Source organism: Dipodomys merriami, unplaced genomic scaffold (assembly GCF_024711535.1).
Source record: "Dipodomys merriami isolate MVZ:Mamm:240054 unplaced genomic scaffold, mDipMer1.0.p SCAF_143, whole genome shotgun sequence".
Lineage (NCBI taxonomy): Eukaryota > Metazoa > Chordata > Mammalia > Rodentia > Heteromyidae > Dipodomys > Dipodomys merriami.
The window spans coordinates 1,909,922-2,185,321 of NW_027202749.1; the positions used below are offsets into that span (position 1 = coordinate 1,909,922).

Sequence of the window (275,400 nt, forward strand, 5' to 3'; positions counted from 1 at the left end):
GCCGGTTCCTGCAATATTGATGGCCCGTCAGTGCGGCCCTGATTCCTGTGCTTTCAGTTAAAAGGTTTCTGTTGTTGTAGCTTATGCCGTTGCTCTGTTGCTATGGAAACGTGACATCAAAATGACGTTTCCCGTTTAAAAGCTTTTAACTAAATTCCTGCCTGTCAGATGTAGGCCCCATTTTGAGCGTGGAGCTGCCTCGAGCGAGCGAGCGAGGGAGCAAGCGCACTGCCTCCGCCCATGGTGCGCTGGCCGGGCCTGGGGCCTCACCTGAGCACCGTCCTTCACCCCGCAGGGGCCTCCAGCATGGCGGCCGCCGAGGTGCCCAGCTACCTTGTGTCTCCTCCGACGGAGAAGCACCGGCGGGCCCGCAACTGGACGGACGCCGAGATGCGCGGCCTCATGCTCGTCTGGGAGGAGTTCTTCGAGGAGCTCAAACAGACGAAGCGCAACGCCAAGGTATATGAGAAGATGGCCAGCAAGCTCTTCGAGATGACCGGCGAGCGCCGTCTGGGCGAAGAGATCAAGATCAAAATCACCAACATGACCTTCCAGTACAGGTGGGTGAGGGACGGCGGCAGGAGAAGGCTGCGCTCGCCTGCTCCTGGCCACCTCGGACCCCGGGTCACCAGGGGTCCATGGGTGAGATGGCCTCGTCTGACCGTGTGTGCGGCCTGCCCTTGGAGAGGCCGGGAAATGGAGGCCCAGCAAGAGCAGGAGCCTGGTCAGGAACTCCCGGGTGGGAGTGCTGGGTGGCTGTCGTCTTCCTGGGTCTGGGGCTGATGCTTGGTGTGACCGAGATGGCGTCCTTTCCCATACAACGCTTCAGGGGGTAACATTGCCCAGGCGGGAGCTGCAGGCCGCCAGCCAGGCTGGGCCCCGCCCGCCACGGTCCCTGAGCTCAGCAGCGTCAGGCCCCCCCGTAGAGATAGGCAGAGCGAGCCAGAGGGAGAAGGCTCGGCTCCCAGGCCTGGCTGGCCCGGTCTGGAACTTTGAACAGCATCTGAGCTAGGCCCAGGGTGGGTGAAGGGAACATTGGGGGCTGACCCCATGCCCAGCTCAGGGGTAGAGCCTGGCTCTGGCCCTGGGGACTCCTGGTTTGGGGATCTCTAGATCTTCCCTTAACTTTTCCTGTGGCTCGTGCCAGGACAGCTGTTCCCTGCCCCACAGCAGGGGCCTGTGTGCCCAGGGCCCCTCTGCCACCAGCATCGTGACCCCACACGCAAACCACCATGCACGGCCCGGCCGTGAAGGTGATCCGGAAGGGATCATAGGCAGGTTAGGGGTCGTGGATGGTCAGGGTTATGAACTGGGGGGCATGGGGTGAAGGTTACAGGAGGGTTGAAGGTCATGGTGTAGAAGTGAGGCACGTGGTAGGAGCTGAAGGCAGACGGCACTGGGCCCACGAGAGGCCTGTCCAGGCTGCTCAGAGGCCTTGGGTCCCCAGCTGGCAGGCGCCACCCCGGCCTCACAAGGTGCTGTGTAGACACTTGCCTGAGAGCATGGCCACAGAGGAAGGAGCTCCACGCCCCTCTCAGGGAGACGCCAGCCCAGGGGGGGCCGGACAAGGCAGGAGGGGAGTCCCTGCTCAGGGCCCGGCCTCCTGGGAGCCAGGCAGGTCTCCTGGGGCCTGGAAAGTCCCTCAGGCCCTGAGACCCCATTTCCACGTGTGTTGATTTTAGGAGGGGTCTGAAGCCTGTCTGTATCGTCTGACCCTCACACCCTCCCCTGGTCAGCCTGACAGGAGCTACTGAGCAGAACTGCCATTAATTTGAACCTTCCGCGGGTGGCGTGAGGGCTGGGGCACGGCTGCTGTCCAGCGATGGACAGGCACGTGGGGACGGCCGCCCGGCGCTGCTCTGCCTGGCTCCCTGTCGTCTGGGCCCTGGCCCCAGCACCCAGTGAGGATCGGCCTGCACCGTTTCCCCACCTCCCTTCTAACTCAGTTCCTCAGTGGTGGCCTGGGCGTGCTCCAGTTGGCGCCTGGCTGAGTTATTCATTATTTATCCAGAAAGCCTTCTTCAGCGTCCCAGGGGAGGGATTCTGTCTCCAGCCCTGGAGATGGAGTCTGAGAGCCCAGGAGGCCCCGGGGACGGGGTTCAACAGCCACTGTGGTCTAGGCGTGCACACACTTCTATCAGCCGTGTTTACCAAGGGGAAAACTGAGGTCCAGATAGGGAGAGCGTCTTGCCACACAGACCTTAAGAGCGTCTTAAGATGACGCTGTGATTGGGTGAACAGTTTCTATCCCAGCCTCTCCACTGCATATTTTTCTTCCAGAACTCTTTGTATAGGAAGGTTATCATACTAACCATGGGACATAGTTTTTTGGAACACCACTTGGGCCTCTGTGCTGAAGATGACGGGGTGGCCAGCAGAGGTGGAGGAGGCAGATGGGGGAGGAGGAGGAGGGGTAGCTGTGGGGGAGCGGGGGTGGGGGGCTGATGGAATGCCAGGTGTGAGGTTCACCTTCCCCACGCCCTTCCCAGGGTGGTCGGACACACCTCCACTGTCAGGAGTACAGCTGCTGCCCCGTGGGCCTCGTCCACGTGGTGGGAGGAGCCCCAGGCCTTGCCGGCTCCCCACAGCCAGCCCCTCCACCTGTGGCCTGGTGGAGTCAGCGGCCCTGCTCCTCCGCTGTGCCTGTTTGCTGGCAGCTGTCCATGCAGGATCTAGCCGTGGAGACAGGTGACTGTGAGGCCAGGGCCGGGCCTGGGCCCGGCCTGCCCTCAGCTCTCTCCTAGGAGAGAGCACTGGCAGGCACTGGGAGACCCCGTCTGTTAGGCAGAGGTCCCCACCCACCCTGGCTTGTGGCCTGTACCCTGGCTGGCCACAGCCAGCCACCCTGAGGCCTCCCTTCCTGTGCAGAGAGGGTGGGGCGCAGGCCTGGGCCTTGGCCCAACCCCGGGCACAAATGCACTGTGCTGACTGTTGGCAGGGGGCCGGAGTAGAGCGAAGCATGGGGCGTGTGCCCGGATGTCCAGTGTGCGGTCGGGATCTGGGTCCTGCCCAGGCCGATGGGGTCCCAGCGGCAGGTCAGGACCCAGGCTGGCTCCCGTAGGCTCAGCCAGCAGCAACACTGAAACTAGCGTGCTCTTGGCTAGGCGCTGAGCATGGATGAATTCCATCTTGTGAGGGGCTTACTCTTTCATCCCCATTTTAATGATGTGAAAGTGGAGGCTCAGAGAGGTTAATGAACCTGCCCAAGGTCATACAACAAAGTAGCGTGGACCAGATTCAGCCTCAGTGCTGTGGACACTGTGGCCTGTGCTCCTGTGATTCTGTTTTGTTACAATGCCTTCTGACCCTGTGTATAATACACCATCTAGTCACGGCATTTCATTACTGCTGGTACACATGTGAAAAGCAGTGTGCACGCACTGCAGCATCTAGAACCCGAAAGCAGCGGGTCCCTGCCCCCGAAGACACCCTTATGTTGGCTGTGTTGCCTTGCTAACAGGAGGCTGCTCAGGTCCCAGTGCCCCCCACCCCCATCCTGCTGTCCCGGGCCCCCGAGCTGGCTGTGGAGGCTCCTGCCGTGCTGGCACACACCTCACCCTGGGGTCCTGGAGCCTGGCGACCCCTCTGCCCAGGGGCCAGGCGGGACGGGCTGCACTAGCTGTTTCTCACCCTTGGCTCTTGTGTCTCTCGTTTCAGGAAATTAAAATGCATGACAGATAGCGAGTCCGTCCCACCGGACTGGCCCTATTACCTAGCCATTGATAGGATTCTGGCCAAGGTCCCCGAGTCCTGTGAGGGCAAACTTCCGGATGGCCAGCAGCCGGGGCCCTCCACGTCCCAGACCGAGGCGTCTCTGTCGCCGTCTGCTAAGTCTACCCCTCTGTACTTACCGTATACCCAGTGCTCCTACGAAGGCCGCTTTGAGGACGATGGCTCCGACAGCTCCTCCAGCTTACTGTCCCTTAAGTTCAGGTAGTGTGTCTTTCTTCTTCTCGCCACCCGGGTGCCCCGCCCGCCCGCCCGCCCGGGCTTTAGTGCCCCCAGGCCCAAGGGGCTCCTTAGCTGCATGGAAAGTTCCTTGACCTCTCTGCCTCAGTCTCCCTTCTGTTAGGTGGGGATGAACCAGTATTTCCCCAGAGGGTGGCTGGCAACTTCCAGCCCGCCCGCCCCCCTGGGGCCTGCCGGGGGGGGGGGCCTTCCCCTCCCTCCACAGCATGGAGGAGGGGCTGGGCTGCACCTCCAGAGCGGTGGCGCCCCCACCCCATCTTCCCACGCTTGGGCAGCGGAGAGCCAGAGCGCGTGCACGAGAGGCACCCTGGGGTGCAGGGCTGGCCAGCCAGCTTAGCAGGCGCTTCTGAGGCAGGGACACACACAGTGGGCCTTCACGCTAAAATAGGAGTTGACGAGCTTTGAGGAGACTGGGAAGAGTATGGCTTTGAGTCACGATCTTCAGTTCTGGGGAGCCGAGGTGGGGGAGGCGTCCGTGTCGGGGGACCCTCGGCCGACATGCCACCGCCCGTTGCCTCCCACTGGAGACTTCTCACGGAAGGGCCCAGACGCAAACGGGGTGGGATTTATGGCCAATTGTTCTCTGGATGGCTGAGTTGGGTTCCCAGGCTCAGCTGCCCGAGGCACAGGCAGAGCTGGGGAGGGCGCCACTGTCCCTAGGCGGGCTGCCCACTCGGCTCAGGCGGGCGGGCGTGGGGTAGGCTCTCAGCAAGGGTCACTGGACGCCTGCCACCCCAGCTACGGGCTCCACGGGCAGCCGGGCCCGTGCTCTTCCACCTCCCACTTCTGCCGGAGCTCCGGGCCCTGGGAGGAGCCTGTGGGCTGTGTCACCCACCCCCCCACCTCCAGGTCCCATCTCCAGCTGCAGGGAGACCAAGGGCTCGGATCCCAGGCCCTTCCTCCCAGTGCCTGTTTCCTCATCTGCCCAAGGCTAGCTGGGCCTCGCTGGGCCGGGCCTCCCCGGGGAGCACCAAGCGCCACACACACAGCTGCCCCCGTGTCCCGGGCTGGCCTGTCCACCCCGAGTCTGCTGAGGCCAGGCCCCCCCAAGCCCAGGGGCTGGGGCATCTTGGGCCACTGTGCCTCTTCGTGCCCCCAGAGCGCAGGATGCGGACTGTCCCTGGGTCAGCAGTGCCCAGGCCCCGCTGCCTGCTTCCTGTCAGGGCAGGGCCGTGGCTCCAGGGCCTCATCGGGTCAGCAGAGCGAAAGGGCAGGGGCGGGGGGAGGGAAGGGGCGTCGTGAGGCCCCGGGTGCCCCAGGCTGTGAGCCGCGCTCCACAGCCGCTGCTGTCCTGGCCCCACAGGTCAGAGGAGCGGCCAGTGAAGAAGCGCAAGGTGCAGAGCTGCCACCTGCAGAGGAAGAAGCTGCGGCTGCTGGAGGCCATGCTGGAGGAGCAGCGCCGGCTGAGCCGCGCCATGGAGGAGACGTGCCGCGAGGTGCGCCGCGTGCTGGACCAGCAGAACATCCTGCAGGTGCAGAGTCTGCAGCTGCAGGAGCGCATGATGAGCCTGCTCGAGAAGATCATCGCCAAGTCCAACGTCTAGGCCTGGCGGCAGCGGCGGCGGCGGGCACCTGCGGCCCGTCATCTGGCTCACTGGGCACAGCGCCCGCTCTCCCAGGCAGGGCCCCGAGAGACGGCCAGCCGAAGCAGGCCTCACGGGCTGCTCCTCCTACAAATGCCCCTCCCAGGGGCTCTGTGAGGACCCATCAGGCCCTGGGAGCCAGGGTCCCATCTCCAGCATGAACGCCCTTCCTCAGGCCCAGGCCAAGGCCTCCAGGATCGCTCCTTGTCAGAATGTTCTGCAGTCTGCTCATCATCAGAGTAACGGGCAGGGGGACTGGGAGCTTTTGATGGTGAACGTGTCCTTCCGGCACAGCCTGAAGGCCTAGTGGCGGCATCTGTGCCGAGGGGCAGCGTCAGCCTGTGAGTGGACATAGGTTGGCGTCCAGGAACACACACTGCCAAAGGGGGCACCCGTGTCCCCCCACCCAGGGCCCACTGCATCAGCCCTAACATCGCCTCTGTCTTGGCACACCCCCACAGGCCCCTGCTGCCTTCTGGGGGCCCTTGGCACTGCAGCCGGACCTGCCCCCCCCCGAGGGGTAGCGCCAGTGCCAGTGGCATGCCACCTGCTGCCCACACACCTGAATCCTCCGGCCCCAGAGACAGACACGGTTCCTGGCCTGAGACTCCCCTCAGTGGAGCCAGACAGTGCAGAAACCATAGCAGACCATGCTCCGTGCTAGGTGATGTGGGGAATCGGCTGGAGGGAAGATGGAGCCAGATGTGGAGCTGGGAAGAGCAGTGCACTCAGGGAACAGCCAATGCAAACACCCGCAAAGCCGGAGGACACCGGGCAAGGCCCAGGAGCAGCAAGGGGGCTGCCACCCGCGGCCAGCACCCAGGGCCGTGTGCCTGCAGGGAGGAGGAGAGACAGACCCTGTGAAAAAATGATTACTACGTAGCTGTAAAAGGAAGTTTCAGTTGCAGACGTCAGGTGATGAGTAGTACACTGCATCTTGCTCAACCCTATTCCTTCCATCCCCCCCCCCGCTTCCCTTCTCGACCCCTGCTGCCCCCCGAGTGTGTGGTTCCGTTCTCGCCTGGTGTACGTTGGGTGTAGCCTTCCAGGGAGGAGCTTGGCTGGGTTTGCCCCGGCGGCAGTGGCTGTGCGTCCTGCGTCCCCTCGCGTGTCCTCGGCAAGTACTGAGAGCCCCCAGCTGGGTTCATCCTGTCGCTGGCCAGGGCTTGGCTTTTGCCACCGGAGCCGCACGAGAGGCTGGGACTGGGCACATCCCACGAATGGCGTCCAGCTTGACTGGTGCCCTGGACGGTGGGTCCGAGCGGCGGTGTGGTGCCATGTTTCCCCTTCCTGCTGCTGGGGGTGGGGGGTGCCCTGTGCTGGGATGAGAGTGGTGTAAACCCCCGTGGACGGTCACTCGCGCCACTTGCAGGAGAGTGGCAGGGGCTCTGCCAGGTGTGGGACCGTGGTGCCCCATGTGTGGGGCGGGGCGGGGCGGGGCGGGGCGTTGCGTGCAGCCCAGAGGCAGCAACACGCACGGTCCGCTTGATCCTCTAGCCCCTGGTGGTCAGGACTGTCCCGACCCCAAGTGCTGTGGCCAGAGATGGCCCTGCTGGAGGCAGTGGGCCGCTTGGGTCCCGGAGCGCGTGGCCCCGCTGCTGTGGAGGCCGCGGCCCCGCCTCTGGTTTCTAGCTGCCCTGACACGTCTGCGCCCCGAGCCAGCAAGAGCCAGCAAGCCTTGGGCACTGTGGACCGTTGTGGGCTGGTGCAAGTGCTCCAACTCCCTCCTGAACAGTAGTGGGGTGACCCCCGAATGATGGAGGATTCCAACATTTGTAGTGTTGGGGGAGTCTGCTTGTAGCTCAGGTAAACCACATTTAAGAATTCTTTTGAGCCGGGCGCTGGTGGCTCACACCTGTCATCCTAGCTACTCAGGAGGCTGAGATCTGAGGATCACGGTTCAAAGCCAGCCCGGGCAGGAAAGTCCATGAGACTCTTATCTCCAATAAACCACTAGAAAACTGGACGGTGGTACTGTGGATCAAGCGGTAGAGTGCTCGCCTTGAGCTGAAGAGCTGAGGGATAGTGCCCAAGTTCAAGCCCCACAACCGACCAAAAAAAATTCTCTTAATTTGGGGTGCTAGCTGTGGGTGCCCAGTAACCTGCCTGTCCCCGGCTTCTAACTGCCGCGGCTAATTGACCTGGAAGTGTCCACATCTCTGCCGGAGGCCAGCTCCCAGGCTACAGGAGGAATGACAGGGCTGGGCGGGGAGTCCAGAGGCCTGGGGAGGTGACAGGCAGGTTCTCAGTTGTGTGGTGACATCTTTAGACTTTTCTGGGTGCTAGAACCTTCCGCCTGTGTCCTTGGGGCATCAGCTCACACTGGGGGTGTACCCCCCCTTTCTGTGGTAGAATGGAATCTAAGGCCAGGCGGGACTCAGCCATCAAAACACATGCGGTTGGTGATGTCCCCTTGTGCTGATGACTGTGATTTGTCCCTCCATGGCTGGTCCATTTAAGGAGAAAAGTGACTCTGAGTAAATGCTGAGAGACTTGATAAGGCTTCCACAGATGGCATATCAACACTGACAACTAAAATCAGGAGCCAGGCAACTGTGCTCACTTCTACCTTACTATTTCATGTTGTTTTGATATTTACACAAATGCATTGATAAGTTAAAAAAAAATAAAAAAATCAGGATTAAAGATGAAGAGACAAAATTCCCTTGTTTTCAGATTATGTTTTTATAGGCCTGGAAAACCAAGTATACAAAAAAACAAGAGCTCTTTAAGCCAGTTTATTCATACTAAAAATGAAAATGAAGCCAGGTATGATAACTCATGCTTACAATCCCAGCTACTCCAGAGGCAGATGTAAATCGTGGTCTGAAAACAATCTGGGCAAAAAGTTAGTGGGGCCTATGTGAAAAATAACTAAAGCAACAAGAGCCGAGTTTCAGCCTCGCAAATGACACCCAAAAGAGATGAGGCATAAAGAGATGGCCCACACGGAGCTGTGATTGAAAGCAATAGCGTTATCTGCGGATGCGTCTAACCACAGAAGCCAAGGAGCGACCGTGAAAGACGCAAGGCTGGCCAACGATCTCCTGAACCCAGTAACTTTATGTACCTAATTCCAACATTCTTGACAATGTATGTTTTTGTTTTGAAATGGACAAAATCATGTTTAAATTCTTGTGAGGAAAGAATGAAGCTGAAGACCTGGGAAGCCACAGCTCACCTCCCAACTATGAAACACACCGCTGGAGACTGGGTGCAGCACCTGCGCACTGAGACCCCGAGCCTGCGCACTGAGACACCCCCCCACCCCGAGCCTGCGCACTGAGACACCCCCCACCCCGAGCCCGCGCACTGAGACACCCCCCACCCCGAGCCTGCGCACTGAGACACCCCCAAGCCTGCACACTGAGACACCCCCCCACCCCGAGCCTGCGCACTGAGACACCCCCACCCCGAGCCCGCGCACTGAGACACCCCCACCCCGAGCCCGCGCACTGAGACACCCCCCACCCCGAGCCTGCGCACTGAGACACCCCCACCCCGAGCCTGCGCACTGAGACACCCCCAAGCCTGCGCACTGAGACACCACCCCCACCCCGAGCCTGCGCACTGAGACACCCCCACCCCGAGCCTGCGCACTGAGACACCCCCAAGCCTGCGCACTGAGACACCACCCCCACCCCGAGCCTGCGCACTGAGACACCCCCACCCCGAGCCTGCGCACTGAGACACTACCCCCACCCCGAGCCCACGCACTGAGACACCCCCACCCCGACCCTGCGCACTGAGACACCCCCAAGCCTGCGCACTGAGACACCTCCCCCCCAAACCTGCACACTGAGACCCCCGTGGACGGAGACCCCCGTGAGCACACGTGCGGCTGCGCACCGGGACCCCAGCCGGGGCTGGCTGGAGACTAGCCTCGGGGCCTGCTAAGTGCGCCCGGAAAGTCGCAGGTGGGCATCGGATTGGCCAACCGTGGGCCGCCTCCTGCCCGTCAGGCCGCGCACTCACGGGCAAGGCTTGGGCAAACTTCCAGCTCCCAGTGTCAACAACCAGCAGAATACTTACTAGAAATTGAACTCTGGACATTTGGAAAGTATTTATTCCTTTCAAAACAGTAAACCCAGTCTGTGTTAATACTCCTCACGATTGCAGAGCCGTGAGAAGCGTGGCGTTGGCTGGCAGCATTGCAGATCTCGGGCTTCAGAGTCTTCCCCCAGGAGCCCCGGGCCTGTGGTCTGCTCTGCGCCTCTTGTTCTGGCCACAAAGTGTGGGAATGGGGCTGGGAAATGGCTCCCGTGGACGTGTACCTGGAGAAGAAAGGACCACTTCAGTAACTTCCCAGATCATCCTGTTCTGACTCTGCCCTGCCCAAGCACAGGAGTGTCTTTGCACGCTGGTGCTGGTTTTGATGCTGGTTCTGAGGGATGGGGTCCCAGGGCTTGGGCTGTCTGCTGGGAAGTGCTCTGCCACAGAGCTGCTCCTCCAGCCCTGGTCTTGTTTTTAAGCTTAGTTGTGAGCCAGGCACTGGGGGCGTGGCTCATGCCTGTGGTTCTAGCTCCTCAGAAGGCTGAGGTCTAAGGCTCAAAGTTCAAAGCCAGCCTTGGCAGGAGGTCTGTGAGACTTGGATCTCCCATTAACCACCAGAAAAGCTGAAGTGGAGCTGTGGCTCAAGTGGTAGAGCGCCAGCCTCCAGCAATAATGCGCTTGGTCATTCTACTGCCTCTTCCAGGACATTTGCAAGAACAATGCATTTTTTCGTGTGTAGTCAGGCGGACAGACGAGGCCGACTGCCTGGGCTCTGGCCCCCGCCGAGGGCTCATGGGCTATCCTTCCGCCAGCAAGCTGCACAGCAGAATGTTGCTTCAGATCATTGGAGGAGTTGCACGCTGTGTGCCCAGTGACCCTCAGGGTCCACAGCCCTATCTGAGAGGCGTGTGTGGGAACCCGCCTTGCAGCCTGGCCCAGGCCACCGCTGGGAGGCATCCAGGGTGGAGTGGGGCCGGGAGAGCCCCCCTTCCAGGAGCTCGCCCCCCCCCGGCACCCCCCTGCCCTGTGGCCTGGTGCACCTCCTCCCTCAGCCATCCCACACAGCGCATAGCTGGGACGGGCTGGACAGTGCACAGAGTCCGCAGCCGTTTTGTGAGGTAGGAGAGAAATAGCTTTGAGTAAAAGAGCAGAACTGGGCTGGAGTTCACATTTTGAGACGAGATAAGAGATAAGTAAACATAACTGAAATGCAGCAAGATAGGTAGCGCCACTAAGATGCTTCATCCCTAAGTCTACTTCATCATCAGGAGCGGTGCTCAGCCCCCAGCCCCCCCTCCCCGGCTCGGAGGCTGCAGTGGCTGAGGGTGCAGCGGGCCGGGTGTCCCCGAGGCCCGCTTAGCAGCTTAGCGCCGTCCCCCGAATCCCGCCCTACAGCCTCCCTGCTAACGGCTCTCCATTCACAGTCCTGCAGGGCCCAGTTCTCCATTCACAGTCCTGCAGGGCCAGCTGCCAGCAGCCTGTGCCCCCGAGGGGAAGCAAGCCAGCCAGCCACTCCCAGCAGCAGAGGACGGAGCAGGTGCACGGTTCTTGGTCCTGGGCCACACCTGCGCAGGTGCAGCCCTGGGAGGCTGGGCCTGCAGGGGGAGGGGGGACAGGACACCAGAGTTTATTTATCGGACCTCGACAGCTGGTGGTCTGGGTGAACTCCGGACACGCTCCCCGACACAGCCTGCGGACGGCCATCGGTGTCAGTGATCTTCTGTAAAACTAAAGGCTGCTTTTGTTCTGGGCAGGAATATTCTCAGTTAAATCCAGCCACATGTCCGTTCCAGGCTAGGAAGTCAAGCCAGACATCTAAGGCAGTTGCTGCAGAATCTGATGAACACTTAGAACAAAAAAAAACAAAAAAGCAAAGGAACTGGAGGTGTGACTCAAGTGATAGAGCGTCACCCATGAGTGGGGAAAAAAGCCATGTGAGAGACTGAGGCCCTGAGTTCGAGCTCTGGTACCACCCTAGCCCCTAAAGCAGCAAGTATGTGGGATTTTTTTTTGGTCAGTCATGGGGCTTGAACTCTGGGCCTGGGCGCTGTCCCTCAGCTCTTCAGCTCAAGGCTAGTGCTCTACCACTTGAGCCACAGCACCACTTCCAGTTTTCTGGTGGTTTATTGGAGATAAAGAGTCTCATGGACTTTCCTGCCCTGGCTGGCTTTGAACCGTGATCTTCAGATCTCAGCCTCCTGAGTAGCTAGGATTACAGGCATGCCCACTGGTGCCCCACTAGGTGGGATTTTTGTTGTTGTTGCCATTTCTCCATACTCTGTACAGAAAGAGTGAGGTGGAGCTGTCTGCCCAGCAACCTCAAGGGAAAAGTCTGGTTATACCCAGAGCTAGTGGGCGGATGTGGCTTCTCTATAAGAGAGAAAATCCCAAACCAGACCAGTGTTATTCTCCCATTTGCAGCCAAACACAATATTAAACAGAGAAGTTGGTGGCAGGAAGAAAAGGAGATGCTGAAGTGGCAGTCGGGTCCTGGGGTGGGTGGGCTGTGGGCCCGTGGGGCCAGCTGGTGGCTGGAGGCGGTGGCTGTGTACCTGCTGTGTTCTCCAGCCCTGGGCAGCAACCCGCAGGGCAGTAGCGGGAGGGGCGGGCGTGGCAGGAAAAGCACTCCAAGTTCCACCCTGCGATTGGTCCCCTGCTGGCCACTTTCAGCCAAAGGGACGGCAGGCTGAGCTGCTGGCCTACAAGCGGGGTGGTGGTTCAGACCGCGTGGCTGTGGGGGTGTCATCTGCCTGCCCGCCCCTGAGCCCGGTGGCTGGGCTGGGCCCCCCAGCTTCGGGGTCCCCCAAGGTCCAGTCCATGGACACAGGCCAGGGATCCCAGCAAAGCTGGGGACCAATGACCCCCCCCCACGCACCCCAGCCCCGAGGAGGTAGTCATCAGACTCCAGCCTGCTCAAGGGGCTGGGGGGGCGGGGCTGGGAGAACCCCGCCCGTAACATTCGGCGCTTTAGGAGCCCATAGGGTGTGGCGCAAGCCTGGACCTCAGGACAGGAAGGATCCGGGCCACGGGGCAGCCAGGGCCTCTGCCTCAGGGTGGAGCTCCTGCCTCCCGCCGGCCCTCCACTGGCTGCGACCCAGGCTCAGTGGCAGGGGGTCCGGGGTGCACGCACCCTGACAGGGGAAGAGGCCAGGATGTACGGAGACGCCAGGGAGGGCGTCCAAGCGTTCTCACCTGCCGTGGAGACTGGAGGGAGGGGCTGGCAGGGTGGATCCCTGCTCCCCTCCCCCAGTGCCCATCACCAGCCACCCTTCATACCTCCCTCAGAGCCAGCTTCTGTCAGCATCTGGAAGGTGCTCTGTGGTGTCCTACCTGCTTGTGTGTGTGCCTTGATCCTCCCTATTAACGCTGAATCTCCCCTCGGACTTGCCCCAGCCTCTGGGGGGTGAGAGGGCAGGGGAGGGGGGCTGGCGGGGGAGGGGGCTTCTCCCTAGCGGCCACCTGCTCCCAGAGCTACTGGTGCTCGAAATTTAGATTCTGACGCATGCCTGAGCCCCACTCTCATTAAAAAAAAAAAAAAAAAAAAGCCTTTGTCTTTTCAAAGCACTTTCAAGAGACTTTCCAAGTTGGGCTCGGGACTGAGCGCCGCCCCAGGGGCCCAGCTGGCATCGTCGGCAATTATCATTAAATTACAGGGACAATTTTAATTTCACAATAATTAGAAATATCAACTGCAGCCCAAGCCTTCCAAACTAATGGAATTTTAATGGGCAGCTGCTTAGGTTACAGCCAAGAATAGAAACGTTCCACCCAGGTGGCTGGGACCAGGGCCCTGAGGAGGGGGGGGAGAGGAGGAGGGGGAGGAGGGGGGAGGAGATGGAGGGGAGGAGGAGGAGAAGGGGGGAGGAGGGGGGCCTGGGGGAGGCCTGGGAGGCCGCCCAGGCCCAACCCCCTACAGCTACCCTGAGTGGTGGGAAATGGGGCTGCCTGTCAGGTGGAGAGCCACACCCCAGATTCCATACACACTCCCTCCTGAAGATGCACCGCTCCCGGCCTTCCTGGCTGCACGGCCCGGTGCTTGCTCTGAGCCCCTGCGTCACATATTCTCTGTGGCCGCACCCCATGGGCCAGGTTGCAGCCCTGCAGTCTGGCAGCGGCTTTCTCTGAGCAGCCATGTGGTCCCACAGCAGCAGAGCCAGGCCAGGCTTCGCGGAGAGCCAAGGGGCGCAGGAGGCCCCCCAATCCCACTCTGCCCCTCCACGCTAAACTCAGCAAGGACAGAGTCCAGAACCGGGGATTCCATCCAGGCTGGAAGCACAAGCTTAGGCTGCCTTCTGATAAGCAGAAGACTTTGCTTTCCATAAAATCAGGATGATCCAAGTTTTTCTTTCATGGTGAAGGCTTCCTGTGTCCTAAGAAACCTTCACTGAAGTCAGGAGTACATTTCCCATGTCCTGTCCTAGAAGCAGCCCTGCCCTTGGATGCCCCATCCGTCCCGTGTTACCCGGCCGGCAGGAGCCGCTTTTTTCCTTATAGGATTAACCTGTTATTCTGGAACCATTTGTTTACAAGTATTTCCGTCGCTAGTGGTCTTTTCTAGGTCCTTTGTCAGAAATCAATTCACGGAACCGGGGCGGAACTCTATTTCCAGAGTTCCTTCAGTCCATTGTCTGCCGTCTGTGATCTTCATTACCATAGTTGCCAGAAAATCAGATCACATAGTGAAAGTCTTCTGACCTTGTTCCTCTTTTCAAAAACTGTTTCAGCTATTCAATATTTGCATTTCCATAGAAGTTTAGAAAAGCTGATAAACTTCTATCCCCCAAAAAGCCTGCTAACTTTCCACACTGGTGGCTCATGCCTGTATCCTAGCATCTTAGGAGGCTGAGATCTGAGGATCATTGTTTAAAGCCAGCCCAGGCAAAAAAGCCTGAGACTCATTTCCATTTAATCATCCAAAAGCCAGAAGTAGAGCCGTGGCTCAAGTGGTAGGTTGCCAGCCTTGAGCAAAAAATGTAAGAGTTGGAAGGTGTAGAGTTCAAGCCCCAGTACCAGCACACAAACATAAAAAACCTCCTGAAATTTTGATTGGGATATCTTTGAGTCCATAGACCCACTTGGAGAAAGGGACATGTTGAATGATCTTGAGTCTGAGAGTTGGGCATGTGGCTCAAGTAGTAAAGCATCTGCCTAGCAAGCCCAAGGCCCTAAGTTCAAATCTTAGCACTACCAAACAGAATAAAACATAAAAACCATTGAGCCTTATGGTTTATGCCCGTGGAGTGTGGAGTATGGCTTCCTCCCGAGAGCTCTGGGCAGCCGTCACAAAGTTTACTCCTGAGGATGCGATTCCTTGTGGAAGCACACTGAGCTTGTGTCTGTAGCCTGCAGATGTCCCCTCTTATTCCTAATTGCTCTTTTTCTCTTATTGTTGGTCATTCCCAGGGATTTTCTGTGTTCATGGTCACATGCTTTATGAGTAAGCATGGTTTCCTACTTTCGTACGACCTTTTATTTCTGTTTCTTGCCTTGTTCCTGTGGCTGGGTCTTCCACTTCAATGTGGAAAAGAGGTTAAGGCAAGGTCATTGCCTTACTCCTGAGGCAGCTGTGGTGTGCCAAGTTGAGGGACTTGGCCTCTATTTTTACTTCGTTTAGAGTTCTCCTCATAAACCCATGTCAAAGTCTGACAAGAGGCTGCTTCTGGATGTAAGATGGTCACAAGACTCTTATTTTGTTTGTTTGGATTGTAAGACTTGTTTTCAAATGGTAAATAAACTTTATTCCTAAGGCATACCATACTCTATCATGGTAGAATTCAACTTGCTAATATTCTGGAAGGATCTGTTCCTTAGATACAGATTTCTCAGCTGACAGTTTCCCCTCTGTAAAGATGTTCTTTTGTTTTCTGGGCTTCATTGTTTCTGCTAAGAACTCTGCAGTCTTTTCTACTGCTGTGTCAATGCTGGTAATGTATCTGTTTTAAGATTTTAGTTTTTGTTTCAGACAATTCCTTCCTGCATGTGTTTTCTTTGTAACTGTCCTGCTTGTTGTTTACTGAGCTTTTGCAATCCATGTATTGATTTTTCTTTCCTTTTTTTATGCTGGTCTTGGGGCTTGAAGGGCACACGTACTGACCCTGAGCTGTTCTGAGCAAGGCTGATGCTCTACCACTTGAGCCACAGCTCCACTTCCAGCTTTTTTTGGGGGGAGGGTGGGTTAATTAAGAACCTTACTAAGAACCTTACTAATCTTCCTGCCCAGGCTGGCTTTAAACCACGATCCTCAGGTCTCAGCCTCCTACATAGCTAAGGTTCCAAGTGTGAGCCATCAGCTCACCTGGCTGAGATCGTTTTTATTGTGGGTGGATTTTTTTCTCTTTACATGTTGTGTAGTATTTTCTTCCACTGGGTGTAAATGAACAGCAGGGACAACGGCCATGTTCTTTCCTGGGTTCACACTCTTTCTGTGCGGCTAGGGTCTCCTCTCTGTCTTCCCCCTCCCCCCCCCCCGCCACACACACACACACACACACACACACACACACACACACACACACTGCCACACTGCAGGCAGGAGCTCCGGGCCCAGTACCAGCCCAGCCCTCGCCGCTCTGTTCAGATCTTGTCAGTGTTGGGGGTGTCCCTGTGGTGGCAGCTGTGTCTGTGGTGTTCCACCTTGGCCTTGACCCCCAGGCTGACCCCAGGTCCCAGCCTGGGGAGGCCTCTGTCTGCCTCCAGTGCGGCCTTCCCTGCCCTGTCAGTTTGAGGCTGGGTGGCCGGGAGTCTGGCTGCAAGGCCTGTCTGGGCCGCCTGCCCTCCTGCAGGTGGTCCCCGAGTCCCTCTTGGAGATACGTGTTGTGGGTACCTGGGCTGTGCAGGTGCCTGGCGGCCCGCAGGCTTTCTAGAAGGTTTCCAGTGTTTCCAGCCTGTGCCGGTAAGAAGGATTGGTTCGTGGGGTTTTCCTGTTACTCTGCGAGGGAAAGTCCTGTGTCTGCTGCCCCAGGGGACACTCTCCTCTCCTCCACCCGACGCAGGTGCACACGCGGACCTGCCAGGTCCTTCCTCTCCAACACAGGACGCCCCCATGTGGTTTTCTCCCTGGTTCTCAGAGCAGCGGGGGCCTTGGCTGCAGCTTTGCAAGATTTGGGGGGGCAGTCTACTCCCTGTGTGTTAGTGGGGGGTGGGGGAGGGGCTCTACTCCCTGTGTGTTGGGGGGAGGGGCTCTGCTCCCTGTGTGTTGGGGGGAGGGGCTCTGCTCCCTGTGTGTTGGGGGGAGGGGCTCTGCTCCCTGTGTGTTGGGGGGAGGGGCTCTGCTCCCTGTGTGTTGGGGGGAGGGGCTCTGCTCCCTGTGTGTTGGGGGGAGGGGCTCTGCTCCCTGTGTGTTGGGGGGAGGGGCTCTGCTCCCTGTGTGTTGGGGGGAGGGGCTCTACTCCCTGTGTGTTGGGGGGAGGGGCTCTGCTCCCTGTGTGTTAGTGGGGGTGGGGGAGGGGCTCTGCTCCCTGTGTGTTGGGGGGAAGGGCTCTGCTCCCTGTGTGTTGGGGGGAGGGGCTCTGCTCCCTGTGTGTTGGGGGGAGGGGCTCTGCTCCCTGTGTGTTGGGGGGAGGGGCTCTGCTCCCTGTGTGTTGGGGGGAGGGGCTCTGCTCCCTGTGTGTTAGTGGGGGTGGGGGAGGGGCTCTGCTCCCTGTGTGTTGGGGGGAGGGGCTCTGCTCCCTGTGTGTTAGTGGGGGTGGGGGAGGGGCTCTGCTCCCTGTGTGTTGGGGGGAGGGGCTCTGCTCCCTGTGTGTTAGTGGGGGTGGGGGAGGGGCTCTGCTCCCTGTGTGTTGGGGGGAGGGGCTCTGCTCCCTGTGTGTTAGTGGGGGTGGGGGAGGGGCTCTGCTCCCTGTGTGTTGGGGGGAGGGGCTCTGCTCCCTGTGTGTTGGGGGGAGGGGCTCTGCTCCCTGCGTGTCAGGCTGGCGGCTATGTGCGGTTGAGACCCCGCCGGGGACTATGCTCTGCTTGGAGCACCCCCGCAGGGAAGGGCAGACGAGGGGCCCAGGGCCTTTGCAGGTGGAAACATCTTGGCCTGGCAAGTGGAAACTAGATACAAAAGAGTCAACCTTGTTGCAAAAGAGGTTCCAGTAGGAAACAGGCCTCCCGCGCTGCCTCCCCTGTGAGCCTGCAGGTTCTGGTGGCCTTCCCATGACCCGGGAGCGAGGGCTGAAGAAGGTCCTGATCAGGACCAAGTCGCAGGGGCCGCGAATCCAAACGCCTAATTGTAATTGGGGCAAACCACCAGAGCACAGCCGAGAGTGTACAAACCCCTAGCCACCTTGACGGGGGTGGGGGGAGAGAGCCTCAGCTGCCATTTCTCTTCTAAACAGAGCTCCCTGCACGCACCCCTTCTTGTCCACCCAGTTCCTGAGGTGAGAGCTCAGAGGGTGCCTGGTCAGCCGGCAGGTCAGCAGCCGCTCAGCAGCAGGCCAGCCGGTGGTGGCACTGCCTGCCACTGAACCGCAGGCCTTGCGGCCTGTGCCCAGGGTGGAGGCCTAAGGCCTGTGACACCAACAGCGTCTGCCCGCTGTGAGGACGGCGGCCTGTGCCCCGGCTCCTGAGGCTGCGGCGCCCTCGGAGGCTGAGAGCCGCTTTGCTGAAGAAGATTCAGTTACACTTTCAGAGCTCTTGTTTGCAAGACGCTGAACGATGATGGCCTCAACAGCCCATGAAAGAAAAGTTGGAGAAGCCAGAACCCGCCGAGCTCAGAAGCCTCATTTGTAGCCCGGTGCCGTGCGCAGTTTGAATCTGTTTGGAGGAGTCTGGGCTCCGGGTGCCAGGCGGTGGGTGCCAGGCCCCGGGAGAAGGGAGCCAGGCATTGGCCAACCTGCGGTCACCCTCAGAACCCCGCGGAGCGAGGGCAGGGCGCTGCTCAGTGATCGGGCGTGACCGACATTGCATCACGAAACATCCTCTGAGCGGTGGCACCACAGAACATTCTCAGACAAAGGTGCGCCGATGCGCCGAGAGACGGGAAAGGAAAGTAACTAGGCTTCAACCCTGCCACTTGGCCATCAGCACGTTAGCCAAAGCTCCCCAAAAAAGAAAAAACCTATTGCACGTTTTACAAACTTAAAAATATCTTCCGAATTGGAGAGAAAATGGCTTTTCTTTACTGGAAAAAAAAAAACTTCATGTGAGATATGCCACAAAAATATCATTTTAGTAAAAATCCAAGGAAAAGAAACACAGTTGATTATGAAAGAGATTTACATCAAATGACCTCACCTAATTCGAGAGATGACTTTCTGCCATTTTAAATTAACTCAAGACTTGAATAATAGAAAAAGATTATTTATTTTAACAACAATCTCAGCACAAAAATTTCAAAGAAGGACCTGAAGATGCAGTATTATTCTCAACGCTGCCTTAATGATAGTGAAAAGCTTGCTGCCAGCCGTGTTGATTTCCGTGGTAATATTTTCTGTGATAGTCCCAGAACAACGTTGGAATGTGATAAATTCAATCTGTGGCTCTTTCCAACTGTAAATACTTGCTGGAAAGATTTGATTGGCGGTATGAAGGCCTCCACCCAAGCAGGGAAGTTTCTCCACACTGAAAACAGAGTACAAGTTAGGCGGGAATCTGGGCTCTAACCACACGGCTGCTGGTTTGCCGACATGAGTACAGGAAGGGGCATCTGGGGGTCTGCGGTGGGATTGCTACGGTGCCTGGCTGCCATTGCCAGGCGTTTGGCTGGCACTGCTGTGCTCAGAGCTGTGGGTCTCGTGGCGGCCAGGAAGCAAAGAGATAGAGACAGGCCAGCCACAAACCACTGTTCCTGGGACCCCTTTCCTCCAGCCCCAGAGCCGTCTGCAGGAACTCCTTCCTCTCCTGAGGATGGCAGCACTCGCCATCTAGCCGCCACTCTGTCACTCTGGGGTTGCGAGGTCGAGGGTATCCTGGGAGGGGCTGGGGTGAGAGGGACCTGCTCCGAATGCTCAGGCCTGGGAGGCCAGGGCCGTGAGAACGAGTCTGCCTGGCACCGCTGACCTGGGTCAGGGGCACGGGGCGGAGAGGAGAGGGACCCCCGGGCTTGTGGGGGACATCTGGACACAAAGAGATGAAAAGACACTTCCAGCCGCATCGCTCAGGAGAGGCAGCCCTGCATTCTCTCTGAATTATTCAGTGACCCCTGCCCCCCGCCCAGCACCATGGAGGGACCTGGCAGCCAGGTCCCTTCCTCCAGGCCTGGGATGGGTTCCATCTGTGCACGCCCCAGCCTGAGAAGCGGGTCCCGTCCAGGCAGGAGGGCAAAGCCGTGCTTTGTGCCCCAGCCCGAGCTGGCACTGTCGGTGGCTCGTCGGTGTCATGCGTGTGTGCTGAGCCCTGGTCTGGCTGTTGAGTGAGGGACAGGGGAATGAGGACAGTGCGTCCATTAGGAGCTTGGAGCAGAGACTGGCCGCACTGACCTCACGAGGGTCGGTGCCCTCCCCCCCTCCAGCCCCCCCCACCTACAGATCTCCGCCTGGTCCACCTGATGGTCCACGGGGCTGATGAAGCACCTCTGCCACCGGGAAAGGTGGCGTCTGGGAGCCCGCGTGGGACTGCGCTGGCTCTGCTTGGGTGAGGGAGGCCAGGAAAGCCGTGTCTCCTGGTCACTGTTGTTCCTGTTCCTCGGCTCCTGTGCCTGTTTCAGCAGAGGCCTGTTTGGGAGGGAGCACAGAAACTGGTGAGTGGGCTTGGAGAACCCAGAGAGTTGGGTGCTCCCCACGGAGGTGCTCCCCACGGAGGTGCTCCCCACAGAGGTGCTCCCCACGGAGCGGCTCCCCACAGAGCGGCTCCCCACGGAGGTGCTCCCCACGAAGGTGCTCCCCACGGAGATGCTCCCCACGGAGGTGCTCCCCGCGGAGGTGCTCCCCAGGGAGGTGCTCCCCACGGAGCGGCTCCCCACGGAGGTGCTCCACACGGAGCGGCTCCCCACAGAGCGGCTCCCCACGGAGGTGCTCCCCACGGAGATGCTCCCCACGGAGATGCTCCCCACGGAGGTGCTCCCCACGGAGGTGCTCCCCACGGAGGTGCTCCCCATGGAGCGGCTCCCCAGGGAGGTGCTCCCCACGGAGGTGCTCCCTATGGAGGTGCTCCCCACGGAGGTGCTCCCCACGGAGCGGCTCCCCACAGAGCGGCTCCCCACAAAGGTGCTCCCCAGGGAGGTGCTCCCCAGGGAGGTGCTCCCCACGGAGGTGCTCCTCAGGGAGGTGCTCTCCACGGAGATGCTCCCCATGGAGGTGCTCCCCACGGAGGTGCTCCCCATGGAGGTGCTCCCCACGGAGATGCTCCCCAGGGAGGTGCTCCGCATGGAGGTGCTCCCCACAGAGCGGCTCCCCAGGGAGGTGCTCCCCACGGAGGTGCTCCTCAGGGAGGTGCTCCCCACGGAGATGCTCCCCACAGAGGTGCTCCCCACGGAGCGGCTCCCCACGGAGGTGCTCCCCATGGAGGTGCTCCCCACGGAGGTGCTCCCCACGGAGCGGCTCCCCAGGGAGGTGCTCCCCACAGAGCGGCTCCCCAGGGAGGTGCTCCCCACGGAGGTGCTCCCACTGCCTTGCTCTTTCTCCAGTTCCTGCTGGCAAGGCAGCGCCCACCTCAACCCCCTTTAGGTGTGCTTCACTGTGTGTTCAGATGGCGGTGCCCCCCGCCGGGCCTCCCCAGCCCAGCCCGGCCCCATGCGGCCAGGGCAGCGCCAAGCAGCGGCTCCTGCTCCGCCAGCCGAAGCTCTTCCCAAGCAGCCTCTCCCTACACTGGTGGTGGTGCCACATGGTGTCTGTCCCCTGGGTCCAGGAGGCGTGCCAGCCGGTCCACTTTCTGTGACTTGTGTCACAGAGCACCAGAGACTGGTAATTGACAAAGACAAGAAGTTTCTTTGGATCACATCTCTAGAGGCTGGAAGTTGAGGATGGAAGCTGGCGAAGGCCTTGATGGAAGGCGGGTGAGGGAGAGGCTGAGGGCTGGGAGCATGGGCTGGGCCGCTCTCACAGCCCATCCTCCAGGGCTCCGGACCCCCCCGGGCACTGGATGCCCAGCAAAGGCTCAGCAGCCACCTCCCAGCTTCCGTTTCCATAACCATTGTGGGTGCACACGGAGTTAGGTAGGGGTTAATAGCCACAAAGAGGGAAGCACCCAGTCTCCTTCTGAGGAGAGACAGAGGGAGGGCAAGTCACCTGGGGAGAGTGCCCCGGCAGCCGCCTGCCCTTGGCTCCGCTCCTCTCTGGGAGGCCTCCAGGATGGGACACAGCCCCTTCCTCCATGGGCCAGCGCCCATCATCAGCCCTGAGCTCTGCTGGCTCACGCCTGTAATCCCAGCTACTCAGGAGGCTGAGATCTAAGGATTGTGGTTTGAAGCCAGCCCGGGCAGGAGTCTGTGGGACTCTTATCTCCTGTTATCCCCAGAAAACTGGAAGTGGTGCTGTAGTTTAAAGTGGTAGAGCTCTTGCCTTGTGCACAAAGAGGCTCAGGGACAGTGCCCAGGCCCTGAGTTCAAACCCCAGGACTGACCAATAAAAAAAAAAAAAGACTGCACAATAGGAAATGCTGAAGCACATTTTCTCTGAGTTGGGACTTTGGAGACATTGTGTCACAGCTGCATGTTGGTCTTTGACACAAAGAGGCATTTCAGAGTCCAGCCTGTCAGTGTGCTACCCCTGGCCTGCAGGAGCTCCCCCCCCTTCTTCCTGGGGCCCTGAAAAAGTAAAGGAACTGACAGCATCCATCCATTTGGTGGCGTTGTGGTCTGTTTAAGTGGTGTGTATTCTATTTGATGATTAATACAAACCCGATTTATTTATTTTTGGTCGGTCATGGGTCTTGAACTCTGGGCCTGGGTGCTGTTCCTCAGCTCTTCAGATCAAGGCTAGTGCTCTACCACTTGAGCCACAGCACCACTTCTGATTCCCTGGTGGTTTATAAGAGTCTCACAGACTTTCCTGCTGGGGTTGGCTTTGAACCGTGATCCTCAGATCTCAGCCTCCTGAGGAGCCAGGATTACAGGCGTGAGCCACTGGCGCCGGGCACAAACCCTATTGAGTAACAGCGTGTCCTGTCTAGTTCACTTCATGTGTTCTCATTAAAACCAGCTTCATGTGTCATTTAATTGATTTCACGTGTTGGCTAGGCATGAACGCGGTGTCACCATGTGCAGTCCGAGGGGCACAAAGATCGTGGGAAGCTCCCAGCCTAGCAGACTCCCAGGCAGAACACCCCCCAGCTGTGCACACTCCCAGCTACGCACACCCCAGCTGTGCACCCCCCAGCTGTGCACACCCAGCTGTGCACACCCCAGCTGTGCACACCATGCCCAGAGGTGCACACTCCCAGCTGTGCACACTCCCAGGCAGAACACCCCCCAGCTGTGCACACTCCCAGCTACGCACACCCCAGCTGTGCACACTCCCAGCTACGCACACCCCAGCTGTGCACACTCCCAGCTACGCACACCCCAGCTGTGCACACTCCCAGCTACGCACACCCCAGCTGTGCACACTCCCAGCTACGCACACCCCAGCTGTGCACCCCCAGCTGTGCACCCCCAGCTACGCACACCCCAGCTACGCACACTCCAGCTGTGCACACCCCAGCTACGCACACCCCAGCTGTGCACACCCCAGCTACGCACACCCCAGCTGTGCACACCCCAGCTGTGCACACCCCAGCTACGCACACCCCAGCTGTGCACACCCCAGCTACGCACACCCCAGCTACGCACACCCCAGCTGTGCACACCCAGCTGTGCACACCCCAGCTACGCACACCCCAGCTACGCACACCCCAGCTGTGCACACCCAGCTGTGCACACCCCAGCTACGCACACCCCAGCTACGCACCCCCCAGCTGTGCACCCCCAGCTGTGCACACTCCCAGCTGTGCACACCCCAGCTGTGCACACCATGCCCAGAGGTGCACACCCCAGCTGTGCACACCATGCCCAGAGGTGCACACCCCAGCTGTGCACCCCCCAGCTGTGCACACCCCAGCTGTGCACACCATGCCCAGAGGTGCACACCCCAGCTGTGCACACCATGCCCAGAGGTGCACACCCCAGCTGTGCACACTCCCAGCTACGCACACCCCAGCTGTGCACCCCCCAGCTGTGCACACCCCAGCTGTACACACCCAGCTATGCACACTCCCAGCTACGCACACCCCCAGCTGTGCACACCATGCCCAGAGGTGCACACCCCTCTCCAGCTGCGCACACCATGCCCAGAGGTGCACCCCTCTCCAGCTGCGCACACCGTGCCCAGAGGTGCACACCCCTCTGCAGCTGTGCGCACCCTCTCCAGCCGTGCACAGCCCTCTGCAGCTGCGCACACCGTGCCCAGAGGTGCACACCCACAGTTGTGAACCTTCACACTTCTCTCCATGTGTGCACCCCTCTTCGCAGGTGCTCACACTCGCGCGCACCACCCTTGGGCAGGTGCGCCCTGCCCGGCCCCGCCACTCCGGGGAGGACGAGGCTTCCTGGCCTCCTGGCTGGGAAAGAAGCCACCTTGCTCTCCATCCTATGCTCTTCCAAGGACCATGCTCGGCTTTGGCGCTGGGGCTGGAGACCCGGCCCCTGGGAAGTCCCGCATCCCTCCGTCCGGATCCGCAGTGGTCCGTTATCCAGTCCCGGCGATCCTTCCCACCCCGCCGGCCCGCCCTGACCCCGCCCACCCGAGCCCCCCCCGCGGGAGCCCCGCCGCCCGACCACGCCCCGAGGCCCCGCCCCGACAAACCACGCCTCCCGAGACGCGTGCCACGCCCACCGCGAGCCCCGCCCTCGGAGTCCGCGCCCCGCCCCTCGGGAGCCCCGCCCCTCGGGAGCCCCGCCCCTCGGGAGCCCCGCCCCCGAACCGGGCCCGCCCCGCGGGAGCCCCGCCCCGCTGAAGCCCCGCCCCGCGGGAGCCCCGCCCCCAGGAGCCCCCCGGTGGCGGCGGCGACGACGGCGGCGGCGGCGGTGACGGTTGGCGCGGTCGGCGGGCCCCACGGAGCGAGCGGCGCGGCCCGGTAGGTGAGCGGGGCCGGCGCCGCCTTCCTCTTCGTGTTCCCCCGCGCGGCGCCCGCCGCCGGCCGCCCCGCCCGGCCGCCCGCGCTCCGCGGCGCCGCCCGCCCCTCCTTTGTTCGCGCCGGAGCCGGGCGCTCGCGGGCCCTGGCCGGGCGGCGGGCGGGGCGGGGCCGGCGGCGGGCGGCGGGGCGCCCGGGTCGCGCCCAGCTCGCGCCCAGCTCGGGCGGCGCCGCGCCCGCGCCCACCCCAGGCGGGCCGCGGCCTCCCGTCCCGGTCTCCGCCCCGCGGCCCGGGCGGCCGCTTTGTTTGGGCGGCGGCGGCTCCCAGGACCCGGGAAGAACCGCGGGGCCCGAGCGGGGCCGGGGCCGGGCAGCCGGGGCGCAGACCCTGGGCGCAGACGGAAGTGCGGACCGTGGGGCGCAGACAGAAGTACAGACAGAAGAGCGGACCGTGGGATGCAGACAGAAGTACAGACAGAAGTGCGGACTGAAGTACAGACAGAAGTGTAGACCGTGGGATGAAGACAGAAGTGCAGACAGAAGTACAGAAAGAATTATAGACAGAAGTGCAGACAGAAGTACAGACAGAAGTGCAGACAGAAGTGCAGACAGAAGTGCAGACAGAAGTACAGACAGAAGTGCAGACAATTTTTATAGACAGAAGTGCAGACAGAAGTACAGACAGAAGTACAGACAAGTGCAGACAGAAGTGCAGACTGAAGTACAGACAGAAGTACAGACAGAAGTGCAGACTGAAGTACAGACAGAAGTACAGACAGAAGTGCAGACTGAAGTACAGACAGAAGTACAGACCGTGGGTGCAGACAGAAGTGCAGACAGAAGTACAGACCGTGAGTGCAGATAGAAGTACAGACAGAAGTGCAGACAGAAGTACAGACAGAAGTGCGGACTGTGGGTGCAGACAGAAGTACAGACAGAAGTACAGACAGAAGTGCGGACCATGGGACGCAGACAGAAGTACAGACAGAAGTGCGGACCGTGGGGCGCAGACAGAAGTACAGACAGAAGTGCGGACCGTGGGGCGCAGACAGAAGTACAGACAGAAGTGCGGACCGTGGGACGCAGACAGAAGTGCTCAGACTGAGTTGTAGACAGTGGGGTTTGGACTCAGACGGGGTGTAGGTAGGTGTAGGCAGAGGGTGGGGTTGGAGGGTCAGATGGAGGCCCCACACCTGCTGGGCCTGGTCTCCTCCTGGCCACTCACGGGCAGTGACCCCTCCCCTGCCCCTTCCTCTGCTGCCTCCTGTGCAGATTGTGTGACCTGCCCTCCTCCTGCGGCCCCTCCCAAGATGCCCAAGGCTGTGGGAAGCCAGGAGGGCCTGAAGCCCGCAAGTCCCCCCCTCTCCAAGGGAGGAGGGCCTGGCCCCCGGAGTGAGCCTGCCCCACCTTTGCAGGGCGTGGGGCGGGGCTGGGAGAACTTCCCAGATGGGAAGCCTGTGCTTAAAGGTTTTGAAAGGCGACAAAATCGTCTCTGCAACATCTCTGAAGAATCAGTGAAGTGTGCATCATTTTCCTCATCGTATGGGGGAGCGGACGGTGGCTCAGGGTGGCCAGGCCCAGCACTGGGCTTCAGGACCCTGTAGAAACAGGGATGGACTCACTAGCCAAGGACAGCAGAGGAGCATTCAGAGTCCCAGGGATGGGGACCCCGTACCCTTCTGCTTGGGCGAAGGCCCTGGGGCAGACGTGCACACACACCCGCCGGCGCGGGCCTGGGTTGCTCCAGGCATCACAGGCAGCAGACCCAGAACCAGTTCTGTCTCTGGAAGCTGCACGTTCAAGCCGTTCCTACTTTAGGAGAGGAGAGTCGAGGCTGCGCTGGAGGGGCCAGGGGAGGGCTGGAGCTGAGGGCCGGGGACGCCGGACTGCCGTGGGCAGTGTGGGGCCGGGGCTTGGCTGGGGGGAGTGGGCAGGCCAAGCGGGGCGGGCAGGCGGGGCAGGCAGGCGGGGTGGGCGGGGCCCTGGGAAGAGGTGGGGGCTGGGGTGGGGAGTGGGGGGTGGGAAATGTTACAAGCACACGGCAACCGGGAGGCTCCCCTACTCCAACTTGGTGGAATTTCTGGAAACTTTGTGGTTAGCACCTGTTAGCTCCCTTGGAGCGATACGCAGACCGCAGGTTCAGAGGCTGAAAAGGACTGCGCTGACCTCCTCTTCATCGGGAGGCCAGAAGTCTGCAGGGGTCTCATGTCCCGGCATGGCTGTGGGCAGCCCTTCCCAGGGCTGGCCCTCCTTGGTCTTGGGCTCTCCCTCTGCCCCCGCCTGTAATGCCAGGGTTAGGACCAACCAGGAAGATCTTCCTCTCCCCCCCCACCTCGGGACTTACATGTTCTCAAGGCCTTGTCACAGAGGAACTGCCCAGCCTCAGACCCAGGTCCCCACCCTGGGGTCCCCGTGGCCTCATGCTCCCTCCTTAGGAGGATGTGGGTGTCCACGGGCCCGCCCTGGGAAGGGTGTGCGGCTGTGGGTCCAGTTGAGGGCGGGGTCGGGTCCAGAGCTGTCTGGGTGGCGTTTCCATCTCCAGGGCTCTTCAGTCATGGCCAACGGCCACCCCAGTGCTAGCGGCTGAGCAGGGGCTATGCTCAGACCAGCCCTGGCTTTATAGGGAGGCCTGTCTCAGCAATTCCAGTGATGAAGCACAAAGCAAAAACCTGGATGCACACTACACACGTGTGCAGGCAGTGTGCTGTGCGGTGTATGCACGGGCGCTGTGCCCATAGTGTGCTGCGGCGGTGTGCCTGCAGCGGCTTGCACTTGGTGCTGTGCATGCAGTGGTGTGTCCATGGGTGTGCCCACGGCGGTGTGCCCACGGCGGTGTGTCCACGGCGGTGTGCCCACGGCGGTGTGTCCACGGCGGTGTATCCACGGTGGTGTGTCCATGGCAGTGTGTCCATGGCGGTGTATCCACGGTGGTGTGCCCACGGCGGTGTGTCCACGGCGGTGTGTCCACGGCGGTGTATCCACGGTGGTGTGCCCACGGCGGTGTATCCACGGTGGTGTGTCCACGGTGGTGTGCCCACGGTGGTGTGCTCACGGCGGTGTGTCCACGGTGGTGTATCCACGGTGGTGTGCCCACGGCGGTGTGCTCATGCTCATGGCGGTGTGCTCATGCTCATGGTGGTGTGCTCACGGTGCTGTGCACGTGGCGCTGTGCCCGTAGTGGTGTGCCTGCAGTGGCTTGCGCTTGGTGCTATGCATGCGGTGGTGTGCCCAAGGTGCTGTACTCATGGTGGTATGCCCACGGTGCTGTACTCACGGTGGTGTGCATATGGTGGCGAGCTTGTGGCGGTGTGTACGCGGTGGTGTGCACGCAGTGGTACCCAGGGCCCTGGTTAGGAAGTTCCCAGATCCCCCCTGGAGCCTGCCAGTCAGGAGGCTTGTGTCAGAGGCCCTCCTCCTTGGCTTGAACATGTCGTCCCTGTCCCCACGGCCGTGTCCCCGCCTGTAATCTTGGGACCTCCCCAGCGCTCTCCTTGTGCACACAGTCCCACACGCGTGTGCACCTCCCGTGTCCCCAGCTGTGGTCTCCATTGCCGTCCCAGGTAGAAGACTCAGCCACCGGATGGAACTCAGGTGGTGGCACCTGTGGCCCCCCCCGCCCCCTCCCCTGTCCCCTCCCCTGCCCCCTCCCCTGCCCCCTCCCCCGCCCACGCACCCCAGAGGGTGGTCCCAGAGCTTCCGGTGTCACGTGCCCGCCGCGGTGGCTTTAGTGTCATCCTTTCCTTCCAAGGGGGAGGGGCCGCCGTGCCTGCCCGGCCCTCCTGCCCCCTCACTAATGCTGGCACTCCCTAGTTTCCTCTCTCTTCCCTCTGGCCAGGCCGCAGTTCTAGGTTTGCAATTATTCTGCTCCAGGTCTTTGGCATCGCCTAAGTTTTCCAGCATCTCTGACTGATCCAAGATCTTGGTTTTATCCTTATCCCTGAAACTTATTTACAACTTCTTCTGTTCTGTTACCAATGCTTTCAATTGAGTGTTCCATTTGAGTAATCGAGCCCTTCGTTTCTAGGATTTCACTTTGATTTTAGTTGTATTTCTGTACCGGTGTAGACGCTGCAGTGCGTCCGGGGCGGCCTTGAGTCTGGTAGGCTTGGCTTCCCTCGGGAGGCCTTGCGTGGGGACCTGGGCAGGCTGTTGGGGAGCCCCAAGGCTGCTCCTGGACAGGCCGCAGCCTCCCGAGGCGGCCGTGCTGCGGTCCCGCCCCTCACCACACAGAGGCCGCCGTCAAGTCCCAGGTGTGCTGGCTCCCAGGTCCATGGCGCTTTCTGAGCTGAACCTCCAGTCAGTCCTCCACTGTGGTCTCCAGGCTTCTCCAGCTCTGGCTGGTCCCTGTTTCTGCTCTTAAGGCGGAGTGAGACACCCGCGCCAGGACACCTGCCCCTGGACACCCGCCCCTGGACACCCACGCCTGGACACCCGTGCTTGGACATCTGCGCCTGGACACCCACGCCTGGACACCCGTGCCTGGACACCCGCGCCTGGACACCCGCGCCTGGACACCCGTGCCTGGACACCCACGCCTGGACACCCGTGCTTGGACACCCGCGCCTGGACACCCGTGCCTGGACATCTGCGCCTGGACACCTGCGCCTGGACACCCACACCTGGACACCCGCCCCTGGACATCCACGCCTGGACATCTGCGCCTGGACACCTGCCCCTGGACATCCACGCCTGAACACCTGCGCCTGGACACCCGTGCTTGGACATCTGCGCCTGGACACCCGCCCCTGGACACCCGCCCCTGGACACCTGTGCCTGGACACCCGCGCCTGGACACCTGTGCTTGGACACCTGCACCTGGACACCCGCGCCTGGACACCTGCGCCTGGACACCCGCACCTGGACACCCGTGCTTGGACACCTGCACCTGGACACCCACGCCTGGACACCTGTGCTTGGACACCTGCGCCTGGACACCTGCGCCTGGACACCCGTGCTTGGACATCTGTGCCTGGATACCTGTGCCTGGACACCCACGCCTGGACACCCACGCCTGGACACCTGCGCCTGGACACCCGTGCTTGGACATCTGCGCCTGGACACCTGTGCTTGGACACCTGCACCTGGACATCCACGCCTGGACACCCGTAACTGGACACCTGTGCCTGGACACCTGTGCTTGGACACCTGCACCTGGACACCCGTGCCTGGACACCCGCGCCTGGACACCCGCGCCTGGACACCCGTGCTTGGACACCCGCGCCTGGACACCCGCGCCTGGACACCCGTGCTTGGACACCCGCGCCTGGACACCTGCGCCTGGACACCCGCGCCTGGACACCCGCGCCTGGACACCTGCGCCTGGACACCCGCGCCTGGACACCCGCGCCTGGACACCCACGCCTGGACACCCACGCCTGGACACCCGTGCTTGGACACCTGTGCTTGGGCACCTGCGCTTGGACACCGGTAACTGGACAGGGCTCCATGGAGTTTCCATCAGAGAGAGTGGGAGTTCCCCACACCCAGACTGCTGTGTGGAAATCTCTCGTCAGGTCTCAAGTCCTGGGAGCTGTGGCCCTCCTCCCACCCCCACCAGTGTCTGACTCCTGGAAGCCCAGTGCCCACTTGCCCCGGTCCGCCTCCAGCTGTGGTGTCGCACGCCCAGCATGGTTTTCTGAACTCGATGGCTCTCCTGCAGCTCTCCTTGGTGTCACGGCACCAGCTGGACCCCTTGCTGTGACCTGCGCCCTGCGTGCTCCTGGGTGAGGAGCGGCGAGCAGCCCCGGAGCACTGAAAGCCTCGTCGGGGAGTCTGGGAGGCGGGCCGCGGCCCTTCACAGGCACTGCGCTTGCTGGCACCTGTGTTACTACCGCTTTGGCTGGACGTGGCGTGTACTCTGGGCTTGCGTGGACGTAGCAGAGGTGGCCGGGGCGTGGGGACAAGGGCCTCAGGCAGTGGGTCTTGGGAGAGGCTGATGACAGCGATGGCGACGCGGTTGCAGGAGGGTGGAGGGGCGGGCGGGCGAGCGTCCCAGGGCCGGAGCCCCCCTGTCCTGCTGTCCTGTTCTTGGGCTCCGGAGGGCTCCTCGCTGTGCCTCCCTGCTTTGCGGGCTCCTGCGTGGAGAGGAGCTGCATACAGCAGGGGGGGGGTATGGACTGCAGGAGCGCAGGCCCCGCGTTCCGGCCCTGGCTCCAGCCTCCTGTTGCTGGGATCGGAGGTTGGCCCCTCTCGTCCTTTGGTGCCTCTGGTTATCCCAGGTGGACCCTCAGGGCCCCCAGTGGGCCGTGTTGTCTGGAGGAGCACTGAGCACAGAGACAACGCTGCTGTGCTGGTGCTCGGGGACACGTCCCTGTTCTGGGTGCTGCTGCGGCTCGGGAGACCCTGCCTCAGAGAGCCCTTCAGGAAGCACGCTTCCTTTATCACCCAGGCCCCGGGCCTCCAGAGGCGGGAGAAGATGCACACAGGCACATCGAGCGGGGGCAGTTATTGGGGTCTTGGACTTTGTATCTTTTTTTTTTTTTTTGTCAGCTGTGGGCCTTGAACTCTGGGCCTGGGTGCCGTCCCTGAGCTCTTTTGCTCAGGTCTAGCGCTCTACCACTTGAGCCATAGCGCCACTTCTGGTTTTCTGCTGGTTAATTGGAGATCAGAGTCTCATGGACTTTCTGCTGGGCTGGCTTTGAACTGTGATCCTCAGATCTCAGCCTCCTGTGTAGCTAGGATGACAGGCAGAAGCCATTGGCATCTGGTTGATCTTGAATCTATTGACTGAGTGCCCCAGGATGGATGGGTGAGGTCATGTTAATAGGAGGGCTGTGCTGGGGGCTGTCCAGAGGACATCTGTCTAGTGTCTCTAATGGCTGGCCTGGTGAGGGCCGTGGGAACAGGGCCCAGGTCTCTCCAAATGGCTGTGGCCCTCCCCCAGCCTCTGCCCACAGGACCAGGTGCCTTTCTGCATGAATGAACCTAATCGGCATCAGCAAGCACCCTGTTCCCTGGCAGAGCCCTGTGGGTGGTTACCGAGGTAATCTGAGCAGGGCGGACGCACGTGCACGTGTGACAGGCGCCGTCGCCGCCGGGCCGTCCCACCGGGACTGTGTGCCGTGCTCCGTGTTGTCTGGTGCTGGGGTTTTAGCCGCGGCCGCAGGCTCGGTCATGGGGACAGTGGGGCTCTGGACACCAGTGGGAGGCATTGGGGAAGGATGGACGGTCCCTGGATTTGGGGCTGCAGCCAGTGTGTGTGTTTGATGTCGGTAGCCAGGCTTGCCGGTGCCGGGCACCTGTGTTCTCAGGTCTGGGGGTTCTTGTGTCTTCTAAGGAGGCCTTTGCCCTGGACTATTCCGTGGGGGTTTCCTTCTCCCGCCTGTGAGTGTGAAGGTTTGTGTGTCCAGTGGTGAGAGGGCTGCTGCGTTCGGGTCAGTCAGCCGGCCTTGGGCAAGGCTGGCCTTGGCTGTGAGCTGTGTCACCTGGGCGGGGTGCTTGCTGCTGAGAGGTGGGAAGCTGGAGGTCTGTGCTGCTCTGAGCCTGGCTCCACGCGAGGCCTGCCCGTCCCTGCGTGGGTGACTACAAACAAGGTCCCTCCTGCTTAGCTGGGGTTTCTTCTGACTCCCCTCACCTTTTAAAAAAGTCCGAGCAGCGTTGAGGGCCGGGCCGCCAGCCTCCTCCATGCTGGAGTGTGTGTGTGTGTGTGTGTGTGTGTGTGTGTGTGTGTGTGTGTGTGTGCGCGCGTGAGCAGTCCACCAGCGGTGAGGGCCGGGCCGCCAGCCTCCTCCATGCTGGAGTGGAGGTACATAAGGCAGTCACTCTACTTACTATGCAGAAATGAAATTGAGTTTATGAAAAAAATCACTCCTAAATTAACCATTCTACATACCTCAAAAGAAATGTTAAAACAAATTCTAATTGTACTGTATTGCTTATATTATTTGTAAGAAATATAAAGCCCTTAATCACAAACATCTTAAGAACAGAATGAAAAAAAAATCCTTTAAACTGTAGACTTTGGTGGTTCTATTATATAGAAAGATAAAATACTGATGGCCAAGATCATTGACCATAAAGAGCAATACATGTGTGCGTGTGCGTGTGTGTGTGTGTGTGTGTGAGAGTAGCCCACCAGCGGTGAGGGCTGAGCCGCCAGCCCCCTCCATGCTGGAGTGTCTGTGCGTGTGTGTGTGCACGCGCGTGTGACCTATAGCTCACGCTGGACAGCCGCCACACATCCCCCGTGAGGAGCGTTTGTGCGGCCTCTGCCGCTGAGCAGCGCTTTCCTGGTGGATGGCCAGCCCGGGCCTCCCCGGTCCTCCCGGCCCCTGCTCTGTGCTGCGGGCCCGTGCAGCGCACTCCTGCGTTTTGGACTTGGAAGATTCCCTGGGGCGTGGTTTGTCCTGGCTGGGTGACTGTCCGGTGGCGTCTTCTGCATGTCCTGGGCAAGGCCTCAGCGCCCTCTCAGAGCCTCCTCTGCCTGGGAGGAAAGAGAGGGGATAGCGGCCTTGGGGTGGGGAAGGTCCCCCGGGAGCCAGGCAGGAGCTGGGCCCCACTGGGGCTGAACGGAGGAGGAGCCTGGGGATGGACGGGTGGGCAGGCCAGCAGCCAGAGCAGGAAGGGAAGGGGGCGGGTGTGTGGGGCTGCAGTGTACAGATACAGGAGCATCACAGGCCGGGCAGGATGCTCTGGGCCCGGGCTGTGCTCTTGCGTGGGGCGGGAGCTGCCTGTGGTTGGCTTCCCCGGGGGGTCCAGTGTGGGTGTGGGGCGGGCGGACTGCTACCTCGTGGTGCCGGCAGCCAGGCTGGGCGAGGAGGCCCGTGGCAGGAGAAGTGGATGGCTGGTGTGGTCCGTCACACTGGCCGGACGGCCACGACGGCCAGCCAGGGTGCGGTTCCCGGGGGTGCGGGGCGTGCGGGGCAGGGCCCGGAGCTGTGCGGGAGCTCCCGCGGGTTCCCGCCTGCTGGGGTAGGCTCCGCAGGCTGGCCCCCTGCCTTCCTCCGCAGGCCCAGGCCTAACCGGGGTCCTCTCCCCATCTCCTGGTGCCCTGTGAGGGCCTGTGAGGGGCGGCCTGGGCTCTGGGCTGGGATGCGGTGCTCTGGAGGCACAGTTCGGCCGTCCACACCGGGAGGACCCAGCACAAGGTCCTCACGCGGCGTCCAGCCAGCTGCAGTGTGAACAGCCATACAGCAGACGTGGTTAAGGAGGCTGTGTCAGAGGCTGGCCCCCGGCCAAAGCTCAAGACCCTATTTGAAGGATAAGGAAAGCAAACAAGGGCTGGGGATGTAGCTAGAGTGGGAGAGGGACTACCTGGCAACCATGAGGCCCCGAGTTCAAGGCCCAGTACTGCCAAAAAATAACACATCTATACGTGTATATGTATCTATAATACATGTATGTGTTGCGATACATGTGTATGTGTGTTATATAACATATACATATATGTATTTTGTTTTTTTTGCAGTGCTGGTGATTGGACTCAGGGCCTCTGTCCTGCTCAACAGGATCTCTACCCTGAGTTGCACCTTACTAATGAATAATAAGATGAATCCTAATACTGAGATGATGACTTTAGCACCACTTAGCACAATACTTTATCAATAGCACAATAGTAACGTATAATAAGATGAATCCTAATACTGAGATGATGACTTTAGCACCACTTAGCACAATACTTTATCAATAGCACAATAGTAACGTAATAACTTGAGCATCGTGATACTTTACCGCACGCGCGTGTATGGAGACGAGTGCGGCCGGCGCGGGCCGGGGCCGCCCTGAGTCCCACGAGGCCGTCACGGGAAACTCTATCCTGAGACACGAGAATATCTTTGAACAACAATTATTTTAAGGACATTTGCTCTTAAAAATCACGCTTTTCACAGCCCAAGCCCAGACCTCATTGTTTTGAACATCTGAGGCAGCCCTCTCGGTGGTGTGGCGTGTGTGTGCGCGCGTGTGCACGTGTGCGCCGGGGAGGGGGGAGCCCTGGCCTCGGGCTGGGTGGGGCGCCTGGCCGGGGAGGACACCTGCTATCGGGCCCCCAGCCTCGGCTGGCCACGGGACGGTGTGGTTGGAGCGACGCTGCTCTGCTTCGGAGGCTTCCTGGGAAATGCTCTGGAGTCTGGATTTGGCATGGCAGCTCTGGACGCGGCCTCTGCCCGGGCTCGGGGGGCGCAGCCTGTGGCCAGGGCGGCTCCCTGCTGGTTCTGCGGCCCCCACTGTAGCGGGCTTGGGCTTGCTCCGGCCTCTGTGCCCCGTGCTGGAGGGGCTGCCCGCCGCCACGCCCCTGGAGCAAACCGAGTCTACATTTGGTGCTGTTTTATGTCTTCTGTCGGGCAACCACGGTGGTTTTGTTGACTGAGTCATTTCAGCGAATGTGTCTTCCTCACGTAGCACTTCGTGCCGTGGGGCGGGGGGAGAACGTGGCGGGGGGCCCTGCTGGCCGCGGTTGGATGGGACGGTCAGGCGGAGAAGCCCTGCCGTTCCTTTGCACTCTGTGCCACGGGGCTCACCAGACACGTGTGGCCTGGAGGGGAGCGGGGACTGTGTGCGGGGCCTCTCGCTATCGCAATGGAAGAGGCAGAGGGGCTGCTCTGCCAGCCTCCCCCTGCGCAGTCCTGAGTGGGCCCCCGAGCCTGAGGAGCTGTCTGCTGCGCGGGAGGGCTCCTGGCGGCGTCCTGGCCCGATCGCCACTCTGTGGCGGCAGATGGCTGGACTGGGGTCGTTAATAACCAGCCCCTGTTTTCTTCCCTAGGGCCTCGTCTCAAGGAAGCGCAGAGCAGCACGGCATTCCTGGCAGCATGGGTCCCCTGGGATAAGGCGACATGCGCTCTGCCCTGGCGGCTGCCCAGGATGTTCCGGGCGGGGGAGCCGGGGCGGCGGCTGGCGGGCCCCGCGCCCCCGCGCGTGCGGGCCGTGGAGGTGGCCCGCAGCAGGGCCGGCTACGGGTTCAGCCTCTCGGGCCAGGCACCCTGTGCCCTCAGCTGCGTCCTGAGGGGCAGCCCCGCAGACTTTGTGGGCCTCCGCGCGGGAGACCAGATATTGGCCATCAATGACATCAACGTGAAGAAGGCCTCCCACGAAGACGTGGTGAAGCTGATCGGGAAGTGCTCCGGGGTGCTGCGCATGGTGATTGGGGAGGGCGCGGGCCATGGCCGCCACGCCGAGTCCTGCTCCAGCGACGACGAGACCGGGCTCTACCACGGGAAGGGCTGGCTGAGGCCCAAGCTCGACTCCAGGGCCCTGGGCATCAACCGGGCAGAGAGGGTTGTGGAGGAAGTGCAGTCCGGGGGGATTTTCAACATGATGTTTGAAAGCCCCGGCCTCTGTGCCAGCAGCTCCGAGCCGTCCAGGCTGAAGCAGAGGTCACTGTCGGAGTCTGCCGCGGTGGGGCCGGCCCCCGGCCAGGACAGCCCGAGCGCCCCGCGCCCCGGCCTGCCGCCAAAGGACGAAATGGCCCAGACCACGGGCGACGACTCCGCGTCCGCCGGGGGGCTGGAAGGCCACGGTCACGACGCCTGTGGACTGGACGCGAGCATCTTGAATGTGGCCATGGTGGTGGGCTATCTGGGCTCCATTGAGCTTCCTTCCACGAGCTCCAACTTGGAGACCGACAGCCTGCAGGCCATGCGCGGGTGCATGCGGCGGCTGCGGGCGGAGCAGAAGATCCACTCGCTGGTGACCCTGAGGGTCATGCACGACCGGGTGCAGCTGTGCACGGACCGGGCCGGCGTGGTGGCCGAGTACCCCGCGGAGAAGCTGGCCTTCAGCGCCGTGTGCCCGGACGACAGGCGGTTCTTCGGGCTGGTGACCATGCAGACCAACGAGGACAGGGGCCCGGCGCAGGAGGCCGAGGGTGCCCTGCGCACGTCCTGCCACGTGTTCATGGTGGACCCCGACCTCTTCCACCACCGGGTCCACCAGGGCGTCGCCCGCAGGTTTGGATTTGCCTGCACGGCCGACCCCGACACCGGCGGCTGTCTGGAGTTCCCCTCGTCCTCGCTGCCCGTGCTGCAGTTCATCTCTGTCCTCTACCGAGACATGGGCGAGCTGATGGAGGGTGTGCGGGCCCGGGCCTTCCTGGACGGGGACGCCGACGCCCACCAGAACCACAGCACCAGCAGCAACAGCGACAGCGGCATCGGCAACTTCAACCAGGAGGAGAAGAGCAACCGGGTGCTTGTGGTGGACCTGGGGGGGGCCTCCAACAGGCACAGCCAGGGCGGCGGCCCCCCGTGGGAGGGGGCGGGCGGGAGGAGCTCCCAGCCTTGGGGCGCGCCCTGGAACGGGACCTTCTGCCATGACCCCGAGGGGGGCTCCCCGTTTGAGACCGGTGCCCAGGCCGACAGGTTCCGTGACTTGGCCAGGCACTCGGGACCGACCTCCCACGGGGAGGTGCCCCCCGCCGCCCTGCGGAGCTCCGTGCCCCCTTCCAGGAGGGGCGCTTCCAGCCAGAGGTGGCTCCCCGTCCACGTACTCCAGGAGTGGCAGTGCGGCCACGCCAGCGACCAGGAGTCCTACACGGATTCCACGGACGGCTGGTCCAGCGTGAACTGCGGCACACTGCCCCCGCCCATGAGCAAGATCCCCGCCGACCGCTACCGGGTGGAGGGCAGCCTCCCGCAGGCCGCGCCCCGGGCCCAGAAGAGGGACTGGTCCCGGAAGGCCTTTGGGATGCAGCACATTTTCGGGCCTCACCGAAATATTCGGAAGACCAAGGAGGATAAAAAGGTGAGTCCCCCTGAGGCCGAGGGTGTGAGACAGCAGGCCGGGCCGGGCCGGGCCGCAGCAGCTGCCCCAGGCCTCTGCTGGCCGGCCGGGCCTGCCTGGAGCGCGCGGGACGGTGGCTCTCCACAGCCTAACAGGACCTCCTGACCTCCCTCCCCTCCCCGCCTCCCGAGGCCGTACAACAGACCCGACCCCAGAGCCTCCCTCCGGCCCCCAGGGGCCGAGGTAGGATCAGGAAGCCAAGAGCTGGCTCACATGGGGTGGGCCTCAGTAAGCCCGTGCTGCGGGCTCCGGGCTCCGGGGCTGGCCCGGGTGTTGGTTGAGCGAACTCAGTGCTTTGCGTTGTGGCTCAGGCAGCACCAGAGAACCTAGTTCTGCCGAGTTCGGAGCATGAGCGATGGAAACGTGAGGGAATCGGGAGACCCCGCTCCCCTCGCCCCCCCCCCCGCCCCCACGTAGCAGAGGGCAGGGCGGGCTGCCGTCCTTGTGGTTGGAAGGAGGGTGTGCGCCCTTGCGAGGGGCGGAGCTTAGCTCTGTGCCCGCAGAACATTGTGGACAAAGTGATTTTCTGAGTGTGCACACTGCAGTTCTTTTGAAATGATTCGCATACATTAGTTAATAACCATTAGATTTCATTGTGACATTTTACTCGTGGGTACAATGTGTTCCAGTCAAGAGCCCCCTCTACCACTCCCCCCTCCTTCCCCCCCCCCCCACTTCGTAACAACACTTTCGGCAGATTCATTGTTGTGGTTCTGTGTGTCAGTCACTCACCCTGGCCCGCCCCCTCCTCTACACGCCCCCCCCCCCCACGCCCCAGCAGAGCCGGTCTCTCTTACTGCTGACCAACAGCTTCCTCGAGGTTATATATGCTGTGTTCAGATATAGTTAATGTATTTAAATTTTTTTTGGGGGGGTCCGGTTGTGGGGCCTGAACTCTGGGCCTGGGCGCTGTCCCTCAGCTCTTCAGCTCAAGGCTAGCGCTCTACCACTTGAGCCACAGTGCTACTTCCGGCTTTTTTCTTATGTGGTGCTGAGGAATCGAACCCAGGGCCTCATGCATGCAAGGCAAGCGCTCTACCACTGAGCCACCTTCCCAGCCCTGTATTTAAAATTTATTCATCTTCTTTCTTTTCCCATTTCCGCTTTCCCTTTATGCTCTAAGTAGTGCCTTAGTTAGATCATGTTTTATGTTTATCCATAAATACAAGTGTATCCAGGTATGTATATGTATGTCCATGAGCGTATACTTCTTTTAGATCTAGCTTCTAGCTATGAACCACATTAACAGCTGCTTTTTTGTTGTTGTTGTTGTTGGTTGTGGGGCCTGAACTCTGGGCCTGGGCGCTGTCCCTCAGCTCTTCAGCTCAAGGCTAGCGCTCTACCACTTGAGCCACAGCAGCACTTCTGGCTTTTTCTGCTTAAGTGGTGCTGAGGAATTGAACCCAGGGTCTCATGCATGTGAGGCAAGCACTCTACCACTGAGCCACCTTCCCTGCCCCTTAAAGCTTTTTTTTTTTAATCTTATTTCACTCAATATAAAATCCTCCAGTTCCATCCATTTTCAGCTGTGATATGATTTCAGTTTTCCTTAGAGCTGTGTGATAGTCTGTGGTTTATAAAGATCTTCATTGTTTGAGCGTCTGTTGCTGGACATCTTGGCTGATTCTGTTGCTTGGCTGTTGTGAGTAGTGCTTTGGTAAACATGGGTATGTGGGTGTCTTTCTGGTTTTGATTCACTCTCCCTCAGGTCTGTACCCAATAGTGCCATGATGGAGCCAGAGAATCACTCTGCGATCAGTTATTGAGGAATCTCCATGCTGATTTCCGTAGTGGTTGCGCTAGTTCCCACTCCCACCAACAGCATGTGTGGGTGCTGTCATTCTGGCTGGGTGAGATGGGATCCTGGTGTGGTTTGATTCTCACTTCCTTTATCGCTCAGGATAAGTATCTATTAGCTATTTCCTTTTCTCCTTCTCATTTTCCTTCTCCTCCTCCTCCTCCTCCTCCTCCTCCTCCTCCTCCTCCTCCTCCTCCTCCTCCTCCTCCTCCTCCTCCTCCTCTGTTGTCGTCGGGCTTGAACTCTGGGCCTGAGCGCTGTCCCTCAGCTCTTCAGCTCAAGGCAAGCACTCTACCACTTGAGCCACAGCGCCACTTCTGGTTTTCTGCTGGTTATGGGAGATAAGAGTCTCACGGACTTTCCTTGCCCCACCTGGCTTAAAACTGTGATCCTCAGATCTCAGCCTCCTGAGTAGCTAGGATGACAGGTGTGAGCCACCAACGCCCAGCTCAGCTTGATTTTTTAAATCAAATGTCTATGTCTTCATGGGCATTTTTCATGTCTGGCGTTGCCTTCTTTATTTTGTGCAGCGCATTAATGTTTGTATTCTCTCGTTTGTTTGAATCCTGTTTTAATGTGTCCAGGTGTCTAAGCATTCACTAGCCATTCTCGCCAGTGTTCCATTGAGTTCTCTGAGTGTTTTTCCTCTCCATTATCCCTTGAGTCCTTTATTGTGGAGTTGTTGGCTTTTAAAGGGAGTCACATCACCTTGTTTATCTACAAATTTAGTGATTTTATTTTTGCTGATATTTGTGTATTTGGGGTCAAGTTTTGGTGGAGAGTTCAATTTCCTGTGTTATGTTTTTAGTTGGTGATTTCTTATAGAGGACTCAGGACTGGGTCATGGTTGGTTGAGGTATGTTTTCCTGCTGCTGTGTTGGAGAAGTGGGTCTCTGCTGTCCAACAGTCAGTTTTGATGTCCCAGATACAAAGTACAGAGTCTTCTCAGTTCTGCTCCAGACGTTGCAGGTGATAAACATAGCCTCCCATCCGTGACAGTCCGTATGCAGGTGAGACCCTTCTAGTGCTCCAGTGTCTCTAGATCAATGTAGATATAAAAATATCTGCTCAGGAGGCTGAGTCCTGGGCAGGAAAAGCTATGGGGAGACGCGTATCTTCAGTGAACCACTAGAAAACCAGAAGTGGAGCTGTGGCTAAAAATGGTAGAGAGGGCTGGGAAGGTGGCTCAGTGGTAGAGTGCTTGCCTTGCATGCTCGAGGCCCTGGGTTCGATTCCTCAGCACCACGTAAGCAAAAAGAAAAAAATCCGGAAGTGGTGCTGTAGCTTAAGTGGTAGAGCGCTAGCCTTGAGCTGAAGAGTTGAGGGACAGCGCCCAGGCCCAGAGTTCAGCCCCATGACCGGACCAAAAAAAAAAAAAAATGGTAGAGAGCTTGCCTTGAGCAAAAGATCTCAGCAACAGCACCCAGGCCCTGAGTTCTATGTCCTAGGAAGAGCTTGATTAACCAGGGCGACAGTGGAGTAACAATAACAGCACCGGTGTGCAGGCAGACGGGAGGGAAGGAACGGGTGGGAGGGGGGGGGAGGTCAGCACGTGACAACTGGATAAAACAGCGACCAGGAAAAAAACTGACCAAGCAAAGCTCAGAACAGCACGAGATACACGTACATGCACGCATAACACACACACAAAAAAATACCTAGGAAAAATGAATATTTGGGTTGGGCAGTTACTGAGTAAGTCTGTAGATCGTATAGGTAAGGTGGAAGGTTAGATTAGGGGTGGATTAGAGGTAGAAAGAAAAAGAGCAAGACAGCAATCCTACTGTGGATAAAAGGAAAGAATAAATATGGAGGGTTGGGGCTGGGAATCTGGCTTGGTGGTAGAGTGCTTCCCCAGCAGGCATGAAGCCCTGGGTTCCATTCCTCAGTACCACATACACAGAAAAAGCTGGATGTGGCGCTGTGGCTCAAGTGGCAGAGTGCTAGCCTTGAGCAAAAGAAGCTCTGGGACAGTGCCCGGCCCTGAGTTCAATCAATCAATCAATGAGGGTTTATAGAAAGTGGGTCATATACATACCTGTACACACACAGGTGTATGTGTAGGTCTTCAGGAGGCTGTGTCGGCGCAGCAGTCGAGCGAGTTAGCTCTGGGTTGGCTCGCTGCCCCGAGCAGTGAGTGTCCGGCGGTGAGCTTTCCACGTGCAGCATGCCTGGAGTCTCCTTACCCCCTCTCTTCCATTGACTGACACGATTCTCTCCTGGGGGGCGGGGGCTCGGACATCTACCACGCCCCCCCATGGTCCCAACTGTCTTTAATTTCCATCCCATAGAAGCCACTGCGTCTGCCGCAGACCTGTGCCTGGGCTGCACCTGAAGCCTGCCCTGTCCGCAGGCAGGCTGCTTGCCGCCGCTGCGTGCGCCCTGCCTCCCAGAGTGCCTGGGACGGCGTCGTTAGCGGGTGAGGCCGCCAGGCCCGTGCCCGCCTGCAGGCAGTGTGCGATGGAGCTGCGGGCTGCTCTGAAATGTGTTCTGGACAAGCACGGAGGTCTCATGAGGGTCTCACTGATGGGCGTCACCCTCTGCCGGCCGTCAGCTCCCGAGCCCTGGCTGGGTGTGCAGACGGCCGCTCTCTGTGTCCGAGCTGAGAACTGGCGGCCTCTGGTGGCCGACGGAGTGCCTGTGGCGTCCCGCCCCCGCGCTGCGCTGCCCTGGGCGGGAGCCTGCCCCGGGCACGGGTGTCCCTCGGGCCTGTGCTGGGGAGTGCGTTGCAGGAGACATGCGTCGTGTTGCAGAGGTGGCCTGGGCGGGCTCGTCACCGATCCCCGTCCTGCTACCCTTCCCAGCTGTGCTTTTGCCCCTGGTGGCTCTCGGTGCTGTCGTCGGCTCTGTCTTTCTGAAGGTCGTCTCCCAGTGCTTCTCTGACTTTTCCTTCCTAGAGCCCAAGGAGGGAAGTCTGCCTGCTCTGCTTTAATCACCTTGCTGAAAACGTCCCTCCAGTCTTCCACAGGCTGCTGGCCGGTCGGGGCCAGGGCAGAGGGGTGAGGGGGTGAGAGGGAGGCATTGCATGCGGGATTCCCCTCCCCCTCCTTCCGTGTTTCTCGCCGCGTGTGCAGCTAAGAGGGCAGCTCTCTGGGTCATCTCCCCACAGGGACCGCGGGCCATGGTGTAGCGAGCACAGAGTACGCTTGCGTAGTTGTGGTCCTGTGGTTTTTCTAAAACTCCAGTCCGCAGGATGGAGTGGTGTGCGGTGGCCTTCCGAGTGGAGGCGCGGTCTGTGTCCCCTGGGTCCCGCCGTCCTCCCCAGGGCCTGCTTCCTCAGCCGCTGCCTCCCAGGCGGGCCGCGGTAGCGGACTGTGCAGAAAGTGGCCCGGCTGACAGCGGATCGAGTGCGTTCTCTGTTGGCAGGCGGACGTGATGGAAACTGTTTGGGTCCCTGGGGTTGGGGTGCATCTTCACCCGGCAGAGGCGCAGCCTGGCGCTGTGTGTGGGGACGGCGGTCTGGCGCGATCCTCGAGCCTCCGGGGTTGGACGCGTCCACGCCTGTCTCAGGGAGGATGTGGTCTAGGGTTGAGACTGTTTGGTTAGAAATTTAAAATTCTACCAGCATGAACAATGGGACAGAAAAATCTACTGATGGCATCACAATGGCCAACGTGTGCCGCCTACAGCACGCGGGGGCGAGGCAGCGGGGGAGAAACACCGGCAGGTGCGGATCCGTGCCTCTCCCGTCGTCTGGGTGGGGCCGAGCCTTCCAGAGCGCCTCACCACCTCCCGCAAGGCCTGGCGCGGGCCTCCGTCCCCTCCGGGCTCAGGAGCCCGGCTCCGGACCAGGGCCTGGACCGTCTTCAGATGCCACAGAACGCTTAGGGAGTCTGGTAAGAGCACATCCAAGGCCTTGCCTCGGCTCTGCTTGTACGTCACTCCTCAGGTGCACACGATTGAGGTCCTCCTGCCCGGAGGACTGGGCGTGGGGAGGCGGGGGCGGGGTGCTGGAGGCAGCTGCTGGGCACCAGTGGGTGGCTGGCAGAGGACGACTCTGGAGTGTGTTTTCGAGCGTGTGACGTGAGCTTCGTTGGCAGCAGGGCCTGGGATGACGGAGTCTGGCCCTGTTCTCCCTGCGGTGAGAGCACCCGCTCTGCAGACGCTCACACACACGTCTTCTTCTCTGTGTCTAGGGCTCCAAGTTTGGGCGGGGCATCGGACTGGCCCAGACGTCACAGCGCTCCTCCGCCCGGAGGTCATTCGGAAGATCCAAGAGGCTGAGCATCACGCGCTCCCTGGACGATCTCGAGGTGGGTAGACTCGGCTCTTTCTTCCTAGAGGTTTTGGAGCTGGAAACGGCCTTACAGACGTGCCCGACTCCCCTTCGAGTTCCCCTGGACGCCTGCCCCCACATCGTGTTTTGCCCCAGGACGGGGCCTGAACTTGCTTGGCTTGCTTAGTTAATTGGAGAGAGTCCCTCAGACTCCTCAGTCCTCTGGCCTCGGTCTCCCGGGTGGCCAGGATTATAGGTGTGAGGTGCTTGCGCCCCGCTTCTCCTGCCGCGCATGTGCTGCCCCCTCCATGCGCCTCTGTCCCTTGTTGGACTGGCATCGCATCGCGGGTGTCACCTGCACCCTGTGTGCATTGACATTCTGATTAACCACCATCTTTGGGCCCCCTGCATACCCTTCTTGTATACAGGTCTCACCCACGTGCATGGGCCGCTCAGTGCCAGTGTTCTTGGACTGAGAGGGTGCCGGCTGCAGGCCCGGGCCCCTGCCCTGTGGGGGTGGGGACCACTCTGATGCCACCCCGAGTTGTCGGTGCCGACCCCTGGCCTGTTCCTCGGCCTCCGAGCGTGTGCAGGGCCTGCCCGCAGCCTGGGCTCCCAGCGCAGTGCAGCCCGTGTTGTCTTGGAACTGCCTGGCAGTGGGTTGTAAACATGGCCACCTTTTTTTTTTCTTCTGCACTGTAGCCTAGGCTGACCTGGAACAATCCTCCTGAGTTAGCTCCTGAGTGCCGGATCGAAGGTGTGTGCTACCATACCTGTGTAGCGTGGCTACGTTATTGGACGCGGACGGGATCTGGGCCGCTCTGGGCTGAGTGCCATGAGGCCGAGGCCTCTCTGCCGCATGTGTGACTTCTTGTTTTGTCAGAGTTGAGGGTTAGACTTTTCCTAGTTTTCTGCTTGAGGATGCCAGTGTGGCCGCCACTCTTGTTTGCAGGGCTCTTTCTGGGGAAGCCTGTGAGCTTGTCCTGCTGTCCCGTGCTTGGCTACTCTTGGCAGGTGCCAGGAGCCATCCTGCTGCGCCGGCCCTCCTCCCGACCGTCACACCCGGCTCCGCTCCCTGGGGTGTGGCTGGCCTTGGGGATCTGAGTCTGACCCAGAAGGTGCAGTGAGTGTGCTGAGCCCTGCCCCCGATGGCCAGCTGGGGACGGGGGCAGTGGAGAGGCGCTGCGGCTAGCGATGGAGACCTCTGGCCAGCAGGTCGCTCAGACCGAAGACTGCCAGGCCAGGCCAGGCTGGCACACAGCGGCTCACTCTCTGCGTGCCACGTGCCGTGGCGTGCTGCCCCGTGGTGATGCCGGTCCATGTCCCACTCGTTCCTGCACCGGCCTCCCTGGTCCTCCTGGTCCTGTGGCCAGCCTGCACGCCCTGCCCACAGGTCTCTGCAGAGCCTTGCCTTGGGCCAAGAGGACCGGGACACTCCTTGGCTCTGGTCTCTGTCTTCCCGGTATCCGAGCTGACCCCTTGGCTCCCCTTCTCACTCCCCTTCCTCCTCTTGTGGCCGTGAGCTGCCTGCTTGGCCTAGTGGGGCAACCCTGCAGCCAGGGGCATGTGGCCTGCAGCCTGCCCCACCCGGCGCAGGAGGCATTGCTGCCTGGCTTGTCCCAGGACCACAGACGGCTACATCTGCAGGGCTGACGGCCCGGGATCAGCATGCCGCGTGCCTTGGCTGAGCACACGTGTGTCCAGGCTGACATGCGAGGACTGCATCCAGTGTGTGGAGGGCGTGCAGCCCCAGCCTGCGTCCAGTGTGCATTCAGTGTGTGGAGGGCGTGCAGCCGGGGCCTGCGTCCAGTGTGCATTCAGTGTGCAGCCGGGGCCTGCGTCCAGTGTGCATCCAGTGTGTGGAGGGCGTGCAGCCCCAGCCTGCGTCCAGTGTGCATCCAGTGTGTGGAGGGCGTGCAGCTGGGGCTTGCATGCATCCAGTGTGTGTTCAGTGTGCAGCCCAGACTGCCTGTGGCCTGGGGCAGGCCCCGCCCCTGCCTGCTGTGGGTTTTGGTCGGCTCTGGGACCCCCAACTGCAGCAGTCTCTAGCACTATGTTGCCGCCTCCCTTTCCTGCCCAGGCCCCACTCGTTGCCTGCAGCTGGTGGTGGCCGGGGGAGGTGGAAGCCATGTTCCCGGGGCTTCGGGGCCATGGCTGCTTCTGTGTGCCGAGACCTTCCTGGGGCGAGTGTCGGACTTTTACAAACTTCTGGCAGGGCAGCCCTCCAGGGCTCGGGTCTGGTCACCTGACTTCAGACTCCTGTCCCCAGGCTGCTCCGGCTATGGCAGCGTTGGTGAAGCCAGGCCTGCCGCAGAGAGCCCGCCCTCCAGGTGTGAGAGTCGTGGCACATGGCAGTGTGATGGTTGTGTGTGCCACAAGGACCGTGGGCGAGGTGTTCATGCCGAGCTCCAGTCCTAGGACAGGACGTGCCAGAGGGAGGACTGAGCTGGTGCTGACTGTACTGAGTGTGATCTGGGGGACATTGGCTCAGGCGTGGGGATTCGGCGCCTGTGGCTGGGTGTGGTCACAGGCCGCACAGAGCTGGGCATGGCCATGGGTGGGGTCTGCTCCTGGGGAGGGGCCAGGATGGAGCCACTGCACCGGACAGCCCCGTTCCTGAGCGACGTGGGCATTCCCAGAGGATCCCAGGAGAGAACTGGGGCTGGGGACCGGGCTGAAGGGCAGTTGGGACTGGGGACCCACCCTGTGTCCCCTCCTGTCTACCTGCAGGCCATCCAAGGCCATGATCGGAACCACAGTAGCAGCTGCCGGGCGCAGGCCGGGTGCGGGATTGCAAGACTGAAAAGCTGAAGGGGTGTCTGTGGGCCCTGCGTGGAGAAGGCCTGTGTTTTCTGCCGTGAGCCCCACACTCCCCAGTAGCAGAGCTGGCACGGTGCTGCTGTCAGAAAGCAGCACCTACCTTCCCGCCTGCTCCAGACTGTTCAGCAGACACCCCGCCCTATACCTTCCCCAGACACTGACCTGCCCTGGCTTGAAATGCCCAGGCCCATGAGGCCTGTGTGCCCTGAGCTACCCGAGACTCAACGTGTTCAAAGCCCTCCTATGCCTCAGCCTTGCTCCGGGCCACTCTTCTAGCATTTGAAGACTTTATTTATATGCACCAAGGCCCCAGAGCATCCTCCTGGGCACTGGAACATCCCCCTGGGCACTGGGGCATCCTCCTGGGCCCCGGAGCATCCTCCTGGGCCCCGGAGCATCCTGCTGGGTCCCAGAGCATCCTGGCTGGAGGAGTTGGGCTGCTCTACACCCAAGGCCAGGTGCTGTTTGCAGAGACTGGTAGTGACTTGCACTGGGCAGTAGAGGGCGCCTAGGTAGTGCTTGAACCTTGGTCAGAACTTACTGGACACTTGCTCCAGTGTGGAGCAGAAGGGAGCTGGACAGAGGCGGTGGGGGAGGGGGAGAGGACGGCCTCGGTGAATTGCTTTGATGCCTCGTGTCCGTCAGTCACAAGCACTGGCAAACAGGGACAGAACACAAGATAGGAGGCCAGGGTTTCCCTGCCGCTTTGGCTGGTTTGCTTTTCCAGCCCAGCCTCCTGTGGGGAGGGGGGCGCGTCCTGCAGATGTTTCAAATTAGCTCTTACACATTTAAAAATTTGTACTTCACTGTTTCCAAGGGAATTTGGCTTAAAAAGTTTTCCTGTATTGGTCTACTTTTATTTATTTGAGAAATTCTCTCTAAGATCCGATAACTCGGAGGCACATTCACCGTGTGCCCGGGGTAGTATGCGCCGCCCTGCGGTGGAGGGTGGCACTCTGCAGCGGGGAGGGGCTCGTGCTGAGCTGGGGCACCAGGGAAGGAAGGAGGCAGCGAGGGGGCAGGCAGGCGGTAGCGGGTCAGACCGGCTCGTCTCCAGCTGGTGGTCCACTTGGTGAGGCTCTGAGCAGAACTGATGGGCAGACAACGGGAGCGTTGCCTTAGGGAGATCTGGGACCAGAAGAGCCTGAGAGTCACCGCCAGGTGGGCAGGGGCAAGGACGCGTGGGGTCAGCGGGGGCCAGCGGGGTCAGCCGGCGCCTACCGGCGCTTCTTCCTACAGGTGATGAGGTCAGTCACTCACTCCAGTCCCTGTGGCTCTGGCACTGTGAGTTGTGTGAGCTCTCTGTTCAGTGTGGAGCCGTGTGTCTGGAGTGGCTGCAGGTTTGTTTGCGAGGCCATGTGCGTGCCCCCGAGGTCCCCCACCCACCGGCAGCTCCCCCTGAGCTCATCTCAGGCCAAGGCTGCTGGGCCAGGCCTGGGCGCTGCCTCCGCCTTCCAAGACTGACCCGCAGTGCCCCGTCACGCGGGCCCGGCCAACCTCGAGGGAGGAGAGAACCAGCCGGCCCGAGGGTGCGCACAACATGGCAAGCCGCGGGTCTCTCCTCGGGTCCTTCACTGAGCACACTGGGCTGGGACACAACCCAGCATCCACCGAGTGACTAAAACCATGACCCAGGTGACCTGCTTCTGGGTGGCCGCAGTCCCCACTCAGCCCTGCGCCTGGGCCTTGTGTGGTCACTGGAGGGTGCTGCTGGGCCCGGCCCCATGCGGCAGCCTCTGCGCTCAGCTCAGGGCAGGCCCCTGGGGTTTCAGGAGGGAGTCCGGCAGCGGGGTTAATGCAGGGCGGTGGCAGGAGCTGCAGCTGGGTCCATGGTGTGTGCTGAGATGACCGGACGGGGGAAGGGGACCGCGGAAGGGAGGCCCAGGCGCCGCGGCCCATCTTGGGGCCTCCTGGGGAGGGCTCCACCTTGAGACAGAGGCAGGTGTGAGCGGCGTCAGGAAAGGTGGCGGTGACGCTGCTGCCGAGGTGTGCCTGAGGCAGGAGGAGGGACGGCACCGACCCCGGCCAGAGGCGGTGGTAGCGCAGGTTCCGGGCCCAGGGTGGGGCGGCCCTGGCCCCTGTGCTGGGGAGAGGGTGGGGGTGGACGCCCCTTCCCCTTCGCTGCAGAGAAGATGGAACGGCTGTCTGTCTGTCTGTGGAGGAACGCCCGCCCGCTGCGCTCACTGCTCCTTCCCATCACCACCGCCAGGGGGAGGCCGGAGGCCGGAGGCCGCGCCAGACCCAAGGCTGGCCCAGCTGCCCTGGGACTGGGGCCGCCCGCCTGGGAGCAGAGCCGCACCCCTGCCGTGAGGAGCTGCAGCTAGGGGCACGGGGTGGGCCCGAGCCTGGGGACTCCCAGTGGAGGGGGAGGGAGGGAGCGAGAGGTGGAGGCTGGGGTCTGGGGGGGGGGAACTCCCGGTGGAGGGGGAGGGAGGGAGCGAGGTGGAGTCTGGGGTGGGGGGTGGGGGCGCTGGCTCTGGCATCTTCCGGCTTGCTTGCTTGCTTTGGAGCCGACCACGGACCATCGATGAAGTGGAGGTTCTCAGGACCTGGGGCGGGGAGGGTGTGTGTGTGTGCGCACGTGTGTGTTTGCGTGTGCACGTGTGGCAGGCTGCTCATGGAACCGGCGGCAGCTGTAGGTACTCTGCGAGGGGAGCGCAGCGTGCGGCTGAGCAGCAGATCACGGCAGCTGTGGTGCCCCTTCTGAGACTTGTCTCCCCCACGTGCTCCCAGTGCGGGGCAGGGCGGGCGGGGTTTCTGCAGACCACGGCCGCCCCCTCCTGTTGCCATAGGTTACGGAGGAAGCACATGGGCCGTGCTGAAATGCCTGCGCTGTTCTGACAGGCACGGGCGCACCGTGCCCAGCGGCGCCTTCGATCTGGTGCCTGGCACAGTACTGAAGTTCTCCTGTCTTAAGATGAATTTGGAAAAAGCGTTGTCAGATGAATCCGATGTTTCTACAGGCCAGCAGGTAAGTGATTCTCACTGGGATTCTCCCCTCCCCCCAGCGTTGTAGGAGAACTTGGCATCTTGGCCACTGCTTTGTTTGAAGCTGGCTCTCTGAATGGCCGCTGGGGAATTTCCCAAGGATTTTAAGCGGAGAGCGGAAGCTGCTTTTCTTGGTTCTGTCTCAAGGAACTGAGAGCACACAGCGTGGATTAAGAGCCCGGCTGGGGGCTGGGGGACAGGGGCCGGGGCAGGGCCTGCCTTGCTCCCCGGGGGGTCACTTCAAATCCTCCTAGCTTCCAGAGACTGCCAAACGTCCTTTCCCTTATCATAGTAATCCTAAAACCTTAAAGATGTGAGTCAATGTGGTTGAAATAGGAAATTTCAACTAGATAAGCACTGATATTTCTCATGATTTTTTAGACTGCCAGTTTATAGCTTAGGTTTTAGAGTTGGTTCTACTGCGTGAATATACTTAATGACTGGTTGTTATATGAGTTTATGAAGTTGAGCATAGGATAAAATGTGTTTAAAAAGCTTAAGAGTAAATAAAAAGATAAAAATCTTCACTTTTCTTCCATGGCTTTGCTGTGTTGATGCAAAGATAAACATTATGTACAGGAGATGGTTACTAATTGCTAGGTACTGATTTTTAATTGGTTCATGTCTGGAACTTGCTTCATCTTAGGATGTTTTCTTAGCATCTAATTGGAGTCATCTGCTGAGCATTGCAGGAGAAACCACTGGTTGGAACTGAATGGTGTGGGGGCCTGGATGGAAGGGGTTCCAGCGCGTGCGTTAGTCAGAGCCGGCCGGCCTCTGGGACGGCGGTGTCCCCTGGGGTGTTGGAAGGGTGCGTGCCGGGCACCGGGGGATCGAGAACCAGGGGCTGCCATGTCCACGTCAGTCACACGTGCAGACAGACCCGACTTTTCTTTCCCTCTGTAAATCTGACCTGCCTTTTGCAGTGTTCCCAGATGTTTAAACAGGCAGATAGCTGTTCAGTGTGGAGCTGAAGCCTGGCCGGGAAGGTTGTATTTAAAGATGCCCGTAACTTTCTCCCTTCACTGCACCGGCTGCCGTGGAAGGGGGGGAAGGTCCCAGCTCTGGCCCCTGGCCTGGCCACTCGGGATGGCCACCGCACGACCCCTACGCGTGGGAGGGAGAGGGAGAGGATGCGAGGCTGGGCTTGGCGTGCCTGTCCCGGGTGTGCGGCCCCGGGGGGGTCTCGATGCCGTGTGCGCGTGCGCAGGTGCCGGCGCCCCTGCCCCCTCTGCGAGCCCAGCACGCTCTGGGGGGCATGGGCAGTGGGGAGGACTCGAGGCTCTGGCTGGCCGTAGACACTGGCCACAGCTCCCTCAGCCCCCTCGGGCAGGACACACGCGGCCCTGGCTGCTCTCAGGGCTCCGAGAGCCTCTCCGCAGACTCAGCCCTCGCTCCCACAGCGCCAGCCCGCCCCCTGTGTGAGCCTGCCCAGCCGCCGCCCACTCTCCCCTGGCCTCGGCCTCGGGGCGGGGCAGAGCCAGCGGCCTGGGGAGCCGAAGGCCCAGCTGAGGGGTGAGGCATCTTCCACGGCCACTGTGGGGGGGGGTGTCTCTGTTTCTCTTCAGCCCTCAGATGTCTGGGCCGTGCTGGTGCTGCCGCGCCAGGGCAGGCGGGGGTGGCCGGCAGGTGGTGGTTTGGTGATCCTCCAGCTACCCTGTCCTTCTCCTGAAATACACTCTGCCCGTGTGTATGATTGGATTGACTTTGCTTCTGTCAGCTTGGAGCAGTCAGGGAGAGAGCTTTCTAGAGGGCGAGGGGCTCTCTCCCTTCGCATGTTAGGTTCTGTTTCATATTTGAAAATATGGAAGGGCTGTACTAGAAGCCGGCGCTGGTGGCTCACACCTGTCATCCTAGCTACTCAGGAGGCTGAGATCTGAGGATTGTGGCTCAAAGCCAGCCTGGGCAGGAGCGTCCGTGAGTCCCTCATCTCCGTTTACCACTGGAGAAGCGGAATGCTCTTTCTGGGCAGTGCGGGCCTCACGGTCACGGGGGTCGGTGGGCCCGGCCTGCGGAGAGCGCTGCCGGCCACACAGGTGCGTGAGGCGTGCAGAAGGCAGGCGTGGGGCCGTGGGAAGGGTGGGGGGTGAGAGAAGAGGGGTCAGGGGCGGGGCTGTGACGGGACCAGCAGCCGCGGCCCGCTGCCCCGGCTTCCCTCCCTGCCTCCTCCCAGGGCCTGCGTGGGCAGCGTGGGGCTCGCTGGGGCCATCCTGCCACAGACCCCCGCGGCGCGTGCGCGCGACGGGCTACAGGCACGGTGAGCAGGGTGACGGGGCGGCCGTGGGGCGTGAAAAACCGCGTGCCACAGGGGTGGGGGGACGTGTCGGCGGCCCTGCCTGCTTCCCAGGCTCGCCGCCGCCTCGCATTTGGCTGAGTCTCTTCGTTCCTCCTCCCCGTCACCCGTGACCGCCTTTCCTGTCCCTCTGGTGTCAGGCTGCTGCGGGTCCTGCCGCGGCGGAGCTGACCAGGGCCACCGGAGGAGACCTGGCGCCCCCCCCTCCCCCCGCACCGTCCGCCCTCCTGGGCCCGGCCGCTCCCCCCCTTCATTCAGCCGTCCCCCAACTCCCCTGTGTGTTGTTGGCACATGTGTTACCCTAGACTTCCTCAACTTCATTGTCAGCGCTTCCGACCTGACCCCCAAGGTGCCCTTTGACACTGGGGAGGCCTGTGAGGCCCCAGCGCCGCCGCCTCCTGGGCCTTCACCCCTGCTCCCAGCCCCTGGGAGGACGGCGTGGAGCTGCGGCTCGGGCCGGCTGCCGGCAGCTCGCGGGCTCGACCTTGAAAATCTGCCCCAGATGCACAGCACCTTCTCTCCCCACACGCTCCCGCCTCGCCCTGCGTGCTGCTGCGTGTGCGGGCGTCTGTGGGCCCCTCTCCAGACCCCACGGGCAGGCCGCACCCGCGGGGCCTCGTTGTCCAGCACGCGTGTGGGGGGCGCTACTGCATTGCCCCGCACGCTGCCCGCCCGTCTCCGCACAGAGGCCACCCCGCACACACCCCACATCTGCCAGAGCCCTGCGGTGGGCCTGGACAGCGGGGGCTCGTGGGAGAGGACGGAGGCCTGCCTGGCGGGCGGGAGGCTGGCCTCCAGGGGAGGCAGCTGCAGATGCCACAGCCAAGGCTCCGCGGCCGGGAGGAAAGCCGGTGCTGGTCTCCCGCGGGTATCCCCTGGGCTGTGAGTCCTCCCCAGGGGCCAGAGGGTGCAGGGCACAGCCTGGCTGCCGCTGTGCAGGGAGCGTCCGCAGACGCCCTGGCCGTGTGGCCCTGGGCTGCACGTCGTGGCCTCTGCTCCGTGGCTGTTGAGTCTCGGGAGAGGCCTGGGCTTCGGCCAGAGGTGAGGGGGCACCGGCCGGGGCTCAGGCGCGGGGGAAGCTCTCTGTGGCAGGCCCCCCTTCCTCGGCCACGCCTGGTCCCCGGCCCCGGTGCCTTCCCGTGTGCACCTGTAGTGCCACTGCATGGCCACTCTGCCACTTGGCTACAGCGCTCCTTTTCATGATCTGTTTGGTAGTACTGGTGTTTGGCTCGGGGTCTCATACTTGCTAGACTTGAGCTAAGTCCTTCATGCTTTCGTTAGCTTTTTGTTAGGGTTCATGTTTGTGCCTGAGGTAGCCTGGACTCTGTATGATCTTCCTGTATAGCTGACTGGCAGGCATCCACAACCATGCCCAGAATTACTGCGAGATGGGGTCTCACTAACCTTCTGCCTGGACTAGCCTCAGGCCGTAACCCTCTTGATGGCTGCCTCCTAAGCTGCACCCAGCTCCCAAGAGTAGACTGGAAATGTGTGCCTCCTCCACTGTGTCCTGTGTGGACTTCTCCAATTGTCTTTGCTTATTAAATAAAAGAGTGTGTGTGTGTGTGTGTGTGTGTGTGTGTGTGTGTGTGTGTGTGTGTGCTTATGGAGGTGTGTGCTTGTGTATGTGAACAGAAGAGAGCAGTGGAGCATGGGTTGTGGTTGCAAACTCTGTGCTCATGCCAGCGTGCCTGGGCTGGGGCACAGGGTTCGAGTCCCAGCTTGGCTGTGCATCAGCCCCTCCTGCTCTGCCGGCCAGAGGGTGGGCGTGCGGGCCGTGGGTCTGCAAGAGCAGGCTTCGAGCTGGTGCGGGCTTGTCCCCACAGCAGGGCTGGCCAGAGGCAGCGGGGCTTCCCAGGGGAGACGTCGGTGCTGCTGTGGGGCTGTGACAGCGAGGGCGCGGTGGGCCGCACCTCCTGACGGAGGGCGGGGAGGACAGAGGAAGGGCTGGTCCTGCACAGCAGCCGTGGGGCGGGGTGCAACCCCACATCACCTGGTGCACACAGACGTGCACACGCAGAGATGCGCACGTGCACAGATGCACACACGCAGACATGAGCCGCTGTCTTCGGTATTTCATCCCGCAGGCACTGAGACTCCCCAAACTGCACAGGGCGGTTTTAGAATAAATGCATGCGAACTGGACTGCTGAACTCCTAAGGTTTTCATCATTTAGATCAGCTGTCTTCTTATTCGGTGCATCGGCGTCCCGCAAACCTCTGTTCTCGTTCTCGGGACTCTCATGCGGCTACTCAGTAGTTTTTATGTCCAAGGCAGGAAATTTTGCTGGTGTCTAAAAATAGAAAGTTTGTATCACAGCCTCCACCAGTGCATACGGATTATCTGCTCTAGTAATTCCTTTTGCTGAGGTTGGAGAACAGGCTTGGTGAAGATTATATTCATCATGTAACACTGATGAATACAAATTATTAAAATCTTCAAAACGTCGATTCACAATAAAATTCCGACAGAATGCGTGAGGTGCTGGCCAGTGCTGGGGCTTGAACCCGGTGACCAACACGGACCAGGCAGGCGCTGGCAGCACCAGTCTGCCGAGGAGCTCTTGATCGCCACTCAAGGTAGAGGAAGATGTGAGTGTCTGAGGCCGGCCTGGGGAGCGAGCCGCACGCCAGCAGACGTGGAAATATATTTCTTATAATATAACATTTTAAAGGAGAAATATATTTCTGGATGCCGGCGGCTCACAGCTGTAATCTTACCTACTCAGGAGACCGAGATCTGAGCATCAAAGTTCAAAGACAGCCCAGGCAGGAAAGTCTGTGAGACTCTTATCTCCAAGTAATCACCAAAAACCTGGAAGTGGAGCTGTGGCCCAAGTGATAGAGGCTGGCCTTGAACCAAAAAGCTAAGGGACAGCGCCTATTGTTGGAGTTTAAGCCCCAGGACTAGCATCAAAAATTAAAAATAAAAATAAATAAATAATAAAGAAAAAATATATTTACTTTAAATTCTAATCTTGGAATCACGCTGGAGAAATTCATTGAGCTGTTTAATTTCAGAGCCTTTCAAACGATAAGCACAGAATAATGCTAATTTACTGGGGTCTTTTCACATTTTCTTTGTTTTTGTGGTTGTACTTTAAAATTTTTGTTCTTTTTTTTGTAAATAAAATGTATAGATGTGGGAAGAATCTAAGAAGTGCTGGCTAGTGAAAATAAATTACCAAACCCAGCCACACTAGATAACAGAATAGTAAACATCAGAAAGGCTATTTATAGAAAAGATTCATAAACGCCAGGCACCGGTGGCTCACTCCTGGAATCCCAGCTACTCAGGAGGCTGAGATCTGAGCATCAAAGTTCAAGGCCAGCCCAGGCAGGAAAGTCTGTGAGACTCTTATCTACAATAAACCACCAGAAAACGGAAGTGGTGCTGTAGCTCAAGTGGTAGAGTGCTTGCCTCAAGCTGAAGAGCTGAGGGACAGTGCCCAAGCCCAGAGTTCAAGCCTCAAGACTGACCCAAAAAAAGTGCTTATAGTGGTCCAAGTATGCAAGAAATTTGGGGTACTTACCTTCCAAAGTCCTTAGATGAGATACTTACCTCACACCACACAAAGCCACTCACAATGAATTAAAATGAATCCGATTCCTAGAAGACATAGGGTCTTGGTGATGATTTGTTTTTATATGACACCAAAAGTGCAGAAAACCAAAGCAGAGGTGAACCAGGAGGCCGCGTCCGGCCGGAGACTGCTGCCTGCAAAAGACACTGCCAACAAAGCGAGACGCGCCGGACCAGAGAGGGTGTCTGCACACCCTGTCCCCTGAGGGCCGCGGGCGGCACAGCCCGACCACCGGATGGCAGAGGGCCCGAGAGGCTGTTTCTCCAAAAAAGGCTTGCACGTACCCTCCGTGGGCCTGCCACAGATGCCCATGAGCTGTGACCCCTGCACCTGCTGGGGGCCGGGGGCGCGGGAGCGGCGTGCTCACCAGTGGTGAAGTGGCAGTCGGCACAGCCATTGTGAACACCAGGTGAAGATCCTTGGGAAACCAGACCCGGAGTGCCTGTGTCCTCCACAGGGGGAGCCCCCAGGAGGAGCCCCCAGGAGGAGCCCCCCAGGAGGAGGTCAGCATCTCCCGGAGACAGCTGCACTCCATGTTCAGTACAGCTCACCCCTGTAATTCTAGCTACTTGGGCGGCAGAGATCTGGAGGATTGCAGTTCAGGCCATCCCAGGAGATAGTCCACAAGACCACATCCCCGCCAACTTAAAAGCGCAGCGTACGTGCCTGTCACGCCGGGTGTGTCTGAGGTGTAATAGGAGATGGTGTGGTAGGCTGCACTGAGACCCTCTTCAGAAAAGACCTGAAGCATAAGGGCTAGCGGTGTGGCTCAGGCGGTAGAGCACCCACCCAGGGAGTGCGGGACTGGAGTTCAAGACTCAGCATTGAGGGAAAAAAAAAAAAAAAGCAGTGTTCTGAGTGTAATAAGTCAGCCGGACACAGAAGGACAAACACTGCATCTTCTCATCCACTTATATGTGGATGAGTCCTAGAAGCAGAGAGATGGGTGGTCCCCGGGCCGTCAGGTGGGGTGGAGGAGCTGTGGGTCCAAGTTCACACTTGATGAGCAAGTGCTAGTCAGTGCTCTGTACTGAGTACTGAGTACTGTGTGCACACAGGTAACCTCCGTGTGTGGGAGGGACGTGCTATCATCTTGATGGTGGTAATTGTACTGCAGTGTGTAGGGTATCAAAACGCTGTGCTGTACACCTTCAATTTCTGTAATTGGTATCTAGCAAAGGAAAGCCGCAACCACCCCCTCCGTGGCACTGACCGCTGCCGCCGCGGATGCTCCTGTGTGGGCATATTTATGACAGTGCTGTGAAATCACTTTATTTTTTCCAGTTATGTTAATGACGTAAGATTGAAAGTTTCAAACCAGGCCGGTGCTGGTGGCTCATGTCTGTAATCTTAACTGCTCAGGAGGCTGAGAACTGAGGAGCCCGAAAACTGGCACTGGCGCTGTGGCTAAGTGGTAGAGCGCTCGCCTTGAGCTGAAGAGCTGAGGGACAGCGCCCAGGCCCAGAGTTCAGGCCCCACGAGGGACAGAAAAAAAGTTTCAAACCAAGAATGAAATGTATCTCTTTCAAAAGAATTTCAGGGTCTTATCGCTCTGGTCCGTGTCAGATCTGTGAAGCCTCCTCTGTGGTTCTGGTTGGTCCTGGTGAAAGGAAAATCCCAAAAGGGCCTAGAGGTGATGCTGGCAGTACTAAAACACTGGCGCACTGCGCTGTGGGGTGCTGCCCTGGGTGTGCAGTGCTAACGCAGTGGTGCACAGTGCTGCGCACGGCGACCTGCGGTGCGTTCCACCGCACTACAGAAACGCATCAGTGCAGCAATACTGCGTGCGTGGCTGCCCCACGGTCCCGGCGGAACTGTGGGTGAGGGCTGTCCTTGGGACTGTGACGGCTTCCGAGTGTTGGCCTGTGAGCTGAGAGACAGCTGCACACCAGGCCTAGGCGGACGGGCAGCATGAGGGCTGGTCTGGGCCCCGCTGGCCTCCCCCCCGCCTTCTCATTCCGCCTGCCCCCGGGCCCGAGGCCTGCCCCCGTAAACAGGAGGCCCCTGGCTGGCGCCCCTCGGTAGCCGGCCCCGGCACCTGCATGCCCAGGTAAAGTCCCGGCAGCAGGCGCGGCTGCTAGAACGCAGCCCCGCCCCCAGGAACGTGTCCACGCTGCTGGGCGTCCTCGCTCTGGGCCGTGCCAGCCTGCCGTGTGCCCAGCGCAGGGCTCAGGCTCCTGTGACACGCGGCACCGTCCCGCCAGGGTGCGTTCGGGCGTGCGGTCAGCCCCGGGCAGGTCGGTGAGACGCACGGTAATGGGAAGTTTTCCTTGCAAATTAACTTCTTAGAAAAAGTTGTCACTTATTTTTCTGCAGGGATGTGACCCTAGAGGGGTAACATGGGCTGTGTCCAGCTTGGTGGAGGTGGACAGTCCCTGGGGTCAGAGGTCAGTGGTGAGGCGGGAGCTGAGAGGAGAGAGCCTGTGTCAGGTCAGGTGATTGTGCTGCGTGTGTGTGCCTATCTGTGCCCACACTCGGCTGGAATGAACTCAGCGTCCAGTGCTCACCTGGCCTGGTCTCGGCTGACACTCTACCACAGACCCCTCCTCCCGGAGTGAAGCTCCCCGCTTAGCCGCGCTCCTGAATTTGTCTCCTCAGTAAGCGGGCGCCTGGCCGACATGGCCAGCCCTGTACAGACTGCAGCTCTTACTGGGCTGGTCTCCACAGGCCAGCCAGCAGAGAGAGCCCACCCCTCCTCCCCACACCCCTGCAGAGAGAGCCCACTCCTCCCCACACCCCTGCAGAGAGAGCCCACTCCTCCCCACACCCCTGCAGAGAGAGCCCACTCCTCCTCCCCACACCCCTGCAGAGAGAGCCCACTCCTCCCCACACCCCTGCAGAGAGAGCCCACCCCTCCTCCCCACACCCCTGCAGAGAGAGCCCACCCCTCCTCCCCACACCCCTGCAGAGAGAGCCCACCCCTCCTCCCCACACCCCTGCAGAGTGCAGACCACCCCTCCTCCCCACACCCCCGCTGAGCCAGCCCACCAGCTTCTGCCTCCTCTTTCGGGCCCTCAGCGAGGCGGGATGTCTTGTGTGGCCCTGCCTTCCAGACCCTCACCTTTCATCTCTCTGCTCTGACATTTGCAATTTTTAAATATTGCAGCAAATATTGCATGTGGTTTTCTTGCATATCTGCATCTTTCTTCTCCTTTGAACTACACTGCCACCTGTGGCTTTTTGTTGGCTATTGAACCTAAGAATATCTCAGATTTGTCTACCCAAGCTGGCTTGGAGCCACGGTCCTCAGATCTCAGCCTTTGGAGTAGCTAGAGTCACAGACAAGCCACCAGCCCCTGGCTTGGGACCTTGGGCTTTAGGCCCTGCTCCAGGGTGCGTGAGGGTTGGGAGTGTGGCTGTTGGGAAGTCCTTCCTCCTCTGTGCCCTTGGTTGGGGGAAGAGTGGTTGTTTGGTAGACCTCGGGCCCCTGCGGTATGGGTCACATCGGGACGCGGTGTCAGCCCGCAGGGCAGGCCAGGGCTGCCTTCTGCAGGCTGGGGTCCGGTGGGAAGTATTTAGCGCTGCTGTTGGATCACTTGTTTTGAAGCTCAGGGCACAGGCTCAGGCTTCCCAGTGTGATGGAGGCTGGCCTGCCCGTGGCTGGGCGGGTGCCACGGTCCTTGTGTAAGGCTGCCTCCCAGGGTGTCCTCTGTGCCTTTCTCATTCTGTTTTAGAACTCTAACGCCTCCCTTGCCCGAGTGGCCTGGATGTGGGGAAGGCCCAGCGAGACCTCCAGAGGCCTCTGGTTTGGCACCCAGCTTCTGTCCTCTAGCCCCCTGTGCCAAGGCCAGCCCTGGGCGTGCGGGTCCCGGGCTTCCCCAGGGCTGGGGACAGCAGGTGCCCTGGCGTGCCAGCCGACCCGGGTGCACCAACCCCGCAGCACAGCCGCCTGTGGTCTTGGTCTGTGATGTCCTCACCCCGCTGCTGCTCTGCCAGCTCCGGAGCTCGCTGGGTGTGGATACCAGCAGGAGGCCCTCCCTCCCCCACCCCCCAGCACTCCCTGGCAACCTGGGATGCCCGCCACCCGGCCTGGCTGGTCTCCAGATCCTGTCCTTCCCGTCCCAGCCTGGGCTGCCATCCCCTGACCCTCTGAAGGGCAACCCGGTGCCATGTCTGCCGTGGCGCAGCTCTCCACCGGCCGGGGCGGGGAGGGGGGGCTGCCCCTCAGAGTTGTCTGGCCTTCCCCGCAGCAAGCCAGCCTGTCCTGGAGGACTCGGCTCTGTGCAGCCTGCCCTTCCCCGGCCTCCATCCCACTCTTCCCTGCACCCCCTGCACCCCCTGGACGCCTGTCCGGGCCCTGCCCACTGTCCCGCCTCTGACCCTGCCTTTGCCTGGCGGCTCCGCCCCTAGGGGCTGGGCCGCCCAGGGTGGAGTGGAGGTGATGCTGGTGGGCCCTGCAGGCCGGAGTCTGGTGTGGGCTTGCCCTGGTGCACGCCCGCCCCGCCCCGCCCCGCCCCACGCACCGTGCCCAGAGCCCCTCCACACAGACACAGAGCTGAGATGTGGGACGTGCTGGGATTTGCTCCTTGCAAATGAAAATGACGTGGACTTCCTCCCGGCCGGCCCAGGCCCCCTGCTGGGTGGAGCCGCCCGGAGGTGGAGGTGCCTCTTGCCGGGCTGACTCACGGCCGCTCCCTCCTACCTGGGCAGCTCCCAGCCTCCCCTGGACCTGGGCTCTGTTCTTCCGTGGACCATGTGCTGTTTCCTGAGGCCTAATTAACTCATGTCTTTCTCTCTTTTCTTTCAGTCCGCAACTGTGTCTGATGGTGGTAAGTCCTGATTTATGATACTTTATTTTTCAATGACGTTTTCAGATTGAGAAAATGTTTTGTTATTTAGCCCAGTCAGGAAAGTGTTCCTTGCCTGTCCCTAGCCCTCCGTGGGAGGTTCTTGGCCACGGCCGGCCTGGGGCTTTGCGGAGGCCACGGCGCGGGTGACAGAGGGGAAGCACGGACCAGTGCGGGCTGGGCCTGGGCCGTGGCAGGGCTCCTGCGGCGGTGGGTGGCAAGTTCAAACATGCCCCGCCTTCCCCGCACAACCAGCCTCACCCTGCCAGCCAGCTCTCAGAGCCCTCCCTGAGCCCAGCAGTGCTGGAGTTGGGTTGAGACTCCTGGAAAGGTGAGCTGAGGGCCCGGTGAAGAAGAGTCAAACATTTCAAACACTTCCCTTTGTTGTTAAGAAATTCTGCGCACAGAGGTTCTTCTAATAGGATCAGTTCAAAAAGGAAATAGCCAGAAACATTTAGTTTAATTTAGGAGAACTCGGTGTGATCCTTGTCAATTTTCCTCCAGTTATTCTGTAAAAACTGAAACTGTTGGAGAGTTTCATCCAAAGACGACTTGTTTCTCGTGTAACTCTTAGTATTGAGAGAAACTTTTGGAAACTTCCTTTTGTCCCACAACTGCCACCTTGAGTGTTGGCCTTGGGAGAGGCTGCTGTGACCTGGGAGAGCCTGTGACCTGGGGGGACGCCTGGGGGAGGGGTCCGCATGGGACCGAGGAATGTGTTCTCCTGAATAACATCTGAGAACCGGGAACCCAGGAACCGGACCAGCGGCCTGGAGCTCCAGGGTGGGGGTGGAGCTTTTGAATAAAGGGAATTATATTCCCTTCCATATATCACTGACAATAGTGGATGTGTCACTTAATCAGTCTTGAACTGGAAGTGTGAAAACTTCCTTAATGCAGGAAAAGAAAACCAGCTGTGGGGCCCAGCCCAGCCCAGCCCATCTCCGAGGTCAGGCCTGCCCTCTGGCTGCTGGAGGGGACTCCATTCTCACAGGGAATTATAAATGTAGTGCGCAGTTTGATCCTATCTGGTGTTGGGAGGGGGGGGCTGCCGAGGCGCCCGGCTCCTCACCACCTTCCTCTGGTGGGGCGCCCCGGCTCTCTGGACATTGGTTTTCCTTTCATTTTTCTTCTGTGTTCTCTGGCTTTTCTAATTATTATTATTATTTTTATTGTGAAAACACCATACAGAGGGGTTACAATTACATGAGCAAGGTAATGAGTACATTTCTTATCAAGCATTGTAGCCTCCTCCTTTGCTTCCCCTTCCCATCCTTTCCCATCTCCGCTGCCTCCCCCCCCCAAATTGTAAAGTTCATTTTTCGACATAACGACTTGTACATCTCATTGTTGCAATGGGTCCACCTGTATCCCTATTTAAGCAATTTGTTTTTTCCCTTCCACTCCCCCAAATTATACCAACATCAAATACAGTGAAAACAGGGGTTATACCACAGGGGAGGGACATACAAAGCAACAAAGAAATAATCTTATAAATGTGTTAGAAAGAATCACAAGAAAGAAAAAACATTTGAATACTTATCTGGGGGTTCATTTCACCTAACATCAACTTATCCAATGTTTTCTGCTTGTCTCAGACATATACTAGTCATTGCAAATAAGGGAAACCATGGGACCTATGTTTCTTTGGGCCTGGCTTATTTCACTTAATATAATTTTTTCCAAATCTTTCCATTTCCTAACAAATGGGGTGATATCATTCTTTCTGATGGAGGCATAGAATTCCATTGTATATATATACCACATTTTCTTGATTCATTCATCTACTGAGGGGCATCTGGATTGGTTCCATATCTTAGCTATGGTAAATAAGGCTGCAATAAACATAGTTGTGCTGGTAGCTTTAGTATGGTCTTGTTTGTGATCATTTGGGTAAATGCCCAAAAGTAGGATTGCCGGGTCATAGGGGAGCTCTATGTGGAGTCTTTTGAGGAACCTCCATACTGCTTTCCAAAGTGGTTGGACAAGTTTACACTCCCACCAACAATGCAGTAGGGTTCCCTTCTGTCCACATCTCCTCCAGCATCTGTTGTTATTAGAGTTCTTGAGTATAGCCATTCTAACTGGGTGAGGTGGTATCTCAATGTTGTTTTGATTTGCATTTCTTTTATGGCTAGGGAGGTTGAGCATTTCTTCATGTGTCTATTGGCCATCCTTCTTTCCTCTTCAGAGAAATTTCTCTTTAAGTCTTTAGCCCACTTATTTATTGGGCAGTTGTTTCTTTGAGGATTTGTTGTTTGGGGATTTAATTTTTTGAGTTCCAGGTATATTTTAGATATGAGACCCTTGTCCATTGTATGCCTAGTAAAGATCTCCTAATCCGTGGGCTTTCTATTGATTTTGCTAGAACCTACAGACATATAGCCATCCCATTTTTGATAAGGGAGCTAAAAAAAAGTAGAATGGAAGAAAGACAGCCTCTTCAGTAAATGGTGCTGGCAAAATTGGTTAACTACTTGTAGAAAACTAAAGCTAGTTCCTTATATAGCACCCTGCACCAGAATCAACTCCAAATGGATCAAAGACGTCAGAGTCAAAGCAGACACTCTGAAAACATTACAGGATGGAATAGGAGAAACCCTAGGTCTCCTTGGCTCAGGCCAAAATTTTCTTAATAGAGACCCAGAAACACAACAAATCAAAGAAAGGTTGGACAAATGGGATTGCATGAAATTGCAGAGCTTCTGCATGGCAAAGGACATGGCTTTTCTAATTATGAGTGAGAAGAAGGTGTTCCCTGATTGAATATGCATATTGCCTTATTTGCTGTTATGACCGTAGGGTTGCTGAGGCGGGGCTGGTGGACTGGGAGAGGCCCAGGCTCGAGGCCCAGGCTCGTCCGGAGGGAGGCAGCCTCTGCCCTGGGCTCTGCTGCGTGCTGGAGCCACGCCGCCGCTGTGGAGCCCAGCTCCCAGGAGGCCTCCCCCTCCCTCTCCCCTCCCCTCAACCCTCCCTCTCCCTAGCTCCCCGCCCCCTCTGCTGACCCTGGCCATCCCTTCCCAGGGACTAGCAGGAGTGGTGAGGAGGGCTGGGCAGAACTGAGGTGTGTTTCCATAGACATTTTCATGGCGCGGGTCAGTGGTAGATGCTGGTCACGCAGGAGCCTGGGACCTGCAGCTTCTGTGGGACACCGTGGTCTGAGCAGGGGTGAGGGTGGACGAGCCCCAGCCTTGGGAGGCCGAGCGCCCACCTGGGGCTGCGTCTGCATCAGCCTGGTCTCGGGATTGGCGGACCCCCCCACACCCCCCTCCTGCACGCCCCCCTCCCGCACGTCCCCCCCTCACCCCCCTCCCGCACACCCCCCCCACACGCCCCCCTCCCGCACGTCCCCCCCTCACGCCCCCCCGCACGTTCCCCCCTCACGCCCCCCCCGCACGTCCCCCCCATCCCCCCCCCTCCGCGGCCAGTCCAGGCAGTGTGTGCCTTTGCTCACAGTGAGTGCTGGCTGCAGTCTTGGTTAACAGTTGTGTTTTGTACTTGCTCAGAAGGGAAGGGCTGTGAGTACCCACTTTGAGGCTAGAGACCACTGGAGGTCTAGCTCAGAGCAGAAAGAACATTCTAGCATTTGGAGGCTTGTGCAAAAGTCTGTACAGAGTATAATTCCTTCCAGGAATACACCTGGAGGGACATTTCAAGTCGCTAAAATATGCAACAGGCCCCAGGCCAGCACGCTGAGCTCTGGCCCCAACCCCAGCACCTCAAAAAGAGGGAGAAAGGGGCAGGGAGAGGGGTCAGGCAGAGAAGGAAAGAGAAAAGGGAAGGCATAGGTAAGAGCGCTGGGCTTTCCCTGTGGGGACTGGGCCTGGTCTGCGAAGGGAGCTCACGGCAGACGCACCGCAGCCTGAGAGCCATGATGGTGGCCCCTTCCCGAGCTTCTGGAGTGAGGGGCCGCGGCCACGTCTGGGGGTGTGTGGGAAATGGTGCACAGCAAGCAAGGCTGGGCTCGCCAGCAGATGACAGCCACCCGCGGTCCCTGACTGCAGGGTCAGAGAAGACCCCAGGGCCTTGGGAGGCACCTGCGATTGTTCCAGATCAGTGCAGGAGCTGGAGGCCCCCACGTCCTCGGGGTGGGCTCCTCCTCCACCCCCTCCGTCGCTCATTCACGCCTTTGCGGACAGAAGGCCCTCTTCAGGGCTGCAGCTGCGCCCTGCCCAGCAGGGACCCCGACCTGCCCTGTCTGCACAAGGGCCACGGGACTCGGGCCAGCGGTGGCCTGCCTACACTCACCATCCTCATGGCTGTGAGCTGGCTGCCAGCCAGCTCCCCTGCCCCTCCTACCCTGCCCACTCCCGTCCGTCCTGTCCACCGGGTGCCATGCAGGGGCCTGACTGCCGCTGGTTTCCCGTTGTCTCCCTGGATGCCCAGTTTGCTATGGCTGTTGCTGGTCTGGGCCAGGCCTGCGGGAGACCCCTCACCTCCGTCCTGTCCAGAGGACGCCCTCTCCTCCACCCAGCCCGCGCCTCCCCCTGCCTCTCAGCTGCTTGACAGGCACTAAGCGTGTCCTGTTCAACCTTCATTTCTGGAAGGGAGCCTTTCAGTGTCAGAGGTGGCGATTTGGAGGGCTGGCCCCTGAGCACCGTCTCCACACGTGGGAGCCGACCCCGGATGTGCAGGGTCCTGTGAGCGTCCTTGGTGGCGCCTGGGGTGCGGGGCAGCGGCCCTCGCACGGGCGGGTGCAGGGCTGCTGGAATGCCGCTGCCGCCGCCGCCAGCCTCAAAATACAGAGGGCGACGTTAGCTTGCGGCAGGTGACTGCATTAAGTTAGGAGAGACGGAGGGAAACGGAGAAGGCCCAAGCATTGTGCTGTGGCTCTTTATGGAACATTATTTGGTGAACTCACATTTTTTCTCACTTAAAACGCCACCTAATTGCGTACTTCAGAAAGTGTTTGCTGATGAGGAGAGCTGGAGTGATAATGTGTCACACGCCGCGTGACGGCGGCTGTTTGAAGCAATAACTATTTGACTTAATACAGTCCCGTTCTCGGTGGTTTGCTTATGGGGCTAGCCGCTCCCCAGAGCCGCCAGCGCAGGGCCTGGACACGGCATGCTGCTTCCCTCTAGCCCTGCAAGATGCATGCACAGTTTGCATTACTAACTGGGTTGTAAACATTTTGAAGCAGAAGTTCCAAGATAGTGGAGCGGACGAGGTCACCCTGCCGCCTCCTTAGGGCTCGGCCCCTCAGACGCGTTTGTCTCCAAACCCGATGTAGGCACCGGCGCGGGCAGTTCCCTGCATCCTCCGCACTCCCCCTCCCCCCCCCCCCCCCCCGCCCTGTCTGGAAGCGGAGGTGCACCCTGCCCTCTCCCAACGTGACTTGAAAGCAGTTTGATTCTTGGACAGCCAAACACAATAAACTATAGCCCTGTTTTGAAAAGCCTGTGGCAGATGACACCCGAGTCCAGGTCGGTACCGCAGGGGTCAGAGTTGGAGGACGGTGCCTGGGCCGGGCTGCAGGTGCCACTGCTTCGCTCAGCCCGGGGCCCCTGTGCACCTTGTGGTCACACGCTTGTGGCCTGGGCCTGGCCTGGTCCACAGCGCCGCGCTGGAGCGAAGAGCGGGCAGGGTGGTCTCCCGGCCTCCACTCCTTCAGTTCCGGAAGCTCTTTGGCTGGGTCTAGGAATCCAATTTTAACAGTAGGCTGCTTAACAAGAAAAAGCGGCATAAGCGTTTCATCAAATGCCTATGAGGATCTTCACGAGTGCTCCGTGGCTGGTGCTGCTTCCATTCCCGGCAGACAAAGGCCAAGAGCCTGAGAAGGGCCTCTGGGCTGGCGGGCGGTGTGTGTCCTGTGCTCTCGGGGTGGTAGGAGGCGAGGACGGGGCGGGCGAGGGGGCCGGGCGAGGGGAGGGGAGGCTGCCTGGGGCTGTCCATGCTGCTGCTGCAGCCAGAGCAGGGTCTCAGGGTTGCTCTGGAGCTCTGGCGCATGCCGGACCCCTCCTGAGAGTCTGCCGTCACAGCAGAGCTACAGTTTGCCCAGGATTCCGACCAGAGCTGCTGCGACGGGGACATGTCACCCGTGGTGGTGCTGCAGCTGGAGCCTGCGTCTCCCGCGCTCCCCGGGGCCACGGCCCTTGTGTGTGGCGTCCAGGCTCCTGGGGGACCTCGTGCTGGTCAGGAGTGGCCTCCCGCTGGGCTGAGTGCTGCCATTAGCACCTGCTTTGCTCAGAGAAGATGTTTATTGTTGTTGTTTTTTTTTTGGGGGGGGCCTGAACTCTGGGCCTGGGCGCTGTCCCTCATCTCTTCAGCTCAAGGCTAGCGCTCTACTACTTGAGCCACAGCACCACTTCCGGCTTCTTTCTTTTTGCTTATGTGGTGCTGAGGAATGGAACCCAGGGCCTCAGGCATGCAAGGCAAGCGCTCTACCACTGAGCCACCTTCCCAGCCCCCAGAGAAGATGTTTTTGTGCTCAGGATGTGCACAGGGTGTAGGGGCTGGTTGAGGCTGGTGCTCAGCGCTGTGTGTATGATGGAGGGCCACTGTCCGGCAGGCTCCCCTCCGAGGGACGCAGGGACTCAGGGACACTTGCGGGTCAGGGAGGAGTACATTCTTGTGTGACTTGGGGCAGAGGGGACCAGCCCTGAGGTGGTTCTTAGACTCCTCCCCCCCCCCCCCCCGCCCCCGTGTTCCTCCAGCTACCAGCAACACATCTCTATGGCCTGCTGTCAGACTCTGAGAGGTGGAGATCTTTCATATATATTTAGGCACCCAAAATAACCAAATTGGAGAGTCCTGACCTAGTTTACCATTTTCCAGTCTTCAAAAAGGTGTCTTTTGCTAGGTGCCGGTGGGCACACCAATAATCCTGGCTGCTCAGGAGGCTGAGATCTGAGTCACAGTTCAAAGCCAGCCCAGGCAGGGAAACCCATGAGACTTTTTTTTTTTGGTTGGTCCTGGGGCCTGAACTCTGGACCTGGGCACTGTCCCTCAGCTCTTCAGCTCAAGGTGAGCGCTCTACCACTTGAGCCACAGTGCCACTTCTGGTTTTCTGGTCCCTGTGAGACTCTTATCTCTGATTCACTACCAGAAACCCAGAAGTGGAGCCATGGCTCAAGTGGACCGGGGGGGGGGGGGGCAGGGGTGGAGGGAGGGGGCTGTTCAATTGGTGCCTTCCCAGTTGGCAAGGGCCGAGCCTCTGCCCGGTGCCCAGTGCCCTCCGGCCCCATTGCAGTGGGCTGGGCGCCTGGCTCGAGTGGGGAATCCTCAGGTGGTTTCCATTTGTGCTGGTGCTACTTGTTGGAAATACTGTCCCTCCTCACCGACACCACGCCCGCCCGGACGGTGTGCAGCGGTCCTGTGCTCTGGGTCTGTCTCTGCCCCTGTATGTGGCTGCATTCTGCTTTGTTAGTCTTGTCATCCGTCAGTAGATCAGGACTTACGTCACATTACTGCTGTTTGTCGGGCACCTGGACACCTACTGACATGTCTCTCTTTGCTTGTCTTCAAGCACTTGCGTTTTTCTTACACACTGTAGAGCCAGTGTTTAAGTCACTGGCACCAGTGCTTTCTTCTATCCGAGCTGGTGCAATACGGCGCTTTGGAATCTACATAAAGCTTTTCCTAGAAGCATTGCCACAAGTCACAAACAACCACTGACCAGGGCAACTGCGTTTCTAACTGTTGTTGCTGCAGCTGCTCGCTCCCTGAGGCCAGTCCTCTGTGGGACAAGCAGAGGGCGAACTGGTTTGTTCGCCTGTTACAAAACCACGTCTTCAAGATGAATGGCTTCTAAAAATATCTAAACCCCGCATTCATCAGGCGGCTTGGCGCCCCTCACCCTTCGCCCTTCGCCCTTCGCCCTTCGCCCTTCGGGAGGCTCTGGTTGAGAAGAGGAAGAAGAAGGCGGTGGTAATGTGCCAGGTGTTGCAGGGACGCCCATGCGGGCAGGATGCGCGCGCGTGGGCGTGGCAGGGCCTGATCTGGCCCCACCCTGCGTCTGGGGCAGAAGGAGGGACAGGCCGTGCTGAGGAGGAGGGAGGAAGAGGAACGCGGGCAGCTGGAGCACACGGGGGAGGCCTCAGACCGGCCTGGAAGGCTTGCTCTGAGTGTGTGTGCACGCACACCTGTGTGGCTGTGAACTTGGCAGACGTGGGGAGGACCGGACGGGGAGGGGCTGGGCGGTGGCTGCGAGTCTTGCCTGTGCACGAGTAGTTTTTGAAATGATTATCAAAGACTCACGGAGGCTGAAGGGAGCCGTCGGTGGGTGAGGGCTCGCGTCCTCGGGGCCCTGGGAGGCCGCTGAGTCTGACACCAAAGTGCCCAGGGGTGCGGTGGACTGCCACGTGCCGACACACGAGAGGCTTGGGCCTCACCCCCAGGACCCGCAGCGCAGGGGCCCCATGTCAGAGGCCGGAGCGTGCGAGAGCCGCCGCCCCGTGTGCGTCCCACAGCGTGCTCCTGTGACCTCCACGCACACGGGTGGGTGATGCGTGAGGCTCCCCCCCGCCGCGTGTGCGCGCGTGCAGCACCCCCCTCCCCCGCTCCCGAGCGCCCATCCCTCGGCGCCCTCCCACCGGCCTCGGCCTCGCTCAGCGCCGCAGCCAGCCGCGCCTGCCCGCACGCAGCCTGCCTCTGCCCCCACAGGCACGCCGCCGCTCCACTGGCTGTGGGGACGATGGCTGCCTAGAGGGACTGGGGAGAAGAGTCCAAAGCAGGACCTGAGGGACAGGACCCGAGCAGCGGAAGGGGCGAGATCAAAGGAGACAGACACTGTTTACGTTGTCCCAAGTCCAATTTCACAACAAAGCAGCGAGAAAGACAGAAATAAATGAAAGAAAACGTACAGGCGGATATTATGAAACAAGAAAACTGGAGTAGCAATATTCGTATCAGACAGGACAGTTCACGGTGAACAAAGCAGGACAAAGCAGACATTGTGCACCAAAACGACAGCATTGCATGCGTGAGCCGAGGGAGGCAGGCTCCGGCTGCGGACACATCCTCCCGGAAGCACGCCGGCCATGTGCCCCAGCGACAGCTGAGTGACAGACAGACCACCAGAGACAGATCTTCCAGCCCAGTGTAGAGTACATTTTCTCAAAGGCATACAGAGGGGCTGGGAAGGTGGCTCAGTGGTAGAGCGCTTGCCTTGCATGCCTGAGGCCCTGGGTTCAATTCCTCAGCACCACATAAGCAAAAAGAAAAAAAGCCGGAAGTGGCGCTGTGGCTCAAGTGGTAGAGCGCTAGCCTTGAGCTGAAGAGCTGAGGGACAGTGCCCAGGCCCAGAGTTCAGGCCCCACGACCGGACCCCCCCCCCCAAAAAAGGCATACAGAACATTTATCAAATGTAAAAGTACTATAGCATGGATCTCCTGGCAGCAATGTAAATAGATGCCAGAATAAAAAATAGAATTTATACATTAAATTTTTTTTTTATGGATCCATAAAGGTTTATTGTCACACATCATCCTCGGTCACTCACTGCTGAGTTTTCTTTGGATTGCAGACTTGAGCAGTTGTGACAGAGACCACATGGCTGGCAGAGCTGGAAGCATTCACCACCCTAACTTCTGCAGAAAATGCTTACCATCCTTATCTATTATACATTAAATTTTTAATTAAATTAAAAAAAATTTGTCTGTCATGGGGCTTGAACTCTGGGCCTGGGCGCTGTTCCTCAACTCTTCAGCTCAAGGTGAGTGCTCTACTACTTGAGCCACAGCGCCACTTCTGGTTTTCTGGTGGCTTATTGGAGGTAAGAATCTCATGGACTTTCCTGCTGGAGCTGGCTTTGAACCGTGATCCTCAGATCTCAGCCTCTTGAATAGCTAGGATTACAGGCGTGAGCCACCAGCATTTGGCTTTAATTTTATTTTTAACTATAATTTTATTGTTATTATTAAGGTGTTGTACAGAGGGCTTAGTTTTTCAGTAACCAGTGCATTTCTTTTCTTTTCTTTTCTTTTCTTTTTGTCAGTCATGGGGCCTGAACTCTGGGCCTGAGCACTGTCCCTCAGCTCTTCACTCAAGGCTAATGCTCTACCACATGAGCCACAGCACCACTTCCGGCTTTTTCTGCTTATGTGGTGCTGAGGAATAGAACCCAGGGCTTCTTGCATGTAAGGCAAGCATTCTACCACAGAGCCAACTTCCCAGCCCCTAACCAGTACACTTCTTTTGTGGATACTATCACTCCTTCCTTTGCTTTCCCCCAGTTTTCTTGTCTTGTTCCTGCCCACAAGTTACATAGCTCATTTCCTACATAATATCTACCAAACAGCATGATTGAATTGTTCACCCTTCCTTCCTACCCCCGCTTTATCTGTCCCTTCCCCCCCAAAAAAAACCCCAAAGCAAAAATACCACCACCACCTCCACCACCAACAGCAAAAACCACGTTTTCATTTCCCAGAGTTCATTTTGATACATAGCACTTAAATGTTCAGACTTGTCACGCCTTTGTGTTCCTCCCTGAAGGGTTGCCTCCTTTAGCTGGACTGCGTGCAGGAATGCCTAGAGCCTGCATAGCTTATCATGCCCAGTTCTGTTTTAGATCGAGCTTCCACTGATGGGAGAAAACATTCATCTTTTGTCTCTCTGAGCTTGGCTGACCTCACTTAGCACAATTTGTTCTAGATCCATCCATTTCCCTGCAGATGACATCATCTTACTCTTTCTAAAGGATGAGTAACATTTCATTGTGTGTAGGTACCACATTTTATTGATCCACTCATCTGTTGTAGGGCATCTGGATGTGTGAGTGTTTTATTGTATCCTGACTTGTAAGGATCAGGGTAGATGCCCACAGTGGTTTGGCTGGGTCACAGGGAAGGTCTATGTTTCCTTCTCTTTTTTTGTTATCATAAAGGTGGTTTTGGGGGGTTACAGTTACAGGTAAAGTGTACATTTCTTTTTGGGCAATGTTACTCCTTCCCTTACACTTCCCAAGTTTTTCCCTCCCATCCCTACCCACAAGTTGTATAGTTGATTTTCAATGTAGCGTCTAATTTTTTGTGCCTCCCCTTACCCTCCGAAAGATACAACTAAACAAACAAGTAAAAAAAAAAAAAGAAAACAAAAACAGCAACAAAGAGGAAAACCTCTTGTTTCCATCCCGATAAATGTTACTCTGTGTGACATGTTGAGTTTTCTGAGGTCCCTCCAGACTGCTGTCCCGCGTGGTCGTTTTAGTTCACACTCCCTCCAGCAGTGCAGTGGGTTCCTCTTTTCCCACATCCCCACCTGCATTTGTTGTGTGAATTCTGGTCCAGTCTAGCTGGGGTGAGCTGGAGTCTCACAGTTGTTTTGATGTGCATTTCCTTTATGGCCAGAGAGGGATGTTGAGCATTTTCTCACGCATCCATTTGCCATTCTTGCTTCCGAGAAGTCTCTCCTTAGTTCCTCTGCCCAATCAATAGATTGGTTTCTTAGTTTTTGTGTGTGGGGTTTAATTTTGAGCTCCTTGCATATTTTGAATATTAGGCCTTCGTCAGATCTATTGCTGGTAAAGATTTTCCCCTAGGATGTTGGCTGTCTTTTTAAAATTTTTATTGTTATTATAGAGGTGCTAGACAGAGGGGTTCCATTTACATGAGTCAGTAATGAGTGCATTTCCTTCCCTGCTGTATCATCTGTTCCTCACTCTCTCCCAGTCATACCCTGGCTCATGAAGCTTGGGCCGAAGCCTGAGTGTTGTGTGGCTGGGTCCTGGGGTGGGTCTAAGGTTAGTTGTTTGAGGACCCTCCAGATGGCCGTCCGCGTGGTTGTACTAGCATGCATTCCCACTGTGCTCCTGTCCGCTGCTGTGCAAACCCTTTTTTTTATTTTGATGTAATCCCATTTGTCAACTTTCTCCTATTTACTATGCCCCTGGGACTTTTTTCAAAAAGTTCCTACTATGCTTTATGAGTTCTAACATTTCTCCTACAGTGTCTTGGAGTAGTTTCACAGTTCCGCTTTGAGTTCCTCTTGGTAGGTGGTGACAGCAGGCATCCCATGTTAAGTTTTCTTCATGTGACGTCCAGTGTTCCCGTCACAATTATCGACAAGGTTATCTTTTTCCACCATATGTTTTTGGCTCCCTTGTCAAATTTCAGATAACTGTTAAGAGTATGGCTTTATTTCTGGGTCTTCTAGTCTGTTCCACTGCTCTTCAGGCCTGTTCTTGTGCCAGTACCAAGTTGTTTTTGTTATTAGAGCTCTGTAGTAAAGCTAGAGGTCTGGGGTTGTGATTCTACCAGCATTGCTTTTTCAGTCTAAAATTGCTGTGGCTATTTGCGGTCTTTTGTGGTTCCATATGAATTTTTGGCTTGTTTTCTGTATACTGGTGAAGAGTGGCATTGGGATTTTGAGGGGATTATGTTGTTTGTAGATCGCCTTTGGCATATTAATTCCACCAGTCCATGAACATGGGAGGGCTTTCTACATTAAAAAATTTAAACCATGCTTCAGAATAATCTATGCAACAGTAACGTAAAGCACTAACTGTAAATAGGAAAAAAAGTTTGAAATAGTAAGAAAAAAAAGAACAAAATGAATGTAACTTAAGATGAAGGAAATAAGGATAAACCTGGAAATGAACAAAATATATCACAAAACAAATGCATAAGCCGGGTGCCGGTGGCTCACACCTGTAATTCTAGCTACTCAGGAGGCTGAGACCTGAGGATTGTGATTTGAAGCCAGCCCGTGCAGGAAAGTCCGTGAGACTCTTAATTGGAGAATTAGCCACTGGAAAACCAGAAGTGGTGCTGTGGCTTAAAGAGGTAGAGTGCTAGCCTTCAGTGAAAAGCTCAGGGACAGCGGCCAGGCTCTGAATTCAAGCCCCACAACTGACAAAAATAAGAAAAAACCCCCACAAAACACATGTAGCTAATAATAATAATGCAAACAGATGAGTTTTCAACAATTGTGACGCGGGAGAGGGATCGACAGACGCAGCACCAAGAGAAGCAGCTCCCAGCTCTGGCTAGAAAGTAGCGTTGAGAGAATTCTAGCAGCAACTTTCTATGAATACATATGGTTATTAGAGCAAGTTGACTTTTTAAAGGAAAATACAGACTATAAGAAATAGAAACTGATTAGATAAACGAATGGGGGCTGGCGGGATTGGGAAGTTAAGGATGCATTTGTCCCACAAGACCACTATGTTCTAGATGAGTGTCCTAGTCAGCTTAGGTTGAGTAAGGCCCTGTAACAAGCTGTCCCACTCCCGGGGGCTTTCACGGCTCTCATGCCCGCTGCTTTGGGCATCTGTGTTTGTGCTGTGTTTCCCTCAGCCAGCCAGGCAGTGGGCGCAGCCACACTGAGGACACCGTGGGCAGGTCTGACTGCAGGAAGCCCCGACGGTAACGTGGCACGCAGCCTTGCTCCGCACACACCACAGCTTGGCCAGGCAGACCTGTCCTCGGCGTGAACACCAGAGTCAGGACGGAGGGAAACTCCATGACTGACAGCCTCTCACAGGAAAGACCCCTATAAAGATTTGCAAGTAGACGGAACCCGCCCTGTTTTTCATACTGCCTTCCTGGGAATGTGGACGTTTCCCGAGTTGTGTCTGCGCCTCCGCGCGTGGTCAACACCATCGCCGGCGCTGGGGCCACAGGGCTGCATGGCAGGTCCCGAGGCGGCCCGCACTCGGGGTCTGCCGAGCTGTCTCGGGGGGGGGGGGAGGGGAAGGGGAGGGGGGACCTGGAGGAGGAGTGGGTGCCCTCCCGCCAGCGGCTCTGCAGGCCGGGAGGCGCCGGCCCGGGGGCAGGGGACGGGCACCTCGCTCAGCGGAGTTTTGGGAGCTCCAGCGTTTAAAATTGCTTGCTTGATAAAGTTGCAGTCAAGTGCAAGTTCAAGTACTGCGTGTACCAGTGCTGCGCCTCCCTCCCTCCCTCTCTGCTCCTCCCCTTTGGCAGCAGTGGGGTTGAACGGGGCTTCACTCTTGCTGTGCTGTTGCCTTCGCCCCTGAGCCACGCTCTCCGGCTGGACCGCTTTTATGATTAAAATGACGTGACGTCTAGGCGGGCCGCGGGCCGTGAGTCTCTCCTTGTCTCTCACGGCCCTTCCCCCGGCATGAGGGTCACCAGAGCCTGTGTTTGCTGGGCAGGTGCTCTGGTGCTGGACCCTACTCCCAACCATTGTTTTTAGATGATCGTTTGGGGAGAGGGGAATGGAGGGGTCTTGTGTTTTCCCAGGCCCAGCCTCTGACCACAGCCTCCTGCCTGCTGGGACTCACAGATGTGTACCACCGCACCTGGGTTATTGCTCGAGCGAGGATCTTGCTTTCTTTTTTCTTGCTAACTTTTTTGCTCAAGCTATCCTTGAACTTCAGTCCTTCCACTCGTTCCCTCCCGTGTGGCTGGGATTATAGGCATGAGCTACAGTGCTCAGCATGCCTCCTTCCTCTGAATGTGGCCTTTGCTGCAGGAGCCCAGGCTGGCCCCCTGGGGCACGGTCCGCCGAGGAGGGTCCTTGCCTCCTCTTTGGCCTGCCGGACAAGCGCCGCTCACCACCCTGCCTGCTGTCACGTGCGGCCTGTCGCAGCTGTGGGGAGGGGAGTGGCAGTTCTGACCTTCCTCCCCAGCCCGAGAGCGCGTGCGCGCACGCACGTGTGTGTGTGTGCGCGTGTGTGTGTGCGCGTGTGTGTGTGTGCGTGCGTGCATGCGTGCGTGTGCGTGCGTGCGTGCACGTGTCTGAGCGTGTGTGCGTGCGTGCGTGCGTGCGTGTGTGTGTGCGTGCGTGTGTGTGTGCGTGCGTGTGCGTGCGTGCGTGTGTGTGTGCGTGCGTGTGCGTGCGTGTGTGTGTGCGTGCGCATGTCTGTGCGTGCGTGCGTGCGTGTGTGTGTGCGTGCGTGCATGTGTGCGCGCGTGTGTGCGTGCGTGCGTGCGTGCGTGCGTGCGTGTGTGCGTGCGTGCGTGCGTGCGTGTGTGTGTGTGTGTGTGTGTGTGTGTGGAGTCTGTCTTCTTGGTGGGGCAGGCCAGCCTGCAGGACTCAGATTCCTGAGTCTCTGGGAAGCGTAGCTGCTCTGTGAAGGGCGCGACCCCCAGGCGTCCTCGGCTCAGGCCTGGCAGGCGGGGGCCGGGCACTCAGCTCTGCCGGGCTGGCTGCGCGCCGCGCCTCCCGTCAGCACCGGTCGTGACCAGGCCTCCTCTCCCCTCGCCCCCACTTGCCACGCTGACCCCACGCGCGCGCTGGCCGCGCTGCCCGCCCGAGGCCACGCAGGCTCTTCAGCATTTGCCATCTGCTTGGCATTTTCCTCCAGAAGGCTCTGCCGCTCAGATGCTGAGAGGTTCTTTGCGGGGTGGGAGCTCCTTGGGTGGTTGTGAGCCGGGCGCTTAAGCGCCAACCGAGAAGGTTTTCTTGTAGGCGCGCGCGGTGCTGGGGGCGTGCTTGCCACGGGGGCTTTGCTCTTGGGTGGGCTGCGAGGTCTGGCTAGGAGAAGCCTGCCTGCTCGTGGGCACCGGGAGTCAGCTGGGAGCTGGGGGGCACCGCCCGCCCCACCGCCACGGCCGTGCCCTGGGCAGGGGCCCCGTCCAAGACCCGAGCAGCCTGGCTGGGGAGCGGGCCAGGCGATCGGGCTGCTGTGGGGTCGGGGCGTCAGGTCACATCATCGGCAGGGCTCTGTCCTCACAGGCAGAGCAGTGCTCACGTGAGGAGCTGGGTGGCTTCCCCAGGCCTGTACCAGCCACCTCACGGAGGTAGGGACAGGGCCGAGGCTCCCGCCCATGCACCCCTCCTTCCTTGGAGCCCTAGCTCCAAAGCCGCAGCAGGCTCCTGGATGATTTCCTTGAAGGACTCACTGCTTTGACGGGAGGATCGGCCACGGGTGAAGGAAGGTGGCAGTAGGCAGCTGGTGAGGTGGGTGGTGGGGGCAGTAGGCAGCTGGTGAGGTGGGTGGGGCCAGTAGGCAGCTGGTGAGGTGGGTGGTGGGCTGGCAGTGTAGGCGCTGGCTGGGTAGGCAAGTGGCTGCCTCTTGGTGCTGGCGGGTGGGCATGTGTTGTCACGCTAGTAAGTAGACGTGGTTATGGGCCCTTCACAGCTGGCACTGCCATGTGTGTGGAGAGCTTCTGTACCTGGAGAGGCTCTCAAGGTGGCCTGGCTCTGCCCAGGCCATGGGGTGAGGTCCTGGAGGGAGGGCGGGGGTGGGGGCGGTGTCGGCCTGTGTGGTGGCCGTGGCTTCCAGGGCTCCAGGCTTTCCAGCGTGTGGTGTGTTTTGCTTTGGATGTGGCTTGGCGTGGTTCATTTGCCTCTTACCTAGGAGACCACTAGCGATCACTTGTGTTTATGCAATTAAACGTGTTTGGCATCAAAGCACACACGGGCACAAGCGTAGCAATCTCATACTTGGAAGCCGGGAGTTTGTTTCTTGCTCTCCGTGCAGGGCTCAGCCTCGGCCTCCGCCCGCCGGGCAGGCGTGCGAGCGTGCGCGGCCCCGCTGTCTCCTGACTCCTCGTGTAAATAATTCAGCGGCTGTGAATTATGTATGCACGGGGCAGCGGAGTGGAGCCTCCGCCCCGGGAGGCCTGTGGAGCGGGGCTGTCCCTGGAGAAGCTGCGGCGGCTGCCACTCCTGGAGGCCCGGGTGGAGCCGGGCAGCATGGCCCTGCGCGGCCCCGGGGATGGGTGCAGAGGGGTGGCTGACGCTGAACGGTTGGAAGTACTGGGCTAAATGGCCTCACAGCGGCTCGTATCGGCTCTGCCCAGGTAAAGTCCCTCACCGGCCTGCGGGTCTGCCTGCCACGCGGGGCGGGGGAGAGGGGGTCCGTGTGGTCCGGGGCGAGCCTGTGCAGGGACGGCGGCCTGCCACCTGGGCGGCGTGACTAGAGGTGACGCGGGGTTGAGGGCCTGTGCTGTGACGCTAGCCCCAAACTTAGGTGTCACTTAAATTTGTTACATGTTGTCCCTTTGCCAACCAATCAGTAGCGATGTGGTGGCTTTTCTGGCTTATCTGACAGACCACAAAAACCCTCTCACCAGAAGAGCACTTCGGTGACTCAGAAAATGAAAACCCACAACAAACCCTCAGAAAAAGTCTCTGAGGTGACGGGAAGCGGGGAGGGTGCGTCCCCCCTGCCAGCTGCTGGCGGCGGGGGGCGCGTGGACGGCTGTGGCTCCGGCCGGGCCGCGTCGCCTGCCGCCGGGCCGCGAGCTGGACCGCGAGCTGTCGGATCGCAGGGAACGTCAGAGGGCAGTGCTCATGGGGTCCGGGTCAAGCCTTCGGTGAACACAGACGGTTTTCCATGCAGGAGGACAGTTCTAGAACATGCTGTAGACTGCAGCTCCACAAGAATGGAACTTTCTGTGCCTGTTGTGTCGAGCATGGTGCTGAGATTTCCACTCCACAGGGTGTCTCTGCCACAACCCTACGGGCCTTGCTGCCGCCTGTCCCCCACGGCCTTCTGCACACGTGTGTGCACACGCTCCATCCACGCCCCACGGCCTTCTGCACACGTGTGTGCACATGCTCCATCCACACCCCACGGCCTTCTGCACACGTGTGTGCACACGCTCCATCCACACCCCCACGGCCTTCTACACACGTGTGTGCACACGCTCCATCCACGCCCCACGGCCTTCTGCACACGTGTGTGCACACGCTCCATCTACGCCCCCACGGCCTTCTACACACGTGTGTGCACACGCTCCATCCACGCCCCATGGCCTTCTGCACACGTGTGTGCACACGCTCTATCCACGCCCCACGGCCTTCTGCACACGTGTGTGCAATGCTCCATCCACGCCCCACGGCCTTCTGCACACGTGTGTGCACACGCTCCATCCACACCCCCACGGCCTTCTGCACACGTGTGTGCACACACTCCATCCATTTGTGTGCTCACATTTTACCCAAGTAGGATCATACTGTGCTCATGTGATTCTGTGTACCGTCCGTCGAAGGGCTCTATCATCCTCTCTGATTTTCCACTCTGAACCTGTGTGACCTGGAGGCTGTGAGCATGTGGGGTGGCCTGGCGCTGGCCTTGGACGCCCCTCTGCTCCAGGGCCCCCGTGTTGGACTTGTGACCGCAGCCCTGCATGGGGTGGGGGGCGGCTCTCCCGGTCACGTGAGGGAGGGTGTGCCCCCAGGGTCTGAAGGAGGCCCCCGGTCTCACGCATTGCACGCCCCCCCCCTTCGCTGGACGGTGTCTACAGTTTTGGCGAGGACACCCTTGTTTCCTGAGCATTACGTCCCTAGCCTGGACACCTAGAGATGGCCTCCGCTCCCCCTCACGCTCGAGGCTGGGCCTTCCACGCACTGGTGCACACTGAGGAGCTGAGTGCGAGGCCAGCGCACACACACTCGAGGGTCCAGGTTGGTTTTGTGTGAGGAAAATGTTCACTTCTTGCTTAGACTTTCAAAGTGCCTGTATTGGTTTATGAGTCTAGAAAGTTCTGCCTTTGGTATAGGCTAGCTCTTATCATAAAGATAAGTCTATCAACGCTTGGGTCATGTTTAGCTTACATTTCCAGTCAGCACTCCTATGTTCATTCACTCAATCACTGCACAAGCACAGCACCTCGGCAGCTAGCTCTGGAGCGGCCGGACCACCCCGGGTGCCGGCTTGTGGCTGGGATGGGCAGGGCTGTGCTGGTGCAGCCTGCCGGGCGCAGGGTGTGGAGCGGGCCGGAGCAGGCTCGAGAGCTGGGCTGTCTGGGAGCTGGACTTCCTCCCCTCGCCCCCCCCCCCCCCGCAGCAGCAGGGTGCGGGGACTGACAGGCACGTGGGTAGAGGGCTTACAGCCCGCAGGTCAGCTGTGAGTGGATCACCCTGTCCACCGTTCTCTGCCATCTCCCCCCCACTTCCACATAGTGTGCATTGAATGTAGCGACTGCGTTAGTTCTCCCTCCTCCCTCCATTCCTGTGCCCCCAAATCTTTCTACTTCCTGGTATTCATTTTTTGAACAATTCATTAGTTCAAAATCCTTGGGCTCCTCCCCCAAGTCTAACTCTCCTTTAGCCGTTAGTGTGCATGTGCGTATCACCTGCGTATGTTGCCACGTGTGTTTGTATTTTAGATTGAGCTTCCACACGTGAGAGAAAGCATGCACCATGTTTCTCTCTGAGCCTGGCTTACTTGATGTAACTATTTTTTTCGAGGTCTATCCGTTTCCTTCCAGGTGACATAATACTATTTATTCTGAGGATGAGTCAAGTCCCACGGTGTGTGTGGACCGCCTTTTGTTGTGGGGCACTGGGCTGTTGTGAGTAGAGCAGCAGTCAACGTGCGCGTGTGGCTGTGAACCTACACGTGCAGGTGTCTTTACCAGGTGTCTTCAAGGACTACCTCGGGTCTCCCAGTATTTCTCTAATTGCATTTTACACTGAAATCTGGTCACCTGGGTCGGACTTCACGGGCACTGGAGGTCAGGTGAGACCCGTCTCCACCTAGTGACCCGCCTGTCCCGAGACCTCAGCCCCTTCCTGGACTTGGTCTTCTGTCCCGGGGTGCACCTGCTGTGCACAGTGGGCCTGGAGATCTCTCCACCCTTTGGCTCACTGTGGGTCGTGGGTGGGGAGCTGGCCCCAAGGGAAGGTGCAGGGCTGACAAAAGCTCTGTTAATGCACAACGGGATTCGGTGCACGAGGAGGGGGAGACCAAGACGGTGCAAGCTACCGGACATGGGATTCGGTGCACGAGGAGGGGGAGACCAAGACGGTGCAAGCTACCGGACATGGGATTCGGTGCACGAGGAGGGGGAGACCAAGACGGTGTAAGCTACCGGACATGGCGGCCCCAGAGGCGGGAGAGCCAGGGTCTGTGCACACCAGTGTGCCCAAGCCTCTCACACGTGAACAGGAGCTTCCTTTGTGGACAAGCGTTCCATGTCAGGTGTTTCCAGATGGTTCCTTGATGGGGCCGCAGCATTGCTCAGAGCAGCCACACCCTGCTGGCTTCTCAGTGTCTGGCCTTCTCAGCGCTGGCCATGTTGCCCACCCTGACGTGTCTTCCAGAAGAGCCGCTCAGTGTGCATGCCAGCCTGGCGCCAGGCCTCCCCGGTGTCCCCCTGTGCCAGGGCCGGGCCATGCGCTCCTTTATTTCAAAAGTGGAGCCGGGAAGGTGGGTGCAAAGAAAATCTCACCGTGTGCAAATGCTGGTCCTGTGACGTTACTTCTCTGCACGTGCGCATCTGTGGTGTGTAGAAGATGGGGCTGCTTGGAACCTAATGAGGGCCGCATGTGAACAGTCGTGCTAGACAGGAGGGTGAGGCCACCCCCACTCAACCCGAGTTCTGTGACTGAGTCCCCAGGTTTGCCCCGGCCCACAACAGCAACGTGCTGTGCTGGGTCTCAGGTGAGCGGCAGGGTGCTGGGGACCAGGCGTCCTGGGAAGGCCTCCGCGCTCACCCCGGGCCGCCGCTTCCCGGAGCCCCACCCGCGGGAGGTGGCACGGTAGGGGCCTGCTCACCCCCGCCCCGGGCTCATCCGTGGCGGCTGCGTGGCCTGACCCGCACAGGAGCAGGGAGCAGGTCCACTGGGGATCGGAACTGGGGAGGGGGCCACGGGGAACGCGGGAGGTGGGTGCCGGTCAGCTCCGCCACACACAGCGCGAGGCCTCCCCCGTGCCGCCGGCTGGCCGGGCTGGGCTCCCGTGCACCCAGGATGCTCCCATAGGGGGACACGTTCCGGGGAACGTGGTGGTCCCTAGAGTGCCTGCTCAGCCCGTCCCTCCCGGGCTTAGGCCAGAGCTGATGCCCCAGCTTCTGGGCGGGGTCTCTGTTTGGACAGCAGTGTGTTTTTGAACCAGGAACTCTGTGCTGTCAGTGCCACGAAGAGCGGACATGGCAGGAGGGCTTTGCTCTGAGACGCAGCCTGTGTGCACACTGGGCGTCGGGCGCTGTGGGTCTGCGCTGCCCCGGAGCGCCGTCTCTGGCCACGCGTGCCTGCTGGCGCCCGGCAGCGGCAGCCTTCCTTGGACTCCCGCTGCGTCCAGTGCCTCTGCCCTGCACGTGTCACGCGTGTCCGGGCCGTGCGTCGCCACTGCTCTTTCTGCTCTGTGCACCCTCACTTCTGTTAAAGCTTCCTGATTCTCCCATTCCTCCCCGTGGGTGTAGTGTAGAGCGTGTGTGTGTGAGTAAGTGTGAACGGCGCCAGGGCGGGGGTCTGAGTGCTGTGTATGTCGAGAACGTGCTGGGCCAGTTGTGGTGTCGTGTGTGGTGTGATTCAGCAAGCATTGCAGAGAGCGGGCGTGGGCGCGGGCACCGTGGCCCCTGGGAGGAGCGGCAGGGCTGGAGCTGCGCTGTGCTGGTCCCGCAGAGTTGACGGGTGCCGACCTGAAGGACTGCGTGAGCAACCACAGCCTGAGCAGCAACGCCAGCCTGCCCAGCGTGCACAGCTGCCGGCGCCTGTGCGAGAGGAGGGTGGCCAGCTGGGCCGTGTCGTTCGAGCGCCTGCTGCAGGACCCCGTGGGTGTGCGCTACTTCTCCGTGAGTAGCAGGGGTGGGGCGCGGGCTCTACAGAGCTGCTTCAGCGGGGGTAGCGCCCTGCGGGCCCCAGCGGCCCGGCCCAGCGCTGTCCTGGGTCCCCCCGGTTACTGGGCAGCCGGAGTAAGCGGCAGGTCCAGGCCCCCTGGCCCTCCGCCCTGCGGTCTCCCTAGGGTGCGCCCCTCTCTGCCTGAAGTGAGTCAGGGTCTCACTACGAGCTCTGGCCGGCCTGGAACTCACGGTCCTCCACCTCAGCCTCCTGAGTGCTGGGATTACAGGTGTGTACTCCCTGGCCTGGCTGGAGTTTCCTGTAAATGTCTGGGAGTGAGACTTGACGGCCTAGTGCAGCTCTTGAAGACTGCCGGTGCTTGGACTGGGGTCTGAGGGGAGAGTACCCACTCAAGGCCCCTGTGCAAGCCGGGTGCGGCCCAGGGACAACGCACTCCTAAGAACAGGGCAGTGAACACCTGCTGCTGGCCCCTGCGGGGCGCGGCACCGAGCTGTGGGGTGCTGCCGCAGGGTGACCTCTCCCCTCTGCGGTTTCAGGACTTCCTAAGGAAAGAGTTCAGTGAGGAAAACATCCTCTTCTGGCAGGCCTGTGAATATTTCAATCATGTCCCCGCGCACGACAAGAAAGAGGTAAGTCCCGCCTGCCCGCGGCGGCCGGGCCGGCTCCGTGGGAGACACCGCGCATTTGGAAAGGTCATTTCTTTTTCAGAATTAACTTGTCAATGCGGATGGCATTTAGCTCCGTCTAAACATAATGTGTGTGAGGGCTGTGAGCCCCGAGCCCACGTCACAGCCTTGGCCTCAGTAGGCTGGAGGTAGAGCGGATCTGGGCGTGGGGCCAGCGGGAGCCCAGGGCGGCACCGTGCTGGCCGCCGTGCGTCCCATCCCCGGGCCGGTCCCTGTCTCCGGGCGCCTCCCTCTCGGGTGCGGCCTGCGCGCGTGCGGGCATGTGCCGCCCCGGGCCCTCACAGAGCCACTCGGGACCGCGGGGCGGGCGTGAGGGTGGCCCCCGCCCCTGAGACCGGCCGTCCCTCAGCTTTCCTACAGAGCTCGGGAGATCTTCAGCAAGTTCCTGTGCAGCAAGGCCACCACCCCAGTCAACATCGACAGCCAGGCCCAGCTGGCGGACGACGTCCTCAACGCCCCGCACCCCGACATGTTCAAGGAGCAGCAGCTCCAGGTGGGGGTCCCCAGGGGTCCTTGGGCGCAAGGTGCAGTGAGGGCTCTGAGACCAAAACCACCACCACCACCACAAGAATAATTCCAGGCGCCCCTGCACTGACCGTGTGGCCTGGGCTGGCCAGCCTGAGACCCCCCCCCCCGCCTGAGAGTCCCCCCCCCCCCGCCTCCTGCGTGTGATTTTAAATTCTGTGGCCTGGTGGCATTAAACAGCCGCATCTGGACCTTGCACCTCACAGGCCCCGCTGGGGGCTGCCCTGCCATGGGGTGCAGGACTGACCTGACACAAAAGGACAGCAAAGGGGAGGCCTCCCAGTCTGTGAGACCCCAGGCTGCCTCCGGACCTGGGTCTCCCCTCCCTAAGTAAGGGCTCTCTAAGCCTGAGGCCCCAAGTCCGCAGAGCGGCTGGCTTTGCCTGTGCGTGGGGTTGGCCCAGGGCAGGAGTGATGGAGCAGGGGCAGAGGCTGGCTTCCTGAGGGGAAGAGGAGACTGCCTGGCCCGGGCGGGCGTCAGGAGTGCCAGGCTGGCAGCGTCTTCAGAGCGGGCCAGCCGGTGGGGCGGGCCTGGGGCGGGCACCCCGGCTCCTCCTGTCACCGTATTGTGTGGTGCTTGCTCCCCAGATTTTCAATCTGATGAAGTTTGATAGCTACACTCGCTTCCTGAAATCCCAGATGTACCAAGACTGCGTGCTGGCGGAGGTGGAAGGCCGCGCCCTCCCGGACTCCCAGCCGGTGCCCAGCAGCCCGGCCTCCAAGCAGAGCCTCAGCTCCGAGCACTCCAGCGCGTCCACGCCGAAAAAGGTGCCGGCCCGGCTGACAGGAGGCTGCGGTGTCCTCCGCGGAGGCGTCCTGCGGGGCTCTGGCTTTGTGGGCAGGGCCGCGTCGTGGTCAGGGCAGTTTCCTTGACTGACAGAAGGGTCTTGATTGTTCCATGGAGTTCTTCTGTGTACAGCTCTGTATTCAGATCCTTGGCTTCATGAAACGTAAAGCAACACTACAGTGTTGTCCTTTTTGTTCTTTTTGTGTGTGTGCTGGCTCTGGGGCTTGAACTCAGGATCCTGAGTGCTTGGCTTTTTGCTCACAGCTGGTGCTGTACCATTTGAACTCCAAGTCTGGCTTTTCACTGGCTTATTAGAGATGAGGTGGGTTTTTTCCAAGTCATTTCAAGATTCATTTTTTAAAATATCCTTAAGTATTTGCAGAGAAGGGTTTCGGTCGGGCAGGTCAGGGCTGTGAGTCAGCGCGTCGTACCCTGTCACCGTCTGCCATTCCCCCAGCTCCCCGACCCCAGAGGCCCCCGAGCGACCCCAGAGGCCCCGAGTGACCCCAGAGGCCCCCGAGCGCTGGGAACGGCTCTGCCTCAGGGCCCAGCCTCCTCAGTCGCTGGGATTACAGAGGGAAACTACTTGCACTCGCCTGACTTCAGTGATTTAATCGAGGCTCCAATTTTCTGGCAGTTAAGTGGAAAATCAAAGTCAGGAAGATCCCTAAATGAAGATGCGGGGGACGAGGACAGTGAGAGGAAGCGGAAAGGGGCCTTTTTCTCCTGGTCCAGGAATCGGAGCACGGGACGATCCCAGAAGAGGAGGGAGCAGGGGGACCTTGCCCACGGTACGTGTGGGTCCCGGGTCGCGGCCAGGGGTGCAGTGAGGGTGCCGAGGCCGTCTGCAGGAATGAGAAAGGCTGCACTGCGCCTGCGGCGTCTCACACTCACGCTGCGGGTGGCTGACTGCTGTGTCCCTCTCCTGCGGGGACCGTGCCTCAGCTTCGTCTAGGTCTAGGCAAGTCAGCAAACAACTTTTACATTTGTGAAAAATGTCGTGCTGTCGGCATCCGGCTCTTTGCTCCGTTGTCCCCTCTGTGGTTCGCTTCAGTGCTTCCTTCTGGACGCCTGTGCCCTGGCCGTGCCTGTCACAGGAGCCCTGAGCGTCTCTGCATGCGGGGGTCACGGGGGCTGGAGCCTGTCTGTGGAGGGGCCTCACGGTGCACAGGGGCCATCAGCCACCACACAAAGGCCGCGGGCCCCACACACGGTCAGACGAGCCGCTGGCCAGAGCCTCGGCTGCTGTCCACAGGGACGGCCGCGGGGGCCCAAAGAGGACCCTCTGAGCTGGAGAGCAGAGCCTGGTGAAGGGGCGCGTTGGGAGCACAGGGCTGGCCCTGTGTGGGCTGGCTGGGCTGCCTCCCCCGGCCGCAGCCTCCCACCTCCCGAGTGCCGTTCCTCTTCCCTCTGTTCTGGGACTGGAGGTGGTGTGTCTGTGTGTGTCTGTGTGTCTGCGTGTGTATGTGCGTGCCTGTGCGTGTCTGTGTCTGTGTATCTGTGTGCGTTGTGTCTGTCTCTGTGTTACGTGAGGACAGTCCAGGCTGTTGCTCTGGGTTCACACCGGCTGTCTCCTTGTTAAGATGCCCTTCGTGCCAACGGGAGCCTGTGCCGCCGGGAGTCGCAGGGCTCCGTGTCCTCCTCAGGGAGCGTGGACCTGGTGAGTCCTCCCCTCCCCCCTCCTCTGCCCCCTCCGCCGGGGCGCAGGCTGTGCGGACGAGACTGTCCCATGAAAAACCCAGCATTCATTTTAGAAATTGGCACCGGACCCCAGCTCAGGGGTCCAGAGGCAGCTCGGGTCACTGTTTGGCAGATAAGATGCTTGAGGACTGAATCCAGCTTGCATTTGCTTCTTTAATCCTGGTGTTCTAATTTGTTTGAGTTTTTGGCTCCCGCTACGAGCAAGGTCTGGCGCAGCCTGGCTCCTCTGCTGACTGCTGGCCACGGCTTGTTCTGGCCTTTGCAGCTGGGGAGGGGGCTGGGCAGCTGGCCTAGGACCTGAGGGGTCCTCGGTGAGTTTTGGGGGCTTGCTGCTTCCATGCAGAGGAGCTCTTCAGTTGTACCACGTAGGGTTTCGAGCTTGAGGGCTTTGCACAGACCCGTTCTCTTCTGCAGCCCGGCCACCCCAACCTCAGTGGCTTAGCGCCGTGCTGTGCCAGGAGCCAGCTTGCGCTCACCCTGGCTGCGCTCTCGCTGCCCCAAGTCCCTGGGCATGGAAGCTCCTGGGCCATCTTACCTCTGTGTGGCCCCGGGCCGGGGGCTTGTGCAGCAGCAGCCAGTCCAGTCTCGTGTCTCTGGTGTTCTCAGGGGCCACGGCGTGGCCTCTGGTGGGCCAAGCTGGGAGCCAGCACGGCCCCGCGTGCCTCCCCAGGCAGCCCCGAGGCCCCGCTCTTCCTGCAAGGCCCACATGGGCTTGCGGGGAGTCGTGCGGCCATCTTTGCAGCCAGCCCACCACTCTGCCGGCTGGGTTTGGAAATAACGCTCAGACTGTCAGGAAGGGTGATGATGAATGAGAGTGTGGGTCGGGAGGGGGTGACGGGGTGAGAGGGTCTGTGCTGAGCTGCGGCCTGGGTGGGCGCCACGCTCCCTGGTGGGCGGTGTGAAGGGCTTGTCCCCCACCCTGCCTCCTGCGCCTCCCCGGAGACGGCTTGGGTGGAGAGCCGCGTCTGCCCGGGCTGTGTGGGGGCAGGTGGGCCGCGGGCTCTCCCTGGGGAGCCACTCTGCACCCGCGACCCGTCTCCCTGCCCCACAGCCCGAGGCCTGCAGAACCCCGGCGGCCGAGAGGGACAAGGCTGCCCGGCACTGCTGCATCCACCTCCCGGACGGGACCTCCTGCTCGGTGGCCGTCAGGTCCGGATTCTCCATCAAAGACATCCTGGCGGGACTCTGCGAGCGGCAGGGCATCAACGGGGCCGCCGTGGACCTCTTCCTGGCGGGCGGGGACAAGGTACTGGCCCGGCCAGGCGTGAGCTCTCGTGCGGCTGCTGCAGTGCGCTCGGCCCAGCGGCTAGCGCCTCAGGTCTGCCGGCCTCCCCACCCCCGCGGGCGCTGCGGGGCTGCGCTGTGCGGAGCCCTGCATGCCGATGCGGCGGGCTATTTTTGACGCGGCTCTTTTGCTGTGTGCAGCTGTGTGCCCACGGGCCCGCACCCCCACATTAACCCCGGTCTCTCTGTGCTGCAGCCGCTGGTGCTCCACCAGGACAGCAGCATCCTGGCGTCGCGGGACCTGCGGCTAGAGAAGCGCACTTTGTTTAGGTAAGAGCAGAGTGCGGCTTCCGAAGCCCCGGGGGCTGTGTCTGATCCTCGGGGCTCCTCCTGCCGCGGTCACTCCCGGGCACTGCCCGTCTCCCCAGCGGGCACAGCCCTGGGTCGGTGCCCCATCTGGCGCTTGGCAAAGGTGGAGCCTGCCCACCCGCAGGCCTCCCTGGCTCTAGGACCACGGTGGGGCAGGGAGGGGTGCCCTCTGCCTGCGGTGCCGGGAGTGACCGGCGGCATGTCCCTGCAGCCCAGAGTTCACAGGGGCCTCGTGGGCTTGCTCGCACACAGGCCCCCTCCCTCGGAGCCCGGCGGGTCGCAAGGACTGCGGTGCTGTGTCCGGTGCCCTGTCCTGTCCGTAAGGTGACCTGTGGTCTTCACTGCAGGCTGATGCGAGTCTCTGAAAACGTCCCTCGTCCCTTCCCCTCAGGCTGGATCTCGTTCCGATTAACCGGTCCGTGGGCCTGAAGGCCAAGCCCACCAAGCCCGTCACGGAGGTGCTGCGGCCCGTGGTGGCCAAGTACGGCCTGGACCTGGGCAGCCTGCTGGTGAGGCTGGTGAGTGTTCTCCACGCGGGCCTGGCCTGGTTCTTTGGCGCCTCCATCTCTGCACCGACAAGGACCCGGTGAGGGGCTGGCACGGGCACGCCGTGTGCCACAGCCTCCCTGCCGCCGCTCCACTCAACCCTGTGGGAAAAACCCTTGTTCACTTGCACGGCTGTGGAAGACCTGCCATGTGCCCAAGGCGTTACTTCAGGGAACTCACAGAGACGCAGAGGCCCCGAGCCGTCCCAGCCCTCTGCGGGCTGGCGGGCGCTCCCAGAGCCGCGCCTGATGCATCAGGGCGCCGCCTGGCACGCGCGCTGGGCCGAGGAGGGAGACGCAGGCCAGGAGCGGCGGCGGGCAGGCGTCTCTGCCGCCGCTGCTGTGAGCACACTGAGTGTGCACTGAGTGTGCGCTGAGTGTGCGCGGCGGGGGCGTGGCGGTGTGCCGAGGCAGCGGCTCCTTCCTTGGCTGTGACTTCACATATGTTAAGGATGTTACTTTTCTCTCAAATTGGCTTCAAAATCGCTCAAGAGCTTTGATGCAACCAGGAGGAACTTACTCAATTATTCAAGAACACGAGCTCAGGGGGAACCTGAAGCGGTCTGCCCTGCCCCAGATTCTAGAAGTACCGGGCAGAGGCAGACCCGGCCCGGCTCCCAGCATGCCTCCCTCCTGCGTCCTGCCCAGGGCCTAGGTGGTCGCTTAGCCCCAGGGCCTCAGTTTCTCTATCTGCCAAGTGAGGTGTGGAGGGCTGTCTGGTGCTCCAGGGGTCTTTCTCCGTGGCAGGGGCTCCCAGGCAGCCCCCTCCAACCCTGCATTCCTCCACACCAGGAGTCAGTGACCCCTTTAGTCACCTGGCAGGTGTACAGACCGAAGTCCAGCTGGGACGCTGGCCATAGCGTGGCCAGCCGTGGCCCCTTCGAGCCCCGCCTTTCTGGTCAGGTTAGGCACACTCCTAATGACAGGGAGTTTAAAATGCGAGCGAGAAGTTCAGGTACCCCTGTGTGTGTGTGTGCATGTGTACTTGGGGCCTGGATGCTGTCCCTGAGCTTTCTCAAGGCTAGCTCTCTACCATTCAGGACATAGCCCCACTTCCAGATTTTTTGTGGTACGTTGGAGATAAAACCCCACAGGCTTCACTGTGTGGGTTGGCTTTGACCTGCAGTCCTCAGCGCTCAGCATCCTGAGAGCGAGGCTTGCAGGCGCGAGCCACGCGGCGCAAACAACGGTGGTGGTGAGTGAGCAGCAAGAGGGACCAGCAAGACAGAGGGCGCTTGCAGCAAAGGCGGGGCACCGGCCCTGGGCCCTAATTTCCATTGGGGTGCTCCTCACAGGTTTAGGAAGAGAGGAGGCAGGGAGGTTTAGGCCAGCCCTCAGGGGTTGTGAGCGGGAGACGTGTCGTGCTCACAGCATGGCCTCTGTGCCCTCGTCACCTGACTGCGGGAAGGGCTGCCCTGCCCGGCCCTCAGGGCCCCGGCCCGGGGGCACCCCGTATGAGATGCCTTTAAGCCTGGGTCATTCCTGCACCCAGTGGCTGGGCTGTGAGCAAGTGTTCCAGAAAGCTCCAACCTCAGTCAATGATCAGTGTGTCCTCTTTGTCTCTAGAGCGGGGAGAAGGAGCCCCTGGACCTCGGTGCCCCTATCTCCAGTCTGGACGGGCAGCGGGTGGTCCTGGAGGAGAAAGACTCTTGCAGAGGGAAAGGTGAGTTGGCCTGTGTCCCCTGCCCCTGCCTCCAGCCTGCTGCTGCGGTTGATGAGTGGCTGTTGTCTTCCGACTGACCGCCTTAGGCCCTCATGTGGGGGGGGGGAGGGGGCGAGGGGGGAGGGAGGGGGCGAGGGGGGAGGAGGGAGGGGAGGGGGAGGAGGGAGGGGAGGGGGCGCCCTGGCCTTACTCTCAGCTGGGGTGCTGCCCACTGCCATCACCAGGCTGGGCAGGGCCCTGAGGGCCTCCTGGCCGTTCAGCTGGGGCCATTCCGGGACTGTCCCTCTGGTAGGACAGACATGAGGACACTCAGTCTGCAGGACATAAGGGACACGGGGCCCCTTTGTGATTCAGGGACTGTCTAGGTGGAGGAGGAATTTTCTAGAAATTTGCCTTGGGGTGCTCTGCATGGAGGAGCGACCCCGAGGGCTGTGTGTGAGGTGGCGGTGCAGGCCTGTCCCCATGCTGCCGACCAGGTGGGGGTGCGTCCCTCCTGCTCAGTCCTCGACCAGGTGGGGGTGCGTCCCTCCTGCTCAGTCCTCGTCCCAGCTTTGCCTCCTCCCACCGCCTCTGCTGCAGTGAGGGCCTGCCCCCCCTCCCGCCCCCGCCCTGGAGGCCATGGGCTGAGGGCCTGCCCCCCCTCCCACCCCCACCCTGGAGGCCGTGGGCTGAGGGCCTGCCCCCCCTCCCGCCCCCGCCCTGGAGGCCATGGGCTGAGGGCCTGCCCCCCCTCCCGCCCCCACCCTGGAGGCCATGGGCTGAGGGCCTGCCCCCCCTCCCGCCCCCACCCTGGAGGCCATGGGCTGAGGGCCTGCCCCCCCCCCACCCCCACCCTGGAGGCCGTGGGCTGAGGGCCTGCCCCCCCTCCCGCCCCCCCCCACCGCCTCTGCTGCAGTGAGGGCCTGCCCCCCCTCCCACCCCCGCCCTGGAGGCCATGGGCTGAGGGCCTGCCCCCCCTCCCGCCCCCGCCCTGGAGGCCGTGGGCTGAGGGCCTGCCCCCCCTCCCACCCCCACCCTGGAGGCCGTGGGCTGAGGGCCTGCCCCCCCTCCCGCCCCCCCCACCGCCTCTGCTGCAGTGAGGCCTGCCCCCCACCCCCACCCCCCACCCCCTGCCCTGGAGGCAATGGGCTGAGTGCAGGCCAGGGCTCCGCCCACTGGGGGTGTGGCCTCAGCACCCCCCCCCCCCCCCACTTGGGTACTGGTGGATACGAGCCTCCTGTCCTGCTCAGGCCTGCTGGGAAGGGGCAGGCTGGACCCGTTTGTCATGACTGTAAAACTTACTTCCCAAGGAGTGCGCAGGCGGTTGGGTATGGAACGGGGTTCCAGCTCGCTGCTCCAAAAAGCAGGCGGCACACTCACGCAGAACGCTGCGGTGCCCCATCCACCGCCAGCCGGGCAGACCCGAGGGCCGTGGATCTGCGGGGTGGGGGAGGTGGGGAGGAGGATGGGAGGCCTGGGAGGCCCAGGGCCGTGGCCTGCCGGGTGAGCAGGATGGGGAGGCCGCCCCGGGTTCTACGGGGCGGGGGAGGCCCGGGCACCTCTGGCTTCTCTGCTGCTTTGCTGTCCAAGGCAGAAGAGGCGGCTGGCATTGTGTGCCGGCGTGGTGAGCCTCTGCCGCTGTAAAGCTCATCTTGGTGTTGGCATCCACAGACAAACAGAAGGGCGCCCCAGGCAAGCAGAAGGCCGTCCCGAGCTCCAGTCCCAGAAGCCACGCAGCCTCGGTGATTCCCTCACACCCCGGCCTCCCTGCCGCTCCCGCCCTTCCCAGCAGCTCTCAGCTCCTTGCCCCCCTCCCCTCCCCCCGCTGGGCTCCGCCGTGGCCCTGCTTGTGTCTGGGGGAGGCTCTGCTTTCAGGGGTGGGCGCCACGCCCCGTGGGGTCTCCCCTCCGTTCCCCCCGGGGCTGGCTCTCACTCGGCTGGGTCTTGCGCTTTCTTTTCTTCTGCAGTGGTGGTGGGGACACATACCGTGCTTGTTGTAAGCAATTATTGTGATTGATTTTCTGCAATGCACCTAAAAATTCTGTATCAATGCCCCTGTGTCTCAGGTATGACAGATGAATTGTGTATTGTCCTATGTTGAAATGTAAGTAGAACTTTGACTTTCCTTCTAATGCAGGGAGAGGAAAGAACACTAGGCAAGTCTAATTCTATTAAAATAAAAGGAGAAAATGGAAAAAATGCTAGGGATCCCCGGCTTTCAAAGAGAGAAGAATCTATTGCAAAGATTGGGAAAAAAAAATATCAGAAAATTAATTTGGACGAAGCTGAGGGTATGTGTACTCTTTAAACCCTGGTTTTCAGTAAATGCACTACCACTTTCTGTCCATCCAGCAGCCCCTTCGCCCGTCTGGCAGCGGGCGCCCAGAGGCTACACAACCCCAGGCAGCGGCTGTGACTGCTGCAGCCTCTCTCCCCTCCCCCGACGTGAGCTGCCCCCCCCCCCCGCGTGGGGACGTGGCTGGCTGCCAGGAGGGAGCGCGGGGTCTGAGCCGGGAAGGCCTACGGCTTGCTAACCTCCGCCCCCCCCCCCCCCCCCCCCCGCCTTGGGCCCTGGAGCCGCGCGGAGCCCTTGCAGGCCTAGGGACAGGCGCCATTACTGGAGCACGTTCTTCCTTTGGCAGCTTATGACGAGAAGCTTGGAAAGCAAGACCTGCGCCCCAGCCTCACAGCGAGCACACGCCGCCTGCCTCCCTTGGCTTCCCAGCCAGCGGGCCGTGTGCAGCTCTGGGGACACGGGCCGGGGCCGGGGCTCCCTGGGGTCTGTGCACTCGGTGCCACTTCCACGCCGGGGCACGTTCAGGCACCCTGAGCTTTACAGTGAGACACGAGGGGGAGGGGCTCTGGGGGGCCAGGTGGGGTGCCAGGCACAGGGAGTCCTTCCCTGGGAGCCAGCAGTCCAGGCCCAGGGCTACGGAGCTCTGAGGGCCGGAGGAGCTGTGAGGGGCCTCCTCTCGGATGGCTGGGGGGGGGGTGCCCTCTGCCCAGCACGCAGATGAATTTGAGCCCCTCTCCCCCTCCCTGTCATGCCTGCTGCGGCCCTCCCTGTCCTCTGTGCGTAGGCCACTGGCTTCCAACTTTGGGTCTGTAGCTGCAGCAGGGGCCCCTGGCTCTGTCATGCCCTGGTCTGGCCTTCCTTTCTGCCTCGACCTCAGAAGGGAGCCAGGGCTTTGGTGTGGACTCAGAGCTCTAGCAGCACACTGTGGAGCACCCAGCACTCAGCACCCACAGTGCTCAGTTTTGAGCTTTCTGGGCTGGGACTTCGCAGTGTGGTTTGCAGGGTGTCCTACAGCTAGCCGTTTTACACAGCGAAAACAGGTTGTGCGATCAGCCAGGTGTTGGGCTCTGCTCTGACGCTGCGGCTCACCGCTGCTGGCTGGCGGCTGGCTGGCGGCCGGCCGGAGTGCAGGGCAGCAGGCAGCTCGGGGCGGGGCGGGCCCTCCCCCTCCCCCTCCCCCTCCCCTCCCCCTCTCCCTCCCCAGCCAGCCTCCCAGAAGTCTAAAACACTGACGTTCTTTCGGTTTTCCTCCGACAGAGTTTTTTGAGCTCATTTCCAAAGCTCAGAGCAACAGAGCAGATGACCAGCGTGGACTGCTAAGGAAGGAGGACCTGGTGCTGCCTGACTTCCTCCGCCTCCCTGCCGGCTGCACGGAGCTGGCCCCGGCCAAGGGCTTCAGCGAGAGAGCCGCAGCCAGCCACGGCCGGGGGAGAGTGGCCCGGCGCGGGGACAGCTGGGAGCCAGCCCCAGACCCCAGCGACAGCCCGGCCACCAGCCCGGGCTCAGCCCAGAGTCCCAGCTCGTCCCACAGCGCCCCGGAGCCCCCTGGGGCGCCCCTGAGCCCCTCCCCGCGGCAGGACGGCACCGCGCAGGTCTGGAGGAGGCCATCTCCAGACGCGGAGGCTGGGGGCATCCAGACCGTGGAGGACGAGCACGTGGCCGACCTGACCCTGGTGGCGGAAGGGGACATCAGCAGCCCCAACAGCACGCTGTTGCCCCCCAGCCCCCAGGACCTCCCTGGACCCCCGAAGCCAGGTACCTCCAAGTTCTGACCTGCGCCCGGGCTGCTCGGGGGTAAAAGGGACAGCGTGGCCCTGCCCTGCCCTGCCCTCGTGCGGGACGGCCTCCTTTGCCGGTTCTGAGACGCGGGTGTGGGTGGCAGCCAAGGGCCGAGCCGCCAGGCCACCTCGCCGCGGCGCGCAGGCGGAGGGGTGAGCCAGGCTCAGGGACGGCCTGGGCAGGGCCGGTGTGAAACGTGGATTACTTTTTGAAGTCACACAGCTGGCTTTTCAGTGTCTCAGTCTCAAGTCGGAACTGTAACTAGCATCCACCCCGAGCAAGTCAGCGAGCCCCTGTGTTCGCAGAGCCCGGGGCCCCGGCCCGGCCCCGCAGCTGCGTGGGGGGCACTGGCTCCCGGCCGTGCCCCGGGCCGCGTGCTGTGCCCTGGGCCAGTGCTGCTCCTCCCATGGCGTTCGCCAGTCTCGAGTGTTTGTGTCCAGGAGTTTCCGGATGAAAGCATGAAGTTTAGTGTGTGCAGGTGAACAGCATGACTCCTGGCAGGAATGCGTCCTCCCTGGTCCCACTCGGGACTGGCCGGGTTCTCCAGGGCCCGCGTGGCTGTCCGGGTGGACGCGCCCCCCCCCACCCCCCGTGCCTCCGCCGTGCCCCGCCGGGGCAGCCGGGGCAGCCAGGCCCTGCTCCCGGCGCGGCCTCCAGCCTCCGCCAGCTCAGAGCAGCCGTGGCCAGTGCATGTTCTGCGCACCACACACATCTGGGCATTTGGGGGGCATTGCAGTAGGGTGAGCTCCCTAGAACTCTGTCCTCTGAGGTCTCCTGTGAGCTTCCTGGGCCCCTGGCCTGCGTCCTGTGTCCTTCCGCTCCTCTGTGGCTCCTGTTCGCAGTTCCCACCTGTGCTCTGATCTGTGTCCTTCTGAGAGTAATAAACTCTAGATCTCAACCCTCACTAGTTTCAAACTCTTTTCTTTTTCATTTGAAAATGTGTTTCCACAACTTAGAAATGTATAGATATGTTTCTTCCCTAGGAAAGTATCACACATTTCTGGGAAATTAAATGGACTTACCTTAATACACTGGCTTAAAAAACAAAAAAAAGCAGACCGTTTGGTTGGCAAAGCCCTGCGCCCCCTCGCACTGGCTCTGCCCAGCTGTCCCCAGGCAGGCACCGCAGCCGTCTCGGAAGTGGGGATGGAGTGGCCCCGCATGGCCCTCCCACCTGAGGGGCCCCACCCGGGCTCCCATCACAGGGGCATTCTGGGACGGAGGTGGTGCTGGGTGGACGGAGGTTGCCAGAATTGCTCAAGCCAGGAGCTGAGATCTGCTCTGGGGCCGGCGGCTGTGGAGCTCTTTCCCCTGGGTGCGCACTGGACGTATGGTGTGGCTGCGTGTGCTGGCTCTGTGCCCCTCCGTGCGGTGCAGCCAGCTTCTGTGGAGAGCCATGCCATGTCGTTTAGCCACACAGGACCAGGTTTCCAACCATGGAGGTACTGGGCAGGGGCAGCAGCACTCAGCGTGGCACCCGGCCGGGCCGCCTTTGCTGGAGCACCCTGTATGTGCCGGCAGGGGGCAGGGAGCTGGCTCTGCCCTGTGCCTGGAGACCAGGGCCCTGGCAGGACGGGGCTGGAGGCTGTGGTGTTGCCAGACAGCTGTGGGCACTGACGATCCGCTGCGAGTCGCCGGCTGGATGGATCCAGGCCTCTCAGGATTGTCTGTGGGAGAGGGCCCGGGTGGGGGAGGGATACCTGCTGTGCCTGTGTCTGTCCCTGTATGTGTGTGCTGTGTGTCTGCCATGGCGTGTCTGCCATGAGCGTGCCTGTCCATGAGCTTGTCTCCTGTGCCATACCTCTCAGTGAGTATATCTGTCCATGAGCATGTCTGTCATGAGTGTACCAGTCTCTGTCTGCATGTGTGTGTCACTGTGTGACTGCTGTGCATGTCTGTGTGTGCGTGTGTGTGTGTCTGGGTCTGCCATGTGTGTGTCACTGTGTGTGTATCTGTCTGCCGTGGGTGTGTCTGCGTGTGCGTGTGTGTCTGCTGTGCCCATGTCTCCATGTCTGTCTGTCTACCTTGCACATGTCTCCGCGTGTGTGTGTGTGTGTGTGTGTGTGTGTGCGTGTGTGTCTGCCGCGGGTGTCTGTGTGTGTGTACTCAGCTCCTTGGCCAGGGCTTCCTGGTGTGCCTTGCTCCGCCCTGGACCTGCCCCACGCTGCTTACCAGTGCAGGCTCCACCCGGACTTGCTCTCGTGGTGTCTAACAACTGCTGTGGAATGTCTCAGTGACAGGGCCACTAAGGCCCCTGCTCCGGGTGAGACAGTAGGATGCACTCCCACATCCGCGGGAGGGTGTGGGGACCCTGCCTTTGGCACCTTGTTCCCGGGAGGAAGAGGTGGTGATGGGTCAGAGGTCAGGGCTGCTTGGCTCTTGGAGAGTGCCTGGCCAGCAACGGTGCGGGGAGGGTCGCAGGGGCAGCAAGGGGCATCTGAGCCCTTGCAGGGCCTGTCCCATGCGCATCCCGGAGGGTTCCTGTCCCCCGCCTCAGCCACTGGAGGCCAGCCTCAGTTTCCTGGCCAGTGAGGTCCTCTAGCCCCCCGGGGGGCTAGAGGCTATCCTGGGACAGGGCTCCTGAGGAGAGGCGAGGCCCTGTGTCCTGGTAGCTCAGCCACCAGTGTCTCCTGCGGGGGGCGGGGGAGGAAGGGGGGTGTCTGGCCATGGAGTCGCTCTGGGGCCTGTGGTGCTTCTTACGAGGTCCTTCCATGTTCCTCTCTACCAGCTGAGCCTAGGAGTGAGGTTTGGGGGGGCTCTGTGCCCCAGGGGTGGGGTCATTGGGACCTCTTAGCCTCCTGTGGCAGGAGCCCAGGAACCTGGCGCCAGTGACCACTCCCCAACTGGGCACACCCAGCCCTGCGTGGCGTCACACCAAGGCCAGCACAGACCCCGGCCCGGCTTGGCATCCACGCGGCGTCCCCGGGCCTGGGTTCCCATTCGGACGCCCGCCTCGCCAGGCACCCGGACCTCATCTCCCCCCAAAGCTGCCGCGACTCCTGCCCGCCCGGTCACCTGGAGGCCGCCCAGCACACATCCTGGCACCCGGGCGCTCCCTGCGGGTGTGCCGGCGGCCACCAGCTGCCATGGCTCTCAGAGCTGGCTGACCGCCTTGCCCCCACTGGTGACAACCTGCCCTCCAGCTGCGTCCACCGCAGCGTCCACAGGCCCCGCCCCCTCCTGGACGGCTCCCTGGCCTCTGCCCCCCGGGGCGGGGCTGGCCAGCAGCGCTCCGCAGCGCCCCCCATTCCCATCTTTGTCTACCTTGTGGCCCGGGGGCGCCGTCCTCCCTGGCTGTGTTCACCCCCCTTTGAGCCCAGTCAGTATTTATTGAGTGAGGAACTTTAGGCCAGCTCCACCCCTCGCAGAGTGTGGAGGTCTCGGAGTGGGGCCGAGGAGGCCTGTGGTGAAGCCGCATCCCAGGCTGGGGGCCGGGTGAGGGTCCCCTCCGGCAGGAGCCCGGGCCTTGGACAGCACCCGGGAATAGGTTGTGGGCAGAGCCTGGACGGGGTCCAGGGAGAGCCTGGGAGGTGGCTGAGGGGCCGGTGCCCCTTCCTGTGTCCGGTCCCCGCCTGTGTCTGGGGGGTGGCAGGACCCAGCCTAGATCAGACATAGCTTCATGGAGAGCATTTGTGGGTGGTGAAGAGCGGCCAGAGTCAGGGCAGTGGCCCAGGGGTGCCCGCCGGGCAGGGGAGGGCATCCCGGTTGTCAGGCCTCTGAGCAGCAGTGGGTGGGTGAAGAGCCGCAGGCATGAGCTGGCAGGCTGGTCAGCCAAGGGGCAGGCCGGGAGGGAAGGTCGTGGGGGAGCTGGGGCAGAGGGCACAAGGCAGGCCCTGCTAAGGCCTGTCCTGCCTCCTGGCCAGGGCCCATGGGGGGGGCTACGGTGGCCCCTTCCTCAGGGCAGGCCCGGTGGGGACTGTGGGAAGAGCTTGGACCGGCCCCCCCCCAGCCACAGACATGGCAGGGTCCAGCACAGCCCGCGGGCACAGGAGGCAGACACACAGCCCCGCAGGCCCCGGCCCTGTAGCCTGGTGGAAAGTAGGGGCCAGGAGGGGCGAGGCGTGACCCCGGAGCGCTGGCAGGATGTGTGCAGAGTGACCAGAGGACTGAAGACAGGGAGACGCTTCCGGTCTTGTCAGCTCCACGTGCTGGCTCTGGGGTGCTCACGATGCAGAGGCTGGAGAGGCCCCCCCTCTGCCGCCCAGCCCCCGGGGAAGGGGGCTGTGGGGGAGGGGGGAAAGGAAGGGGATCAGGGCCTCCACAGTGCAGCTCAGAGGGAACTGAGGCTGGGGCGTGAGTGGAGCACGCCAGTTCTCACAGCCTGGGAGCAGGATTGCTCCCCGCGGTCCCCACAGCCCCTTCTCAGGGCGGCCCGGCCTATGCCAAGCGGCACTCCGGGCCCACCACTGCCTGCTGGCTGAAACGCACCGGCGTCCATCCCAGAGGGGCCACCACATGCCCCCGAGCCGGCTGGGACGGGGAGGATGGGGGGGACTGGGGGGGGAGGACTGGAGGGGCTTGTGCCGAACCAGCAGCCAGGCGGGCGGACCACAGGCAAGGCCAGGGCCAGGCTGTATGGGGGCAGGTGGGGTGCCGAGGGGCTGGGCCTGGTGGAGACGGCTCTCCACGCCCCACTCTCTGGAGGCCAACTGATCCCAGGCCTAAACTCCCCCATCCACCCGCAGCAGCTGTGCCTGCTGCTCCCCACTCACAGACCCGGCCAGGGCATCCGGGCAGATCAGCACAGGGACCGGCAGCTCCTGGGTGGAGGCTGCCAGGTGGGGCGAGGTTCGGCGCGGGGCCCGGCTGGCACTGGGTGGTGGTCTGCTCTGGGTGGCCGGGGGTGCTGGGCACCCTGGGGACTGCAGACGTGCTGGTGGACTCAGACCTTTCTGAGGAGGGTCCAGCAGCAGCTCCACATCTGGGAAGCCGACGCTCCCCGGCCTTCTTGCCCGGCCTGGGCCCTGGCTGGAGGGCCTCAGTGAGCACTCGTGGCTGTGGGGTGAGTGCTGGAAGGCCAGGGCTGGGCCAGTGGGTAACAGCCTCTCTTCTCCCCTGGCAGGGGGCAGGGCCCGTGGCAGCCAGGGCCTCCCAGTCAACAGGATCATCGACGTGGACCTTGTCACTGGCCCGGGCCCCGGGCTGGGGCTGTGGCCGGGTCCCCGGGGGAGGCCCGGTGGGCCGCAGACGTCAGACGGGCCCGGCCCGAGCCCCGTCCCAGGTGAGCCCTCCGTGCACACCGGCACGCACCGCGCCACCTTTGTCTGAAGCTGCCTGGCCCGGCCTCCATCTCAGACGCACAGTCCAGAGGCCCTGGACATGAGCCGTCCTCACCACACTCGGGGGCCAGGCCGGGCCTCAACCTCCACAAATAAAGTATTTTTGAGGACACATCGCGTGTTGGCCTCATGCTGAGTGCCGGGGGGTGGGCAGGGCTGCCCTTTCAATGAGAACACGCGGAGAGTCCGCCCAGGAGAAGGGACCCAGGAGGCCAGCAGTGGGCCAAGGGGGGGGGGAGGACGCCAGCTCCCAGCCCGAGAGCCTCCAGACCCAGACCCTGACCTCCTCTCCCTGTCCCTTGCAGATTGGGCCTGGTCTTTTTTTTTTGGTCAGTCATGGGGATTGAACTCAGGGCCTGGGCGCTGTCCCTCAACTCTGCAACTGAAGGCGAGCACTCAACCACTTGAGCCACAGTGCTACTTCTGGTTTTCTGGTGGTTTTTATTGGAGATAAGAGTCTCATGGACTTTCCTGCCCCGGCTGGCTTTGAACCGTGATCCTCAGATCTCAGCCTCCTGAGTAGGATGACAGGCACGGGCCACTGGCATCTGGCTTTTTTTTTTTTTTTGACAGTACTAAGGCTTGAACTCAGGGTCTTGGGCCCTTGCTCCATTTCAGCTGGTACGCTTCTACTTGAGTCACACCTCCACTTCTGGCTTTTTGATGGTTAAAGATTAGAGTCTCAGATTTGTCTGCCTGGGCTGACAGCACCATGATGCTCAGACCTCAGCCTCCTGAGCAGCTGGGATGACGGGCCTGAGCCACCACCCCCTGGCTAATCCTGTCTTTTGATGTCTGCCCCACTCTGTCTCAGGCCTAGGCTGGCCGCTAGTGGGGTAGAACTTGGCTGGTCAGTGTTCTGACTCCTGGGCACCAGCCTGGGGTCTTCTGGCCCCAGTCCCTGCACCCTGACCTCGGCCTCTTAGCAGGTGGTCGTGAGGGCATCTCTGGAGGGACAATCCAAGCTGAAGCCTGACTGCATTCAAGGTCCAGAAAGAGGGTCAGGCAGTGCAAGGCCCTGGACAGAGTATTCCAGCTATGGCAAGAGCCCTGCCAGGAGGAGAAAGCTGTGTGCCACAGGGCGGGGTTGAACACAAGAACTGTGCCTCAGCCTTCGGGGAAAGCCTCAGCAGTAAGCAGCCTCTGGGGAGGCGGAGGTCTACCTGGTGACCATCCTGGTTGCGTTGTGTGTCAGAAGTCATCCAGGAGCCCAACACACAGTGTGCTGCTGTGGATGGGTCCAGAGAGCAGTTCCTGGTAGACTGCCTACGAAGGGAGTCAGTGCTACCGTGTCCTCAGTACCGCTTGACCCAGTACCACCTTGCCCTCAGTACCATCTTGACCCAGCACCACCTTGCCCTCAGTACCGCTTTGACCCAGCACCACCTTGCCCTCAGTACCATCTTGACCCAACACCACCTTGCCCTCAGTACCGCTTTGACCCAGCACCACCTTGCCCTCAGTACCATCTTGACCCAGCACCACCTTGCCCTCAGTACCGCTTTGACCCAGCACCACCTTGCCCTCAGTACTGCTTTGACCCAGCACCATCTTGCCCTCAGTACCATCTTGACCCAGCACCACCTTGCCTTCATTACCGCTTTGACCCAGCACCACCTTGCCCTCAGTACCATCTTGACCCAGCACCACCTTGCCCTCAGTACCATCTTGACCCAGTACCACCTTGTCCTCAGTACCGCTTTGTCCCAGCACCACCTCGCCTTTGTATCATCTTATCTTCTGCAACACCTTGCCTTTAGCACCCCCTGTGCCAACCTTTGTCCAATTTCATTCTCTCTGCACAGATGGGAGAAATGGAGGCCTGGAGAGAGTAGGGTTTGGGGTACACAGAAAACTTCAGTGCCCGGACAAAGTATAGGTGAGGCCCGGTGTGGCTGTGCAGCCGCAGCTGTCTCAGGGGAGTGGACGCTGGCTGGAGGCGGCCCCACCGCTGTCCGGCCAGGCACTGTCATCTGGCCGCAGGCAGGGCAGGAGGGCTGTGCGGTGCAGAGACCAGAGACTGCCGGCCCAGCTCTGGTCCTCTAGCCTGTCACATTGGCAGCAAGAGGTGGGAAGGCTTCCTGGAGGAGGCAGAGCATCTGCAGGGGTCCTGGACGCCCCAGGGCTCCGGTCTGGGCTCACGACAGTGCTCAGCTCTGGGCGTGCCCCCCTCCCTGAGCTGACCCTGTGTGCTGTGGGGCTCTGCCTCCCCCGGTGCCACCATCTCTGGCAGGGGTCCCTGCCAAGTCAGCGCCGAGTCGCTGTGTGGGCCTGCAGAGACTCGGCGCAGGGGTCACACACCGAAGAGCTCAGCTCTCTAGCCTATGTGGGATCTGAAGCCATCTGGGGGTCCTGGAGCCGGCCGGGGGTCCTGGAGCTGGCCAAGGAGCCTGGAGCCAGCCGGGGATCCTGGAGCCAGCTGGGGGGTCCTGGAGCCGGCCAAGGAGCCTGGAGCCAGCCGGGGATCCCGGAGCCAGCTGGGGATCCCGGAGCCAGCTGGGGAGTCCTGGAGCTGGCCAAGGGGCCTGGAGCCGGCTGGGGATCTCGGAGCCAGCTGGGGGGTTCTGGAGCCGGCCAGGGATCCCGGGGCTGGCTGAGGGTCCCGGAGCCGTCAGGGGGGTTCTGGAGCCAGCTCGAACTGGCCAGGGTCAGGCCTGTCCTGTCCATGTGGCCCCACACACTTCCCGGAAAGGCTCCAGGCTGAGCGTGAGGCTGGCATCCAAGCGCAGCTGGGCTGAGCCCCGTGGGAGCCACTGGCAGAGCAGGGTGCAGGGCAGGGGTGGGAGGGGGTGCGCGGCTCCCCACGGGGCCACGGATGCAGCCGGGGTTAATCATTGCCGCGAGGCCTTGACCCCACTGCTCGCAGCCCTGCTCCCGCCTCCCCCGCCCCTGTGGCCAGCCAGGAGGAGCCATGGGGAGCCCGGCCTGGATCCCCAAGCCCTGCTCTCTCACCTCCCCCGGACCCTGCGCAATCCTGCTGCTGCTGCTGCTGCTGCTGCGGGGGCCCCCGGCCAGCGGGGTGAGAGCCCAGCCACGCTGTGGGCTTGCTCTGGGCTCCGGGAAAAGGCGGGAGGGGTCGGGACAGCGGCGTGGAGTGGGCTGAGGCTCGGCTGGGAGCAGAAAGCCGGTCCTTGCCGGGAGCCACGGGGCGTAGGAGGCCTGGGCGCCCGGGGGCCCGGCCCCACAAGGCCTCCCCTGGGCCCACTGGCCCCATTCGACCTGCACCCTGTGGCTGTGGGGCCCCGCCTCCGCTGGGCCAGGGGTGGGGGCACTCTAAGGGTCTGCAGCTCTTTCTGGCCACACCAGGACTTCCCGAGGGGCAGCTCAGCTCTCTGGCTGTGCCACGGGGCCAGCGGTCGAGTGACTCGGGCTGGGGGTGGAGGCCAGCGCAGGCCTCGGGGACAGTCAGTGTCTCTCAGAGGCCCCAAGAGGGAAACCGAGGCTTGGTGCTGGCCGCCTGCCCGCACGGTGGGCGGGCTGGGGGGAGGGGTCTCCCACAGTGTACCCATTGCCCTTTGATGCCACCAGAACCATACGGATCCCCAGGGACCGAATGCCACGGACATCCCTGGGATCTACACAGTCCCTGCGACCTCTGTGACCCCCGAGGCCACAGCCACTGGGGCTCCGAAGGCTGTGACCCAGGGGTCCCAAAGCGGAGGTCTCTCTCCTCTGCCCAAGGCGGCCCCCTCCGGCCTCAGCCCCCAGGGCCCAGGTGAGCGGGCTCCGGGGAAGGCCCTCTGGGTGGCGCAGGCGGGGTCTGTTGGGCCGGGCGGTGGGGGACCTCCCTCTGGGCTCTTGCAGTGCTCACGGAGGCCGGGCAGCCCTGCAGATTCCCCTTCCGCTATGGTGGCCGCGTGGTGCACTCCTGCACCTCGGAGGGAAGCGCCCGCAGGAAGTGGTAGGCTCCGTCGGGCAGAGGCCAGCGTCCGGCCGGGTCCGGCCCGCCCATGGGGGCTCGGACGCCACGTGACCCCTCACACTGCTCCCCAGGTGTGCGACAACTCACAACTATGACCGCGACAGGGCCTGGGGCTACTGCGTGGAGGCTGCCCTGCCCGCGGAAGGCCCAGGTGGGTGCCGGGGCGGGGAGGGGGGGACAGCCTGGGCCCAGCCGGGAAGTGGGGGGGTCAAGGAAGATGGCAGCGGCCTGGGGAAGGCTCCAGGGACAGCACCTGTCCCGGGAGAGGCCCGGCTAGTGCCACGGCCATCAGCGGGGCCACGGCGCCCTCTGGTGGTCAGACCCCAGAACGCTGTGGCCACACACAGGAGCTGGGGTGACCACGGGCCCGCCTTCCCTCCCTGGCCACCGCGCCCCTGGTAGTGTGGGTTCTGTGCTCAGAGCCCCTGAGCAGGTGGAGGGCGCTGGGAGGAAGGGGAGGCCAGTGCCCCTGAGGACAGGGTGAGGAGGGGGGCATCTGAAGACTCAACAGAGGCCCTTGGCAAGCTGGTGGGTGATGAGGAGCCCCAGGACGCCTGTCCCCACGCCTCACTGCCCTGTGTGTCCCCAGCGGTCCCTGACCCCTGTGCCTCTGGACCCTGCCTCAATGGGGGCACCTGCTCCAACACCCAGGACCCTGTGTCCTACCACTGCGCCTGCCCCCCGGCCTTCATGGGCAAGGACTGTGGCACAGGTAAGGGAGCCCGGGGGCTTGGGGACCCAAGGCGGGCCCTGGCGGCCCGTCAGGGAGAGGGGGCCGTGGGGGGGGACTGCAGTTTCAGGACATGGGGCTCCTTGTGTGGCCTCCAGAGAAATGCTTTGACGAGACCCGCCATGAGTACCTGGAGCCGGCCGAGCGCTGGGCCCGGGTGCAGGGGGCGCGTGTGGAGGAGTGCACCTGCCGGGAGGGCCGGGCTCACTGCGAGGATGCGCGTCACACAGGTCTGACTGGCCGGGCGGGGAGGCCTGGGCGGGTGGGATGTCCCCCCACCCCAGCCAGGCGCAGGGCGGGGGGCGGAGGGCGCAGGGCAGGGGGTGGGGGGTGCAGGGCGCAGGGCAGGGGGCGGAGGGCGGGGGGCAGAGGGCGGGGGGCGGAGGGCGGAGGGCGGGGGGCGGGGGGCGCAGGGCAGAGGGCGGGGGGCGGAGGACGCAGGGCAGGGGGCACGGGGTGCAGGGCGCAGGGCAGGGGGCGGAGGGCGGAGGGCAGAGGGCGGGGGTCGGGGGGTGGGGGGCGCAGGGCAGGGGGCGGGGGGCGCAGGGCAGAGGGCGGGGGGTGAAGGGCAGAGGGCGGGGGGCGGAGGGCAGAGGGCGGGGCTCCATGTGGCCCCCGCCTAGCTTCCCAGCTTCCCCCCAGCGTGCCCCAGCCACCCGTGCCTCAACGGAGGGACCTGCCACCTGATCGTGGGCACTGGGACCAGCGTCTGCGCCTGTCCCCCGGGCTATGCCGGGCGGCTCTGCAACATTGGTGAGCTGCGCGTCCGCCACACCGCTTGGGGTGCATTGGGGTCCCCCACGGCCCCTGCCTCACCCCTGCCCTGTGCCACAGTGCCCGGGGAACACTGCTTCCTGGGGAATGGCACCCAGTACCGTGGCGTGGCCGCCACAGCCGCCTCGGGCCTGGGCTGCCTGGCCTGGAACTCGGAGCTGCTTTACCAGGAGCTGCACGTGGACTCGGTGGGCGCCGCCGCGCTGCTCGGCCTCGGCCCCCACGCCTACTGCCGGTCAGCACCCAGTGGCCGCCTCGTTCTGGGGCCAGGGCGGGGGGCAGGGCAGCCTCAGTCTGACAGGACCCAGCCCCGTGGGGCACGCCCAGGCGCCGCCCCCCAGGAGACCCACAGGGCTCGGCACCGCGTGGTGGGTGTCCGGTCGGACCCTGCCCTCTCCGATCTACTGCCTGTCCCCAGGAACCCAGACAAAGACGAGAGGCCCTGGTGCTACGTGGTGAAGGACAACGTGCTGTCGTGGGAGTACTGTGACCTGAAGGCCTGCGGGGGTGTGGCCCGGGGCTCCCCAGGAAGGGCTGGGAGGGCGCCTGCGGGATTCAGTGTGACCCCGTGACCTTTGCTCCCAGAATCCCTGAGCAGAGCCCAGCCCCCGGCCTCCGGGGTCCTGCTGGCCCTGCCGGCACCGGCGCCGGCCACACGGCCCACCTGCGGCAGGAGGCACAGGAAAAGGACATTCCTGAGGCCGCGCATCGTGGGCGGCTCGTCCGCCCTCCCCGGCTCCCACCCCTGGCTGGCCGCCATCTACATCGGCCACAGCTTCTGCGCAGGGAGCCTCATCCACACCTGCTGGGTGCTGTCCGCGGCCCACTGCTTCTCCAACAGGTGCGCACCGACCCCCACGCCGCGCCCGCTGCCTGGCCATCCCCCCCTCCACCACTTCCCCAGCCGCCCACCCCCGGCTCCACCCTACCCCACTGCACACAGCGGCTGTGTCACCGGAGGGCCCGTCCTGGGGACGGGACTCCTGTGGGACCACCCCAGCCCTGCTGGCACTGGGGTGCACAGCCCCTCCTGTGGGGCTCAGGGGTGGGGCATCCACGGGGGGTGCACCTGGGTGGGGGGCTGGGTGTGGTTCTTCCCTGGCTCAGACCCCGTCCCTCCTGGAAATGTGGTGTGAGGGGCGCCGGCGAGGGGGCCGCACATCCTCCTGGCCCTGCTGCCCACGTGTTTAGAGCACCCCCTTGGAGAAGGGAACCGGGGGATGCACAGTAGAGCTCCCAGGCCCTGCCAAACCTGGGAGACTGAGGCCCAGCCCATTCTTCAGCGGCCGGCAGTGGGGGGTTGAGGCCCATCCTGCTCCCACAGGGAGACATTGAGTCTGAGCAGTGCAGGGAGGAAAGCCCTGGCCGGCCCTGGGAAGGCCGGGCTGCGTCTGGGGATGCCGTCGGGAGGAGGCTCCAGGCCAGCCAGGCGTCCGCCCCCAGCACAGCCCGGAAGGCACAGCTGCGGTGTGCTCTGGGGTTGTCGGAGCTGGTGGGGGTCAGGCCAGGGCTCTGGTGGCAGCTGTGGTCCGCTCCTGAGCGTGGCAGTGGCCGGAGCCTGGCACCAGGAGCCTTCACAGGGACACAGGCCTTCCGCTCTGCCATGGTGGGGGAAGCCAGCCTGGGTGGCCTGAGGAGAGGCCCAGGTCCCTGCTCCGTCCACCCCGCTGTCCAGCCCCCCCAGGGACAGTGTGTCGGTGGTGCTGGGCCAGCATTTCTTCAACCAAACAACGGACGTGACACAGACGTTCAGCATTGAGAAGTATGTGCCCTACTCCCTGTACTCTGTGTTCAACCCCAGCAACCATGACCTCGGTGAGCAGGACCCCCAGGCCAGGGGACCTGGGTACCCCAAATCAGAACCCTGATGCGGGCGGGAGTCAGAGGCGCGGCCTCACTGGGCGGGAGGAGGCCTGGCTGGCTCCCTCCCCAGCCTCCCAGCATCAGCCCCCGTGAGCCTGCGGCGGTCCCCCAGGACCCCATCCACTGTGGGCCCCCACTCCTCAAGCTGCCCCTGGTCTCTTTCCACCCAGTCCTGATCCGGCTGAAGAAGAAGGGGGACCGCTGTGCTGTCCGCTCCCAGTTTGTCCAGCCCATCTGCCTGCCCGAGGCCGGCAGCTCCTTTCCTGCTGGGCAGAAGTGTCAGATTGCAGGCTGGGGCCACGTGGACGAGCGTGAGTGGACGGAAGTGGCAGGTCGGGGGCTGGGGCCACGTGGACGAGCGTGAGTGGACGGAAGTGGCAGGTTGGGGGCTGGGCCATGTGGACGAGCGTGAGTGGACGGAAGTGGCAGGTCGGGGGCTGGGCCATGTGGACGAGCGTGAGCAGCTGTAGCCCGGTACTGGCCCTGGGGGCGGTGGCCCGGGAAGTAGGCCGGCTGAGCCAGCATGTGTCCCGCAGACGTGGGCGGCTACTCCAGCTCTCTGCGGGAGGCCCTGGTCCCCCTGGTGGCTGACCACAAATGCAGCAGCCCGGAGGTGTACGGCGCAGACATCAGCCCCAACATGCTCTGTGCCGGCTATTTTGACTGCAAGTCGGATGCCTGCCAGGTGAGCCGTGCGCTGCACCCGGCCTGGACCGCGCGCTGGGCGTGCCCAGACCCGGGTGGGACCCGTGGTGGGGATGCGCCTGCAGCACTGGTGATGCACCCAGCACAGGAACTTACTGGACGAGTCTACGTGGCCAGCGGAGAAGCCTCCTCCATCAGTCGTGAATACTGAGGCAGAGGTGGCTCAGGGTCACAGATTCCAGATGACGCTCAAGCGTCAGCCAGTGGCTTAGGACGTCCCTAGTGTCACGCGGCAGGCCCATGCTGTGGGAGGCCTCCGCAGCCACCCAGGCACCAGTGGGTGGCGCTGATCTGCGACTCTGTTGCAGGGGGACTCGGGCGGGCCTCTGGCCTGTGAGAAGAACGGGGTGGTCTACCTCTATGGCATCATCAGCTGGGGAGATGGCTGCGGGCGACTCAACAAGCCGGGCGTCTACACCCGCGTAGCCAACTACGTTGACTGGATCAATGACCGCATCAGGCCTTCCAAGCGGCCTGCAGCGCCCTCCTGAGACCCCCAGGGGGGCGTGCCGCTCTTTCCCTTTCTCCATCTCACCCAAAATAAAGACATAGCCAAGAACCTGGCCCACATAGCCGCCACCCTGGCTCCCACAGGGCACTGCCTAGGCCCGTGGCTGTGGACAGTGTGGCAGCTCATGGTTGTAGATCCCGCCACCACCCCTGACAGGCTATGTAAATAGCCTGGATATGTAAATAAGAGGATCATGGGTATGTAAATAGTATATGTAAATTGAAGGATCACAGATATGCAAATATGATATGTAAATAGGAGGATCATGATCCAGGTAAGCAGAGCCAAAAAGCAAGAGTATCTCAGAAATAACCAGAGCAGGGCTGGGAAGGTGGCTCAGTGGTAGAGCGCTTGCCTTGCATGCATGAGGCCCTGGGTTCAATTCCTCAGCACCACATAAGCAAAAAGAAAAAAAGCCGGAAGTGGCGCTGTGGCTCAAGTGGTAGAGCGCTAGCCTTGAGCTGAAGAGCTGAGGGACAGCGCCCAGGCCCAGAGTTCAGGCCTCACAACCAGACCCCAAAAAAAAAAAAGAAATAACCAGAGCAAAAAGAACTGGAGATATGGCTCAAATGGTAGAGCACCTCCTTGAGTGAAAAGGCAAAGGGACGGCAGCCAGGCCCTGAGTTCAAGCACAAAGATAGTAATGGTAATGGTGTGTTACAGTGAGGGGGTGGGGTGGGCAGCCAAGGCCACACCTGAGCTGTCCCAAGGCAGGACGTGGGCCGAGTCCACTCCGGCGGTGAACGGGGGGTTGATCCAGCAGCCCCAGGGCCATGACGCCCGAAAGATGACAGCCTCCCTGGGACTGCCTCCGGCCACCAGCGAGATGATGGGCTGCTTGCCAGCGTCCTCTGCCGTGACTGCTCTGAGGGGGCTGGGAGCAGGGCCACACACATGTCACAGATGGTGACCATCTGGGCCGCTGCACCCCCTGGAGCCCGGTGGCCTTCAGCCCCAGGATGCTGAGTTGGTGTAATGGGAAGCGTGGCGGGGGGGGGGGGGGAGGGAGCGTGGTGGGAACACGGGTCGGACCACCCAGCCCTGTGTGCGGTGGGAGGGGCTGGTCCAGCACAGGAACCCCTGCTGGAAACAGGGCGTGGCAGGGAAACCGGCCAGGGTGTGGCAGAGGCCAGCAGCCGCCGCAGTGCCTGGTGCTGGACGCCCTCGGAACTGGGACCGAGGCCAGGGACACACCGCCGCCGGTCCTGCCCCCAGGGGCCGTGGCGACCACAGGCGACCCGGGCCTCTCCCTCTGGGGAGCCACAGTCTGTGCTTCCCAGCTCAGGCTGGGCCTCAACCTGTGCCGCTTCCGCCCCGACAACTGCTCAAGTCTCCGTGCCTTACTTTCTCCTTTCTTAAAATCCTGCCCATGGCCCTCAGGGCTCTGGAGCTGAGCAAAGTGAGTGCTGGTCACAGCCGGAAGGCAGCCGCAGTGTCTCAGGACGTAGGCAGAGGGCGGGTGTGGCTCGGATTTCTGAACACCTTTGCCTCACTGTAACACACCATTACCATTACTATCTTTGTGCTTGAACTCAGGGCCTGGCTGCCGTCCCTTTGCCTTTTCACTCAAGGAGGTGCTCTACCATTTGAGCCATATCTCCAGTTCTTTTTGCTCTGGTTATTTCTGAGATAGTCTTGCTTTTTGGCTCTGCTTACCTGGATCATGATCCTCCTATTTACATATCATATTTGCATATCTGTGATCCTCCTATTTACATATCCTATTTACATACCCATGATCCTCCTATTTACATATCCTGCCATAGCTGACAAGCTCAGACCACCATGCCTTGCTATTGGTTAAAGTCAACTTTTTCCCTGGGCTGGCCTCAAGCCATGACCTTCCTGGTCACTGCCTTCTGAGTAGCTGGGGTTACAGGTATGAGCCCCTGCACCTGGCCACTTCTCCCTCTTCTGCTGATCAGCGTACAGATTTCTCCTTGGATCCATTGAATCTGATATCAAGCTAGCCTTGCATTCCTGCAGAGGAGAGCATTGAGCTAGGTGTGTCTCCCGTTTCCTTACAGGCTGAGCTGGGACAGAACCAGGGGTTCTGTCTCAGGAAGCTGATTCTGAGGAGAGTGTCTGGGGCTCTGAGCGCTTTGCATCGCGTCGACTTATCGGGAGCCCTGGGAGGAGATGAGAGGGAGGGAAGTGACATTGGGGTGCTGGCTTCTGTGGCCTTCTGGGGGCCACCTCAGTGTCAAGGATTGAATTATGATCTAAGATCTCTTAGTTGAAGTCTTGGCTCCAGGACTTGGGCTATAGCTATTTAGAGAGAATCTTTTTAGATGAAGAAGATGCCTTCTAGACCCACATCTGGAAGAATCTTTATACATTGAGAAGAGGTTCTCTAGATTCATGTCCAGAGGCTCTGTTCCAGAAATGCCAATACCTGAGAGACAAGGGTTGAGGATGAAGGCAGGTGTCATTCAGGGGCCAGACAAGGGGGAAGAGGGAGATTAATTAAATTACCAGCTTCTCTGCTCCAGAGGCTGAGTGGGTTACAGACAGGACGATAGGCCAGTAAGGGGAGAGATAGTGATATCTGTGTGTGTGTGTGTGTGTGTGTGCGTGCGTGTGTGTGTGTGTGTGCGCGTGCGCGCGCGTGCACGCCAGTTCTGGGGCTTTATCTCAGATCTTCTGTTCTCGCTTGGCTTTTTCCACTTGCACCTGCTGCTCTGCAACTTGAGCCATGCCTCCAGTTCCAACTTTTTGCTGGTTAATTGGAGATAGAACCTTTCAGATTAGTCTGCTTGTGCCTGCTTTGAACCTCAATCCACAGATCTTAGCCTCCTGAGCAGCTAGGAACAAGCAGCTGTCCCTGGCACCCAGCAAATAGTCACCTCTTTTGCATGGCAGGCAGAGATCTTCCCTCCCTTCATGGTAGAGTCAGCCTTGAGTGGAGAAGAAAGAGACTGGCAAGTCTAGGCCAAGCTCACCCTGTCTTATAGTTCTGGACAAAAGCATTTGTAATGCTTAATGTGTCCGTGTGCAGAGCTGAGCAAGGTCAGCCCCAAGTTCAAGGCAGAGCGATAGGCACGGGCCGGGGCTGGAGGCTGGGTCTTCTCACCGGCTCCTCATCACGACGCCACAGGCCCAAGGGAGGAGTCTGCGCTGTCAGCAGATGGGGTCTTCTCACCCTGAGAATGACTTGAGCCACCCCAGCCCGTGTTCTCTGCAGCAGAGCTAGCCGGAGAGGAGTCATGTATGGCCCAGCCGGCCCAGCTTCAACAAAGAGCAATTGGAACTAGAGGGCTCGTTTAGGATTTCCCTGGACGAAAGGTTTAAGGAGCTGCTCACTCCCATGCACCCAGTCCCTCACCCCGACCGGGCCCTGGGGAACAGACCCCCTCTTGCTTGGGTCTAACAGCTGGGCCAGCCTGTTGGAATCCTAGCAGTTGCATGCTGGTTTTGCGTAGCAGTTAGAGTGGTGCTTGTGTTGGCTGCTTGGTGATTTTTCTGTCCTTGTTTTACATTTTTGATGTACTTATAGCTTGCTTGGGGTTTTGCATTTATGAGTCTGGATGAGATCAGCCTATACTTTTTGTTCTTACAGTCTTTGAATGGCTGTTATAACAAGTTAGTGTATTCCTTGTTTCATCAAACTTCTAGGAGAGATATGGTGTAAGGTTTAAATGATACTTGGAAGTTTGGTAGGATTCAGCCGTAACAATTCCTGGCCTGATATTTTCTTTACTGGTTGGCACCTACCAACAGATAGTGTTTTCAGTTGTAAAGGAACTAGCTGGGAACTGTGTTTCTTTCTAATCCAGCTGTAACAAGTTACACTTTTATGACACGGCCTCATTCTTCACAGCTGTTGCCGCTGAGTTGTGTGTTATCTTAATCCACTTGCAGTTGTTGTAACAAACACTGAGATAAGTAAACTATAAAGAAGTTTATTTGGCTTGCACTTCCGGAGGCTGGGATCGGGCCAGCTGCCAGCTCGGGCCTCTTCTCGTGAAGCCGCCAGGGCCACCTCACAGTCTGAGCCACACCACCGCCGTAGGAACCTGTGGACTGGGTTCTAATGCATGAACGTTGAGAGACACCATCCAGCGGTGGCAGTCCCATGAAGATTTTTTGAAATTAGCATGCATCAGCTGTACTCGGGGCTTTGTGGTGACACTTCTGTGCACGCACAAAGGTATCCCGTCAACCTCTTGGCCTCAGTCCCTCTTTCTTATCCCTCCTTGTCCCCTTGAGATTGCCCACCATGGAATCCCAGATGGATCAGTAGGTACTTTCTGCCAACATCTAGAGGATGTCCCACAGCTTTTGGCTTCCATTGCTGCCACCAAGAAACCTGTTTTTTTTTTGTTGTTGTTGTTTTTTTTTTTGTCAGTCGTGGGGCTTGAACTCTGAGCCTGGGCGCTGTCCCTCAGCTCTTCAGCTCAAGGCTAGCGCTCTACTTCTTGAGCCACAGTGCCACTTCCAGTTTTCTGGTGACTTATTGGAGATAAGAGTTTCATGGACTTTCCTTGCCTGGGCTGGCTTTGAACTGTGATCCTCAGACCTCAGCCTCCTGAGTAGCTAGGATGGCAGGTGTGAGCCACCGGTGCCCGGCTCAAGAAACCTGTTTTAAGTGTAACTGCTTTGTGGGGCCACTTGGCACACTGCAGCATTGCTGTGGTACATGCAGATGTGGGTGATGGTGCTCTGAGGCTGAGTCCTGTATGCCGGGGTCTTGCTCAGGCTGGGTGCTGGGAGCTCAGTCCCCTTCCCGTGGTGACTTGAATCCAGGCTTCTCCTCTGAACGAGACTCCAGTCTCTACAGATGCTGCTTATGTCATGAAGATTTTTCTGTGCCACAAATGACCTCAAAGCTCAGAGACATGAATTCAGTTCCTTCAATGTAGCTCATGCTCGATGGGTTGGTCATGCGGGGCTGTGGGAGGCGGGTCTTCCGTGTGGGGCTGGGGTGTCCCTGCGTCCCTCTCTCGATGCGGAGTCAGTGCATCTGGGGCTGCTCGGCCTCTGGAGGATGGAGGGCCGCTGGCTGGAGCCAGGCCGGGAGGGCCGCACATCGCTCGCCCTGCCCGGCAGGCTGGCCTGGGCCCCGGGCGTGCCTGTGCATCTCCACTGGCCTTCACTCACCAGAGCAAGCCGGGCTCGGGGTCAGAGCGGACCTGGGCTCTTCGTGGGCGGGGGTGCATGTTGCACCTGAAGGGTGTTTCCAGAAGGGCTATTTGCAGATATCTTGATCAGTTTTGGGTTGCTATCCCTGAACACTCCAAATTAGATATTTTAAGGTATTTGTTAGCATAGAGTTATTGTACACCTCATTGTAACATTTCTATACACACACACAACATACTCTGATCAAACCCAGCTCCTTCCCTCTCCCTAAACACCCCTCCCCCTTCTACCATCTCCTCCCCCCTCTCTCCCACCCTTCCTCCATCATTCCCTCCCCACTTCTCAAAACAACTGCAACAGTTCCCATTGTTGTATTTTCTTTTTCTTTTTTCTTTTGTGAGTCATGGGGCTTGAACTCAGGGCTGGGGTGCTGTCCCTGAGCTTCTTTGCTGAAGAATAGCACCCTAGCACTTTGAGCCACAGTGCCACTTCTGATTTTCTGGTGGCTAATTGGAGATAAGAGTCTCATGGACTTTCCTACCCAGACTGGCTTTGAACCTCGAGCCTCAGATCTCAGCTTCCCGAGTAGCTAGGATGACAGGCGTGAGCCAGGGACGCCTGCTTCACTGTGTTCACTTCATGTTCACCCTTCTGCACCGCTGGTACCCTTCCCCCAGCCAGCCCACTTTACTGTTCCATGGAGACTGGATAATTTATGAAGAATGGAGCTGTGTTTGGCTGACAGTAGAGGCTGTGAAGATGGAGAAAGTGGTGCTGGCATCTCAAGGGACTTACTGGAAGTAGTGGGATGGGGGAGCAGGCTGCCGGCTGGCTCTGGTCTCTCTTCCTCTTCCTGTCCGGACACTGCCCAACTTCCCGAATCCTGATCACATTCCCAAGGCCTCACCTCGCCATGCGAGCGACTTGTGAGTTTCAGGCTGCAGTTTGCGGGTGCTGTTGGCGCCCTGCTCTGGTGTGTTCATCGCTGTGGAGGTGCCGAGGTATGCAGCGAGCGATCCATCACAATAGCTGCTTTCTGGGACACATCAGCTTGCAGAGCACAGGTCCCATGCCTCCCGTGGGCACCGTGCACCTTGGGAACCCCACACCCAAGCTTTGGCTCGGAAGCGGTGGTCCACACCTGCTCTGCTGTGGAGCCATTGGTCTGGCGGTGGCGGCGGCATCTCTAGCACCGTCTGGGGCTGAGCTGTCAGCGGCAGAGCCATGACCGTGGCTGTGGCTTGCACGAGGCGTCAGGGCTTGGTGTCCAGAGCACATTGCAGTGGGCCAGGCTGTCCTCCTGGGCCTTCTTGCTGTGCCTCGGGTGATCGACGCCCCCAGCTTTCTGCCTTCCCTTCAGTTCATCAAGAGGCCCACCATCCTGCCCGTCAACTCATTCCTGACTCAGCATCATGACTTACGACCAGTGACCCTGGCCTTGGCACCTGGGGAAACTGAGGCACCGGGAGAAGGAGCCCCCGCAGGGTCAGAGTTCTCGGTCAGACTCAGAAAAGAGCCAGGCTCCTGTGAGTGGTGGGTTTTCCCCGGCAGCCATGGCGCTGTCCTCTGGGGACATGTGGTGTGGGGGTGGGGAGCCGTCTGTCCCATGGCACCCGCGTTTCCGGGGCCAGTGCGGGAGCAGGTGCAAGCGGCGGGCGTGGCTGGAGCCTGGGCCCGGGCCAGCCCCCGGGAATGCAGCAGGACACGGCCCCTCCCTGCGGGGAAGAGCGGTGCCAGGTGCCGGGGCAGCGGACACGGCTGGGACTCACCCCCAGCCAAGTCCACGGCGCTGCCTGGGGCTGGGCCGGGTGTGGGGAGCATGAATGGGGCCCCATGGCTGGCAGCTGCTCTGAGGAGGAGCCGCGGTGCACGGATGTGGGGGCCAGGGCGGGGGACACAGGGGTACCAGGCCTGAGCCCGCTTTGGGATCAGGGGCTGTGGGTCAGCTGAGGGCGGGGAACACAGGGGTACCAGGCCCGAGCCCGCTTTGGGATCAGGGGCTGTGGGTCAGCTGGGTCCTCACACGGCCACGCCTCAGTTTCTCGTGGGTATGAGGACCGGTCCGGCCTGAGGGGTGGGGACTGCGGGAGCAGAGGTCTGTGCTTCTCTGGCAGGACGGGATGCTTACCTCCTTCCACCCCTCACGGGGTGCAGCCCCTGGGTGGGCAGCGTGCGGGCCTCGGCTCCCAGCTTGGGTCTCCTCTTGCTGGTGCAGGCTATCCCTGCTCGTAGGGTGGACAGCCACTCCAGACCCGGAAGCTGTGGGCTGCGGCTGCAGGCTGAGGAAACCAGGAGCCGCGGGACCCCTGGGTGGGAGGGCTGCCAGGGGGCCGCTGGGGGGGCAGCGCAGGGGCGGCACCCACCGGGGCTGGCTTTCAGCAGGGTCGCGAGGACCAGAGATGGAGACAGGGGCCTTGAGGAGGCCCCCCCCCCCGGCAGGCCGTCGGTGGGGACTGGGGGGGCCGGGGGGAGGGGCAGGTGAAAGGCAAACCTCAACTCCAGCAAGCGGGAACTACAAAGGCAAATGGCGATGGTGAGCGGCGGATGGCTGTGCGGCTTGCGGTCCTCTGGGGGTCGTCACTGGGGTCAGGGGGCGGGCCCGGGCCGGCCGGCTGGGGGGGGAGCTGGGGTGCGGTGCGGGCGCCCCGCCCTCCCCCTCCACGCGGCCCGCCTCCGGCCGGCCGGCCGGCTCCGCTGAGCTATTTTGAAAGTGACCCTGGGCTGGGCGGCGGCGGCGGCGGGCGGAACCATGACAGAAGATGACCGAGGCGGCGCTGGTGGAGGGCCAGGTCAAGCTGAGGGACGGCAAGAAGGTCGGGGCGCGGCGCGGGCGCGGGGCGGGGGGCGTGGGGCGGCCGCTCACGCTGTCCTTGTCCCCGCAGTGGAAGAGTAGGTGGCTGGTGCTGCGTAAGCCGTCTCCGGTGGCAGGTGAGCGGCTGTGGGCGGGTGCGGGGCGTGGGGCGTGGGGCACGGGGCGTGGGGCACAGGGTGTGAGGCGCGGGGTGCTGGGCACAGCAGCTCACCCCGCGGGCCCCGGGCAGAGTCAGCGCCGCGGCGCCAGCTCGGCCGCCCGAAATAGCCGGTGTGGCCAGGCCGCTGAAACCCTGCCCCGGCGGTAATCGGAGAGGTGGGGGGACCTGGGGACCCGGAGACCGGGAACCAGGAGCCCACCCGGGGCGGGCAGGGATGACAGGCCCCAGTGACAGGTGCAGCCCATCCTTCCCAGGGGAGCAGCCCGGCTAGGGTTGGGGGGCTGCCGTCCTGGGCACCCAGGGAGCCAGCAGGGAGCAGGATCCCCAAGCGCTATGCTGCTGGGCTCTGCCTCGGCTGGTTCCGGGTGGGAAGAGCGTCTTGCGCCCATGTGTGTGTGTGTGTGTGTGTGTGTGTGTGTGTGTGTGCACACGTGGTTGGACTGCTACCTGGTATGGGGAGCAAGCCTCTGGGAAGGGGCAAGACCCCCCCCCAGCCCCCAGCCAGCGACCTCAGCATGGAGGAGGGTGGCGGGGCCAGGCACTCTGGCAGCTCCAGCTGGGCCGGGCGCAATTGCCCCAGGGCCGACAGCCCTCTCTGCAGCTGCTTAGGGGACAGGTGCCCTGGAGCCCGCCCAGGCGCGGGGGGTCCGAGGAGGGCCACGCCCGGAGGCCCCACACGTGAGGATGGCCAGGGTGGCTTCCGGGACATCCGGGCATCTGTCAGCGCCGAGGGAGGGTGTGGACAGAGTCTGTGGCCGGCCGCTTCTGGTGGGGCTCAGCCTCCTTCCCCTGGGCCCCTGGCCCCGCAGGCTGGCAATCCCAGGCTGAGGCCGGGCTGCCCGACAGGGGCCTGTTGTAGGAGCTCCAGATACCTGTGACAGGGAGACTGGGCACTGGGGAGGAGCCAGGGGCTCCCAGCAGGCAGGTGGGGAGGGGAGAGGGGCTGCCGGGAGGCACCTTGGAGGCCAGGGAGGGCCAGGTTCTTGGCTGTGGCCAGCCACACGGCTGAGGTGGCTGGGTGGGCGTGGCCGAGCCTCCAGAGAGGCCAGGGGACCCAGGAAGGAGCCCGGGGCAGGTGCGTTGGGATGGGCGCGTTGGGATGAGCGTCTGGGATGTGGGCTCTGGGTCGCGTGCTCCCCGTGGTAGTGCAGAGCACGGGGGTGGGGACTGGCGGGGACGGGGGCCATGCCTGCTCCTGCTCCGTCTCCTTGTCCTGGGTTTAGCTAGCAGAAGAAAGATTTATTTTTGACGTCAGAGGCACGTTTGGAAGGTTCGGCCCTCGGTGGCACACCACAGCCACTGAGCCAGAGCAGCGTAGAACAGCGCAGCCCCTGGCCCAGCCGCAGCCCCCCAGACCGGCCTGTGGGTGTGTGGGTCCTCATCCACTCTGCCCAGGGGTTTAGGGTGTTTGTTAGTGGGACTGTGCCCCTTGCATCTTAGCGTGTATTGGCTGGAGGCTCAAATCTGGGTTCCCTGCTCTGTACTGGGGTCTCTGACAGAGGGATGGTTTGGGTTCTGTCCTGGTGGGGGGGGGTTCATTGAGACCCAATTCCTGTCTCAGCACTGTTAGGTTTTTAAAAAGAGGTATCTGAGTAAGAATAGCAGCACGCACGTGGTATTCAGGTAAGGGGTAGGTTTATTCAGTAGACCTGCTGGGACCAGGCAAGGTTGGCACTCCACGTGGCTGGGAAAGGCCTGGGAAAGAGAGAGAGAAGGGAAAGAGAGAGAGGAAAGAGCTAGAGCAGATAGAGCTAGAAAAGAACAGTGAGGGAGCAGAGAGCTAGAAACAAACAGAGAGAGAGCTAGAAACGAACAGAGAGAGAGAGCCTGGGCCTGGGCTAGGCCTTATCTAGGGTATGGGCGGGGAAAGGTGTGGCCACATCAGGTTAAGATGTGACCTCAGTGGATGCAGATGTGACCTCTTCCAGGTGTCCCAGTTGCCTAGGTAATGCAGGTACTGGGTGGAGACTTTGCTGCGAGGAGGGTGGAGTCTGCTAGCCATCCAGGAGCGGACCTTACAAGCACCTCCCTTTCTCGCTGCTGGTGTGAGGCTCAGGATGGGGGTGTCTGGCACCCAGGCCGGGCGTCGGGGTGGTTACGGAGCCACGGGACGGCTTCCTGGCGCTCGGCTCAGAGGCCCTGCTCACTGCATCCACGTGGGAGGAAAATCTCAGGAAGAACCCCAGTCCTGCAGATGGCAGCACCTCTGGGATCAGTATAGATCTGGAGGCCGAAGGCCAGAGGCCCAATGGCCGGGGCCCAGATGGCCACACAGGAAGAGGGAGCCTGGAAGCTCCTGTCCCAAGAGCCCCATTCCAGAGGCAGAGCCCAGCTGCCTTCCCGAGAGGGGCCCCGACTTTAGCAGCTCTGCTCCACTGCGGGGGGCCGGGTGACATCTCAGCCCTGGCCGGGGAGGGGATGGAGCCGTAGCTGGTCTCTCTCTGTGCAGAGCCCACAGGGCAGGGCCAGGCCCCAGGGGCCAGGCTTCCTGCAGCCCCCATGTTGGGACAGGGGCTGCGAGTCGGGCTCCGAAGTTTGGCTCCGCGCTGACACTGCCTCGTTGGGCATCTCTGTGCCACCTGCTCACAGCTGTCAGCGGGGCTGGGGGGAGGGGGGAGATGAGCGGCCGCCGGCCCCGCCCAGCCCCGGCCTGCGTGCTGAGCCCCCTTGGGTTTTTGGGAAGGCCTCCCTGCTTGTGTTGGGCAGTGCGATGTCAGGAACTCAGTGAACACAAATGCTTCCTCCCTGGCAGGTGGCAATCAGGTCTGGAAGCACATATTTCTGTCTCTGAATTCCCTGGGTCCTCGTGTGTCCTGAGTCCCTGTGTGTCCTGGGTCCCCGTGTGTCCTGGGTCTCTGCGTGTCCTGGGTCCCTGTGTGTCTGGGTCCCTGCGTGTCCTGGGACTGTATGTGTCCTGGGTCCCTGCGTGTCCTGGGACTGTATGTGTCCTGGGTCCCTGTGTCCTGGGACTGTATGTGTCCTGGGTCCCTGTGTGTCCTGGGACTGTATGTGTCCTGGGACTGTATGTGTCCTGGGTCCCCGTGTGTCCTGGGTCCCTGTCTGGGTCCCTGCGTGTCCTGGTTGCCTCTGTCTGGCCAGTGTCTCGGCCGCTGTCCAGCCTCCTCAGATGGCCCTGCAGATCCTGTGGGCTCCGGTCTGCAGCTCTGGAGGGAGGGCTGAGCCTCAAGGTCGCTGTGACCTCAGGCTGGATCCCTAGGCAGATGGGCCTCCCTCCTCATGCTGGGTGGGTGTGGACTCCCCTCCTCCCCTCTAGCCTCTTCTCGCGGGCCTTGGCCTCCCAGCTCCGTCTCCCATCTTCCCTGAGCAGCCACAACGCTGCCTCTCCTGGGCCCAGCCTGGCTATGAAGGCTTCAGGAGCTCCAGCTCCGTCGTGTTATTTTTACATCTCCACGCGTCTGCCCTCGCGCCCGCCTGCATCTACTCCGTGTGAGGTGGGTGTCTCAGCCTCACTGCCCGTGGAAGGCCCCTGGCCCAGCCGGCCCTCAGAACTCTCCCCACGCGCCCTTGTACCCTCATGTCACCCCCATGCAACCTGGCGACACAGCTGGGACAGATGAAGTCATCAGAGCTGGAGGCCCGAGCCTTCTTCCCCCTCACTCCGGCCGCCTGGGCCGGCTGGGTCCCTGGCCTGGGCAGCCCTGTGGTCACCAGGCCTAGATGCAGCGGGATGGCTTTCTGCACTTAATGCCCCCTCGAGCTCCCTGGCCCCGTGCCCGCCGTGTAGCCAGAGGCCCTTCCTCCTTCCCTCTGCCCAGCTTGGCCTTGGGGGCCCTAAGCAGGCCCAAAGGCCCGGCCTCGGGACCTTCGCATGCATGCGCAGTCTTCATGGGGCTACTGGGCTGGGCCCCTCGGGGTTCTGTGGGTTGTCTCCTCCTGCAGGACTGCCCCCCGCAGGAGGGCCACCCTCTGTCACTGCTGTTGGCTGCTGGAGTGTAGGTGTGTCCCCTCCTCACCAATCATCAGCCGTGTGGGCGGGGCCTGGGGACGCAGTTGCTTATGGAGTGGCTGGTGTTCTCGGAGAAGCTGAGCACTAGGCCAAGAGCCCTGCAGGGAGCGCTGGGTCTCGGGGAGGGGAGCCCAGGGCGCGAGAGCGGCTGGCCGTGTGACGCATGGCGGGCCCGGGGCTGCTGACTTGCTCCCCGTTTCTCTGTACCCCCTTGCTGCTCTGGCCGTCCCCTCACCGGTGCCCTTAGAGCAGGAGGGAAGTTGCAGGGTGAGGAGGGGCCCTGGGTGCTGGGTGACTCCCTCCGCCCTGCTTCCTTTGGAGAACGGGACGGGGATGGGACAGCGGCCCAGCTGGTCTGTCCCAGGCCTGGCGAGGCTGCAGCTCGCCACACAGCTCTCAGCCACTGAGCCCCGCCAGGCCGCCGTGCGCCTGGGGCCAGCTCTGCCAGCACCTCACCTTTCTCAAAGAGCGGCAGAGGCCCCAATAGGCAGAAGACGAGCCTGGTGGACGGATGGGGCTTGAACCTAGGGCATTCATCCTGGGCTGGGGACCCCCCGCACCCCAAGGGGGCTTAGTGGCTGTGGGAATGAGTGCGGGGTGAGTGTGTGTCCCTGCGTGCGCACTGCACATGCACATGCGGCTGTAGGCCTTTTGCAGGAGTGGACTGTGCCAGTGTGTGTGTTGTCATGTGCAGAGGAGTGTATATGAGTGAGCGAGCAAATGAGAGACAGACAGACAGATGGACAGAGAGGGACGGCTGTGCCCTGGAGACAGGCTGCTGCAGTCCTGCAGGCCCTTGCCTGGCACCCTCAGGCGTGTGGTGCCCAGGGATGTGGCAGCCTCGCTGCTCCCCGACTCTGAGCATCACAACAACGCGAGGAAAGGTTGGTCTCAGTCACGGCCATGGAACCGCTATGGGCTTGTGGTGGGGTCCATGGGAGGCGGGGCGGGCGGTGGTGGGGCTGGGGGCTGGGCGGAAGATCACTGCTCACCTCCTGGAGGTCAGGAGGTAGGGGAGGAGGAAAGGGGCAGGAGGAGGCCTAGGCCCCAGGCAGACCCAGGACGAGGCCACGCTCCCCCTTCCCAGTCAGCCCCTAGGACCCCGCACACACGAGAATCTCGGAGCCATTTTATGTCCAAGCAACATGGTCCTGCTGTCTCTAGTTCTGATCCGCCAGCAGCTCGGGCCTGTCCTGTCCTGTCCCCCAGCTCTGGGCCTGTCCTGTCCTGTCCCCCAGCTCTGGGCTTGTCCTGTCCCGTCCCCCAGCTCTGGACCTGTCCTGTCCCCCAGCTCTGGGGCCTGTCCTGTCTCCTCACTCTGGGTCCCTGCCAGCACCCACAGGCAGGTGTGGGAGCAGTACTGACACACCCACACAAGGACCCCCCCCCTCCTCACCCAGGCCCAGGCTGGTGGATGGGCGCCTGCTGGGGACAGGATGGGACATGTCAGCCGCTGGGGCAGGTGCAGGAGCCCCTCCCCCAGCCCAACCCCATCCTGTCCCAGATGTGTGTTTGGGGAACGTTCTCAAAAGACCCCTGTCCATGCTGCCTGTTCAATTTTCTCCCTCTGGGCCAGCTTCTGCCCAACTTTCATCTGTGTGAGCCTCTTCTGGGCCGCGCTGGGGGGACTGGGCGCGGGGCTGAGCCGGGCACAGGGCTTTCTGCCGCTCAGGCCTGCTGCTTTCTCAAACTGGGACTACCTTTACTGTTTTCCTTTCTGGTTATAAGCGTGTAGACGCTGCAGGTACAAATAGGAGGTGGAAAGCTGGTTTCTGTACCTTGTTTTATTGGCACACGGCCGTGCATCCTGGCACACACGGTCTCGGGATGCCAGGGTGGTTTTGGGTTGTGGAGACAGAGTGGGCGGCCCCAGGGCCCGGAGCCAGTGCAGCCAGAGGCCACGGCCTCGCCGCATCCCTTCCCTTGCCCGGCTTTCTCCTCCATCTTCCTCCCCTGCGTGAGACCCGGGCTTACTCCATGGAGCTTTGTGTGGATTTGGGGTCATTGCACATGAAGTCTGTGTAGGTTTTTGCATTAGGTCCCCAGATCTACACCCTCCTCAGAGACGGGCATCCTGAGCCCTGGTCCTGAGCTGGCCCGGGGTGGGGGTGGAGGGCCTGGAGGGGGAGGGGCAGCAACATGGCTTCCCTAGTCCCACCTCGTCTCTTCTGCAGGAGTGAGTAGGCGGGAACACATTTGGGGTCCAGGTTTGCGCTGACCAAGCTGCACCCCTAGGGTGACACGCTCACCGAGAGCTCCGGGAGCAAACAGGCAGTGTGACAGGTGTCATGGGAGACTCTGGTCCTGAAACAGGAACCTGGGGCGGGGCCAGAGGTGCGCGGGGGGGGGGGGGGTCCAGGGGCTGGGACACAGGAGGTGGCCAGCGTGGGGTGCTGGAAGCACGAGGCTTGGGACCAGGATCTAGCGACCCCTCGACCTCACCTTCCTGGCTGGAAGCCTAAAAACCAAGCCACCAGGTGTGACCTGGGTCGCGGCGGCGGCAGGTAGCTGGCATGGGCCAGGTGGGGGCCGAGCAGAGCCGGGCTGCCCTGGAGGCTCTGCACCCGCTCTCCTGAGCCGTGGGCCGTGGCCGAGGGCAAGGCGGAGGCAGCCCACGGGTGGGATGAGGCAAGGGCTCGGGATCCGCTCCCGCTCAGGGCTTCTCTTCTCCACCGGTGTGCGCAGACTGCCTGCTGATGCTGGCCTACAAGGACAAGTCGGAAAGGGCCAAGGGCCTCCGGGAGCGCAGCAGCCTGACCTTGGAGGACATCTGCGGCCTGGAGCCCGGCCTGCCCTATGAGGGCCTGGCCCATACGCTGGCCATCGTCTGCCTGTCCCAGGCCGTCATGCTGGGCTTTGACAGCCGCGAGGCCCTCTGGGCCTGGGACGCCCGCATCCGCTATGCGCTGGGTGAGGGTGAGTGGCCCCGGAGGGCTCTGGGGATGTCTGAGCGTGGGGCCCCGGAGGGGTCTGGGGGTGTCTAAGTGTGGGGTCTCAGAGGGCTCTGGGGGGTGTCTAAGTGTGGGGCCCCAGAGGGGTCTGGGGGGTGTCTAAGTGTGGGGTCTCAGAGGGGCCTGGGGGGTGTCTAAGTGTGGGGTCTCAGAGGGGTCTGGGGGGTGTCTAAGTGTGGGGTCTTGGAGGGGTCTGGGGGGTGTCTGCGTGTGGGGTCTCTGAGAGGTCTGGGGGGTGTCTGCGTGTGGGGTCTCAGAAGGGTCTGGGGGTGTCTGCGTGTGGGGTCTCTGAGAGGTCTGGGGGGTGTCTAAGTGTGAGGTCCCAGAGGGCTCTGGGGGTGTCTGCGTGTGGGGCCCCAGAGGGGTCTGGGGGGTGTCTAAGTGTGGGGTCTCAGAGGGCTCTGGGGGGTGTCTAAGTGTGGGGTCTCAGAGGGCTCTGGGGGGTGTCTAAGTGTGAGGTCTCAGAGGGGTCTGGGGGGTGTCTTAAGTGTGAGGTCTCAGAGGGGTCTGGGGGTGTCTGAGTGTGAGATCTCAGAAGGGTCTGGGGGGGTCTGAGTGTGGGGTCTCAGAGGGGTCTGGGGGGTGTCTAAGTGTGGGGTCTCTGAGGGGTCTGGGGGGTGTCTGCGTGTGGGGTCTCAGAGGGGTCTGGGGGGTGTCTGCGTGTGGGGTCTCAGAGGGGTCTGGGGGGGTCTGAGCGTGGGGCCCTGCCCATGGGCCCCAGAGCCCACCGCAGCAGGTGAGACCCCAGGAATGGCGCAGACACAGGCAGCAAGTGGACACTCAGAGGGCAGCAGGCTTTAGCCTGGGCTCCAGGCCCGGGTGGGGAGGTGTGGGCGGGGCTGCAGCGAGGGAGGATGGCCCAGCCCCCTTCCCGTGAAAGGGACTCACCAACTGCTGGGCAGGAGTAATCCCGGGGGAGCACACCGTGCCACAGCTCAGCCCAGGTCACACATCTGCACCCCACCCTTTTCTGAGCCCTGCGGCCAAAACCGCCAGGTCAGGATGTGTGTGGAGGAGGGTGTCCAGCAGTGTGTGTGTGATATCCAGCAGTGTGTGTGTGAGAAGGGTGCCCAGCAGTGTGTGTGTGTGTGTGATGTCCAGCAGTGTGTGTGTGTGAGGAGGGTGCCCAGCAGTGTGTGTGTGAGGAGGGTGCCCAGCAGTGTGTGTGTGTGTGTGTGATGTCCAGCAGTGTGTGTGTGAGGGTGTCCAGCCGTTGTCATTCGGGTCCCTTTGCCTATTCCTAAAGCAGTTCCTGGAAGCAGGTGTTGAGGAGGGGACCCGGGGCAGCCCTGCCCTGTGACGGTGACGCCCGCTGTGTTGCTGTGGTGCTCACCGTGGAGGCCGCCCTGGCGCTGCCCCTGCCCGGTGACGCCCCGTCCTGTCCGCCCTCAGTGCACAGGTTCCACGTGACGGTGGCCCCCGGCACGAAGCTGGAGAGTGGGCCGGCCACCCTGCACCTGTGCAACGACACGCTGGTCCTGGCCAGGGCCGTGCCCCCGGCCGTCTCGGGGCACTGGAAGCTGCCCGACCTCCGGCGCTACGGGGCCGTGCCACATGGGTTCATCTTTGAAGGCGGGACCAGATGTGGGTACTGTAAGTACACGGGGCCGGGCCCCGACCCGTGTGCACCCGAGCGAGCGCGCCCCGACCCGTGTGCCCCCGAGCGAGCGCGCCCCGACCCGTGTGCACCCGAGCGAGCGCGCCCCGACCCGTGTGCCCCCGAGCGAGCGCGCCCCGCGCGGGCCGGCTCTGCGGGCCTCAGGACCCTTGGGCGGCTGTGTCATTCGGGGTGCAGCCTGGGCCCAGCACCCTGCTCTTCCTTGGTGTCTGGTGGGGGTGCCTGTAGCCTCGGGAACAGGGCCTCCACACGAGCCATGGGCCTGGAGCCCCTGGAAGAGTAACGCAAGCCCAGGGGGCCCTGCCGCGGGTACCACACGGAGAGCAACGCGTTCGCGGACGGGGGCTCCTCCAGGGACCTCTCGGGCACCCAAGGTGCAGGTGGAGCGGGGGCGGGGCGGGGCGGAGCGGGTGCCGGGCAGAGGGCTGGGCCGCCCGAGCCCTACAGCGGGGGGTCAGGGCAGGACCGCAGCAAGCGGATGAGCAAGCAGGGCCAGTTGACGGCTGGGAGAGGCGCGGTGGCCCGTGTCGGGAGGACCGCGAGACCCTTTGCGTGGAGCCTGCGTGTCCCAGCCCCATGAGCTGCTCTCTGCGTGGCTGTGGACACGGGCGTGGACTGTGCTTCCGCAGGTGGTCTCCATGCTGTCTTGTTCAGAGAGCAGGGCCAGGGGGCAGGGCCTGGAGCGTACACGTATGCACACTAGCGCACACTTGCTCCTGGGCTGGCTTCGGTTGTCACCTGACCTTGGGTGGAGGTGTGAGTGGCGGTCTCGGGGGGTGGGGGGGGAGGCTAGGACCCCGCCTGTCGGTGTGGGAGTGAGTGGAGGCTCGGGCCTCGCCTGATGCACGCAGGCACGGGCCGTGCTGCCCACCGGCCACTTGAGGACCACATCCAGAAAGGGCCAAGGGTGGGCAAGCCCAGTGGGGCTTCCTGCCCCGCTGCCTGCACTGGGTTCTGGAGCCCATGCGTCACACGCATGCAGTCACACCTGCCGGAGACCTGTGAAGGTGTTGAGCAAACAGATTTCCAGCTTTTTCTGCTTATGGGGTGCTGAGGAATGGAACCCAGGGCCTCCTGCATGTGAGGCAAACACTCTACCATGGAGCCACCTTCCCAGCCCTTGTGCACATATCTTTTAAAAGGCCACCATTCAGCTGTGACTGTTTTAGAATTTGGGGCCAATCCGTGTCCTGGCCACGTGTAGTCAGGAAGACAGGGCCGTGGGGTCACAGGGAGCCCCGAGGATCTGGGTACTTGCCATCGCTGTGACCCGGCAAGAAGGCAGAGACTGCGTTTTGGAAAGCCTGTCTGAACATGCTTGGCATCAGGGGCCCTGTGTGGTGGGGAGGGGCGTTTCTCATGGCCGGGCACAGGTGCCGGGGCAGGAGCGCGGTGCAGCTCGGGATGCAGAGGAAGCCGAGCGTTAAGGATGGACAAAAAGTTCTGGACCGATTTACGGAGTCCTCACCTCTTGTTCCCCACCTCTGCCCCCCTCCTGAAAGGGGTCCCACGCATGCCGGGGCCTAGCCACAGATTCTCCTGTCCCCTGTCCCCCGACACTGGGCCAGAGAGGCATGACATTTGTGAACTACGACTGCTCGCCCAGGCTTGGAGGCTTCTCAAGCCGGGAATGGGTTCAGCTGTCTGTACCCGACCCTCTGGGCTGGGCCATCCGTCCACCTCCTGGAGCCCTCGCTGCTGGGGTCTGTGTGGCACCGCCTCCCTCTGTACCACCCAGCGGTGCCTGGCTGCCAGGCGAGTCTGAGGCCATCACCGGCTGGGAGGCCTGGGCTGGCTATCGCCCAGGGCAGGGCAGCCCGGGCTGCGCAGCAGGCCCGTCCAGGGCAGCCCAGGCTGCACAGCAGGCCCGTCCACAGGCCTCTCCGTGCCTCTGTTCTGCAGATGGTGCTAGGTGAGCTCAGTGTCCACACCTCGTCTACACGGCTGCTGACAGGGCTATCCCCCCGCCCCGACATCGAGCGGTCCGTGTCCGCTGCTCTGTGGCTTCTGCCCTGAGCCCACCCACACGGGCACAGAGGCCAGCCTCCTGTCTCTTCTCGAGGAACAGAAGGCTTTCTCGGGCAAAGTGGGCAGCAAGCCGGGTCCGTGGCACAGGACACCGCCAGCTGTCAGCGGCCACCACTGCGCTTCCGAGGGGGCTGGCTGGCGGCAAGCTGCTTGCTGTGGGCAGAAGAGTGGCCAGGGACGGGCCTTGTCCCCCAGGTGACGCTGGACAACCTGTCTGCAGGCTCTGGTCAGTGTCTCGCTCTGCCATCCTCCTGTGTGTCCCCATTATGGGATGCGGGGAGGAATCGTTTGCGAATGAAGCCCTGGGCTGGGTCCTGGCCTAGCACATGGGGGGCAAAGGCCTCAGCCCTGCCTCCCTGGCCAGAGCCTCAGGCTGCTCCTATTGCCAGTTTAGCAACTTCCTGTGTTCAGAAGTGCCCCCGCCTACTGGTCTCCGGGCGAGAGGGCCAGGCCCCCGGCACAGCCGTGGTGGCCCTGCGCGCGGCTAGGCGTGGGCCAGGGTGACCGAGGGGCTCTCACTGATCCTTGCCACGCTGGAACCAGTAGGGAGCATCTGACTCTGCTCAGGAAGGGGCCGGGGCCTGCGGGGCCTTTGGAAAGCTGAGTGGCATGTGTCACCGTGATGGACAGGACAGCTTCTGGCCTCCAGCTGAGGAGGCAGCTGACGCTCCGCTCCGCGTCCTCACAGCCTTTCTTGCTCCTGTCCTCCTTTCTCCATGTTCTCAGTGGCTGCCTAACACTCCCAAACTCAGCTCTGCTGTTTGCAGCCCTGGGGACCAGGAACAACCCATCTCTACCCTCCAGGGGGTGGCCAGCCACTGGGCAGTGGCACTTGGGGTGGGTGGGAGCAGAGGCCAGGGCATCAAGGCTGGCCCATGTTCTTCCATCAGGGGCTTTCTTGTCCAGTACAGTGGCCTGGTGGACTTTTTTTTTGGCATGGTAGCTGACCTGGAAGAGGTCAGCCTTGACCTGGAAGAGGTTCAGGGAAAGCCGTAGGCTGACCTGGGAAGAGGAGGACCCAGCCTCTGGATGGGCGGCCCTCACTGACGGGGAGTGGGGGGAGTACAGCCACCCCGGGCTGGTGGCCAGGGAGGACACCATAAAAGTCTGGGTCTTGAAAGGCTGGTGGACGTCTGCAGGCCAAGGGGTGTGCGGGGTGGGGGGGAGGGCCGGGCCCTCCAGGAGCAGGCACATGGGGCCCCGCCTGCGCGCACAGGCCGGGCCCAGGCGAGCGCATCTTTTGGGGAGCGTGACACTCCGCAGACGCCCCGGTGGAATGCGGAGCCGGCTCCACTCCCTTCGGTAATGTGGTTTTTTATAGTCGGGGGACTGGTTGTCCCCTGGCCTCTGCCAGCTGTCTGTAAGCTCGGGATTAGAGGCCTGGCCTTTCGTGAGGGCTGGGGCCAGACGGGCTACGCCTTCACCAAGTGGCACGGAGCAGAGACGCAGCAATGAGCCGCCCGTGTGGGCTGGCCAGCAGATGATGCCCGCAGGCCCTCTGCCTCAGGTCCTGGACGCTGTCCTTGTCCCCTCACCCCGCCTGCTGCGCCCACCCCGCAGGGCCTTTCAGAGCCAGGGAGCCTCCTGAGCATCCAGCTAGCTTCTGGTCCGTAGCAGCCCCCTGCCCCGAGTGAACCAGCAGCTGTGTGATGCCAGGCAGGACCACATGGGCTCAGGGATGGGCTTGGGTGTACTGATGGACTCTGCAACTGTAGACTGCAGCTGGCCCTGTCTGGGCCTCAGTGTCCTCCTCTCCGAGGCTGTTGGGTCACCCTGCGTGGGGGCATTCCATGAATGAAGCTGCACCAGCCCCAGGGCTCGGTCCTCCCCTGAGGGCCCTGGGGCGGCCGCTCGGGGGCCTTCACTCCTGCCGTCGGGCTGGGGTGGCCGCTCAGACAGCGTTGCTGTGTCGGGGATGGCTGAGGCCCTGTCCAGGCCCAGCCCACGTCCAGGGAGGCAGAGGTGACTGGAAGGCAGAGTCCTGAGTCCTGCTGTCTCCAGGAGTTACCCGCACAGCCCCTGTGTGCGTTTCTTTGGGCAACGGGCAGAAGCTGGGAGGAGGGCAGGATTCCTGTGCGGGGACACTATGCCCAGTGGCTGTCCCCAGAGGCTCTGCACGCCTGGCCTCTCCATTCACTCGGCCAGCGAGGGATTTCATTCACCCTTGGCTGGGGCTCGGGCCCAGCGGGAGGCCCGCGGGCGCCTGGCGGCACGTGGCTGGGTGCCTTCCGTGCTGACTCACGGCCCTGGGCTTCTCCCGTGGCAGTGAGCACCCGCCGCGCCCTCTGCCCGCGTGGCCCCGGCTGGTGGCGAGCAGGTCCTTGCCTGGCTGAGTGGTGGCAGGGTGGAGCTGGTGTCCGGATGCACCGCTCTCAGGGCTCCAGGAGGAGAGCGCGGTTACCGTGGGGAGGACGGTGGGCTCCGGGTGGCTGCTCGTCCGTGCCACCCCGGCCACGTATTGGACAAACGCCCCTAGATAACTTTCCCGGTGGCCAGAGGTCACCTAATGGGACCGGGGCCGGTGTTTGCCACTCCCGGCAGCCGCGCTCCTGGAGGCTGCCCCCACCTTACCAGAACCCCCGTTCCCACGCTGGGACCCACGGACCCCTGCCACTCCCCCCCCGTTCCCACGCTGGGACCCACGGACCCCTGCCACTCCCCCCCCCGTTCCCAGGACCCCTGCCACTCCCCCCCGTTCCCACGCTGGGACCCACGGACCCCTGCCACTCCCCCCCCGTTCCCACACTGGGACCCACGGACCCCTGCCACTCCCCCCCCGTTCCCACGCTGGGACCCACGGACCCCTGCCACTCCCCCCCCCGTTCCCAGGACCCCTGCCACTCCCCCCCGTTCCCACGCTGGGACCCACGGACCCCTGCCACTCCCCCCCCGTTCCCACACTGGGACCCACGGACCCCCTGCCAGACCCCCGTTCTCACACTGGGGCCCACGGACCCCTGCCACTCCCCCCCCGTTCCCACGCTGGGACCCATGGACCCCTGCCACTCCCCCCCCCGTTCCCAGGACCCCTGCCACTCCCCCCCCGTTCCCACACTGGGACCCACGGACCCCCTGCCAGACCCCCGTTCTCACACTGGGGCCCACGGACCCCTGCCACTCCCCCCCGTTCCCACACTGGGACCCACGGACCCGGCCCCCCCTCCCCTGGGTGGGTCTAGGCGCTGATGCCCTGGCTGTGCTCTCCCCGCAGGGGCTGGCGTTTTCTTCCTGTGCTCCGCCGAGGGGGAGCAGATCAGCTTCCTGTTTGACTGCATCGTGCGAGGCATCTCCCCGACCAAGGGCCCCTTCGGGCTGCGGCCGGTGCTCCCAGGTACCAGCTGCCCGGCTGCCGAGGCGGCTGCCCGCTTTTGCGTAGAGCCTTGGGCAGAGTCTGGGCAGCATGCCGCTGGGTAGCTGGGCTCCCCGAGGGACCTTCAGCGACGTCAGACCCAGCATCTCCCCCATGGGGACACGGAGCCCCCAGGGTGGGTGGTGACGCCACGGCTGCTGCGGCTGGGTGGTAAGACCCCTGACCCAGATCCCTGAGACAGGCCGGGCGCCTCCCCTTGCTCACCGGTGTGGACAGCAGGCTTGCTTGTGGCCAGGGGTCTGGGCATGCAGCTGCTTTGTGTAGGTGTGTAAGGTCTCAGGATCACTGGGGGGGGTCCCCCGGACCCCTCTGAGCCTCCTGCCTGTCCTCCCCATGTGGTCAGGGCACCCTGCTTCACGAACCTGGAGGGTATGCAGTGGGACCTAAGGAGTCCACAAGGCCCAGAGGCACTGGGGGGCACCAAGCAGGACTGGGCCGGGCCTGGTGTGGAGGGTCCCCAGGGGGTGGGGACAATGCTCATCCTGTGATCCGAGGGCAGCCCCACAGGAGTGGCCGTAGCGCGTGAGGGTTTGTCTCCTCCCATGCACACCCCGGCCTGGGGGGCCTGGATGACAGAGTGTGGGGCCGGTCCTGTGGTGGGACCATGGCCGGTGTGTCCACTGCTAGGAAGGACAAAGCCACTGTGCTGGCCCAGTCGGCTCGCCCTCTGCTGGCGACCCAGCAGCGTCCCCTGCTGGCCACCCGGCAGTGGCTGCTAACGTGCTTGTGATGGGCTGGAGGATTGTGTTTTTTTTCTGAGATGGGAACTCAAATTCTGACTCGTGTGTTTATGGGCCGGTGCTCCGCCCACTGTGCCGTGCCTCCAGTCCCAGTATGAAGGACTTGGAGACCCGTGGGGGCACGGGCACGGGCACGGGCAGGCCCCCAGGGAGAGGCAGCCTCAGAGTTTCTTGGCCCTTCCTTTCTGGAACCCATGGCTGAAACTGGGGTGCACGCTGGCCGGGCTGGCCGGGCCCCCTCCCTGACCCTTGTCTCTGCACAGACCCCGGCCCTGGGGGGCCCTCGGCGTTGGAGGAGCGCGGGGCCCAGGAGGCCCAGGAGGCCCTGGAAGCTCTGGAGCTGGAGAAGCGGCTCAGCCTCCTTTCCCACGCGGGCCGGCCGGGCGGCGGAGGTAGGGCAGCGGGCCCAGCCCGGGCCCAGCCCGGCCACAGCTGTCTCCTCTCGGCCCTCCTCGCAGCGCAGCCGGGGCTTAGGCAGGGACCTGTCTGTGTCCGAGACCAAGTCTTCTCCCATACTGTTAGCTCCTCCCTCCCCTCCCTCCTCCTTTTCCCTTCCTTTTTCCTCCCACCTTTTCTTTCTTCCCTTGTTTTTCCTTCCTCCCTCCCTCTACATCCACTCATTCCTTCATCCTCCCTCCTGCTCACTCATTCATGCACTCCATTCCCTACAAACCTTTGTTGAATGCAGGCTGGGGGGTCTGTCCCCTGGGGGCCTGTGCCCTGGGTCTGTCCCCTGGGGGCCTGTCCTGGGAGGACATGGCCCCCCCCACCATCCTGGTCCTGGTGGTAGACACACAGAGGCTCAAGCTAGCAGTGAGTTTCCTCTTGGGGATCTCACATCTGGCTTCCATTTGGGAGTCCTCGCAGGCACGTGGGGAGCTGAGAGGTGGGGTGGGTGGACCTGGGCCCCTAGCTAACTGTGTTCCTGTCCGAGGAGTGGCGAGAGAAGGGGTGTCCATGCATGGATGTGCTGGGCGATGCCCTGGGGCTGGGAGGGGGCCGGGCTCGCTCAGGCACTGGCTGGGGGAGGCAGGGACCTGGGCTGAAGGCAGAGGGTGTGAACCCCGAGCCAGGCCTGAGGTCCTGGGCAGAGGGGCTGCACGGAGAGAAAGGCCGGGTTGCTGCTGTGGGAAGGACTCAAGGGCAGAGGTAGGGCGGGTGCAAGGTCCACGGAGAGGCCAGAGCCGGGACCGGGACAGTGGCCAAGGGGGAGGGAGACGCCAGAGGCCCAGGCCCAGGCCGGAGCTTGCCTGGGGCGCTGTCCTGAGCGGGTGGGGGGTGGGGGGTACTGGGTTTACTGTCCAAGCTCCAAGTACAGGGGACCGGGAGGGGGGGATGCCATCTTGGCCCCAGCGCCTTGCTCTTGTCTCAGGGGAGGACCGCAGCCTGTCCAGCTCCTCCTCCGAGGCCAGCCACTCAGACATCAGCGCCAGCAGCAGGCTCACCGCGTGGCCAGAGCAGTCCTCACCCTCAGCCAGCGCATCGCGGGAGGGGCCGGGGCTCACGGCCGCCCAGGGCCCGGGCGAGGCCACGCCGGGCACCTCCAGGCCGCCCCCCAAGCCGCTCCGGCCACGGCAGCTGCAGGAGGTCGGCCGCCAGAGCTCCTCGGACAGCGGCATCGCCACGGGCAGCCACTCCTCCTACTCCGGCAGCTTCTCCTCCTACGCGGGCAGCAGCCTGGACGTGTGGCAGGCCGCGGAGGAGTTCGGCTCGCTGCTCAGCCTGCCACAGGCGGCCGGGGCCCGGGAGCACACGCTGTGCGCCTGCCCGCCGGGCGCGGCCGGGTACCAAGCGCCCAGCTCGCTGCGCCCTCACTACGACACACCCCGCAGCCTGCGCCAGGCCCCGCGGGACACCAGCCCGGCCTTCCAGGACGCCCCTGACCGCGGCGCGGACCCCACCGTGTGTCCCTCAGGCTGGCCGGGCGCGAGGCAGCAGGGACAGACGACAGAGGGCCCGGGAGGCGAGGCCCCGCTGCCCAGCCCAGCCCCCGGAGAGCCCTGGGAAGCGGGCGGCCCCCACGCCCGGCCACCGCCAACAGCTTTCTTTGCGGCGTGTCCAGTCTGTGGAGGACTCCAGGTAAAGCCCCCTCCCTGAGCCCGCACACGGGCCCCGCGCTGAGAGGAGCCCGGGCCTGCCTTCCACACGGGAAAGGCGGGGCGCTGGCCTCTCAGAGGGGTGTGCCGTGCTGTTTCTGGAAGCCGCTGGACCTGTGGAGAAGGCCTGGGGGCAGTAACAATCCCTAGCTGTCCCCTGGGAGTTTATGGCCACCAAGGGCAGGGGCCAGAGCCCCCAGGCTCAGCTCCCCTGGGCTTTTCCTTGCCCTGAGGATGGGGTGCAGGGGGCGCAGGTGTAGGCCGTGGCTGTCAGTTCATGCTAAGGCCTGGAGGCCCCTGGGGGGCTGGGTTGAGGTCCATTGCCCACTTCCTGAATGACCCATTCCCCCTGCCATTCCTGGTCACCTCTGAGTGCACACACACTTCCCACGAAGACCCCAAACCCAGCTCCACCTCTCCCCGCTTCCCCCCTGCCCCAGCCCACAGCCCCGACACCACCTCCGCCCGCCCTGGCCCGCAGACGTGTGCCGCCCAACCTCGCGCATTTGCTCCCACGGCACTCAGGGAGAAACTGACGCTCAGGAGGTTCCATGACTTGCAGGGTCTGTGTCTCGAGACTCTGACCCCCCTGTGTCTGCACATCAGCTTTTCCCTGGGTCCTGTGGGCTGTGGGCTGGGCAGGGGTCCAGGCTGGTAAGGCCAGCCTCCGGGAAGCGTCCACACCAAAGCTCCGGACACAGCCTCCTGCGTTCTTCTGCTGGGGCCAGCTGGAGGACGTGGGGGTCCCCAAGCCCTGATCCTAGGTCACCCCAGCTCAGTCCTTCCTGGTCCCTGAGGCGTGGCTGTGCCCACTCCGACTGAGCTCCCCAGGGGGCTCCTCTGGTCACCTGTGCAGTGCCCTGCCCCGCGGCCAGCTCGCCTGCAGAGACCGCGCTGAACCGGCATTGTTGGCTGTTGTCGCTGCCCTTCACCTTCTAAAACCTGACCTTGTTTGTAACACATTCTTAGGCAGGAAATAAAGTTTTCTTTTCTTATCGTCTTGTCCTTTTGCATTTGGCAAAGCTCTGGAAACTCGTCCCCGCTGCTGGGCCTCCCTGTGAAGCCTGTGCCTGTGCCTGCCCGCCCAGCCCGCGTGCCACTGCCTGAGCCCAGGAGTGAGGCGTGCGGAGGACAGGCAGCTCCGGACAGCCCCGCCGCTGGGAGCCGCGTGTGTGCAGGGCATGCGGGCACGGGCACGGAGCACGGGCCGCGGTGTGTGCGTGTTCCTGTGATTCGCTGGCCGCGGGATTGAAGCCTTTAGGGGACCCTCGGGTTTGGGCCTGGGGCACCCGTGTCCAGGCTAGGGTGGGCACTCTTGTGGCTCGGACCTGTTCTGTTCTCCCCGGAGGCCCAGCCCCAGGGCCCAGACAGCCCTGCCCGCTGCCCTGCTGGGAATGGGCGCCTGGGCTACTGCAGTTCTGTCCCCTGGGGAAGGACAGGGCTTGGGGGTTGCTCTTGGCCACACCCACCGCCCGCTGGCTGGGAGGCCCTGCAAGTCATCACGCCTCTCTGAGCCTCAGTTTCCTCTTCTGTCGATGGGAGCCGTCTCCACCACTGGCGCTACATGGAGGGTCTGATGCGGTACCTGTGTCCCACAGCTGCAGGCCAACGGGAGGGACTGGGGGCCTCTGTCCACCTTCCCACCAGAGGAAGGGCTGCAGCTCCGGGCGCGGGGGTCTGGGGGCGGCCTGCGGGCCCTGGCCTCAGCCTGGCACGGCCCTCCCCACCATACCCACTCTCACCTCCCATGAGACACAGGCCCACCCCCTGAGACAGGCAGAGGGCACCGGGGGGAGGCGAGAGGGGGAGAGGATGGGCAAGGCTGGAGCCAGGTTGTAGGGACCCTGGTCTCAGCCCTCACTGGCCTGGCCTGGATAGAGGAGCTGGACCAGGGTGGGGTGGGGGAGGACTGGACAAGGTGGAGACATGCTCACTCCAAGGAGAGTGGAGTGGCCTTTTCCTGGGCACCATTTGCACGGGAGAGCCTCAGCCCTGGCTGTCCCGAGGGCGCCCACCGTCTCCCGGCAGCGGCCCAGGCCCCGAACACGCAGCGCGTGTGGTCCAGCCTGGTTCGGGCCCCAAGGATGGGCTTGCTTCATCCTGCGGTACACCCCTGCGCCCCAGCAGAACCTGGGCGTGTGGTGTGGGGCCCGTATCATCCTGGAGGCTGCCATTCAAGGCCCACGGCCTCGTGCCTGTGGCTAGGCCCACTATGGACATCTGTCCTCAAGTACGGCCTGGACCGGTGTTGCATGCAAATCCCCTTCCAGCTCCCTCCACCCCGTGAGGGATTGCGGCCAGGCCGCTGCCTCCCTGGTGCTGGGGCTCCTCACCTGCCAAAGGGGGGGCCTTTCTGGGGGGCTTGGGGTACCAGCAGCCCTCGCTGGCTCACCTGACGGTGACCGCCTTGCCGTGGGCCCCCTCCTGCCCTGCCCTGTCTGCACCCTGCACACCTGAGAGGCTGTGTGCCTCATCTGGGCCAGGCCGGCTGGCGGCCAGAGACTTAGAGCGTGGGCCAGGGCCCCGAGGCCACAGAGCACTGAATTCTAAAATAGACTACAGGCACCATGAGGAGGGGTGAGGTTTGGGGGGGCGGGGCCCTAGGTTTCCCACGGGCTCAGAGTTCTTGTCCAGTGTCCAAGGCCTCCAGCGCTCTTGGCTGCGGTGCAGAGCCGCTGTGCTGTCTGGCGATAGCAGGCTGGAGGGCTGGGAACAAAGGGTCCACAAGACACCGAGTGGGTGCCAGGGCCGGCCTCCCCTGCTGCGGGCCCAGGCCTCCCAGACCTGGGCCAGGAGGGCAGAATGTAGGGGATGCTGGGCAGGCACTGACCCTGTTCTCTTTGATTTAGGGAGCCGCTGCCTCACCCCAGGGACTCCCCATGCCGAGTCCAGGTAGGATCCTGGCCCTGGGACCCTGCGCCCATCGTAGGGTGGGGGGAGTGGGGGTCAGGTGTGTGCAGCTTGAAGGTCAGATCCTGCCGGGCAAGGGCAGTGGGCAGCAGATGCGAGTGGCGGGGGGGGGGGGGGTGAGCAGGGAGAGGCGGGGCAGGAAGGGATTGGGTGGGGCTAACACAGCACCTCTCACCGCCTGAAAGGACACAGGAACTCAGGGCCCTAGCTCCACAGGAAGCAGGGCACAGAGCAGCCCCTTCCCCTTCAACACCCCCACCCTGCCTTGGCCCTGGACCATTTACACCCCCCCCCCCCGTGGAGATCTGCCCGAAGGGGCTGGGGTCTTTGCACTGTCCAGGCTTTGATGAAGCCCCCCTGCCCACGGCTGTACAGAGCCGGGGGGGCACCTCCCCCTGGCCTGCGGCTCCCTCGGCCCTGCGGCCTGGAGCGTGCTTAGCCCGTGTCAAGTGGGCAGCGGGCGCCTGGTAATGCGCTGTCACCTCAGAGCTGTCTTTGGAGTAGGCGGAAGCGATCGTAGCTCAAGCGCCTCCGGGCGGCCAGTGGTCAGCGGCACAGGAGCTGGGTGCCCGTCTGTGCCGCCTGCCCATGAGAGTCCCGCGGCCTCCCACGACAGAGGAGCAGAGGATGCCCTTGGCAGCCCCTCCCCCGGGGCCGGGGACAGAGCCGTGAGCGGGCACCGGAGAAGCCTTTCTGCGGGCCTGGGGCGAGGAGCCGGTCCATGCAGGCAGCCCACGGACAAGGAAGGCGTTACACACATGGAGGGTGGGGGCTTTGGCCAAGGGAGGGGTGGGTGAGCTGAGGAGGGATGGCCAGGACACAGCAGGGGTCAGAGGACAGGCCGGCCGGCCCTGGGGCTTGTGCTGGGCCAAAGCTGGACGTGGGTCCAGGAAAATGGAGAACGGGGGAGCTGCAAGGCTGGGTGAGGTGGGGGAGGGAGAGGGGGCGGGCAGTTCTCGGCGGAGCGACCCCCCCCAGGCCCACAGGGGCTCAGAGCCCCTCCCTCCCACAGATTCCCCGGCCCCCACAGCTGACAGCCCAGGGCCCGAGAGAGCACGCAGGGAGCCGGGCACCTACGTGAACCTCCCGGCCAGCCCCGCCTCCCGGCAGCAGCTGCACTACATGGGACTGGAGCTCCCGGCTGCCGGCCCCGGCGTGCGAGGTACGTTCCGCAGGGACCTCATGCACGGCTTTGGGGCCTGGACCAGGGCACATCCTCCCAGCCTGGCCCAGCCTCATGCAGGCCCCTTAGGCGGCAGGCCCAGATGTCCATTTCTGACTGGTGCCAAGGGAGGTGTGTGTGGGTAGCTGGGGCTCTGCTCACCCCGGCCTTGGCCTTCCTGCAGGGGCCGGTGCCTCCCGGTACGCCCAGATTGACATTGTGGCCACGGAGACGGCGCACCGCGTGGGGGCCCGGCACGCGCGGACGCGGGAGGAGCGGCTGTCTGAACTGGCGCAGCGGGGGAAGGCAGCCCTGCCGTGAGGCCCCGGCGCAGGACGGAACCGGCCCGCCGCAGGGGCGCGTGCCGCGGCTCCCGTGGCCCGGGGAGAGCAGGCGGAAGGCTGTGCGCCCACACCGGCTCAACCCACCGCACGGGCGCCCAGGGCTGAGCCTGCTTTGGCTTGGACAAGATCCTCTTGAGGCCAGGCAACTCCTGCCACCCAACACAGCATCTCCGAGCATGCGCAGCAAGCAGCTGCTCCCCTGTGCTGCAGGTGACCAGACCACAGCCCTGTCCTGGCAGGAACGTCTCCGGGCCCCGGGAGGCACGGTACCCGTGGCAGAAGGACCTGTGCCCCCACCAGCCTGCCTGCCAGCGGCCCCCACTGCCGTGCTCGGCTGGGCCGCGCCACTCTGGTAGTGCCAACCCTGGCCACAGTGCCCAGCAGCTGGGACAGGCCGGGGCCGGACTTAGCTGACTGCTGCCGCTCCTGGGACCCACCAGGCAACACTATGTTTGGCAATGCATATTGTTTTCATGAAGGTGTGAGGTTTTGTGTGGCTCCTGGCCCAGGATTCAGTGTGTTGGGTGGTGTGTGTGGGTATGTGGACTCCCTCAGGGGTCCAGGTCGGGACTTCCTCACAGCAGCTCCCCGAGGATCCTGAGGCCTGCGGGGGGGGGGGCACGTGGAGTCTCCCTGATCCAGAGAAGATGGGCATTCTGGAGTAAAGGGCTCCCTGCTGTGCCCCAGCCCCTCGGGCCAGGGGCCTCTCCCAGGACCTCAGGTGGCATCCTCTTGCCTTGGCCCTGTCCCCAGTGAGCCCATAAGGCTTCAGGAGGTCTGTGCGTTGGGCCCCTGGGGGTTGGAGGCAGCTGATACGGCTTTGAGCCTGAGCTTCCCTGCCTGTTTCTTGTTCTGGGCTGGGTCTCAGCTCGGCCCTTGGACTGTGAGCCTCAAGTCCAGTGTGGAGGCCCTGGCAGACGGCCCTGTCGCTGGGCTCAGACACTGCGGGTCTCCGGGCAGCTGCAGCCCTGCCCAGTGGCAGCAGACACCGGAGATGAGCAGGCACTATGGTACTGCATGGGAGCCTGTGTGCACCCCGACCCGCAACACTGCGTGCGCCCGTGTTCCCCTCCCAGGGACCCCGCGCAGCCCTGCTGCATGGGTGCCCATCCCATGGGTGTCAGCATGCCTCAGCCTCAAGGCTCTTCCACATCAGGGCCAGGCGGATAATCCTGTGTGGCAGATCTCAACCTCTGAGCTGCCATCTGGTGATCCAGCGAGCCTCTTCTTGGCTCCAGCTCCCAACCTGTGGAGGCCAGGCCAGGGCCTGGTGCCAGCAGAGGCCTTGGTTGCTTCCCCTCCTCGGGGATGGGGCACGGGTGCTGCGTATGAGCCTCTTAGGGTCTCTGGAGGCCCTGGAGCTGCAGGCAGGGCTGCGGTGCTGTGATAGCTCTGCTCTCCATCAAGATCGTGGGCTTTTCGCTACTATCTCTGTCCCACATTTCACCTCTCAGTGGCCAGACGACTGAGGAGGGAGGAGGGACAAGGGCAGGGACCTGGGGCAAGGAGCCAGAAGGAGAGGATGAGGAGCAACCCAGCTCCTTCCCTCTGGCTTACCTCCCCGTGGGGCTGCTCTAGACCAGGCATCAGAAGGTTGGAACACGGCACTGTACTTTAAGGACATCTTTAAGTAACGTCTCCAGTGGCAGAGCGTGGGGATGGCGCGTGGGGGACCGTCCTGTCTCACTGGCACTGCGCTCCATCCAGGTTGGAGAACAAGGAAGTTCCACCAGCCGGAGGCCGGACCGGGGCACGGGTCCGAGACATGCTTCGATGGGGGTGGGGGAGCTGTTCTCTGCCGTGGTGAGGCCGTGGCCTGGCCGCCGTCCCCGCAGACGCCGGTGCCTCCCTGCGGTGCTCGGGAGTCTCACTGGCCTCCCGAGTGGCAGCTCCGGTCCTCAGAGCTCGTTGTGCCGTGCCCTCGAGACCCGGCTGGACAGGTCCTGCAGATGCTTCTTCACCTGTGGACGGGACACTGGTCAGTGGGCACTGTGGTGAGATTACTGCACAGGACGAGACCGCTGAAAACAGGCACTGCGCTGAAGACACACCCGCACAGAACCCGCCACAGGTGCGCGATAAAAGACGCCCAGCGCCAACTCAAAAACCACCACCAAGCAAGCAACGTGTAAAACAAACCCAGCGAGGCCGGCGGCACGGCTCTCACGTGAGCAGCAGCTTCTTGGGGTGGAGACAGGGAGGTCTAGTCAGACCAGCCAGGGCAAACCAATTCATGGGCGCCATCTCAGTCCCTGAGCAGCTGCGGGAGGTGGGCCACGCCAGTCACCCCAGCCGCGCGGGAAGTGGGAGTGGGAAGATCATGTGCAGGCTGGGCCCCAGCAGAGAGCAAGACCGTGCCTGAAACAGGACCAAAGCGCCGAAGCCGAGGAAGAAGCTAGAAATCAGCACCTGCCTTGCAAGCGCAAGGCCCCAGGTTCACAAAAACAAAGGACAGAAACTAACACCCAGCTTGCCGGTCATTCTGAAAAATCAACGCCTCCCTGGTATGAATGGGGGAAGGCCCTGGGCTGGGGCGCCTGGGGGCACCTACTCGTGGGGTACCAGTCCTGCTCCGGGGCTCTCCTGAACCCCGTGTCTGCCCTCGGGGCCAGGACCCTGGGGAAGGCCTCTCTCCTAGGCCCACCGTGGGCCCCAGGCCCTGTCTGTCACCAGCCTCTGGTCCTGCACGTCCACGGGGTCTCTGGCTGGGGCCAGCAGGGCGAGAGCGGCCACCGGGGACAGCTGCCTTTCACACACGGGTCCCTCTGTGAGCCACGGCCCAGGGCCTGGGGCCTGGGGCTGGGGCAACAGAGCAGACAGCAGGAAGGAGGGCTGGAGCCACACAGCACACCCACCTTGTAGCCCAGCTCCTTGGTCTTCTCCTCCAGCAGCGTGTACTTCTCCTTGTTGCGGCTGATGTGCTCCTGGTCACCGATGCCCTCCACGTGCCTCAGTTTCTCGTGGGAAATCTCCAGCTGCTTCTGGTAGTGGTTGTGTTTCTCGATTTTGGCTTCGAAGTGCTTAAGCTCCTCCTAGAGTCACAGTGTCACAGCTTCACTTCCTCCAGGGCGGTAGAGCAAGCTGCCCCGGCCCCCAGCCCCTCCGCGGGCACCGGCTCCGGGCTGGGCAGCTTGCTGCAGAGTGGGCAGGGACGACCACTGGGCGCTGCGACACGGAGGGGCTCCCACGGGACGCCGGGGACGCTGTGCCGCCCAGGCGCTGCTTCGCAGCCCCTGGCTTCCTCCTCGTCACCCTGACCTTCTGGGGCTGTCACTCTTGTGCCCAGACGCACCGTCTCTGGCAATGGCTCCCCAGCCTGCTGGGCATCGGGTCTTTTCCTGGTCTTGCTGCCCAACAGGCTGACGCCCAGGGCTCTGGCTTTACTGAGGTGCCCTGGGGCCAGTCCTTGCCTTCCCCTCTGTAGCCCCCACCCATCTGGGCTGGCAGCCCCAGGTGGACCGAATCTCCTGGAGTCCCCTGCCCTCCTCCTTCAACCGCCAAGGCCCTCCTGGGCTCTGCCGTCCACCTCTGCACAGCAGTTCTGGGGCTTTCCCTCCATCCTCTCAGCCCTCCCTCCCACATCTACAGCGAGGACCCTGAGCCTGGGGCTAAGGATCCTTCTCAGGGCCCCCCGGTGAGCCCAGCGTACCTGCAAGGACTGAGGGCCCCAGCTGGGCTCGCGGGGCTCCTGCTGCTGCCACGTCCCCTACCAGCACCTCTCACCTGGGCGGTGCCACCGGGAGCGCAGCAGGAGCCGCGGGCCCCGCCTGCCCGCCCTGCCGCTGTCTGGGGCACACATTCGGCAGTCAACGCCCTCAGGGCCTCCTGGAGACCTTGGGCCCTGACCCCACAGTGGCTGCCAGCGTCTGGCTGTGTGGCACATGCTCACAGCCCCCATCAGGATTGGCCCTGCCCCTCACGGCCCCCAAACGTGTAGGAGCCTGGAGCTGGGTGCTGCCTGTGGGCGACACTGCGTGTGGGCCGTGGGGGGCCTGGGAGGGGGGCTGCGCTCACCGGCACATCCACCACAGAGGATGGGATGCGGGTGGAGGCATGAAGAAGGGTCAGGGCAAAGCCCGCAGCCTCAGACCGCCGGGGCAGGAGAGCGGGCAGGAGGGCCGGTGTCAGGAGCCGGCAGCACCTCGCGCTGGCTTACCCGGAATGACTCCAGCTCCTTCTCGGTGAAGTTGGCGGACTGGGCCAGGTCCCACAGATCGATCACTCGGGGCTCCTCGAACTCTGCAGGAGAGCAGGGTGCCTGTCTGGGTGGGCACGCCTCGGTCCTTGCCCAGCCCAAGGGAAAAGTGTGTGCAAGTGCCACAGGGACGTGTGTGGGTGTGCACGGAGGGCGTGAGCGGGCCTGAGTGTGCAGGCAGGTCTGAAGGGCTCCGGCACCATCCGGAGCACAGGACCGGCTGACTGTGCCTGAGCAGTCTGCCCGGCCCACGTGAGGCGGCCTCTGGGCCCTGACTTGTCTGCCCACCTGTGACTGCGCCCACCGGCGCGCCCCGCCGCCAAGGCAGGTGTGAGCTGCGGGGTGCCAGGGCCGGGGCTGCACACAGATCAGCCCCTCCGCTCCTGCCCAGCGCATGGGCAGACACAGAGAACCTGGCACAGGCCCCCACATCTCCACCTTTGCTTCTCCTCCCCTCGACCTTTCTGGCTGCAAGGCCCAGGCACCCACTCACTGCAGCTGCCTGGGAGAGGGGTCTCGAGGGGACGTGGCTGTCGGTGTCCGACCCTCCCCCTTCCCCAGCACGGGAGGGGTACTGCCTCCATAGCAGGGGGCGTGAGCCCAGGCCCACGGGGAGAGCTCACTGCATCTACGGCCTGAGAGATACTGTCTGGAAGGAGGAGGAGGAGGAAGAGGGGCAGGAGGAGGGGGAGGAGGCCGGAAGGAGGGGGAGGAGGTCGGGAGGAGGAGGAGGAGGACTTGTCAGCCCGGGCTCCACCCATGCGTGCCGGCAGCGCAGGCATGGACGGCACCGGGCGGAGCTTACCCGCCGTGGGGCTGTAGCCCTGGTGGCTGACCCTCCGGAGGCGGTCCAGGCCCTGGTTGATGCTCCGGAGCTTGTCCTTCAGCTCGCTGTGCTTGCTGTACACCTCCTTCTTGACGTGGCCCAGATCCGAAGGGCTGATGACGTTCTCGTGGCTCTCTGGGAGTGGCAGTGGGATGCTCTATGAGTGGTGCCCCCCACATACTTGGGGACCCTGCGGACTGTGGTGCTGGGCACGCCCGCAGCGTCAGCGTCAGCCCTTGTAGACACGAGGAGGGAACACGCCCGCCCCGAGGGGACTGTCAGGGCAGACATCAGTGCACCCCACACCTACAGGCGCACTCGAAGGCCTCCAGCTGGCCATGGCCTCCTCAGGGTGCTGTGTGGGGGAGGTCACATTGATCAAACCCTCTGTGCTAGGGGGCATGGCTGGTGATGGCCAGACTGCGCGCCTGCGCCCCTGGCGCCTCACACCGTGCAGTCTCCAACACTGAACCTGGGCAGAAACCCGGCACAGCAGGCCAGGGTGCCTCGCCCCAGCCAGCCATGCAAGGAGCACTGGGATCTGGCAAGGCCCACGGGTGGGGCCGGCTGGGCACGGGGGAGGAGTCAGCGGAGCAAGGGGCGGGGCCAGCTGGGCATGGGGGCGGAGTCAGCTGGGCAGGGGGCGGGGCCAGCCGGGAATGGGGCAGAGCCAATTGGGTATGGGGGCGGAGCCAGCTGGGCACACGGCACAGGGCACAGCTCACCTTCTGCTCTGCTCAGGGTCTCCAGCAGCACATTGTACTCGTGAACCTTCTCCTTGTGGTGCAGAAACTCCCGCCATAGCTTGTCCAGTTCTTCGCTGGAGAATTTCCCCGAGGTCTTTGCCTAAGAGAAATAGGTCCTGTCATCAGTGCGTGGGCGGGGGGGTGAGGGCTGTCAGCTGACTGCTGTGCAGGGCTGGCCGCTGGCCGCTTGGGTCTGCTCTTGGCCTGGGAACCCTTCCCTAGGTTTTCTGATTGGGGTGGGAAGGTACAGCGAGCTGCATGGGCCACCCACACCATGGACACCACCCAGCGCTGGCCTCCACTCTGCTCTCACAATCCACTTGAAGAGCAGAGTCAGCTCCCCACCCCCCACCCCCCGGCCCCCAGAACCTGCACACCCATCTGGGTTGCCTTTTCTAAGCACAGAGGCCGAAACTGGGAATCTAGGGAAGAATCAAGCCGTACCACCTGAAGACCCTGTGCCGTTTAACCACATTCGGCCAGGGACAGTCTTAATTTCTCAAGTTCTGCCGGCTGTAAGCTGATTACAAGCCCTTTGTGGAGAAAGGAGGAATTTCCCAAGGAGGAAGGCACAGACTTTATGGGAAGGAGAAAAAGGTCCCAGAAGAGCACTGTCAGGTTGCATGCAGAGCCCAGTGGGGCGGGGAGGGGCTGACAGCCTCCCGTGACAGCAGCCCCCCGCCTTCCCCCCCTCCTCCCCAGCACCCATGCCCCAACTCTGCGCATGGCAGACGCTCTGCGGGGCTCACGGGTACCTTGTGCCACAGCTTCTCCAGCCTCGGGTCGCCCAGCCCGTCCTCCTGGGTGGCGTCACTGATGGAGTTGCTGTGCACCATCTGGGCATCCTTCCTCCCGTCCAGCCCGTACCTGGCTAGGATCACTGGAGAGGGAGAGCCGCACTGAATGTGGCTTCCTTCCCGTGGGGGTGACAGGTCTGCCTCACATGTTCTGGCAATTTCCTTCTACCCCCAGTGTCCTGAGTGACCACACAAGGTCTGGGGTATACCCAACTCGGGGGCTCCATGGATCCCCAACCTTACAATGGCTCAGGGCTTTCCTCTATTGCCAGAGCTCATGGGAACTCTTGGGCCAGCCAACAACTGCGGTCTCTACAGACCTGTCACGTGTGTTTTCAAAACACATGCCACAGCTCCCATTTGGTGCTGGGGTTTGGAATAGCTCACGTGGTTCAATCCCAGTGCTGCACGCACACAGGGAACCCGGCCCTGAGGACGCAGTGCCTTCGCGTGCTCATGGAGCAGCGGACCACCTGCCCATCGTCAGTGTCCAAGGCGATGGGGAGCTCAGCCCGGTCAGCATGGCCGTCAGCAAGTTCACCACCTCTCAGTCTGTCCCCTGCAGCTTCCGGACCCCGGGCAACCCCCCCCCCCCCCCCCGCCTCTTCCTCTAACAGCGTCCTGCAGCCCCACGGCCTTCGGACGCCAGCATATCAGAGCCCTGGCACCGCTCTCCCTGTGGTTTTTGCCAATAGCGTTCAGGAAATAGCACAGGGATTGAGAAGTGAGCCACAGGCATCTGTGCTCAGAGGTCAGCCACCCCGGCCAGGTGACCACTCCCTGCTCCGGTCTCCTATTCGTAAATAAGAACCAGTGCCACTGAGGCTGGCGGCAGCCTCCTCCGTGGTAACGAGAAGAGTACCGTTGAGGTTGTGGATGAGCTTTGCCTCTTTCTCCCCATCCTCATCCAAGCCTTCCACCTTCAGTTTCTTCCAGTTGAGTTCGTCTCTTTCTTGTATCTTCAGGTCAGCGTGGAGCTCAGCCAGTTTCACAGGAGAGAGCTGAAGCTGCAGAGGAGAGCAGCGCCCAGTGAACAGGTGGACAAGCGGGGCTCTGGCTGACCCGGGGGAGGGGCTCACGGGGAGGGCTGGGGACAGCAGGACTCAGGCCACCCACAGCCCAGGACCAGCGTGGCCAGGCTGGCTGCCCGGCTTCCCCACAGAGCTCAGATCAAGACAAAGCTGAAGGTGAGATCTGGCCATTCCAAGTCTGTCAGGAAGCCACGGATGGCTGTCTGAAGCTGGGGCTCCCGTAGCAGGGCACCCCACCTTTCCCAGGCTGACCCCTGGCGACATTCACTAAGTAAGCGGGTGGGTAAACGCAGAGGTATAGGGACAGCTTGGCTAGAAGACACAGAGCCCGTTTCTCTAGGTTATGTAAGTATGAAAATAACACGCAATAAAATAACTACAGAGAACAGGAAACTTCCTATCCAAGTCTCTTTTTTTGCAGTACCAGGACAGAACCCAGAGCCTTGAACATCTATGCACAGGCTCTGCCACTAAGCTACGCCCAACCTTCCAAATATGGTCTTAAACCTCAAAATGAAGCAGAAGAGACCTAGGGCACTAGCCCCAGAGGCCTGATGGTTAGTCACGAGCTCCACCTGGGAGAAGAAACAGAGGGGCTGCCGGAGCCCCTAAAAGCCTGGAATCTGGGGGTTCCATTTCCAAGCGCCTTTCGCTCTACCCTGGAGTTCACTGTGCTCTCAACAAACCCAGATGCTTCAGAAAGGGGCTCCAAATCCTCTGGAGCTGACCCCCGCCCCCCTTGCCATTTATCTGTACACTTCCCTCCCAGCTTGACTCCCCCTAGACCAGGGCACAGAGGGAGAAGTTGAGGGATTATTCAACACACCACTTCCGCAGTTCTTTTTGGTTTGAACTCAGGACCTCATGCTTGCTAGGCAGGAGCTCTACCACTTGAGCACCATACTGACATCTCTTTTTGCTTCAGTGCCATTTCCAGTTTTCTGGCGGTTATCTGAGATGAGAGTCTCATGGACTTTCCTGCCCAGGTTGGCTTTGAACCTTGATCCTCAGATCTGAGCCTCCTGAATAGCTAGGATTGTCAGGCGTTGCTTTAGCCTTTCGAGACAGGGGCTGGCTTTGGTCAAGCTCCATCCCGACAGCTTCCTGTACAGCAGGCGGGAGGAAGGACAGTGCGCTCCATCTGCTCAGCTGACTGGTGGAGAGAGGGTCTTCTAACTTTTGCCCTGGCTGGCACAGAACCTTGATCCCCCCAGTCTCCATCTGGGATTATAGGCGAGTCACTGCACCCAGTCCACATCTGGGCTTTTAGAGCTGGTTTAATGAAGGTTCCAATGTCAGAGTGGCCCTGGCTGGGAAGGGAGCCTGGCCTCGTGACCTCTGGGTTCCGGGTCTGTGTGGCCAGCTCCTCTGTGCAGAGCTGAGCTGCGAGGTCAGTGTGGACCAGGACATGTCCCTGCCACCCCTGGGTCCCTGGGGCCAGCAGGGGCCCCCAGCGGGGTGGGAAAGCTGTGCAGCACACTCGCTTTACGACACCAATGCGTTAAAGGCTCTGGGACTAGAGGCTCCTTTCAAAGCCAGCCTGAGGCCTGTGGCTTTCCCCACCCCACCCCCACCCTCCACAGTGGGCTCCAGGTGTCCTGGCTGCTACCTGCAGCACTTCCTGAGACCCCGAGATCCCCAGATCCCCGGGTGACTGTGGCCTCATCCCAGCTGTGCTGTCCCAGGAGGGAACAAGATCGCAGTCTGCCTTAAAGACCACCAAGTCGCCCGGGCCCCCTGCTTACAACCTGCAGCCATGTCTACCTATTCAGTGTTTGTGATGACATCTGGGACTCTGACTCCCAGCTGCTTTGGGGTGACCTCAGCTGCGGGGCTGCAATGCCAGGAGGGCATCCCGTCTGGCGCCCGGGGTTCAGAGGCCCAGCAGGGCAGCGCTGGGGGAGGTGAAGGCTGATTCTCCAGCTCTGCCCTGTGCGGCGAGAGCTGGCAGCGCCACCACCCTGGATCTGTCCCGGGGCTGCTGGGGGTGGAGGCCCGGACGCACTTCCACAAACGCCCCTCCCGAGGCTCAGGAGTCTTGCACTTTACCTACCCTGGATGTCACAAAGCAGTCTCCAGGGTGTCTCACTGCTCAACCATGAAGGAGGAAGTCCAGGTTAGAATCTAGATTGGGTGAAGCGTGGCTCCCTGACCCAGCCTCCAAGATGGAACTACCTTCGAGGCCTTCCCAGAGTCCTCCGCTCATCCCCTGCCCCTCACAGGGCCCCCAGATGCGGTGGGCAGTGCGTAATACGCTAGGTAATATTATAACTTCGTGTTGAGAAGATAAAGAACTACTTAACGTTTTCCTCCAATAAATTACAGGAAGGAGAGGATCTTCCTGGCTGGTGAAGGAAGGTCAGGAAGACAGAGTTGATTGGCTTCTAGGGGTCCACCTGCCTAGGGCCAGTCCCTGCTTGGAGAGCAGCCTCCACACAGAGCGGCTGATGGGCCATGACCATGAGATGGTGATTCACATCAGTAGGAGCCAAGCTGTGAAGGCCATTGGGGAGGTCTAAGAGATTATAGCTGCAGAGATGGGGGAGGAGTGGCCCAGAGCTCCTGCTCTGCTGCACAGAGGTGCAGCCTGGATGAAGAGTGGGGAAAACCACACCTGGGTTGAGAGAGTGGCGAGCTTAGGGCTGGCTCCCTGCAGCAAAGGGAGCCCGAGCACATTTCCCCAGCACAGCTTCCATCAGCTTGGTGTCTTCCTGGTCCCTGAATCTTCATCATTCATCAGCAGCTGTCTTAGCGCGCCCGTCACAGCAGGCACGGGAGCCAGCGTGTTCCAGCCCCTCTAGGTCATTCCGGGCCTAGTGGCTCCAAGACTTCCAGCAGAAGCCTCGAGGCCTCTCGGTCCGCAGGCCCCCTCTGCCTCTGCAGGCTGGGTCTCAGGAGGCTGTCCAGGCACCAGGCGGGGCCCTCACGAGGGGCCTGTGGATCACTAACTGGACACCACTCCCCTCCCTCCATGTCCGAGAAGCCAGCTTCCCAACTGCCCTGTCCTCTTCCTCCAGGGCCAAAGTCTCCTATTAACTGTACTTTGCAAATTATTTACTGTCCCGGGTAACTCTGGAAGGTTAAAGCTTAGGAACCTTGTGAAACCGGAGAGCTTCCAAGGGGCTCTAATCAGACTACAGACATTCCTGAGATAAAGACAGGTGGGGTCCTGTGGCTTAAATCCCAGTTTCCCAAACAGGAGCCCACGCTTCACAAATGAGATAGCAGGGCCCGGGCTCCAGGACACCGGGAGGGATGAGGTCCAGAGCTGCCCCACTGGCTGACTTTGGGGATGCCCTTTGCTCCAGGGTCTGAGGCCTTATCTCCAAAAGGAAGATGGACAGATTACATTGTCTGCATTCCCAGGGCTGGTGATTTGCTGTGGCCTCCCCGCACCCACCCAGCACATTGTCCCTGTTAACCTGGGCCGCCGTTTGGGGCTTCTGCGTCCCTGGACGTGTCTGGGCCCCACTTTGCCCGGGGTCCCAGGGTCCTAGGGCCGGCCCACCCCCCCGCCGGCCCCCTCCAACTTAGGATCCCCCTCGCGATCGCCCTCCCCTGCGCGCCCGCAGATCCCCGGGCTCGGCCTCAGCCAGCAGCTCCCCGCCCTCCCCCCGTCCCCAGCCCCTCTCCCGCCCCACCCCGCCGTCTTCGCTCCCGCACCCCTCGCTCACTAGATCTCCGTGCACCTGATCCTCACTGACTTGATGCCCGCTCACCCGGTCCCCGATCCCTCCCCGCTCGCCCCGGTCCCCGGTCCCCGCTCACCGATCCCCGTTCGCCCCGGCCTCGGTCCCCGATCCCCGGTCCCTCCCCGCGCGCCCCGGCCCCGCTCACCCGCCGGGCCTTCTCCCACAGCTGGTTCATCTTCTCCATGCGGAACTCCTCCCCGGGCTCGCGCTGGGGCTCGTTCTTCTCCCGCGAGTACTTGCCGCCATGGCTGGCCGCGGGCCGGGGCACGAGCAGCAGCGGCAGCAGCAGCAGCAGCAGCAGCGGCGGCGGCGGCGGCAGCAGGGACGGCCGGAGCGCGCGCAGCCCGGAGGACCGCAGCCCCCACGGCGCCATCTTCCCGGAGCGCGGAGACCCCGCCCGCGCGGCCCTGGCCCGTCAAGTCCGCTCGGCCCCGCCCACGCCCCGCCCACCGCCGGGCCCGCCCACGGGCCCCGCCCCTTCCCGCCCGAATCTCCGCCCGCAAAGCGAGCCTAGACCCCTCCATAGGCCTGCCCCGGGCCCCGCCCACGTGACTGTCCTCCCAGGCTCCACCCACAAAGCGCGTCAGGGCCCCGCCCCCAGGCCCTCCACAGGCCCCGCCCCCAGCTCCTCCGGCTTCTCCAGGCCGCACTGCCTCCTGGGAGCGCGGTCGGGCGGCGCGGCGGGACCCGGCGGCCCCGAGGCGCTCGGACGTTTCCATAGCAACTTCCGCGGCCTCGGGGCGGGGTGCTTCCGCGGCGGCGGCCGGCGGCGGGCGGAAGGACGGGATCTGACTCTCCGCCTCTGAGCAGTGAAAGTTCGGGAGCTGGGGCCTGCGCTGGACCTTGGTGGGGACGGCCCCGTCCACGCCGGCCCGGGGACACCCCTTCCCATCCCCCCGGGGACACCCCTTCCCATGCCCCCGGGACACCCCTTCCCTCCACCCGGGGACACCCCTTCCCTCCACCCGGGGACACCCCTTCCCTCCACCCGGGGACACCCCTTCCCATGCCCCCGGGGACACCCCTTCCCTCCACCTGGGAACACCCCCTTCCCATCCACCCGGGGACACCCCTTCCCTCCACCCGGGAACACCCCTTCCCTCTACCCGGGGCCACCCCTTCCCTCTACCCGGGGACACCCCTTCCCATGCCCTCGGGGACACCCCTTCCCTCCACCCGGGGCCACCCCTTCCCTCTACCCGGGGACACCCCTTCCCTCCACCCGGGGACACCCCTTCCCTCCACCCGGGAACACCCCTTCCCTCCACCCGGGGACACCCCTTCCCTCTACCCGGGGACACCCCTTCCCTCCACCCGGGAACACCCCTTCCCTCCACCCGGGGACACCCCCTTCCCATCCACCCGGGGACACCCCTTCCCTCCACCCGGGGCCACCCCTTCCCTCTACCCGGGGACACCCCTTCCCTCCACCCGGGGACACCCCCTTCCCATCCACGCCGGGGACACCCCTTTCCTCGACGCCAGGGACACCCCTTCCCATCCATGCTGAGCCCGGGGACACCCCTTCCCTCCAAGCCAGGCCCAGGGACACCCCTTCCCATCCATGCTGAGCCCGGGGACACCCCTTCCCTCCAAGCCAGGCCCAGGGACACCCCTTCCCATCCATGCTGGGGACACCCCCTTCCTGTCCACGCCAGCCCGGGGACAGTGCCTCCTGGCTGGGAGTGCTGGAGACAGCCCGTGCTGAGGCAGGCAGCCAGCTGGCAGGAGGGTGAGGCCTTGCAGGTGGCCGGCCCCCACCCTGCAGCTATGGGGGTGCTCCGGAGCCCCTGCTCAACTCTGAGTGCTTGGTCTCAGTACCTGGTATGTCTCAGAGCCGTCCTTTCTCTCCGTCCTCCCAGTGAAGTGCTGGCCTGTCAGGGCCAGGGGGAAGGAGGGTGCTACAGATCCCCGTGCTTAGCGAGCCAGGGTGGCACACAGGCCTGCCACCGCAGCTCAGGGCTCAGGGCTGGACAGAGGGGGACCTGCAGGGGCCTTCAGGGGTGGTGGGCAGTGAGGGAGAGTTTTGGGGAGATTGGCGTTATTTGCTTAGTTTTAAGCTGGATCCTGAGAGTAAGGTGATTGGAATCAAGTGGTTTGCTGTCCTTGGTCATCTGTTTTCCAGTACCTAGGATGCCATCCTTTATTTTGTTTGGTTGCTTCAGGCAAGAGAGTAATTTCAATCCCTCTTGCTCTAGGCCTTGGCTGTTTGCCTGTTAATGTGTTTGCCTGTAATGCACTTAGCCTGTTTATTGGTTAGATCAGTCTAACTGTAGCCTGTCCATTGGTTAGATCAGTCTAACTGCTGTAGCAAACAGCAGGAAGGCCTCAGGCCGCAGATAAAATAAGTTTACCCTTACTGTGGCTCCGGTCTGAAACTCAGCTAGGGAAGGAGAAATGAGGACTCACTGGTGGGTGAGGGGCAGAGCTGGGCAGAGGGGCAGAGCTCCGAGGATGTCTAGGACAGAGGGGACGGGCACCCATACCAGTCTGCTACCTCTGCCTGTGGTTCGCTGCTTCCAGCCAGCCATGAGGCCATGCTGCCACCAGGATCCAGGAGAAGCTAGGTAGCTCTTCCCCCAAGAGGAAGGCCCTTGTTTCTCTGGACTGCCTGCCTGATGTGCCGATCCAGAGTTATTAGGGTGCCTGTCAGCCTTTAGATGAGCAGTCAGCCCAGGAGAAAGGAAGAGAGACAGGTAGACAGCAACAGAAAGACAACTGGAAAAAAGAAACATGAACGGTGTAGGTAGGAGCTGGGTGTAGTTTACTAATAGGAAATCTCTGCCTCACCAAAGCAAGAAAATCAAGAAGGCAAGTCCAAGATCCAGTATAGAATGTAGTAGAAGAAAGGGGCAGGGGATCCTCTAATGGGTTAGTGACGGGAAGGGATCCCTTTGTGCTCTTTTCATAAAACCTCAAGTCAGACCAGGCGATCAGGACAGGAATTCTCAGGTGCCTGGCTTCTGAACGCCTGCTGTGCTTTCCGTGACTCTAATCCGAGGGTCACAGATGGAGACCCATCACACCTCCCACAACCTGATCTGCAACAGAGCCTGCAAATATCCTGTTCCGACAAAACCCTGCTTTTCCTTGCGCAGGGTATCTCCAGAGGACCCTACGGATTCACAGGGAAGTGAGGCTAGCCTAGCAGTGGACCCTTCCATTTTCACGTGGTATTTTGTGTTACCTGTGCGCTGCACTCAGTGTTTCAGAGCTGAGCAATGTCGAATGGAGAGCTACAAGGTCAACGAGACAGAAGGACGCAAGGGAGGCAGCGACAGGACTCCTGGGCCAGCAGCGTGCGCTTGGCCGTGCTTCAGATTGGATGCACACATTTTACACACCTGTCTGTGAGTTATATATCATCAGCTGTGGTTCACAAGAATAAATCTTAAAGACCACCAGCAGATGCAGTTGCTGCAGGTGTTGGGCGCCTTCCGGGGTCCCTGGCCCCCCCAGGGTCCAGTCTCCGCAGGGCCAGGGTGGAGCTACACCTCAGTTCCCGCAGGTTGCTCTGGTCCCCAGGCCCTGCCCATGCTGGGTACTGAGGATTCTGGGTAGACCCTGCTACGTAGCTGGGGCGTCAGGGAAAGGATGAGTCAACGGACACAGGGTCTGAGGAGTCCTCCGGAGGCCTCTGACCCCAGAGGACGGATGGCTGGGCCAGTCAGTTCTGAGGAGAGAGGCCTCTCACATGGGTGAATTTCTCACTTGCTAAAGCAAAGTGGAGCTGGCCCTCAGGATGGTGTTTTTGAGCGAGACACGGTGCCCATCTTGGAAGGACCGGCCCGGCTGACAGAGTTGGGACTGGCTGGAGCCGTGCCTGCTCAGGAAGTGAGGCCTGGTCCCCGATGAATGGCTTTCAGAAGCTCGCAATATTGCCATTGACAGATTGGTGCTGGATTCCATCGTCTCCAGCACATAGCGGTTGGCCCTTGAATCCGGGCTGCAGATTCTGGCCGTCCCCAGGCAGGGGTCAGGAGGCATTGAAACATGAGTCAGGTGTCTGTGGGATGGCCGCAGGTTGGGCTGGAAAGGTGCTGGAATGCCGGGGGGGGGGCACCCCTCAGGAAAGAAGACTCCAGAAGCAAGGGGGAGCCAGGGAGTAACCGAGCGAGGAAGGCACAGAGCCCAGTGGGTGTAGGCGCCGACAGCCAGGCGTGGGTGACAGCCACCCCTGGGGTCACATACGGAGGTGGTAGGGATGTGAAGGTAGGAGGGACAGAATCCAGGCACGAAAATCCAGTACGAGGTTTCTACTCTGGGTGGGGCTGGAGGAGGACGGACAGCCGGGGACTGAGCGTTGCAAGAGGGCGTCCTGGTAGGTTGTGTGTGGCCCGGGCATGGGTGCTCTGAAGGGGGGTATGCAGAGCAGGTAAAGAGAATCTAAGTTTTCAGGGCGCTGTCCCTCAGCTCTTCAGCTCAAGGCTAGCACTCTACCACTTGACCCACAGCACCACTTCCAGTTTTCTGGTGGTTTATTGGAGAGAAGAGTCTCTCAGACTTTCCTTCCTGGACTGGCTTCGAACTGCGATCCTCAGATCTCAGCCTCCTGAGTAGCTAGGATGACAGGCGTGAGCCGCCTGCGCCCGGCCTGTTTTCTTCAATGCTGTGGTTGGTCTCCAGGGCTCAGCCTGCTGGGTAGAGCTCAGCATTTATCTGCCTCCCTGTTGACCCCACCTTGAGGCCAGAGCCTCTCCCTGCCCCATCAGTGGCCCTGCATATGGGAGGGCCTGACCTCCTGGGTCAGTCAGTTCTCATCTGGCCTAGACAATTCCCCGGTGGTCAGTGATGAGCATTGTGTGTTGGGGGGGGGTGTAATTCGGAGGCCCGGTGTTGAAGGCCTGGTCTCCAGTCTGTGGCACAGTGGGGAGGTGGTAGAAACTTTAGAAGCTGGCACCCAGAGGAAGGGAGTTAGTCATGGGCGTGCATTTGGCCAGCACCATCCTCTCTGCGTCCTGAACAGACGCCCCCTGCCACAAGTCCCTGCTGCGCCCTCCCGTGCCACCACGGCCCAAAGCCACGGAGCCGGCGAGCACTGCCTGAATCCTTGAGCTGAAGTAGCCTCTTCCTCCACGCAGCGAGGGAAGGTCAACGGACACGCGCGCTATTCCTAGATGCCTGACATTCCAGTGCTGTTATATAAAGCCGTCTTTCCCCACCGTGGGTGCTAGCACGCAGGGATGAACCGAGTCACAAACTCCTGCTTCTCCCGTTTCCCCGTGGAGCTCACCGCTCTACTGTCTGTGAGTGAGGTGGGGCGTGTCTGTCTTTGCAGCCTCTGTGCCGTCCGCCCTGTCCAGGCTGACCTTGGGCAGCCCTGGCGCTCACAGGCACCACTGTCTCCCGCAGCCTCATGCTGAGCTTTCCACAGCTTCTCATTAACTGGGCCTCTGCCTGTGATCTGCGCCGACAGCCGCCCTCAGAGCCTGAGCCGCTCTCAGACAGACCCACGTCCTTCTCCTGCCGCCAGAGCCCTTCTCTTCAGAGCAGGAATGGATCCTATCCTCTTGTGCATGGCTGAGGCGTGTGGGAAAGCACCAGCAGCTTTGGCAGAGGAGCAGAACTTAGTAGAAGGAAGGGAGACGTTCCTCTGCCTCCTGCCACCAGCCCCCCCGGCGGACCTTCCTCCTCCCAGCTGTGTTTTTCTGATTCTGTTTCTCGGCCTCCATTTATGGCAAAACCGAGTTGACGGCCGGAGGGGCTCACTTCTCTCCTGCGATCTCAACCCCTTGCTCTGGGCTTCCTGGTCTCGCTCTCCTGCAGCTGGCACAAAAGCACACCCCACCTCACCCAGCCCGGGGCCAGCACGGAGCACAGCACGGCCAGGGACAGCCCACAGCCCGCACGAGCGGGCCGAGCATCTTCCCTGCCTGCCTGGCTGTCCCCGTGGGTGCCCGTGGGGCTGTGGCCTGGCTGTCCCCGTGTGGCCTGGCTGTCCCCGTGGGCGCCCGTGGGGCTGTGGCCTGGCTGTCCCTGTGGGCGCCCGTGGGGCTGTGGCCTGGCTGTCCCTGTGGGTGCCCGTCAGGCTGTGGCCTGGCTGTCCCTGTGGGCGCCCGTGGGGCTGTGGCCTGGCTGTCCCTGTGGGTGCCTGTGGGGCTGTGGCCTGGCTGTCCCCGTGTGGCCTGGCTGTCCCCGTGGGCGCCCGTGGGGCTGTGGCCTGGCTGTCCCCGTGGGTGCCCGTCGGGCTGTGGCCTGGCTGTCTCCGTGTGGCCTGGCTGTCCCCGTGGGCGCCCGTGGGGCTGTGGCCTGGCTGTCCCTGTGGGTGCCCGTCGGGCTGTGGCCTGGCCGGCCCTCACCCCCTCACCCTCTCTCTGATGCGCTCTGTGCTTTCCTCGTGGGGCTGCGGGGCCGCCATGCAGGTGAAGTCCTCTACCAGCGTCGTGGCTGGCGTGACGGGTGAGTCCACGCAGCGAGCCGGTGTGTGTGCCCCCCGACGCCAGCACTCACCAGGCCAGCGCTGGCTCCCGCTGGCCGCGCATGGCCCCGCAGGGGGCTCCCTTCACGAATTGAACCTTTCCCACTGTGAACCTGCACTCTGCCACCGACCGGGGGCATGGCCATGGTCAGGACGCAGCACCCAGCCTCGAGATGCATGACAGAAAGTGCTAGAAGGGGTTGGGCGGGGCACAGAGGCCGAGCTCTTGCCCCACATGTGTGGGGCCCTGGGCTCCATCCTAACACTGAATATAGGAGACCGAGGCACGACACAACACTGTCCTTCGAGGGGACTGAAAAGCGTGCAGTCAGAACGTGTGGGTGGCTGTACACCCCTCCCAGCTGGCCTGGCCGGGGTGGCGTGCCAGGGTCCCATGGCCGGGCGTGTGTCCCAGCTGCTTCACTCGCCGGATTTGGGAGTCTCCATGGGAGCTCCCAGCCTTGCTGTCAGCCACAGCAGAGGCTGGCTGGGGGAGGGGTAGGATGGAGTGTGCAGGGGGGATGTGCTGGGGGGAGGGGCTGGGGAGGGGAGAGCCTGCAGGGGGGAAGCGCAGACTCTCCTCAGCAGCCCAGGCAGAGACGCCAAGCGCTGGAGAGATTCTAACTGTCCAGGGTCAGCTGTGAGGCGGCCACACAGACCCCTGTCCTGCCCCTGCCTTTGCCACTGTCCTGGTGGGACAGACAGCCGCAGGACAAGGAGGGAGAGCAGCTCCCAGCCCCGGTGGAGGCTGAGAGGGGAAGGGAGCGGCTGCGGTGGCGGGAGCTGGCCTGCAGGGGGCGTCTCAGCCCCTCGGATGCCTGGGCTGGCATCCACCCCACCCAGGCCCTGCCGCGCTGCTGTAGATGGAGCCCCTGAGGCCCGGCCGCAGCCCTGGGCCTCCACACCCCGGCCCCAGCCCTGGGAGTCCGCACCCCGGCCCCGGCCCCAGCTCTGGGCTTCTGCTGCACACTGGACACAGCTCTGGGCGAGTGCACACTGGCCGCAGCTCTGGGCGAGTGCACACTGGCCGCAGCTCTGGACGACTGTACACTGGCTGCAGCTCTGGGTGAGTGTACACTGGCTGCAGCTCTGGGTGAGTGCACACTGGCTGCAGCTCTGGGCTTCTGTTGCACACTGGCTGCAGCTCTGGGCGAGTGCACACTGGCTGCAGCCCTGGGCTTCTGCTGCACACTGGCTGCAGCCCTGGGCTTCTGCTGCACACGGGCCACAGCTCTGGGCAAGTGTACACTGGCTGCAGCTCTGAGTGAGTGTACACTGGCTGCAGCTCTGGGCGTCTGCTGCACACTGGCTGCAGCTCTGGGCTTCTGTTGCACACTGGCTGCAGCCCTGGGCTTCTGCTGCACACTGGCTGCAGCTCTGGGCGAGTGCACACTGGCTGCAGCTCTGGGCTTTTGCTGCACACTGGCCACAGCTCTGGGCGAGTGCACACTGGCCGCAGCTCTGGGCTTGTGCTGCACACTGGCTGCAGCTCTGGGCGTCTGCCGCACCCCGGCCCCAGCCCTGGGCTTCTGCTGCACACCGGCTGCAGCTCTGGGCGAGTGCACACTGGCTGCAGCCCTGGGCGAGTGCACACTGGCCCCAGCCCTGGGCGTCTGCTGCACACTGGCCCCAGCCCTGGGCTTCTGCTGCACACGGGCTGCAGCTCTGGGCTTCTGCTGCACACTGGCTGCAGCTCTGGGCGAGTGCACACTGGTCCCAGCCCTGGGCTTCTGCTGCACATGGACTGCAGCTCTGGGCTTCTGCTGCACACTGGCCCCAGCCCTGGGCTTCTGCTGCACACGGGCTGCAGCTCTGGGCTTCTGCTGCACACTGGCTGCAACCCTGGGCTTCTGCTGCACACTGGCTGCAGCTCTGGGCTTCTGCTGCACCCTGGCCCCAGCCCTGGGTGTCTGCTGCACCCCGGCCCCAGCCCTGGGCTTCTGCTGCACCCTGGCTGCAGCTCTGGGCGTCTGCACACTTGCTCCGGTGCACACTAGCAAGCCCGAAGGTGGTATCTGCCTGCCCTCTTCCCGCTGGCAAGAAGACAGGACTTCTTCCACAGGGGTCTCAGTTCTCTGTGAACCACTCAGACTGGGCACAGAGCCGGACACAGTCCTTGTGTTCTACGGATGCACCATCCAGAGCCTCAGTATGCCCCATGAGAGCCTGGACAGGTTCATGCAAGGGCCGGGGAAACACTTTCCTCTGCAATCCAACCATCCATCCCCTCGTCCCTCAGTGGGCCACCCATCTACTCACCCCTCATGTACACAACCATCTATCCACCACTGTCCACCCGCCTCCCACCACCCAGCCACCGTCTGTTTATCCATCCCTCCAGCTACCTTCCCTCCCTCCCTCTACCATCTATTCCTCTACCCTCCCTCCCTCCTTCCCTCCCTCTACCATCCATCCCTCTACATCTCTCCCTCCCTCTACCATCCATCCATCTACCATCTCTCCCTTCCTCCCTCTACCATCCCACCCTCCCTCCTTCTACAATCCCTCTACCATCCATCTATCTACCATCCCTCCCTGCACCATCCATCCCTCTACCATTTCTCCCTCCCTCCCTCCCTCCCTCCCTCTACCATCCATCCCTCTACCATCCTTCCCCCTCCCTCCCTCCCTTTCCCATCCCTCCCTCTCTGTACCATCCATCCATCTACCATCTCTCCCTCCCTCCCTGTGCCATCCCTCCCTCCCTGCCTCCCTCCCTCCCTGTCTCCCTGCCTCCCTCCCTCCCTCTACCATCCCTCCCTCCACACACCCTCCGCTGGCTCTAGCCCCCATCTGACTGTTGTGTGCAGTGCTGCTCTGTGCTGGCGTGCTGGGGCCCAGTGGCCCCCAGGACGGGCCGGGGTCGGCTCACCCAGTCTGCTTCTGCAGGGGAGGCCATGTGCATGGTATTTTCAGATGGTGGTGACACTGCAAGGAAATAGAGGCAGCAAGAATGACAGCGCAGAGCGCACGGCCTCCTTCGAGTCCTAGCTGCGGGAGGCAGGGAGGAGCTGGGAGCCAACCTTCCCTTTCCAGGTCAGGGGCTCCAGGTCAGGGTCCAGGAGGCTTTTGGGGGGGCCACCCAAAGTCTTCTCAATCAGAAGAAAACATGATGCATCTGCATAACCACCCAAGTTTCAACCTAAATCTGAGTTCTGTCTTTTGATATCTGCTCACAACTGTTGTGTTTGAACTTCCACTGCATTTTCAGCCTTCTATTTCATTTTACTTGTGTGTGTGTGTGTGTGTGTGTGTGTGTGTGTGTGTGTGTGTGTGTGTAGGTGTGTGTGTTGATACTGGGACTAATGCTCACCCTTGGCTTTTTTGCTCCAGGCTGGTGCTCTTTTCCTTGAACCACACCTCCACTTTGAATCCTGTTTCTTTAAATATATTCCATGGGTGAATTTTCTTTTCTTTTTTTCTTTCTGTTGGTCGTAGGGCTTGAACTCAGGGCCTGGGCGCTGTCCCTGAGTTCTTTTTGCTCAAGGCTAGGACTCTACCACTTTGAGCCACAGAGCCACTTCCGGTTTTTTGAGTGGCTAATTGAAGATTAGAGTCTCATTGGGACTTTTTTGCCTTGGCTGGCTTCAAATAATGATCCTCAGATCGCGCAGCCTCCTGAGTGGCTGTGATGACAAGCGTGAGCCACGGGCGCCGGCTCCACGGGTGAGTTTTCTTCTTCTTCCGCCTCTCTGGTCCCCACAATGTTTGTCTGGTGGCTCTGGGCGCCTGTTCTTCCCCTCGGTGACGGGCAGCTTCTCGTGGCAAGCCCCTCCCGGCCCCTGCTCCTGTGTCTGTGGGAATTCTTTCAGGCTTGGGTGGGAAATGTTTTCCCTGGAGAGGCTGCCTTTAGCTCTGCCGGAAGCTCGAGCTGCCGAGACTGCTTTAAAGAAAGTTTTGGCCTGGGTTCTTGGGGTGGAGCGGCAAGTGTGAATTCTGGCCTCCCTCCAAGCCCTCTGGGCTGGTGGCCAAAGGCCTGGGGTGACCCCTGCCCCCCCAGAGCTGCAGTCACCGAGATGGGTCCGTGGGGCCTGGGCGCTGGGGGCATGGCCTCCATGTTTCTGTGGGCTTGTCTCCTGCGACTTCCTTCTTGTCCTTTCTGAGTGCTCGGGCACTGGAGCTTGACCTCAGCTCTTCTCCTGTTCGCAGATGGTCCTCTGCCACCTGGGCCACACAGTCCTGACTTTGTGGTGGTCAGCTGGAGATAAGCAATATTTGATCTGCCGTCCTAAGCTGACCCCAAACCTTGCTCTTCAAACCTCAGCCTCCCGAGTAGCCGGGATTACAGGTGTGAGCCACCGCTCGGCTTGTGTGGGTGTTTCGGATACCTTCTTCCCTCCTGTTTCCTGTGTGGGGAAGCCCCCACACCCCAGGGCAGGGGGGACACAGACAGCTTATGGGCGGCTAAACAGCTCTGAACACGTGGAGAGAGGCTCCTAGTAGGGAAATGCAAATGCGAGGCCCCCAGAGGCAGCATCTCCAAGCATACCACGGGAGGGCCTCTGAACGTGGCTGGCTGTGAAGGAGGCCGGTGGGCGAGGGCCGGAGCCTCCACCGTGGGCCCGTGGCAAGGGCAGCCGGCCTGCAGAGTCAGGAGGTTGACCGGGAATGAGTCCCTTCCCTCTGCAGCCTTGCTGGTCGGCGGAGGCTGGGGACAGCCTAAGGGGCCACGGGGGTCGGGCTGGGGCCACCACGGAGCCTCCACAGCCATGAAGTTCCTCGGAGGGGGACGGAGGTGCTGCTTCTGTACCAGTGTGCTTGGCAGTGTGCTGTGCACACCCAGACAACACATGTATGCACAGCCATGTGCACACATGCACACACGTGCACACATACACCACACACGACATACTCACACCCCATGCCCAAACCACGCATACAACCTGCACATACACATCACATAAAACTACGCACAAATACACAGCCACACGAGGAACTATATACATTAATAAAAGTTATACACGCACAAACCCTTCACACATGAACCAAACACACACTAGACACACACGCGGGCTGCACACACACACATGACGGCACGTGCCTTCTACATGCCCCCGGCACTGTGCGCCTCCCCGGGGCGTGAGTGGATTTTTGGAAGGAAGCTCCCCAATGGGGCAGGGGGCGGAGGGAGGCCAGGGGAGTGTGAATGCGGGACATCAGTGGAATAGTGTTTTGGCTTTTGGACCATGTCTTTCCTATTAGAAAATAAAATTAAATCAACAAGGACAAACCCTGTGATGTGGAACGCAAGCAGAAACTGATGGAGCTAAATAAACAGATAGCGAAGTGGACAAGCTTTGTGTGGCTCTGTAGTGGGGGGTGTGGAGGGGCAGTTCAGGGGTGGGGGGAGGTAGAGGGAGTGGGCAGGTGGGGTGAGGGGAGGGAACCTCAGGCCCCAGCACTGGGAGGAGCAGCTGCCCCAGGTGCTCAGGGTCAAGCTGTGGGCACTGAGCAGCTGAAGGCCCCGGCACCCCCTCCCTGGCCCCCCAACCCCTCCCCCCCCGCAAGGAAGCACAGCCATGGCTTCTGCAGCCGTACCAGGGTGGGCCAGTATGCCCTCAGGCTCTCCCCAGATCCCAGGCAGGGACGATGCAGGACTAGCCAGAAAGCACAGGATTGTGGGGACACACGAGGAGGCACCGGGGCGTCCTGCACGGGAGTCAAGGGACCACAGAGCAGGTGAGGAGACTGAGCCTGTCTAGAGACTCCTGATCAGAGCTGCACCTCCCCAGCACAGTGGCTGGGCTTGTGTGTCTCTGGAGGTTTTCAGTGGGGAGGACCATGTCCCGAGGTTGAAAGTGGTGGCTGGGGAAGGCCAGCTGCCAGGATGTGGTGCTCTGGACAGAAGCAGAGCGCAGGATCTGCACGCAAGGCCATGCAGTTGATGGTGAAATGCCCACACTGCTCACGAGCGAGCCACGGGAGTCCCAGTGAGCACGGGGGGCAAGCACGCTGGGGTGCCCCCTCCTCCCAGGCCTGGGTGCCCCTGGGTCTGGGCTGACCCCCAGTGCCACACAGTGTGGCTTTACGCCGTCCTCTGGCCCCTGCCCTGGTCTCGGCAGAGTCCTCCCCTCTGTCCTGGCCTGGCCTTGTTCCCGGGGTAGCAGGTAGCAGCCTGACCGAGGGGCAGGACAGCTGTTCTGAGGATTCTCCCTGGCGTCAGGGCCTGCACTAAGCAGTGCTTGGTCCCGTGGACCGAGGGGGGACGGAGGCCCGTCCTGCCCAGCGTCTCCATGCGGTTGATGGCAGGAAGCAGGACAGGGCTCAGCGCCCGGGCGCCGCCGCCACACCTGCCCCCTCCTTCCTCGGGGCCACGTGAGCCAGCCTGCTGCCCAGCCCGCAGCCCGGTCCCCGCGCCCTCCCTCCGCAGCACTTTCAATGAGCAGCGAGGAAGCGAGGAGCGCACACCATCTGTCGGGTTTGGGCGGCCCTGGGGCGTCGAATGGCAGCATGGCCGTCAGCGTGGCCTCCTCATGAACCATCCACGGGGCCAGGCCTGGAGGGGGCAGGCGGCTGACCTCCTGACCGCTGGCCTCCACCACCACGTCCGGCATGGAGCCCCGCCTGGCGTATTCACCGTGGTTTGAGTCAGTGGGCAGCGCCTCTGCTCTGAGCTGCCCGGCTGGTCTCTGCGGTCAGCGGGAGCGGCCTGTGCGGGTGACCGCCTTGGCCCTGGCTTTATGTCAGCTGGCAAGACACAGTGATTTGGCGATGGCCCAAGCCTGGTACCTTCACACAAAGAAGGTGCCCAGGCTCCCCAGGGGCCAAGGGAGAGCTGGGCACAGGTGCCAGCTCTGTCCTTGGCTGCCGCCCGTGGGCTGCGGGGCCGGGGGTCAGAGGCTGAGCTTCCACCAGCCGTGGAGGAGAACACGCAGAGGCTGCCTTTGTTGTCCTGGTTCTAACCTTGAACTTTGGGGCTGGGGCCTGTGGAGAGGGGGTCAGCACTGGTGGCTGGCGGTGTAGATGGGTGTGGCCGGTGGGCGGGGCCTGGCTGTGACAGGTGCGCGGGCATGGAGAGGGGCAGCTGCACGGGTGGGCAGCATGGCCCTGGCTGGCGTGGACCCCTGGCTAGTGGGGGGAGGCGGAGGCCTCTGGGCGGTCGCTGCGGGACGGTGGGCGTAGAGGTGGTGCAGCGGGCGTGCAGGGCTGTGGGAGGGGTGACAGGGCACGTGGGTGGGCGAGCAGATCAGGAAGGTCACCAGGAAAAACAAGAGTGCACCCAGGGCTCTCTGGACAAGCCGAGGGGCTCGAGGCACCTCCCTGGCTTCTCTTCCCGCTGTGTGGTGGGAAGAGTTTTCAGCCTCTGCCACGGCCCATGATACCCCCCCCCACCCGGGAACCGGCTCCTGCTTCCCAGGGGAGCCCCCCCCCCCGGCACACCCTTCTTTGATAACAACATCTGGGAGACACAGGATGTGGCCTCTCAACCTTTCTGGGCTGCCGGCTGCCGTGGAGGAGGGTGGACTACCAAGTCACACTTTCTGTGACGTTTGACCTTGCCTGACCTTGGCTGTGGCCACTGTCCTGGGCCTCAGCGGCAGTGATATGGGCTGCTATGAGCAGGAAGGCTGGGCTGCCTGTGGGATCTGTGTGCCCGGGTCCCCGTGCCGGGGCCGGGGGCTCTGGGAGGATGGGGGCTGGGAGGGAGCAGGTGGCCGGCGGTGGGGGCTGGGCACCTCTCGCTGCTGTGGGGCCCGTGGTCTCCGTCCCTGTCAGTGAAACCAGGGACCTGGGTGACGTGAGCTGCCCCGGGCCCTCTCCGCTCACCCCATCCTTCATGCGGGTCTCCCTGCTTCCCGGCACCGAACCCGTGTTATCCTCAGGTGTTCGCGGAAGTCCCCTCTCCCTTCTCTTGACCACGTCCCCGGGTAAATCAGGAAGAGCCCAGAGTCCCGGATTCTACGAGAACGTCAGGTGGACGCCGCAGGGCCGTGGCCCCAGCCTGGGCCACCGTCAGGCAGCTTTGACTTCTGAACGTTCAAGGCCGTGACTGTTTCCTCGTGGCCCCTCTGTGCTGCTCCCGGGGTCCCGGGAGACGTCTGCTCTCTTCTTCCATTATTGTCACCCTCCAGCTTGCTTTGGCTGTGTCCCCGGGTCCTCAACTCCTTTGAGACAGGAGCTGGCCAGGCTAGACCGCCTTGGGGGACCTCAGTGGTCTATTTGCAGTAGAAAAGGTTAGCTGGCTCTTGGGAAATGTCAGGGGATAAGTCAGAGCGGGCCTGAGGCGGGGCCTGGTGTTGCTCTGTCATTTCACAAGTCTCCTTCCTTAATCAGTCAGGGAGAAAAACAAGCCAGGGAGAGTTTCCATGGTAACCAGCAGCAGGAGACAAGGAGTTTGCCTGTCTCAACATGCCCCATGGGACAGGGCTGGCCAGAGGCTGTGGACCCTCCCCTCCAATGACAAAACTCAAGTGTCCCAGAGTGTCACCCCACTCACCGGGGCTCTGGCTGGAGGCTGGGAACAAGCTGAGCCGACCCAGTCCAGGGGAGGCTGAGGCTGGGGCCACGGACCGGGAGCTGGGCGGGGCAGAGCCACTGAGTGCTGACCAGTGTCTTCTAAACCACGTCTTCACTAGCCTCCACACATCTACTCACCCACCCACCCATCCATTATCCATCCATCCATGTCTCCCTCCTTCCCTCCATCCACCCATCTATCCATCCATCCATCATCCATCCACCCATCCATTATCCATCCGTCCAGGCCTCCCTCCTTCCCTCCATCTGCCCATCTATCCATCTATCCATCATCCATCCATTTACCCCCCTACCCCATCTATCTACCCACCCATCCATCCATCCATCTTCCCACCCACCCATCCATCCACCCACCCACATACCTATCCATCCACACACCAATCGTCCATCCATCCATCCATCCATCCATCCATCCATCTGTCCATCCATCCATCCCATCTATCCATGAACTCATCTGTTAAGCCATCCACCCATTCACTATCTATCCAACCCATCTATCCACTCACCTATCCATCATCCATCCACATGCCCACCCATCCACCCATCTAACCACTAATTCATCACACACACACACACACACACACACACACACACACACACCCTTACCCCACACATCCATCCATCTAACCACTAATTCATCATACACACACACACACACACACACACACACACACACACCCTTACCCCACACATCCACCCATCTAACCACTAATTCATCACACACACACACACACACACACACACACACACACACACACACCCTTACCCCACAATCCACCCATCTAACCACTAATTCATCACACACACACACACACACACACACACACACACACCCTTACCCCACATATCCATCCATCTAACCACTAATTCATCATACACACACACACACCCTTACCCCACCCATCCACCCATCTAACCACTAATTCATCACACACACACACACACACACACACACCCTTACCCCACACATCCACCCATCTAACCACTAATTCATCACACACACACACACACACACACACACACACCCTTACCTCACACATCCATCCATCCATCCATCATCCATCCATCCATCTATCCCATCTATCCACCCACCCATCTGCCAATTCATCCATATATGCATTATCTTGCCCACCCATCCATCCCATCTATTCTACCCATCTGTCAATCCATCCACCCATCCACCCATCCATTCATCCATCCATTTATCCATTCTTTCACCTACTCTTTCCATCATCCATCCATCCCATCTATCTACCTACCCATCATCCATCATGCATTTATTCTCCTACCCATGCATCTATCCACTCACCATTTATCCATTCATCTACCCACCCAGCATCCACCTGTCCACCCATCGTCCTCCATCCATTCACCCACCCACCCAGCATCCACTCATATATACACTCCTGCCCGTCATCCATCTATCCACGCACCATCTGGCCGCCCATCCGCCCATACATACATACATTCTCCCATCCATCCCTCCATCCTTGCTTATTTACTCTATCTTTCTACTTACCTATTCCTATTCCTCCCACCTGCCCATTAATTTACTCATCATCCCTCCACCTACCCATCCATTCCTCCATCTATCCATCTCCCTATCTCCTTACCTAGTAAATACTCAGTACAGACTTAGTAGACAGCAAAAGACAGCCATGGCTCAAAGGAGGCAGCCTCTAGTCCCGCAGAGCTTGGTTTCTAGCACTGCCTCACCCTGGCTGACTTCTGGGTCTTTGGATCATGAGAACAACGAGAGACTTTCTGGTGCCACCGCCAGGCTTCCAGCCCCACCCTAGAAGGTAGGTGCTGAAGACACTGCTCTGCGGAGCCCTGGGCTCTTGGTGAGGCTGAGGGGCTGCTGGGACGGAGGCTGGCGAGTGTCCCTGTGGCTGGCCTGGCTTCACGACGAGCCACAGCCTGGCCAGGGTCCTGGGACCTCCGGCTCCTTTTGGGATGGGCAGTGCCCAGCCCACGGCCAACTTGGAGAGGCCTGGGGGTGAATGGAGGGAGGAGGCCGAGAGGTCCATCTGGAAAGCCCTGCCCATGGCTGGGGAGGGCGGTTGGGCACTCCAGGAGGTGGCCAGGTGAGTTTGGGTGGCTCTGGGGCATTGGAGTAGTGAGAGACAGAGCTGCAGAGGGAGTGGGGGACATGGGGAGGAGGCGAGGGCACGGGGCAGCGTGTGGCGCTCACCGGCCAGTACCCATCTGCTCGCTTTCTTTCAAGCGTGCAGGACGGCCTGGCAAGCCTGTTGGTGGCAGAGCCCCGGGCTTTCATGTGGGTTACGGAACATGGCCCTGCCCTGGGCTCCAACGAGGAGCACAGAACGTTTGTAACACACCATCTCTCCCGTGTCCCGCCGCTGCCCTGCCCCCTGCAGCTCTTCTGGAGACTCACATGGGCCCGGCCCAGGTTGAGTCCAGCAGACAACCCCATGACCCATCTGCCCAGGAGATGGGGGCCGGACAGTCTGGTCTCGAGCTTCCATGAAAGGAAGTGACCGGCATGTCCCCCGAGGGGCCTGAGCAGGGGTCAGAGCCTTGCTGAGGTGAGAGAAGGGGGTTCTTTCTATCTGTGTGGACAGGGCCAGGCCAGGACTCGGCGTGGGTGCCCTGCGTGGAGCCCGTGTAAGAGCACGTGGCCAGGGAAGGACGGGAGAGGTGGGTGCGAGCGCTGCCCGGCGCGGGACACGACCTTTGTGATTGGAAGAAGGGCTGCGAAGATGTGGGCAGAAGCCTGGACAGGAAGTGTTGGGGTTTGGCTGAAATTCACCTAAGGAGAAGCTCCCTTCCACTTGAGCCTGCACGCACAGCGGCTCTGCTGTGATCCCTGATCCCAGCGGGGCCCTCGGCCATCAAGGCTGGCGGCCACAGACAGGGCCAAGGCTGCCACACACTCCCTCAGCCAGGGCCCGCCGTGGGCTCAACGTCTTCCTTGGCAAACACTTTTGCCCCCAGAATAATTGCGGTAAGATATCCTTGCTCAGTGCCCAGAGTGCACTAATTATTATGACAAGGTATGTGTGAGTGGTGTGTGTGTGTGTGTACACATGCACAAACACACGCTGCTCCTGGGCCTTGAACTCAGTGCCTGGGCACAGTCCCTGAGCTTTTGCGCTCAAGGTTAGCGCTCTACCACTTGAGCTGTAGCTCCACTTTGGACCTTTCGGTGGTTAATTGGAAGTAAGAGTCTCATGCACTCTCCTGACTGGATGGGTTTGGAACCTTGACCTCAGATCTCAGCTTCCTGAGTAATGAGGATGACAGGCATGAGCCTCAGGTGCTGGGCCTCAGCTTCTTTTCTGGGGTTTTCCATAGAAATGACTAGAACAGGCTGGGCACCGGTGGCTCACTCCTGTCATCCTACCAACTCAGGAGGCTAAGATGTGAGGATTGCGGTTCAAAACCAGTCTGTGAGACTCATCTCCCATAAGACCACTAGAAAACCAGAAGTGGTGCTGTGGCTCCAGAGATAGAAAACTAGCCTTGAGCCACACAGGGACAGCGCCCAGACCGAGTTCAAGACCCATGACAGACAAAAATAAAGAAAACAAGAAATGGCTAGAACAGCTGCCACTCACATTCTCTCTGGTTACATTGACCAGTCACAGACCTGTGCCCCTCACGTACATACGCCTGTCTGTGCACAGCCATGCCAGCACGCACACATACACACACACGTTCATACACCTGTCTGTGCACAGCCACGCCAGCACACGCATGCATGCACACACACACGTACATACACCTGTCTATGCACAGCCACGCCAGCACGCACATGCATGCACACACGCGCGCACGCACACACACACACACACACACACACACACACACCGGTGCATGTGCATGCCACACACCGCCCACCCTTAAGCACCGCGTGGCATTCTGGGTGCCGGAGAGCTTTGCCAGCCCTTCACGTGATCCTGGCGCTGAACTCTTGCCAGCCTGGCGGGCGGGAAGAGGCATCTTGTTGTGGTCCTAATTTGCATTTGCAGATTCTGCTTCCTCCCTCCCCAGGCACCATCTGCCGTGGGCTGTCAGCTCTTGCTGTTGGCGGCCCGCCTGTCCGTGCCCTTTCCTTGCTGCTGGTTTGCATCCCCAGTCCTGGGAAATATCACAGCAGGTTTTAGAATCGTGGGGGAACGCTGTCTCTGCCTTGCGCCCGTCAAGGAGCCTGAGGGGGCTCCTGTAACACGAGGACCGTATGGCCTCTTGGTTACAAGCAACAGAAAGACAGCAGATCTATTGGCTTCTGCAACACGCTGACCCCGTGGCAGTGGGGGCTTCAGGTGAGGTGTGCTCCAGGCTCCCACGAGGTTGCTGAGAACCTCATCCTGTGCTCTGGACACTGCTTCTGCAGGGCTGGCATTGTCCCAGGCCCCCTGGTCCCCTGTGATCCCAAGCCATTTGCCAGACATTTGTCCCCACGCTTGTGGCATCGTCGCTGATGCCCAGTCTGAAATGGCATGGGTGACTGTGGAGCTCTGGTCGGGGGTATAAAATGTTCTGACTGGGGCAGAGGCAGTGTGTTCTAAGCCACAGAGACCCAAGCAGACACACGAGCAGATGGGAGGGGAGGGGATGCTGGGGCTCGGCAATTAGAGCCCTCCACAGGATGGGACTGGACGGGACTGGACGGGACTGGGCAGGACAGCAGCCTGGCGCATTCCCTGGCAGCACACTGTGCTCAGCTTGCTCTCTTGCTGACTTTGGGCGTGAGCCGGGTACCGGATGGCCAAGCCTCCTGGAAGCCCGATCTGTGAAAAAGTAGGGGTTTTTTTCTCAAATAGAAGCATTCTCCTCATGAAAAGAATAATAGGCAAGAGCAAGATAGCAGACACCTGGAATCCCCGTTGAGGCCCGGCCACTACTGAAGCGTCGTGTCTTCTCCCTTCTCTGAATGTTTCAGATATTTTACCCTGAATTTCAGACACGTGACTCTAGCACCGCAACCTCCCCACCGGCTTCTATTAAAGACAAGAACAGGGCCGCAGCCACACCTCAGAAAGCGAACAGTTCTCAAACACCACCTGCTGTCCTCTCCAGAATGAAAGCCCCCTCCTCAAATTCCTTTCCCTGTGAACCAAGATCTAGCTGGGCCCTCACGGGGTGGCACCTCTTGTGCATCTTTTAGCCTTGTTCCTGTCCCTCCGTGCAACGTTTCGAATTATGAGGCAGTGGCTTGGGTGCTCCTTGTGTTGGTTTCCTTGTGAGCCCCAAGTGTCCAGCTTGTCCCCCAGCCCCTCCCAGCCCTTCCTAGGGGAAGTGGAGGAATTTTCTTGATTGTATTTATTTCTGGGTGCTTTCAGATTTCACTTTGATCCTTGCTTTCCGCGTTTGCACCAGTGTGTGTTCACAGAGTGTGTGTGGCGTGTGTGGTGCGTGCTGTCTTTGTAGTGGATGCTGTGTTTGTATAGTGGATCCTCTATTTGTGGTGTGTGTGTGTGTGTGTGTGTGTGTGTGTGTGTGTGTGTGTGTGTGTGTGTGTGTATTCTGTGTTACTTCTTGGAGCTGAGGGTTAATATTTTCACCTGTTCAGAGTACCTCAGCCACTTTTTCTTCAAATTCACCGGTCTGCTCCCCTGTGAGCCTCTCTCTTTCCAGAACTCTGCGACTGGATGTGATTCCCTGGGTCACACACGGGGCCTCTGGACGTTAGTGGGCCTGGCTCTCGAGGTGGATCTTCATTCAGACAGGACAGCTCGCCTTCCGGGCTCTGTGCGTCCCCGGCTCTGCGCGTCCCCGCGGTGCTGTCCCCGGCTCTGCACATCCCCGGCTCTGCGCGTCCCCGGCTCTGCGCGTCCCCGCCGCGCAGTCCCCGGCTCTGGCTCTGCGCGTCCCCGCGGAGCAGTCCCCCCGGGCTGCGTTGGCAGGAGCCGCGAGCGTCACTGGCGTGGCCACGCGGCCCACCCGTGACATTTCACAGCAGGCTCTGCGCTCGCGGCGTCGCGGGGCCCGCGGCCTCGCCCACTCCCGCTGACGTCCGCCGCCTGCCCCTCCTTGCGCCGCCTGCTCTCCGCGTTCTCACCTCTGTGTGTCCCGGCCTGTCTGAAATAGCAGCCGCTTCTTCACGCCGCTGCCTTTTCCTCTCGGCTGGGCCTGGCGGCAGCTGCGTGTGCGGTGTGCACTTTGCTCTGGGCCAGCTGGTCCTGCGGGGCTGGCGCTTCGCCTTGCTGGGGGGGGACCCTGTTCTCCCTCATCCGGGGCCACACGGCCTCTTCTCCTGGCCCCTGGGGCTGAGCGCCCCGGCGCTGGCACCTGCTCTCGGCGGGTCCTGCTCTGGCCACCTGGGACACAAGGACACATGACACTCTGTGTCCCGACACTCTGTGTCCCCACGCTCTGTGACCCCCACGTCCCCACTCCCTGTGACACTGCCCTGATCCTCAGGGCGACCTCTCCCCCCAGTGGTCCAGAGAATGGCCCAGGCAGAAACTGGGGAGAAATATGATTCTGCAGCCCCCACTTCCCGCCTGGCCATCTTCCCACCGCTGGGCATTTCCCAGGCCGGCTCCAGGGCCGGTGGGAGGGGCTACCAGCTTCTCTGTCGGGCCGGGAGCCGAGGGTCAACATGGACACCCCACCCCCAGAAAGCGGCATGCTGCACAATAAGTTGTTCTTTGTGCTTCTCAGGACGCAGAGTGCTGCTTCTCCGCCACTGTGGCCGCCCGGTCCACCCTGTGGGGCTGGATCTCCGTTTCGCGGACCAGGTGTCCGCTGGCGGCTGGAGGAGGTCTCTCCCTGTGAGGGCCAGCCTTGTTCTTGGGTGTGCATTATTCCATTTGTGGAGGTGGCCTGTGGGTCTTCGGTGGGTGGGGAGGTGGCCACTGAGCGGGTCCTTCCCCAGGGCTGAACAATGCCGGGCCACGAGAAAGAGAGATGAGAAAATGCAGGTGACACTCAAGCACAGTGGCCAGGCAGGGCCCGCTTCTTCAAAGACATGTGCTGGGCTGGTCCTTCCTCTTCAGGGCGGCACTACCAGCTGACCCGCTCTGGGGGGACGGTCCACAGCAGAGGGGCTCACACGCAGGCCAGTGCAAGGAGCGTGCTCTGCTGCGGAGACCCAGCGGCTCTGAGCTTGTTCCGCTTGCTCATAGCCGGCTGGCATGCCACCCGTTGAATCACGCTTCTAGCCCTGCTTTTGGCTGGTTATTTTGGAGAGGAAGGCTGGTGTACTTTTCTGTGCAGGCTGGCTGCGAAGCAAAATCCTTCAGACCTTAGCTTCCTTCGTAGCTAACATTATAGACAGATCACCAGGGCCTCCTATTCTGGGGAGAGTGAGTAACATAGAGACTTGAAATTAGAGGCGGCACTGCACCATTGGCGCCAAGTCCAGAGCGACCTTACCTTTTTCTGTCTGCCAGAGTCTCAGCTGATTTACATTGTGCACACATTCCCAGATCACAATTGCCACCATTTTCCTTTGTTTCCGGCTTGCAAGGGTTCTTTAGAAGCCTTCCTCCCTCTTAGATACAAAGAAATTCAGCCCTTACAAATTCCTTGTGTTTTCAGTTTTTGAATTCCAATACCTGATCTACTTAGTTTACTCTACCCTGAAATCGGAAAACTTCACCTTTCCTCACTGTTCACCCAGTTTTCTGGCAGTGCCGAATTTGACCCTCCCAACTGAAGTGACCATCCCCACGGCGGTGACCTCCCCACTGCGGTGACCTCCCGACTACAGTGACCTCCCGACTACAGTGACCTCCCGACTACAGTGACCTCCTGACTACAGTGACCTCCTGACTACAGTGACCTCCTGACTACAGTGACCTCCTCACTACAGTGACCTCCTCACTACAGTGACCTCCCGACTACAGTGACCTCCTGACTACAGTGACCTCCTGACTACAGTGACCTCCTCACTACAGTGACCTCCTCACTACAGTGACCTCCTCACTACAGTGACCTCCTCACTGCAGTGACCTCCTCACTGCAGTGACCTCCTCACTGCAGTGACCTCCTCACTGCAGTGACCTCCTCACTGCAGTGACCTCCTCACTGCAGTGACCTCCTCACTGCAGTGACCTCCTCACTGCAGTGACCTCCTCACTGCAGTGACCTCCCCACTGTATTGACCCCACACACTGTCGTGCCCCTCTCCACTGCTGTGACCCCCCCCACTGCTCTGACCTCTCCTGTACCTTCAAGGCTCCTCCACACTGTGCCTCTCTTTTAAATCCAGACTTGTTCTAGCCATGTAGCTCCACTGCTCTCCTGTGGCCCTTTCACATGTGTGCCATTCCTGTCCTCTGGGCTTGCGGTTTAGAATTAACTTGTCTAGGCCGGGCGGTGGTGGCTCATGCCTGTCATCCTGGCTACTCAGGAAGCTGAGATATAAGGATTGAGGATAGCCCTCGAGACTCTTATCTCTAACGAACTAGTCAGAAAAAGCCAGAAATGGTGCTGTGACTCAAGTGCAAAGTGCTAGCCTTGAGCCCCAAAAGCTCAGGGACAATGCTCAAGCCCTGAGTTCAAGCCCCAGGAATAGCACATACACACACACAGACACAGACACAGACACACAGACACATACACACACACAAAATGAATTGTCTAGAAGGAATTGGTGGTGCTGGCGGTGAAGGCAGTTAGGCAGGCCTAGGCGGGTAGGCCTGCCCACAGCCCACACCACAACCAAGAGAGCGGCCCGCATCCCTCTCCTCCCCCATTTCCCACGCCAAGGCTGTGCACATGCCTAGACCTCGGTGACCACAACACAAGGGCCATTCCCTCTTTGTAGAGGTCAGAAGAACAAAAGGAACCAAGTGCACAGGTGCCTGCCCCAATGCCTCAAAAAACAGGTGAAGCCGGTGCTGGTGGCTCATGCCTGTCTGAGAGCTGAGGATCATGGTTTGAAGCCAGCCAGCCAACAAGTCTGAGACACTCATCTCTAGTTAAAAAAAAAAAAAAAAAAGCCAGAGGTAGAGGTGTGGCTCAGCTGGTAGGGTGCCAGCCTTGAGTAAAACAGACCAGGGAGGGCCCGAGGCCCTGAGTTCAAGTGTGGCTGTATGGCTCCCCCGCCCGCCGCCTCGTGGCCGGCCGACTCGGTGGCAACCTGTCACTGCTGCACCTTCCCTCGCTCCGTGCTGGTTGCCTGGCCGGGCCGCGGCACGGTCTGCAGAGGACGCAGCTGTGGAGGGCAGAGCAGGAAGCCATGCTCGCACTGCCGTCACGTGGGAGGCACGCATTCATTCCTGCAGAAGGAGTACCCACGCGGACTCTCCGTACCGCAAGACAGAGGTCCTTTCTACTGTTCACAGCTTCCTTGTTTGTCTGAGAGATTTTAAAGTTTTCCTCTGTTAAGCGCAGTGGGGGGGGGGCTGTGTGGAACGCGGCCTCCATGGGAGGATCCCCTCGCCCCGCCAGGCCCCGGCACCTTGGTCCAGCGACAAGGTGGACACCCAGAGGGACTCACGCAGCTCCCTGAGTCACAAGTGCTGTCATGCCACTCTTCTGGCTCATTCCCTTTCCAGGGCTGCAAGCTTCTAGAACTTTCTGGGCCTTGTCTGGTCCGCGGCTGCATCGCAGGCCTTGCCTGGAGTCGGAGAGGGGAAGGCAGTCAGAGAAGGCGCGTCTGCGCTGGCTGTGCATCCTGGCGCCCAGCCCTGGCCTCTTTACCACCTCCTCCACCCTGTCCTCCACTCTCGGGCCTCTGCCCACTGAGCCTCCCCTGTGCGCCCGGCTGGCTGGCACAGTGCTGGGGGAAGGGGAGCTCTCCTCGCGGGGCGCCCAGGGCCCGTGGGAGTCTGCAGAGCCGGCCACGGCGGGAAGGGCCGGGCACAGACCCGCAGAGCAGCAGCTCAGCGCCTTCTATTTTGGCACATTTTTAAGAATAAACATCCCATCAACATGTTAAAAATAAACTGTTTTTACTTTAAAAGGGCATAAACCGCCCGAACTAACGGCTAATGAGAAGATCTTGGGTAGAGGCTGCCGAGGAGGCAGTGTGGCCCGGGTGGGGGGTGGTGAGGCCCCTGGCGGCCATCAGGTAGGCAATGGGGGGTCCCCTGGGGCGTGGCCATCATGCGGCCTTCCGAATGGTGGCCCAGGCGCCACAGCTGTCTGGCCTGGTCTGTAGACAATAGACGAGGATGGCTGTGAAGGAAGCCGGGCGGCCAGGGCAGAGGGGTTGTGTGTGCCGGGCAGACCCCGTCCCCCGCCCCCACCGTCACTGATGACCTCTGGCAGGCCTAGGCATCATGGGGTGCTGGACCTGAGCCCCCAGTTACACAGAGCAGTGGGACCTGCGCGGGCCTCGTACCTGCACGGAGACGCCTCGTGCTCCCTCCGCGGGCCGGCGTGGATCATGCCGCTGACCGCTGAGTGTGAGAGCCGCAGACGGCCCGGCCGGGCCTGCCGAGCCGCGGCCTTCGGCACATGGAGTCTGGCAGGGGCCGTGGGTGGACTCAGAGCCAAGGCAAATGGCAGGGGAGGGGACGCACGCTGCCCTCAACACAGCCCAGGGGACAAGGGCTCCATGTGGCGCGCAGCCACACCCCCAAGGAGCTGAAGTCACACAGGCCGCTCCAACAGAGGTCAGCCTCCCCTCACAGAGCACCCCTCCCCTCCCGGGACCCCACGCAGGCAGCGGATGGCCGGGTCCTGCTGGCCCTGCGGCCTGTGCTGCCTGGCTCAGGACCTGCCTGGTGCCCCCAGCTTCTCCTGACAAACCCTGAAGATGGGGAGAAAGGCTGGATTGTAGACAAAGTGGCAGGTGACTAAATGAGCGAGTAAGTGAATTCATGGATGAGAGCGTGAATGAGTGAAGTGTGTGAATTAGTGGATGAGTGAATGAATGAAGTGAGTGTGTGTGTGTGTGTCTGTGTGTGTGTGAGTGAATTAGTGGATGAGAGAATGAATGAATGGGTGCCGGGATGCGGGAAGGAGGTGTGAGTCCTGGCCTGTGAGCCCACCAAGGCCAGGAGCCCCTGGCTCCCTGGGCAGCTCATCCGTGGCTCTCTGGACAGGGCCAGCGCTGGGCTGTGACCTGCTCACCATCCCAGCGAGGCCCCCGCCTGTGTGGCTTCTACGTTTTGGGGACAGTCCCTGGCCTCTAGGGCGATCGACACAGGTAGTAACTGTTGCCATTCTGGGCCAGGCATGGCTGGCTCCTTCCTGAAGGCTCTCACTCTCTCCTGACTCCGCAGGCCTCTCGGCCAGGCAGCCAGCCAGTGGACAGACCGCGGCCTCCCCCGTCCTGCTCGGGCCCTTTGCACTTGCTCTGTCGCATCTGCCAGCGCCTCCCTTACCTCTGTTGGCCTTGCTCCCGGCATGCACTTCTTTTGCTCAAGGCTGCTTCCCACTTGAGTTACTCCAGCATTTACCAAGAACATGCGCACAGAAGGAGTGAAGAGAGCCTGTGCAGCTTCGCACAGAGACAAGCAGGGGTGGAGCTGCGGGCGGGGGCGGGGCGGGGGAAGGAGGCGCTGGGGTCCCAGAGCCTGGCAGGTCCAGCCCGGGCCCAGGACAGTGTGGAACCAGGCTTGGGAGTGGGGAGCCATGGAGGGCTTTGGGCAGGGCCCCCAGGGGCAGGGCCCTACTGGAGAAGAAGGGGCGGGCTGGAGCAGGCCCCAGGCAGGCTGAGCAGCAGAGCCGCGTCCCAGCACGTACAGATGGCACGGGTGGAGGCGCTGGGAGCCTGTGCCCTGCGTGTGAGGGAGGGTGGAGGGGTGTGGGAAGGGGGCACCAGGTCAGGCTGTGCTGTGTGGACTCAGCCCTGCGGGGTGGGGGTTGGGACACTCACCCCAGCTGACAGTGGAGCCTCCTGGCCGTCCACCCCAGGTCAGTGCACAGGGTTCCTGAGGAGCGGCCTCCCGGGAGGCTGCGCCGTCTCCAGGCTCGGCATCCAGCACGGAGGCCGGCTGCAGGGGAGACAAGCCTCAGTTTCCAGAATGGGTGAAGGATGGCGCCACCTCCCTGAATCCTCGGCATCTCCCTGAAACGACTCTGGTGGGGGCTTGAGGGCAGATGTGCAGCTGCTGCAATAGTGAGAGCAGGGCTGCAGGGCTGGGAGAGCTTCCCCGAGGGGGCAGTGGCAAGGGGAGAGGGTGGGCACATGGATGCGTAGGTGGATGGATGCTTGGATGGATGAGTGGGTGGGCGGGTGAGTGTGGGTGGGTGGGTGGATGGATGGACAGACGGTGGATAGATAGATGGAGGAATGGGAGGATGGGTGGATAGATGAGTAGATGGATGAATGGATGAATGATGAGTGGATGAATAGATGGATAAGTGGATGGATGAATGAGTAGGTAGGTAAATAGGTGGGTGGATGGGTGGATGGATGTCTGGATATTTGGTAGGTGTAGATGGGTAGATGGATGGATGAGTGGGTGGATGGATGTTTGGGTAGGTGGGTAGATGGGTGGGTGAGTGGATATGCAGGTGAATGGGTGGAAAGATGCTCCAGTAGTTGTGTAGATGGTTAGGTAGATGGATGGATGATGCATGGATGGATGGATGGAGAGATGGAAGAGCAGGTGGGTGGGTGGATGGATGATCAAGTAGTTAGGTAGATGGGTGGATGGATGAATGTTTAGGTAGGTGGGTAGATGGATGGGTGGATGAATGGATAGATGGATGGGTGGATAATAGAGTAGGTAGGTAGATGAGTGGAAGGATGGATGGATGGATGGTTGGATGTGTGGGTGGAAGGGTGAATGGATGGTCAGGTAAGTGGGTAGATGGGAGGGAAGATGGATGATAGATGGGTGGATGGATGGATAGATGGATGGATGGATGGATGGATGGATGGATGGGTGGGTGGGTAGATGGATGATCAGGAGGTAGGTAGATGGGTGGGTAGATGGATGGATGGATGTGTGGATGTGCGGGTGGATGGGTAGATGGATGGTCAGGTAGGTAGGTAGATGGGTGACGGATGGATGGATGGGTGGGTGGGTGAGTGGGTGGATGTATGGTCAGGTAGGTAGATAGGTGGGAGGATGGATGGGGGAAGGATGGAGGGATGGGTGCATGGGTGGATGTGTGGGTGGATGGGTGCATGGGTAGATGTGTGGGTAGATGGGTGGATGGATGGTCAGGTAGGTAGGTAGATAGGTGGGAGGATGGATGGTGGATGAATGGATGGATGGATGGATATGTGGGTGGATGGGTGGATGGATGGTCAGGTAGGTAGAGAGATGCATGTGAGGATGGGTGGATGGATGGATGGATGGATGGATGGATGGATGGATGGATGGATGGGTAGATGGATGGATGTGTGGGTGGATGGATGGATGGGTGCATGGGTGGATGTGTGGGTGGATGGATGGATGTATGGGTGGATGGGTGGATGGATGGTCAGGTAGGTAGGTAGATTGGTAAAGGATGGATGGATGGGTGGGTGGATGTATGGTCAGGTAGGTAGATAGGTGGGAGGATGGATGTGTGGGTGGATGGTCAGGTAGATAGGTAGATGGCTGAAGGATGGATGGGTGGTGGGCAGATTCACCAGCTCATAGGCTAGGCCTGTGCTGTGGTCTGACTCTGGGAAGGCCCTGAGGTGCCCTCCCCTGTGCTCTGCAGCCTGGCACCCTGCACAGGATTAGAAAGAGCAGCCCAGGCCGTGCACAACCCCACAGGTAGGGCAGGGCCCCACACAGATGCGGAGGCGCGTGAACCCAGAAACGAAGGGGGACGCGTGACCTCGGCCAGCAAGGCCCCTGCTGAGCCGCCCTGGAGCCAGCTGGTGCGCCCCTGTGCCTGTCACCCACACGGCCTGCAGGGCAGAGGGGCGGGAAGCCAGGCAGGCCAAGTGGGCGGCAGAAATGAGCCCGTGTGCAGCACGGGTGCTGGAAGGGAACGCGGATGACAGCAAAGCGGTGGGCACACACACCCACTGCGCATGGGACCCTGACCCCCTGCGCCCCGTCAACGAGTCACAGGGCCCCTTCACACAGTCTGGACAGCCCGGCCTCCCCAGCAGCCAGGCTCAGGTGGAGCCTCCACCTCCTGCACACCTCCTCCTGCCCCAGCACTCTGTCTAGGCTTCTCTTGTCTCCTCCTGGCCGTGCTGACAGCTCCTTCCTGTCCCGGGGATGTCCAGCCCCTGGGGCTCGAGGCAGGTGGTGCTTGGTGACATCCCCTGGCCCTGAACTCGGCCACCTCGGGCCCAAGCATGCTGCCGAAGGAGCGGCCGGCTGACGTGGAAGGGAGCTGTGGCAGTGGCAGGGCCCCTCTGTCCCTGGCCCCTCTACCACCTCTGGTCTCTCCTCCCACAGAGCCCTTTGTGCAAGGAGCTGACCCGCCCCACTCAGGAGCCCACATTCCTCTTCGTCCCACCCCTCCCCTGGCGGGGTCCAGTCCTGGCAGCCAGCACTAAGGCAAACACTGTGGGAGACGCCGCTCACAAGAAGGGAGACTGTGAGAGACACTGCACACACTTGTTACACAGCCAGAGCTGACCGATACATCTTCACCATCCTGCCCCAGGCCGCCTGCACTTCCTGGCCACAGGTCCAGGTGTATCCAGGGCTCTGTCCACTCCGGTGCTTGAAATGATCGGTGGGTGCTCCCTTGCCATGCAGTTCATGGGCCCCTGGGAGCTCTGCACCCAGAACTTGGGCTGCCAGAAGCTAGCTAACCACACCCACAGTGTGCAGTCACGTGGCTACCATGACAGGGCTATTTGGATTATTACCGTGTCTCCATGGCCTAGGGCCTGACGTCACCTATGTCCCTGAGGAATGTGGGCTCCATGGGGAGCCTCTGGGGTCTGAGTCAGGGACCCCCGCCCGGCCCTCTGCTAGCCTCTGGGGAGGAGAGCATGCCGGCCTCGCTTCTGATTGGCCGAGGGAGCGCCAGGAGGGCGGAGGCAGGCTCGGCTCTGCTCCGCGCCTCGTGGTGGAAAACCCTGATGTTTATTTTATGCCAAATTAGGTATTATTTTATGTCCTCTATGCTCTCCGAAACTTTCACATTTCTCAGCAGCTGGCTTTTGTTGCTGATGCCGTGGTTGTAGGTGTTTAAATTTTTATGATCTGTAGCTTCGTCGCGCACGGTAAGGAGGCAGGGAGCTGTGTAAAGGCTGCATTTTAAATATTTATTGAGATTTGTTTTGCATGCAGCTGACGAGGCCGTGTGTGTGCTGCAAGGCCCAGCCGCCTCTGTCCCCCCCCCCCCCCCGTGCCCACTCCGTTGCTCGTGAGCCTCGGTAATGTCCGTCTTCAGCGCAGACCGATGCTGCATGTGGGAGCGTGCGCCCGCTGCCGCTGTCTCATTAGCTCAGCAGTGTTAGTTATCTTTAGCTCTCATCCTCATTTGCATATGTGGACAACAGAAGGTGGTCCCCGGGGTGCCAGCCGACACCCCCAGGTCATGAATTCCGTGTTGCAATATTAATGGTCCAGACTCCGCTTTCTTGGTGCTCAACCTCTGCCTTTCATCATTTTTCTCATTCCAAACCTTTCTGTGCTCTTTTGTTTTATGATGTTCCCACAAGCAGTAAGACACTGGAGTTTTTCCTCTGAGCCATCACAAATCCTTTATATTTAAATAACCCCCACGGGTGTGTTTAAGCTGGCTTTTGCCAGAATGTTTCTCTCTTGCTCGCCTCCCTTCCTCTCTCTGTCTTTCCTGGTTGAGCGATGGCTTCTGTTTTATTATCCTGGTCACATTTTTTTTCTTCTTTAATCTTCTGTAATGGTTCAGAGGCAGACATCACAGCTGTGAGTCTACAGTTCACTTTTTAGAAGTAGTCATAACCTGGTATGTATCTAGTAACCAGAAGCTGAGCAGTTAGTTGTTCCATGAAAATCGGGAATCTGGTGCTTTCCCTTTTCAGCTCTCTTCCTCCTACTCTCTGTTTTCATTGTGTCAGAACTTGTGATCTTAAGTTTTAAATTTCTTACAGGTGTGTGTGTGTGTGTGTGTGTGTGTGTGTGTGTGTGTGTGTGTGCCGTCCTAGGGCTTGAACTCAGGGCCTGAGCACTGTCCCTTAGCTTTTTCACTCAAGGCTGGCAATCTACCACTGGCTACAGCCCCACTTCCAGCTTTTTGGTGGTTAATTGGGGATAAGAATCTCAGAGACTTTCCTACTGAGGCTGGCTTTGAACTGTGATCCTCAGATCTCAGCCTGCTGAGTAGCTAGGATGACAGGCCTGAGACATCAGTGCCTGGCTCTTACATTACAGGTCTTTTAATATGTTCCCTTTGACTTGATTTCGGTCTAGGAGAGGAGCAGTGGTGGTTTTTGTTCTCTGGTTTCTCTCCAGCCTGGTGCTGTCTGTCACAGTGTCCCCGCTCATCTCCTTGGATGGATGTCTTAGATCTTTGGAGCATCCTGACCCTGCAGCTCCCGTGGAAGGAGGTCACAGCATCTTTCTGAAGTGTTCACAAGTGGCTAGGAGTGTTCAGGTCCTCTTTCTGTCTGTGTTGAGCATCTGTGATCATCTGGACTCTTGATTTCAGACCTAACTTGAGCTGGTCTTAAGATATCCGTGTATTTTTGCTGTTGGGAGCTATTCTGGAGGTCTTGTTTCTCCAGCAATGAATGTGGTCTAATGTTGCGTTATTTCCTCCTGGCAATTTTAGTTTCCAGAACTGCAAAGTTTTGTTATGTCATGCTTGTAGTCATTCCTTCAGTTCTCCTGCTTTGTGTCTTCTTTGAAAGCACCAATGGTGTGTGCATCTGCGCTGCAAGTTCCGCCCATCCCACCTGCCTGGCACCAATGGTGTGTGCATATTCCCTGCAAGTCCCGCCCATCCCACCTGCCTGGCACCAATGGTGTGTGCATATTCCTTGCAAGTCCCGTCCATCCCACCTGCCTGGCACCATGGAGCTCATAACAGGAGGTGAGGGGAGAGGTGCTCGTGGGGGAGAGGGAGAGGGAGGAGCAGGCCTGGATACCCGAGCCAGCTGGCTGAGCCATCTTTTGGAGGTGGGAAGGAGATTGGAGCAGGCGGCCGGTGGGAAGGCGTGGCGGTGGTCCTGGCAGGCTCGAGGTGGCTGTGAAGACAGCAGAAGTGGTCAGGGAAGGCAACGGTGTGCACTGGAATCCCAATAGAGGAGAAAAAGAGGGGCAAGGTTGATGAGCAGATGGAGGGATGGGTGGGGCAGGCATGTGTGTTGATAGCTGAGTGCGTGGATCTGCACCGAGTCAGAACAGTGCGAGGCTCGGGTGTGTGTCAGGAGACAGTGTGATGGATGGATCGGGTACTTGGGAAATGGCTGGTTGAGGATGGGTAATTAGTGATTAAGGAAGGATGGATGTTGAGCGAATGGGTGGTGGGTGGGTGGATGGATGGACGGATGGATGCCGCGTGGACGGGTGCGTGGTGGATGGCTGGTGCGGGGAGGATGTACGCAGAGCAGGGGATGGTAGACAGGCTGGTGCGTGGCCTGAGTGGATCTGGGGCTTGCGGTGGAGAAGACGAAGCTCGCACCCTGTAGGCCAGTGCCTCCAGTGTGCACAGGCCCCTCGCTTCTTGCTTGCTCACTCGACTTTGCTCTGTGTCACTGGCTTATTACACCCGATCACCATCAGCATGGGACCATGCTGTCAATCTTTTTATAAAAACTACCCTTGCACTCATCTCGTACTGCTGTGCGGTTTTTCTGTGCCCCTCCCCTCTCCATGACAAATCTCCCGGGACCCATCCACTGCCCCCCATTCTTCCTCAGGGTCACAGACCGGCTCCTGGTCTCTGCTCTACCTGGGGACTCTTCCTGGCAAGGTGGCACGTGCTGTGTCCCACCTGTCACCTCCTCATCCAGTTTGTGTCAGGGTGTTCACTGCTAAGTCCTTACTAGTGGTGTGCAGGGTCCAGTAGCCCGGCCTGGAGCCTCCTCACAGGTGAGGGAGGGTTCCAGGGAGGGGGGGCAGGGGTCTGAGCCGAGAACACCAGAGCAGGCGCACCATGGGGAGCAGGGACGAGGCAGGCTGCTTTTTGTCCCCAGCAGCGCGGGCTCTCTTATGTAACTGGAGACATACACGGGAGGGATGGTTTCGGAGAACAAGCTGTAAAACTCTCGTTCTTAAATGTGTCTCCATAAATCTGAAAGGCATATTTGCTTCAGCTAAAGCAAAACAAACCTAGGGCCAGGATCTTAGATCCAGGTGGAGGAGCAGGTCGAGAGGGCCGGGGAGGGGAGGGCGGGCGCCGCGGACGCTGCAGTGGCCCCTCCGATGGGGAGGGAGCCAGGCACTGGGGAGGGAGGAAGGTAAGCCGTCCTGTTCTCGCCTGGACACCACACTGTGGGCTTCTCTGTCTGGCAGGCATGGCTGCCCACAACCCCACTGGGCCCTGACACCCTCCTGCACACCAGGTTGAGTCCCGAGGGGTGAGCGACAGGCCCGCGCAACCCACATACCACCCACGGTCACTTCGTAGGCTTGATTCGCCTCCAGGAGCAGTACCCAGGACCTAGGGAAGTCCTCTGCGTCCTCCACGTCTCTCCACTCTGCGCAGGGAATTCTGCAGCTAAAATTTCAGCAGATTTGTGACACTGACTCGTTTAGCTGTGGAGAACTATCGCCAAGAGCCAGGGACCGGCACAGGAGCCAGGACGAGAAAAAGAGACAAAGACACTCGGAAAGAGATGGCTAGGTGCTCACTTAAAATTCAGTCATCAACGGTTACATTAAATGTAAATCTTCTGAGTTGGGCACTGGTGGCTCACACCTGCAATCCTAGCCACTCAAGAGGCTGAGATCTGAGGATCAAGGCTTGAGCCCAGCCCAGGTAGACAAATCTGAGGGCTTCTTGTCCCCAGCTAAGGGAAGGAAGTGGAGTTGTGGCTCAGGTGGTAAAGCACCAGCCTTGAGCCAAAAAGCAAAGTGAGAACAGCCTGAGTTTAAGCCCCAGCACTGGCAAAAAACAAAAACAAAAACAAAGAAACATCAATATTCTGAACCCTCCATTGTAATGGCAGGGGTAATCAGAGAGTAAGGAGTGACCAGAGGTCTTTACAAACAACCTCAAATAGACAGAGACACAGAGAATCAAAAAGTAAGAGAGGGAGGGACCCTCTGTGTGCAGTGATCCGGGGATGGCCGCAGACACGTCAGCACCAGCCCTGCTAGGTTCAGCTCTCCGAGTGCAGCAGGCCTACCTAGCCTTGGTGGCTCACGCCTGTAATCCTAGCGACTCAGGAAGCTGAGATCCAAGGATCGTGGTTTGAAACCTGTCTGTGAGACTCTTCTCTCCAATTAACCACAGAAAACTGAAAGTGGCGCTGAGGCTGAAGTGGTAGAGATCTAGCCTGGAGCAAAAAAGAGCTGAGGGATGACACCAAGGCCCCCGAGGCTGACAAAAGACAAAAAAGGAAAAGAAAAAGAATTCAGCAGGCCCAGAGGACCACATGAGGATCCGGAGGGCTTCTGCGCCTACTCGTAAACTCAAACATCACAGAAAGCCAGGAAAAACTCACGGGATGGAATTACAAATGACGTTTGCAATGCTTCCTTTTCAAGTTGGTTGGAGCAGAGAGACAGTCAGCAAGGATGGAGGGGATGTGGCCAGTGCACCTGCGGGCTGGACTGTGGACGTGGCCAGTGCACCTGTGGGCTGGACTGTGGGTGTGAGGCTGGACCGTGGACGTGGCCAGTGCGCCTGTGGGCTGGAACGTGGACGTGGCCAGTGCACCTGCGGGCTGGACCGTGGACGTGGCCAGTGCACCTGCGGGCTGGACCGTGGACGTGGCCAGTGCACCTGCGGGCTGGACTGTGGACGTGGCCAGTGTACCAGCGGGCTGGACCGTGGGCGTGAGGCTGGACCGTGGACATGGCCAGTGCGCCTGCGGTCTGGACCGTGGGTGTGAGGATGGAGGGGACATGGCCAGTGCACCTGCAGGCTGGACCGTGGGCGTGAGGACAGAGGGGACATGGCCAGTGCACCTGCGGGCTGGACCGTGGACGTGGCCAGTGCACCTGCGGGCTGGACCGTGGACGTGGCCAGTGCACCTGCGGGCTGGACCATGGGCATGAGGACAGAGGGGACATGGCCAGTGCACCTGTGGGCTGGACCGTGGGCGTGGCCAGTGCACCTGTGGGCTGGACCGTGGGCATGGCCAGTGCACCTGTGGGCTGGACCGTGAGCGTGGCCAGTGCACCTGTGGGCTGGACCGTGGATGTGGCCAGTGCACCTGTGGGCTGGACCGTGGGCGTGGCCAGTGCACCTGTGGGCTGGACCGTGGGTGTGAGGATGGAGGGGATGTGGCCAGTGCACCTGCGGGCTGGACTGTGGACGTGGCCAGTGTGCCTGCAGGCTGGACTGTGGACGTGGTCAGTGTACCAGCGGGCTGGACCGTGGGTGTGATGCTGGACCGTGGACATGGCAGTGCGCCTGCGGTCTGGACCGTGGGTGTGAGGATGGAGGGGACATGGCCAGTGCACCTGTGGGCTGGACCGTGGACGTGGCCAGTGCACCTGCGGGCTGGACCGTGGGCGTGGCCAGTGCACCTGCGGGCTGGACCGTGGACGTGGCCAGTGCACCTGCGGGCTGGACCATGGGCATGAGGACAGAGGGGACATGGCCAGTGCACCTGTGGGCTGGACCGTGGGCGTGGCCAGTGCACCTGTGGGCTGGACCGTGGGCATGGCCAGTGCACCTGTGGGCTGGACCGTGAGCGTGGCCAGTGCACCTGTGGGCTGGACCGTGGGCGTGGCCAGTGTACCAGCGGGCTGGACCGTGGGCGTGGCCAGTGCACCTGTGGGCTGGACCGTGGATGTGGCCAGTGCACCTGCGGGCTAGACCATGGACGTGGCCAGTGCACCTGTGGGCTGGACCGTGGGCATGGCCAGTGCACCTGCGGGCTGGACCGTGGGCGTGGCCAGTGCACCTGCGGGCTGGACCGTGGGCGTGGCCAGTGCACCTGTGGGCTGGACCGTGGACGTGGCCAGTGCACCTGCGGGCTGGACCGTGGGCGTGGCCAGTGCACCTGCGGGCTGGACCGTGGATGTGGCCAGTGCACCTGCGGGCTGGACCGTGGGCGTGGCCAGTGCACCTGTGGGCTGGACCGTGGGCGTGGCCAGTGCACCTGTGGGCTGGACCGTGGGCGTGGCCAGTGCACCTGCGGGCTGGACCGTGGGCGTGGCCAGTGCACCTGTGGTGGGTGTGAGGGGCAGCCTGCCTGCAATGTCACAAAAATTTCTTGTGAGGCGCACGCAGAGCACCGGCCGAGATACAGCACATTCGCGTCATAAAACAAGACAATACGTTGCAAGACCCCATTTCCAGTACGTTCATTCTCTGACCACAATGCAATCAAATTAGAAATAGATGCCGGCCGGCAAAAAGAAGCCTAGAAAAGCCCAACCTCCACCTCCACCCACCCCAGCCAGGGAGGGCATGGAGGGACCATCACTGCGCGCGTGCTGATCACCGGAGTGAGGACGGCAGAGAGGACGCAGCCCAGGGCAGACAGACGCCTCCACACAGCGCTGGGCACGGAGGCGCCCAACCTCAGCAGGAGCAGAAATGCCAAGACGTGTCAGAGGGAGAGCGGGCAGGGGCGTGGGCTGCATGGTGGAGCTGAGCCCTGAGGGCGGTGAGCACCCAAGGGCAGGCAGGTGCCTGGAGACAAGGCAGGCACCCTTGAGAAGCGTGCGTGTGCGTGTGTGTGTGTGTGTGTGGTGGTCTGGGTGCAGGGATCGAGGGGACCTGGACCCGAGGAGTAGTAGCTTGGGGGGTGAGGTCCTCAAAATGCTCCTTGGTAGAAGTGTCTACCTTTAAAAACAGTTTCTTCTAATAATAGAAGGATTTGAACCCAAGGCCTTGTACTTGCAAATGAGTGGTCCTAAGCCTCTTTATTTATTTGTTTTTAAACGTTAGCTGTGTTTGAGATTGCTGTGCCTTATGCCTTCCCTGCCTGGGCTAGCTTCAGCCTGCCATTTTCCCACCTACGCGTCTTGCGTAGCTGAGCTCACGGGCAGAAGCCACCAGGACTGGCTTGCCGAGTGAGTTGGAGTGCTGACCTTTTTGCCTGGGCTGGCCTTGAACCACGATCCTCCAGATCTTCACCTCCTGAGTAGCCAGGGTGACAGATTCGTGTCGTCGTAGTCAGCTAAGGTATCTCTCCCGGGAGGGCAGCAAGCCCGGGAGCCCTTTGTGGTGGGCGTGGCTCCTGCCTTGGGGTCTGGGCTCAGCCGTGGTAGGGCCGTGAGCGGCATGCTGGGTGTCAGACACGACCCAGGTGGCAGCTACTGGAAAGAGGCCTTTGCAGAGGGTCTGAGTGATGGATCTTGAGATGAGCAGAGGGTCTGGGGTGGGGGGAGGGGGAGCTGAGCACAATCCCAGGGATCTTTAGAAGAGGGCGTGACCTGTGGAACTGGCCGCCCAGGAGGCTGAGCTCTGCGGATCCCAGCTGAAAGCTAGCCCACGCAGGAAAGTCCACAAGCCTGGAGTGGAGCTGCGGCTCAGGCGTTAGAGCACCAGCCTTGAGTGGAGAAAGCTAAGGGTCAGTGATCAGGGCCTGAGTTCATGTCCCCGGAGGCAGTGCTGGGGGCCCGGCCTCCAGCTCGGAGCCCGGGCAGCGGCTTGGTTGGCTGCGGCTACGGCACAGGCCCTGTTCTCAGCCTGGAGGGGCTTTAGCACCCCTTCCCGAGGGATGGGGGGTAAGGAGTCACTTTTGAGAAAATAAGTGTCAGATGCCTCCCCAGGCAAACTTGGGTCTAGTTGCTTTTGAACAATGACTGTGTGTGTTGTTCCTGGGTGGCGAGAAACCAGAGATGTGGAAAATCCATTATAGACATCGCCACAGGCTGGGGTGGGGGCGGTGCCGGGCCGTGGGGACCCCAGGGACCCCGCTCCTCCACCTCCTCTGTGCCCGGCTGCCCGGGGCCGCTGCGGGCAGGGCAAGGAGAGCCGCTGGCGGCCGAGAACCCCAGGAGACCCTGCCTGTCGTTCCCACTTCCTGGGTGTCTGATTCCAACCATGGCCTGAAAGTACCTGGGTGTGCTTCTTCTCTTGTCTGAACCTCAGTTTCCCTGGCCTGTCCCTCCCCACTTGGGCTGTGTGGGTCTGCAGGGCGTTACAGTGCTGCCCTGACTCTGGGGTGCTCTGTTCTCTGCTTGGTGCTTGGAAAATCTCACAGAACTCGGGCAGAAACCCTCAGTTTCTCCTCTGTGTCGACAAGCCCGCCCCTTCTGTGTCCGTGGGGTGGGCAGCAGGGAGGTGCAGGCTACTTCGTGGGGTGTGGAGGCAGGGGCTTTTAAGTCCATTTGGGGCGTATTGAGCAGCATGCCTGGCTTGTGGGGTTCACCCCAGGCCTCTGCCTCCCCGGGGCTGATGAGCCTGGAGCTCCTCTCAGCTCTGGGGCAGAGCTGCGCATCCGACGTGTCCTCGGAAGTCCTCCTACGGTGAGGTTTCTTTGGGGTCCCACAAAGCCAGGGCTCCCCACGAGGCCTTGTCTCCAGTGCCTCTGGGAGTGGAATTGAGCCCCACGCAGCACAGCACGTGTTTGCCCTGAGCTGCGTGCTCAGGGCCGGGCTCAGAAGCGGCACGGTCATTGTTCTGCTGTTCAGCTTTCTCTTGGGCCTGCCACAGGGGCTCCACGAGAGACACCCGACATGAGCGCCAGTGGAGGGCTCCCCCCGCCGCTGCCCAAGGCCAGACACCCGACATGAGCGCCAGTGGAGGGCTCCCCCGCCACTGCCCAAGGCCAGCGCTCTTGGCTCAGGCCCCGAGCCCGGCGCAGGCAGGTACCTCCCACCCAAGCCTCATCCCCCCCATCCCCATTCTTCTCTGTCATTGCCAACGCCCGTCACCATCTGCGTGTGTCCTGGCACGGTGCCATCCTGCAGGAGCACGCTACAGGGAGCCCTCGGGCCGCCCAGCCTGGCGCTGTGTTGGCCTGTGTTCCCCAGAACAGTCACGCTTCAGCTGGGCCGGGCTGGCGGGCCGCTGCCCAGGGACCTGCTCCTCACTCAGGGCAAAGGAGGAGCTACTGAGCGGCTCCCCAGATCCCTAGCTCCCCCCCCCCCCCGGAAGGAGAGGAGAGGCCAGGGAGCAGGAGGTCGGGCTTCATGGAGGAATGCTTTAGAATTATTCCAAGACAGCCACTGCTTCGTAAAAACAGCCCAGCGGCGCACACAGGAACAGGGGGGAGGTCGGGAACCCGAGCGAGCGCGGCTCCAGCCAGGTGTCGCCCTGTATACCGGTGAGCCCAGCGACTCAAAAGCTAAGATCCAGACGATCCTGGTTCAAAGCCAACCAGGGCAGAAAAGTCCACAAGAGCCTACTTCCAAAATAGCCCGCAGACGCTGGACTGGAGGGGTGGCTTGAGTGGTAGAGTGCCAGCCGTGAGCAGAAAAGCTGAGGGCGTGAGACCCCAAGCTCAAGGCCCGGCACCGTGATAAAACAAAACCGAAAAAAAGAGGACTGCCAGGTCTGAGGGGCAGGACAAGGCTCTGTCTACCCTGCCCCCCTCGCTCTGGCTCGCCACCATAATGGAGAGGTCCGCACCAGGCTAGGCCCCGGGCTCCGGCCCTTGTGCTGTGGGGTTCTCCATCAGTCCCCAGTCCGCCAGGATAGCTCACAGATGAGCAGTGAGGCTTTCCTGAGAAAAGCTCACTTTTCTTCTAAGAGGAGGCCTCAGAGAAGACCCTGGTGCTTGTCACTTGTCTGTCACCTGCCTCCTGTCTGTCTGTCACCTGCCTCCTGTCACCTGTCACCTGTCTGTCTCCTGTCTCCTGTCTGTCACCTGCCTCCTGTCTGTCATCTGTCTCCTGTCTCCTGTCTGTCTGTCTGTCTCCTGTCTCCTGTCTTTCTGTCACCTGCCTCCTGTCTGTCTCTTGTCTCCTGTCACCTGCCTCCTGTCTGTCTCTTGTCTCCTGTCACCTGCCTCCTGTCTCCTGTCTGTCTGTCTCCTGTCTGTCTCCTGTCTCCTGTCTGTCTCCTGTCTGTCATCTGTCTCCTGTCTCCTGTCTGTCTCCTGTCTCCTGTCTGTAACCTGCCTCCTGTCACCTGCCTCCTGTCTCCTGTCTGTCTCCTGTCTCCTGTCTGTCTCCTGTCTCCTGTCTCCTGTCTCCTGTCTGTCTCCTGTCTCCTGTCTCCTGTCTGTCTCCTGTCTCCTGTCTGTCTCCTGTCTCCTGTCTGTAACCTGCCTCCTGTCACCTGCCTCCTGTCTCCTGTCTGTCTCCTGTCTCCTGTCTGTCACCTGCCTCCTGTCTGTCTCCTGTCTGTCTCCTGTCTCCTGTCTGTCTCCTGTCTCCTGTCTCCTGTCTGCCTCCTGTCTGTCACCTGTCTGTCTCCTGTCTCCTGTCTGTCACCTGCCTCCTGTCTGTCACCTGCCTCCTGTCTGTCACCTGCCTCCTGTCACCTGCCTCCTGTCTGTCACCTGCCTCCTGTCTGTCACCTGCCTCCTGTCTGTCATCTGTCTCCTGTCTCCTGTCTTCTGTCTGCCTCCTGTCTCCTGTCTCCTGTCTGTCACCTGCCTCCTGTCTGTCTCCTGTCTCCTGTCTGTCTCCTGTCTCCTGTCTGTCACCTGCCTCCGCTTGCTGATGGGAATGGGGGAGGGGGTGCTGTTCCCAACCCAGGATCTCGCACTTTAGTTTTGGGCTTTATCTTGAGTGTCTTCAACTGTTTTTCCAAAGGTCTTAAAAATAGCTCCCGCTGGGCTCACCTTCGCCACCACACAGGCCCTGTGCCCTTGGGGGGCATGCGCCACCCATCCCAAACAGCGAGGGGTGCTGGGCCCAGAAGAGGCCCGAGTCACAGCCCCGGGGGGCTGCCGGTCCTGCGCCCGAGAGCCGCCTCCAGCACCCACCACCTTCCCACCAAGCCTGTGTGCGTGCACGTGCAGGTGTGCGTGTGCACACGTAGGCAGGCACATTCATGCACACAAGATTGTACACGCACGTGCACACACCTGCACACACATCCATGTACAATGCAGGCACACATGTCCACACACATACATGTGTGTGTGCATACATGTGCGTGTGCACATGCACATGAACAGCCATGTAACCCAGGGCTCGTGCTATGTGTTCCTCTATTGCGCTGACTCGGAGCCCAGAACCCTGTCCTGGCGTCTCCCCCTCCCCGGGCCTGGCCAAGGGGTCCTTGGTGCCCCAGTCCCTGTCTGGGTCCTTGGCCTCCTGACTCCCTCTCCCTGCTCCCTGTCCCCCATTTCCCTCCCCCACACCAGTCCAACAGGAGAGCCACTCCGGAAGTTTGAAGTCGTTTCTACTGGATATGTATCGATTTTTACTGTCATACAGTTGCATCCCGTGGAGTCTTCCTAAACCAGGGGCCATGTGTGAATAGCCTGCTCAGGGTCGCCTCCCGCTGAGGCTCACAGGCCAGTGCCCCGCTGGACAGGTCACTCACACCTTCCTGTTCTCAGGGCCCTGGGAGAGGCCTCAGGGACAGACCGCTTGGGACCAAAGACCAGAGGAAAGCCCTTGAAAAACACATCCCAGATGGCTGCAGTGGGGCATGCCTGTAGCCCCAGCTAGTCAGGCGGCAGCAGGAGGGTCTCTGTCTGAAGGCCGCCTGAGCCAAAGCTGGAGATCCCAGCTGACAATCAAACTCAAAGCAAAAGGACTTGGGAGCGTTGTTGAAGAGGTAGTGCTTAGCCCCGTCCCTGTGCCTCGGCTCCTGCCCTGGAGCCAGACCCAGCCCTCTCCTCATTCCGATGCTGCCTGCAGTTCTAAATCTCCCTCCCTTAGGGAAGATGAGGCCAGACGGGAGTGAAGAGAAGGGGGAGGGCGGCCAAGGAGGCCGGAGGACACACGGAGGGCTCTCAGAGGCTCCCACTGGGTTCTGCTGCGTGCCGGGTGCCTGCTGGGCCACTTCCTCCCTGTGGCTGCTGGTCCCCTGGGGGAGGCCCGTCAGGAAGGCTGGACTCCAGGCAGATCTGCCAACCTTCCCCTCATGCCACGTTACCTCTAAGGACCTGGCACCACGTGACCTCCTGCAGAAAGCCCGCCCTGATACCTTGGGCTGGTTGACACATCTCTGCTGCACCCCCCCCCAGCCCAGGCTTCCCTGGTTCTGGCCCCCGCAGCCCTCCAGCCACTTCCTGCTGCTGTGGAGACAAGAAGGCCGAGCAGAAGTGCAGGTCCTGCTCACTGCCTGGGTTCCCCATGGCCAAGGGGTTCCCCAGCCAGCATCCCAGGGGGTGTGCTGCCGCAGGGGTGGGGTGGGCGGGAGTCGCATGCTCTCCCTGACCAAGGGGACCTATTTTCTAGAGACAGCAGGCCTTCCATGCTCCCAGTGTTCACTGCCATTTTCTGTGCTTAAGTGCTGGAGAAAAGGCCAGCTCCCCTTCCTCCCGCTGCGGCTGCCGTTAGAGCAGAGAGCCGCGTCCTCCGGCCCAGTGAAATTGGAAGGTGGCTGGCATCCAGCTCTGGGTGGCTTTAAACCTCCGGCTCTCCGGGGGAGGCTGTGAGGACCGAGAGACTGCAAAGAGGATCTGCAAAGCTTGCAGAGAAAAGCAAGCTATGATCTTTTCCTTTTCAGGGTTTCTGCTGTGCTTGAGAGTGCCGACGGAGGGGACCTCCCCCCGGAGGGCCTGGCGCACCAGCCGTGCAGGCTGGTCAGCTGGTGTGCTGGCTCAAGGACGGTGGTGGACCCCCTGCCCGGGGCTCTGCCTCAGCCTGTGGCCTGGGGGCGGCCTTCCTGCTGACCGCTCTACCCAAGGGAGGCCGCAGAGGGCTCCTGGAAGTGGCAGAGGAGCCAGGGGTGCCTAGTCCCCAAACACACGACAGGTCACCATCTCCATCATCATTGTATCATGGGACCTGGGCCAGGCCCCTGGGGCAGCCGGAGACCCAGGGCTCAGAGACACTGATTTTAAACTCGAACTTCATAAGGGGGGGAAGACGGCAACATGAGCCCAAGGCTTCCGGTCACTGGGGACGAAGCCCTGCTGCACAAAATGCCCTGTGTCTCTAGTCATGTGGTGTCAGAGGACCAGGCATTGCCCACCCCGGGGCAGCTGCCATCTTTGTCACCTGAGCTGATATGCAAGCGGTGCTAGCACGGGAGGCTCTGTCAGGACTGAAGGGACAAAGGCTCAGGCCAAAGAACCGCGGAGTGTTCTCCAGATGACCACGGAATGTTCTCCAGATGACCACGGAATGTTCTCCAGGTCACCATGGAATGTTCTCCAGACCACCACGGAATGTTCTCCAGATCACCATAGAATGTTCTCCAGGTCACTATGGAATGTTCTCCTAGTCACCATTGAATGTTCTCCAGACCACCACGGAATGTTCTCCAGATGACCATGGAATGTTCTCCAGGGCACCACGGAATGTTTTCCAGGTGACCATGGAATGTTCTCCACATGACCACAGAATGTTCTCCAGATGACCACGGGATGTTCTCCAGACCACCATGGAATGTTCTCCAGATCACCATGGAATGTTCTTCAGGTCAGCATGGAATGTTCTAGTCACCATGGAATGTTCTCCTCATGACCACAGAATGTTCTCCAGATCACCACGGAATGTTCTCCAGAGCACCATGGAATGTTCTGCAGGTCAGCATGGAATGTTCTCCAGAGCACCATGGAGTGTTCTGCAGGTCACCATGGAATGTTCTCTGGGTTGCCCACAGACTGTTCTCCTGGTCACCCTGCAGGGCCCCTAGCAGTCTCCTGGGTCTTCCCTGGACCCCAGAGCTAGTGTGCAAGCGCTTGCGTGAGCACCTGTCCAGGTACTGCATGGACACGGCGGGAGCCTGGGGAGCCGGCTGTGGCTTCCTCCAGCAGAGCCACAGCCGGGGCAGCCGGGGCACCTCGGCTGGGCCCTGGGCTCCCAGGACGGGAGGCAGGCCGTGAGCCTCCTCCTCTCCGAGGCGGGCAGATGCTCCTGGGTGACAGGAGGTGGGACACCCCTGCGTCCTTCTCAGGCAGAGCCCATGGCTGCCCATGAGAATCCTGGCCTGAACCCGGCACTCCGTGGTCTGTGCCGGGCAGCGACCGTTGGGGGATTTCTCACCTGTGAACATTTTCATTGAGGCTTGCAGCAGGGTTGGAACGTGGGCCGTTAGCCTTGGAGGTGAGGGGGAGAAATGCGCCAAGCCATGAACGAGACGACCGTGAGCCTGGAAGATGGCCCAGGCTTAACAAGTCGACGTGGAGACAAAGTCAGCCCAAACGGGCGGGGTAGAGCGACAGGATGGGAAGGAGGGTTGGGGGGAGCACCGGGGGGTCCCGGCCAGCAGTGAGGACGCAGGTGCACCGCGCACTCCGTTCAGAGGAGGGAGACGATTCTGTTCCACACCTAAGCTAACAAGAGCCCCAAGGAAGTGAGCATCAGAGCCCAGAGCGGGTTCCCTGGAAACCACTTCTGAGATGAACCAGCCGCATGGAAACCCAATCCAGAAGAGCAAGCACTGGGAAGCAGCGGGCAGGGGCGAGGAGGGACGGCGGGCTGAGGGAGGGGGCCTCTGCCCTTCCTCTGAGCCCCCTTGGCTCCTGCAGGACCTGCGGAGGCGCCTGGCAGGGAAGCAGGGGCGGAGAGCAGTGAGGAGCGGAGCCCGTGGCAGAGGGAGAACCAGGCAGGGCAAATTCCTCCCACAGGCCCCAGGGTTCACTGAGCAGCAGAGGCGAGCACCGCCACCCTGGGCACCGCCACCCTGGGCACCGCCACCCTGGGCACGGCTCCTCCAGGCCATGCGCTGTGCCTTTGCGCACCATGGTCCCTAGGCACAGTCTTCCCTAAACTCACCCCTCCCTGAGCCTGTTCTGAGCATGATCCTTCCTGAGATGAGTCCTCCCTGAGCTCACTCCTCCCTGAGCTGGATCCTCCTCAAGCATGGTCCTCCCCGAGCTCAGTCCTCCTGGCACAATTTCTCCTGGGCACAGCCACCTCTAGGCAGTTGATCCTGGGCATGCTCGCCCTTAGACGCCCTCATCTGCGACAGCTGTTCCTGGGCTGGGTATGGAATGACCATCACCATGGATGTCCTGGGGTGTCTTGCTCAGCCTGCACCTCCCTGCTTTCTGGTCTGGCCTCCCCAGTGGCCCACCCACCGGTCTACACACACACACACACACACACACACACACACACACACACACACACACACACTGTGACAGCGTGGTGTGGCAGGGTGGGGTGGGCAGGGATGTCTGAGGCCCACGGGGGGGGGTCCCCCTGGATCCGCTGCCCGTGTGGTGGTGGGCGGGGAAGGAACAGCAGCTTCTCTCTGACAGACAGGCCTGCTCAGTGGCATGCCGAGTCTCTCACAGCTGGCTACACCCCCTGAGCCCGGGGATCTGATTTCAAAGTCATTACTGCAAGTCCTTCCTGTAAGCATTAGCCTATTACCCAGGAGCAGAAGCCAAATGAAGAAAAATGGCAAAAACCCCATTGTCTTGCACAATCTGCTGGGTGTGGGGCTGGGCTTCCCTGGCGACTCTGCTGGGAGACATACCTGGGCCACAAGCTGCAGCAAACAAAAGCACCTTGGTGCATTTAGAGCAAGGAAGTCAGATCAAAATCTCAGCTGAAGTCAGTGGCTTTGGTGTTAGGGAAGAGCTGTCTCGGGACAGAGACCGGACGTGCAGGCCAGCTCAGGCCCAACACCCCGTGTGAGAGGCTACCTGCTGGTCCCCACTCCCTACGTGGGCATCTGTCTCACCCCACACCAGCCATCCCTTCACCTGTTCACCATCTACCAATACATACCGCCCATCCTGTCACCCACCCTCTATTCCTCATCCATACCCAAATCACCTGCCACCTACTGATCACCCACTCATTCATCTACCCATCTACCTATCTCCTACCCATATATCCATCCATCTACTTATCCATCCATCTATCCATCCACTCATCCATTCATCATCCATCCATCCATCTACCCATCTACCCATCTATCCACCCATCCACCCAACTATCCATCTACCCATTCATGCACCATCCATCCATCTACCCATCCACCCATCTACCCATCTATCCACCCATCCGCCCAACTATCCATCCACCCATTTATGTACCCATCCACCTATCCATCCACCATCTATCCATCCATCCAACTGTCCATCCATCTACATCTATCCATATCCATCTATCCATCCTCCCACCCATCTATCCATTACCCATCCATCCACCTATCCATTCATCTATCCATCCATCATCCACCTAGCCATCCACCTATCTACCTACCCATGTATCTACCCTTCCACCCATCCATCTACCCACCTGCCCATCTACCATCCATCTACCCAGGTGTCTATTCATCATCCATCCATCCATCCATCCATCCACCTATCCATCATCCATCCTCTACCCACATTCCATCCAGCCACCCAACCACAGTCTATCCTTCCCACCTACTCATGATCCGTACATCAACCCCCATACACACATTGGTCATCTACCCACCCATCCATCTATCTGCTTACCCACACATGGCCCATTTACCCTCAGCCACTTACCCTCTTCCACCCATTCATAAATTATCTATCTACCTATCATTTCCCATATTCCTACATATCATCCACCCACCCACCCACCCACCCATCTATCCATCCATCATCCATCCATTTTATCATCCATCATCATCTCTCTACCACTCATCATCCATTTATACATCCATCTGTCCATCCCGCTCCTCCTCGTGTCCATTCTCATATCTGCCCACCCTGTTCATCTGCCTGCCCTGCTCCCACCCCTTTCTGGGCCTCACTTTTCTTCTTAACCCTTATGGCATTTTGCGGTCTTTGCCCTCTGCCAGCAGGGACAGTGGGCTCTGTTTGCACGGACCCTGCCGTGTGAGAGGTCCCTAGCTTCCCCTCCCAGCAGCCCGTGCAGCAGGCATCACGGCCAGCCGAAGCCGTGGACAGCCGGCAGCAGGGACAAGAGATGGGTCAGATGGAGCGGCTGAGTCTCAGTCCTGGCCACAGTCCATGCATGTAGCTGCCCTTTGGTCTCTTCCTGTGGACAGAGGGGACAGTCACTGTCCCTGGGCTTGGCGAGCTCCTGATGCCACGGGTGGGCCTTGCCTGCTTGGGCGTCATGTGACTCCGGAGGCCCTGACTGGGTGCAGCTGTCCACAGGACCGCCCCTTCAGCCGCGCTCCTCCATGCTAAGTGGCGGGCACTGTATTGTCCCAACTTCCTGGCAGCTGGGGAAGCTGTGCAAGACCAAGTTGGCCATTCATTCTCCCGGCCGCAGTACCAGATGAGCCGTGCTACCTCAGTCAGGGCTTCTCACAACACGGACGCATCCAGACGCGCTCCGGGCCCACAGGCGCCTGGCTGTGTCTCGCGGGCCGAATCCCAAAGCACAGCGTGAAAACCCTGCCATGGCATTCTATAGAGAGCCGGCGTGGCAGTGAGGGGTGCGGCCACCCCGCTGGGCCCTTGGGGGCCATCTGAGCTGGTGCCGGCACGTTTCGGGACAACCCCGCGGTCACCATCTCTCCCCTGGCTGGGGTGCTCGGGTTCCCAGCTGCAAGCCCCTGGCTGACAGTTTGCTGGGAGTGAAATACATGTTAGTTCACTTCAGTCTTCTCCAAGAGTTAGAGAAATTCCCTGTTTCAGACAACAAGCTGAGGAGGAAAATGACTAAGCAGGCAGTTTATGTAACAGCCATTAAGATAATTGACACTCAGTTTTGATTCGAGGTGCAAGATTCGCTGTGAGGAGAGGCATCCTCTGCTCCCCGAGCGCTGCACGGGGCTGAGGAATAAAGCTCTCCCCATCAGAATGAAAAGCCTGCCTTCCCACTAAATATCCGAAGGTAACTGAAGCTGGAGACTGGCTTCTGAATTACCAGGCACCTTATCAAAACACGGGCTTTATGTAAGACACGCGGCTGCCATTTTTGGATTATTGATATTTACCTGGTGTTACCTGAGGGGAGGGGGGAGGAGTGGTCAGCCTCCCGGGCTGTGGGCTGCCTGCTGCTGGTTCCTCCACGCAGCCCCAGCTCCCCTAAGGCCCTGCTCTTAGGGTTCAGTTCCCGGGCCAGAAGCCAGGAGCCATGCGGGGTCCCCAGCACCCCATGCATGGATGAGCCAGGAGCTCTAGCTGTCCCTGCCTGCGTCTGTCTGTGGCCAGGAGCCCTTCCCCCAGCACTGCAGCCCGTGGTGGCGGGGCAGAGTCCAGTCCCACCCACCCCGTAGCCGGGGCTGCGAGGGGCTTGGGCACCTGCAGATCCAGCCCTGTTGAGACTCAGAGGTGCTAGGCGTTTTTGTGACCCTCAGCTCTGCCCCACGGTCGCTGCCTCCATGGCCGCTGGGCCTGCGCCCTCCCGCCCTCCTCCCGCCCTCCTCCCGCTGCCCGGAGGCTTTTCTGGCCCTTGCTTTGCCTCGTGGGTTTGGGAGTCCATTTGATCCTTCCTGTGAAGAAGGTGCCTGAGAGTCCCATGGGGCTGAAGTGGGGCTCTGTCCTGGTCAGAAATGGTCTGCTCTGACGAGGAGCTTTCCCTCCCTCCCTCCCCTCCTCTCTACATTAGTTTATCGGTCAGCTACTATCTATTGAGCACCAGCTGTTTGCAGGCGGGGTACCTGGCAGCCTGCCTGAGCTGAGCTGGGCCCCAAAGGGCTCGCAGGTGGCATCCTTTGGAGAGCCTGTCCCCAGCAGGTGCCCAGGTCCCGAGGAAACGCCACAGCCCACTCTAGCCACAGTGCAACGAGGAGGGGCTTCCTTGGGAGGCAGGCAGGAGGGGGGCTTGGAGAGGGGGAGGGCTCCGAGCGGGGTGGGGGTGGGGTCCAAGCAGCTACCTGATGCCTTATGGAGGAAAGCCCTGAGCAGCCCCCACAGTTCACGCTGACCTGGGCTGGGTCACCCTCAGGGGCCCCGCTGGCCGCCTCTCACGCCCCCGGCAGTGCCTTCCAGCCAGGGCCTGGCCCCCCCACTGCAAAAGCGAGACCCGGAGCTTCCTCCTCCCCCAATCCCCCAGGAGTGAAACCTAGAGCTTCCTCCTCCCCCCAACCCCCCAGGGGTGAGACCCAGAGCTTCCTCCTCTCCCCAACCCCCCAGGGGTGAGACCCAGAGCTTCCTCCTCCCCCCAACCCCCCAGGGGTGAGACCCAGAGCTTCCTCCTCTTTCCTCCCCAGGAGTGAGACCCGGAGCTTCCCCCGCCCCCCTCCCCCCCAAGTCTGCTTCTTCCTCTAAACAATTTGCATGAACACATCCTCCTGGCCGAGGCCCAGGCAGGGGCCCTGTTGTCCGTGATGATCAGCGTCAGAGTCCTGGAAGTCATTGCCTGCGCAGGTCACAGTCTCACCACGTCCAGGGCAAGGAAGCATTCTCTAGCTCCTTCCGGAACTCAAAAGCATCAGACCACCTGGCGGGATCTCGGGTGGCCACCCTGTCCTTTACTGCAAGCCGGTGGGGTGACCTTGGGGAGGTGTGCGCCCACCCGCACTGCCCAGCGCTGTTCTGGGGATGGGGCAGGTCACACAGCAGGGCCTCTGGGCTGGGTCTTCCCAGCTCTCCCCTCTGGAGCGTGTCCTGGTTGTGCGAGGCGGGGTCTGCAGACGCGGCCCAGAGCTGCTTTGGGGTCGGGCAGCTCCTTGGTCATAGATAATGTGGGAAACGTTGCATGCTTCTGCTGTGCTGCATCTACGAGGCACACATGTCCAGCGTGGGCCTGGGCATGCGTGTGTCCAGGCGGCAGGAGGAGGTGCTGGGCTGGTGGCCTTGAGTCTCCGCTCAGCCACTTTCCCGCAGGCTCCCGTGGCCGCTTCCAGAGGCGTCACCTGTGATGGGGACCCCAGCCCAGCCTCAGGGACCGGCACGGTGAAAGAAAGGCCTTCCAGGTGCCCGGGACGCCGCCATCAAATGCTTCACCTCGTCTCCTCCCTGCCTTCCTGCTGCCAGTTCTCACCATGGACACGTGGTCACGCCAGCGCCCCGGCTCATGGCCACGCCAGCGCTTTGGCTCACGGACGCGTGGTCACGCCAGCGCCCGGCTCTCGGACGCGTGGTCACGCCAGCACCCCAGCTCTCGGACGCGTGGTCACGCCAGCACCCCAGCTCTCGGACGCGCGGTCACGCCAGTGCCCTGGCTCTCGGACGCATGGTCACGCCAGCGCCCCGGCTCATGGCCACGCCAGCACCCCAGCTCTCGGACGCATGGTCACGCCAGCGCCCCGGCTCTCGGACGCGCGGTCACGCCAGCACCCCGGCTCATGGCTACACCAGCACCCCGGCTCGCAGTGCCCCGGCTCGCGGATGCATTGCCACGCCAGCACCCTGGCTCATGGCCATGCCAGCGCCCCGGCTCTCAGACACATGGCCACGCCAGTGCCTCAGCTTGTGGCCACGCCAGTACCCTGGCTCACGGATGCGTGGCCACACCAGCACCCCGGCTCACGGATGCGTGGCCACTCCAGAGCCCCGGCTCGCAGACACGTGGCCATGCCAGCTCACGGATGTGTGGCCACGCCAGTGCCCCGGCTCGCAGACGCGTGGCCATGCCAGCTCACGGACATGTGGCCACGCCAGCGCCCCGGCTTGCGGCAGGCATTTTCTCACTCCTTACGCACTCAGCGCAGCACAATGTCTCAAAACGCCGTCCCACGCCCCCCGCTGCCAGCCAGAAGAACGTGCACAGGCATTCAGTAGTTACTCTGACAAAGTAGCACAAACTAACTGTGTGGCTGGAACCGTGGAAGGCGAGCGGAAGCCTGAATCCAGTGTGTGTGTGTGTGTGTGTGTGTGTGTGTGTGTGTGTGTGAGAGAGAGAGAGAGAGAGAGAGAGAGAGAGAGAGAGAGAGAGAGAGAGAGAGAGAGAGTGTGTCAGGGGTGTGCGCGTGCGTATGTGAATCCAGGGGTAGGTATGTGGACGTGTGTGTCCCTCCTTTCCTCTCTGGCTTTGCCATCACCTTTGGTGCTTCTTGGCTCAGTTTCCCCTCTGTCCTCCGGCCTCACTCTCTCTCCCTTTCTCTGTCCTGAGCTCAACTTTTCGTGAGAACACCAGATGTGTGGGGTTGGGGTCCTTCCCAGGATTGCTCTCGTCTGCTGAGCCCAGCATACCTACAACCCTCTCCCCTCAGAGACGGGCACATGCTGAGGTCCTCTGTGGAGGACTCAAGTCAACCCAGAGCAGTGTCCTTCGGAATGGAAAACGGAAGCAGGCTCCAGCAGCTCACACCTGTAATCCCAGCTACTCAGGAAACTGAGATCTGAGTATGACGTTCAAAGCCAAAACGGGCAGAAAGGTCTGTGAAACTCTAGCCTCCGGAGAGCCAGCACCAAGCTGAAAGAGGAGACGTGGCTTACATGGCAGGGCACCGGCCTGGAGCAAAAAAGCTAAGGGAGAATGCTCAGGGCCAGAGCTCAAGCCCCAGTACCAGTACAAGTGTGCGCTCACATACGCATGCACACACACACACACACAAACATACACACGTATGCACACACATAACACGCACACACACAAACACACACACGTATGCACACACACAACACGCACACACACACACACACACACACACACACACACACACACACAACCAAAGGAAAGAAAAGAAACAAAGCAAGAAAAAGAAAGAAAGAAAAGAAAAAGAGTGAAGGGGGCTGGCTGATTGGGCGTGGATCACACGAGTCTCCCGTGTATGTGTGAGATTTTCTAATGTAACGTCTTTTTGTGAAAAGTCCTGCTTTCCATGCATATTTAATAAGCTGGAAAGTGTTAGCTTTGAAAAGTAATATGCAAAATTATGCATCCACAAAAAGTCTTCATAGAAGAAATGACCCCCCAGATGCTCCTCAGCGTTTTCTCCAGAGAGCTTGGCTAGGGCTATGTTTCTCACTCTTCACTTTGCTGCATTTTATTAAAAAAAAAAACCCACACTGGATAGAGATTGTTTATAGGGTGGTGGAGTAATTGTCCAACCATTGGTACAAGCATGCCAACCATCACCCAAATACCCAGTGATCAGGCCTCCCCCGAGCCCCAGCATGCCCCCTCCTGGCTGTGCCCGCCGCTCACAGTGGACCAATGCAGCAGCACCTTGGCTGGCCCTTGGGAGCCCCGAGGGCAGGGGCCCTGTTGCTCCCCTCAGGGACAGCCCCGGTGGCCACCCCGTCTGACTGCCAACGGATGTAACATCCACCCCAGAACAGCCAGAGCCCTCCTTGGGATATTTGGAATGAATGATTTTGACGGAGACCAACCCAAAGGCTCCCAGAACCACTAGCCCCGGAGGGAGGTTGCGCACAGTCTCTCCCGGTGGGGCAGACATTTTCGGAAATTGCCTTCCAACCCTGGTGCAGATGAAGAATCAAAGAAGATGAGCAAGGTCTGGGCACGGTGGCTCACATCTGCAATCCCAGCGACTCGGGAAGCGGAGAGGGGAGGATGGAGATTTGAGACCCAACCTGAAGGGCTGGACATAGTTCAGATGGTAACAGATGTGCCCAGCAATTGTGAGATCCTGAGGTTAATCCCTAGTACTGCAGAACAAATCAAAAACGTCCATGCACTGTTGTTCAAATTGATGACACTTAACAGGGAAGGGGATGGTGACTGAGTCACACCAAACACCACTCTGGAGGGACAGGCAGGACCGGAGCCCAGGTGGGTGGACAACTGGGCGGTGGCACTGGGTGTGGCAGAGTTCCAAAGGACACCTGAGGACCAGCAGAGGTCAGGGGTCAGCTGAGTTGAGTTAGAATGAACTGAAATAAATCAGGGTGGATGGAATTTTCTAAGATGGGAGCCTAGAGGCTGGAGTGGGGTGGAGTCTGGGATGGAGTCTGGGGTGGAGTCTGGGGTGCAGTCTGGGGTGCAGTCTGGCATGGAGTCTGGGATGGAGTCTGGGGTGGAGTCTGGGGTGCAGTCTGGGGTGGAGTCTGGGGTGCAGTCTGGGGTGCAGTCTGGGGTGGAGTCTGGGGTGCAGTCTGGGATGGAGTCTGGGATGGAGTCTGGGGTGGAGTCTGGGATGGAGTCTGGGGTGCAGTCTGGGGTGGAGTCTGGGATGGAGTCTAGGGTGGAGTCTGGGGTGGAGTCTGGGGTGGAGTCTGGGGTGCAGTCTGGGGTGGAGTCTGGGATGGAGTCTGGGGTGCAGTCTGGGGTGGAGTCTGGGGTGGAGTCTGGGGTGGAGTCTGGGGTGCAGTCTGGGGTGGAGTCTGGGGTGGAGTCTGGGGTGCAGTCTGGGGTGGAGTCTGGGGTGGAGTCTGGGGTGCAGTCTGGGATGGAGTCTGGGGTGGAGTCTGGGGTGGAGTCTGGGGTGCAGTCTGGGGGTGCAGTCTGGGGTGGAGTCTGGGGTGCAGTCTGGGGTGGAGTCTGGGGTGGAGTCTGGGGTGGAGTCTGGGGTGCAGTCTGGGGGTGCAGTCTGGGGTGGAGTCTGGGGTGCAGTCTGGGGTGCAGTCTGGGGTGGCAGCACCTTCCTTTCTTTAGTGCCTGGTCTGCTCTGGGCTCTGCCCATCCTGATGTGAAAGAGTTGATTGTGACTTAGTGGATAGAAATACTCACTCTGGCCATCCCTCTGCCTCGCCCTGGCCTCAGGTGCTGCAGGGTGTGTGTGCTCACACGTGGGCGTGGGCTTGTGTGGATGTGGGTGGGTGTAAGGGGGAGGGACATGCTGCAGGCCGCAGGGCTGGAAGCCCCTCCCTGGGGAGGTACCAGGGACTCTGCGTTCGGGGTCGGAGCACCGCTGCCCTTCCTCTAGCCTGGTCTGCTATCCAGGGGCCTGTGGGGGACCAGTTAGGTATTTTTGTTTTAGTCGTGCTGAGGTTTGAACTCAGGGCCTTGTGCTTGCTAGGCTGTTGCTCTTCCACCTGAGCCACGCCCCCAGTCCTTTCTGCTGTTGGTTACTTTGGGGGTAGAGTCTCGCTTCCTGCCTGGACACGCACCGGAGCCCCCAGCCGCCTCCTTTCAGCTTCCTGTACTGGCTGGGATGACAGGTGTGTGCTGCCGCCCCAGCCTTCCTCAGTTGAGATGGAGTCTCATGGACTTTTCAGCCTAGGCCAACCTAGGATCATGGTCCTGCCAACCTCAGTGGCCCGTGCGGTTTAGGATGGTGGGTGAGAGCTACTGTGCCCAGCTATGGGTTCAGAAGGCCGTCTCTGAGCTTCCTGCCTGCATGGGTCTCAAACATTCCCAGCCTCCCAAGGAGCCCAGATGACAGGTGTGGAGAGCCTGGCTTTGGTGAACCCTTGGCAAGGGCGGCTCCTCCCTGAAGGGCTAGCGCTGGGCCCCACAGCCGTGTCGGGCCGGCCCTGCGGAGGCTGCGCCCGGCTTCCCAGCGCCCACCGCCCTCATCGCCTGCGGCCACAGCAGCTCCCACCCCCTGCTCCCACGGCTCTAACCCTGCCGTGTCTCCTGCCTCCCTTGAGGCTGGGCGAGGCTCATCTCCTGGGAAGAAAGGAGACCGACTGGGTGCACGGTGCCCGCAGGCCAGGCGGGCTCGGGTAAGTCAGGGCCAGCTTGGCGCTCGGGCCCTGCACCCCTCAGCCGGCCTCCTGCTGTAGAAAGGAGGTGCCTCTCCAGACAGGCAGGCAGCTGCCCTGCTGCGGATCAGGGTGAAGGCCACGTGGTGGACTCATCAGGGCTGACCCTAAACTCAGAGCCATCTGTTACCTGGCCAGCACTGCCAGGAAGCAGGCCCAGAGAGGGAGAGCCCCGGCACAGACACACAGCGCCCGCAGGGGCAGCTGGGGCCGGGCTGGCTCTGCCCAGTGTCTTTCTTCCTCCTAATTCATGACCCCAGTTCTCCTGGAGGTTGGCACACCCTGTTCCAGGCAGGTGTCTCTGACCTCTGACCTCTGACACACGCCACCCCCACTGCCTTGATTTGCTATGTGACCTTGGGTGACCCTTGTCCAAGTCCGGCCTCAGTTTCCCCATCCACAAAGTGAGGGACAGCTGTGTGTCAGAGAGGCTCCATGACAGTGCCCAGATCTCACACGCACTTCGCCTCGCCTCCCTGGGGGCTGTGTGTGTCCCCTGTTCCCCACGCTGGCCCGGAGCACCCTGGGACAAGAAGGCAGAGGCAGCCGGGCGCCCGTGGCTCACACCTGTCATCCTGGCTACTCAGGAGGCTGAGATCTGAGGGTCGAGGTTCAAAACCAGCCTGTGAAACTCTTATCTCCAATAAAACCACCAGAAAACCAGAAATGGCGCTGTGGCTCAAGCGGTAGAGCGCTTGCCTTGAGCTGAAGAGCTGAGGGACAGCGCCCAGGCCCAGAGTTCAAGCCCCAGGACCAACAACAAAAAAGAGGGCAGAGGCTGGGGTCTGGCGGGGGCAGGGGCCGAGCCCTGGGCTCGCTGAGGCTGGGGGCTGGCGGGGACAGGGCCCGAGCCACGGGCTCGCTGATGGCCGCTGCCGCCCTCAGCCTCCCACTCAGCTTGGGTTTGGTCTTCGGCTCCGGCTGTGGCTCTGGGGACCAGTCTCGTCACCTAGAGAGGTGAATGTCCCTACAGGAGCTGGCATCAAGGACGAGGGCTGTGGACGGGGAAGGCTGTCCCCTGCAGGACCCCGCGGGGCCCTCCATCCTGGGGAGCGGCTCACTCGCGTGGGCTGTAGGCTGGCAGGAGTCCGTGCAGCCTGGGCAGGATCCCAGCGGCCCGGCGGCTCCGTCTCCAGCCTGGGGCCGGGATCCATCCCAGGAGAGAGGCCTGACCTGGGATTCTTCCTGTGTGCAGGAGCCTGGAGGAAGTGGGCTGAGCCTCCCCCTTGTGTGGGGTTCCTTCTGCCTTCTCTCCCCCTTCCCTGTAATTATCCACTGTGGGTGAAAATAAACCTTGCCAAGAGGCACCCCAGAGCAGGCGCTGTGCGGGGTTGGGGGGAGGCAGTGGCTGCGGGGGCCCTCAGTCCCCCTCCTGCTGCCCTTCATCGGCCACTCACGGTGACCTGTCCTGTTTGTCCCTGACCGACCTGGCCACAGCCCACATCTCACCAAGTCTCCAGCCCCAGTGGGCGGCAGACACAGCCCTCCGGGCTTCTCGGGACCACAGTCAGCACCACCGAGACCACAGGCCCAGGGCGGCTCCTGGGGCGCCGGCGTGCCTGCTCCACGCCACACCGGTCCCCTGCCCACGCTGCCGGTCACTGCCAGCCTCCAGGGGCGGCCCCCACCGCTGGCTTCCCGTCCTGCACGTGGGGTTCCGGTCTCCCCTTCCTAAGGAAGTCAGCTTTCCATGGGGCAAGTTACGGGGTGAGCGTGAGGTGCTGACACCCACGGTCACCTCCAGGTTCACAGTAGCAGCCATCACCCTTCATCTCCCCACAGCCACTGAGGGAAAGAGGCTTCTAGAATCCACATCCAACAGATGAGGCTCTCAGAAATAAAAATTCAAAGAAGGAAGGAAGGGTGGGACAGAGGGAGGGAGGGAGGGAAGAAGGGAGGGGAGAAGGAAGGAAGAAAGAAAGAAAGAAGGAAAGAAAGAAAGAAAAAGAAAGGAAGGAAGGAAGAAAGGGAGGAAGGAAGGAAGGAAGGAAGGAAGGAAGGAAAGAAGAAAGAAAGAAAAGAAGGAAAGAGGGAGGAGAGGGAGCAAGGAAGGAAGGAGGAGGGGAGGGAGGGAGGAGGGTGTCCCCTCCGTGGGCCCTGGGCTGGGCTGACCTTGCCCGGATCCCCGTGCCTGGCCGTGGACGCAGCCAGGCCCGGGCGCCCTCCTCCACCTGGGCGCCTGGCAAGTGGGCGGTGATTATGTATAATCATCCTAGATTGTCATTCTCGGCAAATCACAACCCCAGCACGCCCCACATTTAAGCTCTTAGAAATGTCTCCTAATAGCGAGATTAAAGAAAGACACGGGAGCAGACTGGGAGCAGAATGTATTTATTTTGCTGTGCAGCAGTGACGCTATTTATGTGTCACAGAGCTCTTAAACAAGGAACTCCGCGTTGGGTAAATAATTATTTTCCTCTTTCCTAGAAGGATCTTCTTTCCTTTTTTCCTCTGCGCAGCCCCACGCTGAGGAGGCGGTGTCCCTGCGCCTGCCTGTCACCTCTGCTCCACGGGAGGCCCCTGGGGAGTGGGGACGCGTGGGGTGGCCTGAGAGGACAGGGCTAGGCCGGCCATGGTTCTCCTGCCCTGGCCCGGCCCGGCCCACTCTGCATCTCCGGGGGTTCACTGGTCCGCTGGGAGGGTCCCTGTCCCCCGGGACTTTACAGTGAGCCGTGACCACAGGTCTGTGGTCAGCTGACAGCCCGTGTGGTCGGCGCGCTCCACGCCCACCAGGGCTAAGCACCAGGCTGCGGCCGCAGGGACCCTGAGACCCTTTTATCGCACAACTACTTACAACCGTCCTCACGCCGGGCCTGGAGCTGGCGCCGGGACCAGGCAGGAGGCAGGGACCCCGAGCACCCCTGGAGGAGCGTCCATCCGGTGGCTGAGACCCCACAGGCCCCACAGGGAGCAGCAGCAGCTGGGGGCAGGGCTGGGGGAGGAGGGTAGTGCCCGGGAAGCCCACCTGGAGCAGGTGCCCCCCCGCCCCGTCCCCTCCCTCCCGAGGGTGGTCCTGTGAGCCCCACAGCACGTTTCACTGTCCCTGCCCCCCTCCCCGCTCTGGGGCCTGCTCCCACACCCAGCATCCATTGCGGGTGAGCCACGCTGCCCTTGGACGGCCTCCTCCTCACCCTCTCCCGGCACCCTCCCCGCCCCTGCAGCCCCACCTGGCACCAGACCTGGCCACCTCTCCAAGGGGTGACTGGACCGGCCTCCCAGGGCCTGTGGGCTCTTCCCGGTGGGTCTTGGCCCTCTGTGGTCAGCCACACACACACACACACACACACACACACACACACACACACACACACACACACACACACACACACACACACACACACACACACACACACACACACACACACACACACACACACACACACACACACCGGGCCCCAGGCTGGGCAGCTGGGTAAGACCTCTGCCAATCTGCTGCCAGTGATGGCGGCTCAGGTCCTTCCCCCGGCAATATGAGAGTCTCAGCTGGAGACGCATCTGGAGGCCACTCAGGTCTGCCGCCTCCTCACCCTGCCCCGCCCGCCTCCCCATGCACCAGGGCCCCCCTCAGTCCCCCATCCTGCTCACCCCGCCCCGCCTCCTGTCACCCCTTGAGCCCCACTCCACCCCTCAGCCTGGATCACCATGGTGCCTGGCCTGCTCGCTCAGAACTGGAGCCCAGAAGAGACCTCTCCCCCCTCCCCCCCCCCCGCCCCGGGATGCTGCCCCCAGAGCAGGGCCGGGGCCACTGCCGCCCAGGCCCAAGGTCAGCTCTGCCGTCCGCAGCCTTTTCCACCCAAGGCCTTGGTCCCAGGATTGGGAGGCAGACGTGGTTTTGCCGTCACCGTTAGAACACTGCACCCAGCCCGCTATCCACTTAGCTGACATCTACAGAATGCCAGCCTAGACTATGGACATGCATAGATACATTGTTGTGTGTGTGTGAGTGTGCCAGTCCTGGGGCTTGAACTCAGGTCCTGTGTATTCAAGGCTGGTGCTCTACCACTTGAGCCACAGCTCCACGGCTCCACTTCTGGTGTTCCAATGGTTAATTGGAGATGAGAGTCTCACAGACTTTTCTGCCTGAGCTGTCTTCAAGCTGTGATCCTCAGATCTCAGCCTCCTGAGTGGCTAGGATGCCAGGCCTTCCTTCTCTTTATCTTTGCAATGCTAGGGAGAGACCCCGGTGGTGACCTATGTCTCAGGTCGGGCCCATCAGCTTTGAATGTGATACAGGCTGTGCTGGCCTGTATGAGGCCTGGGGAGCATCACTGGAGACCCTGTTTGACCCATGCTGTGGACCAGCTGACCTGTCTGTGCTTCTGCTTTCTTACCTGGGAGACCAGTGAGCTCAGGAGACAGCCATCAATCACCCTCCCGACCGCCGTCCTCTCCACAAGATGGTGGGACACCTGTGGTCAGCTAGTGCACCCTGACCTGCCCCCACCGCCCTCCTCTCTCCGCAGATGGTCCTGCAGCCTGGGGGCTCAGGGTCCGGTGAGCCCGGGGTCCTGGGCACCGTGCTTCTCCTGTCTCCTGCTCCGGGTGAAGCCCTTGGGTGTGGGAATCTCCTGGCATAGCTGCCAGTTAGTTGAGTCTCCGGAGGCCAGGGCAGGAGGCCCGTGGACGGCATTCCCATGGGTTCCCAGTTGAAGGAAGGGAGCACCCATGGGGACCTGGGCTGGAGACCTCCAGATTCCCACAGTGCACCTGGGTATCTGAGCACGCAGAGCCTGCCGCACCAGGCAGGTCGACGGGCAGGGGCCGAGGGCAACTTTCTTGTCCCCTGAGCTGTGCCTGTCCACCTCCCAGCTGGCAGGTGACCCCACCATCCCCGGGCGGGCCTGGGTCGAGTCACCAGGTCTGTCCAGCAGGATCTGGGCGACAGCCAGACCCGGCGGCCTGGATTGATCTGGACGAAAGATTATACTTGGAAAAGGATTCTTTTCCTTTTCAAAGAAATTGAAGAAACCTGTGGTCTGTAAATCTGCTGACCCAGCAGGAAGCTTAAATCGAAGCAGCCAAGTGAGGACGAGGAGGCTGGGCAGGGGCCGGGAGGGCCTGGAGGCGGATTCCAGCCCGCGCCCAGGAGAAAGGGTCACGGGAGGCGGGCGTCCCTCGCAGGACCCGGGACCAGACCGCACCGCCCTTCCAGGCGGCCTGCGGGTCTGAGAAGAAGGGAGGCCTGGCCGCCTGGCCCGGCCCCCCACGGCCATCACCCGCCCCAGTCCTCAGTGTCCCCTTTGACAAGTGGAGCTCCCCGTCCATCCTGGGCGCCTGTGGTGAGGGTCAGACAGGAAAAAGCCAGGCTGCCAATGGACACCAGGCCCGGGGGTCAAGGCTGCATCAGGGCTGTGACGGGCAGTGTCAGCGCACTCCCCCTCCCCCGCTGGCTTTGTCTGTGTCCAGCAGCCCTGCTCCGTGCCCAGGCTCCGGATGGCTGTGCAGTGGGTCATCTGCTCCAGGCTATGGACTGCGTGGCAGGAATTTTCCAGATGATTCCTGGGAGGGGAGGCGGCAGGCCCTTGGGAGGCTGTGGTTCCCCGACCCTTCCGGCCCTCAGGGGTGCAGCCAGCAGTGGGGGAGCAGAGCCAAGAGCATCTGCTCCTCAGCCTCGAGCCCATTCGCTCTTCCCAGGCAGAGGGTGGGGGGCTGGGGGGTGTGCCCGGCACACAGCCTCCCCTCCCAGGACCCCATTTTCTGTGTTCCCTGTTCCTGTCTGCACCAGCCTCACCATCAGCGGCCAACAGACCTCCCTCAAGGATCAAGGCCCAGAGGCTCCGCCTTGGGGGGGGCCCGGGGCCCACGCTGGCCTCTCCCAGGCACAGCCCACCTCCCCCACTGCCGCCCTCCTCCTCCTCCATTGCCACCTCCTGTGCCCTTCTTTAGAGACTTGGCTTCGGACACAGGGTCCCCTCGGTGTCTGGTACCGGAGCCTCCAGTCCAGGCCGGAGCTGCCTTGTGATCCTCGGTGGAGATGGAGGCAGGGGAGACCCGGACACTCGCAGGGTGGCTTGGCCGGCTGGCGGGCGCGGGCGGGCGGCACCGGTCACTTTGGGCCGAGGCTCAGAGCGCTGCTGGAGACTCGAGGCCACGCTCTGTGCCCCTTGTCGGCATGCCCCCCCCCCGTGTGGCCCTCCCCACGGAGGGAATTCCACGTCGCGGCTCCAAACCTGGGCTGCCCGGGCTCTCTGTACCGGCGCAGACCCAGGACAAATCCCCGGGAGGTGAGTGAGCCCAGGCAGGTGCCCTGTGAGGGCAGAGGCCTGCAGCTGTGAGCAGACACAGGGCGGGCCGGCCCCAGGCAGCCGGCTTCCGCCCCCACGGTGACATTCGCTCTCCTTCCGGGACACCCCGGCTCGGGGGCTGGAAGGACTCGCTCTCAGCCTCGCCCTGTTTAGGGCTTCAAGGAACAGAAGGGCCCACCCCCACCGAGCACCCCCACCGAGCGGGCCATCTGGTTTTCTTGATCTGCCCATTTGAATGTTCACCCCATCCAGACACACCCGGAATGTCTGATAAGAATGTCTGGCACCGTGGCCTGTCCCACTGACCCAGAACTGACGGTCACAGCTCGCAAACACTGGCGGCGCGTCACCCTTTCTTACTCTTGACAGACCTCAGCCTCCGGCCTGCACTGAGACTGCGGTGGGGTCTGGTTCAGACCTGAGCATCTCTGGGCTTCCATGGCGCAGAGAGGACCCGAGCCATGGCAGAGCAGGGAGAGGCCAGCCTCTCCCACAACCTCCTCTCCTGGGCCTCCACTCAGCCTCTTCCCCTGCTAGGCTGTGGACTGGCTCTCATCCAGAGCTGTCCCACGTATCTTGAGCATGTGTGTGATTTCTTTGTGTACGTGTGTGTGTGTGTGTGTGTGTGTGTGTGTGCGCGCAGCCTGTGTAGGCCCAAATGTGTGCGTGTGTGCCTGCCTCTGTGTGTGCATGTGTGTCTCTGTGTACCGCTGTGTGATGTGCACATGTGTGTGCACACACAGCCTCTGTGAGCACCTGTGTGTACACGTGTCTCTGTGCACATCTGTGTGTGCATGCACAAGCACGTGCAAGAGGAACTGGAGTTAGAACAGTTTGCCTGGAGCTGTGAGTCTACCTTGAATTGGAGTTGTTTTGACCCGAACTTGAACTCCATGTTTTTCAGTACACTGATCTTGCTAAAAATAAAGAAAAAGAAAAAGCTGCTTCCTGTCTTGGGGTGGAAGGACCAGGAAGCCGCCTTGAAGGCCAACGAAAGGCTCGGGGCCGTTTTGGCCGGGCAGTCAGCAGCAAACTAGAAGCCAATGCGCAGGAAGACGCGGTGTGTCTGTGGGGAGAGCTGGCAGGGCCTGGGGGCACGGTGCTGCAGGCCCTCATGGGGACGGGCAGTCAGAGCCCATAGGCTCCTGAGAAGATGGCCCTGCCTGGCGGAGCTCAGTAATCCCAGCTGCCTGGGAGCTACAGGCAGGAGGATTATACCTTGAAGGCCAGTTGGGGAAAGTTAAAGAACTCTGTCTCAAACACAGTGGTAGAGTATTTGCCCAGCAAGTACAAAGCTCTAGGTTCAATCCCCCCAGTACACACACACACACACACACACACACACACACACACACACACACACACACACACACACACACACACACACACACACACACACACACACACACACACACACACACACACACACACACACACACACACACACACACACACCTGGACAATGGCATGACCTGTTGCTGTGTGGAAGGTCACACACTCAGGAGGCTGAGGCTGAGTGGCTGGCCAGGATTTAACCGAGGACGGCTGATCCAGGGTCGGAGGCCCAGCTCTCCCTGCTGACGTCCTGCCTGCTCCCCACAGCGGGCCATGCGGGCCCTGGCCCTGGTCTGAGGTGGGCTCAGAGAGCAGAGCTTGAGGCAGGGATTTATTGGGTATTGGGGTGACACAGCCTCAGGGCAGTGAGGGCGAGGAACATGGAAAGGCTCGGGAGCAGGCAGGTCCTCAGCGTATGGTTCTCATCCCCTGGGCTGCCGGGCACGGCGGGACGGGACAGCTCGACCCTCACTGGGAGACTCCCTGCCCCCCGCCCCGTACTGGGGTGCAGAGCTCCCCGGATGGCTGCTCTCATCTGCCAATCTGGGAATACAGCCCTGCCCACGGAGGAGGCCCTGGCCAGGGTCTGATGGAAGGATCTGGAAGTTCTCAGACCCAGGCCACATTGGCACAGCTTGGCAGCCAGCTATAGCAGGGACAGAGTGGAGCAGCAAGCCGTGTGTGTGTGTGTGGGGGTCCGATGCATGCTAAGTCTCCCTGGCCCAGCCCAGCTGGGGCTGTCTTGTGGCTGGTGGAATCTTCCAGAATCAGCTCTGCCTGCCAGGGCTGTGCTCTGGGGAAGCAGCCCCATGCACCACCTGCACAGCGCTGTCCCCGCTCCTCCCTGCCCGGCAGTGCTGAGCGCTCCGTGCTCCACGCAGGTTCTGGGTTTGCTCAGCATCGGGCCCTGCTCCTCGCCTGTGACCAACAGCTATCAACTAAGCAAATGAGCCATCGGAGCAGCGAGCAGGCAGTGCCTCCCGGTGAGGAGCCTGCACGCTGCGTCTGCACGGCCAGCGCCTGGAGCGGCAGCGCGCCTGCACCTGGTGTGGGCGGGCACCTGGTGTGAGCATGCATGGAGTCCCGTGCACTCAAGCGTGGCACATGCTCACTCATGCCATACATACACAGTGCATGCTCACCACGCAGTGTACACCGGAAAACAGTGGTTTGTACAGTATGCACACAGAGTACCTATGCAACATGCACACCAGCACAGGTGCCACACACTTGCTCATGTCACATGCACATGCTGTGCACATTTACTTATGCAATGCACACACAATGCAATTCACAGAGCAACATGTACACCATGTGTGCTCGTTTGTGTAACATGTATGCATACAAAACACTCCATCATGCTACATGCACGTGTGCAACATGCTTGCTCATGCCCCATGCACACATTTGTACCATCTGCAATTCAATGCATGCTCACTCATGCAACACAGAGACACATAAAGCCTGCATGTCCAGGCAATGCGCATACACAAAACACTCTTGCTCATAGGATGTGAAAACATGTAGAACAAACTCATTTGTGCAAAGTGCATGCACAGTGCACATTCCTGCATCCATGTGGCTGCATAACATATGTTCACTCATACAATCTACATATACCAAACATGGTTGGCCACACACATGCATGTGTGGCATGTGTGCACATTCATTTGTGCAACATGCACACACCTGTGACACATGCTCGCTCATGCAAAATGCACACATCTAGCATTCATTCATGCAATGCGCACATCAAACACACTTAGCCGTGCAATGTACACATGCATGAGATGTTCGTGCAATGTACACACACAATGCACATGCATGCACTCACACACCATGACAGAAGAAGTCTGTTGAGCTGGGTCTGCAGGGCTATGTTCGGATGCCCAGCAAGGCCACCTTGGAGATGAGGAGCTCCCGGTCCTGTCCTGCATGGGCTCGGTCTTCCTGGTAGGCTGTCCTGAGGCTGTACCTACGAATGGTCCTGGTTGTCCCCTCTCCTCCCTCTCCTCTTCTGCTGGGCTAAGCACTTGGAGCTGCAGACATGGCTGCGTGGGGGAGACGGCCAAGGCGCTTCGTCCCAGCGCGTCACTCGCCACTCGGGAGATTGGCTAGCGGAGGTGCCGAGGGGCTTTGTTGGTGCCCACCCAGCCTGGAGCTCAGCTGGGCACCAGCTGGGGGTGGGGTGAGCCGAGTGGACATCAGCAAAGGTCAGGTCTGTGCTGTTTCTGTCTTCAGCCTTCCTGATGGGAGTCGCCTCTCTGCCTCAGACCAAAGGAGAGGCTTAGAGGTCTCTGTCAGCGGTCTCCTTCCATGGGGCAGAGACCAGGAGAAGCTTCAGGAAAACCCATGTTGACAGCAATTTGCACAGCTGCTTTCCAATCCCAGGGTCAGGCTTAGCAGACCCTGAGGAGGCTCTTCCTGCCTCCTGGGTATGCAGCCAGGCACTTCCTCCCAGTTGGGCACTTCCTCCCAGCCAGGCACTTCCTCCCAGACAAAGCACTTCCTCCCAGCCAGGCACTTCCTCCCAGACAAAGCACTTCCTCCCAGCCAGGCACTTCCTCCCAGACAAAGCACTTCCTCCCAGTCGGGCACTTCCTCCCAGACAGGCACTTCCTCCCAGACAAAGCACTTCCTCCCAGCCAGGCACTTCCTCCCAGACAGGCACTTCCTCTCAGACCAAGCACTTCCTCCCAGTTGGGCACTTCCTCCCAGACAGGCACTTCCTCCCAGACAGGCACTTCCTCTCAGACCAAGCACTTCCTCCCAGCCGGGCACTTCCTCCCAGTCGGGCCCTTCCTCCCAGCCGGGCACTTCCTCCCAGCCAGGCCCTTCCTGGGCATTTTCATCGTACCTGCCAGGGCAGCCTCCTGGACTTGTCCGGGTGTAGAGCTATGCAGTGTAGAGCCACGAAGTGTGTCAGAGCTATGCACACTCAGAGCTGACACCAGCTCTACCCTGGAGGTTCCCTTTGTTCCCAGTGCCTTCTCTGCCAGGACAAACCTGCTGGATCTGAAGGTACAAAGTAAGTGGTCACCTTGCATCAGTCAGTTCTGACACAAGCATGCTGTGTAACAAAGCATCCCTCGCAGTGGCTTGGAGCAGACAGCCTTTCTCTTTCATAGACTGTGGGTTGGCTGGGTGACCTGAGCTCGGCCGGTGGGTGTGGTCCAGTCCCAACCCCATGTGTGTCTGGCAGGGCTGTGGCCCAGCGGGTGGGCACATCCTCTCGTGGCAGGGCTCAGGAACTCCCAGGCGTGGCTCAGAGTCCTTGTTCTGTCCATCCACATCCCACTGGGCAGGGCCAGCATCGCTGTGGTGCCATGGGGAAAGAGCACCTTTGTGAGAAATTGTCTGATGCTCCGCCCTCAAAAAGCTTCCTGGGGTCCGTTGCACGCCCCACCCCGCAGGCCGGCCCCCTCCCTGGATGCTCGCGGCTCCCTAGACTCAGGGCTGCCTGGGTCCTTGCAGTGTCTGGAGACCAGAAGAGGGAGGGAGGCAGAGACAGACGGCGGCAGGCCAGCGGGACGCACAGCCCAGAGGCCAGGAAGTCGGCGAGGGCGACCTGTGGTCCCTTCTCCACTCCATGGCAGAGGTGGATGGGTGGGCAGCAGCGGACAGGGCCGCAGCTGGACAGGGCAGCAACAGACAGGGCCGCAGCTGGACAGGGCAGCAACGGACAGGGCCACAGCTGGCCCCGGGAGCCAGCCTGGCAGGAAAGTGCCCTGGCCTGCACCTGGTATGGGAAGATGCTGGCTCTCCCTTCGTTTTTGCTAGAGGCTGGGGGAGGGGTGCAGCGGGGAGGGGAGCAGCGGGGAGGGGAGCAGCGTGGGGAGGAGGGCTGTGTCCCGGGAGCACCTGTTGGGAGCCACATTTCCCCCCACCCCAGGCTCCAGGCACAAAAGGACTTACTGTTATCACGAAAGGGAGCCTGGATCTTAACACCTCCGAACAAATGCCTTTAAAAGAAGTAATTGCTTGACTGCAATTATTTTCGGAGGTTTAACTAACCGCATGGGCGCTTTTTAAGAATACTTCAGGAGTTTAAAATTCCACCCACGACCCCCAAGCTGCACCCCTCCCCACCGCGGTGCCCCGGGCCCTGTCCAGGCTCCGAGGGGTGGATGGGGCTCGGGGTGCCCTGCAGAGGGGCCGGGAGGGGGCTTCGGGGAACGCAAGCAGCCCGGCCTGGGGAGGTGGGTGGCCCTGTTGCCAGGGAGACCGCCTCCTCCTCGGCTCCTCAGCTGACTGCCGGAGAGCCAGGCACCTAGCGGGGGCCCGGCTGGGGTGCTGTGCAAGGGGGGCGGGAGGAGGGAAACTGAATTTCCTGCTGACAGGCTCTTCCCTGAATCTCCATGTTCTTATTGATAAGGAGAGGCTTCCTTCTCGGGGTGCTGAGCTGCGGAGGCCGGTGTGATGCCCCCAGCCCTGCCCCGCCCTGGATGGTGCTCCACCTGTGCCCGGGTTCCAGATCTCTGGTTCTGGGCACAGCTCAGTCTTCTGAACTCCCAGAGAGACTCCTCACTCCCCCAGCAGTGTGAACAAAACACCACCCCAAGACAAAACAGCAAGAAATAAACCTGTCAAGGCCCCGACATGCAGCAAAAACTGCCCGGGTGACTGACCGTGGGTTTTCAAAGAAGCCGTCTGAAAACAATGAAGTACAAAGGGCAAACCACAAGCCCTTGAGGAGAGGTTATTTTAAAGGTGTGTCTAAGCCGGGACACTGAGTGTGGAGGAAAAAATGTCTCGGCCGTGCCTGGCCGGGCCCTGGGAGGGGGCCCAAGGTAAGGCCCCCCCGCCCTTCCTTAAGAGAGGAAACTGAGGCACGGAGCTGCAGGCCTGGAGGCTAGCAGAAGCAGGTGATGGACTCCCTCCCGCACCGTCCCGTGCCTCGGTAGGCACAGACTCCTCCCTGCTGATCTCCTGGAGCCTGCTCTGGCCGCAGGGCTGTCTGCAGGCCGGAGCTCACCCTGCGGTCGCCAGAGGCGAGCCTGTCATCTCCCTGAGGCCCCTGGGCCAGCAAGCAAAGCCGGTGGAGAAGGACTCGCCACAGATGGGCACAACCGTCCAGGGGCTGAGCTGGGACGCTCCGCAGATGCCCCAGAAACAGGCAGCACAAGTGTAATGCTCCCATGATTACATTACATTACATTAGTTGGATTAGTCAGGCCACAGCTACGGAACATCCACCAACCCACCCACAGGTGTCCACTGTCACCCCTAGTGTTCACGGGTCATGCCCCAAGCCACGGGCGCTGATCCCTCCTGAGACCACAGAACCTTCCCCAGCCCCCAGTTCTTGGATACCTGCCCCACGATGCCCCTTCAGCTCCAGAGGCCTTCCAGTGAGCCCCACGCTGTACCTACACTCAGCAGTGACTTACTCTGACTCATGCTTTGGCCTTGATGGAATTGATTCCAATGGAAAAGAAAACAATACCCCAATAGGATCACTTAAAAGAAAAAAATCTAGCCAGGCACCAGTGGCTCACGCCTGTAATTCTAGCTACTCAGGAGGTTGAGATTTGAAGATCGCAGTTCAAAGCCAACCTGGGCAAGAAAGTCCCTGAGACTCATCTCCAATGAACCACCAGAAAACCGGAAGTGGCGCTGTGACTCAAGTGGTAGAGCGCTCGCCTTGAGCTGAAGAGCTGAGAGACAGCGCCCAGGCCCTGAGTTCAAGCCCCACGATCAATTAAAAAAAAAATCTGTCTTACAATTTCTGTGCCATCCCAAAGGTAGAGACACTGACAACTGTTGCCACTGCTTTGTGTCCCTGTGTGTGAGCCTTCAGGCTGTCCCAAGCCGCGGAGAACCTGCAGGCCAAAGGTCATGGGGAGCCAGGGAGCTCTGCGGGTCCCGGGACCTTTGTGGCATATAGGGAATTCTGAGGCAGAGCTGTGAGACCAGGAAAGGGCTGAGAGGTTGGGGCACCACCGCACAGTACTCAGAAGGCTGAGGATTGGACCCTGGAAAGACCGAAACAGACAAGCAAAATAGACGTGTAAGTTACTGTGAAGTTCACCTTACGATGTCCACGCCAGAGCTGACAGGTCCCTGTGAAGCTGGAGACAATGGGAATAAGGTGAATGCTTGTGTTATGGTTCTGGGTTCAAAAATGTCCACCGCTTCCCCTGCTCCCTAGCACTAAGGCAGCTGGTTATTACTGTGTACACAAACTAGGACTGTAACCACCAGGTAGAGCGATACCTTGTTTTCTACCTATAGGAACCTTCCCTGTACTGAACTAAATAGGCTTGCTTATGGGATCTTGAGTTCCAGGATCCGGTGAGCCTTGAACCCTGGCCCCTGCTTGCATTTCTCTCTCTCTCTCTCTCTCTCTCTCTCTCTCTCTCTCTCTCTCTCTCTCTCTCTCCATTTCTTCAGCTTCAGTATCCTATTGTGTTGTTCATTCTACAGGTAGCAACAGTGGGGCCCTGGGATCTGGGTGGGGTCCTGGGATCTGGGTAGGGTCCTAGGATCCCTGCGGGGTTCTGGGATCTGGGTGGGGGCCTGGGATCTCTGTGGGTCATGGAATCTCTGTGGAGGTCTGGGATCTCTGTGGAGGTCTGGGATCTCCTTGGGGGTCTGGGATCTCTGTAGGGTCCTGGGATCTCTGTGGGGCCCTGGGACCTGGGTGGGACCCTGGGATCTGGGTGGGGCCCTCGGGCTGCAGTGGGCCCAGGAACCCCTGCACAGTCCTCGTGTCAGTGTGTCTCGGCCACCCTGCTTCTTGTTTGGTGACAGGGATCCTGAAACTTGGCTCCTCCTCCCACAGGGCTGGGCCCCAGGAGGCCTTCTGAGCCCTGCTGGCCCCCGGAGCTCAGCCAGAGGCCGCTCCCAATGCCCCATCTGTGGTCCCCAGACCCCTGCTTGGGTTGAACAGTCAAGTTCCTCATCTCCCTGGGAGGGTAAAAGGCCAACTCCAACTTAGAAAGCTGAGTGACCAGTGGGACACTCCCCAGCCCTTGCTCCTGCCCCAGCCCTCCTCCTGGCCCCTCATGGAGAGGCCAGGGCTGTTCTGAGACCAAGCCTCCCCCCCCCAAACCAAGGATGGGCTCTGTGGGGACCAAGGTGCCAGCAAACAGGCTCGGGAGACCAGGCCTAGCTGGGCCTGAGGGTTTATTCATCCGTTGCTCGTCTCTGAAAGTAACTTTGCACTGAGTGTGGGCATGGGGCCTTCAGGGGAGCCCCCAGCATTCCCTGGTTTCTGAAAGCACTCTGATGCAGAACCCTGATCCTGGAGCCCACACCCAGGCCTTGCAGGGTGAGGTGAGCACAGGCCCCCAGGGCCCGGGCTGGCCTTCTGCAGGAAGCCGGGTTCTGGTCCCACGGCCCATCAGCACTGAGCCACGGAGCCCGCACACAGCCTCCGCCCAGGAACAGGCAGAGACAGGGACCTGTTTGTGCCGCTTCAGGGAGCAGCCAGGGTGGCGCATCGCCAGGCCTCAGAGAGGATCAGCTGTTGTTTCCAAGGAAACTTCCCCAGGCTTCTCCACACATGGGCTGCTCCTCACAGGTCTCCAAAGCCCGAGGTGGAAGCATTTGTTCCTGTGCTTCCTACAGAAGACAGGAAGTGGACGGCCCCCGCCCAGGATGGAGCCAGGGAGCATGGGGGCTCAGTGTGAGACGGACGGCAGAGGGGACGGCAGGGGGCCACCCAGGTGGCCGGGGGGGGCACCTGTCTTTCCACCCTGTGGGCCACTGTAGTCAGGTGGGCAGAGTCCCTTCTGCCTGGAAGCCAGGCCACTTCCATATTCACCCTGGAGAAGCTGATGTGTGGCTGCCTCCCGACAGGCAGCGAGGGAAAGCCCGGAGGGGCCCAGACCCCACTGGGGTCTCACAGGAGTCAGAGGGTCCTGGAGGCTCCCTGGAGCCTGGCCTTCTCCCCACGTGGCCCCGCCCCAGCCCACAGGGCCGGCTCTGCGCTGCAGCGGCAGACACCCCACAGATGATCCTCGCTGATGATCCTCGCTCCTTTATTGCTCTCGCCTCGTTTCCCAGGGTCAGTCAGCTACTGTTGCGTGACAAACAGCCCCAACACAGTCGTTTGTGACAATAACTGTGGAACAGCTCATTTGGAAGGCAGGGCCAAGGTTGTATGCGTGACCACTGTGTTCCTTAAGCTCCAGCCTGGCCTGCCGCAGGGCCTTGGTGGCAGCGTCCCCCTAGACTCACCCCCGCAGGGGAATGGGAGGGTCAGCTGCCGACACAGGAGGCCATGAGCCCTGCCTGGCTGTGCTGCCACGCTCCTGCTCCTCCTCCTCCTGGCCCTCTGCCCCCCCCGCCACCACCCCCTCCCCGCCCCATTACTGCCTACTCACAAGCCACGGATCTCCTCCTTTTCATCGGCCATAAGATGCAACCAGAAGCTGCTTTTGCTGGACCTGTGAATCAGCTAAGAACGGGACACTCGGCCACCAAACCAGCCCTGCTGTGCCCTCTGGTCCCTGCCACTGCCATTCTGTCCATCAGCATCCCTGACCCCGCAGGCCAAGTGCACCTTTGACACTGGGGCAGGCGCCCCCCCCCCCCGCTCCCCCTGCCCCGCCCCCCATGCAGTCTTATCTTAAAGAGACCAGGGGTAAGGCAGCCTGTCCCTTTTCCAGTCCAGCAGCAAAGAGTGCACAGCTTCTCCAGAGCTCCAGGAACAAGGACTGGGCCGAGGGAGTTCCCTGCAAGACCATGAGATCTCGGGGAGACCACGGGAGACCACGGGGAGCCCCAGGATGCCGTGGGGAGACCGCGAGGGGACCACGGGGAGACCGTGGGGAGGCCGCGGGGAGCCCCAGAGGCTGCGGGGAGCCCCTCCAGCACTAGGTTCCTTGAATGCACAAAGGGAGTGGATTTTTCACTTGGACCCCTGACCTGAAGGTAGAATGCTGTGACCTGCCCAGACAAGCCTTGTTCTAGAAGATCCCACAACTTCTGTCCTCATCTCATGTCTGAGCCAGGCCATCACACCCTGAGCCTGCAGGTAGCCTGGCAGGCTGGAGGTGTGGGGTCTGCTCTGCCAGCCCCGCGGCTTCCTGAGGCAGGACCCCACGTCCGGACTCCACGGGGGTTCAGCTCAGCTCCTGTGAGAGCCCCCACCCCGCTCCCTCACCACGCAGGGGACACAGGCACGCGCACGCGCGCACACACACACACACACCAGGCATGCATGTGTGCACACTCACACCACCCCAGCTTGTAGGCAAAGTGGACAAAACCAAAACCAGACTGTGGAAGCGAGACTGTAGCCACTGGCTGGTGTGGTGGAGACCAGAGGCTGGCGCCAGGCTCGGGGTGCACAGGGCTGGTCCGGGGCGCAAGCCGTGTCAGCAGAAGGCACCGGCAGGGACATTAAAGCCAGGACAGGTCTGAAAGATCAGAGAGCAAGTGTCGCCAGACAGAGGCAGAGGAACAACGCCCAGGGCCACCCTGGCCAGCACGCAAGGAGCTGGGCGAGACAAAGCTCTCCCCCCACCCTGCCCATTCCTGGGGGGCTTCCGGACAGCAGAGGGCAGCCGGGGGCGGCAGGAGAGGTGGGCATGTGAGCGTCCAAGGGAGCTCTCCATCTGGCAGCTGGGTTTAGCCAGAAGTGTTTGTGGCCTGTCGTACGGAAGTCATGAAACCCCTGACGCACGTACGACCGAAATGGATGGAAGGGTGGAGACGCACGCACAGCCCCCCCCCGGGGTGGAAGGGCGGGGACGCGCGCACAGCACCCGGGGCCAGCAGCCCCTAACGCAGGGCAATCTAATAGAACCGAAGGGAATTCCAAATGGCGTGTCTTCAACAGAGGCAGGCTGGGTGCTGGTCTCCTGTGGGAAAATGGAGCCGCACGGTCCTGTCTCCCCCCATCCCCCTTCCCGTCCCCTCCCTGTCCCCCCCGTCCCCTCCCCATCCCCCTGTCCCCTCTCCACCCCCCCCCCACGCCTGGGGGAGCGCTGGGATGGGGGCTGGGTGGCTCTGGCCGAGTGGAAACACCAGCTCAGCTCAGCTCTGTAATGAGAAAGGCATGCTCCAGCCGCCAGGCCAGGCCAGCAGTGGGAGGGGGAGGGGAATGGGAGGGGAGAGAGAGAGAGAGAGAGAGAGAGAGAGAGAGAGAGAGAGAGAGAGAGAGAGAGAGAGAGAGAGAGAGAGAGAGAGAGAGAGAGAGGAATCCTGGGTGCAGACCCACAGGCAGCAGAGATAAAGGGTCAAAAGGCAGAGGCTGCCCATCTCTCAGAGAAAGCTGATCTGGAAGAAGATAGATTAGACTACTCTGAACTCCATGCACAAGTTAGCTGGGCACTGCTCTCACGCCTACAATCCTAGCTACTCAGGGGGATGAGATCTGAGGAGTGTGGTTCAGAGCCAGCCTGGGGAGGAACATCTGTGAGAGTCCTGTTTCCAATGAACCACCAAAAAGCTGGAAGCGAAGCTGTGGCTCAAGTGGTAGAGCTCTAGCCTTGAGGACAAAACATAAGAAACAGTGCCCAGGCTCTGAGTTCAAGCCCCAGTACCACCATGCACTCATGCATGCACACACACACACCCATCCCAGAAATTTAAACAGTAAAGGCCTCAGTGTACAAGTACAGAGTCTGATTATGAGCGAACCCCTGTGTATGGACAACAAGGAGGTTTTCTGGAGCTAAGCATCCGGATGTGTGGACGAACATGCCTATGAAAACGGCTTTGGCAAAGACAAGGTGAAACACGATGCAGCAGGGATGGAGGAGGAGAGAGCCTGGGACCATGCGAGGGGGCTGCACTGTAGCTCCCTCCAGGGAGTGGAGCCGACGAAGCCTGTCCCAGTGAGGGAGGGGCCGGCCCCCGGCCCCGTGGCTGATGGTCTCCCAGGAGCTCTTGCTTTTCCTCTTTGGTTTCTAGGATATGTTGGTCAGAGGGAACAAGGCAAGTACGAGGGGGCTAGATGGTAAGTTTCCCGTCTGTAAGGAAGAGACCAGAGGCTCGGGGCGTGTTAACTGTCCTCCAAAGAAGACCCTGGGAAGACTAAGCAAGAACACAACTGCACTTGGCCTCCGGGGTGTGGGATGAAGGTGTTGTCGGGGAACATCCCGGCCAGCCCTGCGCTCCTGACTGCTCTCCGTCTCTGTGTAAGCCACGAGCCTGAAACAGAAAACATAAAAACACCCGTTCCATTCCTGTGGGAATAAGGGGCTGGACTTCATCTGAAGGACCCCGAGCGCGTGGCCTCCTCCTCAGCTGCCGCTCCATACCGGCCGGCCGGGAGGGGGCCAGGGCCTGGCCTGGAACGGTCACTCTCGCTCACCGCGCCACGGGCCGTGCGCCTCCCCTGGCAGCCGGCGGACAAGGCCCCCCTCACGGCTCCCTAGATGTGGTCGGGGCTCGCACAAACACACAGGTGTGTCAGTGTCCTTGGAGAGGAGAGGCCAGGGAGGGGATGAAGGCACTGACTGCAATCCAATATGGTCATATGTGGGGGTACGTGGCTACTGGTGCGTGAGTGTGTGCGTGTGCACACACGTGCAGGGGGCTCTGTGTGCACACAGGGACATTATAGGCACACGCGCCATGTCTGTGTCTGTGTGTCGGTCCTGTACAAATCTCTTCATTCTCTCTACCCAAAGGCCTCAAAACCTTGTCTTTGAACCGGGCCCCTGCACCCTGGTTTCTAAAGTGTTTCTTGTTAAAAGGAGCCAGGACTCTGGGGAGAAAGGGCTGGTTTTAGGGCTGGGGCAAGAAAAGTACAAAATTAGACTAGAACATCTTGTTATGCCAGAAAGTAAGGAAGTGCTCAGAAAGTGTGGCATGTCACAGAGACTCGCAGCCAGCGCCAAGGGCCTCCCTTTGGCCAAATTTGGAATGATTGAGCACCAAAATAATCACGCACCCAATGACTTACACATGTTGAAAACACGGGTACTTAAGTCTGTATTGATACTTGATGATGGATAGATAATAGGTAGATGAATGATTAATAGGTGATAGGTACATTTTCATACATATATATATATATAAATTAACGGGTGGGTGGATGAAAGATGAATTGTGAATGAACAGATGGCTAATTGGATGATGGGTGGATAGAAGGATGGATGGATGATAGCTCGGTGGGTAAGTGGGTGGGCAGGTGGATGAATAGTGGACAGGAGACGGATAGATGGGTGGTGGCCGGATGGACGGATGCTGGATGGGTGGTGGCCGGATGGACGGATGCTGGATGGGTGGTGGGTTTGTGGCTCCGTGTGGTAGTAGCCACAGCGTTGATGTGGAATGCCGATGCTGACTGGTACACAGGGGAGTGCACGGCTTAAAACGGGACATTTTCCAACGGAAGGCTGGAAGAGACAAGTAGCAGGAGAAGCTCCCTGAGGGGTGGCTGTGGCGAGGAGACTTCGGGTGCCTTTCCCCAGCTAGGCTGCAGCTGCCCGGAGATAAAGAGCAGCTACACTGGGGTCACCTTGACCAAGATACATCGCTTCCTAAGCTGCTCTGTTGAATGGACACTGCTTTGTACAAATAGAGACAATACAAAGTAAAGTAAATAAGAAAACAAAGACAAACAAACAGAGCAGATAAACCCAGCAGCTTCTTGACCAGCTGGTTACAAACAGCATTAGCGAAGGGGCGGGGGTGGTGGGTGCAGCAGGGGGGCGGGGGGGAGAGCATGAGAGAGCAATGCCAGGCTGTCCCGGCATGGGCCGGGCCCAGGCCGGGCTGTCTCTTGGCCCTTAAGCATCAGGGCCTAGGGGCAGTGAAGTCTGACACTTAGAAACCTCTAGAGGTTTCCAAAATATCAGAGGAGTGAGGAGAGGAGAGAGACCAGGGAAAGGAGAGGGGAGGCAGGAGATGGAGAGAGAGAGAGGAGGGAAAGGCACAGAGAAACCAGTGAGCAAATAAACAAGGTCAGACCTCAACCTGCAACGGAATCAAAGGAAAAGGGACGTGGGCCTCTTGTACTGTTTTCATTACTGCAACTTCTCTATGGCTCGAGACTACAGCTCAGTCTCCCCCTCCAACCCCCTCCGGTCCCCGGCATCCAGGAACCCGCAATGCCCCGCCACACTGGGATAACAGCCCCAGGCTGTGTGGTGACAAGTCACAGACTGCAGACATCACTCGGGTTTGTGAAGCCAGGGCAGCCTGTGTGTGACCTGCGGACCATCTTCAGTAAACCGGTCATGTTTTGGAAAGGGAGGTCGATGTAGGCCCTATGTTGCGGGTGGTGGTAGGAGGAAGAGCAGTAAGGAGGTAGGAAAGGCTGGGAAATCCGAGGCTGATTCTCTAGCTGCGGTCCGGCCCGCTGGGTGGCATGGCCGGGGAGCTGGGCTTCTTAGCCTGTAATCCAAGAGGTCAGGAGGATTGTGATCTGAGGCCAGTCCCAACAAAAAGCTAGAGAGACCCCATCTCAATGAATCGCTGAGCTTGGTGGCTCACGCCTGCCTGCCCAGGGCAGAATGAGAGATGGTATCTGAGAAAAGCACAAAGGGCTGGGGCAGGCTGGAGTGCTGGTGTGAGACCCTGCGATCAAACCCCGTGCCCCCCAAAACCAAACCAAAACAAACCAGCAAAAACCCACATCTCCATCTTTGTTCAGCAGAGTCGGGCACGCTTTCAGAAGTGTGCGTCCACCACCGTCTAGGAGGTCCTCAGTGACACACGAACCCCAGCCCGTCTCCTGTGCCTGGCAGCCACACGCCGCTCTCTGCCCGGCCCGTCTTCCTGTCCTGGGGACCCCGTCGGGGCTCCGGGGGTCCCTGTCCTTCCCTCACTGGTGTGGGTCACGTCCTGAGGCCCCCACCGACCACACACCCAATCTCCTTCCTCTGGCAGCACGTGGGGCCCCTTTGTGGCCGTGACTAGCGCCCCGTGTGCACGTGTGTATAAAATACCCGCGTTCTCAGCTCCCGCTCTGGCAGAGCACGCCGCCGGCGGCAGCCGGGCGCCGCGGGCATCCGTGGGCCTCTTTACCGCTGGGGAGGGAACGTGTGTGCCAGGCAGGGGTTCTGCGCCGAGCTGCGGCTCCAGCCTTACTTCTGCTGCGTGGGGCTCTGTGCCGCAGCCCCTGTGTTCCTCCTGCTGTCCACAGGCCCCTCTCCCCCTCACCCCTCGCGCACCCCTGCGTTCCTCCTGCTGTCCACAGGCCCCTCTCCCCCTCACCCCTCGCGCACCCCTGCGTTCCTCCAGCGGTCCACGGGCCCCTTTCCCCCTCACCCCTCGCGCACCGCTGTGCCCTGGCGGGATGGAGACGGGAGCTGGGGTGGGACGGGTGCTATCCTGCTCTCAGACACCGCGCAGCTGGAGGTCGGGCAGCGGAGCACCGCACGGCCGGCCAGGCCGGGCCTCGCCCTCCTCCTGCTCCCGCTGCAGCCACGGCAGGAACCAAGGTGTCCCGGGACCCGGGGTCTGCCCTGTGGGAGCCACGCGGCAGCCCGGCCCTGGGATCGGCATTGACCCAGCCACAGCGGCGCTTTGGGGTGGCACTCCCCCAGACAGAGCCAGGCGCAGAGAGGCTGCTCAGAACTGGGGTGCAGCGCCGCCGCCGACCACAGAGACGTCACAAGGCCACCCCTGTCGCAGGGACTCACGCTGGCCCCGGCACCCGTGGGCCAAGGCGAGGCCGCTGGGAGTCGCCATGGAAACAGCATACTTGGACACAGCGCAGAAGACTATTTATTCAATTAGTGTCCCCGGGTGCACCAGAGCTTGGCTTTGCTGCGATGGAGCTACACCGTGGAAGCCATGATGCCCGTGGCCACCACGTTGTGAAGCAAGGACGCCTGTGGCTCCCTGGGGGCCAGCAGGGGGTGCGGTGCCGAGCGTCCCCGCAGGCGGCCCGGTCTCTCCCGAGCCCTGTGGCGCGGGTTCCGGTGGAGCCTCCGCCTGGTGCGCACAGCTGGGCACACCTGTCCCCGGGACTCACACTATTTCCATTTCCTCTGGGGACCAGGAGGGCTTCCTGGAGGGAGTCGTGCGGGCTCGGAGGGAAGCGTGTTCTGTGCAGAGGTGAGGAGGTGCGGGAGATCAGCGTGGCTGAGATCCCTACATGAGACCAGGAGGGAAGGCGCGGGGGAAGGGCTGGGCGTGCGGGTGTCACCGTGTGGGCGTGTCTGGAGGCCCCTGGGTGGCCAGCCGTCCCTGAGGGCTGTGACAGGTTGGCCCACTGCGGGCTCTCCACGGCAGACCCCCCCGGCCCCCCGTCAGTCTGCAGGGGCAGGACCCACGATGTCGCCCCCTCCTGGACACCAGCTGCTCTTGCACCCACACAGAGAGGATGTGCAAAGAGCCCACAATGCACTGGGGTCCACTGTGGGCCGGCCGGCCTGGACATGGGCCAACCCCTTGCCAGGCAGGGCCGGTGAACTCCAAAGCCACGTGGGCCTCCACGAGGCTGCTCCTCCTCCAGCCGCCTCCCGCTGCAATTGAAGCCATATCTGGTATGAGGCAGCTAATTGCCGCTCGCTTGTTCCTAGAAACCGAGCAAAAGCACGTCCCGTCGATACAAAGCCTTTGTTCAAGTCAAGCACAGTTTCCCAGGGCAATTCCCAGGAACACTACGGTAAAAAGTACTTGGTTTTTAAATGGTTCTCGGAGCCCGGTGGTATCTGCTTAATCCTCTTCCTTTTCAAACACGCATCACCGCGCCTCCACATTCCCACTCACCAGAGGAAGGCCCGTGGAGATAGAACTCAAGGCAGGGGGGTCCTCAGAGACCCCCGCCCACTGGCTTCAGTCCAGGACTGAGTCCTGGGGTGGGGCAAAGGTCGAGCGTGAGGCGGAGGAGAGAGCAAGGCCGGGCTGGACTGAAGAGAGCAATGTGGAGAGTCTGATTGGCCTGGTTCAACTCCAGCGAGGTCCCACACGGGAGTGCCCTTAACCCTGGCCCCACCGCAACCCGAGGCTGGACCCCAACTCGGGCCGCTTCTCAAGGGTGTGTGCCCGCAAACTGCTCTCTCAAGTGCTCTGTCTCTGCCGGTTCCAGGGGGACCCTCTGCCCAGGGGGACCCTCTGCCCTCGTGCGTGCTCCTTCTCCAGGTCCTGGGCAGCCTTCACTACGTGGCAGGTCCTCGGTGGAATGAGTGGCCAAGCGCGGGTGTGAACGAGCACAGAGCGAGGCTCCTGTCCCCGGCAAGCCTGGTTCTCAGCTCAAAGCAAAATCAACATACTCTGCCACAGTCCCTGCAACTGAGGCATGGCGGTGATCTCCTCAAAGCTGGGGGCAGGGGGAACCCCTGGCTCTTCCAGCCTGACCCCTCCTGTCCCAAGCCCTGCAGCCTGCAGCCTTCTTGACTGCTTGGAGCCCTGTCCCTGCCCCCGCCTCCCAAGGCCTCCTGCCCTGTGTCTCTGTCTTCTCGAAGGAACACCCAAGGTTGGCCACCCTCATCCAGATGACCTCCTTTGACTGGGTCACATCTGCAAGGTGACCCCACTTCCAAATAGAAATCACATGCACAGGGCAGGGGTCAGCACAAGAATGAGTCACTCTGGTGTGGCAGTGACGACCACACAGCTCTCTCCCTTAATTAGGTGCTGCGGGTAAGCCAGGCGATGTTAACCCGAATCTCTGCCTCTTCTGCAGCAGCACCAGCGGGCTGGGCTTGGAGGAGGAAGCCCCCCTTCTAAAGGGTCTCCCCAGCTCAGCCTTCCCCCTGCTGGGCAGCTGTGGGTACGGAGTTCGGGGTTCAAGTCAGTCCCTGGTGGAGCTGGGTGGGGGCGATCTCCCCCAGGGATAGCTGACAATATCTGAGAACATTTTTTGGCTGTCACAACTGGGAATTGTTCCTGGCAACTCATAGATGTTGGCCAGAAAGGCTGCGAATCACCCTTCAGCCCCCCCCAGTGAAGAAGTCACCAAGCGCAGACAACAGCACTGGTACGTACAAACCCTGTTTTAGAGTAATGAACACGGACCCTGGAATATGGCTGCCTTGGGAAAGTTACGTTTCCCAGCTTCCCTTGCAGTGGGTATGACCATGTGACCAGGCTCTGACCAATGGGATGTCAGCATACATGTCAGCGTCAACCTTTTGGTGAGGCCGTGCTGTGGTTGGAGGACGGGGCCTCCCTGCCCATGTGGCAATGTGCACAGGGCGTCCAGCTGAGCACGGGGAGACACCTGGGTGTCTTTGAGGCAGTGATCTGGCTGTTTGTCATTTCAGCCAGTACCTTGACTTACTCGCAGTTCTACAGGTGAGTCCAGTCCCGCTCCCTACCGGGACGGAGCTCTGGTTTAAACAGGGTAGGCTGTTTCCTTCTCTAGGATTCTTGGACGAGAAACCCCAAGAAGAAAATGGAGCTGCTCTTGCAGAGCTGGCTCTGAAGGTGTCCCAGTTCCAACGCAAACATTCCAGGCCACAGGCAGCGCAGGCCGGCTGGGCCCGCCTACCAGAACCCCGGGAGGACAGGGATGAACCCCCAGTGGCGTTCCGGGGCCTCGTTGGAGGTGTTCCGGGCACTGCGGAGGGGTCCACTGTGGGGAGGAGGGGTGAGGCAGCCGATCCTGCACCCTCTCTGCCCTGCACACCACAAAGCTGGAGGAAGCTCCCAGGTCAGAGTGAATCTGAGTGTTCTTAGCTTGTTTTTCCAAACATGTTAAGAACTCTGGCATTTTCTGATTAAAAACAACAACAAAAAACATAGCCAAACCAAACAAAAGAATGTCTGAACTCTCTCTAGCTCTGGAGCACTTGTCTGCCACGGTCAGATTCACAGATCATGGGCATGAAATTGCTTTCGTTTAACGAGCCATCTCTGCTGGGACATTCTCTGAATTCCCAGTGGCACAGCTGAGACACAAGGTGTCACTCAGGGAGGTGAGCGCGGGCCCTGGGGCCCACACACGGCCTGGAGATACACCAGGGGACATCCGCTATCTGTGTGGATGCTGAGTGTGAGCGCAGGGAGAGGCCCTGGCTTCTGTAACCTGTGCGGCCGGGCTGGCTGGGGCCTGTGTGGTCCCTGGCACCTCTGGACAGACACCCACATCCATCCTTGGTGGCAGCAGTAGAGGGTCTGCTCAGGCAGAGCAGGAAGAAGGCGGCCTGGGCGAGGCCAGGCTGTTTTCAAGTGAAAATTCCGCCCTGTGGGAGGGTCTGTGACCCTCTCTCTGAGCTGGCACTGGTGAGGGCTGGATCGCTTTGGGTGCCCCTCCCAGATAGGCGGGGGGGAGGGGGGGACGGGACATGGCTGCCCTGGGAAAATGGGACCGGTGATTCCCCAGGGAAGCCACGTCAGGGCCGGATTCCCACAGCAGAGGCCAGGGCCATGGGTGGCATTTACAAGGTGTGTGGACGCATGGAGGAGACTACCTGGACAGCCATGTGGGCCCGGCAGCAGCCCCCACCCAGTGTCCACCTGCAAAGCCTCTATCCTCCCACCAGTAAGGTGGGGTCATTAGCAGCACCCAGCTCCAAGGCCTGCTGGGCATCCCGTGACCCCAAGGTCGCAGAGGAGGCCTGGGACCTTCCCGCGGGGCCTGCCCCCGGCAGACCAGCTCCATGGTCAAGACAACGAGAGAGGCGTCCAGACCCCAGTCAGCCACAGAAACTGCCCTTAGCAACGTCCGCGCTGGAGCAGAAGCCCCTCTCCAAAGAGTGCATCCACCACCCAGCTCGCAGCGGCACCTCTCAGGTTCTGTGCCTGCACGCAAGGTTGATTTATCTGTGCCCCAGGCCCAGAGAGACCCTGGCTGTCAGACAGGGGGAAATAAGCAGAGCTATCCTGAGGGAAAGGAGCATGTTCCGGTTGCTTGATGTGCACATGGAGGCCAGGGGACTGGTCAGGACTGTACAATACCAGCCAGGCCACCGCCAAGCCCACCCAGGACACCTCAATACTACCCAGAACACCATCAACACTACCCAGAACACCTAAAAACCACCCAGAACACCATCATCACTACCCAGAACACCATCAACACTACCCAGAACACCATCAACACCACCCAGAATACCATCAACACCACCCAGGACACCATCAACACCACCCAGGACACCATCAACAACACCCAGGAAACCATCAACAACACCCAGAACAACATCAACACCACCTAGAACACCATCAACACCACCTAGAACACCATCAACACTACCCAGAACACCATCAACAACACCCAGAACACCATCAACACTACCCAGAACACCATCAACAACACCCAGAACACCATCAACACTACCCAGAACACCATCAACACCACCCAGAACACCATCAACAACACCCAGAACACCATCAACAACACCCAGAACACCATCAACACTACCCAGAACACCATCAACAACACCCAGAACACCTCAACACCACCCAGGACACCATCAACACCACCCAGGACACCATCAACAACACCCAGAACACCATCAACAACACCCAGGACACCATCAACAACACCCAGAACACCATCAACACCACCTAGAACACCATCAACACCACCCAGAACACCATCAACACCACCCAGGACACCATCAACACCACCCAGAACACCATCAACACCACCCAGAACACCATCAACACCACCTAGAACACCATCAACAACACCCAGAACACCATCAACACCACCCAGAACACCATCAACACCACCCAGAACACCATCAACACCACCCAGAACACCATCAACAACACCCAGAACACCATCAACAACACCCAGAACACCATCAACAACAACCAGAACACCATCAACAACACCCAGAACACCATCAATACTACCCAGAACACCATCAACAACACCCAGAACACCATCAACACCACCCAGAACACCATCAACACCACCCAGAACACCATCAACAACACCCAGAACACCATCAACAACACCCAGAACACCTCAACACCACCCAGAACACCATCAACACCACCCAGAACACCATCAACACCCAGAACACCATCAACACCACCCAGAACACCATCAACACCACCCACAACACCATCAACACCACCCAGAACAACATCAACAACACCCAGAACACCATCAACACCACCCAGAACACCATCAACACCACCCAGAACACCTCAACACCACCCAGAACACCATCAACACCACCCAGGACACCATCAACAACACCCAGGACACCATCAACACCACCCAGAACACCATCAACACCACCCAGAACACCATCAACACCACCCAGAACACCATCAACACCACCCAGAACACCATCAACACCACCCAGAACACCATCAACACCACCTAGAACACCATCAACACCACCCAGAACACCATCAACACCACCTAGAACACCATCAACACCACCCAGAACACCATCAACACCACTCAGGACACCTCAACACCACCCAGGACACCTCAATAGCACCCAGGACACTCAATAGCACCCAGGACACTCAATAGCACCCAGGACACTCAATAGCACTCAGGTCACTGTCAGTACCATGGTCCAAGCACAGATATTGGCAAGGGTGATGGCACTGTGGGGGCAGTAGGGGTGCTGGTGGTAGTGATACTAACGGCGATAGTGGTAGGGGTGGTGATGACTGTGATGATGATGATGATGGTGGTGTTCTGATGCTGGCAGTGATAGTGGTGCTGGTGGCTGTGACAGGGTAAGAGAGAAGGTGGTTCTTGTGAGAGAGATGGTGGTGAAGGTTAGGGTGTCTGTGGTGAGGATAGCAGTGATGGTACACACACATGTGCACATTCACCACCACAGGCATACTAATACATGCACCACACATGCACACGCCACAAGTGTGCACACCCACTGCCCACATTTTACACATGTGCATACTGCACGCACACTGCACTCATTTGCATGCCACGTACGACATACCACACATGCACATGCCGCACATCCACATACATGCACACAACACACATGTGCACAGACATACTATGTGCACATGCATATCACACATGCTACATTCATATACATGCCACACACTACACATCACACATGCACATACCACACATCCATACACATGCACATAGCCACACAGATGTACACATATATACTACATGCATAAACATACCACACATGCTATGCTCATACATGCCACACTACACATCACTCATGCACACACCACACATCTGCATGCACATATGCTATACACATGCAAGATATCCACCACATCCACACATGCACACAGCACATACTACCTGCATCACCATGCATATCCACACATGTACTACACACATGCACACAACACACGTCCACGCACACATTTTCTTGCAGCTCTGATAGTCAGAAGCCTGACGTGCATCTGCGGGGCGGCTCTCCCTGGAGACCGGCTGCAGCTGGCACGTCCTGGCTGTGGCCCCTCCACTTCTCCATAGCTCGTGACCCTTGTCCCCTGCCCTCTGGGCCCTCCTGCCCTCCTGCTTCACTCGGAGCTGCTGTCGCACCCCCGGGGGCACCTGCACAATCCTCCCTCACCTCATTGCGTCTGCAAAGTCCCTGGTGGTACAGGAGGCCTGGGAGCCACGTCCCCAGGGGCTTGGGGGAAGGGGACATTTTAGCTGCCGTGCTGGTCACTTTTCAAAGGAGGCAGACAGGGCTGTGGACAGTGAGCCAGTTGGGGCACTTGCAATGTACAGAATTTTCCTCCCGCAAAGGCTCAAATAAGTAGCTACCCAGAGTCCCCTCAGAAAAGGCTGCCTGGCTGGAGGCTGTGCTCGGGGAGGCTCAGGGGCAGAGGCCCTGTGCTGTTCATCCCCGCCCTTGCACTCCTGCTCACAGGATAGGTGCTGCACTGGCATCATGTCCAGGCAGGGAGTCCGGCAAGGAGCCTTCCTGTGCATGGCTTGCTGGCCCTCGGTGGGTGGGGGGAGGGGGCGGTCGTTGGCCGAGCCTGGGGCCTCCTACCCAGGGTCTGCACAGAGCCGGCCCAGAGCCAGCGCGCACTGGCCTTCTGGGAGCCCGCCCAGCTGCTAACGAGGCTGGAAGGGACGGTGGCTTCCCGAGGTGACATGGAGTCCAGGCTGCAGGCCCGGCCCCAAGTCCCCCGAGGCCAAGGCCCAGCCAGGGGGCCGGAGGGGGAGGTGAGGGCTTCGGCGACACCTGTCATACTCCCCGCCGTACTGGCCGATGCACACGGATGGCACTCGGCCGTGTCTGCAGACCGAATGAGCCTCCCAGCAGGCTCAGGAGGCCGGGGAGACAGCCGAGAGAGGGCAGCTGGGGGCCAGGGGACGGTGCAGGCCGCGGGGACAGGCTGAGGGAGGCGGGACCCCGTGGGGACGCGTGGAAGCTCACTGGTATCTGCACCCCAGTGGGCCAGTGCGGAGCGTGCATCCAGGAGACGCTGACTTGCTGTTCTAGTCTATTACACTTGGTGCTGAGCCCAGCCAGCCCCAGGGGCGGCTCTGCCCTGGAGGGCTTCCGCCGGCTCTGCTAGACCCGGATGGTGCCAAGTCCTTGATGCTGATCAATGTGGGATGGGTTAGGCCCGCAGGCTGGTGCCGAGAGCCAGGCCCACCCGCCACCCGGCCCTCCACATCCTGACAAGGCAGACCGGGTTCTGGAACTCTTCACAGAGGGCTAGGGAGAGAAGCAAGCCTCATTCCCCCCCCACCCCCGCCTCATCTTTAAAAATGAAATTTCAAGTAAACCTGAGGGGAAATCCTCAGTGCTGCTGTAAGGGAGAGCACGTCCTCTCGTTCTTGAGACAAGAATGCCTGCTTTCCCTACGCGGAGAGACCTCCGCAGCCCCTGTGGGTGCCCGCCGAGAACAAAGGCAGGCCGGGCAGGCACGGCTTCCCAAAGCTCCCTCCAAGGAGAGGGAGAAGGGAGAAACTCGGCCAGCTTACGCCTCAGAACCACCTTGGCACAGTACCTTCCCCAGACAGGGGAAACTGAGGCTCCGACAGCAGGAGAGCTACCAGTGGTCAGCAGCTTCAATTCACTCAGTGGACGGGTGGTACCGGAGGTGTACGTTTGTGACTGGATGTGTATACGCACGGTGTATACGCACAGGGATGGTAATGAGCATGCAAATGTGTGTAGGAATATGCATGACTGGGTGTGTGCGAGCTTCCATGGGATTACGCACTGGTGATATGCTCACGTATGTGTTATGCACACAGATGTGCACAGGAATGTGCATGCACACGGATGTATGTGCACAAAAGATATTGTATTCTTGCAGACAGGTGCATGTCTGTGTATTTGTGTCGTGTGTGTGTGCACAGCTCTGTGTACAGTAAAGTGGTTTAGAGGCAGCTCCTTTCAGCCATGCTGAGGCTGCTCCTAAGTATGGTGTGACACACCTAGCAGCGCCCAGGAGCCGTGCAGCCAGGCCCCTTGGCAGGGACAGCCAGGCTCTGGCACAGCACTGAGGGCCCAGGACTCAGTGTCCTGCAGCTGTGTGGCCCTGGATGGCCCTGCCCTTCTCGTGCCTGGCAAGACCTGGCCATCAGCCGCTTTGGCCAGGCATCTCTCTGCGTGCTGTCTGCCGGCTTGCTGCGGGACAGGCTGCAGTGGCTGGGCCTAACTTCGCATGTTGGGGTTGGAGGGGTTTGCTGGCTGTGTGTAATCAGCTGCGGCACACTTCGCAACCCAAGGACGGGGGTGGGGGGGAGCTTCCTTCATCTCCCACCCTCCTTCCCGCTCAGCCCTACCCTGCCCCTGTAGCCAGGACATGTGGCCGGCTGTCCTCAAGGGCCTACCTTACCCGCTGGCCAGGCCTCCTGAAGACCCAAGGCCGGCCTTGTGCGCGGCTCCTGGGTGGTGTGAGGTCTTGTTGGCATGGGGCCCCGCTCTTCTGTTCCCTTCTTCCTCCAAATGCCTTGTGCCTAGGCAGCCTGGCTTGTAAACACAAGGCCGGCAACGGAGCCAGGCCCCAGATGGGCCGTCCTCTCGCCCCGCACACCCCTGGAGTCCCGCTCACAAGAGGAGCCGCTCGATCCTGGGGAGGCCCACATGGCTGCCGGGCTGCCGGGGCAGAGCCCGGCTCTCTCACAACACTCCTGTCAGCTCTCTCGCGACGCTGGGCTTGCCACAGGGCTTTGCCATCCCAATGCACAGTAGGGCAAGCGCATCATCTGGAATGCTGACTTCTGCCCGGCCCTGGCTGGGCACCCTGTGCCCAGTGTAGGCTCTGCTGGTGACAGCCCCCGGGAGCAAGGCCAGCAGAGCTGGGCAGCAGCCACAGGGGCCCGAGTCCGGGCCATGAGGCAGCCATCCTCAGGGGCTCGGAGGGCACGTGGAGGGCTCGCTCCAAGCCAGTCTCCAGAGGCCTTCCCGGGCACTGGGAGGCCACGCCTCTTCCCCAGCCTCTGGACTGCAGCCTCCAGTCTGCCCAGCCTCACTCCCCAAGAGGAGTGAGTGGGGAGCCCGTTTCTGGAAGCTCCCAACAGACGAGGCTGTGTGCCGCCGAGGCCACCTCTGTGGAAGAGATGGGGGAGGGCGCACCGACACTTGCTCACGCAAAACCGCCCATCACGGAGCCCTGCAGTTTTGAAGTTTGTCAAGGGGCTGAGGCTGAACACACACACGCACGCACAGACACGCACGCCAGCAGTTAAGCGCAGAGCCGTTCAATGCGGGGTCACGCAGCTGGAGAATTAACCTCCATGATTGCCAGCCTGGGTGAGAGCTTGGGAGCCTGCCCAGGGCTTCCACCGCAGCGCGCGGGGAGCGCGGGGAAGCACGCAGAGGAGGGGACGGGGCTGGCTGAGGAGGCGGCTCTCCGGGAGCGCAGACCCCCAGCTCGGCGGCGCGGGCGCGGGGCGCGGGGCTCGTCCTCGCACCGGGCTCCGAACCCCGAGCCGGCGCGGAGCCCGGAGACCAGGCCGGGAGCGGGGAAGGAGGAGGCTCCGACCGGGACCCGCGAGCCGCCGGCGTCTGAACTCGGCGCCCCGCCCGGTCCTGCAGGCCGCGGCCGGGCCTGGAGGGGGCGCGCGCCCCGCGCCGCCGCCCCGGGCTCCTCCCCGGCGCCGCGCGGGCAGGCTCGCCCAGGCGGCCGCGGGCTGCGGCTGCCGGCCCGCTCCCCCGGGCCCGCTCCCCGGGGCCCGGCCCGGCGCCCCGCCCCGCCCCGCGCGCGCGCCCCGCCGCGCAACTCGACCCAAGTTGGAAGCCGAGCCCCAGCGGCTGCACTCGCGCCGAGCGCGCGGCGGCGGCGGCGGCGCTGGCGACCCAGGCCGGCGAGGCGGCGCCCGCGGGGCCGGTGCGGAGCCGCGGAGGGCGCCCGCGCCCCGGAGCAGCGGGAGGACTCACGGCGGTGCCGGCGCCCAGCCCCGGAAAGTAAAGTTGGAGCCGGAGGCCGGGCGCGGGGGCCCCCGAGGAGCCGAAGCCCGCGCCCCGGCGCGCCTGGCCCCAGCCGGCCGGATGGGAGGCGGAGCGCCCGGGCCGCCGCCGCCGCCGCCGCCGCCCGCAGCCTGCGCCCCGGCCGGGCTCCGGGGCCGCGTCGTCGCCGCGGGCTCGCGGCCCGGGCGCCCCGAGTGAGCGGGGGCCGAGGGCGGGGCCGCGGGGACCCCGGGACCTGCCCCCTTCCCGCCGCCGCCGCGTCCCCGCGCTCTCCCCGGCTCCAGCTCTACGCTCGCGCGCGCGCCGGCGGCGGGGAGCCCGGCAGCCCTCGCTCTCCGCCCGCCCGCCCGCCGGGCCGCCACGGCCGAGGGCCGGCTGCGGGGCGCCGCGGGCCCCGGCGGGCGCTCCCCAGGATCAGGCGGCGATGCGGGCGCCGACCCGGGCCCCGGGGCGCCCGACCTGCGGCGGCTGCGCCCCGGCTCCGGGCGGGACCGCGTAGCCGGCGGGAGGACCATGGCGTCCCCGGCGCTGGCGGCCGCGCTCACGGCGGCGGTGGCGGCGGCGCCGGGCCCCAACGCGAGCGGCGGCGCGGGTGAGGGCGGCGGCGGCGCCAACGCCTCGGGGGCCGCCCGGGGACCCCCGCCGGGCCAGTACTCGGCGGGCGCCGTGGCGGGGCTGGCGGCCGTGGTGGGCTTCCTGATCGTCTTCACCGTGGTGGGCAACGTGCTGGTGGTGATCGCCGTGCTGACCAGCCGCGCGCTGCGCGCCCCGCAGAACCTGTTCCTCGTATCGCTGGCCTCGGCCGACATCCTGGTGGCCACGCTGGTCATGCCCTTCTCGCTGGCCAACGAGCTGATGGCCTACTGGTACTTCGGGCCGGTGTGGTGCGGCGTGTACCTGGCGCTGGACGTGCTGTTCTGCACTTCGTCCATCGTGCACCTGTGCGCCATCAGCCTGGACCGCTACTGGTCGGTGACGCAGGCCGTCGAGTACAACCTGAAGCGCACGCCGCGCCGCGTCAAGGCCACCATCGTGGCCGTGTGGCTCATCTCGGCCGTCATCTCCTTCCCGCCGCTCGTCTCCTTCTTCCGCCAGCCCGCGGGCGCGGCCTACCCGCAGTGCGGCCTCAACGACGAGACCTGGTACATCCTGTCGTCCTGCATCGGCTCCTTCTTCGCGCCCTGCCTCATCATGGGCCTGGTCTACGCGCGCATCTACCGCGTGGCCAAGCTGCGCACGCGCGCGCTGGGCGACAAGCGCGGCCCCGCGGGCCCCGACGGCGCGGCCGCCACCACGGACAACGGGCCGGACCTGGCGGCGGGGGCGGCGGCCGGGGCGGCGGCCGGCGAGAACGGGCACTGCGCCGCCACCGCCGCCGCCGCCGTGGAGCCGGACGAGAGCAGCGCGGCCGAGCGGCGCCGGCGCCGGGGCGCCCTGCGGCGGGGCGGGCGGCGGCGGCGCGCGGGCGGCGGCGGGGACGCGCCGGCGGCGGGGCCCGCGGGGGCGGCGGCGGCGGAGGCCCCGGGCCCCGGGCGCCCGTCCCGGGCCAGCGCGCGCTCCGTCGAGTTCTTCCTGTCGCGCCGGCGCCGCGGGCGCAGCAGCGTGTGCCGCCGCAGGGTGGCCCAGGCGCGCGAGAAGCGCTTCACGCTGGTGCTGGCCGTGGTCATGGGCGTGTTCGTGCTCTGCTGGTTCCCCTTCTTCTTCAGCTACAGCCTCTACGGCATCTGCCGCGAGGCCTGCCAGCTGCCCGACCCGCTCTTCAAGTTCTTCTTCTGGATCGGCTACTGCAACAGCTCGCTCAACCCGGTCATCTACACTGTCTTCAACCAGGATTTCCGCCGCTCCTTTAAGCACATCCTCTTCCGACGGCGCACGAGGGGCTTCAGGCAGTGACCACCACCACGGGGCACCAGGCTGGGCCCCGGGGGGGGGGAGGAGGAGGGGGCAGAAGCGGCCCCCAGGGAGGGGGGAGGAGAGAGGGGAGCCCCTCTGCCTTCCCACCTCAGCGAGGGCCTGGACAGGGATCTGCCCGAGTGTGACTCCCGGCGTCGGGGTTCTGGATGGGCTCCAGGGCTGCACCCCCCCCCAAACACACCCCAGTGTCGGTGTGAACAAGGGCTGAGTCCCACCACCCGGGGCCAAGCCTGGGGGTGGAGGGCTAAGAGGGCACTCCGCTGACAATCTGATTCTTGAGCGCATTTAAATGTTTGCCAAAAAAAAAGGACAACCAACACAACCAAACTATTTTCTAAATAAACCTTTGTAATCTAGGTGCGGCGTGCAGCTGTCCTTAAGGCCGGGTTGAGACACCCCAAGCCCAGCCCAAGCATGGAGGGGAGGGCGGGGAGGGCAGGGAGGGACCCTCCCGAGACCCTCCCGCATGGTGAGGATGGGGCTTTTCTAAAGACAAAACAAACAGCAAACCCTGAATCCTATATACTTAGGTATATATGTGTTCAGGATGCTGGTGCTACAAGCAGCTACGCAGCAAAGGAATGAAGGCCCCAAGCTGAGTCCAAATTTGGATGGGGGGGGCGCGGCCTCCTTGCATCCCCCACCCCTCGAACGTCCACTACTTCAGGGAGGGGCTGGGCTCTAAGTCCAGGCCTCAGGAGAACTTTGGGCCAGTCCCCCCAGACCTGGGACACTGTAGGCTGGCTGTTGCAGGCTGGGGCACGCCCCGGGAAGTGGAGCTCCCCTCAACCCCCGGACAAGCCAGGCTTGCTGACCAGGCAAGTCCTCATCCGCTCCTCCACAGCCAGGCTCGCCGTGCTGGGCCAGAGAGAGAGAGAGCTTGATAGCCATCGTGATCATTTCTAAGCCAAAGCCAAGGTGGTGGCCGCCCAGAGTGAGGAGTGCGGGAAGCGGCTGCACATCCCCGTGGCCCTCACTCCAGGGGCTCCTGTGTGGACCCCATGAGGTCAGCACCACAGGCTCTCCAGACCCCAGTTGGAGATGCCAGCAGCTCGTGGGTTAACGGGGTTGAGGGGGTGACACCCACCCCCGGTCATTTGTCTGGGCTCCCCAGGGACTTCCTTCCCTCCCCAGCTCCTGGGCTTTTCCCTAAGGGCCTCCCAGCATGTGTCTCTCCTGGGCCTGAGCCTGGCAGGGCCCAGGGGTTTGCCCGGAAAGGGTCAGCTCTCCATCCTGCCTGTCATCCCCGAGTCCTGCACAGGAGCAGGCCTGCTCCCGGTCTGACTGCCCCTCGGGGAAGACCCCCTTCCCCCTCTGTACACCTGCATCTCGGCATGCACCGGCTCGCCTGCTGTGCCCGGGCGCAGACACGGGCGTGGAAAGCAGAGGGCACTGCGTGTCTGAGGGCCTACTGGACAGGGCATCACTGGCTTGGCCTTGCTCCCAGCTGTAACCGGGGTCTCTGGAAGCTGCCCAGGTCCTGCCAGACAGCCTGGTCCTGCCTGCCCACAGTCGGGGGGCCATGGCAGGGCCCTGCTGCAAGAAGATGAGGTATCTGGACAGCTACCACCCCTTCCAGGGAAGCCCCTGGGACCCAGCATCCATCCAGATGAACTGCAAATGGCCGGCCAGATGGGAAGATAGCCCTTCCCCCATCTCAGGACCCCAGTCCAGCCCAGGATGCCTTTTCTGGTAGGAATCTTACTCCTGGTGCTCGTGTCATTACCCACACATTTCCTGGGGCTTGGAGAGTTGAACCCACCCTGGCAGGGTTGCTGGGTTGGGGGGCTGGTGTGGGGCAAGAGGCTGAAAAGAGGCCAGCGTCAGGCTGCAGAGCCCTGAGTCCCTCGGCTCAAGGCAGCCCCGCTAGCCAGGGGATGGGCAGGGGCACCCAGGGGACAGGCTTGTATTCGCGCCCCTGGGAGGTCGGCCAATGCCGCCGGTCAGCTTGGGCAGGTGTTGAGCCGCGGGGACCCTTACAGCAGTGAGGGTGGACCCTGCCTCAGCTCTCAGGGACTGTCAGGAAGCTGCCCTTTTTCCTTTCCTAATCTCAGCTGGATAAACAGAGACAAGCTCGGATTCTCCCCGCTCCTGCTGCAGAAAGACCTGGTGGCTTGGGTGGCGTGGGGCCTGCCCACTCCTGCACGCGGGCTGGGGAGCCACCGGCCGGGCGGCTTCTCCAGTGCATGACTGGGCCCCAGCGGGACCCCCTGTCCACTGCGGGCCGGCAGCTCTGTCCCCCAACTCTGTCCCTGCAGTTCTCATCTTTAGGTACCAGCCTTGGGCCGCCTCCCTTCTCTTTACAACACCAGAGTTGGGGGCATGGTGATTGTGGAAACTGAGGCCCAGAGGTGGCCCAGAACCCTCGGGGGGACACGAGAGAGACCCTTCACGTGCCCTGCATCCTGCTCCGGGCTGGCGGTTCAGACAGGAGGAGGAGGAGGCCGGCAGGGTGCAGGAGGGCTGGGTGCGGGGGTGTGGGGCTGGGGGCCGGGGGCGGGGGCGGGGGCGGGGCCGGGTGTGGGGCTGGGGGCGGGGGGGGGGGCGGGTGCGGGGGCGCGGGGCTGGGGGCCGGGTGCGGGGGCCGGGTGCGGGGGCCGGGTGCGGGGGCCGGGTGCGGGGGGGGGGGGCCGCGGGGGCCGGGTGCGGGGCCGGGTGTGGGGGCCGGGTGCGGGGACCCGGGGCTGGGGGCTGGCAGGCGTGCTGAACTTCCCAGGGGCTCACAGCACGCGTCTCCACTAACTGGAGGCAGTTGTGAGCCTGTAACGGGCGGGGGGGGGGGGGCAGCTCTGTGGAAACGGGGCGCGGGGGGCAGGATGGGAAGGGCTGCAGCTCCCATCGCGGAGCCGCCCGCCCACCCACTCAGCGGGCACAGGGGCGCGAGGCAGGGGGGCAGGCGCCGTGCCCACCCACCCTCCCCCCCACCTCAGCCTCGGGGGTGGGGCGCGGCGGGCACGGTGCCCGGGCCTGGTACTGGCTGGGGAGGAAGCCGCCCTTCCTGGTGGTGCTGGCAGCTGGCTGTATTTTTATATCACATCCATCGGCAAGGCTCAAATATTCCAGCGCCGCGCCAGATCCGCACGGTGCCTGCTGGAGTCTGGCTTGACAGTCTCCGCTCTTTTGTCAGCTCCCTGCCGGCCCCCCCCCCCCCTCGTACTCCAGCAGCCCCTGGATGAGAAGGGCCTGGTGTGGAGGAAGGCGGCCCCCGGCTCCTACCAAGTGAACAGGCTACCCACCCGCGGTGGGTACCACGGGACCAGGAGCCTCCCTCCTTCTCTGCCTGGGAGCCGTGGGTGCCACGGGTACCCTGTCCCCCCCAGCTCCTCCTCCCTCCCCCCCTCTCCCACAAGGCTCAGCCCCGTCCTCTGAGGGCAACCTGGGAGCAGAGGTGGCTGTAGACTCAAAACCCTGGGGACCCAAAATGCGTTTCTTTCTTGCCAAGAGGATCTGTCTGCTCGTGGTGAAAGCCTCTGGACAATGGAGTCATTATGGTCCAGATAAGAAATCGGGTGTGCAGGGTGGAGCTTAGCAAAGAACCAGGTAAAAGGTACCCTGCTCTTAGGTTCAAACAAAAACGTGCCCAGAGCTGCCTGGCAGCCATGGAGAAAGAGGGGGCAGTCTGTGCCCCTCCCCCGGGCCACACACACACACACACACACACACACACACACACACACACTCGCCAAGCTGGTAGTCACCTGTAGCTAGGCCTACCTGGAAGATGACAGGCGTCCCAGAGGGACATCCACGTCCAGTCCCAGGGCTGAGAATGGGTGAACCCCGTCCCGGGCCTCGCTCCCATCAGCAGCAGTTTACTACTCTAGTCACGCTCCCCCAAACGTTGGACCTGGGGGTGGAGGGAGTGGTGTCCATGGGGGGAATGGCCCAGAGCCTGGGATTGTGGACGGTGGCTGCGTGGCCTCCACACCCTGTGTCCGAAGGGGGTCAGAGCCTGGCAGCCTAAAGCCCAGGCTGGCCTTCTCTCCCCGCCGGCTCCGGGGCTCCGAGGACCTCCAGGACGGCCCCGCTTCACTTCTACACCAGCCCTCCTCCGTCTGCCTGTCTCCCCTCTGGCTGCTCGTCCCGGGCCAGGCCTGCCCGCACCTGTGCACACCAGAGGCCCCAGCTGCAGTGCCCAGCCGCATCCCTGGCTCCGGGTCCCTGCTCTGTGTCCCCATGCAGGGATCCGACGTGGGGACAGAGCTCCAAGGGACCTCCGTGTGCCTGATGGTGCTGGGGGGCCGGGGGGGGCTGCCGATGCCCCAGGCCACACTGGCCAGTCAAGGTGGGTGCCCACAGGGCGCTGGAGGCAGCTCTGGCCGCCGCTGCCCGGCTGCCGCCGTGGGGGCCGCTCTGCTTCACGTGCAGGCCCGGCTGCCGGGCCGGCTGTTCAGATACTGGTGGGCGGACTTCTCCCGCAGATCATCAGCTCTCGACTGACGGTGCCTCTGCGGGAGGCCTTGGGAACTCGGGGAGCAGGGCCCATGGGGGGTGTCTGGTTCACAGCCCCCTCCCATTTCAGAGGTCTGGGGGGGGGACTGATTCACCATGGATACCAATAACAACGAGCAGACATAAGGGCTTCCGCAGCTAGCATCTGTGGTGTGTTCATTTGTTTTTCAACCGCCTGTTGGGAAAGTTGGAGTGATGCACCCATTGTGCAGATGAGCAGCTGAGGTTCGGGAGGAGATTTCAGGAAGAGGTGCTGCACCCCTTCCACCCCATCGCGTCGCCGGAGCGACCCCCTTCACAGGTGATTCCACAGGCTCCCGTAGCCAAGGCTGGCTCCCAAGGTCCCCAGGCTCCGTGGACAGAGCCGGACCGCCTGGCTGCGGCTCCTCTGCGCTTTATCTGTGGTGAGCAGCACCTCCATTCAGCCAACAGGATCAGACCGGGCCCGAGGCTTACATAGCACTCCATGGCTTCCTTACCTGAGAGTTCATTGGTAGCCCGGCCCTGCCCCTGCCCCTTGCCATGTGAGCGCCCCCCCCCACTTTGTATTTGGGGTGTCATCTTTGGATGCGTGAGGCGGGCTTGAAGATCACCCCACCCAGGATATTGTAGTGAAAACTAGCTAGGCTGTCCACTTCCTAGTGGGCGCTGCCATCGTAAGTGGAATTTAAGGCAGACTCAGCCCCCTTTGAGTTCAAACGAAGCCTTACTCAGAATTGATTGCTTCTGCTCCCGAGAGGGCTCAAGGAGGAGACAGTCTGGTTGCTTTTGCTACAGCCCAATAATCCACAGAGCCTGGCAGCCCCAGCGAGCTGGCAGGGTGGGCACCTGGGGCAAGCGGGCCCAGGCTGTGCCGGAAGGCAGGGGAGTGGCTGCCTTCCGGGCGCGTGCAGGGGCCTGCTCAGGACTTGGTTCCACGGAAGCCCCTGGCACGTTGCAGGTTTCTCAAGGGTGTAAAGCAAACTGTGCAGGGCGACCTGGCTGCCACCACTCTGGACCCAAGCTTGAAGCTTGACTGAGTCACGTCCTACCCAGCCCAGAGCCTCCTCCCTCAGACTGTCACCAACAGCCTGTGCCCTCACACACACAGGTCCAACTGTGCACGGAGCCCGTGCCATGTCTGGCCGCGGCCCCCGGGCTGCTGTGGCCCCGGCACGGAGCCCACGTCCCCCGCCAGCATGGGTCGCTGGCAAGTCAGAGGCTTCTGGAGCCCTGAGATCCACAGTGAGGGGTGAGAGTTCCTGCAAGCCTCCCCACTGCGGTACGGCCCTGTGTCATGGGCAAGCTGTGTCAGGTACAGACGGACACGTAAGTGTGTGTGTGAGAGAGAGAGAGAGAGCGTGCACGTGTCTTTCCACAGCGCTGGATTTATTAACAATGAACCCAAACAAAGGAATCCATCCCCATCTTAATGCTAGTGTCAGCTTAACATGACAAGGTCAGGCAACATTAAGAAAGGGCGCCAGGGCCCCGCTGACGGCCCGGCCTGGAGCCGCACAGGTGCAAGTCTCCATGGGGACCCGGTGCACTTGGCTACTCTGTGGGTGCAGAGCTGTTTGGGGTACAGCGTTGTCCCTGCAGGTCTGGCTGACCCGCAGTCTGGGCCGTCGGCTTGCAATGGGCTGTGTGTCACATCCAAGAGACACGGCGCTGGGGGAGGGGCAGGGCGGAGCTCCGCTCTGGGAAGTGGATGTGGGTCAGAATGCCGCTGCAGCTCCATCTTGGAGAGCCTCCCTTATCATCCCACGCGTGGAGGTTACAGCTGGCGTGATTGACAAGCCTGTGCCTGGAGGCCGACTCTGATGGTGTGTGTGTGTACACGTGATTGTGCATTGGCACAAATAAACTGTGTGTGTTTGTGCCTCACGGTGGGCTGGCAGATGGTGGTTGTTTACTTGCCTGAACGAGATGTGGGCTCCTCCTGTCTTGGCACTTGTGTTCAAAATGGAGTAACGTAGGTCAAGAGCATCGTTTTATCTAATGGAGTGGCCAGAAGGTGCTGTTCTACAGGACACGGAGTGGCCAGAGCAGGCCCAGCCTGTTCCTTGGGCAACTGCGTACAGTCCGGTCCCAGGACAGGGAGTGGATACACGGTCAGGCCCAGTCCTCCCAGGCCGTCCAGCCACCGGCCACTCTTCCCACCCCAGCCCCCACACCGAGGCCTGAGCTCGGCAGGCTCTGGAGAGGTTGGAAGGATCGGCTGGGGCTGAGGCCAGACCTCCCGGCACCGTCTATCAGGATACAGGACAGTGTTTTCCTGCTGCACTGAGCAGGCGCTACCACAGCCACCTCTGCGGTCTCAGGACGCCCCATAGGGCCTACCACTCCCAGGCCCCGTGGCTGCCAGGTCCTTCCCATGGAGCTCACAGCGGGGGAGGACTGAGCCCCCTCAGACGGCCACAGAGTCACCCTGAACACACAGGCTGGACTGCCTGGCTGGGGAGGCCTCCCAAACCCATCTCACCCCATGCCGCACCCCTGAGACTGGTCCCTGCCCACTCCACCAGACCACAGGACCTAGCCAGGGCCCACAGGTGGTCCGCTCCCACCGCTGACCGGCCACTCTGCGGCTCTCCCTGGTCTGGTCAGCCTCATCCAGTCCTTCGAGGAGCACCGGCTCCCTCCAGCTCTGCAGGCGCCCTCTGCCCTCAGGCCCTTGGCGGGAGGCCGTCCAGGACGGCTGAGAATCTAGCCCTGGTCCTGGAGTCCAGGGCGGAAAAGGCTCCTCACGGATGGGGGACAAGGTGAGGTCAGAGGGCCCAGAGTTAGAGCCAGAGCCTGACCCCCCGGGGAGAAGCCAGCGATGCTGCGGGTGCTAGGTCCCATGGTGCTTGATTCATTTTTCCCAAAGGTCACCAGCCTCTGTTGAAGGACAGCGCTAAGCCTTTTAACAAGCCTCAAACCCTGCCCTCAACACGCCAACCAAGAGCATCGTTTTCACCTTCTGTTTGGGGCGCGGTTAGCCTTTGTGGAGGCATCAGATGATCACAAAAGTAAGGGGCAGGAAACACTCAAACCTGCCACTGCAAACTGTAGCATGCGTGGGCCGGTGGCCTGACCCCGGGCTGCATGCACGGGGCTGGGGTGAGCAGTCACTGAGGGGCGCTGCCCGCAGGCAGGTGGGGCCTTAGGCCAGGGCCTGGCTGGGACCTGCCCTCTGGGGCTGGTCCCTGCATGCAGTGCTGGACTGCCCTGCAGGGCACCACAACCACTGCCTGGGGACCAGAAGTCCCTCCTGCAGACACGGCAGGGCCGCTCCGCGGAGGCCTCTCTGCTGGGCACGGAGACCACGGCTCTTCCGGTGTGCCCACGTGGTCATCCCTCTGGATGTCGCCCGAGTGGCTCTGGACATGGGCGGCTCCCGCCTCCCGCCTCGGTTTCCCCAGTGGCATCCTGAGGATTATATTTGTACCTGCTGACAATGCCTCTGTCTGACACCACACACATCCTTAGCCATGGGGGGCTGTGAGGAGGAGGGTGGGGTAGATCCCCGCCCTCTGGGGTCCCACCCTGTGCCTCTGGGAGGCAGAACCAGGACTGGGGGAGCTGGCTCTGGTTGGGGGGAGCTGGCTCTGGTTGGGGGGCTAGCTCTGGTTGGGGGCTGGCTCTGGTTGAGGGGGCTGGCTCTGGTTGGGGGGCTGGCTCTGGTTGGGGGCTAGCTCTGGTTGGGGGGGGCTGGCTCTGGTTGGGGGGCTGGCTCTGGTTGGGGGGCTGGCTCTGGTTGTGGGCTGGCTCTGGTTGAGGGGGCTGGCTCTGGTTGGGGGGCTGGCTCTGGTTGGGGGGCTGGCTCTGGTTGGGGGGCTGGCTCTGGTTGGGGGCTGGCTCTGGTGGGAGGCTGGCTCTGGTTGAGGGGGCTGGCTGTGGTTGGGGGGCTGGCTCTGGTTGGGGGCTGGCTCTGGTTGGGGGGCTGGCTCTGGTTGGGGGGCTGGCTCTGGTTGGGGGGCTGGCTCTGGTTGTGGGCTGGCTCTGGTTGGGGGGCTGGCTCTGGTTGGGGGAGCTGGCTCTGGTTGGGGGGAGCTGGCTCTGGTTGGGGGGCTGGCTCTGGTTGGGGGCTGGCTCTGGTTGGGGGCTGGCTCTGGTTGGGGGGCTGGCTCTGGTGGGAGGCTGGCTCTGGTTGAGGGGGCTGGCTCTGGTTGGGGGGCTGGCTCTGGTTGGGGGCTGGCTCTGGTTGGGGGCTGGCTGTGGTTGGGGGGCTGGCTCTGGTTGGGGGGCTGGCTCTGGTTGGGGGGCTGGCTCTGGTTGGGGGCTGGCTCTGGTTGGGGGGCTGGCTCTGGTTGGGGGGCTGGCTCTGGTTGGGGGGCTGGCTCTGGTTGGGGGCTGGCTGTGGTTGGGGGGCTGGCTCTGGTTGGGGGGCTGGCTCTGGTTGGGGGGAGCTGGCTCTGGTTGGGGGGCTGGCTGTGGTTGGGGGCTGGCTCTGGTTGGGGGGCTGGCTCTGGTTGGGGGGCTGGCTCTGGTTGGGGGGCTGGCTCTGGTTGGGGGGCTGGCTCTGGTTGGGGGGCTGTCTGTGGAAGGAGAAGCGGGGTCCTCGGGAGGGCCTGCCTTCAGTACGTGTTCTTTCTAAGGCCTATCGCTCCCCACCTGTGTGAATGCACGTTTCTTGTGTTTGGGTTTTGATTTTGTGATGTTTGTAACAGCCTTATTCATAAGAGCAGAAACCTGGAGAGAGCCCAGAAGGCCATCGATTGGTAACTAGATGAACAGCAGCGGTGCCCGGTGACAGGGAGGGGCAGGTGGGGGGGACAGCGTGGGGCCGGCCAGCCCTCCACGCCCGCCACGTGTCATCTGGCCTGGGAGGCTTCACTTTAGGGTGGTGTGGGGTTCCCAGGCACAGAGCCGCCCCTTGTCGACACTTATAGCCTCTATACGTGAATGGAGGTGACCGCAGGGGTCTGCGGCGGCGCCAGCGGTCCTCAAGGGCGAAGAGAGGCTTTACAGACCGAGATTCTTCTCAATGGAGGTGTCTGGTTGGCCACTGGACTTGCAGATGGGAGGGAGACGGGCTTGGACACCCAGCCAAGAAGGTTCTAGAAAGGCATCCTGGTCTCTTTGCTCAGAGCTGGGGGAGAAGGATCATCTCCACTGACCAGGCCTCGGGGAGGCCTGCTCGGCTGCAGTGATGGAAAACTACCAGCCACCAGGAGCTGTTATCTGCCATCAGCCCTCAGGAGAGGCTCTGGGCCGGGCCGGGCTGCGGACGCGTTCCTTCTGCTCCAGGAGAACGAGGGGACCGTGCACACCCACGCCCCGCTGCCAGCTCAGGACAGAGTACCCCTTCCTGTGAGGGCCTGGGGTCCTACCCACCCCCACCTGAGCCGCCTCAGCCCAGCTCAGCACGCCGGAACAGATCCTCAGCCCCTACCACGTGCAGGTAGCAGCCCTGAGCCGCCACGCCTCCACCAGCTCAACCCCCCCACCGCAGCCCTGCGCACGCGTTCCCTCGGAGGGGCGTGCCCTCCGGGACGGCCCTGCCATGCCCTGCCACGGGGCTGACCCAGCCAGAGCCCACCGTGCACCAGCCCTGCACAGCCCTCCAGCTGACTGTGCCAGGGTCCCTGTGCCAGCCCCTCCATCCAGAGAGAGAACAGGGCCCCTGTGCCAGCCCCTCCATCCAGAGAGAGAACAGGGAGGCTGCCCAGCCTGGCCCTGGGCAGTATGGTCAGCCTCCTCTGGCCGGCTTCCAGGCTCAGCAGGGACTGTGTCCAGCCTCGGGCTGGACAGGGAGACCTGGGTATAAGCCACAGACAACGGACGCCAGGCCTCTGGGCTGAGCCGTGAGTTCTGAGGGAGGGAGGAGGGAGCCGCAGGAAGCCCCCGTCTGCCTGCCTGGCATAAACATGTCTGAGCTAGAGACAATTAAGAAGCAGCAAACACAACAGAACGCTCTCTCTCCATTCCTGTTTTCTTCCCCAGGACAGATAAAAAGAGCTTGTCCTTCCTGGAGGCGGTGTTCACAGGAAGCGGCCGCCAGGCCCTGGGGTCTCCTTCCCCGACTCCCTGAGCCCCGGCCTCTGGTGAGATGCCTCCAGCCCAGCCCGAGTCTCTGCTTCGAGTCTCTGCCGTCGCCTGCCCGGATGGACTTGGCTGGCTTTCTCCTGCTGATCTGACTTTTGTCCCCACTGTGAGGTGACAAAATGCCATCCCCCCTACCCGACAGAGCTACCACGGAGGTCAGGGGTGTCAGTGGGCGTGGAGGACAGGAGAGCTGGTGCTGTCCCTGCCCGCGGTGGACACCCTGGCTCTTCTGGTCTGCCCCCTTCACCTTCCGGCTCCTTCCCCATCATCAGTGGTGGCTCTGTATTCCAGATTTACCTGCTCGGGAGCCAGGGCCCGGGCCAGGCCCTCCACGAAGCCCCAAGTCCCAAAACTGGCCCCTGGAACCCATGAGTGGAAAGTGAGTGGACAGTGGTGTGTGTGGAGAACTCAGGCGTGGCCCAGGACGGAGAGGCCTCCCCCCGCACGGCCCCTCCTGCAGCCCGGTCTTCTCCCTGCCTCTCTCGCCCCCGGGTTCCCTCACTGTGAAGGGCAGCCCTAGGACTCGAAGCCTCCAGACAAGGGGTCTTCACCGCAGGCAAGGGGCTGTCTGCGCTGTCCGGCGCCCGGCAGAGGGGCGTGGCTGGGGTGGTCCTCCTCAGCCCGTGCCAGCTGGCATCTGGGCAGTGCTGCCCTCTGCCCAGGACATCCCCAATTCTAGTCAAGCCCCCATCCTGCACTTCCTCCGCTGACTTATCTCCCCATGAGGCCGAGGCTTTGCCGAGATGTGGCTGGGCTCCTGGAAGGCCGGAGGTCTCGGTGTCTGTCTCGGCCTCCCTGACGCCAGCCTCCGGGCCAGCCTCAAACCCCAGGCTCCCCAGGAGCGGGCTGCAAGCAGCGGGCGCAGGCCAGCCCCACACCCCCGTGGGGCAGCGCGGCTGTCCCGCCAGGCCCTCTCCTCCTGCAGCGAAGACAGGGAGGAGGGATCTGCAGAGAAAACCCAGAGCCCCGTCCCCCCGAGCACACGCTGTCAACCCCAGATCTCTCCTTTGGGGGGGGCGCCCCGCCGTGTGGCGGTAAAGCTGCCACTCTAATGAACAGCTTTCATTAGAGCCCTCTGCGCGGCACGGCTGCGCTGGGGAGGCCGCGTTGTTGACTGGCTCCCAGATTCTGGGGGATGCTGGGGGCCGTGGCATCGGCTCTAGCTAAGAGGGGCCTTTCAAGAAGCTGCAGTTGGTGGTACCGCGTTCCTGCGGAGCCCAGCGGTGGCCGTCCAGCCTCGCGGGCCTTTGGGGACAGACCTGCCACTTTCCAGCACAGTGCCCCCTATTCCAGGGCTGGTCCCCGAGACGGACTGGGACCCAGAGCCCCCTTCCTTCTGCTCTCCCGTCCAGTGAGTGCTCAGTGACTCCTGGGAGCTGCCCTCCGTGGGGCCGGCGCTGGCAGCGGGCTCAGCACTCCACCGAGGCCCCGGGGCCTCTGGGCGTGGCGCACCCATGCTTTGGGCTCCGTAGAAGGAGGGGCTGGGCTGCAGGGCCTCAGGTCAGAGCTGGCCGCCCCGAGGAGACCCAGGCTGCCAGGGAGGGGGTCCAGGCCCGGCCAGGCCAGTCTGCACCCAACACTCAGACTGGGAGAGGAGCACCAAGCTAGTAGGTCCTGAGGAGAAGGCCTGGGAGCAGGGGTGTCCCGCTGTGGGTTCCTTTGAAGGCAGAGTGTGCGCCCACACCCCCCAGTGGCCATGACACACGCCTCCGACCTGTACAGGCCAAGGCCGCCTGCCCTCTGCACCCAGCTCAGTGAGAATGGAACAGCTCCGCCCAAAGGAACAGCAATGCAGGCTCAGCAGCAGCTCAGAGCAGCACTGCGTGAGGGGCAGGGGCTGAGCACCCCACCTCACAGAAAAGGCCTGGGGCAGGAGTCCCTGGCACAGCCCAATGTGGGCCTGTCCCCAGGCCCAGGACTGTCAGGCCTGGGCAGAGGCGAGGAGGGACCCCTCAGGGCACCCAGCTAGTTCCAGGAAATGTCTCCTGTGCAAGTGCAAAATCTGTTTCCTCAAAGCCCCCTGGTGCTGCCGGGCCCGCCCTCCGCAGACCCCGCTCTCAGGAGCAGACAGTCCTCACGCTGGACAGCTAGCCAGGCCTGTGTTCCTGATGGCTTCGGCCCAGGAGCTTGGACCAACCCGTGACAGAGGAATGGAGGAGGGAGAGGAAGAGGAGAGGGGGGAGGGGAGAATGGAGGAGGGGAGGAGGGGAGGAGGGAGGGGTGGAGGGGAGGAGGGGAAGGAATGGGGGAGGGAAGGGAGGAGGGGAGGAGGGAAAGGAATGGGGGAGGGAGGGGAGGAGGGGAGGAGGGAAAGGAATGGGGGAGGGAGGGGAGGAGGGGAGGAGGGAAAGGAATGGGGGAGGGAGGGGAGGAGGGGAGGAGGGAAAGGAATGGGGGAGGGAGGGGAGGAGGGGAGGGGGGGGAGGAGGGGAGGAGGGAAAGGAATGGGGGAGGGAGGGGAGGAGTGGAGGAAGGAGGGGAGGAGCGCTGCTCCAGGCTTAGGGCGGGGCCTGCCTCTCCCCCCCCTCAGCTTCCCCTCTCCCCTCAGTGGTACCTCGGTGTCTCAAGCTGCACTCTGGCCCTCGGAGGGGACGGGCAGGGCCGGGGCAGCCCCCTTTCTGCTCAGACGCATTGTGTCCACTGTGGCTGCTCCATGGTGTCGTGTGCACACCAGGGGGTGGGTGGTGAGTATGGCCCGCCCCTCCACAGTGGGAGCTGCCCCCCATTGGGCCCTGGCCCCAGCGGGGTGCAGGTGTGTGTAGACATCAGCAGGGAACAGGGAGACAGGTCCCGGGACCGGCCAGCGGGACCCAGCTCCAGCAGGGCTGACCTCGCTCGGCTTCACTAATGCAGAGGCTGCAGTGAGTGAGTGGTTCGGTTGCCTTTCCAGCCCAGACAAAATCAATACATTCTGGAAACATGAGAACAGCTGACCTTTGAGATTTCTAGCAAATCTTCTAGAGTGAGGAGCCCTGGCCTAGAGCTCAGGGACAAGACAGGGCACTGGGAGGGCTCCCTGTGGGAGGAGGGATCCTTAATGCCGGGGTATGCATTCTTGTAAGGATGAGACCCAGATCCTGTGTGTACTTCAGAGAGACAGGCCTCCAGCACAGCAGATTCTGGAAGGTTCTGTGAACCAGGCTCTCTGTCTCTGTCTGCCTCTGTCTGTCTCAGTCTCTGTTTCTGTCTCTCTCTGAGCTGCAATGTGGTCATGTCCCAACTTCTCTAGGAAGTGCCCCAGCATGGCAGGCAGGAGGAGATCATCCCCGCAGACAAGGACAGCGTCCGGAGCGGGAGAGGGAGAGACGGGGTTGACGCCCAGCCGCCCGAGCCTGACGCTGCCTGGCCGGTGTGGCTCAGGGCTCCACCTCAGGCTCCACTGGTGGGTGGGCGGGGACGGAGGGGACGTAGAGACCACTGCTGGTGACGGAGAGAGAGTAAGTCCGGGAGGAAGGAGAGGAGGCCTCTGGGGCTTGGAGCACAGAGCGTAGCGGGCCGTGGAGGGCTCTCAGATTGTGCAGCCGCAGCGCTGTGCCCAAGCGTCTCTAGCTAAGCACCCGGCCGCGGCCCAGGCCTCCAGCCAGGCGGCACTTGGGCAGTGTCCAGCCGTGTTGTGTCATGTCCACGCTAAGTGGACACTCCTGCGTGCTGTTCTGACGTGGGGGCCGGCGCTCTGTGCAGCTGCTCCAAAGCTCTCTGCACAGGGGCATTGTGCTCCGTCCGCTGTCCCGGCTGCTGGCCACCTCCTGCCCACCCTGCCATCTTGCCCTGTGTGGACGCGGCCACCTCCAGCGAGTCACCTCCAAACCCCGCTGCCGGCCCCCATCCCGCCAGCAAATGTCCCTGTCCAAACCCAGCATCCTCACGGCCTCTGGGCCCCCTTCCCCTCACCTGCCCATCCTGTGCCCAGCTCTGCTGCAGAAACCGGAGGCCAGTAGCCAAAAGATGGGTGGGAGTTCCTGCTCAGGGCTCCTCACTGGACAGGGACAGGGGCCCCAGAGAGAGGGGCTGGCTGCAGGAGGGGTGTCTGTGGCCAGAGTCGAGGGAGGTCGCGGGCTTCTGTCCACCTGGAGTGGAAGGCAATGAGCAGAGAAGGCAAAGGAGTCTGGACCAGAGGAGCTGTCCGCACCAGTGGTGCTGAAAGGCCAGAGGTGGCCGAGCCTGGAGCGCAGACGGGACAGCCTACATGCACACCTATGCATCCAGCCAGAGCTCAGTTTGTCTTTACAGGGGGTCTTGAGCTGGGGGGAGGGGAACAGCTGGTGTTCTTCCCCCTAGCTGTCCAGCGTGGACAGAGGCTGGGGACTGGCCTTTGGTCAGGACGGGTGTTCTCAGAACTTCCTGCTGCCCATTTCCTGAGTGCACCCCACATGTGCCAGCCAATCACAGAGGCCTTGAGGACCAGCCTCCAGCCTGGCCAGACACAGGCTGAAGACAAGGCAGAGGTGGCAGAGAGGCCAGTGGAACGGTCCCACACTGGCCCGGAGCCTCGGTGCACACCGTTCTGGGGTCATCTGCGTTTGCATGCATTCCTTCCAAACTGTAGCTCAGCAGTGACCTTCCATGTCAGGGGAAAGGCCACGGTTAGGGTTTATGGCTGCAGATTTCCAGTTCAGACAAAGCCTGGCTGCTCTCAGGTGTGCCTAGGGGTGCAGGGGCTGGCTTAATGTGATAGAGTCGAGGTTCAAAACCAGCCCGGGGAAAATAAATCTGAAAGACTATTATCTCCAGTTAACCAGCAAAAAGCTAGAAATGGAGCTGGGGCTCAAGTGTTAGAGCTCCAGCCCTAAGTTAAGAAGCCAAGCAAGAGCTCAAGACCCCTAGTTCAAGCCCCAGTACTGGATCTCCCCCCCCACCCCCCGCAAAGAAACCAAAAACAAAAGCACACTTGGGCTGTTAGATGTGAGCAAAGGCTTCCTCGGGTCACACATTGGAAGGCAAGCGGTGCCAGAAGCTTTTCTCTCCTCCACAAGGCTAGTGAGCTCAGAGGTGTCTCTCCGGTCAGTGCCAGCGGGGCACTGGGGAGACCTTATTCAGGTCCCCAGTGTGACAAAGCGGCTCATTCCACCACGGGCAGGAGCTGCCCACAGCCGTGTGTGGACAGCCTGCCCACCTCCCCAACCGCTCGTTCCTCCTCAGAGATTTGGGGAGGGGCCATTACTGGCCAGGGCACAGCATTGCTGGAGTCAGGGCCGGGCTGGGGCCTCCGCCACCTCCGGAGAGGAGAAGTGCAGGCAGCACTGTCTAGCTTCCAGCTGGCCGTCCCCAGTAGCCGGCCTGCAAGAAAGTCAGGTCAGGGGCGTTCGTGGGTTTCCAATCACACACCGAGACATGTCAGGCTGCACTTGGCATCTGTGGGGAAGGTGGGCACAGGGACCCCTCTGCCGGCAGCGCTGGCGTGGGTATCTTGGCTGCGGCTGGCTTGGGGCTCTGAGAAGGCCAGGCGCGGCTTGGAGAGGCTGGAGGGCTGCGTGGCGTGAAGCCCATCCCCAACCCTGCTGCTGAGGAGAGGCCCACCGAGCTGGAGCCCCAGAGCACTGGCTGGGAGCCTCCTTGGCACTCCAGGCTGGAGCGCCTGACGAGACCGGGAAAGGAAGACCACAAGAGTGACCACAGAAGAGAGGGCAGGACAGGAGGGGTGGCACTGGGCACTGGGCACACCGGCAGGACCAGGCAGCTGGAAGGGTACCCGGGGGGTGGGTAGGGGAGAAGATGATTGAACCGGGGTGGTGACTGACCAGGGAGACTGGTGCAGGGTGGGGGTGGGGGGGACAGGGCGGGACATGAGAGTGCTCAGCAAGGCGGGGGGGGGCTGCCATCCCCACCTGTGGGCTGGAGCCCTCGGCCTCTCGGAAGCCTGGCCGTCCCTGGCCCTCGGTGAGCTGCTGGACAGTGGCTTAATTGGATCTGTGAGTTCGGCGCGGTTGCTGACAGAAAGCTTTTAGTCCCCAAGACGGGGTGGAAATTGGATTTGGAACTCTGGCCTCAAGATGCGCCCAGATTCCTGGCTGCCCCCCTGCTCCATGGGGGGCTTGGCCAGGCCTCCATCTGTGGCAGATTATAAATTATACATCCACTTAATGCGCGGGCCGGCCAGATCGATGCCGGGGGCACACGCAATGCGGCTCTCCTCTCTCCACAGACCCCTTTGCCTAGCTGAGCCCGGCCGAGGCCTGCGCAGTCACTGGAGAACTTCCCGATCTGGTCACCCGGGTTTGGGCCGTGGCCACCGGCCGTGCATGGAGGCCCCGAGGACCCCCAGGGCCAGACATTAAGAGACAGAGCTACCAGAGGGACCCCTGCTTCCAAGGCGCCAGTCAGAGCGGAGAGCACCACGCACGCGTGTAAGACGCCGGCATCACCTCCCTTCCAGACGGAGACGGGGCCGAGGTGCCACGGCCAGCCACGGTGTGGGGTCTGCACTCACAGGGCCCCAGAGGCAGGGAGACTCAGGCCGGTGACACAGGGGCCCCGTGGCGGGTAACTGAACTGATATTAACAAGATCTGGCCCAACCCGGCTGCCCACAGCGGGGCCTGGGGTCCGGGCCACACACACACACACACACACACACACACACACACACACACTCACACACACAGACCCGTGACCTCAGGCTCCGCCTTTGCAGCCAGAGGGTGGCTCCAAGGCCTGAGGGCCTCAGCAAGGCCGAGGCTTACCAAAAAGGTGGGGACCCCCGGGGCCTCTGTCTATTCCCAGCCAAGACTGCTATGGGCTGAGCACCTGTGGGGTGCTGCGCTGGCCTGGGGTTGCCCATGCCTTCACTCACCCACCCGTCCACCCCAGGAAGACAGAGGGCGACCTAACTGAGAAGGATGTATGTCAGCCCACGACAGAGAAGCGTAGGAAAATGCAAAGCTGGGAAGGGGCTGCTTTCCACGGGCTGGGCGGAGAGGCCCTGGTGACTCCGTGTCTGCACGGCCACGGCCACGGCCACGGTGGCGCATGCACACGAGGCTCAGCCAGGGTTTCCCCAGTGTCCCAGACTTCCAACACGTTTGGGATTCCAGAGTCCAGCTTCTTATTCTTGTTAGCTGTGGACTAGAACCCCACACCTTGTTTCTGACCCCATGCACCTTGCCCCCTCCTGCCACACCCCGCCCCACGTCTAAGAGAACAGCCCGTGTGGGCGGCTTGTCTGAGCAAGGCCACGTGACACGTGCCCTTCTGTGCCTGCCTTACTTCACCAAACTTCACGGGTGACCTCCGCTTCCTCTGTGTTCCTGCACCTGACATAATGCCACCCTTTCTGAGACTGAGTAGTCCCTGTGTACACAGATCACTACTTTCCCACCCATCGGCTGACCGACGTCCTGGCTGCCCGCATGCACTGGCTACCGAGAATGTGACACTGCAGTGAGCTGAGCAGCGGTGTCTCTTCTGCCTGTTGGGTTCATTCTTCAGGCAGCTGGACTGCGGATGGTCGGGCATATGGTCGGTGAGTTTCACGTTCTCGAGGAAACTCCACACTGCGTTTCCCTGATGGGTGGACTCATTGCCATTTCCACCAACGGTGAGGAGGGGTTTCTCTCCGCGTCACTGGCCATCTTCTGCATCGCTGTGAATAGCCCTCGTCCCCGGGAGAGAAGGCCCCTCACACCCGAGGCTCTGAGCAACACTTTTGCACGTGTGGGGATGGCTGTCCGGGCCTTTCCCCCACTCTTTTTCAGGTTATTTATTTTGCTAGCGAGTGGCGTGTTCACGGATTGGAAGAATGGATATTGTGAAATCACCCAGAGTGCTTACGGCCATCCACAGAACCCACGCAATCTGTACGAAGTCACCAATGGCAACTTTCACAGAAACAGAAAAAAAAATCTGAAAATTGTGTGGGACCACAAAAGTGTCCAAATTGCCACAGCCATCCTGAGCAAGAAGTGTAAAGCGAGAGAAGGTAATCACACAACATATGTAGAGTGGAAAAACCAGCCCAGAACTGCGATACATAAGAAACAGAGTGGCAGGACCGCAGAGTGCACCAGAGTCCAGGCACACACCAGCGGCCAACTGACCTTCAACAGAGGGTCAACGTCACACCGCAAGGAAGGGGAAGTCTTGCCAATCACCATGTTGGAAAAGCTGGAGGTCGACGTGGGAAGAATGAAAATAGACCTTGTATCGTATCATACACACAGATCAAGTCAGAATGGGCCCACGTCTGAAAAGGAGGACCTGGGGTGAGGGAACGCGAGGGGGACAGCTCCACGGCCCTGATCTGGGCGGAGACATTGGGATAAGACCTGGAAAAGCAAGCCAGGCACTGGTGCTCACGCCTGCAACCCAGCTACTTGGAAGCCTGAGATCCGAGGATCTTGGTTCAAAGCCAGCCTCCAGTTAACCAGCAAAACAGCCAGAAGTAGAGCTACAGCTCAAGTGGCAGAGCACCAGCATTGAGCAAAGAAGCTAAGTGTTATTGTTGAGGCCTGAGCTCAAGCCCCAGGACAGACAAGTGGACAGATGAGTGCGTGCATACACACACACACACACACACACACACGCACACACACACACACACACGCACACACGCACATGCACACGCATGCACACAGGCACATGCACATTCACACACACAAAACTCAAAACAGAGTGGCAAGATTTCATCAGACTAAGAAGCTCTGCACAGCAAAACCCAGCCAACAGAGCTCCACGATCGGCGCGGGGAGAGCGGCACCAGCGGGCCTCTGAGTAAGGGGTCCGCGCCCCGACATTCCCTTTACCACAGTGGACCAGCGTCAGGAGCCTGAAGGCTTCTGGAGGGACTCAGCAGGGGATGAGCGGGAGTGGAAGGCGCTCGGTGCCTGGAAGCAGACAGCGTTGGTGCGTGAACGGTGAATCATCACGCTGTCTTTTTCTGGAGGCGACAGCTCGGAGCTGGGGTTCAGTAATTCCCCGCTGCTCCCCAGAAGGGTCCCACAGACAGCTGGTGTCCTGGGGTGCGGAGCTCAGGGCAGGGGAAGAAGGCAGTGGGGGGCCGGTGTCTCCCGGGGGGGCCGGTGTCTCCGGGGCCTGGCCCAGGGCGGTCCTGACGTCACTGCTCACCCTGCCTCCTGGGCTGCACCAAGGACTCGAGGAGGGGGGGCGGGGGAGTGAGGGGGGGAGCTCCTCCCCCAGACCCACAGCAGAACCGGCCCAGCCGCGGGCTCGGCCCCAAGCGGCTCGCTTGATCTGAGGGTTCTGATCTCACCCGGACAGGAGGTGGGTGCTTGGTAGCTCTGCGGACCCCCTCCCCCCAACCCCCCCCCCCGGGCGGTAGAGAGGGCCAGGTTTGGCTCATGAAAACTCCCATTTCAGATGGACACATTTTTCACACAAATATATGCCACGCGACATGGAGGGATGCACACGCTAAAAGATGGCACACTGCTTGTCTGCCAGCAAGCGTAGCCGGTGCCCCTGAGTTCAGCTGGCCAGCCACAGGGAGGGCAGCCTGGGGCCTGGGGTGGGCGGTGAAGGGACCCTGCCCGGGCCCATGCGGCTCAGCCAACTCCTGTGACCAGCTCCACACCCGAGTCCAGCCCTCCGCCCCAGGCCCTGGGCCCCGCCGTAGAGACCCGCCTGTCCAAATGGCCTCAAGTCCTCAGGTCAGCTCTGGGGCCCAGACAAGCTGGGGACAGCCTCCCTCCCTCCCTCCCTCCCTCCCTCCCTCCCTCCCTCCCTCCCTCCCTCCCTTCTACTTTCTCCTTCCTTCCCTTTCTCTCTCTCTCTCTCTCTCTCTCTCTCTCTCTCTCTTCCTTTCTTTCTCTACTGGAGCTTGAACTCAGGGCCTGGGTGCTATACTTTAGCCTTTCCACTCAAAGCAGGTCCTCTACCACTGGAGCCGCAGCCCCACTTCCAGTTTTTTGGTAGTTAACTGGGGATAAGAATCATGGGCTTCTCTGCCCCAGATGGCTTTGAGTCATGATCCTTAGATCTCAGCCTCCTGAGTGGCTCGGATTCCAGGCGTGAGCCGGCACTTTCCTCTCTATATAGATGAGGACACAGCCTGTGGATGGGGGAGGGGGGAGATCACCAGCCTGTGGTGTGGGGGTGGCATGGGCCTGGATTATAACTGCATTCAGCAGGCTGTTCTGTCCTGGAGTCTGTGTGCTTGTCCCTGAAGCCCTGAGTGAGCTCTCTCAGGGAGGCGAGGCTGTGAGGCTGGTGCACCTGCAGCCGCTTTGTGCTCCAACAATGCCCAGAGTGCGGGGGTGGGGTGGGGGGGGGGAGACAAGAACAGCCTGGAGCTGGAGCTTGGTTTACAAAATAGACGCCCACGGAGCCCCAGGATAATAAACCCTTCCTGCTCCTCTGGGATGGCTGTAGAGCCTCAAGTGGCCCCTGTCACGGGGGCTGGGGGTAAGGGGCTTGTTCTCATTTCCGGGAGCCCTAGCCTGGCCAGGCTGTCTGCCTCTCATTTCTGGGGGCATCACTGGACTCCCAGACCGGCCTGGGGCTCCCGGGCTCCCAGGGGCTCCCAGGGGCTCCCAGGGGTGGGCCCAGGGGAGTGGATCCAAGTTTATCCCCAAACATCTGATGTCCAAGTTTTCCATTAAAAAATGATAATTCAGCCTAGCACCAGTGGTCCATGCCACATGGCTCATAGTTTATCTCAGGAGGCTGAGATCTGAGGATCGCGGTTCAAAGCCAGCCCAGGCAGGAAAGTCCGTGAGACTTATCTCCAATAAACTACCCAGAAAAAAAAAAAAAGCCAGAACTGGCACCGTGCCTCAAGTGGTAGAGCACTAGCCTTGAGCACAAAGAGGCTCAGGGACAGCACTCAGGCCCTGAGTTCAAGCCCCACAACCACCACCAAAATCATAATCATAATCACAACAGTTCACCTGATGATCAAGCCCGGCCTGCGCCGGCACGCAGCCATTTGCGGTCTGCTTCTTCCACTTTGTCTGCCTAGCGTGCTTGGGGGTGCCCAGGGCAGTGCCCACCACCTCGGGTACTGAGTTCCCCAGGCCACCGGCTCCTGGAGCCTGCTCCACTCCACGGAAGCAGAAGCCCTCGGGGCTGGAGCTGACAGAGCGGTGCTCAGGACACCCCTGTTTCTCCAGATCATCCCAGGCAGGAGGGACTGCTGTCTGGTCACTGGTGACCCCTGGCAGGTACTCTAGCTGATCCCTCCTCCCTCTCTCCCTCCCTCCTTCCCCCCCCCCTTGGGGTTTGAGGCTCTGTCTGGGACTCTGGAGACTGGACCCAAGTCACACAGTCCCTGCCTCCCGTCTCCTCCTGCAATCCAGCTACTAATAAACCCCTCGTGGTCTGTGCAGATCCTGGTGACCCAAAGGGACCAAGAATTCTGCTCGGAGAAAGCACAGTCGGCCCAGAACACAGCAGGCCAGCAATGCTGCATCCGGACCCAGCCCCTACTCACAACCAAACATTCTCGCCCTACCATCTGTTCAAACGAAGCCTGCAGTGGTTACGGCCCCTGGACCCCCTGTCTTTGTTGGGAACACACTACACACCACCAACCAGGAACTCTAGGAGCCCCTAGCAAGAATGGTGCTGGGCGGCCTAGGGCAGGCACTGCGGAGGGACAGATGGAGGGGGCGGGGGGGAGAAAGTGGATACTTCTGAAAACATCCCCAGGCCCGTGTGTTTGGTTGCACGCAGCGCTGTGCCCTTGCTGAACCACTTCAGGATTAAAAACTCCTTATTCTGTGTGCACCCTGCCCCAGCACACCGGGAGCAGTGTGGCAGGCACCGCACCCTCCCCCGGCCCCCAGGATCTGTGGCTAATCGGATTGACCCCTGGGGAAGGGGTCACAGCCCCCCCCAACCTCCTGCAGAGACCAACAATGAGAGCTGTTCACAGGGGACCCGCAGCCCTGTTGGGGATTTCCGAGGCTGCCCCAGGGCCGGCTCCTTCCTCCCTGCTCCGGGCACTTATGTAAGCCCGTTTATATAAATGTTTTCCTGCGCTGGATAAATAATGCTTTTTCCATTTCAGCTTCAGCTGGGTCCTTGAGAACAAGGTGTGCCAATCTGCTTGTGACCCTAAGAGGTGTCCCTGACTCACATTTCAGATGTGACACAAAACACTGCTGGGGCCACCTGCCCCACCCCCTCTGCTGGCTGCAGAGGCTGGGCAGAGGCTGGGCAGAGGCTGGGCAGAGGCTGGGCGGAGGCTGGGCAGAGGCTGGGCAGAGACTGGGCAGAGGCTGGGTGGAGGCTGGGTAGGGGCTGGACAGAGACTGGGCAGAGGCTGGGCAGAGGCTGGGCAGAGGCTGGGTGGGGGCTGGGTGGAGACTGAGCAGAGGTTGGGCAGAAGCCAGGGCAGAGGCTGGGCAGAGGCTGGGCAGAGGCTGGGCAGAGGCTGGGTGGAGGCTGGGCAGAGGCTGGGCGGAGGCTGGGTGGAGGCTGGGCAGAGGCTGGGCGGAGGCTGGGTGGAGGCTGGGTGGAGGCTGGGTGGAGGCTGGGCAGAGGCTGGGTGGAGGCTGGGTGGAGGCTGGGCAGAAGCTGAAGAGGCTGGACAGAGGCTGGAGAGGCCGGGCAGAGGCTGGAGAGGCCGGGCAGAGGCTGAAGAGGCCGGACAGGGGCTGGAGAGGCCGGGCAGGGGCTGGAGAGGCCGGGCAGGGGCTGGAGAGGCTGGGCAGGGGCTGGGCGGAGGCTGGGTGGAGGCTGGGCAGAGGCCGGGTAGAGGCTGGGCAGAGGCTGGGCAGAGGCTGGGCAGAGGCCGGGTAGAGGCTGGGCAGAGGCTGGGCAGAGGCTGGGCGGAGGCTGGGCGGAGGCTGGGTGGAGGCTGGGCAGAGGCCGGGTAGAGGCTGGGCAGAGGCTGGGTGGGGGCTGGGTGGAGACTGGGCAGAGGTTGGGCAGAGGCTGGGTGGAGGCTGGGCGGAGGCTGGGCAGAGGCTGGGCAGAGGCTGGGCAGAGGCTGGGTGGGGGCTGGGTGGAGGCCGGGCAGAGGCTGAAGAGGCCAGGCAGGGGCTGAAGAGGCCAGGCAGGGGCTGGAGAGGCCGGGCAGGGGCTGGAGAGGCCGGGCAGAGGCTGGAGAGGCCGGGCAGAGGCTGGGTAGGGCCAGCAGGCCTGGCTGCTGCAGCATTGCAGACACCAAGGGAGCGAGGTGGGGCTCCCCTCCTGGCCCAGCGACCTGTCCAGGCAGGGGGCATGCAGCACCAAGGAGGAAACCAACACAGGTCAAAAACCAGAGAAGTGTCAAGGAGGCTCTTCCCTGGAGAGGGTCTGCAGCAGAGACTGAGAGGAAGCTGTGGAGAGCCATGATGCTTGGGAGTGTGCCACACTAAGAACGGCAGGCCAGGCGTTAAGGTCCTGGGGTAGAGCGCACAGTCAGGGAGTAGCCATGGGACTTGAACAAGGCAAGGCTGGGAGCCCCAAGTCCGGGAGCCGGGTCCAATTGAGATGGAGCTCCGAGGAGGGCCAGGGCCGGTCAGGAAGCAAGTCCTCCCTCTCTGCTGTGGGTGTCTTCGCCCTGCAAAAGAGGTCAGAGGGCCAAGGGCAGAGCAGCGAGGTGCTGAGGTGGGGGGGGGGGAGAGCAGAGCAGGGAGGTGCTGAGGTGTGGGGAGCAGGGAGGTGCTGAGGTGGGGAGCAGAGCAGGGAGGTGCTGAGGTGTGGGGAGCAGAGCAGGGAGGTGCTGAGGTGTGGGGAGCAGAGCAGGGAGGTGCTGAGGTGTGGGGAGCAGAGCAGGGAGGTGCTGAGGTGTGGGGAGCAGAGCAGGGAGGTGCTGAGGTGTGGGGAGCAGAGCAGGGAGGTGCTGAGGTGTGGGGAGCAGAGCAGGGAGGTGCTGAGGTGTGGGGGAGCAGAGCAGGGAGGTGCTGAGGTGTGGGGGGAGAGCAGGGAGGTGCTGAGGTGTGGGGAGCAGAGCAGGGAGGTGCTGAGGTGTGGGGGGGAGCAGGGAGGTGCTGAGGTGTGGGGAGCAGAGCAGGGAGGTGCTGAGGTGTGGGGGGGAGCAGGGAGGTGCTGAGGTGTGGGGAGCAGAGCAGGGAGGTGCTGAGGTGTGGGGAGCAGAGCAGGGAGGTGCTGAGGTGTGGGGAGCAGAGCAGGGAGGTGCTGAGGTGTGGGGAGCAGAGCAGGGAGGTGCTGAGGTGTGGGGGAGCAGAGCAGGGAGGTGCTGAGGTGTGGGGGGAGAGCAGGGAGGTGCTGAGGTGTGGGGAGCAGAGCAGGGAGGTGCTGAGGTGTGGGGGGGAGCAGGGAGGTGCTGAGGTGTGGGGAGCAGAGCAGGGAGGTGCTGAGGTGGGGAGCAGAGCAGGGAGGTGCTGAGGTGTGGGGAGCAGAGCAGGGAGGTGCTGAGGTGTGGGGAGCAGAGCAGGGAGGTGCTGAGGTGTGGGGAGCAGAGCAGGGAGGTGCTGAGGTGTGGGGAGCAGAGCAGGGAGGTGCTGAGGTGTGGGGAGCAGAGCAGGGAGGTGCTGAGGTGTGGGGAGCAGAGCAGGGAGGTGCTGAGGTGTGGGGGGGAGCAGGGAGGTGCTGAGGTGTGGGGAGCAGAGCAGGGAGGTGCTGAGGTGTGGGGAGCAGAGCAGGGAGGTGCTGAGGTGTGGGGGGGAGCAGGGAGGTGCTGAGGTGGGGGGAGCAGAGCAGGGAGGTGCTGAGGTGGGGAGCAGAGCAGGGAGGTGCTGAGGTGTGGGGAGCAGAGCAGGGAGGTGCTGAGGTGTGGGGAGCAGAGCAGGGAGGTGCTGAGGTGTGGGGAGCAGAGCAGGGAGGTGCTGAGGTGTGGGGGGGAGCAGGGAGGTGCTGAGGTGTGGGGAGCAGAGCAGGGAGGTGCTGAGGTGTGGGGGGAGCAGGGAGGTGCTGAGGTGTGGGGAGCAGAGCAGGGAGGTGCTGAGGTGTAGGGGGGAGCAGGGAGGTGCTGAGGTGTGGGGAGCAGAGCAGGGAGGTGCTGAGGTGGGGGGGCGTTGGGGAGCTGGGGTTCTGGTCAAGGAATCTGAGGTGGCCTTGCTTTTAAACTTTGACCTACTCAACTCTAAAGGTTGAAGCTGTTCTGTGAAAGCTGGGGGATCCCCTACCCCCCACCCCCATCCTTGGGCTTGAACTCTGGGCCTGGGCGCTGTCCCTGAGCTCCTCTTGCTCAAGGAGAGCGCTCTACCACTTGAGCCACAGCGCCACTTCCGATTTTCTAGTGGCTTATTGGAGATAAGAGTCTCATGGACTTTCCTGCCTGGGCTGGCTTTGAACTGCGATCCTCAGATCTCAGCCTCCTGAGTAGCTAGGATGGCAGGCGTGAGCTACTGGCGCCCGGCTTCAGAGGGGAATTTTCAGGGATGTTTGGGCCACAGCGGGCACGGCGTGGAGGTCTCCCCCGACAGCTGCGTTTCTCTGCAGCCACCTGAGTGGCCGGCTCACTCTCCGGGCAGGGTCTGGACGGCGGGGTGGGCTGCAGGGTGGTGAGAGGTGTATATTCTGTGGCCACGTGAGGTTGGTGACCCTTCCCTCCTGCATCTGACCGCTGAGCAAACCCCAGTGGCTCTGTCAGCCCACCCACGGGGGACTGGCCAGTTCCCCGGCCTCCCAGCCCTCCTGCCCCACCTGAGCCCTCAGCCTGCCCCAAGCTCCCTGAGCAGGTGTGGATGGATGCGGACGCCGGGGCCTGGGAAGCCCACAGGGCCCATCCGCGCTCACGGGGCAGTGGAGCGGCCTGCGCCCAGGCGCTGGCTGCTGGCTCGGCCCGGCTGCTCTTGTTTTCCATTCTTCTGTTCGAGAAAGATCCTGGTGAGCTGAGTCTGCGGGCAGTGTGCCACCTGAAGATGCAGGGCTGCCCGGGAAACCAGCCGCAGGCCCAGCCCTGGCAAGCCGCACTGCCTGGCAAGGTGCCTCCAGCCCCGGGAGCCGCTCGGAAGGCCGGTGCCCTGATCCTCAAACACAGGCCCACGGGGCTGGCAGTGCGGGACCCTGCTCAGGTCTCTGTGGCCCTGTCCTGGGGCAGCGCCCCAAGGAATCCGGGGCAGCCCTACAAAGACAGGGAAGGGAAGGGAAGGGGCCAGGCCTACTCAGCGCAGCCCAGTGCCCTGGGCAATTCTAACCTGGTGGACAGGGCCAGATGCCACCCTCAGTGCCACCTTTCCCAGGCCCTGTTTGTCCTGCAGGTGTCTCCCAGCATGTTCTAGAAATACAGCCCTTCCCTCTAGACGGCTCCTGGATGGCTCCTGAGGGTCTGGGCAGATGCCACCTCGTCCCCCGCCCCTCCCCACCTCTTCTCAGAGATTGGACGGGCTCCCCGAGCCCCACCCCTTCCCCCAGCCGAGCTCTGACGGCTGTCCACTGGTGACTGAAGGCCCTCCACGGCCTCCGGGCAGCAGCCCCTCCTGAAGCCCCAGCTCTCCGAGGGCAGGGCCTCACCCCCACACCAGGCCCTGACCTCGTGGGGCCTTCCCTGTGAGCCAGACCCAGGCTGTAATCCCTCTACCTCTGTGTCCTCGTCTGTTCAGGGCTGACCGAGTTCTGCCTATGTTTCCAGGAAGCACCTAGTCAGAGCCAGAGCTGGGGTGCTGCCCCGGGGTCTGGGGTGCTGCCCCGGGGTCCGGGGCTGGGCTGAATGCATTGTACACAGCCCACAGAGACAGGGGACGGGCCCATCTCCCCTGGGACGCTTGCTAAAAGGCGGATTCCGGGTCCTGCTCAGATTTCAGCCGGGCTGAGGCGGCAGGGACTTGCATTCTGTCAGGACGCAGGGCACAGGGCCCTGTCGGGAGGGCTCCCGCTCAAGGTGCCCGGCAGGCCTCGGCCCGGCTCCTCGGCTTCCAGGGAGCGAAGGAGGGCTGCCCTGTCCAGAGCGGGCTCCGCGTGTGGGCAGCGGCCAGAGCTGCAGAGATGGCACGCGTGCAATGCGTGTGCACGCGTGTGTTATGTGCACACTCCGTGGGCTTGTCCCTTTTACCCCGTGTAAATGTGGTTCTTCCTCCCAGCCCTGCACCCAGGGTCTGCCCTGTCCCCTGGGGCCCTGCGCCTGCCCCAGGCTTTGCCCTCCTGGAGGGTGGGCGGCCCCCAGGGGGACTCACAGCCGGCCGTGGCCGGGACACCGGGCCGCCAGGAGGAGGAAGGGGCTCCGGGACGGGCCGCTCACTGGCAGTCAGCAACGCAGGGGACGAGCATCTAGTCCTGAGCCCTGGTGGCCCCAGGTGCTGGCAGGCAGGAATGGGTGGGCGTTGCGCAAGCGTCCTGGAAAGAACCATCTTCCTCTACTGGTGCCGGATCCTCCGGGCGGGACACGCCCCTCTTCCACAGCCCCCACTCACCCCACCCTCCGCTCCTCGCGCGGCCATTGGTTCACCCACCTAATAACGCCGAGTGGCGGCTGCGTGACTGAGGCCCGGGGTCCCTGAGGGACCCCAGCACAACCCAGCCCCATGCCCGGCTCCTGAGCCGGCACTGCCCACGGCCACCATGCCGCTGCCGGGACGGCACACCTCTAAAAATAGCCCGGCCTCGCTGGGGGAGGCCGCGCATTAGGCCCCTCCCCCGTTCTTATTTTAGGTGAACATTAATATTGCCGCCCCCGCCCGCTCTTCTCTGCCAGCTCTGCGTGCTCTGCGATCCCACGGGAGCCCTCCCCGCGGCCCACCTGCCTGCCACCCTTCACCTGCCGCTCCTCCCTGTCTCCCTCCACCCCTGCCGCTCCTCCCCGTCTCTCTCCGCCCCTGCCGCTCCTCCCCATCCTCCCTCCACCCCTGCCGCTCCTCCCCATCCTCCCTCCGCCCCTGCCACTCCTCCCCGTTCTCCTGCCTCCACCCCTGCCGCTCCTCCCCGTCCTCCTGCCTCCACCCCCAGCTCTGCCCTCTCCAGGCCTGCGCTGGGGGCTGTGCGCCCCGCCCCTTGAGGCCTGTTGCTGCTCATGGGCCAGCGGGGCGAGGCTAGGCTGCTGCCCATAGGCCAGCGGGGCGGGGGCTGGGCTGCTGCCCACGGGCCAGCGGGGCGAGGCTGGGCTGCTGCCCACAGGTCAGCCGGGCAGGGGCTGGGCTGCTGCTCATGGGCCAGCGGGGTAGGGACTGGGCTGCTGCTCATGGGCCAGCGGGGTAGGGACTGGGCTGCTGCTCATGGGCCAGCGGGGTAGGGACTGGGCTGCTGCCCCAGCGCCCACCCCGCTCGGCTGGCAGGGCCGCTCTGCCCCCCATGGCGGGGCACACGGTGAGCAGCTCCTCCTCCCGTCTAGGGCAAGCCCTGTGGGTGAATGGCCGTTCCCGCCTCTGCCTTCAGCTCCCCGGTGTAACCAGAGAAGGGCTGCCATGGCACTCCCGTTTTTCGGAGGAATCACTGCAGCATGGTGAACAGCTGCGGTGCCCATCTCCTGTCCCACTGACAGCTTGAAAGCCCCGGTCCTCCACCTCCTCCCTGGTCCTCCCCATCCTCCCTGATCCTCCCTGGTCCTCCACCTCCTCTCTGGTCCTCCACATCCTCCCTGGTCCTCCACCTCCTCCCTGTTCCTCCATGTCCTCCCTGGTCCTCCCTGGTCCTCCCGGGTCTCCTTATCCTCGCGTCCCCACGCTGGCTCAGCTGGCTCTGTGGGTGACCTCTCCGCATAGCAAGGCCGTGTCCTGTGGCCTTGGCCGGCTTTCCACAGTGCACAGTGTGCAGTTGTGCCGCGCTCAGGCTTCCTGCTCAGTGAGTTATTTTTAAAGTGAGAAAAAGCAAAATCCTTGAGGCGGGGGGGGGGGGGGGGGGGGGGGAGGAGGGGGAGGGGGAGGGGGAGAGGGAGGGGAGGGAAGCTATGGCTCAGGTGGAGGAGCATCAGCCTTGGGCCAAAGAAGCCCGGGAGCGTGTGCTCACGCCTCCAGTCCTGGCTACTTGGAAGGCTGAGGTGTGGGGATCGCGCGCGCGCAGGTCAAGGCAGATGGGGCAGGGAAGTCCGAGAGGCTCTTACCACCACCAAAAGCCTGAACTGGCGCCGCGGTGCGCGTGGCTCACGGGGCAGGGCACCGGCCTGCAGGGATAAAGCTCTGCCCTGAGCTCGTGCCCGGGACCGGAGCCCAGAGACGGGAGCAGCCATGTCCATTCTGCCGGAAGCCCCACCAGACTCCACAGGCTCCCATCCAGAACCTTCCAGCGGCGAGACCCCCGGACGTCTGACCCCCTCCCCGCCGGCACGGGCCAGGCCGCTGCCCGAGGACCGCTGCCGCAGCAGAGCCTCCGCTCCGGCTTCCTTTTCTCCCCTAATACATTCATGGTGTCGATGCGATCATCGCGAAGCCACTCAGAGAGGAGCCGAGAAACGAATCACGCGGACGGAGCCCACGGGAGCGAGCGGCGCCCCTCCGGCCCGCGGGGAGGAAGCAGCCACTCCGGCCGCCTGGGTCCCCTGTGGTGCCTCAGTGGCTCTGTGCGGGTGTCAGGCAGCCTGCCCCCTGAGGAGGGCCCACCAGAGCCGCCCCCCCCGGCTCTGGAATGTTCTTTGCTCTGATGTGCAGTACCGCATGCCATCACCACCACCACGCCGCTGCCTTCTGACCCTTGGCCTCCCGGGACCTCTTTCCTCTGTGGCCTTCAACCTGCCCCACCCCTTCCGGTGCCCAGAAGCTTTGCCTGGCACAGGTCCGAATCCTGTCTGCCCCTCGCTGCCTTTGGTTGATGTAGTCCTTGCTTCGCTTTCTTTTGTGATTCTTTTTTTGCTTGATCCATATTTTCAGCCCAGACTGACCTCCAAGTCATGATCTTCCTACGCCGGCCTCCCGACTGCTGGGGTTACAGGCAGGGCCCGGCGCACCGGCCTCATTTGTCTAGTTGTACCATCCGCACGGCAGGTAGCTGTGCCTGGGCGAGGGCTGAGGCCTGCCGTGCTGTGCTGGGGCTCGTGCTCCCCTTTCCCCCTCTGGTCTCTGGGCCCTGCCCTGTGGGTCGCTGCAGCAGTGTACAGCGGGGCCCTGTGACTGCGCTGCGGGGACTGGAGCGTGTCCCTGGTGTGAGTCCTGCGTGCAGCGCCTGGCCCACCCTGCTGGCCACCACCGTTCCGCCTGCCTAGGCAAGGCATGGAGCACCGCTCTCCGCGTCCTTGCCACCCCCCTTATAACACAATTGTGTGTGTGTGTGTGTGTGTGTGTGTGTGTGCTGGTCCAGGTGGGGAGGGGGAGGGGAGGGAGGGGAGGAGGGGAGGCCTCTCTGCCCCTGAGTGGAGTCATTGGTTACTGGGAACGGTGGAGGACGGCAGCCTGGAGCGGAGCAAGGGGAAGATGGGGTCCCCACCCCCCACCGCCCCATCTCCTCGGTGCCTCCTTGGTGCCTCCTTTCCCTTCCTCTGCTGCCGGGAGAAGGGCTGAGGCGGGGCGGGCGGAGACAGAGCCACCCCCTTGGCCCACAAGTGTCTACCACCCGAAAGCACCAGGGGACGGGGAAGGGGAATGTTCTAGACTGGAGCTGACTGGAGAGCCGTGGCAGCCGTGAAGGCATGATCTTCCATTAACCCCCGCTTAAGACAAAAGCAGGAGGCAAGGAATAGAACTGGGGACAATTGGGGGAATTGGAACCTGGACTAACATAAGCTGGTTAGTCAGCCTGGCTGCCACATGCCGGGAGGAGGGGCGCCCCTCCGCGGCCCCGCCCCTCCGCGGCCCCGCCCCTCCGCGGCCCCGCCCCTCCGCGGCCCCGCCCCTCCGCGGCCCCGCCCCTCCGCGGCCCCGCCCCTCCGCGGCCCCGCCCCTCCGCGGCCCCACCCCTCCGCGCCCCCTCCGTGCCCCCGCCCCTCCGCGGTCCCGCCCCTCCGTGGCCCCGCCCCTCCGTGGCCCCGCCCCCATGGTCCCGCCCCTCAGTGGCCCCGCCCCCTCCGTGCCCCCACCCCTCCCTGCCCCCGCCCCTCCGCGGTCCCGCCCCCGTGGCCCCGCCCCCCGTGGCCCGCCCCTCCGCGGCCCCGCCCCCCGTGGCCCGCCCCTCCGCGGCCCCGCCCCCGTGGCCCCGCCCCCGTGGCCCCGCCCCCCGTGGCCCCGCCCCCTCCATGCCTCCGCCCAGGGCGGCAGGGCTGTGCGGTATTATTTTCGCTCTCTGCGTTTGGCAGTGCTGGGGTTTGAACTCAGGGCCCTTGCTTGCTAGCAGGCGCCCTCCCCATCTCCACACAGGACGCTGCTCTCAGGGAAGCATGCTGACAAGCTAGAGCAGGGGCTGGACACTGTCCGCCCCAACCCCCCCCCCCTCCTGTTTTGGCCTGGTCTCAATGCTCCTACAATGGACTTGCTGTTTAAATTAAAAAACAAAGCCAAGTAGGGGCACCGGTGGCTCCCGCCGATCATCCCAGCTGCTCAGGAGGCTGAGATCTGAGGATCGCCGTCCAAAGCCAGCCAGGGCTGGAAGTCCATGACACTCTTATCTCCAATTAATCACCAGAAAACCAGGGCAGTGAGGAGGGAGGAGGGAGGAAGCCCGCCTGCCGCAGATGCAGCCCCTCAAACTCAGGGAGGGACAAAGCCAGAAAGGCTCCTCCCCCATTCCTGGAGGCGGATCTTCTGTGCTGGGCTCCCGTGGGGCCCAGGACCCCCCAGTCCTGGCATGGGCCTCACTCCAGGACCAGATGAGTCGGAGCCCTGGTCCTGTGGCTTTTCTGTCCCACAAGCCTGGCCACAGCCTCACGGGGACCACCGGCTGCCCACAGAGACTGGCCCTCAAGGTTAAGGGACCAGCCACGCGGTGCTGCCCGGAGCTATGCTGAGCTAACGAAATGCATAAAGAAATCCATAAAATAGGAACCAAAATAGAAGTGAGTGCGTAGCCGGAAGCTGGGGGGGGCGGCTGCCGGGAGGCTGTGCAAAGCAGCCTCTAGCTGCAAGCCTCGTGCAAACCAGCCTCCTCTAGCTGCAAGCCTCGTGCAAACCAGCCTCTAGCTGCAAGCCTCCCGGACTCGGAACTGAGAAGGCTCCAAGCAAGGCATCAGAAGCTGTCCCAAAGGGGAACAGGCATTGAGGGACACAGACCTGTGGCTGGCAGCTGTGCCCTGCCCTAGCCCCCCCCCCATCTCTTGCTGTCGGTCTCTCCTTTGCTTTGTGTCTTTATCTCCTCTCTGTCCCCATCTCTTGCCATCTCCTCCCTCTATCTCTCCTTTGTCTGCCTGTCTGTCTCTCTGGGCCTTCCTTCCTGGCCGCCTCCTGTGTGTTTACCGGTCAGGTCCCTCAGATCTCGCTGGTGCCCCCCCAGTCTGCCTAGCCCCCCCCCCCCGCTGTGCACACCCAACCGTGAAGAGTGGTTGGAAGCTGCCTGGGAGCCTGCAGGGAGCTGGTGCCCACAGCAGCTCTGTAGCACGGAGGGCTTCCTGGAGGTGGCGCCACCCAGGCCAGTGGAGGCTGGCCTTGGGGCAGGGGTGGGGGGCTGGGGGGCGCTGGCCTGGCACTGGAGGACACACACTGGGGAAGGGCACGGGGCGCTTTCTGAGGGGCTCTGGAGCTCCAAGAAGGGGCTGGGCCTCCTGCCCGTTGGGCCACACCCAGGCTGTGCTGATCCAATGAGTTCACTCCCCAGATAACAGGTCAATACCTAAGTGCGTCCACCAGCCGTGGGGCCGAGGGGGCTGTGGCTGGTGCCCAGGGACGGGCTACGGAAAGTGCTGTGTGGACCCGAGGCTTGGGGTGCTTCACACACTAAGACGGGGTGATGCGGGAACCGGCCCCTGCAGCCCACACCCGCTCCATGCTTTCTTTCAAGCAGACTGTGGGTCGGGCCGGTGCCTGGGGCCCTGGACGCCCCGTGGTGGATGGGGCCCTGGTCTGGCCTGTGTGCGCTGGCGCAGCACCTGATTGGGCAGGCTCACCCTCTCTTCATTTCTCATCCCTCTTCACAGAGGGGGCCTGTGGTGAGGGCCTGGGCCATCCCCTGGCCTGCCTGCCCACCATGTCCACCCACCTCGCCTGCCCACCCCGCCTGGTCCGGGCTAGGGGCCACCAGGCCAGGCGGGTGGCTGCTGCCAAGAGGAGGCGGGGGATGGGCTGCCTCATTTCCTCTGTACTGTGGGTACACAGCACCCCACCCCACCCCACCCCCACCCCCGTGCTGGAGATCAAAACCCCACCGTGTGTGCACACACATGCACATATGCATACACGTGTGCATGCACACATATACATATGCACACCATACACCACACCTGAGTGCACATGTGCATGCAGAGCACACACATGCACACCATATATCACACATGTTCACGAGCATACACACATACAAGCATGCACACACCCCCACACACATGCACACCATACTCCACACACGCACGCACACGCTGGGGACACGCTCCCCTCAGCCCAGGGTGCCTGGCCTCTGGACTGTGCCCAGAGGAGCGGGGCTCCTGGGCCTCGGCAGCCTGGAAGCAGAAGCGGCCGCCCGGGCTTCCCGTTAGAAGCCCAGCCCATGCTGTTCAGCTGTGTGGAGAGGGGACGTGTGTCATTTATACCCATGTTCCGTCCTCACCCGCTCCTGGAGAGCAGCCGCAGGAGTCCCAGCCAGCAAAACAGAACCCCAGACCCAGACATGGCGCACTGTGATCAGACTGTCATCTGCCTGCCTACCTACCTACATACCTACCTACGTACCTACCTACGATCTATCTGTCTATCTATCTATCTATCTATCTATCTATCTATCTATCTATCTATCTATCTATCTATCTATCACCTGTCCTTTATATCTCTCTATCCATCTATCTATGCATCCATCCGCCCAGCTAGCTATCAGTCATTTAAGCATCTATGTCTATCATCTGTCTATGCATCTATGTACCGATCTCCTGTCACCTGCTTTTCTTCCCTCTGACCCATCATCTGTCTCTAGTCTACCACTGACCTGTTCATCTGGCTGCCATTTGTCACCTGTCTGCTCTCACCCGACCCCAGCCTCCCCAGGGGTCCGGCAGTGTGCTTCAGCAGCAGGTAAGTGATGCAAGGCGTCCTGAAGAGCGGCCGCCCCGGCGGCCCTGCTCTGCCTCATCCAGAGACTCCAGGGTCTGCAATGCGGGCTTTCTCACAGCGCCAAATAGACACACGTGGTGCCAGCCCCCCCCCAGCAGCCCTGTGCCCCCCCCGCCCCACAGGGCGACCCCACCGCTGACCTGCGCCCGCCTTCCTGCCCCCTGTGACCCGTCAGGGCCACTTCAGCCTCTGAAATATGGCGTGTCACCGGGGAGCACTTTGCTGTTCTGGTACTTAAAATGGCTGTCTGGGCATGGAGGCTCACACCTCCATGATTTGAGGATCAAAGTTCAAAGCCAGACTGGCCAGGAAAGTCCATGAGGCTCTTATCTCCAGATAACCAGTAAAAGGCTGAAGTGGAGCTGTTGCTGAAGTGGTAGAGCACTAATCTTGAGCACAGATGCTCAGGCACAGTGCAGGACCCTGAGTTCAGGGCGAGGAATGGCCAAGTTCTGAGAAACCACATGGGGTGGGGCTCTGCTGGAGGCAGGCAAGGGCTTGGGACTAGAGACAGGCGGGAGCTGGGGCCAGCTGGGGTCAGCTGGGGTCAGCCGGGGCCAGCCGGGGCCAGCCAGGGCTAGCTGGGGTCAGCCGGGGCCAGCTGGGGTCAGCCAGGGCCAGCCGGGGCCAGCTGGGGCCAGCCGGGGTCAGCCGGGGCCAGCTGGGGTCAGCCAGGGCCAGCCGGGGCCAGCCGGGGCCAGCCAGGGCTAGCTGGGGCCAGCTGGGGTCAGCCGGGGCCAGCCGGGGTCAGCCAGGGCCAGCCAGGGCTAGCTGGGGTCAGCCGGGGCCAGCTGGGGTCAGCCGGGGCCAGCTGGGGTCAGCCAGGGCCAGCCGGGGCCAGCCGGGGCCAGCCGGGGCCAGCTGGGGTCAGCCGGGGCCAGCTGGGGTCAGCCAGGGCCAGCCGGGGTCACAGGTCTCTGCTGTGCAGGGGCTTGTCCAGACCTCACCCTGCAGCGCCAGACAGTGGCGTCCGAGGCCCAGGCCCAGTCCAGAGGAGGACACAGAGCAGCTCACCGGAAGTGAGCTCCACTTACCCAGTGCCTGGCTGTCCACATCTGTGCACACCAGCCCTCCCTCCCACCCCCTCCCCACCAAGCCTAGAGAGGGCTCCTCCGATCCCTGACAACCATTATGTCAAGCCGCTGGGTGGGGGGGGCTCGGCCTCCCCCGGCTCCCTCCAGCTCCCTCCTCTCCATACAGGTCCCGAGGCCCAGGCCAGCTCCTGCAGGTGCACCAGAGAAGGGAGGGGCCGTGGAGCAGGACGGGGCGACCCCCGCTCACCCAGCCCTCCTGGCCCCCCACGGGGGACAACCGCAGCTCTCTGAGCCCCCAGACCCCTCTGCCAGCCCAGCCAGCCTCCTCCTGCAGCCTGCGGCCGGCCGCTGCCTCCTGTGGAGGGCTTTGCTGCCACCTGCTGGCTGCTGGCAGGGAAGGCAATACAAGAGAAGGAGAAGGGAGGGAGAGGGAAGAGGAGGAAGGAGAGGAAAGGAAGACCTGAGAGAGGAGAGGGAGCAGAAAAGCAAGGGGAGGGAAGAAGGAAGAGGGGAGGGGAAGAAGGAAGAGGGGAGGGGAGAAAAAGGGAAGACAAGAAAAGAAGAGGGTCTTCATCAGGGAGCCCCCACTCCAGCTTTAAAGGAATACAGGGCAATATGCAGAAGAAAAGACAGAAACAGAGAGCCAAAGGGAGGGGAGGGGAGGGGTCCCACAGGGGAGGAGGGGGGCACAGGGAAGGAGGAGGGGCCCAGGGGACATTTAAGTATGGGGAGGGGAGGAGGAAGAGGAGGAGGAGGGGGAGGAGGTAGAAGAGGGGGAGGAGGAGGTAGAGGAGGAAGAGGGGGTGTAGGAAGAGGAGAGGGAGGAGGAAGAGAGGCAGGAGGGGAGAGGAGGAGTGGGAGGAGGAGGAAGAAGAGGAGGAAGTAGAAGAAGAGGGGGGAGGAGGAGGAAGGGGAGGAGGGGGAGGAGGAGGCGGAGCAGGAGGAGGAGGAGGGAGAGGAGGAGGAAGAAGAGGAGGAAGAAGAGGAGGAGGAGAGGGAGGAGGGGGAGGATGGGGAGGAGGAAGGGGGAGAGGGAGAGGGAAAGGGGGGAGGAGGGGAGGAGGATTGGGGAAGGATGGCCAGCTCAGGGACTGAGGTGGCCCTGGGCTGTCCCGGCCCTCCCCCTCCCCGTTGTCAGCCTGCCACAGGTCCCTGGGGCCTCCAGCAGGGGGGGGATCGCGTCAGGCCCTCCCCCTGGGCCTGACACCCAGCCGGTGTCCTTCCTGGGGTCCCCAGATGGAGAAGAGATGGGGAGGCGGTGTCACCCCACTCCCTGAGCCTACCCTGGTGGCCGAGAGGACCATCTCCAGCCTGGAGGTCAGGGCCGGAGCGGGTGGGGCCCTGGCCTGGGGCCAGTGCCGTAGGGGTGAGCCCTGCAGGGGTGAGCCGGCCCAGGGACTTCCGGCATCCCGATGCCCCTCCCAGGCCTCCCCCAGCCCTCCCCTGCGTGGAACCTCAGCTGGGCTGGAGGCTGCCCTCACCCACAAGGGGAAGGCCGCGGAACTTTCCCGGGCTGAGGCCACGCAGAAGCGGGCTGGTGGGGGGCTGGGCGCGTGGTGGGGTGGGGGCGCGGGGGCAGGCTCCCGGGACAGGCCCGCGCCCTCCCCACGGACCACGGCCCAGCCCGTCCCCACTCGGGCCTCGGCCCTTGCTGGGCTCCAGCTCCCTCCGGGAGATGGACTGGCACTGGCATTCTGCTCAGCCGGCCGGGTGCCCTGTCCCCGGAACTTGGGGTGACGGTGAGGGCCACGGCACCCAGTGAGGTGAGCCCAGGCCTCGCCGGCTCTCCTGCCCAGGCTGGCCTCGGGCCGTGGGCACACAGTGGCTGGGACGGCCGCACACGTGCCCCAGCCTGACCAGGAGGCCTGGGTTTGACAAGTCCGTGCAGTGCAAAGGTCAGGTGGGGCGGCCTCGCTCTCCTGGAAGCCACGGGACTGCGGCGTCCTCTGCCAGTGCGTCCGAGGTGGCGGCGGGGGCTGGGGGAGGCCGGGGACCGGGGGAGGCAGAGGGCCGGGGGAGGCCGGGGGCCGGGGGAGGCCGGGGTCCGGGGGAGGCCGGGGGCTGGGGGAGGCCGGGGGCCGGGGGAGGCCGGGGGCCGGGGGAGGCAGCGAGGGCCGGGGGAGGCCGGGGGCCGGGGGAGGCCGGGGGCCGGGGAAGGCCGGGGGCTGGGGGAGGCTGGTCCCGGCGTCTCTGGCGGGCGGGGTGGGGACGGGCAGGGACTGTCTCCCAGGCCTGTGACCCGTGGGTGTGATTTTCAGGGGGGCCGCTGGGTGGCGCCCGCGCACCACACAGCTCCTGCCTACCCTCCGTGGGTTGGGCTTTCAAACCACAATGGTAGATTTTTACTTCTGGGAGCCTAAGGGCTCCTTTGGGGAGTGGCAGCGGCCTTGGGACAGGGAAGGCCCGTCCGTGTCCGCCCATCCGTCCGGAGTCGCACACGCCTGTAAGATGCTGTCAGGGAGTTGGGGGGAGGGGCAGTGCTGGGGCTTGAGCTCGGGGCCTGGGCGCCCTCCCTGAGCTCCTCTGCTCAGGCGAACCCTCTACCACTTGACCCACGGCAGCACGTTTGGTTTTCTGGTGGTTAATTGGAGATAAGAGTCACGTGGACTTTCCTGCCTGGGCTGGCTTTGAACTTCAGATCCTGAGGTCCTCAGATCTCAGCCTCCTGAGCAGCTAGGATGACTGGCGGGAACCAGCGGCGCCCGGCCTGGCTTGAGTTTTCCATGGATAGAACACAGCACCGGACGCCCTCTCCTGCTGTGCTCCTCCCCGGTGACGGGAGCAGCACCCACAGGGGGGAGGAGCACCCACAGGGGGGAGGAGCACCCACAGGGGGGAGGAGCATCCACAGGGGAGGAGCACCCACAGGGGGGAGGAGCATCCACAGGGGAGGAGGAGCACCCACAGGGGAGGAGGAGCACCCACAGGGGAGGAGCACCCACAGGGGAAGAGGAGCACCCACAGGGGAAGAGGAGCACCCACAGGGGAGGAGCACCCACAGGGGAAGAGGAGCACCCACAGGGGAGGAGGAGCACCCACAGGGGGAGGAGCACCCACAGGGGAAGAGGAGCACCCACAGGGGAGGAGCACCCACAGGGGAGCAGCACCCACAGGGGAGGAGCACCCACAGGGGAGGAGGAGCACCCACAGGGGAAGAGGAGCACCCACAGGGGAGGAGGAGCACCCACAGGGGGGGAAGGAGGAGCACCCACAGGGGAGGAGGAGCACCCACAGGGGGGGAGGAGCACCCACAGGGGGGGAGGAGCACCCACAGGGGGGAGGAGCACCCATGGGGAGGAGGAGCACCCATGGGGAGCAGCACCCATAGGAAGGTGGCTGCACTCGGGATGGAAGCTGGCACAAGGCAGCCTGTGAGGCTTCCCGGTGGCAGGAGGTGTGGCCATCGGTGGAGGGTGACCCGTGGGCTCCGTGACTCTGACGTGGCGTCTCTGCGTCTGGGAGGCTGGCCTTTTTCTGGGGCTGCCCTGACAGCAGCCCCGGCCCAAGGGGCTGCGTCTGTCGGGGAGGTTGTGCTGGGCCCCGGCCAGGGCTGGGTGGGTCGCTCCGGCTGCACACCTCTGGATGGCTCCAGCCCCCCCCCTAGGAGACACCCTTCCCTAGAAGCCCTCCCCCCGCCGGGCCTCACCCCGCCCAGGTAACTGGCGCACCTGGGGGTGGGCGCCCCAGCTCTGAGGCCTCCCTGAGCCACACCTCCCCCCTCACCACTCAGATCCGACGGGCTAGTGTTCCTCCCCCTTCTTGTTTTACCCCCCCCCCCAGCAGCCCGGTCCCTACTTCCTTCCCCTTCCTCTTCCCCTTCCCCTTCCCTTTCCCTTCCCTCTTCTCCTTCCCCCTTCCCTTCCCTCACACCTCTTCCCTCTCCCCAAACTCTTTTCTGCCCAAACCACACGGCTGTCTCCTTTGGGCTGAAGCTTACAGTCCTAGGGCTGCCACACGGCTGGGAGGAGGTTCACCCATAAAGCACTGGAGGACCCCTGGGGGGGGAATCCCGCCAGAGCCTTCCACCGTGACCTCTGCTGTGACCTCCACCGGCCGGCCGTGGGCAGGGACCCAGGATGCAGCAGTTGTCAGGGGCAAAGATCTGGGCAGAAAAAGATCAAATCTGTGCCGTGAGCCATGGCTGAGGGTGGGGGGCACAGAAAGGGAAAGGGAGAGGAGAAAGAGGAGAGAGGAGAGGAGGAAGGAAGAGAAGGGGAGAGGTGATGAGGGAAAGAGGGAGACAGAAGGGGAGATGGGGGTTGGAATCA

At 61.7% G+C, this 275,400-nt stretch overlaps 6 protein-coding genes across 14 annotated transcripts; 5 read left to right on the forward strand and 1 right to left on the reverse strand.

The window, feature by feature from the left end:
• Nucleotides 1-240: 240 nt before the first annotated feature.
• Nucleotides 241-5,513, forward strand: Msantd1 (Myb/SANT DNA binding domain containing 1). Its single transcript, XM_070021604.1, has 2 exons — nucleotides 241-560; nucleotides 5,273-5,513. The coding sequence occupies exons 1-2, from the start codon at nucleotides 241-243 to the stop codon at nucleotides 5,511-5,513; spliced, it is 561 nt and encodes a 186-aa protein (XP_069877705.1).
• Nucleotides 5,514-24,430: 18,917 nt separating this feature from the next.
• Rgs12 (regulator of G protein signaling 12) lies at nucleotides 24,431-98,930 on the forward strand. 6 transcript variants are annotated; one of them, XM_070021757.1, is made up of 19 exons: nucleotides 24,431-24,515; nucleotides 35,212-37,187; nucleotides 43,161-43,277; nucleotides 59,672-59,693; nucleotides 80,916-81,085; nucleotides 81,629-81,721; nucleotides 82,128-82,271; nucleotides 82,891-83,070; nucleotides 83,727-83,880; nucleotides 84,673-84,749; nucleotides 85,842-86,036; nucleotides 86,271-86,344; nucleotides 86,775-86,901; nucleotides 88,495-88,591; nucleotides 90,242-90,312; nucleotides 90,708-90,861; nucleotides 92,124-92,621; nucleotides 97,708-97,866; nucleotides 98,854-98,930. In XM_070021757.1, exons 2-19 carry the CDS (start codon nucleotides 35,310-35,312, stop codon nucleotides 98,898-98,900), a joined length of 4,257 nt encoding a protein of 1,418 aa, XP_069877858.1. In that variant the 5' UTR covers nucleotides 24,431-24,515; nucleotides 35,212-35,309; the 3' UTR covers nucleotides 98,901-98,930. The 6 variants fall into 6 exon arrangements, with proteins under 6 accessions (XP_069877858.1, XP_069877860.1, XP_069877859.1 ...); XM_070021759.1 differs by lacking the exons at nucleotides 90,708-90,861; nucleotides 97,708-97,866; nucleotides 98,854-98,930 and adding an exon at nucleotides 90,637-90,674 and having other exon boundaries at nucleotides 92,124-92,195; XM_070021758.1 differs by lacking the exons at nucleotides 90,708-90,861; nucleotides 97,708-97,866; nucleotides 98,854-98,930 and having other exon boundaries at nucleotides 92,124-92,287.
• A 1,902-nt stretch (nucleotides 98,931-100,832) lies between these two features.
• On the forward strand, nucleotides 100,833-106,477 carry Hgfac (HGF activator). Of its 2 annotated transcripts, none has more exons than XM_070021605.1 (14): nucleotides 100,833-100,943; nucleotides 101,453-101,639; nucleotides 101,729-101,825; nucleotides 101,918-101,997; nucleotides 102,436-102,558; nucleotides 102,675-102,806; nucleotides 103,219-103,329; nucleotides 103,411-103,585; nucleotides 103,769-103,857; nucleotides 103,936-104,191; nucleotides 105,026-105,165; nucleotides 105,384-105,524; nucleotides 105,750-105,898; nucleotides 106,227-106,477. In XM_070021605.1, exons 1-14 carry the CDS (start codon nucleotides 100,836-100,838, stop codon nucleotides 106,407-106,409), a joined length of 1,971 nt encoding a protein of 656 aa, XP_069877706.1. In that variant the 5' UTR covers nucleotides 100,833-100,835; the 3' UTR covers nucleotides 106,410-106,477. The 2 variants fall into 2 exon arrangements, with proteins under 2 accessions (XP_069877706.1, XP_069877707.1); XM_070021606.1 differs by having other exon boundaries at nucleotides 105,035-105,165.
• A 7,772-nt stretch (nucleotides 106,478-114,249) lies between these two features.
• Dok7 (docking protein 7) lies at nucleotides 114,250-136,096 on the forward strand. Of its 3 annotated transcripts, XM_070021766.1 has the most exons (9): nucleotides 114,250-114,324; nucleotides 114,394-114,439; nucleotides 121,136-121,366; nucleotides 122,794-122,994; nucleotides 128,259-128,378; nucleotides 129,421-129,549; nucleotides 130,530-131,236; nucleotides 135,106-135,325; nucleotides 135,510-136,096. In XM_070021766.1, the coding sequence occupies exons 1-9, from the start codon at nucleotides 114,271-114,273 to the stop codon at nucleotides 135,644-135,646; spliced, it is 1,845 nt and encodes a 614-aa protein (XP_069877867.1). In that variant the 5' UTR covers nucleotides 114,250-114,270; the 3' UTR covers nucleotides 135,647-136,096. The 3 variants fall into 3 exon arrangements, with proteins under 3 accessions (XP_069877867.1, XP_069877865.1, XP_069877866.1); XM_070021764.1 differs by lacking the exons at nucleotides 135,106-135,325; nucleotides 135,510-136,096 and having other exon boundaries at nucleotides 121,136-121,360; nucleotides 130,530-132,235; XM_070021765.1 differs by lacking the exons at nucleotides 114,250-114,324; nucleotides 114,394-114,439; nucleotides 135,106-135,325; nucleotides 135,510-136,096 and adding an exon at nucleotides 117,874-117,935 and having other exon boundaries at nucleotides 130,530-132,235.
• Nucleotides 136,097-137,263: 1,167 nt separating this feature from the next.
• Lrpap1 (LDL receptor related protein associated protein 1) lies at nucleotides 137,264-147,368 on the reverse strand. The gene is made up of 8 exons (XM_070021767.1): nucleotides 147,102-147,368; nucleotides 143,096-143,240; nucleotides 142,192-142,316; nucleotides 141,416-141,536; nucleotides 140,670-140,825; nucleotides 139,826-139,908; nucleotides 138,525-138,701; nucleotides 137,264-137,630 (listed from the first exon to the last, which is right to left on the reverse strand). The coding sequence occupies exons 1-8, from the start codon at nucleotides 147,327-147,329 to the stop codon at nucleotides 137,568-137,570; spliced, it is 1,098 nt and encodes a 365-aa protein (XP_069877868.1). The 5' UTR covers nucleotides 147,330-147,368; the 3' UTR covers nucleotides 137,264-137,567.
• Nucleotides 147,369-234,406: 87,038 nt separating this feature from the next.
• Adra2c (adrenoceptor alpha 2C) lies at nucleotides 234,407-236,145 on the forward strand. Its single transcript, XM_070021607.1, has one exon. The coding sequence runs from the start codon at nucleotides 234,407-234,409 to the stop codon at nucleotides 235,784-235,786; it is 1,380 nt and encodes a 459-aa protein (XP_069877708.1). The 3' UTR covers nucleotides 235,787-236,145.
• Nucleotides 236,146-275,400: the final 39,255 nt, after the last annotated feature.

Excerpts from the sequence above, each read along its gene's own strand:
- Msantd1 (XM_070021604.1), top strand. The coding sequence starts at position 241 with ATGGTGCGCTGGCCGGGCCTGGGGCCTCACCTGAGCACCGTCCTTCAC. Across the intron at positions 561-5,272 it reads AACATGACCTTCCAGTACAG|GTCAGAGGAGCGGCCAGTGA; the intron begins GTGGGTGAGGGA and ends CTGGCCCCACAG.
- Rgs12 (XM_070021757.1), top strand. The coding sequence starts at position 35,310 with ATGTTCCGGGCGGGGGAGCCGGGGCGGCGGCTGGCGGGCCCCGCGCCC. Across the intron at positions 43,278-59,671 it reads GCTCCCTGGACGATCTCGAG|TCCGCAACTGTGTCTGATGG; the intron begins GTGGGTAGACTC and ends CTTTTCTTTCAG. Across the intron at positions 82,272-82,890 it reads TCAAGGAGCAGCAGCTCCAG|ATTTTCAATCTGATGAAGTT; the intron begins GTGGGGGTCCCC and ends CTTGCTCCCCAG.
- Hgfac (XM_070021605.1), top strand. The coding sequence starts at position 100,836 with ATGGGGAGCCCGGCCTGGATCCCCAAGCCCTGCTCTCTCACCTCCCCC. Across the intron at positions 101,640-101,728 it reads CCTCAGCCCCCAGGGCCCAG|TGCTCACGGAGGCCGGGCAG; the intron begins GTGAGCGGGCTC and ends GGGCTCTTGCAG. Across the intron at positions 101,826-101,917 it reads GGAAGCGCCCGCAGGAAGTG|GTGTGCGACAACTCACAACT; the intron begins GTAGGCTCCGTC and ends ACTGCTCCCCAG.
- Dok7 (XM_070021766.1), top strand. The coding sequence starts at position 114,271 with ATGACCGAGGCGGCGCTGGTGGAGGGCCAGGTCAAGCTGAGGGACGGC. Across the intron at positions 122,995-128,258 it reads CGGGACCAGATGTGGGTACT|GGGCTGGCGTTTTCTTCCTG; the intron begins GTAAGTACACGG and ends CTCTCCCCGCAG. Across the intron at positions 128,379-129,420 it reads GCTGCGGCCGGTGCTCCCAG|ACCCCGGCCCTGGGGGGCCC; the intron begins GTACCAGCTGCC and ends GTCTCTGCACAG.
- Lrpap1 (XM_070021767.1), bottom strand. The coding sequence starts at position 147,329 with ATGGCGCCGTGGGGGCTGCGGTCCTCCGGGCTGCGCGCGCTCCGGCCG. Across the intron at positions 140,826-141,415 it reads GACCCTGAGCAGAGCAGAAG|AGAGCCACGAGAACGTCATC; the intron begins GTGAGCTGTGCC and ends TGCCACTCCCAG. Across the intron at positions 138,702-139,825 it reads AGGAGCTGGAGTCATTCCGG|GAGGAGCTTAAGCACTTCGA; the intron begins GTAAGCCAGCGC and ends CTGTGACTCTAG.
- Adra2c (XM_070021607.1), top strand. The coding sequence starts at position 234,407 with ATGGCGTCCCCGGCGCTGGCGGCCGCGCTCACGGCGGCGGTGGCGGCG.